We start from the raw sequence: 279,268 nt of genomic DNA on the forward strand, positions 1-279,268 counted from the left end.
CTGGTTCTCCTGGTTCACCTGGTTCTCCAGGTTCACCTGGTTCACCTGGTTCTCCTGGTTCACGTGGTTCACGTGGTTCTCCAGGTTCACCTGGTTCTCCTGGTTCACCTGGTTCACCTTGTTCTCCAGGTTCACGTGGTTCTCCAGGTTCACTTAGTGTATACCTGGTTCTCTTGGTTCTACTGGTTCACCTGGTTCACCGGGTTGTCCTGGTTCTCCTGGTTCACCTGGTTCTACTGGTTCCCCTGGTTCTTCTGGTTCACCTGGCTGTCCTGGGTCTCCTAGTTCTCCTTGTTCACCTGGTTCACCTGGTTCTCCTGGTTCACGTGGTTTACCTGGTTCACTTGGTTCTCCTGGTTCACCTGGTTTTCCAGGTTCACTTAGTGTTCCTGGTTCACCTGGTTTCTGGTTCTCCTGGTTCACCTGGTTTTTCTGGTTCACTTGGATTTCCTGGTTCACCTGGTTCTTTAGTTCTTCTGATTTACCTGGTTCTCCTGGTTCATCTGGTTCTCCTGGTTCACCTGGTTCTCGTGGTTCGCCTTGTTCACCTGGTTCTCCTGGTACACTTAGTGTTCCTGGTTCTCCTGTTCACCTGGTTCTCGTTCTCGTGGTTCTCCTGGTTCACCTGGTTCACCTGGTTCACCTGGTTCTCCTGGTTCACCTTGTTCTCCTGGTTCACGTGGTTCTCCTTGTTCACGTGGTTCTCCTGGTTCACGTGATTCTCCAGGTTCACTTAGTGTTCCTGGTTCACCTAGGTCTCCTGGTTCTCTTGGTTTACCTGGTTCTCCTGGTTGTCCTGGTACTCCTGGCTCTTCTGGCTCTCCTGGTTCACCTGGTTCTCCTGGTTTACCTGGTTCTCCAGGTTCACTTAGTGTTCCTGGTTCATCTGGTTCTCCTGGTTCACCTGTTTCACCTGGTTCTTCTGGTTCTTCTGGTTCACCTGGTTCTCCTGGTTGTCCTGGTTCACCTGGTTGTCCTTGTTCTCCAGGTTCACTTAGTGTTCCTGGTTCTCTTGGTTTAGCTGGTTCTCCTGGTTCACCTGGTTCTCCTTGTTTACCTGGTTCTCCTGGTCCTCCTTGTTCACCTGGTTCTCCTGGTTCACGTGGTTCTCTTAGTGTTCTCCAGGTTCACTTAGTGTTCACCTGGTTCTCCTTGTTCTCTTGGTTCTCCTGATTCACCTGGTTCACCGGGTTTTCCTGGTTCTCCTGGTTTTACTGGTTCCCCGGGTTCTCCTGGTTCTCTTGGTTTTTTCTGGTTCACTTTGGTTCTCCTGGGTCACCTGGCTCACCTGGCTGTCTTGGGTCTCCTAGTTCACCTGGTTCACCTGGTTCTAAGGTTCTCCTGGTTCGCCAGGTTCTCCTGGTTCTTTTGGTTTTCCTGGTTCACTTGGTTCTCCTGGGTCGCCTGGTTCTCCGGGTTCTCCTGGTTCACCTGGTTCACCTGGTTCTCCTGGTATTCCTGGTTCACTTGGTTCTCCTGGTTCACCTGGTTCTCCTGCTTCTCCTGGTTCACCAGGTTCTCCAAATTTATCTGGTCTTCCTGGTTCTCCTGGTTCTGCTGGTTCATCTTGCTCACCTGGTTCCTCCGGTTCTTTTCATTCACATGGTTCACCTGGTTTTAGTCGTTCTTGTCAGTTGTTTTTGTTGTTTTTTCCTGGTTCTTGTGGTTCTCGTGTTTCTCAGGTTTTTGTGGATCTTGAAGACTAGTAAAGGATTGGAACTAGGAGGGTTTGAAGAATCACGAGGACTAGACGAACCAGAAGAATTACAGAACTGGTATACTTCATAATATATGACGTTAATTGTATGGTGACGTCAGTTGAGAGGTTTTTACACTGAGGTAAAGTCGGTTGCCGTTTGTGGAGCAACTTGCGCTAATCAATCAGAGGAAACAAGGTAACCTTCCAACCAATCAGGGACTTGGGTGTCATGCCTTTTCTAGCGTTTGGCACAGGTTACATGCGTTCCTGGGTTTTTCTATCAGTAGCCACTGGTAACCGGTTGCAAATTTTCACACATTTTATCCTTGCGAGCCCGCTTTCCCCAATTCCATACCGTAGTTTCCCTGCTCGTCCCAGAACATATTGAGGGACCCGTTTCGTATCACGTACAATACATGCTTTTTTGTTGAACTTTGCATCATTGCCTCGTGATAAGTTTCCTTGTGATGAACGTGTGTTGTAGTCTTTGTACATCGTCAAAAGGATTCTTAGATTAATAGACTAAAATGCAACTCCCTGTCTCCATGCAGGCATAATTTGTGGGTTGCTGACTCAGCAGTACTTAGCGGTGAATGATGAACAAGAAGCAACACAGAGTAACTCAGTTGTGAAAGAATTCCACGAAGACGTTTTCTGTGACGTAGTAAGTACAAAAGTATAGCCACATTGCATTCACTAGTCTGGTCTCGGCTAGTCATTACGTTCACGGTAAAACTCCACTTTTTCTGATGATCTCGGTGGAAAGTAGATAACTAACTCTTCAGATCGTTTTGTTGTTATAGAGTGTGTTCATGGCGGCCATGTTGGAGGAGTGAAACAACAGAATGATATTCCTTTGGGAAAAAAATTCATTTTTATGCAAATATCTTTATTGTTTCACTCCTCCAACATGGCCGCCACAAACACACTCTATTGTAAGAAAAATTTTTAATTTTGAACTCACGTGTTTCTAGTTTAGGCTTTACACGTGACGTGCCAAGAGATTTGTAAACCAATCAAATTGTGCAGCTTGAATGAATGAATGAAAAACTTTGTTAGAGTGTCAAAACCACATAGCTAGGAAAGATTACCTTACTAATTTGGGGACACATGAGTTAAAAAAATACAATTGACAATATATAAAATTGTGTAAAACATCAATAGTGATATTCAAAATCTAATACTTATCATGCTAATCTTATAATTTGAAGATAGTTGGTCTAAAAGTGTAAAAATCGAATTATGATCGCTCAAAAGTTGATGTAAAAAATGATATTATACTGAATAGTAATTTAAGATGAGCAGAGAACAGCCCTTGCAACAGCTTATATTTAGCTGAGTTACTTTGACAAGGCGCTTCATACTTGCCAATCATTTAAACAAGTTTTTCTTTCTCGCTTCTAGGCTTTGGATGTTCTATTAGAAGAACTGACAGGACATCTAGATGAAGACATACAAGAGTTGCTTGAACGTGAAAAACAAAGAAACACGTTCGATCTGTAGGATCTTCAAGTTGTTTGTAAACAGACTCATTTCAGTCCGTTTGTGAGACATTCAATCAGTCAGCCAGACAAACAGATCGTCAGTCAGTCAGTCAGTCAGTCAGTCAGTCAGTCAGTCAGTCAGTCAGTCAGTCAGTCAGTCAGACAGACAGACAGACAGTCAGTCAGTCACTTTCTGCAGTCGTGTTACATAGTTTCTGCCTGTCTGTCAGTCACTGAATGATGTAGCCTTCGCTGTAGGGAAAGCGGTAAAACTATTTGAGAGTCTACGGTATTTTTTAAAAACATAAAGATTGTAAATATTTTTAAATGTCAGGTCGGAAATAATTTATTTTTATTCTTTCTTCGCGGCGCAATCTTGTATATTATTTCGGTAAATAACATATTATTAAAGTGAGAAGGGAAAAAATAAAACATTGCGTATCATTTCAAAACTTTCCTGTAAAGTATAATTGAAAAATCATGAAATGTGTCTAATCAGAAGCATATCACCTTATGCTTCTGGTCTAATTTGTAAGCACCCTTTTGATTGTAAACAACCGTTGCTATGGACGTTGCTATGTTAGAGTATCGCTACTAGCGGGCAGATTTCGTAATTTTAAGACACATCAATGCGAAATTAGAGCAAATTTCTTTGCAAACTAAATACGTTTCGCAAATGCTTAGAGATTGTAACCGTTCATGTTTAAAAAAATGGGTATAAGACCACCTTAAGGAAACAAATTTCGACCAATAGCGACGATGTCAAAATTATGTATGTTTGACCAAGTTTATAAAGGGGTTTTCAGCAGGGTGACCTTTATTCAGGGGCACCCAACGAGACATTTTACCAAAGGTGTCAAAACACCGTTTTTACGTTATAAGTGTCCTATTTGTGCGTTTTAAAGCCTTATTTTTAAACGCTAAGAAAAGTGTCTTTTCAGATACGCTAGCTGAACTTTCAAACTTCAGAAAATTTTAAGGAACGAAATATTATTACCCAAATTTACAAGCTGCTGTTAAAATTGTAAAAATTGTTAAAATTAAAATTGTAGCTGGCCTTTTTTTTCTCTTTCCGAAAACAGTAGGCATTTCTTTTCCCCATTTCACGAAAGTTTGAGCTGTAGAAATCGCCAGTTTTTCATCGCAATCGTAGGCCATTATAAATTTTCTGAACAGATATTCAACGAAACGGTCTGTTTGGCGCCCCTGCTTTATTTTGCGGGTCTTTAATTTCGCGCGATTTTTCTGCAATCGCGAGAAAAGTGACAGTATAGTTGCGTTTCTCAAGCAACGTGTAGATTTTCGCGTATCTCCCCAGTCCCACTCGATTTCTTTACGATCCCTCCAGATCCCTTCTAGACCCCCTTAGGGCCTGTTTACAAGCAGGTAGGGTAACCCTAGGTGCTAGGGTTACCCTAGCAAGAGGGTTAGAAGATCGCCCGGGTTTACAAGCAAAATTCGCAGGTAGGGTAACCCGACTTACCCGGGTCAACTTACACCGGTTACGCTTCAGTTAACCTTGTAAAATTTTGTCGTTAGAAACTGTTATTCGAAAATAATTCCGTTCCAGTGCAAAAATACGACAAATTGTGAATGAACACGATGTTTCTTGGTCACAATTCGCTGTTTTTGTCGGTATTTTTAAACATATTTAGCTTTTTGGAGCCAAAATAAAGTTATCCCGGTAGGCGAGTTATCCCTAGCAGAGCGTTTACAAGGCGCTAGGGTTACCCTAGCAGCTAGGGTAACCCTAGCGCCTTGTAAACACGTCGATGAAAAAAAGAAGAAATGTGGGAGCGCTAGGGTAACCCTAGGTGGTAGGGTAACCCTATGTGCTAGGGTTTCCCGCCTGCTTGTAAACAGGCCCTTAGAATACCGTAAAATTCCGGGTATATACAACTTCGTTAGAGGTTTTTGGTGGGCCTATAAACGGAGGGGCTTATGTCCGGGGGAGCTGATAAGCGGAATAACAAAACATTTCGAAACGAACCACGACAGTGTTCATTGAAATACCTTTCAATTCAAGTGAAAAGTCATAAGAAAGCAACATTTAGCCCTGTTTAGTACTGTATGATCCAGCAAAGGGGGGGGGGGGGCTTATATCCGTGAAGGGGGGGGGGGCTTAAAACCGGATGTATTTTTTGTTTCAAGCTAGATGAACCTATAAACGGAGGGGCTTATAAGTGGGAGGGCTTATAGCTAGCATTTTACGGTACTCCGAAACTCGCAAAAATATATTCAGGATGACAGACTGAATATTTACAGTCTAGACATTGCGTGTATTGAGTTTATCAGTCGGCTGCAGTCATTAATTATCTTACTGACTTTGACAGACGATATCATGTCACTCATCTCAATCGAAGTAATTTCATGAAAACTTGTCAATTATGCAAGTTCTAAGTTGACCGAAGTAGAAGCTCTCAATCGACGTCAATATTATTTCTGGCGAAAATCGCACACGCTGAAGAGAGTTGATTCTGCAGGTCGCGGCTGTTAACCTTTCTAGGGAGGGGTATGGTAGCCTTTTTAAATTTTTTGAGCGACGAAAATAGTCATTGGAGATACTATATAAATGTACTATAAATCATATTCTAAGATATAATTACACTTTGTAAGCAACTGCTGACGACAATCTCGACAATATCTGGAAGGTCCAATAAAAGCTGATCTTGGGTACAAAAAATGTAATGAAAAGATCGGAAAATTATATTTGATCTTGTTCAAATGTCTTCACATCAGAAGCCCGTAGACCGTGTATTTGTATACATAACTTGAGTATGCTTTTTTGCCCATTAATGTTTGTTATATCACCAAAAATAGAAAAAATATTTGATTTTGCTTCAGGAGCCAGTGTGTTTCTTGGTGGGACTGGGGAGGGGGTGATGGTAGAGCTAAGGAGGGGTCAGAGTAGGGGTAGGGGGTAGAGGGTGAAACAAATACAAAATTCCGTCGGGGCTTAAAATACGCCCACATGCCACAATACTGACCACATATCTCTGAAGCCACCCGTTCTCGAACCTTTTGTTATTAAAACACTTCGCAAGACCCTCCCACAAGTTGCATACCGCTTGCAGCGATTGCTAATTTCTATGAACCTTCACGATTTGTTGTGTTTTGGCATGTCAGTAAATATAAAAAAAAATCCAGCGAGAGAAATCAAATTTTTTGTGTTTACGAATGCCATACAGCGAAGTACGCCCGCGGCAATAAAATTTGATAACAAACAACGATGTTGTTTTCGCAGCTGAGTTACTTCAAAGACACGAAAGCCGACCCTGTTATGAAAAAGAACCATTAATTATTTATGCATCAATTATTCCCCAGTGAGCGGCAGGTATATATTAGCATGAGGACAATGATAATTATGTAAAAATTTGTCGGTTGGCGCTGTCAATCAGGCAAGGCAAGGCCGCGCCAAAAGGAGTTTTTGACGTTGACGAGTGAGTGACACCGTCGCTGTTCCATCGCCTCGTGCATTTCTTTTTAATAGTGACCAATTGTAAGTCTTTCAACCTCCCATACAAACACATTAACACTGGAACGATTATCATTTCATTTTGTCTTCCTGCCGGGACCGAACGCTCAACATGCCTACCGCATATAACTTTGTGTTTTCTCTTTTCGTAGAGGCGGCCATCGAATGGAAGGGCTTGCGAATCGAGTGGCTCCAAGTCACATGCTTCAAGCCCAACAAAACATTGCTGGTGCAGCTCATTACGGAGCCATATCTTTACAACAGACACAAGCCGAAAAGATGCCTCCGTCTTACGAAGAAGCCCAGTTAGCGGTACAAGGCGTCGATTTACAACAGATCACAAACATGGAGGCTGAAAAGCAAGCGATCTATCGCCATCCGTTGTTGCCTCTTCTAGCAAAGTTGTTCGAAAAGTGCGAGCAATCGACTCAAACATGCGAATGCACTTCTGCTAACTCTTTCGACAGCGAAATCAAGACTGGCATTATACAGATGAATCGAGAAGGAAAACCATTTTACACCGAGGATCGAGAACTAGATAACTTGGTGAGTATAATATGTTTTGCTTCCTCTGTCCTTTCGCCGTTGTACTTTAGCGTTCCTTGGCGAAGAGAAGCATAAGCTTATCACTAGATAAACCCCCAAAGTTTTAGGTCACTTCCCAGGTTAGAATATTGAATATTTTGATGGATTAGACCTTCAGTCGTAAATCGATACAAATTTTGTAATCAACCAACTCTTTGTTATTGCTTTGTGTTACATGTAGTCAAAGCTTCGCGTAGCTAGTCCGTGAGCTTCGAAGCGATCTAGGCGATCTTTTCTCGATTGTTTTCAATATACCCGCCATGTTTTTATGTATTTGAAACCGCGGGTGGAATAGTTTTTCATTAAGAAGACGCACTTTTCGTGTCTTCTAGTACAGGTACCATGAATAGAGTTTTCTGTTTTGTCAACGAACTGAGCAAGTTTTAATCCAGATTAACGTAAGCTTAAAATGGCGCCTAAAAAGAGAATTCACGCCGCGAACTGAAGCTCATGAAGTTTCCGCGCACGATATAAAATTTATCATCATTTATAATAGCTAACCTTAGTCTAAATATGGATTTTTTAAGACCTCCTTTGTAATTGCAGGTGTGAAGTATTTTTTTTAGCTTATGCAATTTTTTTGTGCATGAAAATGATCATGTTTTCTTCTGTTGGAGTGTTTCATATCCCGAGTGAGATTTATAATCATTTCCTTTTAAAAGTTTTCGGTCACGAAAATTGATTCACTAGAAGCTTACTTTATTTATACTTGTGATTTTGTTTTCGAATTAATGTTTATATTAAGAAGTTAAGTATGTTAAATTATTTGAAAAGAGTGAAAGACTTCTCTGTCGTGTATTTTTGCAAGTGAAGCAAATTCAATAAAAGAAATATTTGCATATGCAAATATATATTGAACGAGATCAAATTATTTTCTATACTAAATGTGAATTTGCTTTTATAATTATCACAGTAAATTTGTCAATATTATTATTAACGACTTGCCCTTTGACATAAGCATAATATTTTTGTTTTTATGGCTTCCAAAAGACCTATTGGTTTTAATATGATAAAATTAAATTACCATTTTGTAAAATAAGGCAGTTTTCAAAATTTGTTCCCTGAATTTTGATTTTTTTTTAAAATTTTTATTTAGCTTTGTATGAATAGAATTGAATCCAAACTAATGCAGAGCCATTCTTTTTGTACAATTCTCCAGAAAATTTCCCTTTAAGAAAAACAAATTTTATTGAGGTCCTATCAATAAATTTACATTATTTTTTATGACTTTTTATTGACAGATGGTGAAAGCTATTCAAGTCCTTAGAATTCATCTTCTTGAGCTTGAAAAAGTCAATGAGCTCTGTAAAGATTTTTGCCAGAGGTACATAGCCTGTCTTAAAGGAAAAATGCAAAGCGAAAACTTACTACGCAGTCCTCTCCAGACAGCATACTCACCTGCAGTAAATGTGATTAACTCGAATGTACAACAGCAACAACAACAACAACCAACAACGCCAATCCAAGCACAACAACCTGCGTTCATGCCACAACAACAAATTACTTACTATGCTGCACCAGCCGTGACACCTTGTACTGTTGCAAATGCAACACCGAGCGCAAGCGTGATTGGCTCTCCAATACAACAGCAAGTCGCGACAGTGACATACGTTCCCCAGGGGGTAGCACCTGGTCAGCAGATTGTCATAGCACAGGTACCCCAACAACCAGCTGTGCCAACGAGTGTAGCTTATACTAATAGTTCAGTGCCGACGACCATGGCGTACACGACAGTGCCGGCAAATGTGACGTATGTGAGTACACCAACGATTGAGACTGTCACACCGCCCAGACTGCAGACACACTCTTCAGGGGACGAGTCTCCCACAGAAATCACAGTTCCATCCAGTGTCCCGCTTCCTGCGCTTGATTCTCCGACAGAAGTGACTGATAAGAAAAGAACAAGACGTGGTGTTTTACCAAAGCAGGCAACGAACATAATGAAGACGTGGCTTTTTCAGCATCTTGTGGTAAGTTGTTGAGATAATATTTATCTTTCTAAATCAAAACTGCTTGAATGGGAATAGTTACATTTTTGCTATGTTTCAGAACTGAATGTTGGTTACTGAGGCTCTCCCAGGGGTTTCAGAGAACAAGGAAACATAGCCATTAACTTTTTGGGAACGTGGGAACAAAAGGAAAATGAACTGGAAACACAGAAATTGGAGCAGGGAACATCAAATTCGAAGAAATACTTTTAGGGAACATGGCAACAAAAGGAAAATTTTGTAGGGAACATGGAACTCCCCCGGGAGGCCTTAATTAGTTCTTATTAGTGGAGTGATGCGAGTTTTATTGCAAGTGATTTATTGCTCTCTCTAATGAAACTGTTAACTAGATTATGACAAGGACAACAAAATATTTTGATACTTGTTTACTAAAAACAAATGCTGATTGGATGAGAATCTTTTGCATCTTAAAGCAACAGTCAAAAAACAGTATTAAACTGTACCTCACCTGTGCTCTGATCAGGTGAAAAATGTCTTTGTTAACTTATCATGTGTGCCCTAGTCCACTTGTAGAAATTTTTTGTGTTTGTTATATTGTTTTACACTTAAAAATTATTATTTTCTTTACCAGCATCCTTACCCAACTGAGGACGAGAAGAGAACAATCGCTGCACAGACGAATCTTACTATACTTCAAGTCAACAACTGGTGAGCTGTTTGGTTCAATCCCGCTAAATGTTTTGCATTAAAATAATATGTACAGTACCGCTCAGCAATAAGTAAACAACACACTCTGAATTTCCATACAAAGGGCAATTTGGATTTTCATTGGCAAAAAATCCATGAGTTTCTCAAGGTTTTTTGTTCATTTCTGTCTATTCTCAATTATTTTACCATGTGAAACACACTTTCTGACAGTATAAAATTACATTCCTATTATATTTTATTGTAAAGATATTGTCATCTGACAGTGTGAATAACTTCTAGTTATTTGTATCTAGGTTTATAAATGCAAGACGTCGCATTTTACAACCCATGTTGGATGCAAGCAATCCCGAAGGACCCAAAGCTAAAAAGTCCAAAATGCAAACTAGACCAGCTCAGAGATTTTGGCCAGATAATCTGGTCCCCAGCCAGTTCAACACTATTCCAATAGCACCAGCGCCAGTGACCGTTCAGGCAGCCATGATGCAGGGAGCTGTCCAAATGCAAGCAGTACCGCACGGTACGACAGTCACTGTGCCGCCCGGTGTGGCATTACCAACTACTATAACAATACCAAATGTCCAAGGAACCGCAGTCATCCCAGGCACTGTAACTCTGCAACAGCAAGCAGGCACCCCAACCACAATGGTGGTCGTAACGTTACCTCCATCGGCAAGCCAAATCAGTACAGTGTCGGCGTCAGATAGTTCATCAACTGTCACAACGCACCCCTCAATGATCGCCTCAAGTGTGTCATCGCAAGTTGAAACAGTTTCCGTCAGCAATTTGTCACCTATGTATAGTAACATCCAGCAAGGAAGTCCTTCGCTTCAGAACTCTCCGTTACCAACTATGGTTCAAAATGGTTCCATGGGGGGTGGAGAACGTAACCTTGTCAGCTCTCCACATCACTTGCCGTCCTCAAGCGTTAGCATTGCCGGCGTACAGGACAGTTTGGTTGGGGTTAACACAATTTCATTGGACTCTACTGCAGTTTCCAGAGGTTTAGTGAACTGATATCCAGAACATGTTATAAAGACGCATTATTTGTGGCTTTCTAGCCCAGAGACCCATATTTCCATTGTTAAGTTCTTATAATAATTACTGGAACTGGCTAGAGAATACAGATGTCTGTTGTGTTAATCATGTGTGTCAGAGATTCGTCATAGATTCAAACTGAAAAATTCCTAGAACTACAGATACCTGGGTAGTGTTCAGGGCTTGAAAAAAATCATGTCCAGTCGTCTGGGATAAACAGATTTTCTTGCTGGGCAAGTAACTTTACATGCTTATTTGCCTGATGGGCCAGGGCCCAGGCAAGTCATCTGCCGACAAAATCATAAAGAAAGCAATCTAGCAAGCATACAAGCATACAACTCAACAACTGCCCTGGGAAAGCACAATTGGGAAGCCGCTTGTCCAAGGGCAAGCTGGAATTCAAGTTTTTTACAAGCCCTGACACTGTTTTCCAGATTTATTGGCATTTCAGTTTAGGTCTATGTATGGGGATTACCAATGTGCAGATTTTCACTTTGAATCTGTCAGTTGGCTCTCTTATGGAAAATGAAATGTGCATCTGTTTCCTCAGGCGTACAATGTGTGTACGGTATCTTGCTTGTTTTGAAAATTTGACTATGTACTCATCCGAGTTGCAAACGATTCCATTACTTATACTCATTTACTGTTATGGAGTGTCAATGACATGACAAACTGTTTGTTTACCAATATAAGTTAAACTTAAGCTACCGGTAACTGCAATCAGTTGCTTTAAAAGTGTTTCAAAGCTGACTTGTGTCTTGTATTATGTAAGATACAGCATGCCAAATGAACTTCTGTATTGTCATGATTTGCTTCAAGTTCTTTCTAATTTATTTTTCTATAAAGAATTAAGTGAAAATTAAGTAAATTGTCACTAAAAATCTTGAACCTGCAAACCTCATAATTTTGCAGTTTGTATGGCCTTGAGGTGATGTACAGTCCCCTTTCGACTTCTCAGACCTTGCAATACTGGAACCAAAAGCTCTTTCTTTTCCCCTAGTTGAATACTCCTAGATTTCAGAAACCAATTTTCTATTTTCCTGGGAGGCTTGAGAAATCAGGATTCTCCTGCAGTCCTCTTGGTCTTCATCGATCCTTATCGCGCCATTGGACGCATAAGGCCCCTTGGTCTTAAGGTGTGTTATTTTTGATGTGTTACAGTTAAATAACGGTTGTGTTATTTCATGTAAGAGACATAAAAGCTGGCCATTTCATTGTTGCTAAACCTACACTTTTTGTGCACTTCGACTTTAAAAACAGCTGGCTTTTGGAAAAAGTCCTGCCGTCTTGATCTAATATTGTAAGAATGGCGATTTCACCAATTCATTGATTGTTTACTGTATAAATTAAGTGCAAAAATAAGAGATTTTATAAAGAAAATAATAGCTCAAACAAGTATAATTTTATATTGTACATTATTTTAAGGAGCGAGCTGTATATTGCAGTTAAATTATTAACAAGTGAATATTTTAAGGCTTGTTTGTCAGATATTTGTTAAAACATTCGTGTATATTTTAGTTGAGTGAAAATTTCAACTTAGATTGAAGTAAAAGTGCAAATGAACAGAATATTGATTAAATATTACTTATCATGCGATGAAAAACGATGCATTTCAGGTGTCATTAATTTTAGTCCTGGCTCACAGGGGTTAGCGTGGTCAGCATGTTGGAATCTGGATCAAGCGGTCTGAGTTCAAGCCCTGCCAGGCCACTGCATTATGTTCTGGGGGAAGACACTCCACTCTCAGTGCCTCTCTCCACCCAGGTGTATAAATGGGTACCAGCAAATTTAATGATGGGGGGGGGGGTAACCCTACAATGGACTAGCATCCCACCCAGGAGGGAGTTGAAATACCGGTATTCCTAGTTGCTTAATGCTGCTGAAACTGAAGACAAGCGACAATAAGGCTTGAATGCAGACTTTACCGTAACCTTACCTTTAATACAGGAATGACCTGTGTGAGGATAGGTAGGGGTCACGTTATAATGAGGGTGTTAAACTGTGGATTGAACAGTCTGGATTTTGAGCACTAAGGTCATTGTGTTGTTTTCTTGGGCAAGACACAAAGTGCCTCTCCGCGGGAGGTACTCTCCTGTATAAATGACGTGAGCACTCGTCAGAAAATTTCAACAACACCCCTGAAAGGTACCGAAATCGTGTTTTGTGTGTGTAGCTGATTTCATCTTTCACCACTAAGAGGTACCGGTTCTAAAATAAAAACTAACTGGTACTGGCAAATTTAGTAGTTATTCAGTAATAAAATGTTACTTGTGTAACAAATATGGTTACAGACAGTTCCTGTTTTTTTTCAGATCAATAACCTAAAAGGCCTCTTGCAGGTACTGCAACAACTCTAGCGGCGGTCATTTTAGGTTTAACCCCCTAAAAGGTATGAAGAGCAACCCCCCCTCCCGACATTTTTATAAGGGAGTCCCCCTGGGCCTCTCTCCACTCACAAGTACATGATATTTGAACAGGCATCAGTGAACTGTTAGCGCAACCTGACAAAATGTTTCGGGAAAGTACCAGTATCCCATCCGGCTGTGATGTAAATACAAGTTCAATTAGGGATTGTCCAGTTCTGGCCCCCTCTCTCTCTTGAGGGTCCAGGGACATGTTGTCTGTTCGTACTCTCTCCCAAAAGCGTGCATTGCGTGACAGAGAGAGAGGGCCAGAATTGGACAAAATTAACGACAACTTGCTTGAAAAGAAACACCTTTCTTCTTGCATCAGACAACACTGGCTTATAGGGACAGACTGCTCTGGAAGGGAGAATTTAATGAACAGTGTCTTAGAGCTCAGTACAGAATTTTTCTGCTGGGAATGTAGAGAAACTGCTGAAATTGAAATTGGGTGACTGGAAAACTTTTTTCCTAAAAAATGAACAAAAAATGGATATACCATAAATTTTCTGTTAAACCCCCTGGACGGCCTTCTTGTCTCTCAAGCAATTTCAAGCATGTTTGAGGAGGGAGGGTCATAATAAGATGGGGGGGGGGGGGGATAAACAGACATAAATGAGGGAGGTCAAGGCTTAAACGATTTATGGTTATTTTGATAAAATTATTGGGAAAACACTGAGAATTTTTGTAATGAACTTATAATAATTGTATGGTAGCCTGTGGTCATCACATGAAAATTATGCCCTAAACCACCTGTGACCGGCGTGGACATTTTGTTCCATTTCTGATGTCATTACCTTAAACTGTAAAAGGCATCACCTTTGCTCAAGTTCTGCATAAGGAAAAGAACTTTCCAATGAAACCCAAAGCAGTGATTGGGTGAATCGAACTTGAAATATGTACCAAAACGTCTGGAAATTTGAGTGAAAAACTCGGGTGGAAATTTCCCTCTTCTGCCCAATTTCCTGTTTTATTGATGCTTCTTGGAAATTCTTGAACTGAAAGCAAGCCTGGTGGAAAGCCATCAACTGCAGCAAAAAGGATAAAAAATAAAAAAGACGGAAAGCTGAAAGAGTTGGGTTATTTCAAAACTCTGATTTATGCACATGCCTGAGCAAAAATGTCATGAAACGCGACACTTGAGGAAAGCGAAGCAAACTTTTGTGATGCAAATGCTGTTTTAAGTAGTTTGTAACTAATTTACCTCATATAACTGACTAGAAAATGTCAAGTCAATGAATTAATTTGATGTTTTATTGCCTCATTCTATTAGCACAATTTTTTAAAAAAATATACATTCTAAAAATTTTTTTACAATTATTTTTTAGGGATAAATAAAATTTATATAAAAGTAATTCTACAATTTCATAGAAAATGTTGTATAAAATATTATTTAACGCATTCAATAGAGGGCTTAATCAAGAATTTAATTAGAGGTTATAAATAATTATTTATAAAAAAATATTATTAAATATACTTATTAATCATTTGCTTTATATTCTGGTTCTGAGTGGCAGTGGCAAGCACAGCTATGCTTTACAAAAAAATAATTTAATGTGTTTTTTTTCTGCACAGCCTCGTGCAATTCTTAGCCATCAGTGTGCATACTTTGTATAACTTTCTATAATTCATTGTTGTATCTCCTAATTTTGCAATTAAGTCTTGTAATTGAATAATATTACTAATAGATAATAATAAAACATAATACTATTGAGCAAGGAATTATATAAAAATTGAATCTACACTTTGAAATTCATCAATTATTCATTAAGCCAAAACAAAGGAAATCAGAACCGTACAGTGATTTGGATATCAGAACAGAGATTTTGCGACTTTATTTCTTTGTTTTCTCTCTGCATAGCTTTAGTTAAAATTGAAACAATACCGTAAAATTCCGATTAGAAGCCCTGGCCTTATACAACTTCGTAAGGGGTTTTAGGTGGGCTTTTAAGCAGAGGGGCTTATATCCAGGGCGGCTTATAAAGGGAATAAAACTTGTTCAAAATGAGCCACAGCAATGTTGATCAAAATAAGATTTTAAGTTAAAAAGTCATAACAAAGCATTATTCAGCCCTTTTCTGTACTGTCATCCAGCAGAGGGGGCCTATATATGGGGGTTTATAACCAGATGTATTTTTTTGTTTCCAGGTAGATGGGCCTATAACCAGGGGGGAGATGGCTCATAAGCGGAGGCGGGGCTTATAACTGGAATTTTACGGTATTTTATCAAACACTAAGGAGAGAGTGTTCTTCACATTACCGAACATCTTAAAGTTATTCAAAAAATAATAATCCACTGCACTTAGCATTTTCCACTCTTTTCCTTGGAAATGCAAGGAAACTCTCTCTTGTGTTTGACATACATGTAGTACATTAAAATAACATTAATAATTAATCATGTACACAGGAGCTTAGACAAACATCAGTCATGTTGAGATCTGTAGCACACGAACAGAACCAGAGTGGAAAGCTTTGTAAGAACTACGTGGTGATGAAACAACCAAGTTTACAGCTGATGAGCCAGGTAATGGTACGTTAAGAAATGCTGAACCTAGGCGGGACCTCTCCTGTGATTAAAACATTACATTATTATACTTAATTAATCACTAACAATTCAATTAGTTGTTAGCTTTTGACCTCATCAATCATAGCTAATGGTACAAGTAAAACATTAGTCCCACTCATGCAATACCCCCAAAATGAGGGACCTCCCTACTGAGATATTGAGCTAGTCCCTCAGAACCACTTCCCATACTTAGACTGTTGAAATAACTAGTAATTATTTTTACTACCACAATATTGGTTTCCATACACCACCATGGAAAAGTGAAAGATTTCTAGTTTGAACCCCCCCACCCCCCCCCCCCCCAAAAAAAAAAAAAAAAAAAAAAAAAAAAAAACCATACCTCTTGGAATTCCTATTCAGTTAATAAAAATAAGTTTTGAAACCCCTACCCCTCAGATCATTGGGCAGATATTTTCTGGAACCACGCAATAGATATTTAAATCAAAGTTGAGTACTGTTATGTTTTATGTTTTGACAGCAATTTTCCCAATGCAAAAATGACTGCCAAAAGGAGCCAAAAAAACAAAATATTATCTTACAAAATTGAATCCCATCTCAGACCAAGAGGGTGAAAAATAAAACTAACCCCAACCAGCAGCACACACCCAAATAGCTTTCCCCTACCCCTTCCCTGCAGAAAGAAGTGAAAATTTGCCCAGCCTAAGGACTGTATTAACAGAGGACCTTTTGCATCTGAAGTTTACACTATGTGAGGAGAGCTGGCTAAATGGTTCCTAATGTTTATATTAATGGCAGGGATAATTCACAACCTACCTCAGGGCCTTTTACTGTGAGAGATGCCTGGAAGAAGACAATTTCATTTTGTTAGTCTAGTTAATTTGGAGTTTTAGACTTTATTGAAAATTCTTTTTTGTGGATTTGTGAAATCAATTTTAGTATTAAATTTATACATAATATTGTCAAATGTTTATCATTTCTGATGTTCAAAATGGGAGTGCATGAATGTAAGTTTTCATTTTAATCATTATATAATTTATTATATAATAATAATTTATTATAAAATAAACTATTTATTAAATAATAATAATTTATTATTTAATTATTAATGAATAAAATGAAACTTAGTTTACCTTGTTTGACTCTAACTTATGGAAGTTTATGACACCGTTTTATAATTGTATTTGTTATCTCATTATAGCATTATAGCTTTTTTTTAACATTTTACCTTTTCTCCAGGGCACGGTTCAACTTTCTGGCATCCTCTTGTGGCATTTCCAGAAGGAAAGGAACTTCCTCCATAGAACACATACAGTTCACCTTCTTCAGCTAGGAGATAGAGTAAGAAAAAGTATCACTTTCAGTGAAACCAGTATATCATAAGTGCTAGAAATGTTGTGGACAATTGCTGTATGTATTAATCAAGGACAAACAAAATCGCATGATTAATTTATAATTTCATAGTCCACTGTGGCCTTATACATCTACTGGCGGGAAAAGTGATGAAGATGATAATGATGACACAGCCCTCCACATGCATTGCATGCCTATGCGTGTTCTATATTAATTTCTAGATGTATCATATAATGCATGCACCTGTAGGATATGTCTAGCTACATAACCCTCAGCACATATTGCCTGCCCATGACCTTAGATGTTATAATAGCAAAGTCATGACAGTTCAACAAAAATCCTCCAGAAAATTTTGATTGGAACATATTGTCTTCCTAAAATGAAATCCTAGATCAGACACTGAACTAGTGTCCTAACCTGGATGTGGGGGTGGGGGTGGGGGCACTCAACCAAGTTTTGTACAGGGTGGAAGGCTCTAATGATTTGCTTGTATCATAAGCTAATCCGAACTCTAAAGTAATCCTTTCATACACCTTCCATAGACTGAAAAAGGTACCCCTTTCACATATCCACCTGTAGTAGAAACACTGCATCCCAACTCTAAACCTCTGTTCAAGATATTTTGAATTGACACTAAATGTCAATTTCCCTTCCCTTTTCTATACTTTTCTATAGTCTATACAACCCGTGAACTGGTTTCAGTTGTCCTACCCCACAAAAAAGGGAATTTAATACCAACCTCCTTTCAACTCCTCTGTGATATCATCAGTTCTAAATGGTGCCGAGAAGAGCAAATCTTTAATCCCATCCTGGTTCACATCAGTCAAATCCAGACTCCAACCAAATCTGGCAAAACTACGATCACCTTCAAAAATGGCAGTGTAACTTATGTCTTCAACTGACATGTCATTTCTGTGCCGAAGAACAGTTGTCAGGTTTATCAAGTAGATGGCTCCTGATTGGTCGAATGGGACTGACATGTCGTGCAAGTCAACCAAGTGACCCTCAAGACCTAAAAAGAAAAGTTATTCTTATTAAGGTGGCTCCATATAGTTACTTTAGTTTCATTACCACGCACACTGCTGGTGCAAGCTTGTTGGACTCTGCATGCACGAGCATGCGCAACACCGTAACTTGAAGAATTTCTATTTTGCTGATGTCACAAATTAAGCGTTTTGGGGCGATCTTATTTCTAGTGCAGGATGGTTATAATTTTGTTGACAAATTTTCAGTGGCCATCAAAGATTCAATCTTAACAAGGCAGTTCCTAAGCAGTCCCTTTGTAGCTATTGTTTGGGTCCTCACGCAAACAGATATGGCTGGGAATCAGACTACAAAAGTTCATGATTCAGAAGAGCGCATGCCAGCACACTCCAATCCTGGCATGAAAGAATATCACCGAATGATACTTTAATTCTCTCAGTAGACATACCGGTACCTTCAGTTTGCTTACAGGGGCAGATCCAGGATTTTTCAAAGGGCGGTATCAAATATTTTGTTTTCTAATTAATTTTAGCCCCAGGATTTTATAGAAGAAGGGGGGAGGGTGGATGTTGTGAAATAAATTGTTTTTATTTTATTTAAGTTAAAGTTACCGTATTTACTCGAATAAGCGCCGCCCCCGAATAAGCGCTGCCCTAGAATAAGCGCCGCATTCGGGACAAAAAAGTTAATAAGCGCCGCCCTCGAATAACCGCCGCAGTGCCGATGCGGCGCTTACTCGAGGAATTCCTTATAACGAAAAATAGCACTACAAAGAAACTCTTAAACAGCCTTGGAAATTCCTTTTCATCAAAAGCGTTGTTTTGCAGCTCAAAGTTATTATGTTTTACCGCTCGCCTATTATTATTTTCTATCCAAAATTCTTTCAATGCGCAGTTCTGTTAACCTTGTGAAGGCCATGAGCTTTGTCGGTATAGCAAGCGCAACTACTCTCTTCCGTAAGAGACGGATCCTGGCAATCAAAAGAACCTTCTTTTAGTTACTGTAGAAGTTTCGTTTCGATTAGATTCTTTGCGACGTCCAAATTTTAAATAAGCGCCGCCCTCGAATAAGCGCCGCACTTGTGACGCGAAAAATTAAATAAGCGCCGCGGCGCTTATTCGAGTAAATACGGTATGCATAATTTTCACGCCTTTCTTAGTGTTATTGTCCTAATTTTCTATTTAAATGTGCTTATTTATATCTGTTTGGTGGATCTAGGGGGTGGCTAGCCAACCAATCCAATCCCCCTGGATCCACCCCTGGCTACTTCATTTCAAACTCTGCCTGAAATAAGATCTAGAGATAATTCCCTTGTGGATGAGTCTCTATATTCTCCTTAACTGCCTCCTTAACAATTTAATGAGATTGTGAGGGGAAATTACATGTTGATCACTAATAGGAACTGAAGAGTGAAACTGACTGAACGAACTTACTCAGTGTTGTAGCAGAAACTGCAAGCATATCATCATCACCATCTTTGTTACCAGAACTGTTATAAGGATTCCCTGCAGCAAGGCTGGTACCCAGTTTCATAAATGTGTCATGGCCAGTTATGGTTGCCAGGGGCTGAGGCGAGCCAGTCATGGTGAACTGGAACACATAGACTCTTCCAACACTTTGCATGTCATCCTTTGAATAACTGCAGTTTTTATTGGCGCAAACCCTTTGCAAACCAAACAGAAAGCTGATCTTAGCAATGTCTATTATTAATGGGCTATATTGGCAATGCCTGTAAGAAGTATTTTCTTAACTATGTTTATGATCTCCAAATGTAAAACTCATGGGTAAGGTAAAGTCTGCATCGAGCCTAGCAGATATGTCCAGGATTAAACATTAATGAGATGCACGTTCCTCATGACAGGCATCACAAAGTGTCCTCATTAATAAAAGTTCACCAAAACACAGACAAACATGAAGTACTCATTAAACAATATGTGCATTCAATCCTGGACATAAGTGCCCTGGATGGGCTGCTAGTCCATCGCAGGGTTATCCCCAGCATTAGTTTGTTGGTACCCAGCTGGGTGGAGAGAGGCACTATGAGAGTAAAGTGTCTTGATCAAGGACACAACACAATGACCCCAGCCAGGGCTCGAACCCAGACTGCTCAGCTGCAGACTGGAGTCAAGCGTGCTAACCATTAGGCCACCCTGCCTCTACACATTGGTACTCCCCTTAAATTTGGGGGGATTATCAGGTCACAATTAGGAGCTCAATTACCTGAATGTTGGTGCACCAATGAGTAGGAGAAACTTTCCATTTGTGTTGGCGGCAGTCATTGAATAACCAAACCAGCTGTAGTTTTGTTGACCAAAAGCCATCCAGTCAGCCTCATGCACTGAAATATCTGATCCAGGCTTCCTCTGTGTTTTGGCTAAAAACACAGCAACCGAGCCCCTCTGAGGACCTCCTTCTGGGGCATATGGGGACCCTATTATGAGGTCTTTAAATCCATCTCCATCAACATCAGCCCCCAGAATAGATGTGCCAAGGTTGTAATATGTTCCATTGCCATGGATTGTAAGGCTTGGCTTGGAGTTAAGTCCTTCTCTTTTCACTCCATAAAATATATAAACTGTACCTGTATACTGAAGCTCATTGGCCCCTGCTCGAAAAAAAAAAAATTGTCAGTAATAAAAAAAATTGGAAAATTGTACATTACATATCATAACTGTCAGTAGTTCTTACAGTCAAAACAGTCAGAATAGTTTTGATTAACGGCGAACAGATTGCATTATTTGTTTCAAAAATTCAAATTCAATTTGAATATTGGAAATCATCCAACCGTAAACATGCGAACATGTGAACCTGTCCAAAATTATCGAATTTGATTGGTTAATTTTTGACAGGTTCACGTGTTCACATGTTTACAGTTGGATGATTTCCAATATTCAAATTGAATTTAAATTTTTGAAACAAATTATGCAATCCGTTCGCCGTTAATCAAAACTATTCTGGAATACAAGGCGGCACGCGCTGATTATTTTGACTGCAATATGGTTGTCACACTATCGTAAGCGCAGTACAAGGTTCTTTTAAAAAACTTCACTTTCGGCTTGCCCTTCAGACAAGCAGCCCTCAAATTTTGATGACTGGACAACACTTTCTTTTAGCGTTGTAGTGGGAAGCTTGTTTGCCTTAAAAGCCATGAGATATAGGGTCAGAAGGACAAGTTGAGGATAAGCCCTACTTTATACATTAGGTTTGTGGAAGGTGTGGTGGCCTAATGGTTAGTGCACTCGACACTGGATCAAGCAGTCCAGGTTCAAGCCCTAGCTAGGCTCGATTCAGTATGTCAAGTTCTTGGGCAAGACACTTTACTCTCGTAGTGCGTCTCTCCACCCAGGTGTATTAATGGGTACCGACAAATTTATGGTATTGCTAGGGGTAACCCTACGATGGACTAGCATCCCATCCAGGGGGAGTAGAAATACTCCTAGTGCCTTCATGCTACTGAAACCAGGATAAGCTCTGGCCTGATGGGCCACTAGGCTCTGACTTTTTTTTTTCATACCTGTAGATGGGGCACTGACAGCTAAATCATCCACTCCATCTTTGTTAAGGTCCACCACTGCCACAGCTGTTCCAAATCGACCATTCTCCACTATCCCATCAAGAACTACATTTGCCGAAATGTCTAAGTTTATGTCCTTATTAGGTAAGCCACTATCAGTGTTACTCGTCACAAGGTATACACGGCCGTATTGGCTATACCCCGGTGTTCCATAGCCAGGTGCTCCAATGACAAGGGTGTGGTTCTGGCCATTAAAGTTGCCGTATCCCAGTGACCTGAAATGTATAAGTGTGAAGGTGTTTAAACTGCTGTCACTATGATAACAGTTTTATGCTTTAAGCCAATAGAATGATCAAGAGCATTCTTTTCCCCGAGTCTGTGAGCCTTCTGGTCTACGTACGCCAGGGATCGAGGCCTCTGGCCGATACCAATTTGTGAGCATGCACAGAGGATTATTCTGTATTTTCAGACAAATAAGATTTGTCATGTTTGACAATGAGTCCATGAATCATGGACTTCTGGTGTTGAGCCAGCCAGAGGTCTTGATTCCTGGCACAGACCAAAAGGATTATGGACTCTGGGGATGAGAATGGATCAAGAGCTAATAACTCCTTGTGCTTTTGATACACAAATTGAGCCAATAAGTGAGGAGAATTCATTAAATAGTCAGCATATTTTTAACCTCACCTCCATACCAAAAGAGGTTTAGGAGTATTGATACCCTGCCTTGAACAGGATGATGCTAACCCAGGGAGGGGGGGAGTGGATGGAACACGGGGGTAGGAGAGGGGGCCAAAAGTGACAAGGGTGATTGTCATACCTTATTAAAGGGGATAAAACAGCTTATGTGCAAAACAAAATTAAAAAAAAAATGACCACACCCCAACATTTCCAGATGCTAGTTTATTGCAGATTATCCCCCAACTTCTCTGCAGGTTGCCCAAAACATTTTGCCCTGTAAACAATAATGCTCTTGTGTAGAGGCAATTTGTAAGTTGAAAGAAAAGTGCTCTGGATAATTAAAAAAAAAACACTTTCAAGTGAAGCACTGAGAAAGTGGTCAATACTGTAGAATATGGCCCATAAATTGACCAATCTCGGTGCTTCTATCTGAGAATTAATATCACTCAACCCACCATCCTAATCTTGCATATGGCACTGAAGATGAATATTCTGCAGACGTTGTCAACCTCCCTTGATCTGTGCTCTTCTCATTAGTTATTACTTTAAGATGACAGTTCTGGGAACCATGGCAACCCTTTGGAAGTTCCCTCTTTTTAATCGCCTTTGCGCGAAGAGACTCTGATAAAGAAAAGTAGCTTCCCCTCTTGGTCTGTTTAATGTTCAGATCCGATAAATCGATGTTTTTACGGAATTCTTGTAGCATTGCAGTTTCAGGGTTTTTTAGTCTTCTGTTGGATTGTTTTCTTTTTAAACCAGTGGAATGATCACTCATGTTGCAGTTTATAAACAGTGGGCTTTTTGGAATCTCACACACATCTGTTCCATGTTCCAACATGTCAATTGTTTTGTGCCAAAGAAGAACTGACCATGCTGCCATGTCGGCCACACCCCCTGTGAAGCCATAAATCAAACATCAAATGTCAATAAGGTACATTACATTTTAATAACAGTGACATAATGTGTAGTTCCAGAAAATACCGTCCCATACCCACCCCGTGGAAGGTCATTGGAAATTCCGAGGAGGTGCAGGGATCTCAAAGGCCAAAATGGAAAGTATGTGGCTTAACTGGAATTTCCAGAGGCAAGGTTGGGGGGGGGGGGAGGTTAAACCAAAAGAAACCTTCCATGGATATTTTCAGGAACAACACAATCAGGTGAAAAAACTTAGACTTTCCTTTGCCTAGTTCCCATGAGTTTCCTGTGGCTCAATGGTGGAGTATCTAACCAGTATACAGAAGGTCATAGAGTCAACTATGGAGTCATAGGAGATGTTCTTTTTCTAAATACCGTATTTATTCAGCTATAAGCCGAGCGATTTTTTCAACAAATCTTACTGAGAACTGGTCAAAACTCAACCAAATTGGGCATTTGGCTTATAGCTGAGTATTTCCACACAAAAAAATGGATGATACTAAAAAAGAGTTGAATTTGAATGAAAATTAACAAGCATTTGTAATTTATTCTTTGTCATTACCTTTTATTTGAGTGGTGGCTCCCAAAAAGCCATTTTGTTTAATGAAGCAATGTTAGGAATGAAGTTTTTATTTGTCTTTTCTTCGCTATTTAGGCTGGAACTCGTCGTTCATCAGCTCGCTCTGGAACATTATTTTTTCGGCGTACTAATCGTCTTTTGAACTGTCGAGAGCATTCGAAATCCTGCATGTCTTGAACAATTTTATCACAATCTCTTCTACAATTTCTACCTGAGACTGTTTCTGTTCCTTCATCTGTCAAAGTTTAATTAAGATCTTTATTTTGACTTGTTGTGGTGACACCAGAAACTGGCCAATCAAAAACGGTCATTCCCAAGAGCTCTGTAAACATTGTAACATGATATGACAGAAATCGGCTGGATGTATTATTTTTTGTTCAAAACCGAAAACTTATAATACCACGACTTCTCTGCTAAAAGAAACCACTTCAGAAGAGTTTGATTGGATTCAGTATACTCTGACAAATAACAGCACATCATGTTTGAAGGAAAAATTGGGTCTCGGCATATAGCCGAGTGTTTTGGGTTTATTTTTTGTCAGAGTCTAACTGGTTCTAAAGACCAAAAGTTTAGGGTCTTGGCTTATAGCCGAATAAATACGGTAGTTTGTGTTGGAGAGATGGGATAATAACTGCAGGTATCAAAAATTTTAAATTGTAGAAGCAAGGCTACTAGAGAAGGGGGTCTTAATAAGGTAGGGCTTTTACAGCCTTGTTACCATGTGCTCAGCAGAAAATAAAATCTGTATTATTTATCATTATTATTATAATTATTATTTATTATTATTAATTATAATTTATTATTAGTAGTAGTTATATGAAGTTAACCCTTACCCTGGAAATATGAATGCACTTCCTCCATCAGAAATGGTGATGTCTTTGCATATTTAGGAAACAACTTTGCTCCACCAATTTTCTCTCCAATCCATCCAAGAAGCATGAGAGCAGAACAGAGTTCTATATCGTATTTATTGATCTTCTTTTCTCCATAGTACTCAAGGTAAATATTTTCTAGATCTCCAGATGGAATGTACCTTTTAAGAATATGGATAAGAAAAAGTAAATCTGTTATTAATACCTGTTAGGCACTAAAAATATTAAATAACATTTGCCAAGCCTAAAAGCAGAGCTCCCCAGTTATTTCCTTTGCCTTTTACTGACCATAGACAGAAAAAAAATTAGGACTTGGGCTCGTAATCCAATGGAAAACCATTAACTGGTCAGCCGTCAACTTACAAAAAAAATGTGACCTCAAGCTCTACACCAGAGCCCGCGATATGGTCAGTAGATACCTTGCTTTGACAGCTGTCAATTGACCATAACATGGAAGTCTAATATTAAAGATGTAAGCTGATGTTAACCTTAATGTTGACCCATTTCTGGAGTATGACCGCCATGTTGCGTGACATTGATGTACGTACAGAGGCAGGGCGCCTGCGCCTATGAACCATGCTGCTAGCCATGAAAACAATGAAAAGTCAAATGCATGGTTATCCTATTTCTATGCATGCATAATTCTCCTTTTATGGTTTTGGGGCTCTGCTCTGCGGCCTTTCAGGCCACTGGAGAGCTTCGCTTATATTTTCCATTTCTTGATACAATAATGTAACAGAGTATTACCATTCACTTATGTCTGAGGGTATTTGCCTTGTATCACCCTCAAATGACACCACCATATCACCGCCAGGGTCACCAATACTATGCGCTGCAGGAAATGAACCAAAAAAGTTGACGTCTCCCATGGTGGTCAGGAATCCTTGATCGATGCCAAGGCTGTGCCACGTTACATCTGTCACTTGGTGTGATACGAACCCAAGAGTGAAAGCAACCAGTTTTTCTGTGTCCTATAAATTCAAATCACTTGCTTGTAAACACAAAATAAATCTACTTTACTCCATACTATATTACCTTAATTCTTGATCTACTACTGACTACTATGAGGGTAGCAAAGGATTAGGCGTGACACGTGAAAAGGGCAAAAATTGGAGCATAACGCATAAAAAAGGGGCAAAAAATAGACAGTGACGCGTGAAAATAGCTAAAAAAGACATGTTAATTCTGCTGTTTCGAGTGTAGAGAACACATGAATTTGGTTAAAATTTGTGTCACTACCCCCCCCCCCTCTTTGCTACCCTCCAATACTGTTCTAGAGCTAGGAACAGATTTTGCTCTTCTAGATCCAAGCCCAAAACATTACATTCATAATTCAACGTTTAACCTTTTTTCTCAGACCTGGCACATCTAACCAGCTCCTAACCCCCCTCCCACTCCCCATCCCAGCCACGTGGATAAGTAGAGGAATTTTTCTGTTTTTTTTTTTTTAATATACAGTGCTTCAAATAATTTAATGTATTTTTTTACACAACCACAGCATGAATAAATTAACATTAATAGCACAGCCATGTTCAATTCATATAAAAATGATTCATTCATTCATTCATTCATTCATTCATTCAAGCAATAATGCATGTATGCATTTATGCAGACGTGCATGAATTAATTCGTTACTATTATTTTTTTTCCAAATGAACGGTAAAGAACACCCACATAGGAGAGTGAGTTTAAGAAAACTCAGAGAGCTTTACAAAACCTTATGCACCTATCAATGTTAAGCCGCTGGGGGGGAGGCCGGGATTAGGCGGGGGATTTGACAGCAATTGTTTGCCCGTGGTGGGGACTTTTGACCGTTTTAATGGACTTTCTTACAACATTTTATTGAAGTTAAGTGACTCTTTTGAACATCCACACATGCCCTGGGGTTGGGCATTTGATCAGAAAGTCTCAGCTAAGTTCAAATGCCCGGCCTATGCCCGGCCTCCCCCCCCAGCAGCTTAACATTGATACGTGCATTAGCAGCAGACGATCGGTGTCTGAAAAGTCATGTGCTTTTAATTAAAATGGATCAAATTTCAATTCAATGCGAACCTGCACAACTTTCATGCTCTTTTACTGATCTTCACTAACCTGGTCCCAAGGCTTTGGGTATTTCTTCCTAATGTACCTGACCGTTGCATTTAGGAAAGGAGCCCAGTGTGTGTCTTCAGCGATCGAATGAAATTTTCCTCCAAAACACAAGCTCGGGTACATGGCGTCCGGGTACGGGTTTCCGCCAATAAAGGCATCTTGATGTCTTACGATTATGTCCCTGTAATCAGTGTTATTTCTTGCATCCTTGAACCAATTGATAGCTTGATGGGCAATGTCTATATGCGTGCTCATTCCACAAGAGGAAACTGGTACAGTTTGGAAGCATAGCTGATAAAAGAGGGACAAAAATATAAACAAACTACTACGCAACGCCGCCATTTCCCCACTTCCTGTAGCCGCTGTTAGATGGAATGTGGGCTCAGACGATCTGTTCCAAGCGAAGTCGGTAAAAGTTTATAGAGAGTGCTCGGTTATTTTTGTCTGTTGATTTATACAGTGTATTTTACGTTTCAACAACCAAGGGAATGGTATTCAGAAAAGGAAACAGCAATTTTATCAGGAGATACCCAAGACAGAAGCTTCAGCGCTCCGTGCTGAAAGCAGAAAGAGTAAGTTTTGCAGAACTCGCTAGCAGCTGAGCAAGTAAGCCGAATTAAGTTTACACAAGAAGACGTAAGCTATTATACTTTTACTAAGGAGAATTCCTGCCAACTATGCTAATGACAGGCGGTAGTGAAACAAACTGTTGCTAGTTAATGGCGTGACATCAATATTATGCACAATGTTATGCAAATTGAGTGAAAGAAGCTACCAGACAGTAACCTGAAATCATACCCTCCCTCCGTACTACTGCTGCTGTAATTTCCCTCTCGCTTTCGTAAAAAGAAAAAAGAACGCCTGATCGCAGGTTACCAGACAGCCACAACAAAATTTCAATTCTGAGCGAATTTGAAGATGGGCGAAACGACAGTCAAGGGCGTTTTTCTCCAAAGAAATCACTGGCTTTTCATTAATTATAAGAAAATACTAAAGCCTTCCTAAAGGGTTATTGAAGGAACATTAATTTTATTATGCACCGGGAAATGATTATTTAAATTAAATCAAATATATTGTAATTAAATTTTTATGTTGGGGGTGTGTGGGAGGCAAGCCGGTGGGCAGATAGCAGGTGGGGGCATACAGAATAAACATTTGCATTTCTGTGGGATGTGAAGGCAAAGAAACAAACTTACTTTGCCAAGTTTACTTTAGGTTTCTAAAAAACTAAAAAAGAACTAACAATAGACAGATTTTTGAAGAACTGGTTTTTTTAGAGTTTATGGGAGGAGAGGGTTGGGTGGTGTGTGAAATGAGCAAGATTCAGAGATACGGCCTAAAAATGTGAAATTGGGGAGATTGCCAAATTTTTGTTTAGACATTTCTTGTCAAATTTTTATAGCAGACAAAAACCCCCTTTCAGTCATAGTAATGCATTAAATCTCTGAAATACCCTGTCCTTCCTCAAAATCTCCCAAAACTGGCCAAAATACAGGTCTCTGTAAGGTCTCTCACTCCAACTATGGCCCTGTAGAAGACTAGTTGACTAGTTGAAATATCATCCAAAACCAATTACCGTAAACGTGCCGAAAACCAGGTCTGAAAATACATGCATCTGAGAAGGGGTGGGTGGAAGGAGAGCCTGTAAGGGGGTAGGAGAGGGTGTGTGGACAGAGCTGGGACAAGACCAAAAATTTTTTCAGCCACCCTACCCTTAATTTGAACAGGAATGCCCCCCAACCTCTCTGTAGAAGAGGAAGGCTCATCTAACATCGGGTCGCCTTTTGAGTACCATTGGGTCTGGTCTAGGTTTGGGTTTGGTCTACCTCCAGACACACTGATACATGCAAATAACTATCAAAAGATCAGGTTGTAAAATTTTATTAGGATGAATGAAATTACATAGGAACAGAAATAAATAAATTAAGTACTTCTCCCCATATTACCGTAGCTCCCCCTATCCTTTTCATTTCCAAACATCAATACTGTTTTACCTGCTTTTTATAAATATATTTTATGTTATCCCTATTGTACGAATTCAGTTTTAAAATATTTTAAGAATTTTTGAAGATTTTTTTAATTCCTTATAATTCTAATTTAAATTTAGCTCAATTTGTAAATTTGGAACTGTTTGGGATTTTAAAGGATTTTCTGTAATTTCAGTGTAAGTAAAATGATATGTACATGACTAAAGGACACAAATTAACAACTAAATCTATTTTTGGGAGGTTAAAAGGACTGCAAGAAGTCTCAAGGTACATGTATATGCTAAAACAATGATTTTTACTGACATCATCTTCACAAAAGTGTATGAAATGATTCAAAGCATGCCAAAAACTAATAAAAATAGCTTTTACTGATATTTAAAATAGTACAGAAAGAAATTAAAATAATAATTTTTCGTTATTTGTGGTTTTTCAAATTAGAAGTATTTGTTTTGAAAACATCGCTTTGGCCCGGCAGTTGCCCTAAAAGTCCTGGGCACTAATCAGCTGTGTTTTGATTCGCGCGCCACGTGGATCGAGTGGAAACAAACACCTCATTTCCGGTTTAGAAAAACTTGGGAGGTCGAAGAAAAGTACATTGATCTTTCGATGTCTATTGAGCAATTTTTCCCTGAATTAGAACCCACGACACTTATCGACAAATTTATTTTGTCACGATTTAAAAATCGGAGTGATTAAATGCGTCAAAATCATGTTTATGTGCGTTTGTACAAAAATATGAAAAGACTTCTTGAAATTTGAACAAGCCCCCACACGTAAAATGTTATCCGTGAAATCTTTTTTTTTTTTCATGTGATGTTTTGAATTTTTTCCCATTTTGTGGTTAAGGTTAATGCGTAGAAACAGACTTGATATTTGAACTTGTTTTTAGCAAGTTTATATTACGTAGGATTTTCTTCGAAATTTAATATTTGTGCAGAAGTTTGTTACGTAACAATGCCTACGCCTACTCTTATATTTTACACGCGGAAAACATAATTTGACCTGAAAATGAAATCTAAGCAGACATGAAAGTGGTAATTCCACAGAAATCTAGCAGTGACTAGAATATTGGTCGAGACTTGGCGGTTGGCAACCCGTTCAATTCGACCGCAAGTTGCCGAGAAACACAGCAAATATGAAATTTGCGTTGAAAGTATGAACTATAAATTATTAATTAATTACACAAGTTTGGACTTTGAGTCGACGTAGGGACATCACAAAAGACGGTCTCATATGACCAAAAAAAATTGAGAAACAATACGCGGGACTTGCTAGTGGCCGAAGTCGATGGAAAATTTTATCTCTGGTCGAGCAGAGAGCTATAAGTCAGCCATCAAATGCTGTGGCGGCGAGGATTCGAGTTCGGTGGATAGCAAAGACTCGATGCTAGAAGCCGGCGAATACCTCGAGCGTCTGAGCTTTTGGCAACGTCCTAGACAAAAAGTGGATCTTGAATTCATCGATGTTACTTACAGAGTACAACAGAGCCGAAAAGGTAAGCGAAGTAATTTTTTCCTAGTGAGTTTTAGTAAAATTCAGCGTAAAATATTCGCGAAATAAACGCAACCGCTACGGGACAAATATTGTGGCGAACGGCGAATCGAACAAAGAAAGCGAAATGAGACGTGTACAGACTCGACTTGTAAAGCTTTTAAAAAGGTTAATCTCGATTTTTTATCTAAAATTAATAAGGTGATTTCAAGAGTTTTCCGTTAAGTTATATAGTCTTTATTTAGCCTTGTAAACAGTTTTTTGCAGAGCTTTATAATTGTAGGAAGCCCTTCGAGGCGTGACGGGAAAAACAACTTCCAGCTTATATTATAGCTGACGATGCAAGCCCGTTCGCGGTATTAAAGATATCCCGATTTTGTCTGAATTTCAGCCCGTTTTTTGCTCTCAGTATATTTATTTACCATACAGAAGTTGTAGATTTACCTAGCTCCTATGCGAAATTACACAGAGAACTATTTTCGTGTTTTCATTTGCGAGTGTACAAATTTAGATGTACATTTCACACTGTCTGGTAAACAATAGATCCGTTTTCGCTTACAAAACCGACCAAAGCTCTTTTCAGTTAAACTCGATTTCGATTTCCCCTTGATTGGCTGTTTGTAAGTAATTTGTTCTTCATTAAAACTCGTTAAGCTTAAATCCAGGAAGGAATCGTTTAGGAGAAATTAATCGACGACAGTCTTACAGGAAAACAATTCGCTACCTGCAGACATGTTTCCCCGGCGTGGTCCGTGTTTCGTCAGTGGGTTTTCCCTGCCGAATGAATTCCCAATATGCCTGGTGTTTCCAAAACGCCCAGCGTAATAACCAAAATAAACGCTTTTTGAGAACAACAACGCAAAAAAAGGAATTATTTTACAGTATTGGGCTTCATTTTCGTGAGATATTTTCGTGTGAAGAAGTTGGATTAGGTTTTTGTCGAAGCCGACAGTCATCGCACCCTTGTGCCAATACACTGCAATACACCAGGCGGGTTCAAGGATGAAGACCAGAAACATGTTTTCCTACACGAACACGAAACTGCAACACGAAAGGAGCTTTTTACATGGCTTGATGTTTTCTTTCAAGGTATAAACGATTCTTTTCAATTTCCCTGGAGTTTTCACGTGGCTTTATACAGAAGAACAAAAGCTATATCAAAACGTTTCTTCCGAAAACTAACAAAATGGATGAAGGTATCCGTTAAACTTGCCCGTCGGGGCTGGACGAATGTTTGTATGTAAAACAAATTAAATGCAAATACCTTTTAAGCAATTACAATTATACCTTTGGCATTGACAAAAGCATAGCGCTAAAATGTAACATATCACTATTTAGTAAGACGTAAATATACAAAGCAGTTAAATATATTTTACTGGCAGGGATTAAAAGGCCCTTCTTATATGAGCCACGGCATAACTATTCAGCTAAGAGTTGCAAGAAAGAGTAGCTCCGTTTATCTGTGATAACGTTTCTAGAAACAGAGATCTAGATCAATTGATACAGCTAGCTATAAGAAAAGGTTACAAGATTTCCACATCACAAAAAATGAGATCATAGTGATATTAATATGATTATTTTCTGGAGGTAAGAACATTATTTACATTAAACTTTTCTAAATATTTTATCTTCAGTGAGACTAGTCAACGTATCATGTCAGAGACCTGGTCATGGGTTGTCTTATAAATTTGCATCTTTGCGTAAAAATGACATCTTTTGATAACTTTAAGTTTATTAGACTGTTCTTTCTGGATCATTTATCTTTAACCATGAAAATTTAGACTAAGTAAATATGGTCAAAACCAATAAGCTCAAAGTATGTGTAAGCTACTTCAGGAATTCACTGATTATGCACTTATAAAATACGCATCTCTTTTTACCATGCAATCTTTGTTTTAATTGGATACCTACATCCTGCTGAGGCAGTTCAATGATTGACAGGCATAACACAAACACATGAACAAATTGCACAGTCATATGTCACAAGAGGGAACCTGTTCTTTAGATGTCCTCAACTCTGGGCTTACAAACGTAAATTCTGCTCCAGATCATTCTTGAAGAAATCACGACAACTTCCTGATCCTAGAATCCTTCTGCAATGGTCCCATAACGTCACTAAGCCTAATAAACTCATTCAACACCATTATTTAGTTACACAAGTGGTAAATTCTCAGTAGTAGAACAGTAATGGTAACAGCTTGTAAACTTAGACAATGACTTCTTGATATTAACTACATGCATTTATACGTGATAATTGTGACCTTTGAATGTGGTGTGATGGTGGGGTGAGCATCAGGCATGCCTTCACATGAGACTAAACCAGTTTAAAACCTGATTGAACCAGTTAAATAAGAGTCAGATCATAACCAGTGTTACTTAATATAGCACTTTCTTTTAATTTATTCCAAGCATTTCCCCTCACTTTTGATCTGGTGTTCTATTTCATTTGTTCCACATGCACTAAATAACACATAGACTTGTGCACATTCAACTGTACATGCCCTGAGCAATTTCACCTAGTTGTATAAATTATGTGCAGTTTAAAATGTAAATAAATACGTAGTTTAGTTTTGTCAGAAATCAGACCATGTATGTGCAGTTTGTGTGTGGTATTTTTCTGTCCACTATATTCATGACCTACTTGACCTCTTGGGAGTTGCTTTTCATAGCCTAAACTCAGGCACATGCTTTCACAATAATGAACATAATAAGGGCTTCAGACAAAATCATAACTGCAGCAACTCCCAGAATTAACCTCAGTATTAATTAAATTTTAATTTTTGTTAATGGCAGTAATTTTTGTTCATGAGTCTATAGTGATCATTCAAATGAAAGCTTAATTCATGGATTTAAGTGGAGAGATTAAAAATAAACAGGAGAATAACATTATTTTCTTTAGCAGAATATTATGTACATGCAACTGTATCACAAGGGAGTTCTAAGCAATATACATGTTGTGGTTTAATTTTATCTTTGGTTTAAAATTTTTCAAACCAGTTTGATTTTTATTTCCCTTTGTTTCAGATTATGATAATGAATAGGAGACAATGAAAAATAAAAATCAAACTGGTTTGAAAACATTTTAAACCAAAAACAAAATTAAACCACAACATACACAAACAAGTACTGTGACCTAAACAGGCAGTCCAATATTGCAGATGTTTTTTTATGGTTCAAAGGGTGTATGCCTACTGGATGTTCAACTGGTGTCATAGTTATTGTGTTGGCAGTATCAGTAGTATTGACCCACATCCTAAGTCATTATTTTTATTGGTTGATTTCAGAGCAAAAGACAATTGTTCATGGGGTGTCTGGGGAGTTTAGAAGTGGTGAGCTGGTTGCTGTGCTGGGGCCATCAGGTATGATCATACAGAATATGTATAATGTGTTGCTTCAAGAAATATCCCCTCACCCCTCTAAAAATTCCAGTTGAACTTCATGCTTTTCTTTAAAAATATTGGCTTTTCAGACCCCCCCCACCCCACCCACCCCCTCAGAATTTCTAATGACCATGGGGTGAGTACCGTAATGATTCGATTTAGCGCCCGGGGCGCTTATTTACTTTTGGCACCTCAAGGGAGGGCGCTTATTCGAGACAGGGCGCTTATTCGGGACAGGGCGCTTATTCGGGACAGGGCGCTTATTTAATTTTTTGAAAAACAACCAAATGTTCAAAACAAAACTTAAGTAAATATTAAACAAAATTAACAATAACAGAAACTAAAACAGTAACAAATTGTTGAAAATTCAGTTACTTTTAAAAGAATTGTTCATTTTAGCAGTAAACATATACCTGTACGGTAGGGTGAATGTTCATGAGTTTATCTATTCGACGTCAATGACTCCCGGGGGGGGGACTCCCATATGAAACGGACGGGAATGCTCGTCGGAAATTTTGAAAAGAACCCCTAAAAGAGACCAATCTGGGTGTGGCTCAAGCCTTTCTTGACCCCTAAAAGATACAAAAAAAATAAGAAAGGAGTTAATATTTGTATATTTCTTCGTGTGTAACCCTAAGCGAGACCATTATGGCTAAAAATATTGGCGTTTTGGGCGTTTTTTCTCGGAACACCCTAAGAGAGACCAAAAGTCCGAAATTTACACCCCTAAGCGAGACGACGAGCATCCCCGTCACTTTCATATGCGAGTCCCCCCTCGGGCAATGACTTCAGTAGGGACAGTTATCCACCATAAGGAAGTTTATTAGAGTAGGGGCGCTTATAAGAATGGGGACGTTTATTAGAATGGGGGCGCTTATTGGAATAGGGGCGCTTATTAACAAAACGCACATTCGAAGGGGGGCGCTTATTCGGAAGGGGGCGCTTATTGGAAGGAGGGCGCTAAATCGAATCATTACGGTATGGATACTTTTTGAAGCAAAACATTTTTATCATGTCACTTCTACTTTGAAACTCTTGCAACCTATATACTGTAGCTGTACAGGCTAGTTGGGCTAGGGGACTCTTATTATTTAAATCTGTTGTGCAAGAATATTGGGACAAACTTTATTAATTACAATAGACTGTGCACCTTTAAAAACAAGCGGTTTATAAATGGTTTCCATAATGAAAAAAAAAGCTTTAACTATAAATTGTTTTTTTTCAAATTTTAATATCTTAAGTTGCAAGTATTTTCCGCATCTTTGCATACTTGATTTAATATACCCTCTCTCTTACTCTTATAATCAGCTGATCAATACAGCCATCAACTGTATTGCTTATGCTAGGAATTCTTTGGAATCTTCTAGAGAGATTGCATAATACAGTTCAACATTTAAATTTTGTTGTTCAAAGCTCAATTTATAAACAGAGATCCAATCTTGTGAATAGGCTTGTGATTTGTGATTTAATTAAATTAGCTAATTAGGGTGATTACTCCTTGATATAAAGCACTGTATATTATGGAGACCGTCTTGATATTCAGAAGAGCAGGCACTCTCCTTGTGATGTAGCTTACTGATACATTGTTATTCGTGGACAGTACTACATTTTGGGTGCCTGCATGTTAAAAACTCATATGTTTCGTACTGAATGTCTATATATTTTTTAATTGTTTAGATTAACGTGCGAACACTGGGTCCTACTTAGTTTCATTGGCTTGTACCACCCCTTTAAATTAGTTTTTTCACCATGTGATCTCAGGTTGTAAGATCAATTACTCAAAGAAATGTTTTGATGTTTTGTTTATTTTATTATAAATGTTTTCTTCGTCTTCGCGTTGAGGTTTTGAAGTGATTGGAAATACCATAGCAATGGGGATAGGAGGGAGCTGGGAATCACAAATAAGCTAGCACCATCATATAAAAATATATGTGCAAGACTATAATAATTTATATTCACAAAAAAGAGACAACGTCACGAGTAAATGTGATTGGATGCATACAATATAGTTATCACAAAATACTAGTTTAACTGTACTTATAGTACACTAAATAAAATAACTGGATTCTGATTGGAGGAGAGCACTTAATCCCAAATTGTACTCCCTAGCAGTAGGAGTACCAATAACTTTTCTTTCCGAAGTTGACCTGAACACTTCCAAAGATTTCCAAAATTGACTTGAAGACTTCAGATGATTTCCGAAGTTGATTTGAAGACTTTTAAAGTTGAACCCAGAAATAGCGGGAAGTTCTCTGGAATGTGTGTGTGGGGGGTGGGGATAAGCCTGTCCCAATACACAGCATGTTTTCATATTTGGAGCAACTCTTTTCGGTTCTAGCAACTTTTTGTTTTCTGAGCAGTTTCTAGACTGATCATCTTTCTTACTTTTCTGAAAATAAATAAAGGTTCCTGGAAACATCCATGGAAGTTTCAATGATGTTTGAACTCACTCATGAGATGGAATATCTTGACAAACTTAATTTATAATATTTTTGGCACCAAAACATGGGAGGGCTGAGCCCCCAAATTTTTGTTCCAGGGGGGCTACAACCCCCACCCCCCTGCTCCACTGCCTATGGAACTGAATTCTTTCGAAGATTTTCCGATCTCTGTCTGAAGACTTGGAAAGGTTTCAGAATATGTTAGAAGTACCTGAAGTATTTTAAAGACCAACCAAGGAGGTGTACTATAATAGATACTTGTGTCTTTGTGATGTTTTAAAAGTTCTCAAAATTGCACGAGCCTTTAAGGCGAGTGCAATTTGAGAACTTTAAAGCATCACGACTACTTATTTATCATTAATTGTACTCGCGGTCGTGCGATTTCCTATACTAACTAGACACACAGAAAGTGAACAAATTTAAGCATGGCTATATTTCAAGCACTGTGTCTGACCACTTTTTTTTTTTCCTCTGTAGGAGCTGGGAAGTCAACATTGATTAATATTCTAGCAGGATACAGGTAAAAATATAAATAAAAACATGACAACTTTAAGTATTATTGGTGAATTAATTTATCATTGCTGAGAATATAATTAAGCTACAAAGTAACATCAGGCTCATACAATCTTAAAATTAGATCTTCTAAAGACCTTAAAAAGTCCTCGATTTTTAAATGAGTGAGATTTGAAATGGCCTTCTCAATGTTTTCAAAAGAAACTGAACAACTTAATACATGACACGATTAATTTGGTTCAAATTGAAGGCCTGTGGACTAGACTAATTTTATCCCCAATTTCTCAAACTCCCTGTTGCTCAAACCAATAATATTAACCAATTCCACTGTAGATAAGTTTGAGTTGAAAAATGGTTTAAGTTATAATGGAATTTAACTGTATTTTTGATGCTATTTAAATTTTACCTTAGAACAAAAGATGCAAGTGGCCAGGTATTGGTCAATGGTATGGAACGCAACTTGCGACAGTTCCGTAAAATGTCCTGTTACATCATGCAAGATGATGTACTTCTGCCGCATCTCACAGTTATGGAATCCATGATGGTGAGATTGTTGGTTTTGAATTTAATCTGTGAGAATTCTTTTCTATGGTCCTTTTTCTAACAGACAGACAGACAGGCAGACTGACTGACTGACTGACTGTCAGTCTTGTTAGAAAGGAGAAGAAGAAACAATTTTACTTTGAAAGGTTAATTCATATGACAATGTGCTTTGTGACAGCAGCCAGATGGACAGACAGACAGTTAACAGTAATAGACAGTTAGACATGCAGTCAGACAGACAGACATAGAGACAGCAAGGGTTTTATTAAAGGCCAGCTACTAAGAAAATTGACCAGCTGTGAATACGACTTTGCCTGGCTTTTTTAACATCTAAACTGACTTCAGTTTACCAAAGAGGGTAGGGCCTTGCTAATACTTTGCCAGGATTCAAAACCCTGATGCTTACTGGCCTAGCTGCTCCAACTTAAATAAATTCATCCCGTGCTGAGCCAGAGACTAAATTAATAAAGAGTTAAGACTAGGTGTACTGCTTTGCCTTCACTGACCCTAGCAGTGACTATGGTGTAAAAGGTAAAGGTAAAGCCTGCTGTCGAGCCAAGTGGCTCATCAGGCCGGAGCTTATCCTGGTTTCTGTAACATTAAGCGGCTAGGAGTATTTCTACTCCCCCCTGGATGGGATGCTAGTCCATCGCAGGGTTACCCCCCAGCAGTAAATTCGCCGGTACCCATTTATACACCTGGGTGGAGAGAGGCACTATGAGAGTAAAGTGTCTTGCCCGGGCCGTTTGACTCGGAGTCGAGCGCGCTAACCATTAGGCCACCGCGCCTCCCACTATGACTAGTGACTATGGTGTAACCATCATTATTTACAGCTGTTGCAAAAACTGATCACATATTATTTTTTCTTTTCAGGTGTCAGCCAATTTACATCTCAGGGAATGTTTATCCCATGAAGACAAAGGAAGAGTTGTAAGCTGTTCTTGATACTTTGTTTGATCATTATACGGGTGTCTGGAAAACCCGAATAGCGAATAGTACAAATAGTGCGAATAGTCGCGAATAGTGACGAATAGTCGCAAATAGTGACGAATAGTGACGAATAGTCGCGAATAGTGGTCAATAGTGGCGAGTAGTTGTTGAATTGTCATGAATAGTGACAAATAGTCATAAATAGTCGCCGTGAATAAGCCTACAGGGTTTCTACAAATTTACCGCCCCATGCACAGCAAAACATTAATTTATAGAAGTTGTGTTATAAAAAACAACAACGCCAAAGCCAGTCTCTTTCGCAGCCGTTGTTCGTCACGCAACGCTTGCTTACATTAATTAATTTCAGTGAATCCCTTTTCTTTTCTGGACTCTGCCTGGGGCTGTCGATCACCGGCAAGGAAACAGAAAACACAATGATAAGCAAACGAATACGCTTTTTCACCGGTATAAAAGATAAGAAATTCCGTTTATCATTTATACCTTTTCTCCTGCCAAGGATCCATTTAGGCTGGAAAATCCCACGTCTCTAAATCGTCACTATTCGCGACTATTCGTCACTATTCGCGACTATTCGCACTATTCGTACTATTTGCTATTTGCTATTCGGGTTTTCCAGACACCCATCATTATACTCTGTCAGTAAAAAAGCTTTCTTTTAACCTTGGTAGAAACTAGATCTGCTCAAATCTAGCATTCATTTATGCAAGTGTTACTTTGTGCATTAAGTCCTCACTTAACACTTTGTGTTTGACTAGATCAGTAAATCCAAGTGTGTTTGTTAAGTCTTGACTTTATTTTTTTTGTTTGACTAGATCAATGAAATCCTTGTTAACTTGGGTCTTACTGAAACTGCCAATACAAGACTAAGTGAAATATCTGGTGGCCAGAGAAAACGGCTGGCAATAGCACTGGAACTGGTCAATAATCCACCTCTAATCTTTCTAGATGAACCAACTAGGTAAGTGGATGGTAGTAATGTTTTATTTACACTCGACCTGTCACCTTAAAGTTTCAAAAATTTAAGGAGGCTCTAAAACGGCTTCATAGAATTTTTTTTAACTTTGCAGAAAGTTGTATCTTGTAAGTTGTAAGTTGGATCATGCTGATCAATGTTCAATAATAAAAAATGGGGGTCATTGATCTCGTTTTCGAGTTATCAGGTCTTAAAGCCAAAGTTAAGGGTGTTTCTAATCGTTTATACCGTTGCTATGGTAACTAATGACGTCAATAAAATAACCAAAACATATTCACCAATCATTGAACAATTATCTGATACCATTGTTGTAGCTGCAGTATACGTAACTAATAAAAATTTGTGGTACTGACCCATCAATGCCAAGAGCTGGAAGTGCGAAAACCAATACCAGCCACCTTAAAATGAAAAAAAAAAAAAAAAGAAGTATCTTACTAATAGGTGCACAGTTTGTTTACAATTGGGTTTCAAAAATTGATACTTCTCTTACCTTTAACTTTAGCTTTAGATTGGATGCATAATTTTAAACTGTATTTTTTAAAAAGTTGTGTTTTTATGTTGTTTCCAGTGGACTGGACAGCTCTTCAGCATTTCAGTGTATCAGTCTCATGAGGACACTGGCTCATGGCGGGAGGACTGTGGTGTGTACCATTCATCAACCTAGTGCAAAACTCTTTGAAATGTTTGACAAGGTCAGTTCAGTTTTATGCTACTGTGTGTAACCAAAGCTGTGCTCTTGCAGGGTGCCTGAAGGCTCTTACGTAAGAAATCTCGGGTGCCCAGCTCTTAAAAGCTTTCATGATAGCAAATATATACAAGTCGCCTAAAGACAAAAGTAAGTTGCCTGTGGCAACCGGGCTCCGCTAGAGAACAGCTCTGTGTGTAACATAATTTCCTTGGAATTAGACATAAAAAAGAAGGAGTGGTAATTTTCACTGGCACATTACAACTTTGTTCCAACCTGCAAGCCCATCCTCAATCTTGTACAAACATCGTGCCAACCTTGCACTAACCTCTTCCAGGCCAGCCTTTTGCGATTCTTGCCCCAACCACATGCCAAAATTGTCCAAAGCTTGTCCAAGCCTTTTGCTTAACTTGTGCCGATGTCCAAGTTACCTTGTGCTAACGTTGTGCCGTCCTTGTACCAACCTTATCCAAGCCTTGCTCAAACCTTGTGTCAACCTTGTCTTTAGCTTGCTTTTAAAAATGATTGTTGTGTAGAAAATCTAAAAGCTGTAAAATGTAGCTTATTTCCATCCCCTCAAAGAAAAGCACAAACTCAGACACAGTTAAAATCTTTACAAGTTTTTGAAAAGCTTATCTTCTCCTTTTTTCCCCAGCTGTACATCTTAGCAGAAGGGAATTGTTTGTTCCAGGGCACTGTACAAGACTTATTACCATACCTGGCTGGTGAGGGTCTGGTCTGCCCTAAGTACCACAATCCTGCAGACTACAGTAAGTACTCTCAGCCCCAAAATTAAAAGACAAATTCTCCAAATCCCTAGTTAGTCATTCTTGTGTTGTCATCAACTTCCATTATAACAGATATGATACAGTAAACACCCGCGTGTAAGAACCTTCAATTTTCTAAGTTTGGCAAAATAGGTTCTTGTATTTGGGGGTAGTTATTGGTAATTTAGGCTGAGTAGGTTCTTAATAAGGTTCTTAATTTCTAAGGAGGAGCCATAGTTTTTGATTGTACGAGAAGAAAAAAAATGGGTTTGGTCCTTCATTATGCAGCATTTATTCATAACTGTATTGCTTCAAGCCTCATGCAAGGTCCAAAGAAGACAAATTATTACAGTCTATGTGAATCTGTCTTTTCTTTATTTGTAAATACAGTTTGGGATGTTCTGTTAAAAATGTTCATAAAAATTTTCTTTAACCCACATATAAGAACCTGCTGAAATTTGCTTGGCTAAACAGGTTCTTATATTTTGGGGTATTAAAATGGCAAATTTCTGCCAGCAGGTTCTTAAACCACTAGGTTCTTACACGCGGGTGTTAACTGTATGTCAAGACCTTGGGCCAACTCTTCCAGTGTGCCCTCACACTTGGTTAATAAGATGTATTTGTAATATAGCTGAAGATTTTTCCCCAACAGCGTGCACTTTCATTGGCTACCTTAAGGTCATGTGACATTTAACAATAAAACTGTTTCCTGCCAAACGTTTCTGATTGGGCAACATTGTTGCCCGCAAATGTTGATCGATGACTGCCGTTTTTCTTAAGTCTTTGTTGTGCTAAATAACAAATCAGTTAATGACTGGTCCCTCGGGAAACCAGTTAATTTTTTTCCCATGAGTCTCAATGTTTCCCTCGCGTTCGCCTTGGGAAACATTTAGATTTAATATCCGGAAACAAAATAAACCATTTCCATCGGGACCAGTCATCATTTGGTGTTGAATAATGACTCCCCACTCCGTCTCCACTCCCCTAAGAAGGCAAATTATTTTCTTGCATCATACTTCTCATTTTCCCTTGTCATTTCCGGTGCTGTTTTTCAGTCATAGAAGTTGCATCAGGAGAGTATGGTGAGAACGTGATACCAAGCCTTGTGAAGGCATGGAAAGCACGTGAAGAGGTCATGACTCAGAAGAAAAGCTTGACAAGTAGTACCAGCTGTAGCTATGATTCCAGGAACATGGTGGTGTCCATATTGCCAAACTGTAATGTGAAGACCAGTACTGATAGCATTATACATGCTGCAAGTCAAACGACACAGGTGAGAGTCTTAACTCACTGTTACTACACAGGAGTCCTAACATAAGAGTTTGTCTTACCCGTGTTGAATGTGTGCAGCCATTTTGAATTGTGCACGATACGGGATTGTGTCAGATTCGCCTGCTGGGAGATCTGGAACCGAGAAACCTTCAGAAATTGATAGGTACCGAAAAGCGCTTGACTGTGAATTTCCGAATTTTCTTGGTTGCCAATTTGTTTCGGTTCCAAAACCTAATGCACCAGCCAACCTTGTGCACAGTCAACTCTCTCTATAATGGACACTTTTGGGACCGGCTGCAACTCTCCGTTTTAGAGACGTGTCCGTCTTATCAGTAGGGAGTTAAAAATGACTGAAAAACGGCAGGGATGGGACCAACACAAGGTGTGCATCTTAAAGAGGTGTCCGTCTTATAGAGGTGTTCGTTAAGAGAGAGTTGACTGTATTTAAAATTTAATCAAAATGTCCTCCACACAAACATTAGACTGCTGGGCAAAAAAAGGCAACAGATGTTTTTCCTTCGTTCGCAGTTTTCAGCGTGTGCTTGCAACTAGCCAAATGACTAGAACAGGCTTTAAACGCATTTAGTTATCTGCAATTGGATTTTGTAGGCCCCTTTTGTGTCACTTGTTCTTTAGTATGCCCTAATAGACACTGATATTCTGTAACATGTTACCTTGCAAATTTAAGACATTTGTATTCATTGGATAATTCCTCTTTGTTGATCTTTATCCACAGTTCATGGTCTTATTCAAAAGAGCAGCGCAGTCCATCTTCAGAGATCGTGTTTTTACTCACCTGCGGTTCGTGTCCATAGCATCTGTTGGCCTGCTTATAGGACTGTTATATCACGGGATTGGAAATGACGGCAATAAAGTGTTCAACAACACTGGATGCTTGTTCTTCTCACTACTTTTTCTCATGTTTACTTCACTTATGCCTACAGTTCTTACATGTAAGTAAAGCAAGAGCCCATGCCCATCTTGTTAATAACTTCAAAATCGTAGCCTTTCTTTAGCCAGTTCCAGGCTCTTGATAGTTTTGGCGAGAGGGAAAAACGCGAGCAAAAACAACGAGGGGTACTGAGGTGAGCCTTAGCCCTCCCTGTTTTTTCCCTCGCTCGCCCGCGTTTTACGTTCCCCCACGCTACCGAGAGCCAAGAACAGGCTTACCTTTTTGGTCCCTGGGAATGGATACTTTAAGGGATACCAGACAAGTACCACTTATGGTGTTCGATTTTAATTTTTCACAGATCCTTTTTGTCATGGTACCTTTTAGGAAATGTTGAAAGTTAATCACAAACAAACAGGAACGACCTGTCAAACATGTTGTCAAGAAATGATTTTTGCTTGGGACGTGCCTTTTGGCTTGTTAGGATAACTTATCTCTCTTGAATGACACATTTCGCACTGTTACACCTTTTGAGTAAAGTTAAAAACTGAACTTGGCCCACGCTTCAAGAAGGAATTTTCGTTTCTCCCTGGTGCCTTTTATATGGGAGCCCCCCCCCCTCCCTGGCGGGGATTATTTGCGTCATACCGAGCCGAGTTAGGACTGCAAAGGGGACTAAGGACCCCTCTTGCAATCTTAGTTTTCTGTTACCCACTGAAAATACCATGAGTTGTTTCCTTGCTTTCACGTCCAAACAAACCGCGATTTATAGCAGAAGCTCGCGACAAAGAAGATACTCGTACGTGTATTTTGTTTCTGTTTTCTGTTCTCCAGTGATAAACAGATTGAGGCGAAGGGAAGAAAGTTCTGAAAATCATTTATTGATCACTGTTTGGTAGTTGTTTGTAGTGAAATGATTTTTTTCCTCCTGAAAATTTTCTTTGCAGTCCCCATGGAAAAACTCGTGTTTATTCGAGAACATTTAAACAACTGGTACAGCCTCAAGTCCTACTACTTGGCAAAAACAATGGCCGATGTGCCATTCCAGGTAAGACGGAATACTAAAGAATATACAGATCTCAGGCGCACCCAACGAGCAAATTTTTCTACAGGTGTCGGAACACCGTTTTTACGTTATAAGTGTCCTTTTGTGCGATTAAAAGCCTCATTTGTAAACGCTAAGAAAGTGTATCTTTTCGGATACGCTTGCTGAACTTTCAATCGTAAGAAAATTTTTAGGGAACGAAATATTATTACCCGAATTTATGAGCCACTGTTGCCTTCTCGAAAATCACAACAAGCATTACTTTTCCCTCGTCACGAAAGTTTGAGGCAAAGAAAACTCCAGTTTTTTGTCACACTTCTATATCCGAAAACCGTAGGTGATTATAGGTCTTTCGAACAGATATTTACCAAAACGGTCTGTTGGCTGCCCCTGAGATCTATCAGAGATTATCATGGCCTCCTGAAGATAAAGGAAGTAGGTCTGAAAGGCGCCAACTGTTATCGTAGTTTCAGCGCAAAATATCGCTTGTCACGCAGAACCTCTGGAACTTTGCGTGACTCATCAAACAAAGGAATCTTCAAGTGAAGTGACAGCTTTTCTTGTCTCTCAACAGATCCTGTTTCCATTGATTTACTGTACAATAGTATATTTCATGACAGATCAACCACTCGAAGGATTGCGTTACACTCAGTTTCTATCCATCACGATACTCACGTGTCTTGTAGCACAGTCCATTGGACTTCTTATAGGGACAGTGGCGCCCAGTCTCCCGGTGAGTTTTAGAAAACTTTTAGTAGTCTTTGAATTTGGTACTGACTGAACAGAATTTTTTATAGGGTAGTAAATTGTAGTTACCTGGAGCCGGATTCACGAAGCTCCATTAAGTTGAGATGTATTCTAATGGTTTATTAACCACAGGCTTTTGTATTCGAGTGATATTTAGGTTATATCCTAATCCGCAGGTTCTCTGTCATTGATTAAAGCAAAACAAAAAACGTGCAGTGTGCTCTAATCAATAAGAACAAGCACGCTATTTCCAACCAATATGCAGCAAGACTAAAGCGACTCGTTGCTTGCCTTACAAGCGTCTTCCCGGGCTTGTCTCTGGCTGTATATTTTCCCGCGCCTGGAAACGTTTGATGTTTTCCCGCGCTTGGCACCGGTTGTATGTTTTCCCGCGCTTAGCATTAGCTGTGTTTTCCCGTGTTTAGCACCGGTTGTATGTTTTCCCGCGCTTAGCACTAGCTGTGTTTTCCCGTGTTTAGCACCGGTTGTATGTTTTCCCGCGCTTAGCATTAGCTGTGTTTTCCCGTGTTTAGCACCGGTTGTATGTTTTCCCGCGCTTAGCACTAGCTGTGTTTTCCCGTGTTTAGCACCGGTTGTATGTTTTCCCGCGCTTGGCACTAGCTATATTTTCCCGCGCTTAGCAGTGGTTGTATGTTTTCCCGCGCTTAGCACTAGCTGTGTTTTCTCGTGTTTAGCACCGGTTGTATGTTTTCCCGCGCTTAGCATTAGCTGTGTTTTCCCGTGTTTAGCACTGGTTGTATGTTTCCCTGCGCTATGCACTGGTTGCATCTTTCTACTTCAAGTTCTGATTGGTTTGCTATGCTAATTGCGTCGTTATTGGCTAGGTGTGACTTGAAATTTGACTGTCTAATCATGGGTGAAAAGGGTTCTTGTAAAATTTCATTTACACTGTATCTGGTACAAGAGATTGTCGTAGCTTTTAATCATATCATTCTTTATAGGCTGAATACGGTCATAAAAAAGTTAATTCGTTCCCACAACTGTGTAAAACGTTTCTTCTTTTTTATCTCTCCTCGCAGACTGCGGTGTACGTCGCTCCAGTGACGGGCATTCCTGTGCTACTGTTCAGCGGTTTCTTCGTGAATTTTGACACCATACCCAAATACATGCAGTGGCTTACATACGTGTCATACGCGCGGTACAGCTGGGAAGGCACGGTAGTCGCCATATATGGCAATAAACGAGGACCTTTAGCATGTAAGGACAAACGCTGTATATTCGTGAACAGCGAGGACGTTTTAGCCTCCATGGACGTAGAGGAAAACGCTCTTTACTTAGAGGGCGCGAAGATATATTTCGACGCCTTTGTACTGTTTCTGTTCTTCATCATTCTGAGATTGGCCGCGTATCTGGTATTGAGATACAAAGTGAAATCGTATAATTAACGCGGCGAAGATATGGCCAGAAGATGTGTGAAGGAGCGAAACAGGGTAGCCTCGCGGCTTAGATCCGCCTTTACAAGCTATTGACTGTTGTAAAGCAAGCTCATGGCGGATTTTCGCAGAGGGTCAAATGATGTGTGGGGTTCGTAGTTTTTACTGAGTTCAGTGGGATTGTTGTGTACGGGTATTGAAATTTTTAGGAGCGATGTTTTTTAAGTTAGGTATACATGCAAATGAAGATTATTTTGAGACAATTATTGGGATTCAAACAGCGGGAACCGTTTTAGGGATCCTACATTCAATTCAACAAATAAACCATTGTTACGTGTTTTTATTAAATATTGGTATAAAAAAGCAGAACTTCCACTGTGTGGAAGAAAAAAAACCATGGTCTCGTTCACCGGGTCTTTTTTACACACGCAAATACATATTACGATGTTTGGATATTTGTAGCGATTGCGGGACTGAAAAAGATGGAGGGAGGTAGAGGCTGTTGTTTTTACTGAATTGCTTGTCCATGAATTAACCAATACACGAGCGCTTTTACCACATAATTTGTTCAAAAGTGAGCTTTCTAGGGAAAACATAACTGGAAGACAGAACGAAAGCGGGTCTTTCTTTCTTATCTTCAAGCTCAGTTCCCCTCAACGCATTAAGGCGAAATCCACCAGGACTTCGAGTACATGTATTAATATGTGTGGCTGGACCATTCAGTTTGTATCACGGCACCTTGCAACAAACATGTTTCTCAGTTTTATCTGGCGGAATTTATAACGTGTAAAAATTCTCCGTATTTTCGTGCCTCCACTCTTTCTATCCTTTTATAAAGCGCTCATGTCTTGTACTCCTTTCTTACTCCTTTATTCCATACTCTCAAATTTGTTGTATTTTGTATGATCTACATTGTGGTGATAGTTAAAGAGGTTTGAATTTTGTGTTGTTTAGTTAAATTCAATATAGAGTCCACTGTGACAATTCAATAAATCAGACGTGTTTGGCGCGATTTGCTCTCATGAAATTGTTACAATTTTGACAAATTCTCCAACGATAGACGCCTTGTATAAAATTTCTTCAAAATTGTATCTTCCATTAGCGAGGGTTTGTGTTTTTAACCAGTTGTTTTGAATTTTGAAATGCCCAGACTGAGAGCAAATCAGCTACGAAATGAAAATTTACATAGATGAATAAAAATATTTATATCGCCATTCGGAATGTTAAATATACAATATTAGTTTTGTTTTTCATATTTTATTGTGTTGTATTTACAGCCCAGCAAGTTCAATGTCAAAATTAAGAATGGGACAAATTTGGTTTAGTTCGGGAAGCGAAATAATTTGTTGAAATATTTGTGAATTTTATGTTTTAATTAATTCACCAAGTTAATTAAAAAGGTTTGAAGGTAACTTGGTCGTAACAATGTACTTGGAATATTGAGGAAACAGACTGAAAAGTGTTTAAAAAGCAAAAACCCAATCATATTCAATGTAATATATTTTCATAGAAAAAAAACTGTCGAGATTCAAATCTTGAAACTACCATGCATGTTGTACTGTAAACTTTGTTAATAAGGCATTAAAGTTGATTTCTTTGTATTCTGCCTGATTTGTAAGAGAAAGATAAATATTCCATAGCAAAGATTGGACAACGCTACCGCCCTTCAGAGCAATTAGCCATGTTCTAAACGAGCAGGGGACTGGGTACGAATTTTAAAAATGGAATAAATTGAAAAGTGAACCCTGACATCTGAAAGAGCATCCAAAAATTAGTTTATTTACAAAATTCGATTGTTATTGGTTTAAACACTAAGTATGGTTCACTTTTAGAAATCGTTAAAATATGAGAGCTTAGTATCCATTCTAAGCTTTCTTATTTTATCGATTTTTAAAAGAGTACCATGCCTTTGCGTCAGTTAAACCAGTAACTCTCAAATTTGGTTAAGTATTTTCTCAATTAAACGCCGGGCCCCGAATAAACGCCGGGTCTCCGAGCTAGAGTTGTAAGTAAGCCTTCCAGGCATTTATTTGAGGTGTAATATGCTTTAGGTATGATGGCAAAATACGTTCATGTCACATATAATGATTTAAAACCCTTGTTTAATAAACATTTTTCTCCAATAAACTGCACCATTCAAATAAACGCCGGATCCACGGAGCCAAGTTTGAAGGGGGCGTTTAATTGAGGAAATACGGTACTTATTTTTGGATGCTCTTTCAGATGACAGGCCCAATTTTTCAATTCGATCGATATTGAATATTTGTACCCAGTCCACCGCTCGTTTCGAACATGGCTAATTAGGTTTGTTATTCTCGTCTCCAGACCCGCTTTTTCCTTATAGACGGCTGGGCCTGGGCGAGAAACAAGTCGCTCTGGGGACACATGATTTGATTACGTAGATTTTTAACAAAGATAATTTAAATCTAGCCAATCAAATCAACCGTCGTGAAATCCCTTACAACAAAGTAATTTTAAAACGGTTGCTTTGATTTGCAAAATTTAAATTTCATTTGTTGAAGATCTAGCCAATAAAATCATGAGTGACGTAAAGTACACGAAATAATTCATATATGTGAACTGCGGATGAGATGTAAAGTGAAGAAATGATCCTTGCAGTGAATTGCAATTAAAGAAATTGCAAAGAAAGAAACCAGAAAAAATTCTGGCTTCAACGTTTAAGCCAGATTTTTTTCTGGTTTCTTTCTTTGCAATTTCTTTTCGTACAGAGGCATTCTCGTGATGCGTGATTAGCTAATTTTCTTTTCCGTGAAACGTGAATTTAATAAATTATTCTTCGTGATCCATGGCCCAAACGTTTTGCATGACCCGTGAAGAAATTGAATTCATAATCGATTTTCCTTATTTTTACCACTTTATTCCGCGTGAACGATTGTCCTGAGGTCATATACCTTATTCTTACTAAATTTCGCGAGTACTTAATTTCGCGATTTTTACCTATTTTTCAATATGAAGCTTTGACCTCGAAACTGTAACAACATAATTAATATGAAAGTCATCGTAAAAACAGCAAACAACAATATACGCGTAACAAAACATAAGGCATTCAACGGTCTAAATCCCTAATAGGTTCATCTACGACTGCAAGAGCGAGATTTTGAGGAACTTGGCGGCAGAGAACAGTTCGAACAGTGCGACTGATAGAGTGGGAGATAACTAATGGACAAAATTAAACAAGAAACTTCTAAACATGAAGCTCAGATATGTTAGAATAACTATGATAAAACAGATCGAATTTCATTATTTTTTATATTATCAGTATGATATTAAATTTCGCGATTTTAAACTTCGCGTGCCCTTTATTTCGCGGATATTAATTAAATCGCGAAATTTAGTACTCGCGAAATTAAGTGAGAATCAGGTAGTTTGTGTATATTTTCGAAATTCCTATACTCAATCAGTGCCTAACGTTCTGTGTGACACTTCACTTTTTCTGCTGCGGCATTCAAAACATCCGCTAGCAAGTTACGATAATATTTTCATTTAATATTCATTTTGTACGATCGGATAAATAATATTGGAACTTACTCATGGATGATTGGCTAACAAACCTTTTAATACCACGGCTTTTTATCGAAGTTCACGGACCTTTGGCACAAAAAAATGTCCTTTTATGATCACTCCTCAAAATAGCGATATTATACGTAAAAGGGGTTATTTCCCGGGTTATTTCCATGCTCATAAAGAGAATCAATTAAGAGAATTGATTAAGAGATCTTCACACCATGACGGTCACAAGGAAATGAGCACAGACAGCAACACTTCCCATCATGCATTGCGATCCGTAAACCAAGTCACTTTTACACGTTTAGCGCGAGTCCCGGGGCGCGAGCCGCCTCTTGTTGACTCATAAATACGATGAAACCAAAACAAACAGTAAATGATACGAACTCGCTGTTTGAAACAATTGCATTAATTAGATGATGATGTCGAAGGTGTTTTTCGCCGTGATCTTCGCGACAACCACCGCCGTGTTAAATTCTGTCCCTGTTCCGCGCGATCCACTGGCTGTCACAAGATACGGCTCCCTTGAAATTTCCATGGTGCGACATGAGGAGAAGTATGCCACCAACAGAGAAGTATGCCACTATAAACCGACCTTGTTACGCCTATGAAGATGTCTCGCCCCTGTACCATGGCATGACTCATGTCCGAGGACTGAACGATAAAAACGGCAAAATTGTCTTTGAAGTTAACATCCCAGTGATCGTCTACCTTGCGGTCGATTCGCGCTATCCGTACATTCACGGAGACGATTACGAAGACACGGGGGATTTAGTCATGCTGGGGGGCTGCCACAAGAGAACTAAATTCCCAATTTACCGGAGCAGGAAGGTACACGGCCCTGGCTTGGTGACGGTGGATTTCACGTCCTCGCGAATGACAGGAATTTTCCTCCGGGATAACGCCTATGAAATTCGCCCCTATGCAGAGCTGAAAGTAACCTTCCCCAGTGGTACCCCCCGGGAGATAAGCATGGTACGGGACGGAGAGAAGTTTAGTACCAACCGGGACTGCTACACGATGGTGGATATCCCTCCGAAATATCACGGACTCACGCATCTCCGGGGACCAAACGACGAGACGACTGTTATTTTCCGCTTGAATATTCCAGTGTTGGTATATGTTGCCATCGATTCTCGACTAAACCGGCACACCATTTTGCCCGCGGAGTTCAAAGCCACCGGGGAAAAGATTGTTCACGCCGGGTGTCACGCGCCCACCGACTTCCCAATATACGAGCGGAAATATCCCAGCGGGGGAACCGTCACTATCCCGCTCATCGCGTCACGCATGATTACGGTTATGGTCAAACCACTGTCTCCATAGAGGCAATAACAACTGATCAGTAACCAAAGGATTAGATGTTAATCTTAATAAAAAGTGGCTACAGAAACTTGTCTATTGAACTTTGTTAATTACATTAATACGTATCCTGGCGGATGGGGATGGGGGTGGGGCTGGTAGATTTGGGGGAAGGGGGACGTCGGATGATCCGGGAAGAAAGAGACCGGGTGATGTGATTGTGCGAATAAGTCATGATTTACCCCTTTAAATACCCATGATACAAAAAGCAACCCCAACTTTTTCAAAACCCTGGCCCTTATCAAACCGGTCCCCAGTTCAACTTAAACTTACTCCCTCCGACACTGATACCTCTTCCACATCACTAAATTACCAGAAAAACTTTATCCCCCCTACTATCATCATCATCATCATCATCATCATCATCATCATCATCATCATCATCAATCCTTTAAACGCTAAGTGGCGCATAGGGCATCAATGACGTCACTCCTAGCCGAATTCCGCCAGCTACGCAGGCTACGTCACTCCATACCTGCCGATCCTATGCAAGCTGCCGACATGGTTTAGAACTGTCGAGGTTCTGCCTTTGCAGTCCTTCTCCAGGTGGAGTTAGGACGGCTCAAGGGTTAAAATTGCTCACAATGAAGAATTCAACTACGCGACTAAGCGCGCGACCTAATTGCAAGAAAAAACTGTCCTAAATTCCATTCAAAGCCAATTCAATGAACAGGTACTATAAAATACAAATGCAAAATACCAGGAATAGGTGACGGATAGCGATTTATGTTTTGGCCGTTAGCTTTTAGCAGATACTGGCAAGCTGTTTTTTTTAAGTCATTTCGGTGATCCTGCTTTAGTATACGGTCGCGTAGTAAGTTGAACTCGGTACCTGTGCACGCGTTTTCAAAAGTACTGCCAATATGGTTTTGTTCCCCCCCCCCCGGTTTTTTGAGGAAAATGGCAGATTTCTGAGCATACGCATGCTCAGAAATCTCTCTTCTCGCGCCTGGGTTCAACCCCTATAAGAGCGGAAGAGAGAGTTCAGGGACTGAACTAGGTTTGACCACATTGAGTGAAAGAGTGGCATGCGACGTGAGATTCTGTGTGCAGTGATTGCACTGTGTGTCCGGTCTTTCAGCACGCTTTCGTTGTCAGTTTCTTCCTTTCGCGTCCACGAAAACGCGCGGGAACTGAGTACGAGTATAGCAAACAAACTTACCATTCTCGTCCCCAGAGCCGCTTGCCTTTCTTGGCCGGCAGGGTCTGGGGCAGAGGAACAAGTGGCCGGCTCAGGGGACACATGATTTGATTGGCGAGATCTTAAACAAAGAACATTTTAATTTAATATATCAGATCAACCGTTTCAAAATCATTTTGTTGTGAGGGATTTTACCACGGCTGATTTGATTGGCTCGATTTAAAGTCTCTTTGTTAAAAATCTAGCCAATCAAATCATGTGTTTCAAGAGCCACTTGTTCCTCGTGCCCCAGGCTTTGCCGCCTAAGAGGGACAAGCGGCTTTGGGGACGAGAATGTGATCATGAAGTTTGTCGAAACGGTGAAATGTCCCAAGCCTATGTCTAAGATTGTAGCTCTGTGTATTGAGATATTGGCTAGTAAATACCACCTTTCCCTTTTAGCCATTGCTGTGCCAATCTCTGACCTTGCAATCAGTTTGGTTTCATTGGTGGATGAAAAGATAGATCAAAAGAAATCAAGTGTACTAATTCCAAACATACTGGTAGTTTGGTGATGACAGCTAAAAGATTTATTGATTTATTTATTTTTATTCCAGTCTTAAATAGTTAGTATCCAGTTGGGGCATAAGTTACACTGTTCGTTTAGCTTAACAAACTTCACGACAGACTGTTGTTTATTACAATAGCTGCGTTACCAAATTACAAACTTACAATGCAACGTTACAGGTTACGTGACCGGTTAACTGCGTTACTGACTTGTCACGCCTTCTATCTAAAGTGTTACAGATTTGTTATAATTTATTACCGTGCTTTAAAAATCTAGAAAATCAGTTCTTGGTTTAAATGTTTTTATTTCTTAATTTTCTGTAACATAACAATAGTTGCTACACTGCATCAAGGGCTTGACCATAACTGTCAACATCCGTGGCTCAGGGAGTGGAATGGTGACGGTTCCCCCGCTGGGATATTCCCGCTCGTATATTGGGAAGTCGGTACGCGGGTGACACCCGGCGTGAACAATCTTTTCCCCGGTGGCTTTGAAAACCGCGGGTAAAATGGTGTGCCGGTTAAGGCGGGAATCGATGGCAACATAAACCATCACTGGAAAATTCACATGGAAGGTTATAGTCGTCTCGTCGTTTGGTCCCCGGAGATGCGTGAGTCCGTGATATTTCGGAGGGATATCCACCATCGCGTAGCATGTCCGGTTGGTACTAAACTTCTCACCGTCCCGTACCATGCTTATCTCACGGGGGGTACCAGGGAAAGTCACTTTGAGCTCTGCATAGGGGCGAACTTCATAGGCGTTATCCCGGAGGAAAATTCCTGTTATTCGCGTGGCCGTGAAATCCACCGTCACTAATCCAGGGCCGTGTACCCTCCTGCCCCGGTAAATTGGGAATTTAGTCCTCTTGTGGCAGCCCCCGAGCATGACTAAATCCCCCGTGGCTTCATAATCGTCTCCGTGAATGTACGGATAGCGCGAATCGACAGCAAGGTAGATAATCACCGGGACGTCAACTTTAAAAGTGATCTTGCCGTTTTTGTCGTTCAGTCCTCGGACATGAGTGATGCCATGGTACAGGGGTGAGACGTCTTCATAGGCGTAACAATCTCGGTTCGTAGCATATTTCTCTCCATGTCGCACCATGAAAATTTGCAGTGATCCGTAATCAGTGACGGATAGTGGTTCCTGGGCCTTTAGCCCGATTATTACGGCAAAAATTAATCCGCGAAGTCGCCATGACGAAGTCAGCTTTCTCAGGACTTCTCAGTTATCGACAGTTATCTCTCTGATCTGATGTGAAATTAATATTGGCTATTTAGTAAATAAACCCCTTCAGGCGGTTGGTATATTGGAGGATAATGCCCGAGGCTGAAAGATTGTTGAAAAATGAACAGTTGGCCGAGAAGCGAAGCTTCGAGGGCAACTGTAAAATTTTGAGGACAATCTTTCAGCCAAGGGCATTATCCTCCAATATACCAGCAAGCCAGAAAGGGGTTTATTTACTTTATAACCCTCCGATTAATTTCTACAACGCACTTTATCGCCAGTAAATTTATAGGATCGGAAAACACTACGTTATCAATCCGGCGTAACTGTGGCTGAAACAAGTGTTAGTTGATTGCTTTACGTCATTTTTTAACTGTGTGATTTCATTAAAAGTTAGAATTGAAAAAGGTGACTTTATTCGTTTGTTTTATGCTTGCCTACAAAATCGGGCGACGAATATCAAATCGGACGGGGTATATTCGCTGATACCCGGTGTCCGATTTTGTACCACGTGATGCGTTTTGTCCAATGAGCGCGCGCAAAAAATAATGAGTGGGTTATAAGTATATATAGCTGTCAGGTGTTTAAATATCGCTTTTAACTGAAGTTCCAAATGGCCAAGATTCATAATAAGGAAATATGCTCATAATTTCGTTGAGTATACTATAAATAAAAAATCGCACGACCTTCTCATACAGTTGGTTATGAAAAGGTACTCGTGTTCTTTAATTGTACTCACCCAAATGCTCGTGCAATTTTGAAAACTTTTTCACCACGAATTGTACACGAGGTCGTACGATTTTCTATATTAACACCGGCTCCAAATTTACACGAGCTAATTATGTGTATATAAAACCAGAAGTAATGTCCCTATGCATTCATTTTATTCAAGCTTTGCACAAACAAACATGGCGGCGCGACGGAAATTTGAAAACAAAAAAGGCGAAATAAAACTCCTACTATTCAAACTGTAGACAACGAATTATAGACTTCTAACCTGTAAAACAGTTTTACGCAAGTACTAACTTGGATTTGGAAAAACACTGTTTGTTGATTAGATAAGATTCCCTTTAAAAGTCAAAACCACAATGGCATAAGCCATTTGTTACACAATCCACCACTTGTACAACCAGGAGACAGTGTTAGTTTAAGCGACGTGCTTGAACTCTTCACCTTCTTCGCCCAGCATGTATGTTTTGTTGTCATATGGTGGATAATTCGTGATGCGTACAAACCCTCCTTCAGCAATAGCCGGTTTGCTTTTGTTTTTCCACAGAATCAAGATAATCATAGCGATAATCAAGAGAGCCACGACGCATGACAAAGAAATGACTGCTGGCTTTAGGTATGCGTTTGTATCTTTGTCATCTTCACCTGTGAAAAGGAAACAGAAATGTCAATACAGAAACCAAACAAACAAAGATGCTGTACATACGTGCCCGGGTTTTCTATGAGAAATTATAGTTCACCACTAAATTTTCTCCGATTCTGATTGGTTTAAATTGAACACGTGACGCGATAGTGCCCGCGCGCCGGAGGGCACTATCAGCCCATAGTGCCCTCCCGAGCGCACCCGTGCCTTTTTTTGTAAACAAGCGTGCCTGCAGACAAAAAAACCCAACCAAATTCACTGCATTTAGTGGGTTTCTTGTCTGGTTTTGTTTCGTTTGTTAAATTTCGGCTTTCAATTGAGTTTTTTTATCCTGAAAATTAAAAATAATTCACGATGCTCGTTTTTGTATGTGCGCGCGGAAGAAAATTTAGTGGTGAACAATAAAGACAATAGAGTGTTTCTGTCTCGGAACTATCGGTCTGATAGTTGCCCCTTGGAAATTTGATGTTCTTAAAACTAGCATATTAGCCCTCGAAGCTTCGCTTCTCGGGCTAATATTTGTTTAAAGAACATCAAATTTCCGCGGGGCAACTATCAGCCGATAGTTCCTCGACAGAAACACTCTATTGTTAAAATAGTCAACGAGGCGCATTGACTATTGCTCATAAAAATTAGGGCGAGTAGCTCTACTGTTTTAGTAGACACGAAAGAAGTTCAGTTCAAAAACCTACAATTTTATGTATTTTTAAGCCAAAAATCGCGAAGAAAGTTTCCCTTTAAAGGGCAACAATTGCGTGATCGAGTTTTCTCTTCCCAATGGTACAATTGAACCACTTAATACCTAAACCTGTCCGGGAATTTTTACGCATTGTCGTATTTTTTTTTTCTTCTAGTTTTTTGTAGTTTCCGATTAGGGATAGCAATTTATGCATCATTTTACCGTTAACCAATTGGTTGAATTAAGCTACAGTCAATTCTTTCTTAGACGGACACCGTCGGGACCGGCCCCAACTGTCCGTCTCAGAGAGGTGTCCGCCTTATAGAGAGTCGAGGTAACGTGACACAAGTACTTCTGAGATAATTAAGCTCAATGGCTATATACAATGAATACCTATCTGCTTGAAGACTGTTTTAAAAACCGGACCGTAATCGTTTGTTCGAGCAAAAGTTGAGAGCTTCTACAAATTGTTACACTCTAAGTAGAAAACGACCTCTGCTTCTGTGCCCATACACCTACAAAGTTAAGCTTAGAAGTAATCCGCTATAACGAATTATTTTTGGTAAGTGTAATGACCTCAAGGGGCTAACTAACTTTGCTTTATGTTGATACGAAGTTTTGAAGTATTATTCGTAAACAAAAAGCACTTGTGTCCGTTAGCATTATTAATAGTATTTTAGGTATTTTAATTGTGTCCCCAATTAGTTCATAAGGGCTAAACATTAGACACATAAATAAAGTTTTTATCTTATCTTATCTATCTGTTTCAAAGTTTCGTTGTCCGTCTTAGAGAGGTTTCCGTATTGTAGGGAGTTAAGTTACAGTAACATCTGGCGAGGATCATCGCCAGATGTCCGTCCTATGGAGGTCTCCGTATTATAGAGGTGTCCGTTAAGAAAAAGTTGCTTTCACTCTATAAGAGTAACAGTATGCGTATTACTCTATGAGTTGCGATAACTTATAGAAGAGATCAATTTTGCAACGAAATTAAGTAATTTCTGTTGTTAGGTGCAGAAAGTGATGTTATAACTTTCTATTATTACTTTGTCATTTTTCTATTGAAATAATAATTGGAAGTCAATATTTGAATCTTAGAACAGTTTATATTGGAAAAGCGAAATTTTAAAAGAAGAATAAACAGAAAAAAAATATAAAGGACAAAACACTCGAACTGTTAAATGACAACATTTACCTTCATCTCCCTTTGCTGAATCGCGACCTGCAGAACCTTTTGTCTCTTCTCTCAAAGTGATCTCATACTCCGCACTTCCAGCACTGTTTGTAGCCTTGCACATATACACCCCATAATCCTTTTCAACACGGGGAGTGACAACGAGCACATTGTCAATGAGAATGACGTCATCACCAGTCAGCGGCTGACCATCTTTGGTCCAAGTGTAATGAACAGGATTGTCACTTGACATGTAACAGAACAAGCTGCACGTGGTGCCCAATTTGCAAGCAACGGTTGGAGTCGAAATATTGCTGAGGATTTGTGGACCTCCTGGTAAGCCTGATAAAAAAAAAACAATTAAGCGTAAGTTTTAGTGTTTTTTTTCTCCTAGTTTTGCAATTGATTAAATTAGAATATTACTGCATTTTGCAATTGATTAAATTAGAATATTACTAGTAATAGTTGATAGTTTTACTTAATAAGATTAACCTTATAGGTATTACTCTATACGAGTTGCGATTAGTTATTAAAGGCGAGGACAGTTTTTGAGCGAAATTAATACAAAAAATTATGTAGTCAGGTGCAGAAAATGATATTAAACTTTCTATTATTACTTTGTCAATTTTCTATTGAAATAATAATTGGAAGTCAATATTTGAATCTAAGAGCAGTTTATATTGGAAAAGCGCAATTTTAAAAGACGAGTAATCAGAAAAAAATAAAACGAAACACTTGAATAGGCGGTTTGCGTGATGACGTCATTTGACTACAACTACTATCTCTCGCTTTATCTTTGTATCATTCTAATATATAGATTTAGGCAAGCCTAAAAGCGCATCTCCTCGGTTATACTTTTCTAAACCGATTTTTTTTTATTCATGTTATTTTATTAATATATTATTTCACTAAGACCAACAGCAACAAATACGAGCAATAATAATTAATCAATCAAAAAAGGATCATCAATTAGCAGTGTGTATAACCCCAAAGATAAACTAGTAACCCTCGGATGTGCTAGCAAACTAATACCTCCACCATCGTACAAGGGGGTTAGGGTTAGGATTAGGGTTAGGGGGGGGGGGGGTGGAGCCACTCCCCAGAGTTTTCATCCTATTAAGGTGCAGCAAAATATTTGTGCACTGAGTAGAAGACCCATAGTGTATAGGCTCTTACCGAAAGTGCTCGTAGAAAAAGCATTTAATGCTTAAAGCAGTGCTCGTTTTTTGCCAAAAAAGTGCTAAAATAATGCTAATTTGTTTAAAAAGTGCTCGTGGGTTACATAAAAATGCTCACTTTTTCCCGATTTTTTTTAAACAGAATATTACAATTTTCAGAATTTTAGTAGCATTTTTCATTTTTTGCCTTGCCTGGCGGTCTTCCATTGTTCCTCGATGACAACGTGGATGACGCCATCTTGGGACGAGTGCGATGTACTGGGTTTCTAGAAGGCAACCGCTGACCTATCAAACCTATTCCCCAGGCCTCCTCGGCTCCTTTGACTAAAACGAGGGCAAAATGCATCTGGGAGGCTTTGGACGCCATAAAAAAGTCAGATTGTGCTTTTTAACCAAAAATTATACAAATAATCAGTCGAAAATCCAAAATAATGCTAGCTGCAGTGCTTTTTGGGATAAAATGTAGAAAAAATGCTCGCGAAGCAAAATAGTGCCAAAAAAAGTGCTAGCACTTTCGGTAAGAGCCTAATAGTGTACTCTACAGGATGGCATAATTTTTTGTTGGCTGTGACGTCAAATGTCGTCACATGGTGGTCTGACATCTTGGATTTTGCCATTTTCTTAGTCAGAAAATAATGGAAATTGATGCAAAATCAAGCCAGAATGCTTATGGAATGCAAAAATGATCAAATCGTATAATTCTGTTAAAAAAAAAATTGGAAAAAAGAAAGACAAATGTTAAAACGATTTTTTTGCCAGACCTCCTTGTAATTATGCCTTTGTCATGGCAACAACAAATATCATATGAACATATGATTGACACTTGAAAGTTCCTGCAAGACATGAATGAACAGCTACTGAAAGTTTCAGTATTGTAGAATAAATCATCTTGTCAAAATTTTGAATTAAAAAACGTACGGAGGGTGAGGGGGCATCCACGCCTCCCCCTCCCTCCCCTTGTACATCCGAGGTTTAAGGGCCTGATTACATAAGTCGGGCTGGCTCGGTTTGCTGAGATCTCGGCACGTCTGTTAAACGCAACAAAAATCAACCGGTTAGCCGAGAACCCGGTAGCGCGATTCCGGGATCTCGGCTAGCTGGGCTGAAAAATTTCCATGTAATCGCATTCACCGAGCCAGCATAATTTTGTCTTCCGAGTACAATATCCGACGAAAATGATCAATGCTACTCCTTCTAAATAGGATGTAGAGGTAAAGTAACCCATCGAGCTGCATAAGTGCAAAAAATTTACCACCATATTGTCGGAAAAAGGTGATCAAGATCATTCATGCTATGATCATTCGTGTAAAACTGGGCTGAAAGTCATCTCGGCTAACCGGGCTGAAAGTCATCTCGGCAAACCGAGCCAGCCCGGCTCATGTAATCAGGCCCTAACTCTCACAGATTAGATACAACAAAAAAGTGTTGTTCTAAAAAGTATCCCTATCCCCACCACGGCTGTTTTGTTACAGCTGTACATAGCATACAACTGGAAAGTTTCACATGCAGCTCACCCCCCCCCCCCCAAAAAAAAAAATGGGGGCCTATATTTGCTGGAACGGTGACAGTATTATTATTGTCCAATACCAAAAATAACAGCTTTCTGCTAGCACACCGGAGTAAAACTAGCTGCAAGCAAGATAGTGACATTTTGTCATCCTGACAAATAGGGTCCCTCAAAACGATTGCATCTTTTCCCCTTTATATGAAGGTTATATGGGGTTTCGCTTATTGCCAGCCAGCAAGAAAACGGCGTGAACGGTTGAATGGTTTTCAGTTCTGATTGGCTGGCTTCGTTATTTTCTTGTTTCTGATTGGTCCACGGCAGCGGGCTAAAATATATTTTAGCCCGCTGAATTCTCCATTTTAGCCCGCAAAATACGCCACAATGCCCGATGAAATGATTATAATAAGACGACATTCTCCTCTCCCCGGTCGGTTTGCCTTGTGACTCCCCTCCCCCTCCCCGAGAGTCTGTAGGCGCAGGGCGCGCGCGTACGCAACCAAATTTTTTCGCCTTGATGGGTTTGCAAAAAACATTACCCGCATTACCCATGGTGCTCCGCTCGCGCGCTGCGCGCGGTTGGAGCTCCGCTAATAAGAGCAATTGTTGTTTAAAGCCCACTGGGGATTCATAATTTAAATAATTAAGGAAAAGTGAGTTGAATTATGGTAGTTGTAGTCAAATGACGACATCGTGCAAATGCGCTTTTGGTGAATGTCAACATTTACCATTATTTCCTTTTGCTGAATCGCGATCTGCAGAACCTTTTGTCTCTTCTCTCAAAGTGATCTCATACTCCGCACTTCCAGCACTGTTTGTAGCCTTGCACATATACACCCCATAATCCTTTTCAACACGGGGAGTCACAACGAGCACGTTGTCGATGAGAATGACGTCATCACCAGTCAGCGGCTGACCATCTTTGGTCCAAGTGTAATGAACAGCCTTGTCACTTGACATGTAACAGAACAAGCTGCACGTGGTGCCCAATTTGCAAGCAACGGTTGGAGTCGAAATATTGCTGAGGATTTGTGGAACTCCTAGTAAGCCTGAAAAAAAAAAAAAAAACAATTAAGTGTAAGTTTTTCATGAAACAAAATGCTAAGTTTTGGTTACTTTCCTCGGCATGGGGCCGGGTTGGGGGGGGGGGGGGGGACTCGAAGTATACATGACGAGGGGTCCAAGGGAGCTTCATATTGCAGGAGTTTTCGTCTGTCAAGGAAGACGAGTATGAAAGGACAAAATACTTTTCGTAGCTTCTGATGCTACACCTTGTACATGTAAGCATAAGAGAACGATGTAGAAGTGTCAGTCTTAATTATCGTACAGTAATAAAAATGTGCTTTTAGCTCTTGTCCTACGCTCGAAAAAGCAGAGCAACAGGTAGGGGACCGGCAGCAGTGGAGAACCCTTACGAAAGTCCCTTGTGCCACACTTGTGTCACACTGTCTCCTGAAGAAGAGGGAGAATAGCCCTCGCCTTGCAACCAGGGCAATTTTTCTGCGTCTTTTTCCTTTTCTTTGTTTGGTTTCGTTGTTTTCTCCTTCTTTGGAGAGGAAAGAGAGTAGTCGTTTCTAGTAACACTTGTTTTCTTAAAAGAAATTGCTATTTTTTATATTTAATTTGTAATTTTATTTGTATTTAATTGTTATTTTTTGTCACTTACCCTGGGGCCTGCAAACCACTCCTACATCATCTCCATGGCTACATTTACTGTGCCCCCAATCTCTGCCACAATCGGCCAGGGAGCGTTCGCTTCCTTTACAACTCGTGCCATCCAACCAAATGATTAAGTCCCCAGGTCCAAATGGCGCGCAGCGTAGAGCGGCAAGAGCATCTTTAAATCCCAGCTGACGACAAACTATGTTAGCGCTCTGCAGGTTCCATTCAGGAAGGGAATAGCTACATACAGTCCCCCACAGACCACGATAAAGCAGCTCTACTCGTCCAAGAAACGGTTCAGGACCAACCAGGCGAACTGTTGGGTAAGAAGAGAATTTGTCATTTGAAGTTATCTTCGGAAAGGATTGGCGGCTAAATAGGAGTTTTATTTCGAAAGGTCTGAAGACCCGATACTTGCAATTAATACTGACGACTTTTGCCTGTAACAGAGGTGTTGCAAGACATCAACCAAGCGGCTTCAATTTGAGCTACGTGCTTCAAAGAAATAAGGATTTTTCAGGTACAAAACAAACCTTACTGTTAAATATTTGCTAGGACCATGTGAAAAAAAATAGTAATTACAGTTCCTGCCGGAGACCTTTGGCAAAGTAATCTTAGAATGCCTTGCCTTCTGATCCAACGCAAACAGCCTTTGTTACTTTTCCGTTTGGACAGCCCTGCTTTTTCAAACCATCATGTGCGCAAGAAAATATCGAGTCTTCATCGCCAGCACACTGCACATTGTTCAGCCAGAAGACACCATTTCCATTGCCGTAAAATGCATTGCTTTTGGAATCAGCTGAGCCTGTATAGCCCAGCGCTCTACAAAACACATCCGCGTCTTTTTTGTCCCAGTTTTCATCACAGATATGCCCCCAGGTGTTATTGTAGTAAACTTCAACGAGTCCTTCTCTATCAGATGGGCCTCCAGTTAAACGAACTGTGGAATTCAATATAAAATTCACGTTATATCCACACACACCTCTCTCCAATGAAAGACTGTACTTATGGAGACAACTTAAGTAAAATGCAATCGAAACCTGAAAGCGTTGTAATTCCATTAATTGAAGTTAACTCAAGTGATAAAGAGTGGCTCGGAACAAAAGTCAATTCAAGAGCTTGAAGACCCTGACGGCCCATTATCAGGCAACAGGACTCCTTCAAAGTGCCATTTAGAAACATGTACGGATAAGGCATAATTTCGATCATCTCTAGCTTAATAAAAAGGGAGATGCGATAACCTTATGGTCCGCTTGTTGAGTCCGGGCCGAGATGCTTTGGGTTTGAGTGCTTTCGTGGTTAGTTTGTTAGAGGGGTAACAAACTACAGGGGTAACTTGTGATGGTCCAACGTCACATCCAGGGAAAGTAGCAAACTCCAAGTCGTGAAGCTGAAGCAGCACATGTCTATTAAAATCAGTGATAAGTTACCTGGCATTGAGCATATTACACTAGCCACATCCATAGGCCAGCAGTCAGCTTCTCCCCAGCCACTATGCGAACACTGAGAGATAGAGTCCTCGTTTCCTGTACACTCCACGTCACTAATCCAGATTGCACCTGAGCCTTCTCCAAATTGAGAATTGCGAGGTGCCGACACAGCATCCGGGTATCCAAGCTCACGACAGACTACGTTGGCGTCAGGAGTACCCCACCTGTCATCACAAACCGTTCCCCAGACTCCGCTGTATAAGTACTCGACACGACCTGCTGATGCCTGGGGCCCTCCGTCCGCCAACCGCACTGTTTAGGTAAAAAAAAAGAAATAATGAGACCGTTTACAGATAAAAAAGCGTTTTAAATATTTGATTTAACAGTGGATCTGCACAGAATGAGTTAAATATTGTGAGGGGTGGATCTCAATCAGATGGGGAAAAATTAAAAATATTTTCTGACGTTCATATAATATTTTGGACAGCACAGTACTAAACTGACTGCATGTGACTGTATTTTGTTTGTTTTGTTTCTTTTTGCTCCACGTTCTGAAAGGTAGAAGTTTTGTATGTAAAGGAGGGTTCTGAGGGACGGGTATGATATCATTTGCGTATATTTTTCCCAAATCCCATTATCCAGCAGCACACTGGGTTGGTTTTCTCGTTGAACAGTTCGTTACAGAACGGATACAAAGATAAATGTAGCGTCTCCCCGCGCGCGCGCTTTCACCCTACGTTTGTCGTCAAAAGTATGCATGAACTCTCTAACTGGTCTGTCACTGTGCCCCTGACGAGAATGACAGGCTTCCTGAGTGCAGACTTGCGTGTTTTTTTTCTTTATCAATCTATGCTGATAACTATTCTCTTAGTGAGCTCACTAAGCTATTATCACAATCAGCTGTACGTTTTATAGGCTGTTACTATTTACAGCAATAATAATAAAAGTATTAAAACTTGGACTCAATGGAGGCTTTGAACCCTTGTTTTAATATGAAAGGATGCAATAGACGTGTTTTGGCTTTAATACCAAACACGGGGAAATAAATGAAACAGCCAAATTCCAGTCCCCAATCCCAGTCCCATTTTCCCAGTGAAAAAAATATATAAGCCAACTTTCAGTTCCCATTTTCCCTTCAGAATCCTCACAAAGGTATAAAATCCACAACGCTAAGTTACCGTCAGGTCCAAGGCAAAACACAGTTGCTTCCTTGCCGCCTGCACAAGTGTGATTTCTCAATCCATCGTGACCGCACGAAAATAGCGAGTCTTTATTTCCAGCACACTGTAAGTTACTTAACCACAAAGTGTCACTTCCTTTGCCATAGAATGCACCATTCTTGTCCTCGTCAGATCCCGTGTAACCTAGCATTCGACAGGCTACATCTGCATCCCTTTTATCCCACATTTTATCACAGACGGATCCCCAAGTGTGGTTCACGTAAACTTGCACAATGCCTTCTCTTAGGTGAGATCCTCCGACTAACCTCACTAGAAGGGAAACGAACGTATATATATTATTCATCGGTTCAGCGAGCTGTCTTTGCAATTAATTACAGGACATACAGATCAAGAGAATAAACTAGTTGTAGCAAGTAATCACCAAAAAAGGAGTGGAGTAAGCCTTTTTTTTCACAAATAACAGCTAGATAGAGGATACACTGACAAAATTTCTATGGAAACGTCGAATCGCGTGAGAAAAATAGACGCATTGAAATATTTCACCAAAAATTGTTAAAGGGACACACGCAAAAAAAAATTAACCACGCTTTTGATACTGAATATCACAAATATTGGTGGTCGAAATGCCCCCTGGGATGCTTGGCACAGTGGTTTATTTCCTTCATTGTAGAGCGAAAGTAAACTTCAAAAAAATTATGCCAAAATGTTAATATGTTAGTTCGTAGCGAACGTTTCGGGTATGGTCCTCCTTCAGTTCATTATTTACTACATATCATAATCCGGCTCAACTAAGCTAATCAAGTATGCCATTTGAGTACATAACGCCTAGAAAAGTTAATTTCTACCACACTACAATATTACACCCTCTTAAAACAGGGTCGGCCAGGGGGGTATGGGGTTCTTTTAAATTTTATAAAATTTTTTCTCTTATTATTATATATAAATTATAAAATTTTTCCAAAAACCCTTTGTAAAAAAAATTTTTAAATACCCTATCAAAAAACCCCCCCCCCCCCTTAAAAGACCACTTGAAATCGCTTTTTTCCACTCACCAGGTGCGGAGCATATTACACTGGCATCGTAACCGTGGTCACAGCCACGGGCATCTCCCCATCCGTAGTGCGAACATTCTGATATGGAATTTTCATTTCCTTGACATTCTACACTGCTCAACCAAATGTGCCCCTTTCCTTCTCCAAATGCCGCTCTCTCCAGTGCTGCCAAAGCAGTGCCATATCCAAGTTGACGGCAAACCACCTTCGCGTTAACTAGCTCCCAGCGGCGGTCGCAAACTGTTCCCCAGACTCCCTCGTAAAGCACTTCAACACGGCCCTCGAATGGCGAGATGCCATTAGCCAGTCGCACTATAAGTCAACAAATGACAGATTGTGTTTCAAGACACGTTAAATATTTTTTACTGTACATGCGAACTTTTTGTCGAAGGTTCAGTTTCTACTTAATCGTATTGTGAGCTGAGCCCTCGTAAAGCACTTCAACACGGCCTTCGAATGGCGAGCTGCCATTAGCCAGTCGCACTATAAGTCAACAAATGACAGACTGTGTTTCAGGACACGTCACATAATTTTTTGTACATGCGAACCTTTTGTCGAAGGTTCAGTTTCTACTTAATCGTATTGTGAGGTGAGGGAGACTTAAAGAACGTTTTTCAGTGAACATTTTATGGCAATGTGTATACCATTAAACAGAAAAAACCTATTAACATGTAAGTGTACGTAATTGACGTGTGAATGGAATTGGTATCTACAGCTGTACTGTAATTTGAACGATTGAACAGGCCAATCAAACAACTCCATCACAAGTCTAGTGTATGAAAGTCATTTACTTAAAAAGGTAGTAAAAAGCAAAATTACCGTGAGTTCCAATGCAAGAAACATTTGCTTTGTTTCCGTTTGCACATGCGTGCATTTTCAATCCATCGTGAGTGCACGAAAATATTGAGCTTTCATTCCCAGCACACTGAACGTTGTTTAACCATATAGTTGGACCTCCTTGTCCATAGTCTGCTTTGGTGTTAGGTTGAGTCGATCCCGTATAAGCCAGCGTTCGACAGACAACATCTGCATCTTTGGCATCCCACATTTGGTCACAGATAGATCCCCAGATGTTGTTGTGGTAGACTTGAACCAGACCCTCTTTTGGCGAAGGGCCTCCAATTAACTTAACTGAAAGGGAAAACAAATAGCCACACTTTATGTTTTTTTTTTTTACATATTTATGGTATATGCAACTGAAAATCAAGAGTTGCTACATCACACTTCACCACGCAGTGTTGGGATATTAATCAGCTTAGGTTTTCGAAACGGCAGTCACCAGCAGCATTTCTTTCTACGACTTACGGCTCCATCCACAATGAAATATGATGAAAGAGTAAATGATTTAACTACAGTCAACTCTCTCTAAGACGGACATCGTCGGGACAGGCTCCAACTGTCCGTCGTAGAGAGGTGTCCGTCTTATAGGAAGTCTAGTTACAGTAAAATGACGGAAAAAAGGCGGGGAAGGAACCAACGCCAGGTTTCCGTCTTAGGGAGGTGTCCGTCCTATAGAGGTGTCCGTTAAGAGGGAGTTGACTGTGTTTATAGATTTTTTAGGATAATTAAATTGGGTCGTTTTAGGCTTATTATAATTCGTTGAGTTGAAATCATGTTTGAGCTACAAAATGGCCATAGCTTTATTAATCAAGCCGCTGAATGCAATTTAAAAAAATACCCGAGCGCCTTGGTTTTATTTGATAAGTCCAATGATATGTAACACTGTATATTATGTAGATATGTACTAATTTTGCTGATCATAGATCACAAAATGGGGTAGAACAAATCAGTTGCTGCACTCCCCAACTGCAGGGTATAATAGCGTTGCAGTTTTGGGCATTTATTATACAGCTAATTCGAGAAAGGTTGTCAGAAAAAAAAAAACACAAAAGTGCATGCGATAAGACTGAAGAGTGGTCTGGGCATTCACTTGAATTTTGCAAATGTACAAGTTTGTATTTGCACGTAAAGATTTTGTTTTTCCTCTCAGGAGGCCCTCTTCTGTAACTTTACTTTTACTGTCGCATGTCTTTCAGTTTAAAAAATTCTTCTAAAATTTAGCGTAACTAAAAGTAACTTGTTTCCACATGACTGAAGGGAAAGGAAACGTACAAATACGTGGTTGTCATGACGCCATCTTATTAGTATTCAGCATGTGCAGTAGCTCCCTACTTATACCCTTACTACCATTTGCTTTTTTTCCCGACAACCTTTCTCGCATTAGCCGTTTATACTTTCGTCTCACCTGGTACGGAGCATATTACACTGGCGTCTTCATCGTGACCAAAGTAAACATTCCCCCATCCGCTATGGCTGCAGTTTGATATTGAATTTTCAGATCCAGAACAAAAAACATAATCCAGCCAAATCTTCCCAGTTCCTTCTCCAAATGCCGCGTCTCGTGGTGCAGCTAGTGCCTTTTCGTATCCAAGCTGACGGCAAACAACATTGCCCGCATCCAGGTCCCAAAAGGTGTCACAAACTGTTCCCCAGACTCCCTGGTAAAACACCTCAACACGACCTTCAAATGGAGTTCCGCCATTTGCCAATCGCACTGCAAGACAGTAGCACAATAAGAAAATTATCATATCGTACAAAGCCGCCATTGTTCAAAAATCAGTTTTACGTCTCAAATAATAAACAGTGACATTGATCCGTTAAAAAAAAGAGTTTGTGCATGGATCTCTGGACAGTGGAAAGTAATAAACAGAGGACAAGATTGTACTGACATAATTTTAAATATACGCAGTGAGGATTCTAAAAAAATACGGCAGAAACTGTCTCCCCTCATTCAAATCAAAAATATATATAAAAAACAACAAAGGTCGTACTGAAGAAGAAAAAAATGTAGAAAATCCTTAATAATAATTATAACAAAAATGAAATTATTTATATAGCGCTTTATACAAAAGTTCTAAAGCGCTTCAAGACCAGGTAGGCCTGTTAATTTTTGGGAGGATTGCTTGTATTAATTTCTTAGGATCCAATCACGCCTTAAACATTTTTCTCAGATAAGTACAACGAGTTTTATACAAAATGTTTGTAGCCAATTAATCAGACTCACCTTGTTGAGCAGCTACATTCAGCACTAGAATACCTTAAAAAAGATAAGTTTATTATTTTAGTTGATAGACAAGTAATAAATAACATTTAGATTTCATCAAAATAATAATAAAAAAAAATAAATAAAAAGTATCAGTTATAGCCCTTCATCGGCAGTGTTTTAGTAACTACAGCTACAATCCTGTCGAATGAGTAAGTAAAAAATGTTTTAAAAAATATTTTGCCATTACCAATAGTAATTTAAATCTTGTCAAGAAAGCTTATGACGATATCAATCAAACGGAAAACTACACAGGATAACAACGCAAGAGGCCTAACTCCGGAAAACTACTTTCGCACATGCGCAGATTAAGTTCGATGAAGCATGACAAATAGTATCACTAATGGACCTCGATTTCAGGAACAAGAATTCCTGAAGGTTAAATTGTTGATCTTGGATTGAGCTGTTATTGAAAAGGTTAATAAAATGGAGGCATTTCAAAGGATGGGCAGGAAACTCATTTGATTCATTGACTTAAGGCATTTTACTTATTTATTTTTTTTTTCACTTGATGTAGTATTTCTTGTCAATATTTTTTTTGAAAATATGTCGAAGTTGCTCTTTTTTCTCTTTCTGTCTTAATATGTCCTTAAATTTAATCTGTGACTCAAGCTCTTCCCGACAGTATATGAAGTAGAAATCGAGGGATTTGAGAGAAGTAAACAACTGAAGAAAAATAAACACAGCACAAAACTAATTTCGGTTATGGCTCGTTTTCTTTCTTGTTAGATGGTTCAGGTTGCTCTGAAATGATTTCTACCTTTATCCCATTTTTCTTGGCATTTGAATTTGCTTTTTATAGAGGATTAGTCATTTTTAATCGTGCTTTTATTAAGTCACGAATATACTTGAGAAGTGTGTATAGAATTCGTGAATCTAGCCAGATTTCCACGAACTAGGACTTTTAAAAGCAACTCTTACAACCCATTCAAATCGTCTCATATGTTTAATTTGCGTTCCTGTATTTATAAAAAGAACACTGCACATAGACATCTTTTAAACTGCTTCAACAGATCATGTCGCTACAATAGTTGCTTTTTACATACGATTAGTGCCTTTATCAGTCACGAATATACTTAAGAAGTGTGGACAGAATTCGTGAATCTAGCCAGATTTCCGAACTAAGCAACTCTGACAACCCATTTAAATTGTTTCATATGTTTAGCGTGCGTTTCTGAATTTATCAGAAAAAAAAAAACACTGCACATAGACATCCATTAAACTGCTTCAACAAATGAAATCGATGGAGCGAGATAAGAACCCTATTGGAAACCTGTGATTGCTAAGTGTCGAATGCAATTGCCACCCTAGGCTTAAGTTATGTAACGAGAAGTCTAAAGTTTTTTTAACAATCAAAAGAAGCAAAAATTTCTCGCTTATAAAGCACAAAGAGGTGGAGAAGAGTATGACAAAAAAAAAAACTGAGAATAAAAGCAAATGTTTCACATCTAAATGTACACTTCATCATGTCATCACATAATGGAATTCGAAGATGATGTTAAGGACTCGGGCAAAGAGTCGGTGGCTTGAGAACATTGTTTAGAAACCAGCAGGAATTGATCAGGGGCACCCATCAAGAATATAGTGCAAAGCCACTTAAAGATAGCACCGTTGAACGTATTTTAGTATTTAAACGGTAGATATAGGCATATTTTTATCCCCTAAATTTTTTTTCTCTGTTCGGATTTCCTAGCTGAAAGTCTAGTGATCCGAAAGTTATAGGGATCAAAACTAACCTTTTCGAAAATTCCAGCCAGAGAAAGGCTCCCGAAAATTCTAGGTGACCTTTTTAGAATAAAAAATCCGTTAAAAATGAACAATTATACCATTTTTTAGATATTCGAAAATCCTAGGAAAGGCTGGCAAGCAAAAAAATTTACAATGAATGTTCCGAAAATTCTAGATCTCAAATCGTCTTCCGAACAGACATTTTAACGAAATATTCCGTTGGGTGCCCCTGATTGATGGCCTGAAAGTCACTGTAGATTCAACATCTGAACCGTCACCGGAATGAATGATTATGTAAAAAATATCACTCTGTCAGCTTCACTTACTAAAAAGAATAATGAACGAATGCCCTACTGCGATAGCACATGTAACATATCGAGAACTAAGTCAGTTTTATTGATAAAGGGCGGTTAAGTGTGTTAGTGAACACCAAATAATTTTATCACCATAAACAACAGCGCAAAAATATTCCACGAACGCTAAATCTTATGTTATGGAAACTGCAACAAAATTGCTTGTTGGTTTACAATCCTGTTTGTTTTGTCGAACATACTAAGGGCCTCTTCATATGATCCCGGTTGACCGGGCTGGCCCAGTTACCGAGATCTCGGCTCACTCCTATTTTCTTTGTAGAATTTTCGATGTGTTCATATGAGAGGGGGCAGCCCGGTTACCGATATCTCGGTTTCTACAACCGAGATATCGGCAACCGGGAAGAAAATTTTCCCATATGAACACTCCAGCCCGGGACGCAACATTTTTTGAGAAAAAAGCTTCCCTTTCGTAACTGGGCGGTCAATATGGCATAATTTTGCCTTGTATCTATTTCCACGTTAGAAATATGCGAATTAGCTTTAAAAGTAAAGTTAAAAGGGTCGATAAAGCAACGGTAGTCGCGAACGATGCAACTTTATGTGTCTCCATTTCGGTCTCGTTTCTTGAATTTTATCCCCGTCAACCGGGCTAAAATTTTCCATATGAACAGACGCCAAAATCCGTCTTGGTAACCGAGACATCTCGTAAACCGGGCTCATGTGGAGAGGCCCTTATTTTTTAAATGGAATACAAATGAAAATGGAACAGAAAGAGTGATTGGGTGGGTTAATAACTTCAGCCGGAAAAGACTGACAGTGTAACTGACCAAAAATTAGCATTTCTACTCGATTCTATTAAAGGAAAGTTTAATTTAAATGCCCGAGATCACGGCAATTCCAGCAGGAACACTCTTGTATGTTTTTGCAAAATAAACTTTGGTAGGTTGACGGTTACCATTGGAGAAAAAATAAAATAAAATAAATAAAACTTCAGCAGCAGTTACTTTTATAACAAAAACTCTAGTATTATAAATTATATAATTAATTTGTACGTACCTCCTGTCAATGCAATAATCACCGCAAACGCTGTCATACCGAGAGATAAGCTGGGTGAGCAGTGCAGTTAACGTGAAAATAATGTCTATTCGATAACTTCCATAGATTATATAGGAAACATGATGTCAGCAGAATTATTGCACCAAAAAAAAAAAGAAACAATGAACTTAAGTCGATTAAATTGCAGTTTCCATAGAAACAGTCAATGTGATTCAACAAACGGAAGTTGTAACTCAAAACTACATGAGACATAACCGACTGTTTTATGCCTGCATGAAGCCTCCGTAAAACTACTTTCGCAGGAACATAAATACAGTTCAGTGAAGGAAAACCAATTTACATATTGACATTGCGTCAAAATAAAAACAATACTTTTGATTGAAATATTCCGAACACACGTTCCAGAAGACGTTGTAAGTTAAATCCATGAAAGACATTATGGCTTTACAAGGTGGGCTAACAATTTGGGCGTGAAAATCAACCTTGGCAACTGAGACACGCAAATTCACATTTGTAATTATTGAAATTAAAAATCACGCTCATTAGACCTAGCGCTGAAGTGCGTCTTATACCTTATACGTCGTGCGGTAATCTGGGCCAACACACACAAATCAAGGGCTTTCGAATGGAAAACTTAAGACTAGTGTATAAATGCACCGCTTCAATTAAAGAGGGGAGCGAATAGGGGTAAGCAAACCCGGTTTTGCTTTAACTACAAAACGAACTTCCAACTTGCATGCATACAGTATGATAAAATAAGTACATTTAATTATTACGAACTTCGTCATTTAGCAACAGAAAGGCCCAGGATTGATTTCCACACCATGTACCAAGACGCCGATACTGAAGATTGTGTGACATTTCCGTATTGATATGTGATAAAGTCAACACCGCTCACTAGAATCACTTACATGTATTTATGCAACTTATCAAACAAAACATTTTAGATCAGCTAAATCAGCAATTGGGTTGAAATTCTTTTAGAATTCTGGCTTCTCGTACAAATAGGAATACGGATACCGTCACTGTTTTATTTTTAATGGCTTGGGATTATCAAAAGCTGAAAAAGGAAGATGACATTAACCTGAAGGGGAGGGGACTCGTATATAGTGGGGGTTTGTTGTGGGTTTTGTTTTTTTGGTTTTTTTTTTTTTTTTTCTTTCCCCCCCCTGGCCCCCCCAACTTACATACCATATGTATTCGATTAAGCGCCCTGGGCGCTTATTAAATTTTTGGACCTTGAGAGTGGGCGCTTATTCGAGGTGGGCAATTATTCGAGGCTGGGCGCTTATTAAATTTTCACCATTTTAAGCAAGTAACTAGTTTATTTTGCATGAAAAATACTAAGAAAACTCGGTTTTCGCAGAAGTCTCTTAGTAGTACTAAGTCAATTTCAATCGCAATTTCTAAAATAATCAATACTTGTGCACTTCAGGGTTTTTTTTAATGAGGAATGTGGGGGTGGGCGCTTATTCGAGGCTGGGCGCTTATTAACTTTTCCTACCTACAGGATGGGCGCTTATTCGAGGTGGGCGCTTAAATACGGTATTTATCAATAACAATGCACGCCAAAACAAACAAAGATCAGATAGGTCACCTTTGCAATCTAATCAAGATGGTGCTTTTTTATACTTGAACGGTCTTAGCCTGCTCACCGCTCGAGCGCTACGGAAAGCCTGTTCGCAGGCTAGAACGGTCTCAAAAGTTATGAAACTAACCACATGCAGGCTCCCCAAGCTCACAATTCGACTCTGCATATGTGGTGAATGGGACAGCTTCTGTATATAGAGAATTGTATGGGAAAGTCATTGATCGTAAAAAAAATTGTGTAAATAACTATCTAATTTGAAATAAAGTTCCCCTACCTCAAATGTGTCGAGGCTGGGCGCTTATTAACTTTTCCTACCTACAGGATGGGCGCTTATTCGAGGTGGGCGTTTAAATACGGTATTTATCGATACGGTAATTGTCTCTTGTGCCGATTTTGAAGCCATTCTGGCGCCGTTTAGCGAAGTTATTCGAAATCGTTGTCTCTCCTAAAAAGAACCTAGGAAAGTTCCTTCTTTCTAGAATAAGAGACAACGATAATGGGGACGAGAATGGTCCAGACGTTCGACTTTCGGCATGCTTTTTTCATGATCAGTTTCCTCCTCCAGAAAAACACACGGGAACTAAGCACTAGTATTGCAAACAAACTTACTTGCTTACTTCTTATACTTACAGCACGAAAAAACCTGTTCAGTTCACATACGCTAGACAACAGGGATCTGCCTAAACAGGGCGTGCACGGTACAACAAGATAACTATTCAAAGTGGCTATGAGCCACTAAACTCGGAAAATTTATTATGAGACAAGAATCGAAAACAACAAACTGACAAATAGAAATTTGCTAAAACCAATGATGTTAAACTTTCCACAATTCAGTTCACTTCACTTAGTTTCATTGTCATCTAGCTGCTCACCAAGAGCAGGCCGAAAGAGCAAGTGATAGAGTTCCCATCGGTTGCAAATTGTTTTCTTTCTTATTATTTTTCCTTTTTGTTTTTTGAAGGTTAGGGAAAATAATAATATCATTAGAAAAATTAAGTTTTGGTCTATTTCAAGAAAACTGACATTATACAATATTTCGGCTGGCAGTTAAGCATGCATGTACCGTATTTATTCGGCTATAAGTCGAGACTCTAGACTTTTAGTTTTTGGAACCAGTTTATAGACTCTGACAAAAAATAAACCCAAATCACTCGGCTATAAGCCGAGACCCAATTTTTCCTTCAAACTATAAAACAATCCACGTGCAGCGGATCAACATATTCGTTAAATCACAAGTATGTAATTGGAAAACAACAAATCACTGATAAAGAATGAATTTATTAATAGAACCGTACACAAGCGTGACAAAACATTCACCTGAGTTCAGAATCCCATCTCAAAAAATCACGCATTCTTCTGAAGAATTAGGCAGTTTTCAATCGTCATGCCAAAAGCTACTATAGTTTTCAAACAACTAAACCTTCAAATTGAAAGTTGTTGCCGAGGTAGAGACAGTTCAGAACAACTGCAAAATCGCCAGAAAATACGGGATGCTTCCCTGGTATGATTCCTGATTATTCAGTGAATCTTCAGTTCGTCGCAATTCGCCAAGTTGCTGGCGAAAAGATCAAGCAGATCAAGCGGGTGAACTTTAAATGTCATCAAAACGAAACATGTGCTGTTACCAGTATTTGAAGAGTATCCTCAATCTAATCAAACTCTTCTGTTTAAGACATGCGGGATTTCGAATGCCCTCGTCAGCTCAAAAGACGATCACGTACGCCGACAAAACAAATAATATTCCAGAGCGAGCCGATGGAGGACGAGTTCCAGCTGGCTCGGATCCTGGTTCCAGCCCAAAATAGCGAAGAAAAGAAGAATAAAAACTTCAATGCTATTGACGTTGCGTCATTAAACCAAATGGCTTTTTAGGAGCTGCCACTAAAAAAAAAGGTAATGACCAAGAATAAATACAAACGCTTGTTAATTTTCGTTTGTTGATGACCGCTCGACTTATAGATGAATATTTCATTCAAATTGAACTCTTTCTAGTACCATCTAATTTTTTTCGGAAATACTCGGCGATAAATCGAACCCCCAATTTTGTTGAGTTTTAACCAGTTCTCAGTAAGATTTGGTGAAAATATATAGTCTTTGTTTACTTCATATATGCGCATGCGTTCAGCACAAAATTCCGTGTGCTTGGCTGGTAGATTGCATAGTTTGCATACCACAAGGAGAACATTGGGTTTTTAGAAACAAATATATCGCCTTTGTGTACTTCATATAAAGTAACACAGATAAAGCTCCCATTTTAGCCAACCCCCTACCCGCTTCACAAGATTAATTGATTAATTCAATTTGATATTAATTAATTCATTCAATTACAATGTTTACAGGAATCGAGGAAAGGAGTGAAGGAGGGAAGGAGTGAAATCGGCCCCTCACCAAAACTCGGCATTTTCCGAGTTAAAAATGACAACGTATGCATCAGTGTTGGACTTTTCTGTTAAAGCCCACCGCTAATCTCATTCCCAGATCTCTTGTGGACGAAGCCGTCTAAAATCTCTGGAATGGCGGACAGGATACTTATAGGTCTGTAGTTAGACACTATATCATAACAGTTATATTTAGGTACTTAGAAACCGCAGTCTTTGCATGCAAGGTAAAGCGAATAAAAGAGGGCTGTAACAAAAGCTGGCTTGACTGCTCTTTCGATGGCGTAAATTTGAAAAGTTTATCCTTCATCTTTTGAAGGATATTTTTGTATTTACTTTCTTTTCTTTGCAATGCCGTAGCAGTCTCCTGATTTGACATTTAAATGGGTTTAGATTTTCTTCTAGATAATTTTTTACATTTATCTAGATTACATCTTGCAATTGTGTACGTGCTTCAATGACATTTCAGTGCAATTCAGCACGTTTTTAGATAAAACTGAGCAATATAAATACCTGACAGCTATATATAAAGCCAGTATTAACTTCACAACAGAGAGAGAACTGAGAAGTCCTGAGAAAGCTGACTTCATTATGGCGACTTCGCGGATTTTAAGCTGTTTGGTTATTTTTGCCGTTATCACCGGGCTAAAGGCCCAGGAACCACTTTCTGTTACAGATTACGGATCACTGCAAATTTCCATGGTGCGACATGGCGAAAAGTACGCGACAAACCGAGATTGTTACTCCTATGAAGTCGTCTCGCCCCTGTACCATGGCATGACTCATGTCCGTGGACCGAACGACAAAAATGGCAAAATCCCCTTTAAAGTTAGCGTCCCGGTGATCATCTACCTTGCTGTCGATGCACGCTATCCGTACATTCACGGAGATGACTACGAAGCCACGGGGGATTTAGTCATGTTGGGAGGCTGCCGCAAGAGGACTAAATTCCCAATTTACCGGAGCAGGAGGGTGCACGGCCCTGGCTTGGTGACGGTGGATTTCACGTCCTCGCGAATGACAGGAATTTTCCTCCGTGATAACGCCTATGAAGTCCGCCCCTATGCAGAGCTGAAAGTGACCTTCCCCGGTACCCCCCGGGAGATAAGCATGGTACGGGACGGGGAGAAGTTTAGTACCAACCGGGCCTGCTACACGATGGTGGATATCCCTCCGAAATATCACGGACTGACGCATCTCCGGGGACCAAACGACGAAACCACTATAACTTTCTACGTGAATATTCCAGTGATGGTATATGTCGCCATCGATTCCCGAAATAACGCGAATACGATTTTACCCGCGGTTTTCAAAGCCACTGGGGAAAAGATTGTTCACGCTGGGTGTCACCCGCGTACCGACTTCCCAATATACGAACGGAAATATCTCAGCGGGGGAACCGTCACCATTCCACTGCTTGCGTCGCGGATGTTGACAGTTATGGTGAAACCATTGATGTAGTCATGGTAACAGAGGGCAGAAGGTTTCCTCTGCAAAAATCGAGACTTCTGTTGTAACGATAAAGGAAATTAAGAAACAAAAACATTTAAGACCATGAACTGATTTTCTAGATTTTTAGGGCATTCATCAAATCTGTAACACTTTAGATAGAAGGCGTGACAAGTCAGTAACGTAGTTAACCAGGCATGTAACTTGTAACGTTTGTAAGTCTGTAACGCAGCTTTTGTTATGAGCAAAATATTTGATATTTCTTCGTAAAGTGAGTGAAGCTGATAGAAGAGTCATAGAATTGTAACTTAGTGCGTCACTATGTATTTTAACTAAAAAACTACTCCAGTTATATACTTAAATGCAAGGGCTAAAATCGATTTTATCTATTATCGGCTTTATACTGCCTTTCGACCCGTTTTTAGTGTAGTGTTTACACTACACTCATGCATTGACTTGAGATGGGAAAGCAAACGCTACGCTAGGTGTTAGATAATGCGCAGTCAAGTGGAACAAGCACGTAGACACGAATATGCAAATTAGACGGGAACGGGCTTGTTATTATGACCTATTATCCATGAATGTTCTCAAGCAATGGGTTAAAAAGTTCTCCCGCCTGCCAAGCGTCGAATAACTTTTTTTAGGTATCACTTCCTTGGCGATCTTCAAGAGGAAATGTGAACCAGAAAACACTCGAATTTTTGCCGGTGAAGTTTTCGCGGGATGTTATATTTTTAGTTTAGAGTTTAAACTACACTCATGCGGTAGATTGTTTGTTGGGTGAAAATTCCTACGGAGATAACGCTAGCACTGAAGTGGAACAAGCATTCCATTCATTTCAAAAGATCGGCTTTCAAATAGCCTGCATTGCAGCCGGACGTGTCACCAAATCTACTTTCAGAAGATCGAATGTAATTATATGTAAGATTTAAATCCTCCGGCGCGTTTCCAGGTATGAATTACAAGAATTTCTTGTCTTTTGCCTTAAAAGAAAAAGCAAAAACATGTCAAAATGCGAGTTGGCAAGTAAAGTTTCTTTGATTTGTCAAACATGAAAGCGAATGTTTCCAAAGTTATATTTAAAGCAACATGAACTTTTCCCTACATCAACAATCCGTCACGCAAATTGAACATTTCCTAAGTATTTCCATCTATGAATGAAACTTTTGTTTGAGAGCGGAATATTTCCTCAGAAGAAAGCTTTCAGACCGTCAGACATTATAAGAAGAGTGCCGTGTGAAATCTTCGCAGTGCAAAAAACAATACCTCTGATACTTTCACTGCTGATACCATCTTTTGAAAAAAGGAAACATTTACCGTGTTTTTCTGTTTTTTTTTTTTTTTTTTTTTTTAAGTGGAAACTGTTGCTTCACTGTTGCTTCACTGTGAACTAATGAACGGTTTAGGTTTGTTTAGGTTTGAAGGTTAATCTTAGTTGCTACATATCTTTCGGAGTCAAACACTACACTCTCCGATTGGAGCACTCGTTTCACCTAATATGTCTGGGTTCCTACGTGGACACTCATGTTGTACCGCACTAGTTAAAATGATTGATGACTGGCGCTTGGCTCTTGATTCAAAAAGGCGACAGGTTCCATTGTTATTGACTTATCCAAGGCATTCGACTCCATTTGTCATAATTTACTTCTCGCTAAACTCTCTGCCTATGGCGTCGGTGACGCGGCTACGGAGTTCTTACACTCCTATTTGTCAGAACGGAAACAAATAGTGAAAGTCAATGGAATATTCTCTGATTGGCTGCCCGTATATTGTGGTGTTCCTCAGAGTAGCCTCCTGGGTCCTCTTTTGTTTAACATATTTATCAACGACCTCAACTTCGTCGTTCAAGTTTCATCCTTGCGACTGTATGCTGATGATACCACAACTTATGCATCAGATTCCAACACCACGGCTTTGGAACTGTCTCTTAACCAAGATCTCGACAAGCTATCATCGTGGTTTTCCTCAAATTATTTATCTATTAATCAAAGTAAAACCCAAGCGATGATTCTTGGAAACTATTCTCAAGAAGCTGTACTTCATATAGGCGACTCTACTATCGAAATAACCAACTCGCTGAAGATTCTTGGTGTTCAAATTGACAATAAGTTGTCTTTAAGGAACACATATCAGCTGTTTTAAAAAAGGTCTACGCTAGAATTGGAGCTCTTAGACGACTGAAGAAATTAGTCCCTGATTATGTTGCAGTTCTCCTCTACAAGGCGTACATTCTGCCCCACCTAGAATTCTGAGGCCCTCCTTTGCTGGGAATAAACAAAACGTTAAATAAAAAAACTCGAATCTGCAAACCAGTATGCTTTGAAGACTCTACTAAACACTGGAAACAGTGTTGATTATGAAACAACATTGTCATTAGCTAATATACAGTCTCTTGAAAATAGAAGATTCCTACAGTCGCTATATCTTTTATTTTACTGTATTAAGAACAACGGACCTAACTACATTTCAAACTTATTTGAACAACGTATCGTGCGTTATAGCTTAAGGAACGGGGATCACAACCTTGTCCAACCCTCATATAATAACAGATTTTATCATAATTCTTTTACATATAAAGTATCACACTTATGGAACCAACTGCCTGTTTACATAAAACAATCAACGAACTTAAACGATTTTCGAAAAAGGTTGAACACTTTTAATTTTGATAATTTTACAGCAAGGCGCCCAAAAGTGTGACCACCTTTAATTAATTCACATTCTTTCGTGCAACCACCATCCAATCAGAAGCCAAGGACAGGTTCCAGTTGACTTCTGATTGGATGGTGGTTGCACGAAAGAATGTGAATTAATTAAAGGTGGTCACACTTTTGGGCGCCTTGCTGTAAGACAAGCTGTAAATGAAGCTATTGTTTATCTTAGATCTACTTATATTTTAACCCTTTGATGTATTTTTATCTTTTTATCCTTGTGCGTTTATATATATATATATATATTTTATCACTTGATCCATTGATTTAAACTAATTATACAGTATGGGGTAAGGAGAGGGGGGTGGTATTAGTTTTGTTCTTGTTTTTCATTCTATTTTTAATGGGTGGGATAAATGTTTTAGATTTTTAATAGCATATACTTAAGTGTATTTTAATTTTAGTCCTACGTTTTATACATGAGACTGGCTCGGACATTGAGGGAGACCTCGTCCCACGTATGGACAATAAAATTGTATTGTATTTATACCTAATCGTACCTTTTTGGTACGCTTCGGCGGCATATCAGGCGAGTTTGGTCGAGCCATGGTTCGTATTTTGGCGAGACGTAGTCGAGCCAAAATACCCATGGCGAGACCAAACGAGCCTGATATGCCGCGAAGCGTACCAAAAAAGGTACGATTAGGTATTTACCGTACCCAAATTCAGAATTAAGCGAAAAATTTGGGAACTCCGACTCTGTTGTTTCAGTCTGAATGTCTCAGTACTCGTCGGCAAACATCGTTCATTTGGCGAGCGCGTTCAAGTTTAATTTTGGCGGGAAAGTTTTTACTTCTTTTACAATCGGTAAAAACTAGCTAATCTTAAATTTCGAGGTTCTGCTTTATTGGTGAAACCTCTTTTCAATTCATCGTACGGTAACACTACTTTACTTCAAAGTGACCATGATATGGTGGCATATCAGGTCAGTGACTTGATATCGTAGAATATCAGGACAGTAGATCGCGCTTCTGATTGGCTACTTGCGAATTTGGGTACGGTAATATACCTAATCGTACCTTTTTGGTACGCTTCGGCGGCATATCAGGCGAGTTTGGTCGAGCCATCGTTCGTATTTTGGCGACACGCAGTCGAGCCAAAATACCCATGGCGAGACCAAACGAGCCTGATTTGCCGCCAACGCGTACCAAAAAAGGTACGATCAGGTATTTACCGTACCCAAATTCAGCCAAACATCCGGTGATGTTATTCACTCTGTTGAAGCCCTGCTTGCCAGGTACGTAGTTTTTAATGTATTGACCTGCTTGTATTGATACTTTTTTTGGTCTTTAACACTTGTCACATTGTTTTACTCGTTCAGTTTGGAGTTTCTTTCTCTACATTTTCAAAATCCAAATTTAGCGAAAAATTTGGAAACTCCGACTCCATTGTTTTAGGCCCCGTTTACACGGGTCCGGACAAATTTTTGCACGGACGAATTTTGTACCTGGACCGCCTGTTTACATGGATCCGTGCAAATTTTGTTACAGATTGCAGTGGTGTTTACACGGAACCGTGCAAATTTTAGACCAGTCGCGGCATTTGAATGGCTTTTTTACGTCTCTGTTGTGATTGGTTATCGCTAATGTTTTAAGCCAATCATGTTGCAGCTAATGCAGTACGCGGCAAATCAAACATGGCGGCAGAAGCGGCAGAGAAGAACTTTACGTGGTCTGATGAATAAATTAATTTGTTGCTTAATGTAGTTATAGACTACAAAGCAAGAAAAGCGGGGGAGGAGTTGATTGGGAAACAGTCAGGAGCAAGTACGAAGACGTAACCAAATTGTTTTTGGAAAAGTACCCTCATAACGACAAGGAGAAATTCCCCCGACGTACCGATGCGTCAGGAAGCTTCAACAAAGACCGAATCCAAAACAAACTAAAACGGATCAAGTTAAACTTCAAATTTTTAAATTTTTAAAACAAAATGTAACAAAATAGGGGCATAACGCAACAAAATGTTTCATTTTTGCTAAGCAACCCATTCTCGTCCCCATAGCCCTTTTGTTTCTCTTAGCCGGCTGAGCCTTGGCACGAGGAAACAAAGGGGTCTGGGGACACAGGATTTCCAGTCCAAGATTCTAGGACTTCCGGTTCTTCATGTATGCAGTCATGACGTTTCAAAATAATGTATGAGAGAGTCGTTACGTTTTCGACTTCCGTTTAGGAATACTTTGTTTCAAACAGCCAATCAAAAAAATTCGAATTAATTCAAAAATCCTATGTCCCCAGAGCCCTCCGTTTTCTCGTGCCAAGCCGGCTAAGAGAAACGAAAGGGCTATGGGGACGAGAATGTAAGCAACCAGGCAAAATATAACTAGATTCCAGGCCTTAACCGCGTTATCTGTGCAAAAAGTTGCACGGTTCGGGTGTTTACACGAGTCCGTACGAAATATGGAACCGTGCCGGTCAAAAATTTGACCTGCTTTTTTCAGGTCCAAAACTTGCACACTTAGCCGTTCAAAAATTCGTCCAGTTCCGCCGGTCCCGTGTAAACGCAAGGTGGAACCGTGCAAGTTTTTGTCCGTGCAAAAATTTGTCCGGACCCGTGTAAACGGGGCCTTAGTCTGAATGTTTCATTACTCGTCGGCAAACATCGCGCAATTGGCGAGCGCGCTCAATTTTTTTTTGGCGGGAAAGTTTTTCTCTTTTTACGACAGCTAAACACCGCTAAATTTAATTTACGAAGTTCTGTTTTATTGGTAAAACCTCTTTTCAAATCATCGTACAGTAACACTACTTTACTTCAAAGTGACCATGATATGGAAGCATATCAGGTCAGTGACTTGATATCGTAGGATATCAGGGCAGTAGATCGCGCTTCTGATTGGGTACTTGCGAATTTGATGTATGCTCTAAAAATCTAGAAAATCAGTTTATGGTTTTAAATGTTTTTGTTTTTTAATTTCCTGTATCGTTACATCAGTAGTCGTGATTTTGCAGAGGAAATCTTCTGTATTCTGTTACCATGGCTACATCAACGGCTTGACCATAATTGTCAACATCCGTGACGCAAGCAGTGGAATGGTGACAGTTCCCCCGCTGGGATATTTCCGCTCGTATATTGGGAAGTCGGTACGCGCGTGACACCCGCCATGAACGATCTTTTCCCCGGTGGCTTTGAAAACCGCGGGTAAAATCGCATTCGCGTTATTTCGGGAATCGATGGCAACATATACCAACACTGGAATATTCACGTGGAAGGTTATAGTGGTTTCGTCGTTTGGTCCCCGGAGATGTGTCAGTCCGTGATATTTCGGAGGGATATCCACCATCGCGTAGCAGGCCCGGTTGGTACTAAACTTCTCCCCGTCCCGTACCATGCTTATCTCCCGTGGGGTACCAGGGAAGGTCACTTTAAGCTCTGCATAGGGGCGAACTTCATAGGCGTTATCCCGGAGGAAAATTCCTGTCATTCGCGAGGACGTGAAATCCACCGTCACCAAGCCAGGGCCGTGCACCCTCCTGCTCCGGTAAATTGGGAATTTAGTCCTCTTGTGGCAGCCCCCCAGCATGACTAAATCCCCCGTGGCTTCGTAATCATCTCCGTGAATATACGGATAGCGCGAATCGACAGCAAGGTAGATAATCACCGGGACGTCAACTTTAAAGGTGATTTTGCCATTTTTGTCGTTCAACCCTCGGACATGAGTCATGCCATGGTACAGGGGTGAGACGTCTTCGTACGAATAACAATCTCTGTTCGTAGCATATTTCTCCCCATGTCGCACCATGGAAATTTGTAGTGATCCGTAATCAGTGACGGATAGTGGTTCCTGGGCCTTTAGCCCTGTAATTACAGCAAAAAATACCAAACCGCTTAAAATCCGCGAAGTCGCCATAACGAAGTCAGCCGTTTCTCAGGACTTCTCAGTTATCTCTCTGATGTGAAGTTAATACTGGCTGTATAAATAGCTGTCGGGTATTTATATTGCTCAGTTTTATCTAAAAACGTGCTGAATCGCACTGAAATGTCATTGAAGCACGTTCGCAAGATGTAATCTAGATGAATGTAAAAGATTATCTAGAAAATCTAAACCCATTTAAATGTCAATTCAGGAGAATGTCACGGCATTGCACATGTCATTGCGAAGACATTCTTCATACGGTCAAGAATAAACCTTTTCAAATTCACCCTTTTGACAGAGCAGTCAATTTGCAAGCCAGTTTTGTTACAGCTCTATTTTCTTTCGCCTTACCTTGCATGCAAACTACGCTTTCTGAGTACCTTAAGATAACTGTTATGATATTCGCCACGAAGTTGATTTCAACGTTGTTGTACCGGAAGCAGGCTCTTGACTCGATTCAGCGAGTTCTAAGAGTAAGTAATGGGATGGAACCCCTCCTCGGATATTACATATGTACCAAACGCACATTTTTTAGAAGAAAAAAATTGTAGTTCTTCTTTCATTTTTTTTTTTCTAACGACTGTCCATTAAAGTCGAGAGATCCAGCCGTTTGACTCGTAAAGGGCGGGGGCCAATAGCCCATTACCTAGGCGGGGTCCTTTCTTGTCGCAGACCACCTTTGAACTATTGAACGTGACATTTATAAGACTTGCCTGCAAGTCGAGCTCACACGCGCGAAAACAAGCGCGTAGCACGAGTCTACTGCCAAACCGGAAACGAGAAGCGAACGATTTTAAGAAGGGTTAGTCATTTGTAATAACCTTCAGAGATCACAGATTTCAAAGCGTAGTAGGCCAAAAACTTCAAAAGAGAGTGCTTAGTCCCTAAGTTTTCTCTGGGACATTTTACTGGGTAAGCGAGGAGACGCGTTACGCGAGGGCAAAAAAAATTGTCCCCTCATATAAAGATAGGAAGTTAAGATAAGATACTGGTTTTGTTGTGTAAAAGCACTTAACAGTTATATTGGTGAGCTGTCCTAGGCCAATCTAATCTGGCTTGACCAATCTAAGTAACCATGGATACGGTCAGCGGTTTTGTCGTCAGCGCCATGTGGCAAATAATCGAAAGCCTCCACTTATCGACACAATTCCAGTGATACTTTCATTACTTTGTTGATCCAATTCTTTTCTCCACTGTTGTGTGAGAATGTGTAGGGCAGTATCGGTTCCGTGATGTTTCCTGTATGCAAATGATTGTTCAAGAAGTATGTCTTCAAAATAAGGACTGATTCTTGAGTGGAATAGGACGAATAGCGTTATGAATACTCTCGACAAGAATAGCAATATAGTTATCGAAGCATGTTTACGAAGCAAAGATATCGAAGTCATGCGACGCGAATTTCTCGCTGTCAAAAATGAGGGACTACTTGAAGTCTTAAGAACAGTTTTAACTTTGATTCTGGCAGGGATTGCCTTACCCAGAACGATTTAGCAGGAGTAAAAATCGGGAAAAGGTTTCAGTCACGCGTGTAAGGAGACACGCGAGGAGAGCAAATTGCAGCTTCACCCCCTCGCGCGCGCCCCACTCATAACATCACGACAGAGTGAATTTTCTTCTCTCTTTTGGGAAACTGGAAGAGTTAAGGGTTCTTTTAGGGTTGTGCTCCTACAAATGGCATATCCCAAATGCAATTGCGTTGAAACATCTCTAACTTGGTTGATTTGTGCCAAAGTTTCTAAATTATGCTCCAAGATTCCAAAACTATGCTCACAAATAACATTTCTTTGCACTGGAAACAACGAAAAGATAATTCAAAAGTAAATGATTACAATGTTAATATCTTGCTCTCCTCGTTGGAATGAAGGTATTTTTATGAAAGAACAGAAAAGTCGATAGGGACTTTCAGATTGGAGAACAACTTTAGAATTTCACGCACTACTCCCTGCTGCAGACCGGTTGAAAAGGAGACTCAATATATCTGTACGAGATTGGTTTGAAATGTGAGAATCAAAAGCATAAGCACTAGGTTTGAAAAGTTATCCTCATAATCCGTTTGAAGGTCTCTAATGACACGTGACCGCCGTTCGATTAAACTTGACAGCTCTTCCAGCCAATCAGCTCCTTTTGATAACCAATGGCGCGCGCTATTACGTCACAAACGGACTTCACGACTTCACGCAAGATTTTCGAAGAGGGAATCAGTCAAGTTTCTTTGACCGTCAGATTTCTATTTTTATCGCCAACATTATTTGGCTACATTTTACAAGATGGGTTGTGCTTTAGCCGTACTCATGTTCCTGTTCCACGAATCTTAAAAGAAAAAAGGTGAGTCTTATTGCCATACACTGAAATGCTTATCAATAAACCGAGAAAAAAAACGCGCCTCTTTCGCGGTTTAAAAAAAGTTGAGCGACAACTTTAATTTTAATTCGCAAAAGCGTTTTGCTTTTATGAAAATCGAAGCAACAATCACTTAGAATTATCTTGTTCTTTTTCTTCAGGTTTCTAGGAACCGCAAATACCATATGACATGGAATTTTCTCGACACTTTCATTTTGCAATTTTTGCGATTTAAAAAATATTGCGAAATTTAAGTGTCGCGTAAAATAAGTGTCGCAAACTGCTAGGTGACGCAAAAATCGAGTGACCGTCATTGTGTCCGTTACTAAAGAAAGGATGAACTTATTTCTTATAAAACGTTTAAAAAAGGAAGTTCATAATGACTGCTGCCTTCCATGTCTAAGCAACACTTCTTTGGTGCATTCATCAAACTGTCCATTCACCGGTTCTTTAAACTTAACGTTAACTCAACGTTCTATGTTTTTTTTTTTTTTTTTGAAAAAGTGGATGTTAGATACAAGTTAAGCCAACGGTGAGAATAGCCTGAATTTCAGACGTCCCTCTTTGGTCGCCATCTCCCTTCTAGCTGTTTTTAGAGTCGTGTAACTCAACGGTGGATTCCAGTTGCAACGCGGTTAACGAAAGAAAAAAACCCTTCCGCGCGCTTACACTCCACTTCTAAGAAACTAAAAATTCGGTGGCGTATTCAAACACGCTTACCGCGTGCTTATCTGTAACGAACATCATTTCACTCTAGATCTGATTAAGGTGGACAGTAGCCATTGAAAATTTAGCTCTGATGAGTCAACTAGAGTGTAAAGTAGGTTGTTCTGATCCCAAAGATTCAGAAGTAAAGGCCATCCGGCTAAAGGGAAACGATTTTTAGTTTTCATGCAGAGGCGAGAATCTAAACAACGGTTTCGTTATTCGTGCAGATTAATTTTTTAAATTAATCAGTACGAAATAGCGAAACTGTTGTTTAGCCTAAATTAGCCTCTATTTCATTTTTACATTTCAACTTCTAAGAAGTTCACAGTTTCAAATATCTAGTGCAAGTATTGCAAGCTAAGCATATGGTAAGATCCTTTCTAAAAATTGTGAAACAAGTTGGCCCTAGCGAAACTAAAAAAATACGAGGTGAAAATAAAATTACAAATTAAACTACCTTTCGTAATGACCATTATGTGTGTGTTTGTTTTTCTTTGTGAAATAAACGGGTAAGACCATAATCGTTTTCTCGGTATTGGACAAGAACTAGCTTGAAATAGCAAAGCGCGCGAGTGACGTCACAACTCAGGCAAGACTCAGACAAACCGAAATGGCGGACTATTTCTCTCAGAACACGATGATGGTTTTGAGACTCGTGGCGGTTATACTCATTTGCATTCTATTTTTAGACCTCGTGCGCTTCGCTATAGAGGCTAATTTAGGGGAATATAATTTAAAAGAGCTTCTTGTCATTTTCATTTGAAAAGATTCCCCGCATTAGCCATTTAGCCTTCATTGCAAGCTAATTGTAGTTCCAGTCCAATAACGAGAATATGAATACGGTCTGCTCTTAGTGCCCTAGACGATCCATGATGCAAAATTTCTCTATTGTTTGGTACCGCCACGATTAAATAAAGAAATAGAAAATGAACACGAAGAAATAGAAAATTGGATGGATTATAAAACATCTGAAAAGAACTCCAAGTAAATATAATGTAAAGCGTTCTTTTGTTACCACACCGTACTCCGTCGACCCGTCTCCGGCGTTCCAATCCTGATTTCCTTTATCCCGCGAGAGCCCGCATTTTTTCAAGTCTGCGGTGAACATCCGGGAACTCATTACTGATAATCCAAGATGGAGGAAATAGGCATCGCTGTTCAAAGTCAGGTTAGTTTAATTTTCTTTTCTTTAAATTACTCCAACGTTATCAAACTCCAAACTATCAGATTAACAGAAATCAAAGCCTTAAGAATCGTTTGAGTGAAATGGTAGGCCTTTTTGAGTAAAGGTTTCCTTTGGATCAATAACTTTTTTCTCGTTTCTTTCGTGTCAGTGAAAGTAAATTTTTGCTTTGTCACGTTTTCATCTTAGTTTCTATAAAAAGTTCTTGAGAAAGATGTGAAGGAAAAACTTTAAGTATGAATTGTTTTAAGCACGTTCTTGCTAGGCGATTTATTCTTCCAGGTCGCATATCTCTCATAAGTAAACTTTTAGGAATGTCTTGAAACCTTTGAAAAAATGTAGTTTCAGAAATGTGCTCAGATAAGTCTTACGAGAAAATGTTTGGTGTGCTAATTGGTCCGCGGAAATTGTCTTCAAATTGAAGAGTTTGTTGCATACTAAAATCTTACTCTAAAATATCATGAGCTTATTGAATGAAGCCAATGGTGAATTTGTTTTATTTGCTTGTCGTTTTGGTCACATGTTATTATGACCTACAATTTCAGTCAAAACCAGTGTTGGTTAAAATTGTTTGAAGGCTTTCATCTAGTTCATTACTTTTCCAACTGTTTTGCCTGAACTGGCAGAAAAATGATGTTAAATCTTTTAAACCATTTTGAGTTCAAACAGAATATACAAACATATCCCCCAACTTAACTGACCATAAAGTGTTTAGAAAAATATTCCAGTGTTAAGGAAATATTCAACTTTTACCAAGAAATTGTTATCAAGATTTTTCAATTCTTTACTAGAATTTTTACTGTCTTCATGAATTGATACTAAAGTCACTTACGAGGGTGGTAAAGGGTATTTTTGTGACCCTTGATCGGCCCTCTTCATTTCCCGTGAAAATATGAAATGGATATTTTTTCCTTGTGAATCGTGATTTCCACTGTAGTCGTGAACCATGATTTTCCAAAATGTTCTCTTTTATTTTTCATAAGCGTGAAATGCCAATACAGTCGAAGCTCTCTTAACGGACACTCTCGTAAGCGGACTGCTCTACTTACGGCCACCTTGTTTAAAACCCCGTTTTAACTCCCATACAGACTCTGTATTTTTACATTCTCGTAAGCGGACATTCCTGTAAGCGGCCGCGGACACTTGCAGAGATTATGATTTAGACTTTTTCTTTGTTTTAAAGCTCCCGTAGGCGGACACCCCAAAGAAAATCCTACTAACAACCTTTGTATCTTGTTTTCATCAATCAACTTCACATCGCCGTTCGTCACAATGATTTTTTAGTAATTACGGGTCACATTTCAGTGCTTGTTTTGTCGACATCCACGTCGGTCCGGTTATTGTTAGCTGGGCAAGCTCCTGTTAGCGGCCATCTATCCCCTACACCTCTAGTGACCGCTTACGAGAACCTTTTTTCGCATCCTGAGGGTGTCAGCTTACGAGAGCTTCGACTGTATTATATTTTTTGTGAATTGTGAAAGGGTCATTTTATTTTCCGTGAAACGTGATCTATACCCCCCCCCCTTTACTTGACCTTATTTTCATATTTGTAACCTCTTGGTTAGGAAACAAGTCGACCGGCAACTGCTGCAAGCAGTTCGCTTTCAACCGTCGACCCAAGTGTAGATGATCTTTACACAAAATACAAGAAGCTTCAAAAGCAGCTTGAATTTTTAAAAGTACAAGAAGAATACATCAAGGATGAACAGAAGAATCTCAAGAAGGAATTACTCCACGCACAGGAAGAAGTGAAGCGGATTCAGTCTGTTCCTCTGGTTATTGGTCAGTTTTTGGAGGCTGTGGATCAAAACACAGGAATTGTTGGTTCCACAACAGGTAGGGGATTATCTGTTAAAGGGGCAATGTCACGTAATTTTAGGCAATTTCAGCACTGACCAACTGTTCATAGAATTAACTGAAATATCACAATAACGGCTTGAAACTGTAGAAGAACTTAAAAGAAACACAGAAAGGTGAAAAAGGGGCAAAGATGGGCAAAATTCAAGAAGATTAAAATGGATTGCGTTTGGGTAAACTTGAAAAACGTCGGCCCGAGTTTTTTCAAGTTTATCTCAATTTGTTTGAAAGTGTCTTTACAATGCTCGAAAATCATCCTTGTTTGTTATGTGGCCATGATTTGCTATTAAAATACACACTGTAATTTTGCCCTGCCAATTTAAAGTTTAGAGCTCTTAATTAACGAAAACAAATAGAATTACCTAAAATACTGTGATCTAGCCCCTTTAACATACAGGATGCAGTGGGTACTTTCCATTGAGCCAAATATTTCAGAAAGTTTGGTCGAAAGTTAAATGAAAAGGTCTCTTTCAGTTCGGTCTGACTGGAATATTTGGGACCACCTCTGGAGGTGGTCCACTTTGACCCGTCGGGCCGGTCAGACCGAAATTTTTAAAATTTTCCATTTTGACAAACTGTTCAGTTATCTTACTTTTGTTCAGTATCTTCTTATAGCGAGGGGAACTGGGGTAAGGAATGCAAGATTAACTTTGAAAACTGTTCAACCCAGCAATATTTCAAAAACCCAATACGCAATCCATTTCAATCTTCGTCGCTTTTGGCTTTCCGTACCTCCTTTTGTATTTGCTGTGTTTTTGAAATGTTCCTTTATTGTTTTAAGAGGTTATTGTTATATTTCAGCGAAATAGATGGTCATTTCCCACGCTTAAATTTAGCTAAAATCTATAACACAGTCCCTTTAAAAGCCTTCACTTTTCTCCTATCAATTACTGAAAGATCTGCTTTTGTTTTTGCTAGGGTCAAACTACTATATTCGGATTCTCAGCACCATTGACCGAGAGCTGTTAAAACCAAGTGCATCTGTAGCACTTCACAAGCACTCCAATGCATTGGTTGATGTCCTTCCCCCAGAAGCAGACAGCAGTATAGCTATGCTAACTGCAGACGAAAAGCCAAATGTTGCATATGCTGACATTGGCGGAATGGACATTCAAAAACAGGAAATGCGGGAAGCTGTTGAACTTCCCTTGACGCATTTCGAGCTCTACAAGCAAATTGGAATCGATCCTCCTAGGGGAGTCCTCATGTTTGGTCCCCCAGGATGCGGCAAAACCATGTTAGCAAAAGCAGTTGCTCATCACACAACGGCAGCCTTCATTCGTGTTGTGGGATCAGAGTTTGTTCAAAAGTATCTTGGTGAGGGACCCAGGATGGTTCGTGATGTGTTTCGTTTGGCGAAAGAAAATGCTCCAGCTATAATATTCATTGATGAGATTGATGCTATTGCTACTAAGAGATTTGATGCTCAAACTGGAGGTGAGAAAATCTGTCAAGTATTCTGAAACAATGTTTCAGTTGAGATTTCTTCATAGCATACAAATGAAGCAGCCTTATTCTGTCTCCTGTTTTTTAAATGAGAAAATACAAGCTTGAGATAACATGCCCATTTGCTTGCATTGCATGCTTATTTGACACCCCGCAAGATAGAAATCTGCAATTCAATACAATGCCCAGATTTGGGAAGTGTCTGATTAAACAGGAGAAATGATCAATCTACACTACAAGTACCACTGTCATACCAGATCTATGTAATGCTGTTTCATCAGTGTGGAATGTTTTTGCTCAAAATGGCCATCTGGTTCCTAATAATTATCAGCATAACCCAGCGACTGATTATTGGCAAAACATGCAATCTGATTGGTTACACAGGTGTCTGATGATTGATCAATAGGCAGCTCTCAAAGAATGCACTCATTTCTTTGCTGAATTTTTTCTATCAAAAACTTCCATAAATCAGTTCTAGCGATATTCTGTGTTTATTAGATCAGCCACTGGGTTATGCAAAAACAATAACAGAGAGTAAAATTCACAACAGACCCTGCCAGTAAATGTTTAATAACTTGAATCATTACTTCTCTATTTGCTTAATTTCTCTCACCGTTTGCAAGTTATGGGTATCACCAATTTCACCTGTGGTTGGAAATTTTAGACATACATGTAACATTGCTTTCTTTGAGTACAGTAGTTGCATTATATTGACTGTTATTTAACATTATTATATGGCTACAATAGTACGCGCGCTCTGATTGGCTGCTGAGCGGGCATTATTTTCTTGTAATGACCGGGCATTATGAAAATTTTTCTCGGCTCGACGGTTTTTTGAGTTGTGAGTAAAAGCTACTAGCGAGGGGGCAAAAACAACAAAAAATGCCGACAAAATATAACTACCTTTTCAGTAACTGAAAGAAAAATATAAGCATACCGATACTTCTTTAGTATGAGCGACGAAGAGAGCCACAGAGAGCGAGAGCGAGAGCGAGTTTTACCTCCAGTTTTTTTTCCCTTGATTATACTATTTTTTTGAATAGTGCTTAAAGGCCATATAATAAATAACTTATTAACCTCGTCCGTTCGGTCATTACAGGGGAATCTCAGACCTCGACCTTGATGTATTGACCTCGCTCTCGCTCGGTCAATACATCAAGACCTCGGTCTGAGATTCCCCTGTAATGACCTCACTCTCGGTTAATAAGTAGTATATAATATTTTCTTAGCTGACAGAGAAGTACAGAGAATATTGCTTGAGCTGCTGAATCAGATGGATGGCTTTGATCAAAATGTGAATGTTAAGGTAGGCAGATCAAGAAAATCTACTTTATAAGGAACACATGAATTTTGTTTATGTGCCAGCCATGCAGCAAGTTTGATGTCATTTGGAAGGCTGTTCCGTAAAACTTTGTGGTATTATAGTTTAACAATGTAAAAACTGTTTTTAGGCTCACTTTTGTCTGTCACATTCTTTTTTGAACAGGTGATCATGGCCACAAATCGTCACGACACACTTGATCCTGCACTGTTACGTCCAGGTCGATTGGATCGTAAGATTGAGTTCCCCATGCCAGACAGAAGACAAAAACGGCTTATCTTCTCCACCATCACTGCTAAGATGAACCTATCAGAAGAAGTGGATTTAGAGGATTGTATCCTTTTTGCGACTTTTTTTGCTTGTTTACAAGCGAAAATAGGAGAATAGCAGTTATGTGGGGCAAAATTTGGAACATTCTTGTCTACTCTCAAGGGACTTTTTTAATTTCTCAAGGGAATATTTTAATTTCTCAAGGGATTACTTTCCGCTGTGGGTGATCACGCGATCTCGTGGAAAAAACGTGACTTGTCACATTTACAAACGTTATATAACAATGTTAAAAGTGACATGTCAGCTTTCTTATCTCAACGCACGTGTGACTGAAAGGCGATCTATAAAAAGCGTCGCACAAACAATGGATTGCGTAACTAAAACACGAATAAATAGCCACTAGCACTTACATCGTTTAAAAATTACAAACGTCAAGAATAAACCATACCAAAAAACTTGCTCTTTTCAAAGATATTATTGAAGTTAAAACAAATGCAAGAGATGGGGGCTTCTTTTAAGGCTTCTTTTTTAGGCCAAATTTGGTCGCTACAAGCGCCCATTCTATTTCGTCATCAGCCTAGGTCGTTAGGGACGTGACCTCGCGTTGACAGCAATGTTGCATGAATCGGCTTTACAACATGCGATCGTATCTACGCAGTTCGAGTGGAATTCCAGTCAAAGACAGCAAAATTCCTTCGTATTTCATCTTCAAATATAATTCGATAGCATTCACTGTATATATGGCTTTTGTTTAATCCTTCTTGGAAGCCCACGAAGAAGCTGTCTTGATATCCGACCCTCGCATAGACTGTCCACAGCCCTCTATTTTTCGTGTTTTTCGATCGATGAGCGCTCGGTGAGAACGGCGAGAGACCTGCACGCCAGCACAAAACAGAAGAAGCAAGAGGGTGGGGGGCGGGGAGCGAAAAAAACGCCTGACTCGTCCCCAGTCGTCTTCATACAGCACGCGGCAAATATACAGCGGAGGGAGAGATTGCCGCGTGCTATATGAAGACGACTGGGGACGAGTCAGAAAAAACGCAGCTTGAGTGTATCGATTAGTTTACGCAATGTTTTCTCCGACAGTAGTCGGAAATATCCGTATTTTTTTCGAGAGCAATCGTAACGATACGGCCTTGAACACATTGAACAGCGGTCTACCTATAACAATTCAAATATGGCGTCACAAAAACAAAGCGTCGAACGCATATTTTGCTGTTTCATTTGCTAATTTCGCTGCCGTGATCGACTGCCTCGAAAGGTCCTTGCAATTTTAAAGTATAGAATTGTCAGATCTCGGTGAAATTTGCACTGTTTATTTGTGTAATGTTGAGGAATATGTGTATAAATACCCGGCGCGGACGAGCCATTTTTGACAAAATTATATGGCTGCATTTCCTCCGCGAAGATAGGAAATTGTTAAACTAAACTACAAAGCAACCGTAATGATAAGTTCAAAGAACAATGCACAGGATAAACCTTCGACTCATACTTCATGCAAAAAAAGTTGGTATCTCGAAGAGACTTTGATATTTCACTGACATTTATGTATGCATTTTTTAGTTAGGAATTTTTTTATCAGTCTAGAAATTTACCCAAAGAAATCAGATTTTTCTGTTTGGGTTAGAGTTCCTTCCTTCCCAAGAGATGCCTTTGAGAATTGAACTGAAAATTCTATTCTGACGATGAAACCCTACAGAAATCTATGTAGCAATCTTGTATGTCAGGTTTTGGCATCTTACTGCGCAAGCTTACCTTGTTTTCGACTACTGGTCAAGGGAAACAGAGACTCTGGGTACAAGATTTTGTATGTAGTGTCTTCGATTGGTTGTTTTTCCAGTTTGATTCCTAGCCATTGTGTTTGTGTCCTTGGGAAAAATACACTTAACACTCACAGAGAATATTCTTATCTCCCTGGGGGTGTATAAATGGGTACTGTTGTTAGAGCGACGTGATAAAAAGTTAGGGGATAAACTATAAGTTCTTACCTGCAATACATATAATGCAGTGGACTAGAAGCAGTTTAATTACTGCTACAGTAGTTGCTTCACACTATGAAAACTAAACTGGTAACGGAGTGGTTAAAACTAAGAGATACCTTACAGTCAAAACAGCACAAGCGTTCCTATCAAGGGTGAATTAACGAATTCATTCATGGAATTTGATTTCGTTCTTTGCCAGGCTCTTTATTCCGTATTTGAATCCTCAAACAGCAGCTTAATTCAAAACTGGAATGTTGATTGGATTGTTGTCTGGCTTCACGTGACAGGCACGTGGAAATTTGGCCAGAATTTGCATATTTTAGTCAACCATCAAATGTCACACATGGTGTTTTCTCATCATTTTGTTCATTGCATTGTTTTGACTGTAAAGGAAAGTTGAAAATGGGTGCTAAACTAAGGGGAGGTTGTGAAGTGATACCGTAGAATTCCGGTTATAAGCCCCCCCGCTTATAAGCCCCCCCGGTTATAGGCCCATCATCCTGGAAACAAAAAAATACATCCGGTTATAAGCCCCCCCCCCCCCCCCCCCCCGTATATAAGCCCCCCTCTACCAGATGACAGTACTAAATAGAGCTAAATGTTGCTTTATTATGTGTTTTTAACTAAAAAACGTATTTCCATCAACACACCCGTGTTGGTGATATTCCGCTTATAAGCCCTCCCGGATATAAGCCCCTCCACTTATAAGCCCACCCAAAACCCTTTACGAAGTTGTATAAGCCCAGGGCTTATAACCGGAATTCTACGGTAACTTTCTGAGGCAGGACAGGATGTTGAGTTGTTTCAGAAAGTTCCATTTTGTTGAACATTGCATGTAAAAGTAAAATAAAAGTCCTTGACAGGTTTGATATCAGATGTTGCAAGACCTGACAAAATCAGTGGTGCTGACATCAATGCAATTTGTCAAGAGGTAAATTTTTCCTCCCACAACATCTCTCTCCCTCAACCATAGGGTATAAAATACTGGGTACTGGTGAACAGATAGGGCAATGCTGGGGAGGGGAGGGAGGGGTAGTAGCCTGCAATTGGGAAAGTAACAATACTCCTAGTTGCATCACGCTACAAAAGTTAGAGTTGTGCTGGCGCTGGTAAGCCATATGGCTTTTCCAATCATTCAGTTTGCGTTTTTAAAATTTTAATATCAGCTCATCTTATCACCAAGATGTACATTAACAAGGACACAGGTGACAAGAATTGTGAAAAGCAGCAACTGAGAGGATAGACTTGCCAGGTCTTGATATACATCGTGTCAACAAATTCTTTAAAATGAAAAAGAATGAATTAACAGGAGAATTAATATGTTGGCCATGGAGCCAAAAGTTTTATTTTAAATTTTTTTGATCACGTTCTTGTAAATCCTTTGAATCTTGTCTCTGCCATTTTTTTTAAATTTGTTCACATGACTTACAAAACGACAGTACTAAAAAGGGTTACATACATACGGTACCTTACATTACGTCTATGATACTGTTTATTACAGTACATTACAAAACATCTTCCATGATGAGTTGTGATCTCTGTGTTTGTATAACAAGATTTGTTTGCGTTCTTCAGGCTGGTATGCAGGCAGTAAGAGAGAACCGTTATGTGATCCTGGCAAAAGATTTTGAGAAGGGTTACAAGAACAATGTCAAGAAGGATGAACAAGAGCACGAGTTTTATAAGTAATATAGACAATGTACCAAGTATCAATATTTCTGTGAATAAATGCTGGTTACTACTGTATCACAAGTTATTACTTCGATGGTCTGTCTGTATATACCTGATTGAAGAATCGTTGACCCATAAAAAACATAAACCATGAACGATGCGACCCAAATGTTTACTGAGAAATCGGAAAAATAATTGTTGTCTTTGACAGAATAAGCATGATAATAAGACAGATTGCATAAATAATACTCGTTAGGCCCTCAAAGAAAGAAAATGTCTTGATTATCAATAAAAATAATATTACCAAGCTTTCCAAGGATGTCTACCCAGAATACCACAGGGTCATATCGTTCACGGTCTATGCTTTCACAGGATCAACGTTTCTTCAATTAGGTTTATACAGTGTATTAAAAATATGAAATGTCATTTCTCAATTTTTCTTTACTGGCTTTGGGAGGTGTCTGGAGATAGAAAAATAGGTTTTCCAGCACTCATCTGGAGTTATGTAATTGGATTCCACTTGAAAACCCCATTCTGTAAAAAAAAAAAAAAAAAAAAAAAAAAAAAAAACGCTATCTATTACATAAATCATTATAATTTCAGTGGAAAGCGTTTTGTTATGTCAACACTTATCCATAGGATAGTGATTTATCCCGTTGATAGCATTATGGTAACAGAAAATTCCATCCACATTCTCCCCTCCCACACACTTATGGCGCTTGGTTTTTGATTCTCTCAAGTCAAACCTCAATAGAACTTTTTCGATTGGGCGGGTTGTTTTCCCATTACAGACCACATAATGTTCTCTAGAGAATTTTTCTTTAATCCACATAAAGTATTCATTCATATACACACGACTATTTGAAAATTTGAAAGCAAGAATTCTCAAGAGTATCATACATGGTCTGCAATGGGGCAAGAAAAAGCCCAAGCGTCGTTGCGTATATAAACCAACCTAGGGGGGAGGCTTGGCAGTGTTGAACAAAACACATAAGGCGAAAATCCACATAGCCTGCGTTGCAGACAAATTAAACCCTCGATTTTAGTTCATCTACAATGCAGGCTAAAAACCACAGGGTACTAGAAAAGTAAGAAAGGAGATTTTGGGAGAAGAAAAAATATCGAGTTTTTGCTAGCCCCAGTCCTCTTTATCAGTCACTGCATTTTTACTCACCACAACCATGTCATGACATCAAAACACAGTTCCTGTTGCCTGTCACACAACTTTCCTGAAAGGCATTGCGCGACAGGCATAAAGGCCAGCCTTGTTGCCCCTTGAAAAGTTAATGCTTACTCCAAGAAATTCAATTTAAGTGTTGAGGATTTTCTATAGCCTGCAGAAAAATATCTTCAAAGCTGTCGTATTCATGATAGAATTACGTTGCTACCTCCTGCCACAGGTTAGGCAAATGCCTTTTCTGCCTCACAGGTTGCCTACGCTCTCGCTGTAATTGCTTGGGGTTTGGGAACTAAACAAAGAACGCCTGGTAAGTTTTGGGTTACATTACCAAAATTCACGCATTCCGAACAAAGTGACTTGTTCCTTGGCAATGTTATGCTTTGTGAATTAACATATGGTCTATTCAAGAAACTATATCTAACGGTAAGTCCATATTTTTCGTTTTGATCTATTTTGTGACAGTATTTACTCCCTTATATTCGCTGTATTTGCACCATGTTTGATAACCGATGGTGATCAATATGATACGGTTGTAAGTTGACACAAAGTTCTTTCACTAAAACAAGGGATATGATCACTAATATTCATAACGCAATTATTTACCCTTTACTGATCATTAATTGAACTAAAACATCAGGGGATCTTATCAGTTTAAAAGGGTAAAATAAGTATGAAAATCTCAAGTATTGCTCAAGACATGTGCTTTCCCTATTTTTTAGTATATTTGTATTTTTTTAGGGGAGTTTTCTCAATAAGGTTCAGCTCTTAACTTCCATTCGAATCCATTAAAGTTGTTTGAATTTGAATGAAGGTGTATGCATGTCGATATTTAGAATATGAAAAAAAAAAACTTATCGGTTGGTTGCTTGCAAAGAAAAACTGAAAAACACTGTGCTTGCATGCTTGCGCTCGCAAAGACCATTCAATACCCTCAAGATCCTGTCCCTTTCTCATCAAGCAGCTGGTGTTTTGACCTTCTAAAACAATGACGCACACCCTAGTTATTTATTTGACATAATATCTAGGATGGAAAATCTAGCTCGCCAGCAGCAAATTCAAAGAGCCACTATGGTTTATCTGCACGGGTTGGCTCCAGACTCTATCATTTCTCTACATAACATTTGAAAAACGTGAAACCGCATACAACCTAAGGGACTCTGAGAACAAACTCGATGTTCCATTATTGTGCACTAACTACCGGTATTACAAAAATAGTTTTAAATACCTATAGAGGCGCAGTCTTATGGAACATTCTTCCTTCCAACGTAAGACAAGCAGAGTCCCTTGGGCCCCAGGGGGGTACTCCAGCTTGTAAATGATGGGGATGGTCGAAGGATTTTTTTGTTTGGGTTGGAAAATTTGGCAATTTTTTTTTTTTTTAGGTGACTTGATTTAAATACGGGATTTTTTTGGTGGGATAATATGGTGTAGGAATTGCAACAAGAACAACCCAAAAAGCACCATGAAGCAGAATTGTCTGAACTACCTAGTTATGCATTGTCACAAATCAATTACAGACACACCGGACACTGTTAAAGTCATTTTAGGAAATTTGAGTAGGGTGATCCTAGGGGGTTAATATGTGCTTGGCGTTGCAGTTCAATAGGCCTCCCACCTTTCAAAATGCTTGGCCGTCTCTGTTGCCTGATCACTCAAGCCACAAGTGCACTGTGACTGTGGAGGCCCTGCCAGGGTAAATTCCACAAGCAACATGGCCCAAAAAGTAGTGACAGCACATGAAATGAAATTGCGACAAACAATAACCTTTCTCGCCAAATTCCGACAAGTGACAGAAAGGCCTAGAATGGCCGATGGCCATGCTCATGATCACAAGGGATAGAAGAATCTGACCTGAGCATCCCTTATGCAAACACGGGCGGATCCAGGATTTTTCAAAGGGGGGTGGCTGTTCATAAACTTTTTTGTAGTATCTTGGTTAAGCCCCAGTTTTTTTATGGGGGGTATCAGGGTTTTAGACAAGTTTTTTTAAGTGGGAGTCCCAATTATTTTGTGCGAAAGGTCCATAGTTCATGGGGCCGCATGCTCCATGCCCCTAGGGAGGTCGGGGGGTATGCCCCCCCAGAAAATTTTGAAAAAGTTGAAGCCTCTTAGACGTGATTCCGTGATTCTGAGCAGCTTTAAATGTCTTTCAATTAAGCTACTAAGCCGCTGTTTTCCCTTGTTAATTGACAAAACTACTCTTACCTCAACTTACCCTGTCAGTTTAACATTGAATTATATTTGGGACAGAAACTCTAGTTCTTACGAACAGTGATTGAAATTTGAAGTTGAACTTACGAACTTACACGAAAGAACACATATGGGTTGTTTTGTTCACCTACAAGCGTGGAAATTTTTAGCCCCTGGCAAAGTGGCCTGGCTAAGGGGTCGAATGTTAGCAATAATTCGACTATTCTCCATAGACTAAAAATGTTATGTAAGCTTACTTGCTTCACAAAATAAATGCGAAATTACACTGGCTGCTTGCTTAACGTATGTACTTGCAATTGCTGCAAGAGCAAATATCAACCAGCCCATCGAAAAATTACAATACTTAAAGTATTGCCATGATTGTACTTTTACTTACATACTGAAATACCACTGGTACTACAAGCCTAAAGTAATATTACGGCCCACAAGGTAATTGCGAAGTGGGAATGACCTATATATACTATTGTCATTGCCCTTATTCAGTTTTCTTTTTTTAAGTGGAACTATTTTTCTTGTGGTTCAAGGGGGGTGGCTAGCCACCCAATCCACCCCCGCTGGATCCGCCCCTGGCAAAGCTTGTTCATTGGCCGTAGATGAATCAACATTTTCTTGCTGACATCATCAGTGAGGTTTAGGTTGTTACACTGGGCACTGTTACCGGCTTTGTTTTCATTTTGTTGATAAGCGCATTCACGTGATAACATGTCGCTTCCACTTCCTTGTCCGATCTAGTTATCTCTCAACTCCTTCTCTCCGCATGTTATATAACGCAATGATACTTCCATACCTTAATTACTGTAATTTAGTCTGGGGTTCAACTTATAAAACTAATCTTCAAAGAATTGTAATTTTGCAAAAACGTGTGATTAGGATGGTGAACAAGTCCTACTATAAAGCCCACACCGAACCTATTTTCAAGAAGCTTAACTTGCTTAAATTTCAAGATATTCATTTAATGCTCTTGGGTCAGTTTATGTTCTCGTTTAAAAATGCTATTCTCCCTCAAAAATTTGAGAATATATTCACAATCAACAATCAAATCCATCGTTATAATACAAGGCATGCAAACTCCTTTCGTCTACCATTATGTAGAACAAATATCCGACAATTCTCCGTATTCCACCTTCCACCTGAAATTTCGGGCTCTTTATCACTGGCATCTTTTAAAAGAAAACTTAAAGCATATATTATCGATAACTATTAACTCCGTCTTCTATTAAGTCTTGTCATTACTTCAGTACCTGAACCAGTTATCTGTTTTTCTTGTGAGGAAACCTAAGCTTACAAGCCCCATGGTTTTTTATTAGGTTCCCTCGCCATTTTGTTTCTAATCTTATATTATATTGTAGTGTTGTATATTAATTATTATCTTGTATATTGATTTTGTATTATCTATTTTTTCATAATTATATTTTTTGTTTGTGTGGCAAAATAAATAAATAAAAAATAAAAAAATAATAAAAATAATAAATAAATCACATTCATTAAAGATGATTTCCAGTCCGTACTGCACAGACTCGGGGTTTGTTTACGTTTTTGTTTTGAATTCGTTGAAACGTTACACTTCGGTGACAGCATACATGACGTTTTTTAGTCCGCCATTACAGTTCGTTTCGTTCAAGAAGTTCCGATGAGCTAAAACGTCGGTTTGAAATAGCGTCAAGGTTCTTCTACTCGTTATTATTTGTTCTGCAAGGATATCTGGCGTTAATAATGAAGAAACAGGTAAGTTTGTCACGTAATTTTTAGTTTTGCTTTGTTTGTGAGGCTCACATAAACATTGCAGCCGAGATTGCGCAGTACGGACTGTAATTCATCTTTAAGCCCTGTTGTGAAGGGTTAGTATTCTGATGGGTGACCAGCTGGAAATACCCCGTGTTGTAGACTATGGCCTGCCCCGTGTTAATAATTTGGCTTATTCACGGTCAGTGCCAAATCCAACTTGAAAATCCCACTAAAAATCCAATAGAAAATCGAACTTGAAATTCCAACTCGAAATCCTAACTCAGTAAAATAGGCAACCTCTTTATACCCACCATTCTCCATGTTTGAAAAAACTGCAGAGCATCTGTGACTGGGTTGGGTTAGGGACAGACCATTATTTTTTGAGTGGGGTGGGGTTGGGCAACTTTTCGAGGCAAGATTTTTTCCACTTTCAGGTTGTGAGAGATTTGTTTTGAAGAATTTTTTAATGTTTTTTTTCCCATGCTCCCTTTGCACAATTTTTCTTTTCAGCCGTTTTTTTTCTGCGCAAGAATTTAAAATCATCGCCTTCGGTCTGTCCCTTACTGGTCAACGAAAAATTAGAGCACTTTTTATTCAAATATTTTTCAATATTCCGCGGTGTTCCGGGATGTTCCGATGTTCCTGTGCTCCGGTGTTCCGGTGTTCCAGTGTTCCAGTATTCTATCTTTTAGTACATGCCGCGAGGGACTGGATCGACTTGTTCAATGCGTTTATTTCACCTCATTTTTCACCCAGATATTTTTGCAGAGTGGAAGCCACTGAATTTTCACTATGTCAGAGTTGGAAGAAATGGTTCGTGTTTTGCTACATGGTTTTCCTTTTTATAGAGATTATGTAAAATCAGAAAGAATGAGGTATGAATTGGCTGCAAAGTATTACACGACCGATGAACTGAGGCACGTCCTAACAGGTAGCTTCCGGGAAGAATATCCGGACATAATGTTCAGCGATTTGGACACGATGATGCTTCTAAATCCTCTAACGGAGATCCTGACTCTGGAAACACAGAATAAAGTTATTCAACCCGTTGATGAGGCGCCAGCCCACGTTCAGCTTATAATTCCTGAAGGTTATAGGGATTACTTCAAAGAGAAGTACCATACGATTTCAAACTTCCTTGGTCTCTTAGAAGTGGAGGAAGATTGCTGCTTTGTGTCGGCCGAGGAAGCAAGAAAACTCAACGAGAGGGATTTTCATCCTGATTTTATGGCCGACCAAAAACCAAGTGCGCCATGGACCACTCCGCCGACGGGTGTCGACGAAACTAAAATCTCGGTTGCCTACACCTTTTATTCGGATTCAAAGGAGAACGCGATCGAGGCAGACCGAGTACCAGCAATTGAGTGCACAGGATGGCCGACTGATGCTTACGAATGGAAGGTTAGACAGCCACGAAACTGGCCCAGTGCCGATGTGGTGAAAAAGATTTCCTCCAGTGGCTTCATGCTGGTACCAAAACCTTCTGATCTTTCGGGAGACATAAGAAGGGAGTGGCGATTTTCGTTTTCAAACCCGGAAGCGGAACTCCTCGAGTGTTTAAATGAAGACCAAGCCAAAGTGTACTATTTGTTACGTTCTTTGTATGCAAGGTACTTAAAAGAAAAACTTGGAGGAGTGTTAACCTCCTATCACTTAAAAACGGTGATGTTTTGGATGCTTGAAGAAGAGAAACCCAGCGTTTGGTCTGAAGAGAGCACCCTGGATCTATTCTTCAGGGTTCTCAATAAGCTCTTAAGACTTCTGAAGGATGGGTTTTGTCCTCATTACTTCATTCGTGATCACAATTTATTTTACAAAGCATCGAAGACGGCACTTGAAGGTGCTGCCAATGAAATTACCTTTGTTTTACGTGATCCTTTGGTTGTGTTTGAAAAACTTGTGAATCCTGCTTTTCTGGGTTTAATACCTCGCCTTAGTGTTTTAGATTTGGAGGTGAAAAGAAAAATGAGCGAGAAAATTTTAAGGTTGCCGACATCCGCAGCCTTCAATTCTTTCAACAACCCAGAAGCACAAAGAGATTTAGAGCTAAGGTGCTTGTCTGAAGTCTTGGAGGGAACTGCCACCGCTCTCAAAGCATTCCCCAATGGAGTTGCCCTGATCGAGGTCTATATTACGGCCCTTCTCCAAGGGCATCAGTTTGCTTTCACCATGGGGAAAAGCGAAGCTGAACTTGCCAAGATTAAGATGAGTTCAGTGCAAGAAGATTTCATGGAGATGGACACGGAAAATGTGAATCAGTCTTTGTTGGTGTGGATGAAACTGGGGAAGATTGCCGTTGACTCCGTTGTAGAAGACACCCATAACAAGTTGTATTCTTTCTATTGCAAGGTCTCTGCATTTTGTAGACGCGAGAACAATCCTCTTAGTGATGAAGAAAAGCAAACAATGGCCATTTTCCGAGCAGTTTGTGGGACAGCAGGGGAATGTTTAGCTATGGCCAATTTCAAAGCAAAGGATATTTCATATCAACGGCTGTATCAGCGGCTGTGTGATGTCCTGGGACCTGCTAAAAATAGTGCCCAAACTCCATGCGACATCACTGTTAGTCTGTTTATATTTGGCAGTGCAACTTGCAAGATGGCAAAGAGTTTTTTAGATAAGCAATAGCATTGTGTTGTTCAAGAAAATATCCATACCCTTCCCACAGAAGGTTTTTGGCTTAAATCCCCCCACCCCTCTGGTTAAGCTTTGGCCTTTGAGACTTCCACCCTTTCCAAAGCTGTGCTCTTAAAATAATTACAGGGTTCCCAAAGGCTCTTATGTAAGAAATCTTGGGTGCCAGCTCCCAGAAGCTTTCTTGTTAGCAAAGTTTTACAAGTTGCCTAGAGACAACAGTAAGTCGCCTGTGGCACACAGTCTCTGGTAGAGCACAGCTCTGCCGCCAGAATTTCCAGTGACCGTCTTCCTTGGGGTGAGTACGGATATTTGCTGGAACTGCACATTGTGCATGATGTTCAGCCCATATTCAGCCAGGCTACCATTTTGTCCGGGGGGGTACTCCCATATATGGGCTATGTAGGTATGTGCCGCCCGATAGGGTATGGTTTTTGAGGTTCTCAGTCCTTAAATAGGGTATCTTTTTTGCTCCTTTTGGCAATGTGTTCCCGGTGTGATCCTTAGATAGGGTACCTAAATTCTATCTGCTGACATAAACGCCCAGCTCAACGTAAAAAGGCATCCGTTCAAGTGTTAGTAAAGCGATTTTGATTTTATAAAGATTTGTGTTTTGCTGTGCGCGGTTAGCCGGTATTTGCGTCACCACGGAACGTTTCTTCTTCCCTTGAATAGGGTGTCATTTTTCAGTTTTAGGCCTTAAAAAGGGTATCAATTTTCGCTTTCTTTATCCTTAAATAGGGTCAGGGTTTAAGAACCTGAGCGGCACACCCCTATCCGAAATTTATGGGAGTACCCCCCCCGGGCCATTTTGCCAAAGGAAACAGATTGTAATGTTGCACAACATGAACTTAGAACGTAGTTACATTGGTAATGATAGCACAATCTTTACTCTTGTCTGCAGTCTGCAATGACCCCTGCAATGGTGTTTTGTCAAGACAATATCCCTTAACTGATAATTTTATTAATTCTTATTACCTGTGTACTTGACAGTGTATAACCAAGTTGTAAAGAGAATTTAAATACTGATCACTCCTGTGAGTGACCTTGAATAAGATGCCTGTCTTGGTGCTTTTCAAAAAATATGCCATTCTAATTTTAACAGCATGGCATAAATGTTTTGATCTATCAGCGAGCGAGAAACCTTGCCAAAGTTTATTTGCATAAATTATTCCTGATAATCCTCGATAAATTACAGCCAATCAAAGTTAAATTTTTTTTCTAACAAACCCAACTTTCTGGAGAAGTAATGGGATACTAAAACATGATTAAAAACAGTATTTTGCAGACGTGTCTTTCCCACTTGAGAAAATAGGAGATACCCGCTTGCAGGCTATGGCTTCTCAACTCCAGTTTACTCTTACAAGTTGTTCTTTGCTTTGTTAGGGTCGTCTAAAACTAAGTGTGATGTGAAGTTGTGGCTCAAAAATGTTAGGACCATCAAAATTAAAATTGGTAGAAAATGTTACAGGAAATGTCTCTTGGGAAAGAAGGAATCGCAGACGAAAAAAATGAAACTGGGAATGGGATCTGGAAAAACAATAGACTGGGACATGGGGTTTAGGCAAGGAGATGGGATTCCTCTCCCCCCCCCCCCACCGCTTTTTGGGCCCTCTTTAAATGGGTGCTATTGAGTAGTTCTTGCGTCTGGTATTCTCACGTTTTCAAAAATGCTATTGCTACAAATTGTATACTCAAATATAAATTATTAAAAGCTATTGAGCAGCAGTCGTGTTTTATGTAACCTCAGTTTTTTTCTTACAAAGTGAAATTTTAGATTTTCAAGTCAATCCTGACCACTTTTTAGGTGAAAGGGTTTACATTTATCTCATTTACTTTTTTTTCCCCTACAATGGACGAGTTCACCTTATGCCAATCCGTAATGCCGTAAATAACTCATTGTCGCATTAAATCTCGTTTCCAGTTCTTTGCGGTATTTTTCCATCGTGTGGTCCTCGCGAGAGTCGCCACAGTCCGACTCACTATTATTGCATTCACCATAGTGAAACACGTGACCGAAACTCGGCTCCACGTGACGAGTGGTGTAATAAGTTCTGGCCGGATTTGAAATTGTATTTAAATCTAAAGAAAAAACTTTTTTGGGAGAAGCAATACATCTGGACAACTGATCAACCGGCGCTTTAGTCCTGGAAGTAAATCTTTGAGTGTGGAGTTGAGTGTATAAGTTCTTAGCCACAGATTTTGACGTGTCAAAAGAAAAACTTTGAAAACAGTAGCCTGCAGCGTCTTCATCTTTCACAGTTTCAAGGATTAGAAGAGTTCTTTTTTCTTGAAGTGGGACGATAAACTCGTCCAGTTCATTAAATGCAACGTAAGCAAAATTGCCCATATTTCTGTACAGACAGTCGTTAAGAGCCGCTGTTTTCCCGTTGTCTTGGATATTTGAAGAAATATAATGCGGTAAATTCCATGGGTAAACAGACAATAAGCCCTTTTCTCGGTAATATCTAAGAATTTCTTGAGTCTTATCGGAGGTTATTGAGATGTAAAACGTAAAGTGCGATATGCCTAGAATCTGAGACAATTCTATAAATTCAACAAGTCGTGTGACAGATATTTCACCAGTTATTGGTGGAACGCAAAGTCCATAAGTTTCCATATCTACCCTGTGGTCTAGAACATGTAACGGAATTTCTTTGGTGTTTTTGTCATTCTGGCGGTATGCCTCGGGCTCTACAGAAATATTAACCGAGCATAAGGTATAACTGTCGATTTCTTCAGGCAAATCGCAAGATGATAGAAACCCTTGAAAGGGATAACCTTGGTTCGTTCCAAGTTCTTCAATTTCCACCGCAACGCTGGTGAAGTATTCTTGTGTTCTCAAGTCCATGAAATGGCAATACATTTGAGTTGGTTCGCCGTAGGAAGGTAAAATTGAAATCATACGTATGAAACTCTGTTCTTTAAATCTGTAATCCAGAAACGCTGAATAAATAACACTTTCTTCGAGAAGCTCGTGAAATTGCAACTTTTCTGCTTCGCGGTTGCTCGCACAGCTTTCATAGCGTGATATTTGAGGAGGGAAGAAATTGTCAGGCGCTGGGTCTTCTTTTATAGCGTCGCTTGCTTTTGGCAAACTGGTCGTGTATTCTTTTTGAGGAGCAGTTTGTTTCGTTGTCATTTCATGACGTGATTCTTTGACATGCATGTGTGAATCCAGCTTGTTCTTGTCCTTTGCCTTGGAACTCGACTCGGGTAACAAGAAAAGAGGTGAATAAATCACCATCGCAACTCCTACAAACATACACGCTTTCTTTAAGAGTCGTTTGGCCTTTCTTCGTGTCATATTTTCGTCAAGAAGACAGTGGATTTAACGCAGGCAAGATGAAGGTGCGATAAACAATACACAGCGATTGCGACCGCCCAGTTTTCGTCGAGAAAACGCTCACAGAAACTTGATTATAAGCGAAAATATCTTTCAGCAACTGATATGAACAGCCCCGAACTTCTATCAATAGTCTTTATTTGGGGTAGAATCATTTTACGCCCTGTATTAATCAATTAAAAGACCAAAAGGTTAAGTGTTTTCAGCCAGATGTGTTGTTGCTGCAGTTGCTGTAATGTTTTTTTTTTTGTGGGCTTATGGTTTTTTTAGTGATTTTTCACTTCCTCAAGACTCGTTTTATCATGTTTACCTGTTCGCAAAACTGTCCTCGTTTTTTTCCTCGGCACAAATTCGTGTATTTTAATTTAAAACGGCGCAAATCGGAAAAAATGGTTTGATCTGTTTTTAAGAAAGGTAAAGAAAGGTCATTGACCACAAGATATACACACCGTAATCGATATCTTTTCGGCATGCCGGGCATAGGCCGGCATAGTGTCTGCTATTTCATCAATGCCACATAATTATTTGATAAACCTGTTAACACCCGCATGCAACGAAGTAGATACAACCTTTTACAGATAACTGAAAAGTGAAGATATCACGGTAAAGAGGAATATAAATTGCACTCAAGGTTGACCTTCGACACAAAAGTGACTTTGAAGTCGGATGCCTGGAAAATCTTCACTTCTTCTATGAACAAAATCAACTTCGTATAATTAACATGGCAGTGTTGTGTCGATAATCGTTCATAATATGGCGTGCATAAAATATTTGTAGATGCCTTTTCAATCTGGTAATAATTATAGAGGCATGGCAAACGCTCAGTTTTAGCTAGAAGTTTTAGCCCAAAAGTAATAAGAGAGCTTTTGTGTTTTATTTTACTCAATTTCCTCATAAAAAGCACTGCTTGCTATTCTTGAATGGCGCTAACGACGATAGGGGAAGGTATATTGCTGTAATTTCTCATTTCAGGCAGTTTTTTCTTTTCTCATTTCAGATTTGATTGACTGTTAATGATGACCTTGAAAGGAACTGCGATTACTCTTAGCCTAATCTTTATTTTTATGCATGGTAAGTGTGTAATGAGTGTTTTTTTTTGCAACATATTCATAATGACTTTGCTGGTTTTCCTTTTTGTAAACTCTGCAATTGGTTCTCGGAGTTAACACGCATTTTTTCAACCAATCCGAAGCAAACCAAAACCAATCGTGACTTGGCTTGCGCGCGTTTTCCCGCGCTTTTCACCGGTACGGGTTGCATGTTTTCCCGCTCTTGGCACCGGCGCATGTTTTCCCGCCCTTGACACCAGTTACATGTTTTCCCGCGCTTTGCACCGGCTGCATGTTTCTGCCTTAAGTTCTGATTGGTTTTGTGTGATTATTTTGGATTTAATTCACGGCAGTCATAATGAAACCTATTTGAGAATTGCTCTTGGCCCTTTTTTAAAATGAGGTTTTTCCAGTTGGAATGTGCTTAAGGTCCCCATCCCAATAGGCAACCTCTTTAAACTCACCATTCTCCATGTTTGGAAAAACTGCAGAACATCTTTGACTAGGTTGGGTTAGGGACGGACCATTATTTTTTGAGTGGGGTGGGGTTGGGCAACTTTTCTAGGCAAGATTTTTTTCCACTTTTAGGTTGTGCAAGATTTGTTTTGAAGAATTTTTTTATGTTTTTTCCCCATGCTCCCTTTGCACAATTTTTCTTTTCAGCCGTTTATTTCTGCGCAAGAATTTAAAATCATCGCCTTCGGTCTGTCCCTTACTGGTCAACGAAAAATTAGAGCACTTTTTATTCAAATATTTTTCAATATTCCGCGGTGTTCCGGGATGTTCCGATGTTCCAGCATGTTCCTGTGCTCCGGTGTTCCGGTGTTCCAGTGTTCCAGTGTTCCAGTGTTCCCTCTTTTAGTACATGCCGCGAGGGACTGGATCGACTTGTTCAATGCGTTTATTTCACCTCATTTTTCACCCAGATATTTTTGCAGAGTGGAAGCCACTGAATTTTCACTATGTCAGAGTTGGAAGAAATGGTTCGTGTTTTGCTACATGGTTTTCCTTTTTATAGAGATTATGTAAAATCAGAAAGAATGAGGTATGAATTGGCTGCAAAGTATTACACGACCGATGAACTGAGGCACGTCCTAACAGGTAGCTTCCGGGAAGAATATCCTGACATAATGTTCAGTGATTTGGACACGATAATGCTTCTTAATCCTCCAGCGGAGATCCTGACTCTGGAAACACAGAATAAAGTTATTCAGCCCGTTGATAAGGCACCAGCCCACGTTCAGCTTATAATTCCTGAGGGTTATAGGGAGTACTTCAAAGAGAAGTACCATACGATTTCAAACTTCTTTGGTCTCTTAGAAGTGGAGGACGATTGCTGCTTTGTGTCGGCCGAGGAAGCAAGAAAACTGAACGAGAGGGATTTTCATCCTGAGTTTATGGCCGACCAAAAACCAAGTGCGCCATGGACCACTCCGCCGACGGGTGTCGACGAGAGTAAAATCTCGGTTGCCTACACCTTTTATTCGGATTCAAAGGAGAACACGATGCTGCAGGCAGACCGCGTACCAGCGATCGAGTGCGAAGGATGGCCGACTGATGCGAACGAATGGAAAATCAGACAGCCACGAAACTGGCCCAGTGACGATGTGGTGAAAAAGATTTCCTCTGGTGGCTTCATGATAGTACCAAAACCTTCTGATCTTTCATCAGGAGACACAAGAAAGGAGTGGCGATTTTCGTTTTCTAACCCGGAAGCGGAACTCCTCCAGTGTTTAAATGAGCACCAAGCCAAAGTGTACTACTTGCTACGTTCTTTGTATGCAAGGTACTTAAAAGAAAAGCTTGGAGGAGTGTTAACCTCCTATCACTTCAAAACAGTGATGTTTTGGACGCTTGAAGAAGAGGAACACAGCGTTTGGTCTGAAGAGAGCACCCTGGATCTATTCTTCAGGGTTCTCAATAAGCTCTTAAGACTTCTGAAGGATGGGTTTTGTCCGCATTACTTCATTCGTTATCACAATTTATTTTACAAAACATCGAAGACGGCACTTGAAGGTGCTGCCAATGAAATTACCTTTGTTTTACGTGATCCTTTGGTTGTGTTTGAAAAACTTGTGAATCCTGCTTTTCTGGGTTTAATACCTCGCCTTAGTGTTTTAGATTTGGAGGTGAAAAGAAAAATGAGCGAGAAAATTTTAAGGTTGCCGACATCCGCAGCCTTTAATTCTTTCAACAACCCAGAAGCACAAAGAGATTTAGAGCTAAGGTGCTTGTCTGAAGTCTTGGAGGGAACTGCCACCACTCTCGAAGCATTCCCCAATGGAGTTGCCCTGATCGAGGTCTATATTACGGCCCTTCTCCAAGGGCATCAGTTTGCTTTCACCATGGGGAAAAGCGAAGCTGAACTTGCCAAGATTAAGATGAGTTCAATGCAAGAAGATTTCATGGAGATGGACACGGAAAATGTGAATCAGTCTTTGTTGGTGTGGATGAAACTGGGGAAGATTGCCGTTGACTCTGTTGTAGAAGACACCCATAACAAGTTGTATTCTTTCTATTGCAAGGTCTTTGCATTTTGTAGACGCAAGAACAATCCTCTTAGTAATGAAGAAAAGCAAACAATGGCCATTTTCCGAGCAGTTTGTGGGACAGCAGGGGAATGTTTAGCTATGGCCAATTTCAAAGCAAAGGATATTTCATATCAACAGCTGTATCAGCGTCTGTGTGACGTCCTGCGACCTGCTGAAAATACTGCCCAAACTCCATGCGACATCACTGTTACTCTGTTTATATTTGGCAGTGCAACTTGCAAGATGGCAAAGAGTTTTTTAGATAAGCAATAGCATTGTGTTGTTCAAGAAAATATCCATACCCTTCCCACAGAAGGTTTTTGGCTTAAATCCCCCCACCCCTCTGGTTAAGCTTTGGCCTTTGAGACTTCCACCCTTTCCAAAGCTGTGCTCTTAAAATAATTACAGGGTTCCAAAAGGCTCTTATGTAAGAAATCTTGGGTGCCAACTCCCAGAAGCTTTCTTGTTAGCAAAGTTTTACAAGTTGCCTAGAGACAACAGTAAGTCGCCTGTGGCACACAGTCTCTGGTAGAGCACAGCTCTGCCGCCAGAATTTCCAGTGACCGTCTTCCTTGGGGTGAGTATGGATATTTGCTGGAACTGCACATTGTGCATGATGTTCAGCCCATATTCAGCCAGGCTACCATTTTGTCCGGGGGGGGGGGGGGGGGGGTTACTCCCATATATGGGCTATATAGGTATGTGCCGCCCGATAGGGTATGGTTTTTGAGGTTCTCGGTCCTTAAATAGGGTATCTTTTTTGCTCCTTTTGGCAATGTGTTCCCGGTGTGATCCTTAGATAGGGTACCTAAATTCTATCTGCTGACATAAACGCCCAGCTCAACGTAAAAAGGCATCCGTTCAAGTGTTAGTAAAGCGATTTTGATTTTATAAAGATTTGTGTTTTGCTGTGCGCGGTTAGCCGTTATTTGCGTCGTCACAGAACGTTTCTTCTTCCCTTGAATAGGGTGTCATTTTTCAGTTTTAGGCCTTAAAAAGGGTATCAATTTTTGCTTTCTTTATCCTTAAATAGGGTCAGGGTTTAAGAACCTGAGCGGCACACCCCTATCCGAAATTTATGGGAGTACCCCCCCGGGCCATTTTGCCAAAGGAAACAGATTGTAATTTTGCACAACATGAACTTAGAACGTAGTTACATTGGTAATGATAGCACAATCTTTACTCTTGTCTGCAGTCTGCAATGGTGTTTTGTCAAGACAATATCCCTTAACTGATAATTTTATTAATTCTTATTACCTGTGTACTTGACAGTGTATAACCAAGTTGTAAAGAGAATTTAAATACTGATCACTCCTGTGAGTGACCTTGAACAAGATGCATGTCTTGGTGTTTTTCAAAAAATATGCCATTCTAATTTTAACAGCATGGCATAAATGTTTTGATCTATCAGCGAGAAACCTTGCTAAAGTTTATTTGCATAAATCATTCCTGATGATCCTCGATAAATTACAGCCAACCAAAGTTATTTTTTTTCTAACAAACCCAACTTTCTGGAGAAGTACGGGAATACTGAAACATGATTAAAAACAGTATTTCGCAAACGTCTCTTTTCCAGTTGAGGAAATAGGAGATACCTGCTTGCAGGTTATGACTTCTCAACAAGTAACTCTTACAAATTGCTCTCTGCCTTGTCAGGGTCAACTAAAACAGTGTAATGTAAAGTTGTGGATGAAAAATGTTAGGACCATTAAAATTAATTTAAATTATTAATAGTCTACCAGGAGACCTGTGGATGGGGAGAGGTGGGGTTGCAAAATTGGTAGCCAATGTTACAGAAAATGTCTCTTGGGAAAGAAGAAATGGGACTGGGAATCGCAGACAAAAGAAAATGGAACTAACTGGGAATGGGATCTGGACAAACAATAGACTGGGAAACGGGGTTTAGGCTAAGAGATGAAATTCCTCCCCCCCCCCACCCGCTTTTAGGGCCCTATTCAAATGGGTGCTATTGAGTAGTTCTTGCGTCTTGTATTCTCACGTTTTCAAGATTGCTATTGCTACAAATTGTATACTCAAATTATAAATTAAAGCTATTGAGCAGCAGTCGTGTTTTATGTAACCTCAGTTTTTTCTTACAAAATGAAATTTTAGGTTTTCAAGTCAATCTTGACCACCTTTTAGGTGAAAGGGTTTATATTTGTCTCATTTACTTCTTTCTTTCCTACAATGGTCGAGTTCACCTTATGCCAATCCGTAATGCCGTAAATAACTCATTGTCGCATTAAATCTCATTTCCAGTTCTTTGCGGTATTTTTCCATCGTGTTGTCCTCGCGAGAGTCGCCACAGTCCCACTCCCTATTATTACATTCACCATAGTGAAACACGTGACCGAAACTCGGCTCCACGTGACGAGTGGTGTAATAAGTTCTGGCCGGATTTGAAATTGTATTTAAATCTAACGAGAAAACTTTCTTAGGAGAGGTGATACATCTGGACAAGTGGTCGACTGGCGCTTTAGTCCTAGAAGTAAATCTTTGAGTGTAGAGTTGAGTTTTTAAGTTCTTGGCCACAGATTTTGACGTGTCAAAAGAAAAAAATTGAAAACAGTAGCCTGCAGTGTCTTCATCTTTTACAGTTTCAAAGATTTGAAGAGTTGATTTCTTTTGAAGTGGGGCGATAAACTCGTCCAGATCATTAAATGCAACGTAAGCGAACTGGCCCATATTTCTGTACAGACAGTCATTAAGAGCCGCTGTTTGCCCGTTGTCTTGGATATTTGAAGAAATATAATGCGGTAAATCCCATGGATAAACAGTCAGTAAACCCTTTTCTGTGTAATATCTAAGAATTTTTTTAGTCTTTTCGGAGGATTTTGAGTCGTAAAACGTGAAGTGAGTCACGCCTAGAATGTGTGACAGTTCTATAAATTCAACAAGTCGCGTGACAGATATTTCACCAGTTATTGGCGGAACGCAAAGTCCATAAGTTTCCATATTTACCCTGTGGTCTAGACCATGGGGGTCTAGAACATGTAAAGGAATTTCTTTGGTGTTTTTGTCAGTCTGGCGGTATGCTTCAGGTTCTACAGAAATATTAACCGAGCATAATGTATAACTGTCAATTTCTTCAGGCAAATCGCACGACGATAAAAACCCTTGAAAGGGATAACCTTGGTTCGTTCCTAATTCCTCAATTTCCACAACGCTGGTGAAGTATTCTTGTGTTCTCAAGTCCATGAAATGGCAATACATTTGAGTTGGCTCGCCATAGGAAGGTAAAATTGAAATCATACGGATGAAACTCTGTTCTTTGAATCTGTAATCCAGAAACGCTGAATAAATAACACTTTCTTCGAGAAGCTCGTGAAATTGCAACTTTTCTGCTTCGCGGTTGCTCGCACAACTTTCAAAATGTGATATTTGAGGAGGGAAGAAATTGTCAGGCGCTGGGTCTTCTTTTATAGCATCGCTTGCTTTTGGCAAACTGGTCGTGTATTCGTTTTGAGGACCAGTTTGTTTCGCTGTCATTTCATGACGCGATTCTTTGACATGCATGTGTGAATCCAGCTTGTACTTGTTCTTTGGCTGCGAATTCAAGTCGGGCAGTAGGAAAAGCGGTGAAAGCATCACTATCCCGACTCCTACAAACATACACGCTTTCTTCAAGAGTCTTTTGGCCTTTCTTCGTGTCATATTTTCGTCAAGAAGACAGTGGATTTAACGCAGGCAAGATGAAGGTGCGATAAACAATACACAGCGATTGCGACCGCCCAGTTTTCGTCGAGAAAACGCTCACAGAAACTTGATTATAAGCGAAAATATCTTTCAGCAACTGATATGAACAGCCCTGAATTTATTTGGGGTAGAATCATTTTACGCCCTGTATTAATCAATTAAAAGACCAAAAGGTTAAATGTTTTCAGCCAGATGTGTTGTTGCTGCAGTTGCTGTAATGTTTTTTTGTGTGAGCTTATGGCTTTTTTAGTGATTTTTCACTTCCTCGAGACTCGTTTTATCATGTTTACCTGTTCGCAAAATTGTCCTCGTTTTTTTTCCTCGGCACAAATTCGTGTATTTTAATTTAAAACGGTGCAAATCGGAAAAAATGGTTTGGTCTGTTTTAAGAAAGGTAAAGAAAGGTCATTGATCACAAGCTAGATATACACACCGTAATCGATATCTTTTCGGCGTGCCGGGCATAGGCCGGCATAGTGTCTGCTATTTCATCACTGCCACATAATTCTTTGATAAACCTGTTAACACCCGCATGCAACGAAGTAGATACAACCTTTTACAGATAACTGAAAAGTGAAGATATCACGGTAAAGAGGAATATAAATTGCACTAAAGGTTGACCTACGACACAAAAGTGACTTTGAAGTCGGATGTCCTGGAAAATCTTCACTTCTTCTATTAACAAAATCAGCTTCGTATAATTGACATGGCAGTGTTGTGTCGATAATCGTTCATAATATGGCGTGCATAAAATATTTGTAGATGCCTTTTTAATCTGGTAATAATTATAGAGGCATGGCAAACGCTCAGTTTTAGCTAGAAGTTTTAGCCCAAATGTAATAAGAGTGCCTTTGTGTTTTTTACTCAATTTCCTTATAAAAAGCACTGCTTGCTATTCTTGAATGGCGCTAACGACGATAGGGGAAGGTATATTGCTGTAATTTCTCATTTCAGGCAGTTTTTTCTTTTCTCATTTCAGATTTGATTGACTGTTAATGATGACCTTGAAAGGAACTGCGATTACTCTTAGCCTAATCTTTATTTTTATGCATGGTAAGTGTGTAATAAGTGTTTTTTTGCAACATATTCATAATGACTTTGCTGGTTTTCCTTTTTGCAAACTCTGCAATTGATTCTCGGAGTTAACACGCATTTTTTCAACCAATCCGAAGCAAACCAAAACCAATCGTTTTCCCGCGCTTTTCACCGGTACGGGTTACATGTTTTCCCGCCCTTGACACCAGTTATGTTTTCCCGCGCTTTGCACCGGCTGCATGTTTCTGCCTTAAGTTCTGATTGGTTTTGTGTGATTATTTTGGATTTAATTCACGGCAGTCATAATGAAACCTATTTGAGAATTGTTCTTGGCCCGTTTTTAAAATGAGGTTTTTCCAGTTGAAATGTGCTTAAAACAAGGTCCCCATCCCCTAGGCTCGATTTCCAGCCGCTTTTCGGGAAAATGAGCCCGCGCTCCTTCCTCTCGGGGAGGAACAAAGACCGGACTCGAGGAGGCGGCGGAAATCGAGCCTACCCATCCCCCAACATAAAAAAAATCCCGATTATTTTGTTAACTTCTTCATAAATTTTAATCTAGCCCAAACGTTACAGAGCTGCCAAACATGAAAGCGACGACTTTTGCTATCGTAATCTCATGGTATATAAACATTTAAAGTAATGATTTTTTTTTCAATCAGCGTTTTTCTCCAAACTTTCTTTAATATCAGTCTGTTTTATTTTATTAGCCCTGGTGCCATTGGGAAAGCTTGAAACAGCAGCGAAAGAAGAAGAAGAAGACAACAGCCAATCACATTGCTCCGCTGACGGGAAGTGTTCCCCGGATGAGGATGGTGAGTTAATGTAGGAGTGGCTTGCGACCGGGCTCTACTTTTCCCGCGCTTCTGTTTAGCCGAGACCTAGAGTTTGATCAAAGTTTAAGTGAGAAGTAGCAACCAACAAAACAATGTAGGCTAAATATGCGTTTCGTTCAAATCATTTACAGTTATCCTGGCTTTTGCAGATGCTCGAAATTTGGGAAGAAAAACAAGTTTTACCAAAACTGCTCCAAAACCATACCTCTCGGGGAAGAGGAGGTTAAATTGTACCTTAAACTAATAGCCTCTGAGTTGTACTCACACAAAACAGCGCCAACAACAAGGTTTGACGCTTCCCCCTCCGGGGGATACTTCCTGTAATGACCTATATGGGGAGGCTCCGCACGAAAGAGTTACCTTTTCCGGCTTCAGGTTTATAACGGGGTAGGGGTTTTAAACGTGTAGGTATTTGAAAGGGTAGGGAAATCTCTCATTAAGGTCATTTAATTTAAATATTTCGAACAGACGCAACTTTAATATGGCGATATCATTTTAATTTATTACACACTACATGAAAATGACACGAAAACGTCTATGTCATGCCATGTGGGTATATGAAGTTTAGGGGTACCTTTTTTCAATAAAAGGTATATGAAAGGGTTACCCCCCCCCCCCCCCATTCGGGCTCATTTCACTGTAGAATTATAGCATATTACTTCCAATTATACAAATATGAAAGGTTGAGGCATCGTGTACCTTAATATATAAATGATTTTTGGGGGCTTTCTCGTACTCTGAAATAAGCAAAATCATTTTTGGTAAGTTTTGCGTGTATTATTTTATTCTTAGCCAATCTACACGACGACGAAACATTAAATGAGCATGAGCACAGATCACGTTACAGCAAAGACTCCGTTCCCTTGATCCCCGAGGACAAGAAACCAATTTTAATCTGGTGGACTAATGACCTCTTCCCTCATGACCGCCGACAGAAGAACCACGAGATTTTTTGCAACAAAGGCACATGCATAACCTCGATTGACCGCGAGCTCAAAGACGATCCCGCAACCCGCGGGTTCATCTTTTACGGCACAGACCTCCGCGCTGATGACTTGCCACTTCCGCGCAAGCCTTGGGACGAGTGGGCGCTTTTTCACGAGGAGTCGCCCAAGAACAACTGGATGTTGACCTACGAGGACGCACTCGGGTAAGTATGTCAAGACTGGGGTCATTATCAGTGAGTCCCCTGGTCGTACATATCGGTATGTTCTTAAGACGGGAGTACACTTGAATGCTATTTTTGCCCAGCTTAACATGGGTTTACTGGCAATATCTCGTTCATATTTTGAGCAATGCAAAAACTCTCTGCTCATCTTTAGACGCGTGTCCATATCTTGAAGTTCAAAACTTGAACGCGTGTCTTAATCTAAAAGTTCAATATTTGAACACGTGTCGAAATTTTGAAGTTCAATAGTTTAACGCGTGTCCAAATCTTGAAGTTTAATATTTGAACGCGTTTCCAAAGCTTGAAGTTCAATAGTTAAACGCTTGTCCAAATCTTCAAGTTCAATGTTTGAACGCATGTCTAAATCTTGAATTTCAATATTTGAACGTGTTCCCAAATCTTGAAGTTCAATATTTGAACGCGTGTCCAAACTGAAGTTCAATATTTGAACGCGTGTCCAAATCTTGAAGTTCAATATTTGTACGCGTGTCCAAATCTTGAAGTTCAATATTTGAACGCGCCTCCAAATCTTGAAGTTCAATATTTGTACGCGTGTCCAAACTGAAGTTCAATATTTAAACGCGTGTCCAAATCTTGAAGTTCAATATTTGTACGCGTGTCCAAATCTTGAAGTTCAATATTTGAACGCGTGTCCAAATCTTGAAGTTCAATATTTGAACGTGTGTGAAAATCTTGAAGTTCAATATTTGAACGCGTGATCAAATATTGAAGTTCAATATTTGAACGCGTGTCGAAATCTTGAAGTTCAATATTTGAACGGGTGTCGAAATCTTGAAGTGCAATATTTGAACGCGTGTCGAAATCTTGAAGTGCAATATTTAATCCCGTGTCTAAATCTTGAAGTTCAATATTTGGACTGAGATGAAAATCTCGAAGTTCAATATTTGAACGCGTGTCTAAATCTTGAAGTTCAATATTTGAACGCGTTCCCGAAACTTGAAGTTCAATATTTGAACGCGTGTCCAAATCATGAAGTTCAATATTTGAACGCGTGTCCAAATCATGAAGTTCAATTTTGAACGCGTGTCCAAATCTTGAAGTTCAATATTTGAACGTGTGTGAAAATCTTGAAGTTCAATATTTGATTGCGTGCTCCGCTTTTAGTATGGGCTAAGTCTATTGAATATTTGTACTCTTACACTGCGGTTTATTGTTTTTGTTTAGGCTTTTCAATCACACCGCCACATTTCGCCGTGAATCTGACTATCCTCTGTCCACTCACTACATCAGAGATCTTGACGACTGGACGATGACGCCTGCGGTACCAATTGACGAGAAAAACAGGTCAGTGGTATTTTTGTACTTTACATACAATCTCGCACTAAGCCCTTCAGGTTCCTCAATCACTGACTAACCGCAGCTTGAGGGCTCTTGATGAAACCTTCCCTTCTTAGATTCCGTCCACACAAAATTCGCTACATAAAACTTTGAAGTCCACACCAAAGTCGACGTTCACATACAGCTCCAGGCCCACACGATACTCGAAGTCCACATAAATTTTAAGGTCGACACAAAACTCAACTTCCACAGAAAACTCGCCTTTCACGGAAAAGTCGCTTTCCACGCAAACTCGACTTCCACACAGAACTTGCCTTTCACGCAAAAGTTGACCGACTTCCACACAAAACGAAACGGAACTTCCGATTACAAAAGGGAAATGACTCTTGATGATTAGTGTGGCTTTATCAAAACAACAGAAGAGATGGATATACGTTTTACCTTAGGGTTGCAATTGAGCACAATGTCATTTAGAAAAGGAAGCTTAGCTCTTAAGCCCGGGTTAAACGAGGATGAGGGTTGATGAGAGTTCAAACTCTCGCTTTTGTTTGGCCTGAAACTCTCATGTGATCTCGTGCGCTCTCATCCACTTTGAACGTGTTTAAATCTTTCATGAGGGTCTATGAGTGTTTTCTCTTGTTTGTGGTCACTCTTGACAAACATCTCGACGACTCTCTTTCTCGTTTTCTTGAGTAGATGGTAGTCCAAGAGAGTAAACGAAAACTCTCATCGAAGTCAACCCTCATCATCTGTCATCGTCGTTTGGCCCGGGCGTAAGTCTCTTCAGCATCAAACGAGTAGGAGTATTTCTGCCCTTCCTCACTCCCCTTCTTTTCCTCCCCCCTATATGGGATACTTTTTCGTTTCATGCTACCCCTAGACATCCTCGGAGACCCAGGGGAAGTTAGTGGGGGCGGGGGAGATGTAGAAACGAGAGGAAAAAAAATCGGCAAAGTTAAGAGCTTCGCCGATTTTTTTTCGCCCGTTTAGACATCCCCTGCCCCCACTAACTGCCCATGTGTTTCCTAGGGTTTTTTTTTCAAGATACTCCAATAGTTTGCCGGTTCCCATTTAAACAACACCGCACCACTAAAAGAAATCTTTTTGCAAGGCATGTTTCTCAAGGTCATTTTCCTTCCTTTTCGTAGATTACAAAAGGAGAAAGGCCTAGCACCGATTATCTACGTACAAAGCGACTGTCACACTCCGTCAGACCGTGAGAGATATGTCCAGGAGCTGATGAAGTACATAGATATTGACTCATACGGACGATGTCTTAACAACCGTAAAATGCCCGAGGAGATTGACGGCTTCCTAAAGCTTCAAAGTCCAGCGTATTACAAGTTCCTGGCTCAGTACAAATTCAACATCGCCTTTGAGAACGCCGTTTGTAATGATTACATGACTGAAAAGCTATTCCGGCCGTTCGAAGTGGGCGCGGTCCCTATAGTCATGGGATCCCCCGTGGCGAAAGACTGGATGCCCAACGAAAGATCAGGGATCTTTGTCAACGATTTTAGTCATCCAAAGGAACTTGCCGAATTTATAAAATATCTTAATTCAAACGACGCCGAATACGAAGAGTACTTGCAATACAAGGATCCTAAGCACATAACGAACGAGTTTCTTCACAAGGCGCTCAACGAAAGACCGTGGCGCGTATTAGGAGAATGGGACAAAGTGAACTTCGGTCACCGCATGTACGCTGGTTTTGAATGTCATGTTTGCGACCGCATTATTGAGCGTCAAGAGGCACTGCGGGCTCATCAGTTAGATCCGAGCCGAAATCCACCCCCTCCCCCTCAGACTGCGAGTAAGGAGCACTTGGCCTGCCCTGAGCCAAGGGTTTCCATAGCAACTAACGAGAGGGTAAACAAGAGCGTGAACTTCTGGGAAGGGCTTTACGAAGCTCGCGCGCTCAAGGAAATGTTGTTAGCTGGAGAAACAAATACAACAAAGTTTCAGTCTAAATACTTGAAGAAACTTACAGATAAATATGACAAATGGGTTCGTTAAGAATTCTTGGAACTGATTTTATGATAGTTAGGAATTTAGCCTGTTTTTCTAAAGTATAGTTGCAACATAACTACATTTGAGAAAGAAATGTTTGTTTAAGTTATGAAGTCTTACTAGGTTGTATTTATTTTTATTTAAAAACCGAAATTTTGATCAAAGTATAATCTACTAGTTTCGTTTTCTGGTTTTCCATTTCTTTGTTGCTGTGGACTGGACGACTAAGTTTATACAAGGAAAAAAACTGTTATATTTAATTTAGATTTTTCGTTTACCCTCTGCCCTGTCCACTTGGTGTCCGTATTAAAGAGGTTCAACTTTACTTGCAAAATTTTTTTTTCGAACGAAGTGTTATTATTTGTTAAAGCACTCTTGTGGGTAAAATAAAATCTAGCTAGATGTTAGTTGTAAAATAACTTTTTGAGGCGACCTTTGAGTGCTTGCTAACGGGAATGACGCTAACATTGTCACTCTACTTACGCTTAAAGAAAGAAAAATAAAAAGAGTGTGACTCTATCTCTATTGTGTGCAAGTGTCAAAGTCTTAGGTCTTTTACTCGCAGAGAAAATACCCTTTGAATATTCAAACAATAGAAATCCGTTAATCAACAAAATGCCCCACTTTGAAAATAACCGGTATGGGCAGTTTTGAACTCATTAAAAAATGTCTATTGTTTCAATATTTATGCATGAATATCTTCGTCAAGAAGGGGATTTCTTGGGCAATTGTACCCCCGTTGGAAAGGGCGTGACTCCATGTCTATTGTGTGCAAGTGTCAAAGTCACAAGTCTTTTACTTGCAGAGAAAATCCCCTCTGAATATTCAAACAATAGAAATTCGCTAATGAGTAAAATAGTCCACTTTGAAAATGGCCAGTTTGGGCAATTTTTAACTCATTAACAATTTTTTATTGTTTCAATATTCATGCGTGAATATCTCCGTCAATAAGGAGATTTCCCAGGCAATTGTGTGCGCGTTGGAAAGGGTGTGACTCCATGTCTATTGTGTGCAAGTATCAAAGTCACAAGTCTTTTACACGCAGAGAAATTCCCCTCTGAATATCCAAACAATAGAAATCCGTTAATGAGCAAAATGGTCCAATTCAAAAGTGGTCAGTTTTGGGCAGTTTTGAACTCATTAACAAATTCTATTGTTTTAATATTCATACGTGAATATCTCCGTCAAAAACAAGACTTCCGAGGAACTTGTGTTTGCGTTTGAAAGGGTGAGACTCCATGTCTATTGTGTGCAAGTGTCAAAGTCACAAGTCTTTTACTCGCAGAGAAAATCCCCTCTGAATATTCAAACAAAAGAAATCTGTTAATGAGTAAAATGGCCCATTTTGAAAATGGCCAGTTTGGGCAATTTTGAACTCATTAACAAATTTCTATTGTTTCAATATTCATGCGTGAATATCTCCGTCAATAAGGAGATTTCCCAGGCAATTGTGTGCGCGTTGGAAAGGGTGTGACTCCATGTCTTATTGTGTATTAGTGTCAAAGTCACAAGTCTTTTACTCGCAGAGAAAATCCCCTCTGAATATTCAGACAAAAGAAATCCGTTAATGAGCAAAATGGTCCACTTGCAAGCGGTCAGTTCAGGCAGTTTTAAACTCATTAACAAATTCCTATTGTTTCAACATTCATGCGTTTATATCTCCGTCAAAAGGGGGATTTCCCGGCCAATTGTGTCCGCGTTGGAAACGGAGTGACTACATGTTTGTTGTGTGCAAGTGTCAAAGTCACAAATCTTTTACACGCAGAGAAAACCGCCTATGAATATTCAAACAAAAGAAATCCGTTAATGAGTAAAATGGCCCACTTTGAAAATATAATGGCCAGTTTGGGCAGTTTTGAACTCATTAACTAATTTCTATTGTTTCAATATTCATGTGTGAATATCTCCGTCAATAAGGGGATTTCCAGGGCAATTGTGTGCGCGTTGGAAAGGGTGTGACTCCATGTCTATTGTATGCAATTGTCAAAGTCACAAGTCTTTCTCTCGCAGAGAAAAATCCCCTCTGAATATTGAAACAATAGAAATCCGTTAATGAGCAAAATAGTCCACCATGAAAATGGCCAGTTTGGGCAGTTTTAAACTCATTAACAAATTTCTATTGTTTCAATATTCATATGTGAATATTTCCGTTAATTAAGGGATTTCCGAGCCAATTGTGTGCGCGTTGGAAAGGGTGTGACTCCATGTCTATTGTGTGCAAGTGTTAAGGTGTTAGGTCTTTTTTTCGCAGAGAAAATCCCCTCTGAATATCCAAACAATAGAAATCCGTTAATGAGCAAAATGGTCCACTTTAAAAGTGGCCAGTTTTGGGCAGTTTTGAACTCATTAACAAAATTCTATTGTTTCAAAATTCATACGTGAATATCTCCGTCAAAAACGGGACTTCCGAGGAACTTGTGTTTGCGTTTGAAAGGGTGTGACTCCATGTCTATTGTGTGCAAGTGTTAAGGTGTTAGGTCTTTTTTTCGCAGAGAAAATCTCCTGTGAATATTCAAACAATAGAATTCTGTCAATGAGCAAAATGGTCCTCTTTGAAAATGGCCAGTTTGAGCAGTTTTGAACGCATTAACAAATTTCCATTGTTTCAATATTCATGCGTGAATATCTCCGTCAAAAAGGGGACTTCCCAGGGAATTGTGTACGAGTTGGAAAGGGTGCATGTGACTCCATGTCTATTGTGTGCAAGTGTTAAGGTGTTAGGTCTTTTTTTCGCAGAGAAAATCTCCTGTGAATATTCAAACAATAGAATTCTGTCAATGAGCAAAATGGTCCACTTTGAAAATGGCCAGTTTGAGCAGTTTTGAACGCATTAACAAATTTCCATTGTTTCAATATTCATGCGTGAATATCTCCGTCAAAAAGGGGATTTCCCAGGGAATTGTGTACGCGTAAGAAAGGGAGTGTCTTCATGTCTATTGTGTGCAAGTGTTTAAGTCTTAGGTCTTTTACTCGCAGAGAAAATCCCCGCTGAATATTAAAACAATAGAAAAGTAGGAGGAGACCCACCGGAAACACACGGGGTCACGCACTGGGATACTTATGGTGGAGCCCAGGAGAAACGCAAGGGAAATGCGTGGGAAACGCACGGCGAACGCAGTTTATTGTGCGAGCTAGCGAAAGGGGAATCTCACCGCCATTCCCGGGGAAGGTAAGAGAGGATCCACCTTAAACCCATGGGAGAATCAGTAGGAGAACACACGGGTTGCGTATAGCAAAACGCACGGAACAACGCCTTGTGGAACACACGGGAAACACAACGGAACACACAGGGAACACATAACGTTGCCAAGGAGCAAATTAAACGCATAGGAGAACCAACAGCAAATACGCCGGATGCACCAGAATATTTTTGTAGCTACGGTACCCCGATTTTTATATGTAAAACTGACTTAATTCTGTTCATTGTTTTTTTATTAACATGACAAATGCATTTTTCTTGACTTTTAATCTCAGAGCAGTTAAGCCAAGAAATATAAATATAAATAAAATCTATTTGCAAGTTATCCGCGTCGTATAGACCTCGTAGTCATGACTGTGTTTCGAGTAAATGGTGTTTTTTAGAGTCCGTTTCCATCAGAGTAAAAACTCCAGACTGTAAACACTCCAACAAAAAACGTCAGCAACACAGCACTAGCCTAGAAATAATCAACAAGAAAATTTCATTTTCACTTTTCCTGAAAGGGGTACCTTTTTCAGGCTGGAGCCTGGAGGTATATAAAAGGGTGAGGATTTCACGACTTGAAGTATAGAAACGGTTGAGGGAAAACTGTCATAAAGGCATTTAAAAGAGCCTTACAAGATATCTCGAGCAGACCCACCAAACGGTCGATTCATCTACGAATTTTACAGCAAGGAGCCCAAAAGTGTGACCACTTTTACTGATTTCACATTTTTTCGTGCAGTCATTATCCTATCAAAAGTCGAGGAAGGCTTTCCGCTGACATCTGATTGGATGAAAGAATGTGAATAAATTAAAAGTGCGCACACTTTTGGGCTCCTTGCTGTAAGGGGTTATTCCAGAGAAAATTAAGAAAAGAGATGCAGTTTTCTGTGGATATATGAAAGGGGTACTATTTTCCATCGAAGGTATAAGAAAGGTTTGCCTTTTCTGACAAAAATGGTATATAAAACGGTAAGGGTTTGGACCTTGGGGCGGGGCTTTCTTTATTTTATGGAATATTTTTGAGGATCACCCCCTCCCTCGGAAACTCAAGCCACGGCTGTGTGGATCCCAAAACTCTTAATCGTCTTAGCTTCTAGCGTTGACCAACACTATCGAGGGCTCTATGAGGCTGTAATAGCTAATCCCAAATGTATAAATGTTAACATTGTTTAGTACTATATTTTTAGAAAACGAGAAGCGAATTGAACATTATCTGAGCATCTTACCTGAGCTAGCATTGTGTTACTTTGCCACAAGATCTTAAGCTTCACTCTCACAACACCAAACGCACAGGGAAGGAAAGATTCGTTGTTGTTTTCCGTAGCATCACGGCATCTAGAATAAAAAAATGTCACTGTTACTTGTAATTCGACTCAATCTTTTACTCAGTCTTGTTCCTTTTTTATTTATTATTACCTCTTTGGAGTTTTTCTACCTTAGTAAACTATTTTAGTTGAGTTCTCTTTGCTAAGCCCGCGAAGGAAAGGCATATTTCCGGCTGTTGCTTGTCTCCGCCGAAAACTAACGTCTGCGAACTCGAGCCAGGAAACGATTTCTGTGACGTCAAAATTCTAAGCCAATCACAGTGACAGCTGGAAATACGTCTGCGTTCGGAGGCTGCTCTTTGATTGGCTGACATAAAAATACTCGTTAAAAGTTTTGTAGAGTCCTCTGCTATCTTCCAGTGTGACTACTCCAACCAAGACCACCCAAGCAAATTCTTCACGAATTAACCAATAGTGTTTGCATGTTTAAACGATAATGTATTATTCTGTAGCATGCAGCTGGTGTAAATCCACTTTTTGCGGGAAATGTATACAGTAGAACCCCGGTAACTCGAACTCGGATAACTCGAACAACCCCGCTAACTCGAACAAACTTCCATTTCCCTTGGATTTGACCCTACTTTTCATTCATTTTTACTCGGTTAACTCGAACTCGGATAACTCGAAAACCCCGCTTACTCGAACTAAATTTCGTTTCCCTTGATCAGTGTGCTTGATCAAAATTTGGGTCAAATTTACCCCGATAACTCGAATTCTGGTTCTTTTAGCTCGCCAGGGATGCCCATTGAACTATCCCATTAGCTCTTGTTGTCGTGTAATCGGATTTAAGAACTTTAAAGAACACTGCAGCAATTTGATTTTAATTAGAGCAATGAATAGATCACGTATCTGACAGAATTTTTACATTCTTATCCTAAAAATGTATGATCGTGTGAGAGTTTCTGACGAGATAAATTTTACTTGCACTGTACTTTGTACTGAAGTGCTGAAAAATCGATAAACTATCAATTATTAACTTGGCAAATTGAATATTCAATCGACCCCGCTAACTCGAACTGCTTTTCGTTTCCCTTCAGAGTTCGAGTTACCGGGGTTCTACTGTAGTTACCATACGAGGTTTTCATTCCCTATTTTGCACAGATTTTGTCAGATTTTGGTTTGAATGGTCGCACAGTAAATTCCATAACCAGCTGAAGGAAAACACGGGTACGTTTCCAATAAGATACAGGACTTACTTCTGGTAAAGTGAGGCTGCAAACGTGAGGTTTCCCTGCAATACGTCATTTTTGTTCACATTATTCCACAGGATTCCATTCAATGAGTAGTTATTTTCCACCATGAAAGCTAAGTTGTAAATCGCCTAGAACCAAAAAAAAAAACGCCACATGAGAACTAAGAGAATATCACTTCGTTAGCTTTGCTCACTAAGGCTGAAAGGGATTTCTTGGAAAAATCTGCCACAAGTGACTCAACAATTAGCCTCCTAAGCAATCGTTTTTAGGGGCGATCGTGTTACACTCCTCCCACAAATCGCCCCTAAAAACGACTGCGTGAGAGGCTTCTAAAATCAATCAGCTGAAATTAATTACCGACGCAATGCTTAAGAAAGTTGCTTCCCTAAATTTCTCTGCTTTGGCGACACGAAAAATTTAACCTCGACCCCAGGGGACGCCTGAGGCAGCAGTTTTCGCATCCTTGTGACATCAAGCTGACGTAATAACTTACGATGTGCTCTTACTGCTCGTTCAAGTCCATGATTAGTTAATAACGATTGGAAAGTTTTCGGGTATTTTTCGGCGAGAGCTAACTTGTGTTACCTGTGGTAGATCGTTTTTGGACGCGGCCTCTGCGTACATTTCAGCAGCAAATGTGATGTTTCGAGGAACAGTTTTGCCATACCAGTGATTATCTCCAACTTTAAGCATAGCTAAAAGGCAATGACAGAAAGTTCTTTAAATTATGGCTTATGGCTTTCTCAAACTTTTATTTGTCTCGACTGAAAGTTTGACGTAAAATGAGTTAAGGTTACGTGAACGCATCTGATCTAACAATATAAAAGTCATTTTCTCACCAAAGACCCAGCCCATGGCAGCTGAACGGTTGTAATAATGCCATGTGCAATCCACTGCAGTCACACTGCTCAGCTCTTCCTGCATGAAATAAAATTAACTGAATTAGGCATACATTTGGCTTTAATTGACTGCCGCAAAACCAAAGGCAAAGCATGACTATGTACATTGATCCTTGACCTTGGTAAATAAGTTCTTGTCGCAAGGTCTATAAAAGTTCAAAGCGAAGCTTTTGACCGCATCACACAGTCTTCATCAGCGAAAGTGAGCTAAACGTTGTCACGTGATTGCATGTTGTTTAATCACGTGACAACAGTTACAGCTGCCAAGCCAATCACAACAGTGTAAACAACACAATTGAACTAATGAGAACTTGTTCTCTCGCCTTGTTGAGAGAATTTGCGCTGTAAGGACTCACTATCGTTTCGTAGGAGTGTTTATTCTAGCTGAACTTTAAAGTTTTTAGAGGGTTAAAACTAACCTGATTTTCTTCGCATAAGATGGCTGCATTGTAGAGCGGTACTTCCATGCCAACCTCGGCAGCAAACATGAAGTAAACTAACGATTTGTACCTAGAAAAGCGAAATAAAAAGCCAACAGTCAACACACGAATCGTCTGAAACGGAAAATGGACTAAGAAATTCTCAGTCACAGCAAATCGGCAGTGTTATGGATCCACTTTGTTCCTTCGCAAGTTAGCTTACGTGACAAGAAACAAGTATTTGCGAATCTGTGTTAGCCAATCAGAAAATAGAACAGACACTCCGAACAATGTCACGTGTTCATGACGACTGCTTGCCGTCAAACTTATCTAGCAATAAACACACGGTCAGTCGATGAATGTTCCGCCTTTTAATTTGTAATGGTGACATGGGTAGAAGAGGAGAAAGTTTTTTTCTAACTTCTCATTTTCACGTTTTTTTCCTCCCTTCCAAAACGCAACAACTTTGAAACTGACAGAAGTGCACGTTTGCATGTGCTTCAGTTAGCTCTATTATGATCCGCTCAGAAACTTATAAGCAGTATTTCTACTTCCCCCCCCCCCCCGGAAGGGATGCTAGTCTATTGCAGGGTCACCCCCAGCAGTAAATTCGCTGGTACCCATTTATACACCTGAGTGGAGAGAGGCACTATGAGAGTAAAGTGTCCTGCCCAAGAACACAACATATTGACCCCGGTTAGGTCTCAAACCCGGACCGCTCGATCCGAAATCCAGCGCGCTAACCATTAGGCAATCGCGCCTCACCAAACAAGTAGTAGACCATTAATTATCGTACATGTTTCCTTGGTAGTATGCTTCTAAGCCTCGCCTCATTAACCATCCAACCTCTGGATTCTGTTCGGCAACAAAACGGAGATATCTACAATGACAAAAAAAGTAACAAATAAACATCGAAACAAAACTGCCATGCATAAGTTTCCACGACTGCATCAAAGCTACTTACACGACCCCCAAAGGGCAATTCCTGTCCACGTACAAGCCACTACTGACCCCCTCTCCCACAGCAAGACAAGATCCAGGATGTCCTTTGGTAGCAGCCTCAAACCAGTACTTAAACGCTTCTCTCTGCCGAATAACAAACAAGTTCAAATAATAAGTGAATTTTTAAAACGTTTCTGCATTGTTAGGGCTGAGTCGGAGTCGTAATCAAAGGTACAGAGCGTTAGGATCTAGTGAAAATGAAACCGACAGAGTCGTAAGCAGAGTTTCCGATTCCACTTATGACTCTGTCGCTTATGATCCAGTGAAAACTAAATTGCTGGAGTCGCAAGCAGAAAGAAAGGACTCAGAGGGCCTGAGAACTAGCATTGTGATTGGTTTGTTCTTCCGCTTCAGCTTGCCACTCCGACAATCTAGTTTTTACTGGATCATTAGCAACAGAGTCATAAGTAGAATCAGTAGAAAATGAAAACATTCTGATTCTTCCGACTCCGATTCCGAGTCCGTCGAGCTTATGAATCCGCATACGACTCCGATTTTCGATTTTTACTAGGTCGTAATTGCTCTTATTATCCGATTACGACTCCGTCGTTAGTGAAAACCAACCTTTAGGGTGGCGGCTGGATTCTAACGAGTGCAATAACGAGTTTCTACTGTCCATACCTTATCAGGGGGGTGTCCCTCCACCCAGCCGTTGTCATAAGACACAGCTAAGTTTGTCAGTCCATCTCTGTCTCCCATCTCAGCTGCTCTCTTGAAGTACACCGCTGCTCCACTGTAGTTCTGACGCATGTTCACTTCATAGAAGCCCAAAGCGTTAAGAGCCGGCGGATAGTCCTGGTCAGCAGTGGTGATAAAAAGACAACAGCACTTTAGGTTGAAAGAGGAGCTTTAAGGTTTGACGAATAGGAGGCTCTTAGAGGTTTTATACAAAAAAGCACTTTTTCCCGCCAATGGATTAGTGAAGAGAAAATATATTTTTCAAACGAGGGAATCACGCTTTTAGTCAGAATTTAGTCTGCTACAAATTCGTGGCTACTTTTCAGTACCTTAGAAACCTTGCCAGTCAAGTTTAACAAGTATCGTAAACCAGTTGTTACCTGTTCTGCAGACAGTTTAAACAGCTTAATGGCTTCTGTTTCGTTTTGCTCCACTCCATGACCCTGTCAGTAAAAAATAGTTTATGAAATACTTGAATACCTTTCTTTCTCCTCGTTGTTTAATTTCGGTACTTTACAACTTAAGATTTTTTTGCTATTTTCTATTAATCTTATTTGCTATTTTGGTTAATCTTAAACTATTATGGGAACGTCGTGTGTTGCTAACATTTTAAGAACAAATCATAAAAGTTGAAGGCATTATTGAATGAAATTTATTAGCAGTGTTTATCTTGGAAGATTTACCAATACGTCTGAGAGACATATTTTACAATACATTTAGATAAACACCGAAAATACAACGCACTGAACGTCAACAACATTATGCATCTGGCAGACGAGTTAAATAGACGTATACGGTCTTTCATATTTAAAAAGGAAGATGATTATACAAAACGCCTACAAGATTCAAAACCCCTGATTCAAAACCACCAATTAAATTCCCCGAAATTAAAATCTGCAGCTGCGAAGCTTTGGACATTTTCCCTGTGGAAATAATTCCTGTTTTGGCTGATAGATTCAACTCAACACTACACGACGAGGGCAACGAAGCTATATTTCAGGTAATTCAAATAATGTTTTTCAAAATTTAAAATTAAGACCTTATGTTAGGAGACTAGAACGCTAAACCTTACATAAATGTGTCAACTTTAACGCTTTTCAAACAATCTCACGCCTTTTGTGTACCACTTAGAGAAGAGCACAGTACTTTAACCACAAATTAATGAAGAAAAACTTTAACTACTGCAATTCGGCATCGTGTTCAAATTGGGAAGGGGAGCAGAGGTGCTTTAGGGGATTTCATTTTATTGGAGGTGAAACGAAACTCACAGGCCCAGAAGAAAAATATAAATAGTAAAAACCTACATATAAGAACCTAGAGATTAAGAACCTGTTAGGCTAAGATTTTCAATTTAAACCCCCTTTACCTAAGAACCTTTTTAGCCAAAAGTTTTAAACAGGTTCTTATTATATTATAAAATTCAGTTAACACTAAGAATTTAGTTTTGTTTTCTTGATGTTTAGTAGGTATGAAGGCATAACAACAAATAAGTAAACTTAGAATAAGGTTTGTATTTGTTTATATTGCAGTTATCGCGACATAACTTGATGCATATTTTATACAAACAATAGACTGCACCACCAATATTCCATCAGTATGAAGCACCGTTTTAGAACCTAAATAGCCTAATTTCCCAGTAAACACCAATTGTACAGCAACCTTTTTAGGCTAACTTATGCAATAAGGAGCGATCACAGGGACTGAAATAACCGTTATCTTTCAAGTACTTAAAAATTTAATGTAGGGTCTCGTATTAAAAACTCTGAAGAACGCGATATCAGTGAGTGATTTTGTCATTTACCAAAAATGAGAGCTTTGGCGCTGTTAAAATTAAAAATCGAAATGATAAAACAAGGGTGGTTTATAAACTGTCGCTATTTACTTATGCACTGTATATTTTATTGTTTGTATATTTTAACGCAGTCGTCTACAATTTATTTTTCGAGGTGGTTTATAAATTAAAAGAGAGAGAAAAGCCGACGGTGAGACCAGATAAAAGGTAAGTGTGACCAAGAAAGTTTAAATAAAATTGATGCTAAAAGGGAAAATCTAATGATTTAAAAATGCGTATAAAAGCGAATAGGAGAGACCAATAATTAAACCATTGTTGAAATGAAAAGCTGTTTGACCCTTCTAGGAAGAGAAAACGATAATTAGCGTAAGACAAAAATATAAAAGAGGATAAATTAAGCTTTCTTAGCATATCAAAAGCAGAGCTTCAGAATGAGGAAGATATGAAAACAAATTGGGTTTATGCCATTTTTTATATGTACACGGAGTATTCAGTAATGTGTTAATATATAACTACACTGCTATTCCATCCTCTAACAAGTACTGCAAACGTAAGGGTTGGCAACTGGTCTATTTAAAATTGATATCTCTCCTATTAATTTACAACGACTGACGTTCAAATGTTTGTGAAATAATCTATAGTGAAGACTTCAATGTTTGTACGATTTCTGTGGTTGCCTGAACTATGGAAGTGCCGCTCGAATGAAATTTATCTGTTGTTCCCGTCTCACTCATTTCGGTGCTAATTAAAATACGTCTGAAAACTGATGTCAGCGTCGTATGTAACTAAACGCAAAGAAGGTGTTTTTCAAAGACTTTCCTCTGCTATTAACGTTACTGTCGATATATATTTAAGGTTTACGAGCCATACGCGTAGCATACGAATCACAAAAGCTGAAACGCGTGAGAAATGCAAGATGCTAGTTTAATGATATCGGCGTTCGATTCGTTTTCGGAGGAAAAAAATTATCCCAGTGAATGCTTAGGCTCCCGCTAGGCACGGCACCATAAAAACAAAGGCGAGCGAAGGGTCTAGGAACAAATTTTTTCACAATATCTGCAAAGACATTTGTTGTTATAGAAAATGTTCGCAAGACGACTCAAAAGAAAAGGTTGTAAAATAGAATTTGATAAAGATGAAATGTTCACTATATCACAAGCGTCTCCATCTTTACCATTTAAATTAAAATTTGTTCTTGTGAACCTTGTGTTGCAAAATTACGAGACAAGTTCCACGAAACATAAGTACTTTGTGTAAAAGAGAATTTACATCGGAACAACCATCTGGTACTGGTTTTTTGCCCAACTTAAATTAATATTACTCGATTTTCTGACGAATTCCGACTTAAACCGTGAACGTTGCGTTACATCTAAGTTGTGCTATTCGTGTTGCGAAAAAATGCGTTATTCGTAAATTTTGTTTTACTTAGTGCTTCATTGTTGTTTTTTCCCTACCTTAAGCGTGGAAACCCCCAAGTTAAACAGTCCCTCCGGGTCTCCTTGATCAGCTCCCATCTGATAATATTGTACTGCTCTGTTTAAATCTCTCTGTAAACCTCGTTTACCATAATAATACATCTCTGCAAGTACGCTCTGAAATGCAAAACAAAATGGCGGCTTTTGTGAATTCTCTAGGTTAGTCAATTCGTCTCAAAGCAAAATAAACACAACTTACTCTCCAATAAACTCGAGACGGTTTACTACTCCATGTTGCAAAAACAACAACCATGTGTTCAGTAAAGAAACTGAAATACAACTTTCTATTCTATGATAAAACTGACCGAAATAAGCATACGTTTTTATGTGCAAGGGCAAGCACAAAAATTCAAACTTTACAGTGTTCATGCTAAAATGCAAAAAAGCTTCACTCTTCTAAATTAACCACTTGACTTGTGCCTGTTTTAAGGACCCGCTTACCCCTAAAATTGCTTTCTTGGCGCACAAACGAAGACTGTTCACGGCCCTCTATTTTGTCATTCTTTTTTATCATTGGACGGTAGGTGCAAGGTGGTGTGGCTGTAAAAGGTCTACACAAACAGGGAAACATTTGCTACAAAAGCGAAATGTTTCTTAAAAAAATTGAGCAACAAACGTTGCGTGTGCGCGCAGAGAGTCAATGTTTCCGCATTAATTATTAAGGTGTTATTTGCATAAATTAACATGTTTACCCACAAAGTCGCATAATTAACCTGCTTCATTATAGCAACCCACCTGAGCACCTGTCAAACCGTGCAATGCTTGATGGGTAAGCCACTGGAATACGTCAGACTCATCGCCTTTGTGATTGGCCAGTTCATCATAATCATCCAAGCGCACCGCTTCCGCGTGAGTCTGGGAATAAAAATCCTTTGTGAACATGACATTTCTGAATAGTAAATTTTCACAAACATTTTTTGAAGCAATTTTTATTTACAACTTACAAAGGGATAAGGGAGGGTTTATAGTTTTCTAGGAGTGGGTTTTTTTATGGGGTGAGGCGGGGGGGGGGGGCATGATTATACTACTAACAGTACCTTTTTTCGGGAGCATGCGAGGGGGGAGGCTTTCAAAAATTGCCCAAAAATATAGGTCAGAGTACAAGGGGCCTTTACTTTATTCACTAAAAGTTAAGCTTCATTTTAGAAGGGTGACTCATGCAGCCTGGAGGGGGTGGACTTAAGGTGATGATCATCAGAATTGTTGAAAGGAGTCCCTAAAAGGTACCAGAATCCTGCCTCGTGGTTGTGGCTTCCTTTTCACTCCTAAGTAGTATGAATTAAAAACAAGGAAAATTCTAACGGTGGTCATTTTAAATAAACGAAACAAATTTTAACCCCCTAAAGTACCCCTGCCCCATGTTATGCAGCTCAATGGCTAGCATCCAAAGGGGACAAACGTCACTAATATAGAAGAAAAAGAACTTGTTTACTCACACTAACTTCTTGATGTTGTTGTAAAAGCTTGTCTGTAGTTACAGCAGCTGCTTTGTAGTATCCTAAAATGAAAACCAATTTGCGATCATGTCAAGAGGACAAAACTGGTCACATCACGTTTTAAAAATTTCGCAGATCAGACACTGAAATTCCTGACTTTTCCATGGCCATGGTCTGGCTGCGATTTGTACTGACTTGAGCAGCATGCAAAGAAGTACATCTCCAGTAGCCTGGGGCTAGTGGATTTTGTGGTCGAGCTAGTGAATGTTATCCTTCCCTTGCCTGACTGGCAAGTGAAAGTTTTCGGGAAACATTTGTGAGGAAACTAGTCGGCTTATAGGAATTTTTTTGAGCTAGTGAAAATGATGTTTGGGCTAGTTCATCCTGACATCAGCTTGGAAAACCAAGTTTCTCTGCACCCTGTTGAGGCAACCATCAATCACAACAGAAAAACCTTGAAAAGAAAAGCATTATTATGTAATTACGATAATGTCTGCAAATTATGATAACATATGATGATATCCTACCAATAGCTACATCACAGTCTTTGTGTATTCCGTCTGCTCCTATAAAGTGCCTGTAAGCCAGAGCCATTTGACAAAGAGCATTGTCACTAGCTGCACCAAGCAATAAATATTTCAAGCCCTGCAAATAAGTTAAAATGCCAACACGAAAAAGGTCAGTCATTCAGACATTTTATCTCATTCCACAAACTGGCATAATCCACTTACTTTCTTAGGTTTGTAATTACATGCTTTCACTTAATCATGTATATTTATTTAACACTTTAATTTTTGTTCTTTTAGTTTGCAGTAAAATGCAGTGAAATGTTAACTTATGCTAAATTAAGGATTATTACAGGGGTAGGTGTGTGTGTGTGTGTGTGGGGGGGGGGGGGTGGTGGTACTGGTTATGCAAGATGCCCCCATCAAATCAGTGTGGTTGGAAAAAAGGATCGACCTGGAAAATTGAGTTAATGCATTTATACTCCGCCATTTATTCAGGGGAAGATTGTGTGGTGAACTAAAATGGTACAGCTTTGATACTTTTCTATACAAATTTACTGTTAAATGAGACTACAAACAAAGTGTTTGAAATCTTAAGACATCTTAAAGGGGTAAGGGTGAAACAGAGGTGTGAAAAAAAAATTATCATGTTAACAAAGTGTAGTCGGTTAAGTTCTCACTAAACTAAATGCTTTGACAAGGGGGGATGGGGGGGGGGGGATCTGAACTGCCCACTTTCCAGACCTGCCACTCTGGGTTCTCGGCCCCTTCCTGAGTGGTTCCCATCTCTTGGTACTTTGTGTATTGCAAAATGTTGGAAAATCTTTCTTTTTTCTCCCAGTTCTCATCACCTTGGGAATCCTATACGTACTTTTTGCCCACACTTCTATTGCCTTCCATAAAGTTCCCTCTCCACTAACAGTCAGAGACATGTATCACGCAAAAGTTAAACTCAATTAACAAGAAAAACGCTTTGAGGCTAAAAGTAGCACAGTTACATATGCACATACCTGGGTCTTGTCTTGTGGGACACCTAGGCCAATCACGTTTATTACCCCCGTCATGTACTGTGACTTGATGTGTCCTATACAACTAGCCACTCTTAAAATGGCCAATGCTGTTCCGGCTTCCTTTGCACTGTCAGCCTTAAATTTAAAGTGAGCTTTAATTTCTGTTTTTTTTTAGCAAAATTATTATGGTGTTATAGAAATCAGAAGAATTTAAAATGGCATACCAGTTTTTCATTAGCCAGCTGGTACAAAGAATCTGCAACAGCTGTTAAATCATTGTGATGATTGCTAATGACTTGCTGTACAATGACATCTACCTCAGGGGTCTCCCCTGATAATGGAACTTGACATTGTGGGTTGTTACTGTCAGGGGTGGGGACAAGATCTGTCAGAGATCCATGTTTGGTCACACAGTATCCTAGAAAAAAAAAAGAAAAAGTGTTACTTAAATAATTAAGCTAAAATAGTCAGTATTTGGCCTGGACGAATCTGTGCTTACTCTAGATCTCTTCAAGATAAATCAGGTTTTATAAGTCTTGTGTCTTTACCACTATTTTAACCCCCCCCCCCCACACACACACACTCACTGGATGGAAGGGTTGTCCCTCACAGGGTTACCCCCCTCCACCCCTGGAACAGTATTAAATTCGCCAGTACCCATTAATACACCTGGGAGGAGAGAGGCACTGTGAGAGTCAACAGGTGAATAGTGGTAGAATATTCACCGAGCCGCGGATACAATGACCGTGGCCAGGGCCCCAGGGGGGTACTCCGACTTGTAAATGACGGGGATGATCGAATGAAGGCAAAACTCAGGACCCCAAAAAATCCCTTACTCTTTCGATATTACCCAAAAAAATCCCTGGACCAAAAATAACGCCTAAAAAATCCCTTGTCAAATTACCCCTAAATTGCTAGGAAGGGCAATAACGCTTGTGTTTGTTTATTCATCATACCATAAATACGCCAAGGCCGTACCAAATCTCTTTAAAGTTTATTTTTAATACCCAAAAGATCCCCTATTTGAATCAAGTCACCCAAAAAAATACTTGCCAAATCTTCTTACCCAAAAAAAAAAATGCCAGAATCGAAAATTTCAAATCCAAAAAAATCCTTCGATCATCCCCGTCATTTACAAGCCGGAGTACCCCCCCTGGGGCCAGGGCTTGAACCCAGAACTGTTGATGTTCCAGAGTATGGCGCACTAACTTTTTGGCCGTGGACTACAACACCCTTGTAAATGTTTTCAATATAACTGACCATTTTTCTCTGATTCCTTCTCCATTTCCTCCAGAACAGCTTCATGTAAGTTTACAATCTTTTCACTGCATGTTACTGAATGATCTGCCAAAGCTACATAAAAGAAAAACCATACAATCAATTATCAAAAATGTAATTTCCCTTTGTGTAATTAAGGGGATAATGAATTTAATTTACCCATGCTGAACATCAGGTCATCTTCCGGGGGAGAGAAAACCTACAAAGAAAAGAAAATAATTATTAATAAAAAAAGTTAAATTAAAAAATAATTAAAAAAGAAATTGCTCTGGTCCACATCAGTCACATATACACCTACTGGCATGTATTGTGATGTTTAATAAGTGATTTATTTACCTGGTTTGGAAATAACAAGTGTCTTCTGTAGATACGGGTGTGTCCAATGATCCCTTTAAATGTCTGTGACCCTTCTGTGCCGCCAAGTACCCAAAATCCTTCAGTGTCCTTAAAACTAAATGATCCATGTGGGAATCTGGGCAAAAATTAAAATCAAACAATCATCATCATCTTAACCTCCCCTTTATTTGATTATATCAATTTGATATTGATATTATTACATTTAAAATCTAAGTATGATTTGACAGTTTATACCACAAATCCACCTTTAATTCCCATATACAGTCAACTCTCGTTAAAGCGGACACGCTCGGGGCATCGTTTAGTGTCCGTTATAGCGAGAGTCCGTAATAGCAGGAGTCATTTCCAGTCAAACCTTATTCGCTGGGGATCTGGATTTTGTCCGTAATAGCGAGTGTCCGCAATAGCGGGGTGTCGGCAAGGCGAGAGTTGACTGTATAGCTGATATACCAGTGGGGAGGGGACAGAAGGATCTGAACATCCCGCCTCCCACACAGATAACTCCTATTTCCTGTCCTTTTCTTACTGTCTCTTGCAACATGATACTTTTTTATAAAAAAAAAAAAAATGCATTAATTAATGTTGCAAAAGGTTTCCCTATTACTCAAGGTTCCTGCCACCCTGGGAATTTCACTATCTACCTTTTCTTCACTAACTCCCACAATGTCCCCCTCCTCCTTACACTCAGGTTCCCATTTCTCTGCCCCCTCTCCCATTCACATAACACACAGTCACTGGATTAATATTCTTCCTGTGGTGCAATAAATCACATGCCTTTACAGGCAACTTTTTTTCAGAGTTTGATAATGAGTGCAAATTAAGATAAAAAAACCCTAAAAAAACAAAGCACCTCAAAACACTCATTGAGCTATAGCAGGGACTGCAGAACAATTTCCTAATTGGGGGGGGGGGGGGGCTGACTAGTGACTTGAAGTGGGGGGCTTTACAGACACTTCTCTTAGTAAATCTTTTTTTTTTTTTTCCAGAAATATTGGATGGGACTAAAGCCCCCCCCCCTCCCTCAGCACCCCCAGCTCCCCCAGCTCCCCTGGCTCCGCAGTCCCTGTATAGTCTTATATAAATATTTTAAGATTAAGATTAAAATTTATTTCGTAGTCTATGACTTACTCATTGTGTACTGCATTCTCTTCTTTCTCAAAAACATGGCCGTTACGGTGTCTGGTTGTGACATAAACAGTTGTATCATCAACTGACATCACAATCTGCACCCATTTTTTAAGAGGCAAGCGACTGTTGATAACAAATGCATAACCAGTGTCGGGTGTGTATTGCACTTGTATATGAAGGAGTCCTACAAGTAAAATTACCATCAGATGTTGCTTGGTTAGTTTTGTCATTTAAAAAAAAATACCTATGCAGATGTCATATTAATTAAGTGGTAAAACAGGCAAGGGAAAAGAATGCATGACAAATAGACCAAAAAAAGGTCAGTGACGAGGCTGTTTGAACTTGCTAATGTAAAACAATTTGAAGCTGACTGATGTAGAAAGCCAGTAATTATATATAAGTCAAATAAGACCCAGTCTTGCTTTTGTTCATAAATTATGTTTTGGAGGATGCAGAGAGTACCCTCCTCCCAGCAACGGGACCAGTGGGTGGGAACCCCAGATCTAGCATCATTATGTGGGTCGAGTTTGTTGTACTTTAGTCCTTGTTGTGTTTTCTCTCCCTCCAGAAAAAACACTATTAAATTTTGTAAATCCCAATTTGATCAGGAATCCAAGAGCCACTAGTTTGTCAGACAGACATGGTTAAACAATATTAAATTTATTTATGAGATAAAATATGCTCTCTGCACCCATTGCATGCCTATGATGTTAGATAACAAATCTACTATTATTATTATGTAAGGTCTGCAGCTACATGAACCTCTGTATACACTATGTGGTTGATAGCGAAGCAGGTTTTGTATGACAGTTTTCCACTAGATGGAGATTTATCGGGTGGGTAGGGTTATCCACCCTTTATAAAACTGGGTGACAGAGGTCAGTTTAAACATTGAACAACACAGTCATACTATATACCAGTTGATGTGATGCTTAATAATGGTGTCAATAGCACTGTACTCCTGTGATTAAGAATTCCACAGAGACCATCAAAGCATGGTTCCATCATGAAAATCCATGTTGAAATTGTAAACCTAAAAAGCAAAACATACAGTCTGTTTTATTCTAGAATAATCCAAGGTCAAGTGGCAATACAATCAACAATGTTCAGCTTTATGATCATGCTCGACATTTGAAGATGACTGATTTTTAAAAAGAATATTTACATGTATAATAGGCAAAAATCACTGCCATTGTCATTGTCGTCAATGTCTCCTAAATGTGTCCAAGAATTGGCTCAATTATTCTTAAAGACTACAAAACATAATTTTACCTTGGTTTTGACTTGCTGTATGCCTCAGCTAACTCTTCCCTGGGCCAGGCAAGAGGTGGAAGAACTCTAACAGGAAACCAAGGTCTTATTAGTGATATTTTAAGAATAATTTGATGAATAATAAATAATTAGAGGGCCCAGTTATTTAAAGCAATGTGATGACTTAAATTTTGATAGAGTTTGGCCAAAAAATATCCTATAGATGCGGTGGCTGCGTACAGAGAACTGTGTTGTGTTTCTGATAGGTTGCTTCTCAAGCTAACCAATCAGAGGGCCAATTGTAGCCCGTGAGAGCGCACCAAGGTTTTTCAGCACAAAAGTCAAACAAACTGGATGCTCTTGCAAGCTTAGGGCTATGTCACCAGTATGATATTTTGAGATTTAAGGCAAAGTTACCTTTTTTCCTCAGAAGGTAAAGAGAAATGCACCTTTTGAGAGACATCTGTTTCTCAGGTTAACATACATGTAGGGGTGGGGGATGAGACATGTGCTTGACTGCTTTTAATTTGCTTAGAAGTAAGTTGTCAAACAATAATGATAAATGTGGTGACAAAATTAATAAAAACCTCCAGTTTATGGTCATGTGCATGGTAGCATGTGTTACAGTATGAACTGTAAAGCAACATATTGTAAAGATGTAACTTAACAAGAGGGGACTATCTTATGTACCTTTTCAGACCAGTCTCTTTTCCAGTCAAAGCCACAGGAAATGTGAGTAGGTCTACAATGTCTATAAGGCAAACGCATTCATTCAAACCAAAACTTACTATTATACAACACTGGTAACTGATTTTGCAAGCTACATATTTTACATGCAAATACTTTCACAGTTTATCTAAGGCCAAGCCTTCACTAGTGAGCTAACAGCATTATGGCAAGGTCACTCAAACTCAAGAATCATCAACATAAGGAAGAAATTGCTCTTTTAGTTGTTATAGGTATTCATGTTGTGTCGCTAGTGTGACTGTAATTTAAGCTATTTTTAATGTTAAGGTGAATCAGCTACTAAGTTGCGCTAATCAATATCACAAGAATGCCATTTACCAAGGTGAGATAGAACGAGTTGCAGGTGTGAGATTCTTGTAGTATAAAGGGCTGTAAACATATTCACCAGTTCCCTGCTAAATAAAGACTAACTGAACATTTGGTTTGGGATTGCTGGTCCACCTAAAGAAGGGTCAGAGTACAGTGGATGTTTTGCTTCTTAATTGGTAAGTTATTCTGTAATTCCAGGTTGGGGGGGGGGGGTGCAGGGATGGCACAGTGGCAAGAGAGCTCATTTTGTACCAGTGCGGATGGCCTGAATTATTCAAATCCTGATTTTGGAGTCATAATTTATGTAAGTTGAGTTTATGGCTGGTTTTTGCTATTGTTCTCAGGGTTTCCTTTGGTTCAATATTAAGTTTTCGTTTCTCCACAAAAACCAACGCTTCGAAATTCCAATTCAATCTGGAAACAGTGGATGAAGAGCCACTCTGTTGACATACTACTGCAAATTCCTATTATATTACTGTTAAGTTTTGGGATACGCAAGTGAACACCTTGAAAACTATGCAAACCTTAGAGCTAACTCGAACAATCTGTTCCTTGAATGTTTAACTTACCTTTAAGATGCTGGCATTTCTCGATTTTCTTTGGACTATGATTTATCAAATATTCCCAAGGCCAAGGAAAACTAAACCCAGGTTTATGAGGTCTACTCCAAGGTGGAACCAATGGCAAGTGTATAAAATCCCCGGCTAAAACAGGCTTTGATTCTAATCCTCCAGGCAACAGATCTAGCAATGTTATGGTCACATGTATTTGTTCAACGTAAAGATCAGGAAATATACCGAGAGCTTTGTTCTCCAAATATGCCAATGAGTCTCGGAGAGAGACTTTAATGCTCAACGTTTGTGTCTCTTCTGAACGGTGAGCTACAACAACAACGTATTTGAACTCACTACGCTCTACACTCTCTATCCCGATTGATTTAACTTCGAGTGTTAAGAGTCTTGCCTCTTTAGTTCTGTATGAAAGAACAACGTTTAACTCTGCTTCTGCATATAAAGGCGCTTCGATGACCTTGACAAAATCATCGTAGACTTTTACACGTTGATGAAAATCCACTGGAATATCGAGCGTTACTTGAGGTTCTGTTCTTTTAGCTTTTCCTAGAATAATCAGCTGCAATAAACAGGAAATAAACAAGAGCAGGTCGTTTGTCGCCGCCATAGTTCTGTTGTTGAAGTTCTCCACAACATTTGAGACGTTTTGGCTCGCCCGGTGCTTGGATACCAGACTTCAATGAAAAGAATTTGGAATACGTTTTCTTCGTTTCATTGTTTCACGCCATCTCTGAAACGGCAAATACTGCACAGAAGGTTGCTGCAGGTTTTGAACATTCATTGCATGCAATAATCGGATAAGCTGACAAGTATTTTTACAAGATATGCAATTACAGGCAGGCGTTACTGTTTTGGCGCTAAAAGAATGGGCTCCAGGAAAGGAAAGGCACAAACCCGCGCGCGTACAAAATTTCCTTATATGGTTGGGTAACGGGGATTTTCTCTAAAAAGGTCCTTTACAAAACCTTAAGTACTCTGATATTCAATTTTTTGTTTTATTTAGGAAATTACCTCTTCTCTCCTCTCCTCCCAATGCCATACCTATTTATTTGGCCTGTCACGGAATGTCACGCAATCTTTACCAGGAAGTTGTTTTCAGGCTTTCTCTTCTGTCCCTTTTTTTTTTTCAAACCGAAAATACCAAACATCGTTTTATGTGCCAATTTTTGTAGTTTCTTGCTAGTGATGTGTAAAGCTTTGACAAAAATAGTAGTTACAGTGGCTCTTTCCTTCCACGAGTCTTCAACCATATTTACGGCAACCTGGCCATGAGGCCATCTGATTGGCCTGTCCCGATTGTGCTCGTGAAATACTGGAAAGTTGTTCACTGAAATGTCCAAAAATGCTAAAAAATTCCCAGTTATCCGAAAAGTTGCTATCAATTTTTTTTATATTTTTTATATAAACGTTTATTTAAAGCTTTATTTTTCGTTCTTTACAATAGAGGCTAACATAGTTGAGGGATAGTTCAAGAAAAATAGCTTGAAACTTAGCTTTATAGAGTTGCTCGCAAATGTGGGTACTCTGAAGTTTAACCGCACGAAAAAACGTTAAGTGACAGTTTATGTGTTCAAAACGTTGATAAAAATTTAAGAAGCTTTAAGACATTTGCATAAATTGAAGTTTTCTATGAAATCGTTGACTTTTTCGTGCTTGATTTTGCTTAAAAATTGCTCAGAAAGGCAAAACTTGCTCGAGGTTGCTAAAGCTTCAAAAAGTTGCTCCAAACGCCAAAAAGCTGCTCAAAAGTTGCCGAGCCAAATCGGAAGAGGCCTACCATCTGATAGGAAGAGGAGGGGGTGGGGGAATGTGTCATGGACTAACATCCCAGCCACCCCAGCCTTGCAGACGAAAATTAGAACTTTCACAAAGCCATTATTTCCGAAACAGTCCTTTTAATATCGAATGAAAAGTAGACTTACGTGTACACTAGCACGAAAACCATTTTCTTAATTAGAAACGTACAGAAAACGAAGTAACATTGTGGTGATTGGGATCTCTTCCAATTTACCTTAATCTTCTTTTTTCAATTGCGGCATTTCCAATCTGATTAAAGAGATGTCTTATCAAAAACTGCCGAAAAAATGCCCTCACGTATGAAATTTGATACCGTGCTTTTGCAACATTCCAAAGATCTTCAAAATTAATTTTAGCGGAAAGTTAAAGGAAGTGAATAAAAGCTTTGATTGCAAGCGGTGTTTTACTGTTTGAAAACCCTTTTTGTCCCGAAAAGAACTAATTAATGTACCCTTTCGGTCTCGAATGGTCGGCAAGATGAAATCAGTTTCCTTCACATATTAAATATCATGATTTAAACATGTTGTTAGAGGTATGTGTTAATTTTAGGTTTGATTACAAAAGAAAACTTTTAAAATTCAAAAATATCTGATAACGCGATGAAGTGTACCATTTGTTGATAAATCACAAAGCCTCACTCAGATCGTTAACGGAGATCTCTAAACTGTTTTTTCTTTGAATTTTAAAATTTGCGTTATCTGTATCATCAAACGTTCAAATAAAAACAGAAAAAAAGAAAAAAAGAAACATTTTTTTCGCCGTTAAGGAATAACCGAGACGCCTTAAGCGGATCTTTACAGGCTCAGTTCTGTTTTCTGTATGATCAATTCGCTTTCCTGCGAATTTAAAAGTAAATATTTTTCAAATCCAACGCTTGAGAGGACCTTGTGTCCCAATGAAGTTTTCGATGTTTTCAGTTGCTGTTGGCAATATGCCGCTAAGCGGCTAAAAACTCTAAAAGTGATATGTCCGCTGAGACCGGTAATTACTTTTCTGTCCTTATATCGCTCGGGGGATGAATTACTAATGGGTCAAAATGGGACAGGTGCAATATTTAAGGCAAACATCTCCAAAAGCTTGTTATATTACAGGCACAAGTATTCGGCAATTACTATATCATCCACCTAACGTGCGTGCACAACTGCGAACCTAAAGGACCACTGTAAAACAGGTATGAATTTATCGATTTTGACTAAATGTTGCTGAGTTTATTAATGCGCATAAAATCAGCGATTGATACAGAAAAGAGAACTGAAACATTCTGGTTGACACCAACTGATTTGAAGATATTGTATCTAACCGATGCGCGTCAAAATAGTGCGGAAACCTTGGAAAAGCCACACCAAATTATAGCTATTTCAGACTGCTTACATCGAGTTGTCGGTGTGAGGTGTTTAAAGAAAATTGCCAATTTTAGTTATTCCAGCTTAATAAAGCTGCAGAGTTTCGACACAAGAAAGTGTTTTAATGAGCTACATGTAAGAAGTCCTCGAAAACCATTTAAAGCTATCTTCGAAGTCAGTAAATACAAGTTTTTTTCTTTAATCAACAACGAAGAGTAAACTTCGGAAACACAGCTTTGCGTGTGGTCAATTTTCCGCAAGAAGAGGTGAATTTCAAAATGGATATATATCCCGGTATTAAATTACAAATAGAAACTGTGTTTCTGAGTGATTGTTTTCTCCCCCTTCTAAGCGGAAAGAGAATATGATTTTTTATTTTAGTTATACAGGAAATTACTTAAGGCTGTCTATATTTGTGCTTTTAAATAAAATAGCATTTGACAAGGATACTTGAGTAGGATCGATTCTAAGCCGACAACTAAAAATCACAACGCGTTCAAGAATACATATGAGAACTGATTTCAGCTCAAAATTGGAGCGATGCAACATTTATCAATCGCCGCAGAGAGCTTTTAAAATAAATTTTACAAAGGACGCGCAATGACAGACGTGTACCGCAAGTTCAAACATTTTTTCTGCTGCGACAGATTCAAAGCACTCGGGCGGCGAAACACTTGCAATGTGATTGAATGAAACAGCAATTGACTTTCAAAGAACCCCACGGCGTGTTCCAATTTCCAAAATATCTATTTAATTTTTAGTTGTCATTTATATTTTTCCATTGTTCCATTGACAAAAGTCAAAACCTCATTTTTTCCTTGCGACAATTTGCTTGATTCGTTTCCATTTACTAGACTTGATTAATTAATACGACTCGCAGCGTGGTTACAGTTTATAAACAAAATCGCGAGAAACCGGTCAACTTCGCGCCCGTGAAATGGTTTAAAAGGGAAAATTTACATACAAACTGCGGGTTTTATGGCATTGCAACTACCTTGTAACTCACCCAGGTACGATTAAATAATTCGAGATCAGTTCTAAGTACATTTGATTTGCAAAAAGAAACAAAAAATAAAATAAACATAAAGCGTGTTTTGCATCCACACGCCTTTATGTATTACTAACTCTAGACAAAAGCATCTAGTTGAATTCATAGAACATTCAATTTATATAGCAAAAACGTCTTGTTTCGCTGGGTTGTTAATCAATCTACACGTAAGAATTAGGATTTACGATCTGCAAAGCTAAGTTTTACACGAGCTAACTTTCAAAAAATAAAATAAATAGAAGTTCGCCTTCAGTCTTATTGATTGCCTGTAGTTTAATGAAATAAAGGCGCTTGACACATGTAAAAACTTCATTTAAAAGTAATATCGACGTTTAAAAATAGTAAAATAAATCAGGGATGTAAGATAGTCAAAATACGTAATATCAATATAAACTTATGCGGGAAAATAATGGATTTGTCGCCCGCCGTCTCTCACGGAAGCGTCCAGTGTCCTCTTAGTAATATGTAACCGGATAAACCCATCGAAAGCTAATTTTTACAAAACATTCCGCCCTTGTTGACATGTAAATTATTTATTCAACGTGATATTCTGTTCTTTTTATCTTGATTTTCATAGCTCAGTTGGTAAAACATTTTTACGGGATAAAATTGATTCGTATTCATTAGCGGATCGCAAATTAGTGGGTGGCTTTATTGTAAAGAGAAAGGAAAGCTGTCATGTCTTGTCTTAAATATTGTGACAACATGAATTGGTTCTGTTGGAAGCAAAATCTTGTTAACAAGAAAACTATTACTAATTAAAAAAAACCTGTGGCTTCAGTAAAATCTCATCAATTTACCGCTTGCGTGGGGTATTTAAGTAATGAAAACGAAAACCCCGAAGACAGAAGACCTAAGACCGAAAACGAAGACCCATACGAAAACGAAGGCCCGTACGAAAACGAAGACCCATACGAAAACGAAGGCCCGTACGAAAACGAAGACCCATACGAAAACGAAGACCAGTACGAAAACGAAGACCCATACGAAAACGAAGACCCGTACGAAAACGAAGACCCGTACGAAAATGAACGAAAACGAAGACCCGTACGAAAACGAAGACCCATACGAAAACGAAGACCCATTCGAAAACGAAGACCCGTACGAAAACGAAGACCCGTACTACCCTTGCGTGGGATCTAATTTTTCGATTTCAGCTGGTTCTTTTTAAGTTTATATTGATTCTTTTCTTTTTAAAAAGAACCCTTCAAGATTCCGTGAAATTGTACACAGGCTATTATTTTACATTATATATGTTCGAGTGGTAGATGTCCTCTTAAAAAGGGATTATGTTTTGCTTGTTTAAACGAAATGCAACTTTTTTCTTTACAAAGAGCTCATCACTTCTGTCGTCTGTCTATCGCGGAAAACGCTGTTTCTTTACTTAAGTTTACTGAATCAACAACATCTATTCTATTTTTGTAACTTATTTACCCAGGGGCGAAGTGAAACGTCCTGTTTTTATGCTAATAACATGTAAACATTAATTAACACAAATTCTTCCTTTTCAGAAAACTGCAAACACAGGCGCCATGTACTGCTGAAATAAAAAGGGAAAATTTAGATTCAAGTCACGGGTTTCATGGTACTGCAATAGTTCGTAATACGCACAGGTACAATTAGATAATTTGAGATCATTTCTCAGTACATTTGATTTGCAAAAAAGAAACAAAAATGAACATATAGCGTGCTTTTGCATCCACACGCCTTTATGCATTCATGACTCTATACTAGACAAAAGCATCTAGTTGAATTATATTCATAGAATATTTAAATTTATATAGCAAAAACGTCTTGTTTCGCTGGGTTGTTACAGTGCGAATACTCGAACCGGGACAGTTTGAACAAAGTTAACCAATCACAACGCTAATTGAGAACAAAGAAAGGCGGCCTTTTTTAGAAATGGACCAATAACGTCCAAGACCGCAAACAATAGATTTGCAACAAAATTTAAACAGACAACAACGTTTGAAACAGTTGTGGACCTGTACAGGCCCGCAAATGATCCCGGCCCGCAAATGATCCCGGGACCGCAAATGATCCCCAAATTGGACCGCAAATGATCCCAGGACTGGAAATGATCCCCAGATAGTACCGGAAATGATCCCCGGACCGGAAACAGTCGCCTGACCGTAAATGACCGAATATGCGTGGACTAAAGAATTTGGACAGGGGATTTAATTTTTTTAAAATCCATTTTTTCTTTATAATACAACAATAACAAAAACAATTACCGCAAGAGAATGTACCGTATTTGAACGATTTAAATTCAAAACCATAACTTTAAAAATATCGATATAGCTGCTAAATATGCAATGATATAAACTAATCTATAAAAACGCGACATAAAGTTTAACAATCCAACCAACAGAAATATGAACTCTCTCCAATCAAGGGATGATTTGTTTACGGCGAAATGCGTTTAGCTGATAGCCATTTATTCACACGCAGTCACGCAGCGTTCATAGCGACAATGTCTAGACGAAAAGTCTAGAAGCGTGAGGTTGAGTTTTGTTGCTGATTTCAAACATTTCCACCTCTTTTTCTCGAGCTACTCTCTTTCGAAATCTGTGGCTTATTTTTTTTTCTTTGAATGTCTTTATCAGGTCACAGAAAAAAATTCTGACACAGAATTTTCACAATGTTCTGGATAAGGCGACTGAAAATTCTCTAAAAAAGTGACTACTTTTTCGCGTAGCTTTCAGTACAGAGGCGGAGAGGATTGACGGTAAGAAATTTGCACGTGCAGAAGTGACAGCTCTACGCGTGCGGTATGCAAATAAATCTACCCAGTGGTAATACCTAATCGTTTACTGTATTTCATTTCATATTTGCAAGAGCGAATTATGAAAGTAAAATGTGTTTAAAATAATGGTTTTAAAAAACTACTCCGATATTAGCATGTAGAAATTGTGTTCGCTTCCAAGGACAAGGAAACTCGTGTCTACCTAGGCAGCATTTTACAGGAAAAAAATTCCAAGTGGTTAATTAGACAGCAGAGGCATCTTCGAAGATACATGTTTATTTTTGAGGTGTGTTTTCTAAACGAAAAACTTAGATAGTCACTTGTTAATTTTGTTATTTCGCGTGGTATTTTCACCGCTTTTTATCGTTGCGTTTTTGCATGAGGTGCTTATCTTTTATAAATATACATCCATAGACTATTCATAAAGTCCATGCCATTCCAAATATTTTGTTGTATCATTTACACGTATCATTTCCGGTACTGGGATCATTTGCGGTCCGATTTGGGATCATTTGCGGTTCCGGGATCATTTGCGGGCTGGGATCATTTGCGGGCTTGTACAGACCTCTCAGGAAACTTGCCTTGTATTTGATTGGGTAGTTTCGATCCTAAATTTTCACTGACTGCACCGAATTTTGAGTAGCGCTCGTAAAACCGTAATCAAAAGTTGGATTTCACAGGCTGAAAAATTCTTCAAAAGAAATTTTCTGATAAAATTGTATTGCTCTTCGTTGGTGATCGATAGCACAGTAAAGAATAACGAAGGACGCTTTTATTCACGACAGACGCGAAACGGGATGGAACTGTTTCAAAGGACGTCTCAAGTGCCTATTCCGTCGTATGCAGTGTCTTATGTCGCATGTGAGCAGAAAGTGAATAGAAACGTTCTTGATTTCATATTTGAAAAGTCAGTTGTTTTCACTCTTCTAAGTTACATACTCGTGTTTGTTGTGATTATTTTTTGTTTCTGACGAAAGACAAGGCAAGAAAGATTTGGGATGCCGCCACAGCGACAACTGACCTTTCAAATTTTATTAATGGCAATTTTGCTTTCGCCGCTTGAAATGAATTTTCTCCCATAAAAGTTTCAGTGACGTTAGTCTGTGGTAATTTTATAAAACCACAGAAAGATTGAAGACTCAATGACGAAACGGAACAAACTCCTCTTTCACGAAAACCGTGAGTTTACAAAGTTGTAACAGTAGATTACCGACAGAAAATGAGTCCGTGAGCAAACAAGCGAAAACAACATTCGACCTGATGTTTACATTTCATGTGGCCTCAAATCGTGTCAAAAAATGTAAAGTGATAACTTGTGGACAGTTATACGGCACCGACGATATAAGTATTCTAAGTATTCTGTTTTCGTGAATTTCAAAGTCATACGAAGGTGTAAAAGCAATTTGTTAACATTGGCGAGGAAGTGACTCGCATCGATTTCAAGGCAACAGACAGAGCAAAGCTACTGAAAAGTTAGAGCGAAATGAAAATAATTACGGCGTGAATTTGATTTCACAGTCTTCATTTTATTTCCGGAGTGAAAATTTTCAAACAAGAGCGAACACAGTGTGGAATGTTCAATTCACAACTCCTGGCCGTGAAGAGAAAATTCACGGTTCGTAGTTTGATTTGTAAACTTTTCGCGAAGATAATATTGTAACATACATCTTGAATAATTTGTCTAACTTTATCTATCTATGATCTCTATCTACGACCTCTTGAAAATTAAGGATCGAAACTAACCAATCAAAAACAAGGCGAGTTTCCTGAGAGGTCCGCAACTATTTGCAACGTTGTTGAGCTTTCAAATTTTTCTGTAAATCTATTGTTTGCGTTCTTGAACGTCATTGGTCTGTTAACGAAAAAGGTCGACATCCTTTGTTCTCAATTAACATTGTCATTGGTTAACTTTGTTCCAACTGTCCCGGTTCGAGTATTCGCACTGTAATCAATCTACACGTAAGAATTAGGATTTACGATCTGCAAAGTTAAATTTTACACGTGCTAACTTTCACAAAATAAAATAAAAAAAAGTTCGCCTTCAGTCTTATTGATTGCCTGTAGTTATAAGTGCGCTTGACACATGTAAAAACTTCATTTAAAAGTAATATCGACGTTTAAAAATAGTAAAATAAATCAGGGATGTAAGATAGTCAAAATAAGTAATATTAATATAAACTTATGCGGGAAAATAATGGATTTGTCGCCCGCCGTCTCTCACACAGTTCTTACGGAAGTAAGTAAGTTAGTTCAGGTAACCGGATAAACCCATCGAAAGCTAATTTTCACAAAACATTCAGCCCTTGTTTACATGGGGACTACATGTATTAGATTATTTATTCAAGATGATATTCTGTTCTTTTTATCTTGATTTTCATAGCTCAGTTGGTTAAAACATTTTTACGGGATGAAGTTTCGAGAAGTTAGTTCGCATTCATGAGCAGATCACAAGTTGGTAGGTGGCCATATTGTAAAAAGAAGGACAGCTGTCATGTCCTGTAGCAGATATTGTGATAACATGAATTGGTTCTGTTGGAAGCAAATTTAAGTTAACAAGACAACTATTAATAATTAAAAAACTCAGGCCTCAGTAAAACCACATAAAATTACCACTTGGGTTGATTCTAAGTTTTGATCCCAGGTAGTGTTTTATTCCGCTTTTCAGGCTAGGCCATCCCAATAAAATGTTTCGTTTCCCATCGCCCCGTCTCTTATGATGGTGGGTCGGTGGCTCGAGCAAAAGAAAAAAAAGAAAAGAAAAGAAAAACACTTTAAGAGATCTGGGTTCATTTAAGAAGCCCAGAGATGTAGAACCGAAAGATTTTGTTTCAGTCGATCTCGCTGAGAATGCTGGAACAATTGCTCTTGGCAAGAAATACCCTTTGAAAAACTTAGTATCGATGTTAATTAAAAACAAGGATATCACATCGTACCAACTGTTGTTAAAAAACAAGATCGTGTGCTTGTAAATTAGAGTACTTGCCTCTTTGATTAGTGAATCTGGAATTTTGTTTTTACATTTCGAAAACGGACGGTCGGGCGCTGCCGGGAAACGAAACATTTATTGGGATGACCCTTTCACTTTTTAAAAGAACCCTTCAAGTCTGTGTGAATTTGAACACAGACTACTGTTTTACATTATATATGCTCGCGTGGCAGATGTCCTCTTAAAAAGAGATTATGTTTTGCTTGTTTAAACGAAATGCAACCTTTTTCTTTACAAAGAGCTCATCACTTCTGTCGTCTGTCTATCGCGGAAAACGCTGTTTCTTTACTTAAGTTTACTGAATCAACAACATCTATTCTATTTTTGTAACTTATTTACCCAGGGGCGAAGTGAAACGTCCTGTTTTTATGCTAATAACATGCAAACATTAACACAAATTTTTCCCTTTCAGAAAACTGCAAACACAGGCGCCAGTTTCAGTCTCGTTAATTGATCCTTTCTGTAAGAATTTGCATTCAGAGCGAGTAAGTCACGGATCGAAGCAGCCGAAAAAGACAGCCATCGAGTGAAATAGCGCCAGAAAGCTAAAGGTTAAAATGAACTTGACCCAGGCAAGCCAGCTAAATGCAACTGAATCCACGCCACAAACAACTCCGTTACGAAGTGATGCTGAAGTGTACATTCAAGCCGTTGTACTCGTCTTTATATCCATCGGCAGTGTGTTCGGCAACGCGTTCGTGGTTGCAATCATTGTATTTAACCACAAACTCCACAAACCGACTTATTATTTCATCGGCAGCCTCGCATCAGCAGATTTCCTCGTCGGAGCGATCTACATTCCATTTTACATCGTTTCTTCGCTCGCTCAGGAGTGGTACTTATCAATGGCTTGGTGCGAGTGGCATGCGGCTTTCATTTCGTTAAGTCTCAACGCCTCTCTTATGACGCTCTGTTTAGTGAGTGTGGATCGTTTCTTGGCGATAACCGATCCTTTAAGGTAAGACTCATTCAACTTCTCTTAAAGTTACCTGTATAAATCCAACAATTCTATGTCATAAAACTCGCAGTGCTAAAAAAGAAACCATTTAACTTCGTCAAGTGTCGTGTTTGTTCTAATTCTTCGCAACATTTTGTGTGTTTTGACAATTCATGAAATGGAATTTCAATTTTTCTGATAGGTCAGCCGGATTTTTACAGTTTACTTTGCACCAAATTATGTTTGATCAGGCTTATCTTATAATCAATGTCCTACGGGAAAAATAATTCTTTCCACCATGCAATTTACACATGCAAATAAAACTGCGAAATCATTAAATGGAAAACGAAGTTTGGAAGGGTTGGAAGGGTCTCTTGTATTTCCGGGGTTGCAGATTGGAAAGTAGATTTCAATTTTTAGTACATTAGGGATATATATTCCTATTCATTATCGTAGAAAAATAATGTTAAATTTGCCTGCCGTGCACTGAGTTTGGAAAGCAATATTGAAAAATGCAATTAAATGTGTTTATCACTGTAATTTTAGAGAATCTTGAATGACAACTTAGGCATAAAGGAGCATTTGCGAAGCGGGTAATAGCTTGCCATATGAATAACATGGGTTGTTGTTTGTTTGATTAATCTGTTGCTAATGATTTGGTCTTATTTTAAACTATGATAAAAAGAAAGTCTGCAAATAACTAGTCAGTAAAAGGGGTGCTGACAACTCGAATAGGCGCTCAATTTCGGAGAACAGCAAAATTTTGCAGGTGAAAAATTACTTTGTGGCACTTAATTTTTACCAAGGTTAATTTTGTGAACCGACTAGACTACAAAACAGGCTTTTTTCTTTGTTTTTTTCTTCTCGCCTCCGACACGCCTTAAGGAGGCTCGATGTAGTTTTTTTAGCCGAAGGGTGGTTGTTTTGAAAATTAAAATATCTAGGAAGCCAATGTTCGATTTTTGCCAAAATACACCATAATGATCAAATATGACCAAATTTTAATTTTTTACTCGTCACTTTGTCACAAAGGTTACCATAGCAACCATTGACGTTTTCTTTTGTTCTCAAACAAGCTTGGTTTTCTCGAAATCTAGACTGACACTTGGTATTCATTTATTGATATGTTCAAGTACAGTAGATTTACCACCTGTGCTCAAAATTATAGGAAAATCTGTAAGAGCGTTTTAGAGTAAATCAAGAATGAAGTTTTTGGTATTTTCTTATAATTTCTTACAATCGGCAGTCGATATATTTTAACAAATTAAAGCAAAAAGTCTTTCGCTTTTAGTTAATGGTCTTTGATGGTGTAAGTATTTATATTTCAGTGAGAGAAACTGTGCTCAAATAATACGAAACAATTTTAAGGCGCCTATTTTATATTAAAACGGTGTTTTTCTGAAAATTTCATTCTTGATTTACTTGAAAACGCTCTTACAGATTTTTCTAAAATTTCGTCAACAGTTAGTCAATCTACTAAACTTTAACATATCAAAAAATAAACACCAAGTGTCAGTCTAGATTTCGAGAAAATCAAGCTTGTTTGAGAACAAAAGAAAACGTCAATCGTTGCTATGGTAACCGTTGTGACTAAGTGACGGGTAAAAAATTAAAATTTGGTCACATTTGATCATTATGGTGTATTTTGGCAAAAATCGAACATTGGCTTCCTAGGTAATTTTAATTTTCAAAACAACCACCCTTAGTCGAAAAAAACTACATCGAGCCTCCTTAAAGCTTGTGCGACAGTCGGCGTTACACGATGGACGATTGGCGCTTCGCAGCTTCCACTGAAAAAGCGACTGGTTTGCAGTCTACAGATTGACCACTTTTGTTTTTTGCGGGAAATAATTTTTGCGATGGGCAAAAAATGGGTTTTCTTACAGGGAAGTAATTTTTTCGAATTTTAGGAATATTTCAATCGAAATTATAGTCCGGCGGCATAGCTGAAAAATTGTGTCATTTTTGTTACTTCTCTCATATTTTGCAGAACAATAGAGATATGCATGCTGATTAACTTCTGCTATAGAACCACTCTCAGTTTTCACCGTATTGCCTGTAAATGGCTTTCAAGTTTTTCCTCGCTGAGACCCCCCGCGAAGACATACGTCCTCTTTTAGTAACTCAGGAATGATTTGATCATTTGCGCAAAAAAGTGAAACTTACGTATGAATTAAAACATTTGCTTCCAAAAATTAAATTTTGTTTCATTAATGAGCCATTCATGCAAACAAATACAAAAAAATAGTGTATAATTATCCGTTCAAAAAATTGCATAAATGCAATACTTGCTGTTGATTGTCCTCCCTTGCCCGTGTTTTGGCAATATTATTTTCGCAGTGGCAACTTAGCACAGGCATAAGGGAAAATTATTAACCTGGCATTACTAGGCCGTAATTTAAGCTTTTTAGTTCAGCAAAGTCTTCCAATAAAAAAAAAAGTATGAAGGAATCATCAGACCAAAAAGCTGAAGCAAATGCGTATATCATGCCAAGAACATACAAGCGAGGAGAGTGAATGCCTAGCAGACTCGAAACGGAGCAACTGTGCTGCTGGTATTTCACCCTGAAAAAGGATTTACAGAGTTTTTATGATTCAGGAGAGAGAATTGCTGAGACGCGTTTGAGGCACAATGCCTCATGGGATAGACTATGCCATGTACCATATTGCGGGAACTTAATTTCGCGAAAATGGAACAGGTATATTTCGATTCGCGGAAATTAATATTTGCACTTTGGCCAAAAAATACGTTAAAAACATAAAAAAATACAATAAAAATTTTTAAAAATAATATTTTGCGGTTCTTTAATTTCGCAAAAAAAGTCCTGCGAAAATAAGTAACAATAATGTAGTAAAGTACTACCAAACTGAAAACGCTTGAGTAAGAAAGAAAGCAAAGTGACGGAAATGCATCAAAGCAACCAGATAATATTGAAAAGCCCGTGAGATGTGGTATAGCTGGTACGACTGTAGGACTAGAAAATCTGTTTCTTTTAGATGGGACAAGCCGCTTAGGGAAACCGAATATTTCGTGCAGGCACCATAGAGCTAGTATCCCCTAAGTATAAAAAGTTGGTGTAAAAGCTCTCTACTGCCTTTTTTGGATTGCACTCATTGCGAGGCGATGATAAGTCACGCTAAAACTGCTATTGGCAAAAACGTAGAGTACATAAATCCGGGACAAACTGTGATTATTGCTTGCGATCAGCCGCTCTTTGCTTTAGCAAAAACAGTCGAGTGGGCTCAGAAGGATCGTACATGCATGGGAAGATAAGCTGGAAGCCATGCTTGGTGGTCTCCACATCGAGCAGGCGGCACTAAAGGCTTTCAGGACCTGGTTTGCTGGCAGTGGATGGGTTGACGGAAGTTCTGTCACAAGCTAAGATAACTACAGCAGGAAGTGAGCGGAATCACTTATCAACTGTGCACGTATTACGCGCACTAGGTACGCTCAACAGGAAACTGCAGCAAGTTTGTTTATTCTTCAGAAACAGGAATACAGGAAGTATGTAATATCTGTTTAAATTAGGGAGAAGAAGCTGATTCGATTTCCACGTGAAGATAGGCCTGACAGAGAATCCAAGTGTGTTACAAGGGTGGATGGTATCTGGGCCTGAACTACCGAGGTTGGTTAGACAGTTTGAAAATAGTTATGAACACAAGCACGTGCATGCTGCCCCATCACGAGTACTTTCAATGCAAGTAAAACAAAGTTCAAAGATCGTGTCAGACCCCTGGTGCCAACAATATAATAGAGGAGCTGAGCAATCCATTTGCGGAGACCTGTCAATTTGATCTAGAAAAGGAACAGCCGAAATTATATTCGTCCCGAACAAATTGTCCATTGTTTTCCAAACGCAATAGTGGTTGCCAGAATCGCGGAGGCAACCTCGATAAACAACATCTTTATCTGATAGAGGAACCAAGGTATCGCACCCAGTAGAATAGGACTGGACGTTCAGCGAGGAAACATGGCGACCAATATGGTGCACACTGTCTGACACTGCAATGTCCTGTCAAGAGTTCGTCCTATGTGGCTGCAAGACCGGCTGTTTGTAGCAACAATAGATGCGAGCGAGTGCTATAGAGCTTATTTGCCTTGCACGTTACTGTGTGTGTGCGTGCCATGGAAGATGTCTAAGATAATAGTTTCCAGACAGCATTTTGATCTAGAAAAACACAATAGCTATAGCTATGTGTATGTCACTAGAGCCGCTAGCTTAGCTATATCAACTCAGCAGTTATCTAGGTTGTCATATTAACACATGGCAAATTTCAACATTGTACCTCTAAAGAGAAGTATTAAACACAATACACAACACAACAACAAAACACAACACTTTATTTGCACCCTAGATTAAATTAAATTTACAATACAAGGAGAATACAAATATATTGAGTGTATGGCTGCCCAAAATAACCACCATTGGCTAAGGAGATTGGGCAGCGATCCTAAGTGTTTAATACAATAATTTCTAAAATGGGTCAGGTACTTAGGACTTTAATAAACAAAAAAATACACCAACACACAGACAAAAAAAATAAGAAGTTTACTTAAATAATTTAGTAAAAACAAGCTGGAAAATATAGTTTAATTAGGGACAGATTAAATAACAGAACAAAGGAATTAAAATGTGAATGATGAGTGTTTTGTTTTTCAATTTCCTGATCTGAACCTGCAAACAATGCATAAAGTGCATAAATTAAGTTGCGGTTACTATGACGATGGCATTTTATTCCGTTGTTCATCTCGGCAGGGAAGCTCCGGGCCATCCCTATACGCCGTCATATCCATATCTCCTGTTAAAACATGAAGAAAAACGCTTTCCACATGTAGCTCATTTAAATGCAGTTTCCATGGAAACAGCGTCTCTGTCGAGATGGTTCTATAGCTTAAAATGTTTATATCGATAGTCTTTCTCTGTGTGCCAAATTTCAGGCTGGTAACAAAAAGTGCACAATTCAGCCGCAATTTTGAGCTAGGCCGCCGGACTATTACAACATTTTCGTATTTTATTTGACTTTACAATCAAAATAAAAGTCAAACGCTGTGCGGATGTTTCAAACGATTTAAAAAACCATTCAAAATAAGTGTCAATCTACTAAAATAACGTCTTTTTCGGGGAAGACAGCGAGTCGTCTCTCATTTTTTCAATTTAAGTCCATTACGAACGCGAAAAAAAGGGAACAAAAGCGATATACGAGGGACGAATTAGCCGCGAGCTACCGGTATTACCGTTCCCAAGGAATTTAGAGCAAAACAGAGACGGTTCGCAGACTGTGCGTAAGCGAACAGAGAAGACGACGAAAATTCAGGCTAAGAATATAACAAAGCCGAAAACGTGATGTCTTTGTCAACAAAGCGGGAACTCAAGCTTAACAAATGTCTCAGAGACGTCATTTTCAACCCGACAAAAGTAATGATATTGAAATCACTCAGGTTTTCAACGTTTGCTCTTGAAAATCGTTTGCATGTCATCTTGAATTGTAATAAACACTGGCAAACATAATATCAATCAATCAATAGTCATGAAAATTAACTGCTTAGTTCTTTTTGAAGCGTAAAATAAATTGAGAATGGACACTGAAAAAAAATTAAGAAGTCGCCATTTTTTTGTCGGTCGGTCAAAGCGTTTCTGGCGAAACAAACCGTTTACGGAAACTGAGTGTTTTTCGTTGTTCGCTAAACTACGTGATAAATTTACCAAAAACATCTGCGACGGGCTGTAATGTAAAACGTGCTTCAAATATCCGGCATAACAATTTTATTCCGTTTTGTGAAGGAAATGGTAAGCTGACTTCCTTTTTCACTCGAGAAAAAAAAAACGGAAATCCATATCCTTAGAAATAAATCGAAAATATCCTATAACGCGAAAATACTTATAACGCAAAATTAGAAATGCTAATATCATTCCAAATCTGAATAGATCACCTTAATACGAACAAATTTTAATTTCGAAGATAACTAACGATGGATCTGAAATGAAACTAAACGGCTAAAAGAAACTGTATTATAAAATAACTTTTTTACAAATAGCTAGAAGAAATTGTAGTACATCTTCTTTCATTTAAGAGTCCCCCAGTGTTTGATTCTTAAGGTGATTTTTTTTATTTTAACTCTTAGTTCCCTAGTGGGAAATTTTAAAAAATGTATTTGACAATAACATTTTCTATTTTGACACCCCAAAGAAGTTAAACGGATGAAGCTAAACTCGATAAATATTTCGCCTTTAACTGATTTTTATAAATATCATAAATGACTTGGCATTTAGATTTCTGCTGTTCTAACTGTAAGATTTAAGATTAAGATTTAAAGATTTTTAATACAGTTTTCTTGCACAAATAAAAGAAAATGGTTGTCTTAATTTCAAATTTTCTTTCTTTAAATAACCCTTCATGTATTTGGTCATCAATTTGATGAGTGTTTTAATGAGTTCAAGCCTCTGAAATAACCCGCAAATTGTTCTCTTTTGTGTAAGTTAAGAAACAGGCAAAGAGAAAATGTGAAAATTTCTTGTATGGACGCTTTCAGACATTTTTCACACCCTTTTCAGTTCCCGTTTTAACTTTTAATTAAAATGGTCGCCCTACACCTAAGCGAAAGAAATTAATTTAGGAAGCAGATTGTTATATCAGGCGCCATGAACCAGGAAAATCTCATTAAGTAAACTTGATTAATCAACAGCTTTCAAAGAAGTCACTAAGTCGTATTTGTATAATTTTTACTTTTAAATAAGGAAGACTAAAATGACAAATTGAAGAGTACTTGTACCTGGATTTCATTTTCGTTGCCGCCATTTTGAATAAATTAATTTTGCGAACTCTGTGCCTGTGGTAAAATATGGACATTTTCGTCTCCAGGGCCGCTTGTCCCTCTTAGCCGGCTGAGCCTGTACACGAAAGACAGGTGGCTTTCGAAACACATGATTTGATTGGCTAGTTTAAAAAAATAGAAGTTTCAAATCTAGCCAATCAAATCAACCGTTTCAATCTCTCGTACAACAAAGGGATTTTTAAAACGGCTCTTTTATTGGCTGTTCCTTTTGTTAAAATACAGTCAATCAAAATGATGTGTCCCAAGAGTCACTTGTTTCTCATGCACAGGCTCAGCCGGCTAAGAAAGACAAGCGGCTCAGAATGTTGCTAACCAATCTCATTCCCAGGATCTTCTCGGCTCACGTTCAAAATTCAATATGGCGACCACGACTGTCATCTAAGATTTGAAACGTTGCAGGGAACTACAGTCGGTATTAAAGTGCAAACGCAAGCTGATAGCGTTTATTTTTGTTACTTTTAACTCAATCTTTATTCGTATCTCTATTGACATGTAGTTGATCTGTATTTGGTTGGACTAAAAAGAAAGGAATATTAAACAAAACGAAATCGAACGATATGAAAATATCCGAAATAAAAACACTTACAAGCTTTGTTGGCTCGTGATAGAGAAATCCTTGTGTAGAGAGAGAAATCCAAGAACAGTTTTGTTGACAGATAAATCCGAGAACAGTTTCTGTTGAAGACTAGCTCGACCCAACTGACTGAGCACATGGCCCAGACCATAATACTAGAACACTGCTACCCAGTCCCCGAGGACCAGGAGCAGAAACTAACCAAAATATAACTGATACGTTTTGTAACTAACAATTTTACCTTCTAGGTACCAGACTACTCTGACCTCTTTCCGTTCAGCCATGTTACTCCTGGTGGGCTGGGTCCACTCCATCTTCTGGGCGTTTGCACCGCAAGTAGGCTGGGGCGAGGTCGTCTATGATGCCAAGACCTCCACTTGCCGTCCAAACTGGGGCGCGAAGGGGCTGGTAAAGAGAGTGTATGTTCTCGGTCTGGCTTTCTTTACGTTCGCTTTGCCAGTACTGTGTATGGTCTACTGTTATTGCAGGATTTTCTTCGTAGCCAGATACCATGTGAAGAGCATTAAAAAGAACTCGGTGAATACAGCGGGCTCTAGCGTGTCAAATCAAAGAGCTATGGAAACCAAGGCCATGAAGACACTGTTGATCGTGTTAGGAGCGTTTGTGGTCTCGTGGCTTCCATACACGGTCTGCTCTGTAGCTACGATGGCCACTAAAGGATCCTGGGAATTATCCAGCAGCGCTTTGAACGCGGTGCTCACGATCACAATGTTGAATGGCTGCGTGAACCCGGTGATCTACGCTATCCGGGATCATCGGTTTCGCAAAGGAATGAAACGAATGTTATGTCCCTTGAGGTCAAGAGAGTCCCGAGAGTTTAACAGCTATCTATCTACTAAAGGAGAAACGACCATAGTATCGGCACAGGAAAACGTTGAATTAGGAAACATCAACCTTTCACAAGAAACTTCAGGTGATGAACGCTTGGGTAATGCGCAGACACAAACTTAAACAATGACCGGTCCTGAGCCCTGAGGACCACCGTGGGCCTTGAAACCAAAGGATAGCCTTTCTACTGGTCGGCTGTTGAATTCTGTAGCTGGTTGCTGACCAGTGAAAACTGAGGCATACGCGCGAAACAGGTTTTCGCATATACTTTTAAATTATTGAAAGAGCGCGCGTTGGATATAAGATGGTAGGTAGCCAACAAGCGCGACTGTACTTATCAGCCAGGAAATACCGGTAAAGCTTGCTAATTTTATTCTGTAGAAAAGACCGGAAGATGATTGTTATAGAACATGTTTGTTGGGCGTGGTATAATTAACAATTACTCCACGAGTTTGTGTTGGATATGAAATGGAAGATAGCCAACGACACGTTACGCGCCTCGTTGGCCATAACAATCTCACATCCAACAAGTGCGAGTTTAATAATTGCTTTATTAAAAACGCCCGAAGTATCGCGATATTCCAAGAGACCAAGAGTTACGGTGGGCCCGTTTTTTCATCTTGCGCGCCAGCACTGTGGAACAGTCTCCCACTTGATGCGAGAAGTGCCCCATCGGTTGGCACTTTTAAAACTACAGTCAACTCTCGTTGTAGCGGACACGCTCGGGGCGTCGTTTAGTGTCCGTTATAGCGAGAGTCCGTAATAGCGGGAGTCATTTCCAGTCAAACCTCATTCGCCGGGGATCTGGATTTTGTCCGTAATAGCGAGTGTCCGCAATAGCGGGATGTCCGCAAGGCGAGAGTTGACTGTAAACTTAAAACGTTTTTATTCATAAATGATCTTTAGTATTTTTTAACGAATTTTAGTATTTTAAAATAAATTTAAAAATTTTATGATGAACTTTAGTATTTTATAATGAATTTTAGAATTTTAATGAATTTAGTATTTTATCATCCTATTGTAATTTTAAATATTGTATTTACTTCCCTTAATATTGTTTTCGTTAATATAGATATATTACTTGTAAGAGCATTGAGATGTTTAATGTAATGCGCTAGAATTAAATTAATATTATTATTATACTTGAGCTCCCCAGCTGCATACGTTGACGCGTATCGGCTACCATATTTGTGTCAATGGTATATGAGCTCATATACCATTGGCTTAGACTGCCAGGCCGCTAGAGTATAATAGAACCTCTTGAAACACCGCTGCGCTAGTTTACATCACGATGCAAAAACCGGAGTTAAGCGATAACATAGCGCGGGAGCAGGTTCACGTTTAGGAATACCGTAGAATTCCGGTTATAAGCCCTGGGCTTATACAACTTCGTAAGGGGTTTTGGGTGGGCTTATAAGCGGAGGGGCTTATATCCGGGAGGGCTTATAAGCGGAATGAAAAAAACGTTTCAAATCGACCCACGGGAGTGTTGATGGAAATACGTTTTTAAGTTAATAACACATAATAAAGCAACATTTAGCCCTGTTCAGTACTGTCATCTGGTAGAGGGGGGCTTATATCCGGGGGGGCTTATAACCGGATGTATTTTTTTGTTTCCAGGATGATGGGCCTATAACCGGGGGGGCTTATAAGCGGGGGGGGGGGGGGGTTTATAACCGGAATTCTACGGTACGCACGCGAGTAGCGAAGATGCGAGTTGCGAGAAAAGTGAACAACTGATAAGTTAACTAGCCCTTTTGAGACCCTTTAGTAAGAAAAACTAGACTTTATTTTATGCTTTAACTAACGTTTTAGCATAGCGACGAAAAATAACGTGAACAAGAAAGAGTGGGGACAAGAGGTGGGGGGGGGGGTGGAGAACGAAAAGCTATTAATTTAAGCAGTCCTTTCAATATTGAATAAAGGCAGAAGTTCATAATTCTATTTGGATTATAAACTTCTTATGAAGGGAAGACTTACGTGTACGCTAGTGCAAAAAAAAAACATTTTCTGATTAGAAATGTACAGAAAACGAAGTAACATTATGGAGATTGTGATCTCTTCGAATTTACCTTAATCTTCTTTTTTCAATTACGGCATTTCCAATCTGATTAAAAAGATGTCTTATCCAAAACTGCCGAAAAACATGCCCTCACGTGTGAAATTTGATACCGAACTTTTGCAACATTTCAAATAACTTCCAAATTCATTTTAGCGGAAAGTTAAAAGAAAGCGAATAAAAGCTTTGATTGCAAGCGGTGTTTTACTGTTTGAAAAGCCTTTTTGTCCCGAAAAGAACTGATTAATATACCTTTTCGGTCCCGAAAGGTCGGAAAGATGAAATCAGTTTCCTTCACATACAGTGGAGCCCCGTTAATACGGACACCAAGGGGACAGGCCAAATTGTCCGTATTAACGGGGTGTCCGTATTAAGCGAGGCCTCAGAAAAAGTCACGGATACATGTTTTATCGACACAAAGAGGAAAGCAAACGTTTTTACGGCATCAAAACGTTGTTCAATTGTACTGTAACTGTAACACATGCAAACTGTGAACTCTCTGACTAAAAGTAATAGTTTCTACGAAAACCTTACGATCTAGTCAGACACTCGAACTAAACTTTAATAAACTCAACAGCGGAATTATCTGAAAATGTCGCCACTTTAATTTACTATATACAAGAAATAAAACGCATTTCAGCAACAGAACGTTTTCTATAAAGTTCCTTTGTAACTAAAACTCTGACCGTAACCGTTCTTAAACTCTAAACTCGTTTAAAAAAGACGGTAACTTTACTTTGCAGTGAAGCTTTTAGCTTGTGACACAACCAGGCGGACTGAAGATTCGACAAAACCTTTGCAAGTCACGCTATTAAGCTACTCTTTGTTATAAAATCGTTTTAGCTCATCGAATTCTGTCATTATTTGACCAAGCTGACTAAGGTCTAATGTCTTCAAGTTACCAAATAATCGCGACAATGAAAATTGACAGTGCACAGATAAACATTGTCCGTAAAGCAGGGTTGACAATGTATGACAGTTTGTTACTCGGGACACGGAAAAGTGTCCGTTGTCCGTATTAACGAGTGTCCGTATTAAGCGGGTTAATTTAAGAGAAACTGTATGAGGTTTTCGTCGGGACCAACGAAACTGTCCGTTATATCGGGGTGTCCGTATTAAGCGGGTGTCCGTAAAGCGGGGTTCCACTGTATTAAATATCATGATTTAAACATGTTGTCAGAGGTCGGTGTTAATTTTAGGTGATTACAAAAGTAAACTTTTAAAATTCAAAAAATATCAGATAACGCGATGAGAGTGTACCATATGGTGATAAATCTGAAGTTTCACTCAGATCGTTAACGGAGATGTTTAAACTGTTTTTATGAATTTAAAAAAAAACTAAAGCAGCAATTTTCTTTATCTGTATCATCAAACGTTTTTAATAAAAACGGGAAAAAAGAAACGATTTTTTCCCGCCGTTAAGAAATAACCGAGACGCCTTTAGCGGATCTTTACAAGTTCGGTGCTGTTTCTCATATGACCAATTCGCTTTTCCTGTGAATATAAATGCTAATATTTTTCAAATCTAACGCTTGCGAGGGCTTTGTGTCTCAGTTAAGTTTTTGATGTTTGCAGTTGCTCTTGGCAATGTGCCGCTAAGCGACTGAAAACTCTAAAAGTGATATGTTCGCCGAGACCGGTAATTACTTTTCTGTCCTTATATCGCTCGGGGGATGAATTACTAATGGGTCAAAATGGGACAGGTGCAATATTTAAGGCAAACATCGCCAATAACTTGTTATATTATAGGCACAAGTATTCGGCAATAACTACATCATCCACCTAAACGCGCGCACTCAACTGCGAACCTGAAAGATCACTGTAAAACAGGTATGAATTTATCGATTTTGACTTAATGTTGCTGATTTAAATTAACGCGCAACAAATCAACAATTGATACAAAAAGAAGAAACATTCGTTTCTTTTAATTTGACACTAACTTATTTGAAGATATTGTATCTAACCGATGCGCGTCAAAATAGTGCAAGAAACCTTGGAAAAGCTAAACCAAATTATACATATTTCAGACTGCTTTATATAATACATCGAGTTGTCGAAATAGGTGTTATAAAACAAATGCCAATTTTAGTTACTTTAGCTCAAAAAAGCTGCATAGTTTCGACACACGAAAGCGTTTTAATTTGCTACATGTAAGAAGGCTCGAAAAACCATTTCAAGCTATCGTCAAGTCAGTAAATACAAGTTTTTTTTAATCAACAACGGAGAGTAAACTTTTGAAACACAGCTTTGCGTGTGGGAAATTTTCCGCAAGAAGAGGTGAATTTCAAAATGAATATATATCCCAGTATTAAATTGCAAATAGAAACTCTGTTTCTGAGTGGTTGTTTTCTCCCCCTTCTAAGCGGAAAGAGAATATGATTTTTTTATATTAGTAATACAGGAAATTACTTAATGCTGTCTATATTTGTGCTTTTAAATAAAATAGCATTTGACAAGGATACTTGAGTAAGATCGATTCTAAGCCGACAACTAAAAATCACATTCGCGTTCAAGAATACATATGAGAACTGATTTCAGCTCAAAATTCATAGAGCGATGCAACATTTATTAATCTCCGCAGAGAGCTTTTAAAATAAATTCTACAAAGCACACGCAATGGCAGACGTGTACGATAAGTTTCAACTTTTTTTTTTGCGTTGCGACAGATTCAACGCACTCGAGCGGCGATTCCGGCGAAACACTTGCAATGTAATTGAAACAGCAATTGACTTTCAAAAAACCCCACGGCGTGTTCTAATTCACAAAATTAGAACACGCCGTGTTCTTGCCATTTATATTTTACCATTGTTCCACTGACAAAAGTCAAAACCTCATTTTTTTTTTATTGCTACAATTTGCTTGATTCGTTTCCATTTACTAGACTTGATAAATTAATATGACCCTTTTTAACGATCGCGAAAACCGGCCAACTTCGCGCCCGCGAACTGACTTTCAAAGAACCCCACGGCGTGTTCCAATTTCAAAAATATCTATTTAATTTTTAGTTGTCATTTATATTTTGCCATTGTTCCATTGACAAAAGTCAAAACCTCATTTTTTCATTGCGACAATTTGCTTGATTCGTTTCCATTTACAAGACTTGATTAATTTATACTAGGACTCACAGCGTGGTTACAGTTTATAAACAATCGCGAGAAACCGGCCAACTTCGTGCCCGTGTACTGCTGATATGAAAAGGGAAAATTTAGATTCAAGTCACGGGTTTCATGGTACTACAATAGCTCGTATAACGCACAGGTACGATATAAAGATAATTTGAGATCAGTTCTGAGTACATTTGATTTGCAAAAAAGAAACAAAAATGAACATATAAATGTAGCGTGCTTCTGCATCCACTCGGCTTTATGCATTCATGACTCTAGACAAAAGCATCTAGTTGAATTATATTCATAGAATATTTAAATTTATATAGCAAAAACGTCTCGTTTCGCTGGATTGTTAATCAATCTACACGTAAGTATTAGGATTTACGATCTGCAAAGCTAAATTTTACTCAAGCTAACTTTCAAAAAATATAAATAAATAAAAGTTCGCCTTCAGTCTTCTTGATTGCCTGTAGTTTAATGAAATATGTGCGCTTGAGTCATGTAAAAACTTCATTTAAAAGTAATATCGACGTTTAAAAATAGTAAAATAAATCAGGGATGCAAGATAGTCAAAATAAGTAATATCAATATAAACTTATGCGGGAAAATAATGTATTTGTCGCCCGCCGTCTCTCACACAGTTCTTACGGAAGGAAGTATAAAAGTCCAGGTAACCGGATAAACCCATCGAAAGCTAATTTTCACAAAACATTCAGCCCTTGTTTACATGGGGACTACATGCATTAAATTATTTATTCAAGATGATATTTTGTTCTTTTTATCTTGATTTTCATAGCTCAGTTGGTTAAAACATTTTAACGGGATGAAGTTTCGAGAAGTTAGTTCGCATTCATAAGCAGATCACAAGCTGGTAGGTGGCCATATTGTAAAAAGAAGGACAGCTGTCATGCATGTCCTGTAGCAGATATTGTGATAACATGAATTGGTTCTGTTGGAAGCAAATTTTAGTCAACAAGACAACTACGGTATTAATAATTAAAAAACTCAGGCCTCAGTAAAACCACATAAAATTATCACTTGGGTTGATTCTAAGTTTTGATCTCAGGTAGTTTTTTATTCCGCCTTTAAGGCTAGGCCATCCCAATAAAATGTTTCGTTTCCCATCGCCCCGTCTCTTATGATGGTGGGTCGGTGGCTCGGGAAAAAGAAAAAAAGAAAAGAAAAGAAAAGAAAAACACTTTAAGGGATCTGGGTTCATTTAAGAAGCCCGGAGATGCAGAACCGAAAGATTTTGTTTCAGTCGATCTCGCTGAGAATGCTGGAACAATTAATCTTGCTCTTGGCAAGAAATAGCCTTTGAAAAACTAAGTATCGATGTTAATTAAAGACAAGGATATCACATCGATATCATACCAACTGTTGTTAATCAAACAAGATCGTGTGCTTGTAAATTAGAGTACTTGCCTCTTTGATTAGTGAATCTGGAATTTTGTTTTTACATTTCGATAAAAATTAGACGGTCGGGCGCTAGGAAACGAAACATTTATTGGGATGGCTCTTTAACTTTTTAAAAGAACCCTTCAAGACTGTGTGAATTTGAACACAGACTACTGTTTTACATTATATATGCACGAGTGGCAGATGCCCTCTTAAAAAGGGATTATGTTTCGCTTGTTTAAACGAAATGCAACCTTTTTCTTTACAAAGAGCTCATCACTTCTGTCGTCTGTCTATCGCGGAAAACGCTGTTTCTTTACTTAAGTTTACTGAATCAACAACATCTATTCTATTTTTGTAACTTATTTACCCAGGGGCGAAGTGAAACGTCCTGTTTTTATGCTAATAAAATGCAAACATTAACACAAATTTTTCCTTTTCAGAAAACTGCAAACACAGGCGCCAGTTGCAGTCTCGTTAATTGATCCATTCTGTTCGGATTTGCATTCAGAGCGAGTGAGTCACGGATCGAAGCAGCCGAAAAAGACAGCCATCGAGTGAAATAGCGCCAGAAAGCTAAAGGTTAAAATGAACTTGACCCAGGCAAGCCAGCTAAATGCAACTGAACCCACGCCACAAACAACTCCGTTACGAAGTGATGCTGAAGTGTACATTCAAGTCGTTGTACTCGTCTTTATATCCATCGGCAGTGTGTTCGGCAACGCGTTCGTGGTTGCAATCATTGTATTTAACCACAAACTCCACAAACCGACTTATTATTTCATCGGCAGCCTGGCATCAGCAGATTTCCTCGTCGGAGCGATCTACATTCCATTTTACATCGTTTCTTCGCTCGCTCAGGAGTGGTACTTATCAATGGCTTGGTGCAAGTGGCATGCGGCTTTCATTTCGTTAAGTCTCAACGCTTCCCTTATGACGCTCTGTTTAGTGAGCGTGGATCGTTTCTTGGCAATAACCGACCCTTTAAGGTAAGACTCATTCAACTTCTCCAACAACAATTCTATGTCATAAAGCTCGCAATGTTAAAAAAGAAACCATTTAACATCGACAAGTGTTGTGTTTGTTTCTTTATTCTTCCGCAACATTTTGTGTGTTTTGACAATTTACAAAATGGAATTTCAATTTTTCTGATAGGTCAGCCGGATTTTTACAGTTTACTTTGCACCAAATTATGTTTGGTCAGACTTATCTTATAATCAATGTCCTCAGGAAAAATAATTCTTTCCATGCAATTTGCACATCCAAATGAAACTGCGACATCATTAAATGGAAAACGAGGCAAGGGAAGGGTTTATTTTTCGTGTTTACTTCTCTTGTTTATTCGGGGCTGCAGATTCGAGTGTAGATTTCATTTTTTAGTATATTAAGAAAATTTATATTCCTGTTCATTATCTTAAAAAAAAAATGTTAAATTGCCCTGCCGTGTGCTGACCTAGGAAGGCAATATTGAAAAAGCAATTCAATGTGTTTATCAACTGTAATTTTTGGGAATTTTGAATGACAATTTAGGCATAAAGGAGCATTTGCGAAGCGGGTAATAGTTTACCTTAAGAATAACAAGGGTCGTTGATTGTTTGATTAATCTGTTGCTAATGATTTGGTCTTATTTGAAATTATGATATAAAGAAAGTCTGCAAATAACTTGTCAGTAAAAGGGGTGCTGATAACTCGAATAAGTGCTCAGTTTCGCCGGGAGAACAGCGAAATTTTGCAGGAGACAGATTACCGTGTGACACTAAATTTTCGCCGGAGTTTAATTTTGTGAATTGACTAGACTACAGATTTTTTCTGTAGTTTTTTCTTCTCGCCTCCGACATGCCTTACGTGTGAAGCTTGCGCGACAGTCGGCGTTTCACGATGGACGATTGGCGCTTCGCACCTTCCACTGAAAAAGCGACTGTTTTACAGTCTACAGATTGACCATTTTTATGTTTTGCGGACCTAATTTTTGCGATTGGTATAAAAGAAGGGTTTTCCTGCAGGAGAGTATTTTTTGCGATGAAATTACAACATATTTTTTTTTTACTTTATATACGATCAAAATACAGGTCAAACGCAATGCGGATGTTTCAAACGATATTAAAAACGTTTCAAAATAAGTGTCAATCTACCACAATAACGTCTTCTCGGAGAAGACAGCGGGTCGTCTCTCTTTTGCTCTATTAAAAGTCCATGGGGCGAACACGAAAATAGGGAGTGAGAGCGATATTTTAGGGACGAAGCCGCGAGCTTCAAGTAGCAACGTTCGTAAGGACTTTAAAGCAAACCAGAGACGTCTCACAGACTGTTGTCGTTCGTAAGCGACCAGACAAGACGACGAAAATTCAGGCTAAGAATATAATAAATTAAGCCGAAAACGTGTTGTCTTTGTCAACAAAGCGGAAACTCAAGCTTAACAAATGACTCTGAGCCGTCATTTTCAACCCAACAAAAGAAATGATATTGAAATCACTCAGAACGGTTTTCAATGTTTGCCTTGAAAATCTTTTGCATGTCATCTTGAACTGTAATAAATATGGGCAAACATAATATCAATCAATCAATGGTAGTGAAAATTAACTGCTTAGTTCTTTTTGAAGCTTGAAATAAATTGAGAATGGACACTGAAAATAAATTAAGAAGTCGCCTTTTTTCGGTCGGTCAATTGAAGCGTTTCTGGCGAAACAAACCGTCCACGGAATTGAAACTGAGTGTTTTTCGTTGTTCGCTAAACTACGTGATAAATTTTAATACTAAAAACATCTGCGACGGGCTGTAATGAAATTCGTGCTTCAAATATCCGGCATGACAAATTTTTTCCCGTTTGTGAAGGAAATTTACATTGACTTTGCTTTTTACTCGAGAAAAAAACCCCGAACATCCATATCCTTGGAAATAAATCGAAAATATTCTATAACGCGAGGATACTAAAAATTAGAAACACTAATATCATTCCTAATCTGAATATATCACCTTACTACGAACAAATTTTAATTTCGAGGATAACTAACGATGGATCTGAAATGATACTAAACGGCTAAAAGAAACTGAATTATAAAAATTACTTTTATAAAAAGATAGACGAAATTGTAGTACTTCTTCTTTCATTCAAGAGTCAAATTTTAAGTCCCACAGTACTTGAATCCTAAGGTGATTTTTTTATTTTAATTCTCAATTCATTTCCATAGTGGGAAATTTTAAAAAAAATGTATTTGACAATAAAAGTTTCTACTCTGACACTCGAAAGAAGTAAAACGAATGAAGCTAAAGTCAATGAATCTTTTACCTTTAACTGGTTTTTATAAAAGTCATAAATGATTTGGTATTTAGATTTCTGCTGTTCTTACTGTAAGTTTTGATTCGAGGAAAGGATTTTAATACGTTTTCTTGCACAATAAAAGAAAATGGTTGCCTTAATTTCAAATTTTCTTTCAAGTTTATTAAATAACCCTTCATGTATTTGTTCGTCAATTTGATGAGTATTTTAATGAGTTCAAGCATCTAAAATAACCCGCAAATTGTTCTCTTTTGTGTAAGTTAAGAAACAGGCAAAGAGATAATGTGAAAATTTCTTGTATGGACGCTTTCAGACATTTTTCACACCCTTTTCAGTTCCCCTTTTAACTTTTAATTAAAATGGTCGCCCTACACCTATTAAGCGAAAGAAATTGATTTAGGAAGCAGATTGTTATATCAGGCGCCATGAACCAGGAAAATCTCATTAAGCAAAGTTGATTAATCAACAGCTTTCAAAGAAGTCACTAACTCGTATTTGTATAATTTTTACTTTTAAATAAGGAAGACTAAAATGACAAATTGAAGAGTACTTGTACCTGGATTTCGTTTCGTTGCCGCCATCTTGAATACATTATCTTTGCGAACTCATGTGTTTATTATTTTGTGCATTCTCAGCCCAGAGCCACTTGCCTCTGTTAGCCGACTGAGCCTGTGCACTAGAAAAAGGTGGCTCTGGGGACACATGATTTGATTGGCTAGATTTTAACAAAGGGAGTTTCAAATCTAGCCAATCAAATCAACCGTCTCAAACTCTCGTACAATAAAGGGATTTAAGAATTATAAAACGGCTCTTTTGATTGGCTTTTCCTTTTGTTAAAATCAATTCAATCAAATCATGTGTCCCAAGAGCCACTGGTTTCTCGGGCACAGTCTCAGCCGGCTAAAAGGGACACAAGCGGCTCTGGAGACGAGAACGGTAGTATGCTGCCAACCAATCTCATTCCCAGGGTCTTCTCAGCCCGACTTCAAATTCAATATGGCGGCCACGACTGTCATCTGTGATTTGAAACGATGCAGGGGACTACAGTCGGCATTTAAGTGTTGACACAAGCTGATTACGCTTATTTTACCTTCTAGGTACCAGACTACTCTGACGTCTTTCCGTTCAGCCATGTTATTACTGGTGGGCTGGGTCCACTCTATCTTCTGGGCGTTTGCCCCGCAGGTAGGCTGGGGCGAGGTTGTCTATGATGCCAAGACCTCCACTTGCCGTCCAAACTGGGGCGCGAAAGGACTGGTGAAGAGAGTGTATGTCCTCGGTCTGGCGTTCTTTACGTTTGCTTTGCCAGTACTGTGCATGGTCTACTGCTATTGCAGGATATTCTTCGTAGCCAGATACCATGTAAAGAGCATTAAAAAGAATTCGGTGAATACAGCAGGCTCTTGAGCGTCTGATCAAAGAGCTATGGAAACCAAGGCCATGAAGACACTGTTGATCGTGTTAGGAGCGTTTGTGGTCTCATGGCTTCCATACACGGTCTGTTCTGTAGCTACGATGGCCACTAAAGGATCATGGGAATTATCCAGCAGCACTTTGAACGCGGTGCTCACGATCACAATGTTGAACGGCTGCGTGAACCCGGTGATCTACGCCATCCGGGATCATCGGTTTCGCAACGGAATGAAACGAATGTTGTGTCCCTTGAGGTCAAGAGAGTCCCGAGAGTTTAACAGCTATCTATCTACTAAAGGAGAAACGACAATAGTATCGACACAAGAGAATGTAGAATTAGGTAACGTCAACCTTTCACAAGAAACTTCAGGTGATGAACGATTGGGTAATGCGCAGACACAAACCTAAACAAAAACCAGGCTTGAGCTCTGAGGAACACCGTGGGCTTGAAACCTAAAGGATACTCTTTCTACTGGTCGGCTGTTGAATTCTGTTGCTGGTTGCTGACTAGTGAAAACTGTGGCTCATAGAACAGGATTGCACATGTACTTTTAAACAATTATTGAACGAGCGCGCGTTGCATATAGAATGGTAGAGAGCCAACAAGCGCGCGTGTACTTATTATTAAATCAGCCAGGAAATACCGGTAAAACTTGCTGATTATATTTTCATTTTAGAAACGATCGGGATACGCATGTCTGTGGGGCGTGGTATAATGGCTGATATCCATGGCCGCTAAGCCAATCAAAACTACGCATTATCTAATGCTTCAGTTTTTAATAATGTGAAATAAAACATGCCAATCATGCGCTACCACGTGAACCAAACCAATATGAAATGCATCGACAACTGAGCGACGACACGCCGACAACAAGAGAGGATTATTTGCAGGAAAAGAGAGACATGACAAAAGAAACGATGAATAGAAAGAGGCAAAACAATACAACCACAAACGGGATTGAACCTAGAAAATACTATCTAAATGAATCAAATGGGTGAGAAAAGGGAAAAGGGAAAAGGGATTGGGGAACCTTAAGATAGTTCTGCTCTTTGAAAGATTGCGTGCTTCTTTGGATCGTCGTTGAAACTGGCACTGGGCTGTCAAAGAACCGCCATCTTGAATTTGGACACCGAAGAACAGCCTGGGTACAAGGTTGCAAGTCCGTCGCAAGAAATATTTGGGACAAAACGGCACTGAATACAAATAAGAAACTGTTGGAGAGCGAAATAGCTTGATTTGTCAGTGACGGGAAAAAAATCGGCCGACGCCGAAGGCTGAACGCAAATACACCTAATTGATCTACGAGTCACTGACGAATCACGAAATTTTGAAACTCAAAATCACTTCAGTCACTGTTTTATCATTTGTTCAGACAATTACAAGAAGTTGTAAGCTTTTAATTTTGAGTAGGAGGTGCGCACTGTTCACAGAGGTGGACAGCATCGTGCACGAGTACAGATTACTAGCTAGCAGCAACAATCTCGTTTTGAAGCTGCGATCCTCTCAGTGTTCGGTTAAGGCGAGGGCTCTGGGGACGAGATTGTTTCGATTGTAGCAGTACTGCGATCGTAATGCGCAGGAGCAGAACAATATTTGTAAGCAGTTATTGACAGGTGTTGTAGTCATCTGTTAAAGAATCAAATGGAAAGTGAAATAAATCGAGCAATAACCGTATATAATGCTATCTGTATTTTCACCGCGGTCAAACGTCTCAGGCAGCTTTTCTTTCTATTTCGGGCTATTTCATTCATTTTGAAGTGTAAGTATGAGCAAAGAGAGATAAAATAGCTCCTGAGTGTAAACATATTCCTATTTCCTCAGGTAAACGAGTGTTTTTACTTTTTAAATGTTCCGCATCCGAACCAAAGTGCTTTGACAAAATGGCGCCGACAAGTCCGCATATCGCTATTTTCAAACACGTAGAACGTTTTTAGTAAAGCTCCAAAAAACTTAGTAAATCGTCAGGATACTGGTAATGTATTAAACTTTGAACTGTGAAAATGAAAACCTTATCTTTGAAGTACTTTCCTTGTTTTTTGCATATTTCTGACGTTTGACCGCGGTCGAATCTGTATTACAGTAGATCCCTATTTGTAGCAGGAAAAGAAATTGAGCCAGAACTGAGGTTTTGTTTGCGCCAAATTAAAAGAAAGTCGCTAAATAATAAAGTGGTTGTATTGAGCGGGGGCTGTGTTGCGAGCCGTCGGGTTTCCACTGTTCTTCTTGACAGATGACAGGGAACTCTTACTTTACAAGAGATACAATAGTTTATAGAAACCCATAAGGGTTGAAACGTTCTCCTTTTTGTTGTTTTTTTTTTTTTTAATTTTTTAAAAAAAAAAAAATTCTCACATTCTTATTTACAAGAAAGGCTTTGGAGGAAAATCTTACTCATTTTTTTTTACAAAAATTTAGACAGCTTAGATAATATACTTATTACAGCAATTGTTGACATGTCTGTAAAAGCGAATCTTTATAAAAGTTTAATTTTAGAACGATTTATAGTTAAATTTAAGCTAAGATGTTTATATTCACAATAAATTTGCATTTTTCTTATATTAGAATAATATTCTCTCAGCCTCACACAAATTATTAGATTTTGTAGGCGGGTAGGCCATGATTAATTTGTTTAGCGTTTACTTTGCTACAAAATACCTTAACTTTCAAATCTCAAAGCTATTTTAAACACTGCAGTAGAGTAGCATAGTGAAATCTGCACATACACAGTTTAAAATGCTCTCAATGGATACATATAAAACGCTTACATTGCTAAAATAAATACTACTTACAAACTTAGAAATACTTTGTTGATTTTTTGAGTACACTAATGACTTGGTTTTCGGACCTGCTTTGTAAAATCCTGTCACCGTTTTGCATGCTGTGTAAATGACGCAACGTATGTCATTAAGTTTTGAACAAGTCTTGAGCGTGCGAGTAAATTCGATTAAAAAATTTGTCTTTCCCTTAAGATAACTAGAAAAATATGGCTTAATAAAAAGCTTCTATCTACCAACACCGCTGTCTAGTCCACAGCATTTACGTTAGTGTTGACTTGAGTAATTTTAAAACCCTTCTGTATACAGTCTAACCTCTTTAATAAAGACAGCCGAGTGTCCGTATTAGAGCAGTTTTCAATTGAGTATCGTAAAACCAAAACCAAAGTTATTACTCTGGCCAATCACAAAGGACACAGACAATCCAGTGAACCAATCAAAACTCGAAGCAAATACATGTAGCTGGCACGAAGCGCGGGAAAACGTGCGCGCGCGAGTCACGATTGGTTTTGGTTCTGATTGGCTGAGAAAGTGGCGCGAGATTTTTAAGCCAATCACTGAGCGTAGTAATGCAAAACCAAAGCAAACGCAATTTACTTTCGACACTCAAGTGAAAACCGCTCTATAGAGGTCATATAATCTCTACTTGAGATAATATTAATTTTCATGTCTATGGGAACACAATACATAGAGGTTTCCGTATTAAGGAGGTGTCCGTAAGAAGAGTTTCGACTGTACAACAAAGTTAAATTCCAAAATTTCAAATTAATAATAATAGAAATAATCATTCACAAGGAAGCCTACAGCGCAAAGTGGTTTACAGAAGGGTCCTAAATTAAGATAACAAAAAATAAAAATAATCTAAGGGAAATAACTAATTTTTAAAAATATTAATCAAAACTATACAAAATTAAAAAAACTATCAATAGATAAATGTAAGTTACGAAAGGAGATTAAAAAAATAAGTTAAAGTTAAAGTTTAGTTAAGATAATTGTTTCCTATCTCCAAGTACATTTATTTTACCGGCTCACACTTCCAAGACTTTCATTCAAACAAGCGTAGGGATGACACGCGAGCTGTGATTATGGAATTAAAAAAATCAACGTAACATAATTTATATTTTTGTGAAATCGTCAAAGTCTGTAGCGTCTTCAGCTTCGTCATTCGCCCATGACGCAACGCGGTTCCTTTTGCCAGGAAGGGCAAGGATGTCAGGGGGGAGGGGTCGTTCCCAGTCTGAGTCATCCGGCTGATACGATAATCTTTGTGGGGGAGGGGGTGGTGGAGGCCAATCCATAGTGTCATCGTCCTCAGAAGTATCTCCAGAATAAGATCCGTGCGACACAGGTTCATTTTTAGCACTTTCCGCAGAGTCCTTTTCGAAAATGTCCTGAACGTTTCTTCGGTTTTTCTTTTTAGAAAGATCAACTTGACTGTATTGCGGGGGCTCTGTTTTTTCTACAGTAAGACGATGACTATTATCTTCGTCTTCAGAAGAGTCCTCGCTTGACGTAGGCCCGTCAGCCAAGGGCCCATTTTTTGTAGTCTCACCAAAGCCCCCAATTAATTTGTCCGGACTAGTCCTTCTGTTGTCTTCCACCTGCGAGTAAACTAGGGGCTCATTTTTGTTGACAGGAGGCGGTGGAGGTGCCCAGCTAGGAGGCCCACTATCGAGATCGCCATCTTCTGTTCTTTTGCTATCATTCATAACGTCTACGTCAGCATAAAACGTTGCGCCGTTTTTCCGCGAAGGAATGGGACTGGCTCGTGGCTTGTAGTTCTCGAGACGTATGACGTCATCCACGCTGTACTCAGAGGATGACGGGATATCATGATTCAACCGAGCCGGGTCCAGGTAGCGCAGCGAGGGATCCTGAAAAGAACTATGAGAGTTTCTGTCGCCAGCGAACATCCCTTCATCAATCTCGTCATCTTCCGCGGCGAAGTTGTACTGTCCTTCAAAGCTTCCTTCGCTGTCATCACTTGTAGATGCCCGCGATCGCGAGGTGCTCTCAGTCCTCCGCCTGGGAAGAACGTGCATAAAACAGTCAGTATATGGAGAAGGTGGTAGCGCGGTGCTGGTCGCCTAATGGCTAGTGCGCCGGACTCCGGATCAAGCGGTCCGGGTTTGAGCCCTGGCAGGGGTCACTGTGTTGTGTTCTTGGGCAAGACACTTTACTCTCATAGTGCATCTCTCCGTCCAGGTGTAAAAATGGATACCGGCGAAATAATGCTGAGGGGTAACCCGACGATGGACTACCATCCCATCCAGGCGGTAATAGAAAAAGATACAAAACTGTTTGGTTGCTCAAACAGCATCAGAAAAATAATAGATTATAGAGCAGGGAGGCGAAACGTTTGTTCAAATTTGTAGCGTTTTCCATAACCGAATATTGCAAAAAATAGTTTTGGGAAAATTTACAGCATTTAGTTTACAGCTGCCATATTGGTGTCCTTCTTTGGGGCACCAATATTGCCGCCATAAAATTGAACACAAAATAAAGTTTATTTAATTTACCTTCACTTTGTAGCTCTTAAGCTATCACTTCTTAATTTTTTTTTCTTAATTTTCTGGCCATTGTCGAAGATGACTACGCAAGATCCGAAAATACTTAGACATGATAACTGAAAATAGCGTCCCCGTTTCGCCCACCGAACCCATAGAATGTAAAATTAAGTATGTACAGTATGTTACAAGGAATTTATCACAAAATCGTCGTTATACTTACTGGACGACATACTTGAGAGAAGGATCTTCATGGTTATCAATATGGAAACTATGACCTAAAAACAAAAAGACCATCACCGATTATCCTGTGTAATAGTACACTCAACAAAGTAACTGGATTCTGATTGGGCAAGAGCAGCACAATTTATCCCAAATTGTTCTCAACTTCGGAAATCTTCGGAATTCTTTGGGACAACTTCTGAATTCTTCGCCTCGTGCAATTTGAGAACTTTCAAAACATCGCTCGTACCTATTATTCACGAATTGTACTCGAGGTCGTGCGATTTCCTATACTAATAAATTCAAACTTATCAAGCGGTGGGAGAAAGACTCAAAACGACATCAGGTGAGAGTCTGGGCATTAGCCCTCAGTTTTCACCCAATCGCCACACTCGTCCCCATACTCCCAAAAATATGACTGAAAGTAAAGAGGATAGAGGATAGAAACATAGCACACTAAGTCTGCGTCAGCCATCATTAACTGCTAGTTGCTACTTACGAGAGCGCCTGGACTGCCGTCGTTTAAAACAAACAAAGGCGATGATAACAAGTAATAAAAGAACACCAAGCAGAAAGCAGACGATGGCGACTGTTAATCCAGAGGACTGGGTTCCACCACTTTGCTCTGACGTCACGGCAAAAGCATCTAGAAAAATACAATAGTAAAAAAAATCATCGAATGAATGCTAGTCGTAAACGGCGTAAACGCTTTGGAGGAGAACTCATCCAAAACTGCAATACGATTAGAAAATTTTTCCGAAATTTATCGATAAAACGGCCTCTTGTTTGAAAGAAACGTTTTCAAAACTATCAAGCGAAACCGAGACATTGTGCTCATCAAAATTAAATCATAATTGTTTGCCTTTTACATGCTTTAAGGTATATTTTTGGAGGTTTTAGCAATCAAAATTAAAATAGACGGGTAGTGGGTTTCTGGGTCGGATAGCAGCCCACATGGTCTCACATGATTGGCTCGCTACCCTTCGAGAGAACAATAGGGAAAAAAACAGGAACAATAGCGAATGCGAACTGACTGCTACACTAGAAGACAGTAGAATTATTAGCTTACGAGTGCTGCTACACTACTGGTTTTCTGCGGTGCACAAAAGGACTTGCAAGTTCCTTAGGTTTATATTATCACCCATAAACCTACGAGAGGTTATAGAGCGGTTTTTACTTGAGTGTCGAAAGTAATTTGCGTTTGCTTTGGTTTTGCATTACTACGCTTAGTGATTGGCTTAAAAATCTCGCGCCACTTTCTCAGCCAATCAGGAGTGAAACCAAAACCAATCGTGACTTGCTCGCGCACGTTTTCCCGCGCTTCGTGCCAGCTACATGTATTTGCTTCGAGTTTTGATTGGTTCACTGGATTGTCTGTGTCCTTTGTGATTGGCCAGAGTAATTGCTTTGGTTTTGGTTTTACGACACTCAATTGAAAACTGCTCTAAAACGTATAGTGAATGGCTTAGTGTAGAAAGCTTTTTTTGCCTGGAAAAACATGGGAAGATGGAGAGCATACTTGCAGGTTTGCTTCTGTCGAAATTGATAAAATATACGTTAGCGACATATTTACTACTAGGAAAAAAAAAACAACAAACTTCTTCTTACCAACAGAAGTCGTGACAAGCTGGAGTTCCGAAAAAGCACCAATCCCTGCGTTGCTGTACATCCGGGCTTTTACTTCGTATTTTGTGTCAGGTTCAAGGCCCTTGATGAGGTAAACAGTATCTGCCATCCGGGGTATTACAACCTTCTTATAAGCGGCTGCACTGTCAAATTCTTTATGCCATATATGGTAACCCGTAATCGAATATGAAGGAACCTATTAACAAATACAAAAACTTTATTTAAGGACGAATTTATTATCAGTTTAAACTCACGTCAAGTCTAGCGCGTTAGCAAAGAGCAAGAGCGAATCAGTCAGGTTCTAACGGAGGGTCAACTCATGTTTTAGATCTCAGCTGTTGTTAAATGCTTGACGGCAGTTAATTTAGCCTGCGTAGCTGGCTCTCCCTGTCGCCCATGGCAAACATGTCGAAAAACCGATCAGTTTGCAAAGGCGCGAGAAAACGTTTTCATGAGGGAGAGAGTGGCTTTGTACAGTTCACAAAACAGTTTGGAGTGCAGGGCAAAGTTGTTCAGAGGAAGGATATCGCCATCCAACTAATGAATTACTATCTAGTGGATAGCGAAAATGGTTTTGTTAACAATTATCCACCGGATATTGACTTATCCACACTTTAATAAGGCGGGCCCGCATTTTCAAGTTGGTATCAACTATCGATGGTGATATACTTATCCTTACCTTCCATTTGACCATGATCTGATAAGCACCATTAGACTGCACTGTTAAATCCACAGGCGGGGTAAGGGGAACTAAAAAGCAAAGAAAGAATTTACTGTATAGTTTAAAGCGCACTGAACTTTGATATATCACTTGAGAAGTCCCATACAAATTAACCACAAGATTGATAGAACTTTCATATCTACAATTTTTAATAACTTCTACTAACCACTTTGCACTATCTTAGTAACTGAATATCTTAAATCATATCTTTTCCAAGCTCTACCAGGACACTTTATACGGAAAACATAGAAAGGTTAATGGCTTTCCCGTGCCTCTAAAATAGAGTAAAATTGAAAGCTTTCATCGACCATAACTTTGCGTTCGCGCTCGCTCCCTCGGTTTTTATTTCGCTCATGCGGAATGGGAAAATAGAAGGACAGTGAGCAGACTAAAGGCCTATTTTTATAAAGAAAAAGTTGTCTTTGGTTGGAGAACCTTTCATACCGAGCCACCCCAGACGAGAAAGCTTTTTATACGTTTCTTTATAAATAGCTGCGAATTGTTTTTATTAAAAGTTGGCCCGGGGACTTGGGCCACCCTGTGTGGAGGGTCGCTCGCTTTGAAGATAGGGTGACCCTGGGTGGATGGTCACTCATTTTGAAGGTGGGGTTACCCAGAGACGTGCCAACTTTCTCCATTGTTAACACGTCTTTGGCTCTTTCGACTCGCCTTTCAGGGACAAGTCTGGGCATACAGAGCATGCGTGAAATTGGGTGGGGCAAGTTTCTGGGTCGGTTGGCAGGGACAGCTTTTCTCATAAAAACGCATGGTTAATGATGGCTCGGGGGGAGAGGAAGATCCTTCCACCAGGTACAACAGGTCCTAAAACTTTGATGGATTATCATCCCATCCACGGGAAGGCAAAGTACTTGCTTTGATTATCTGTGAACAGACTTAACAAAAGACACGTTATGAGTATGACACCAGAAAAAGTTGTTTTAAATTGTTCTCACCTAGCTGCCAGGTTGTTGCTGTTTTTAAAACTCCTTTACTCCATCGTTCCACGCCATCATTCCTCCTTCTCCCCGCATAAACCTTAACATTGTACACCGTATCAGGAGACAGGTCTTGCAAAGTAAAATTCTGTGGGCTTCCAGAGAATGCGTGTTGAATGAAAGAATCCTTTGAGGTGTTTCCATTTAGAGGTGCGTAGTTTATCCTGTATAAAATTGTGCTGAGATATCCATTTAAAACTTCCGGCCTGGTCCAGGACGTGAGAATAACACTTGCATTCTTCGCAGTCAATTTTAACTCTCGTGGAGGAGACGGAGCTGAAAATAAATATTATAAAAAATTCAACTCTTTTTGTGAGGAATATCAGGGCTCAATCGATAGCGAACAAAACTATACTGCTGACAAATAGTCATTAAAGGGAACTTCCACTCTAACGACAAGTTGATGTTGAATTATTTGAAATAGTGCCTTAATTTCAAATTTTACGGGACAAGGGAGAAACAGCATTTAATAGCGGCAAAAAGTGGAAAAGATTATTGCTTTTAAAATTCCCCGCGCGCCGCCATTTTGGATTTTATGACGTGAAATTGTTGCCCATTTGAATGTTTCACACAAAGATCATCTGCCTTCTTAAAATAGCGGCAACCATGACACGTCATAAAATCCAAAATGGCGGCGCGCGGGAAATTTAAAAGCGTTAATCTTTTCCACTTTTTGTTGCAATCAAATGTTATTTCTTCCTTGTCCTGTAAAACATGAATTTAGACATTATTTCAAACAATTCAACGTCAACTTGTCATAAGAGTGGAGGTTCCCTTTAACATAACAAATTCACAGTTTTCTTTCGCCAAGTATTCAAAAATCAACTTTTTAAAGATATTTCAGTTTGCAAAAAACTCATTTCTTACGTGTATATCTAGAGTAGAATCTTTTGACACAACATTATCAATATTATTATGCGCGTTTATATTGACAGCAAACTCCAAGAAATTCAAACTCACGAAGTTTAACCAATATATATTTCGCAAACGTTTAATTCACGTTTTAATGAGTACGAATGAGGTAATGTGACAAAACTGCAAGGATGCAAGGATTGATGTCCATAGCGGATTTAGAAATAAGGAAAACGGGCTATTTTTTACGCTGGTATTAAAGTTCAAAATTCTCAGATAATTAATATAATTTCAAGCACAAATTTCCTCATACCTCCCTCCAGAGTAGTAACATTTTGCGATGGCTGGCTGTAAGGACTAGTACCCAGTCCATTTTTAGCCTTCACTCTAAAACTGTAAGAGGTGAATGAGTTCAAATTGTTCACCAGAACTGAACTTCCTTTTATGGAGTCATTTACTTGTTCCCAGTCTCCTGCTCCGGACTTGACTTCAACCATGTACTGAAGAACAAGATCTAAAGGGTCAGACTGACTCCATGTCACTTGTAAAGAAGTCTCCATAACTGCCGTGACCGAAGCTTGAGACGGTGCCTCAGGAACTGAAATAAGAAGCAGATGCAAGACCTTAATCTTTTTGTACACCAAATATGGAATGCGGAGGGAAGATCTGAGGTATCGCAAAATTCCTATACTACATGATGGAATCCTTGTTTGTCTTTTGCAATTTATTCTCCATATTACTTGCAGTATAGAGCGGTTTTCAATTGAGTGTCGTATAAACAAAACCAAAGTAATCACTCTGCCAATTACAAAGGACATGTAGCTAAGTAAAAACTTACTTCTTGCAAATCGTGCCACTGAATTAAGAGGATTACTACAGTTGCACAGAAACGAATTGTTAACAAGTGATGCTTGAGGAATGATTAACTCTTTATTTGCATGGACGTCGTAATCCGGGAATGTTTGCCTATTTGGCAGCTTCGTGTTCTGTAGGTACCAGGTCACCTCGGGGGAAGGAGTTCCACCCACAATGCACTGCATGCGGAGCTTACTGTTCTGCGATGGAGTCTGTTTGAAGTCTTTTATGACTGCATTTGCTGTGGATAACATAAAGTACTGTTGGTTAGCAAAAACGTGCGGTCATATATAATGGTTGAGTGTGGTGTACAATGGATCTAAATGTTTAGGTTTTAGCCCTGGCCGGGCCACTGTGTTGTGTTCTTAACAAGACACTTCACTCTCAAAATGCCTGTCTATCCAGGTGATAAATGTATGACGGGGAACTTTCAGCGCAATCTGACAAAAATGTTGATAAACGTTAATTAACCATGGGGCAGTAAAACAAACCCTTCCAGCCTCTTGGCTTAAAAAAGACCTTATTAAATAAGTTAGCATGGCCATATCGAGCCATAACTTGACCTTTGCATAGAAGGGGCAAGACCTTGCCAGGAGGTTCCTTCCAGAAAAATTGGAGAACTATGAGCTCTGAATAGACTCCTTCTTAATAATCTAGGGCTCGCTTCTTCCCATAAACGCTAAAAGTGTGTACGATCAAGGACACCCAGGAGAAAAATAAAACTACCAATAATAACCATAATAATTTAACGGCCAGGGTGCTTAATGTATCTTTTAGGGATGGGGCGCTTTTTTCCTTTTTGGTATTAACATCTGAATGCATTAAACAAATGAGAGGTCTTTTTGGTGGTAAGGAATTGGGCCCTCGCACGAAAATTACAGTCAAGACACGTGCACCTAAACGACAACTTCTTTTGCTTCGTAGTGTAGGAATGATGTGAGCATGCGCAGTTCAGAAGAAAGATAAACCACAGACAATCTTAAGGATGATTTTGAACCTTTGTGCCACTGTAATTTAAATAGAATAGGGGCTTGCTGAAATATGGGTGCTTACGTAACAGGAATGATTATTGTTATACAATGTTAGGGACGCTCATTAGAATAGGGGTGCTAGTTAAAGGAGAAGTTCACTCCAGAATGGCCATATTTCTACGCAAAAAAAGAAAAAGATATGTACACAAGACGTCGAGCCATGAGTTTGGGGATTACCACCTCTTCGAGTGGGTCGCCTGTTTTGCATATCCATTTTGCCAACAGAGCCCAAGAAATACAAAAATCGCGCACTAAAACCCGCCCCCCAGCCCCCGCCACCAGCCAGATGGCGGCGTCGCGTTTTAAGAAAGATCGAGGGAGCGCACGGGAGGCAAAAAATGGCCATTCTAGAGTGAACTTCTCCTTTAACAAAAACATATTGTAAGGAGAGGGAGCGCGCTTATTAGAAAGGGGACTGTCCAAGGAATTGAAAGGGGCACTGTCCCCAGCTTCACTTAAATACTCAAGAGCCTAAAGACATATGCTGAAACCTAAGAAAAGTGGTTCAGTGTCGTTAAAAGCTTTGTACTGAAGCTATAAACAAGTGATATTGTCGGGATGCCATCATAATCTTTAGATCTAACTTGAAAAAGACAGGCTGATTTTTTTCAAGTTCATCCCCTTGTGGACTAGAAAAACACCTAAAAATTATTACGACTCCCTTCTTTCTTCAACAACAATTTACTTTAATTTATATCTTCATCTTGTTGTTCCAGGTGCATTAATTTTAATTTAATTTTTTAATTAAATTTTAGTTCTTTTTACGGAAGAGCAGTAGAATCCCTGAGTGACAGTGTCACAGAAGTCATCTGAATGTAGTTAACATTATTGAATGAACCAATTTTAAAACAGCTTCACACTTACTTCCAATTGACAACTGAATTACTCCCTGTGTTGAACCTCTATTGTTTATAGCTTTACATGTGTACGACCCTTCATCTTCAGCTTGTACGTTCTCAATATTGTACTGGTTTCCTGTCCCAGGAAGGCTTGCTCCATTTCTTTGCCAAGTTATGGTAGCTGGGGGATTGGACTCTGGTTTACATTCTAACACGGCCGTTTGTCCTTTAAGAACATACACATTCTTGGGAGGGACTAGAAAACGCGGTGCAACTGGATTGGGGAGATCAGAAACAGGAAAAGAGTATTAAAAAGAGTATTAAAATTTGTATTTATGTATTTGTATTTAGTATTATGAATATAAGTCCGGGGGGGCAGGGGCTACTCAACTTTATGACTCAACGAAAAAGGTTTGTTGCAAAGGGTCTTTAAGAACCTCTTTGAGATTTGGATGAAGGCTTTTGCTATTTTTTTTAAAAAATCCTTTTAAGCATCTTGAAGGATCCTAGATGAATGTTGCAAGGTTTTAGAAAGAGCCCAAAACTCTTTGCAAAAATTAGAAGTCTCTTGAAGATCTTTAAGGAATATCGATGAAGATTCTAAAAGATCGTCAAAAAGATCATCATTTATAAGATCCTTCTTATCATCAAGGATCTTTAAAAAAATTTCACCAGGATAGGCATGGTGCCTGTTCAATTATTTTTCAAATGCTTGTGATTGCTTTCAATCATAAACTTACGTTAACGATAAACAACACTCGAACACACTTAAACGTGAAACCCCCAACTACATGTACTTACATAAGACATCTAGAAAGGCCTTGACACTTTTACACCCAGCAGCATTGCAAGCTTTACAAATGTGCAATCCTCTGTTCTCAGACTTCACGCTTACATACGTCAGATCCCCACTGGGATCAACCTTTATAACAGCACTAGGTACAATGTCAGTTGTCATTCCACTGCTGTCCTTAACCAACCATGTAATATGTGGTTGGTCTGCGCCACCGGCACGACATGTCAGCGTGGCACTGCCACTTTCTTCAACTGAGATGTTACTTGGCATGGCAGTGAACACGGGGGAGTCTGGTAGGAGAATAACAAATATTTGGATAAAAACAATGTGTTGCAATTTCTGGCACTAAACAAAGTGCTTATTAAGAGCCCTGGCCACATAAGAGGGTCACAAGTTAATGTACGTTTTGGAACACCTTATTACATGAAATTTTCGCGACACGTTAATTTCGCAAATTTCGCAATTCCAAAAAAATCGCGAAATTAAACTGATGCGAACAATAAGTGTCGCGAACATAACATGACACAAAAATAAAGTGACTCATATTATGCCAATAATCAAGAAATAATAAGTTTATTACCACTAAAATCAATGTAAACGAATGTTACGTTGCTGTCCGAATTGACTCTGGAACAATAACTCATGAATGTACAAGCATGACCTACTTGTAGACTTTGTTAGTTACCTGCTCTGTTGTTGCTGTTGCCGCGATTTAGTCCCGCCCTTGCGTTTGTGTTAATTTTGACATTATTGTTCCTTTGATGAAGTCGTTTTATTTAATTCAAGAGCATGTTAAAGAATATTACCACGGAAATGTAAATTGTTTCTTACCCAAAAGCGCGAAATCAAAGTGATTAAAAATACAAAATTTTTGCAAAATCGCAAAATTTAAGTGTCCCGAAAGATGCGCATCTCAAAATCGCAAAATTAACGTGTCGCGAAAATTTCATGTAATAAGGTAATACAGTTCTTTGTGTGAAGCAGACCTGTTTATGTTGGGTAGTAAAATGAACTGAGCTTACACAAGAACTAGACAATACTAGGCTTTAGGCGTTAGTAGTAAAGAGGGTTCCTATGGGAAGGAACCAATCAGGAAGCCAAACTCATTACATGTGACCAAAATGCACCAATTAGAAGGCGTGATTTTTGCAGTCTATTCCGATGATGTAAATGTAACAACTCTGAACGATGCACTCTTGAGTGTGTGATACCACCCTTGGAAACTCAGGTCCAAACTGCCACTTGGTAATGGTGACAGCATCAGAACAGAATGCACAAATCTGCCCTAATCGGTCCATATTGGTAACATGAAACAAATATACTTCCTGATCGGTTATTTCCCATGGTGTTTCTTTTTGTTACTGACAATAAAATATTTGTTCCATACCAGCAACTAAAAGATATGCCCTCTTTTCTCGTGTTCCTGCAGCATTTGTTGCACGGCAAGTAAACCAACCACTGTCTTGTTCAGAAACATTGTTTATCACCAGAGTGCCATTTGGTAAAATCCTAAAGTGCAAATCATTGCCGATGGGGTCCTGTGACTTGTACCATTTGATTGAAGGAACTGGGTCTCCTGTGGCAGAGCATGAAAATGAGGCTGTTTGTCCTTTGGCAATTGTTTGATTCATTGGAGACTTTGTGAACATTGGTGGCACTGAAAAAAAAAAAGTAATTGACAAAATAGCATTTTGAAACAGCACCACAAGAATAAAATTACTTTTAGTACTGTGGCTAGAGTGAGGAATCTATTAACAGTTAGGGCCTATGATTTGTTTTCCAGATTTTAGAATAGCCAATTACAAGATTTCATCACACAACACCTTCTTTGACCTCATATTTTCTAAAAAAAAAATCACACTTTATAAAACATCATTTTTATACACAAAACTAGAGAATAGAAACACTCTGCCTTTTAAGTTGCTCTGCAACATTTTGCAAAGCTTAATTCACAACATTTGAGGAATCAGTGCTCTATTATTTTAGCTGCACTTCATTGAGAAAATAATTTACGGTTTATGTTTGAAATAATATTAGTAAACATAGGGCTGTCAAAAGTGCCGGCTGCCAGTCAAAATCACCATCTATTTCATTACATGTATCTTGGCCAGCTACTCTGCTGGGATATTGTTCTGACTCTTTATTAAAAGGTTAACAAAATCAGCCAAATGCCTGTACTCCAACAATAAAGCCATCTACTTCAGAACTTTGCGACATCCCTGAACATAATATACTAGATACATTTTATGTTTTACCTTGAATTCTTATGTAGAATCTACCATTAGCTGATCCTAATGAGTTGTTTGCAAAACATGTGTAGAATCCTTGATCAGCAATTCTCAAAGAACTTAAATTCAAACTGCGATGCCTTGTGATAACTGTGCCATTAAATATCCAGTGATAATCTGGAATGGGTGTGGCATCAGCTCCGCATTCCACAACAAGTTGGCTATTTATGTTTTGTGTCTTGTTCATCATTGGTGTAGAAAATCTTGGAGGAGCTGGAAAGAGTGTTATTAAAAGAGAATTTGAAACTGATCAGAAGTAAAACAGACCTTAAGATAGTGGTACCAGTACAAGAGTGGGTATGAGTTTGAATTCTATAACTAAAAGTCTCTCCTCTCTTTTTACCCCTTCTCTCTATTAACCTTTCCCTTACCCCCTTAAAACTTTGAGAAAAGAAAAAGACCCTCTAGGTATAGATGTTAGTCTGGTTTTCAGTGAATACAATGTTGTCTTGATGACCAGTCAGTGAGTCCTGATCATTCCTTCACTCTCACAGGAAATGCATGAGATTTTTATCTGAGATTGCCGTTTTGGGTTGTTTTGTTTTTTTTTTTTTTTTTTTTTTTTTTTTTTTTTTTTTTTTTTTTTTTTTTTTTTTTTTTTTTTTTTTTTTTTTTTTTTTTTTTTTTTATCATGTTTCACATCAAACTTGTACTGATAGTCTGCTCTTCAACTGGTCAGCATCACAGTGAAGATTCATAATGAATTTCTGGGGAGAGGTGGGAGTGGAGGCTTAAATTTGAGGGTGGGGGTAACAGGGCTTTTAAACTCACTCTGAACAGTCAAGATGGCTGAGACAGACCGCTGTCCAATATCATTCACAGCTTTGCAAGTGTATCTTCCAGCATCAGTTTCTGTTACCATGGTGATATGCAGAGAATTGTTTGAAAGGACTCTCATAGTGCCAGGGGGCTGTGACATCACAGTGACTATAGTGCCGTTTGGTGTGATCCACTCAACATGGGGTGTGGGACTACCCTCAATGATGCAAGAAAACTGGACTGACGAGTTTTCTGTGACCACTTTGTCTGAAGGTGCCCTTGTTATACGAGGATAACCTGACAGAGGGAGAAAATACATGTAATAACTAAAGTTGACATAAGTTATAATGAATGTGATTAAGAATAGCAGTTTTATGTTAAACAGTTGCAACAAGGTCTCTACTTCTGAGCAACATAAAGCCACTAAGTGTACATTGTAGGTCCTAGTTGCTAAAAGGGTGGATACTGCTATCCACCAGAAAAATCACTTTTCAGTAGAGTTAAGCACGGTTTGTTTGGTTAATACGTATTCACTGGATAGCAATAGGCCATTTCCAAGTTACCCTTTGCCTCTGTTTCAAAACAAGTCTATGTGCCAAACCACTTCACATTTAAGAAACATTCTGGGTCAGCTGGTCAATTGTGAATTCTGACTTGTGAAACTTCCCACTTGTTATTGTAAAAAAAAAAACACAACTAGGGGAACCTTCCAAGCTTAGGAAATGACATCGCTGCTACTAGAATGTACTTTTTTTATTTTATTCTCTTTTGTGGAGAAATGTAGATGCAAAGCTGAAGACCAGTTTCATGTCTTCACTAAGACCAAAATTGAAGGAAAGAATAGCACTATCTCCCTCATGGAATGAAGAGTAATGAGGTGATAATTGAAAATTCTCATGATATTAAACCAAAATCAAATCACCTTGGATATGTAGAAATGCCTGAGCTGTTATATTTCCAAGGATATTCTGTGCAGTGCAGATGTAGATGCCATCGTCTTCAGGCTTAAGATTAACAATCCTTAGTGCACCAGGTGAAGGCTCCTCTCGTCGATCAGCTGCGATGTCCCCATTCAACTTGCCCCAGGTGATTGTTGGAGGAGGAATTCCACTTGGCAGCGCAGTAAAATGTTTCTCTTCCACCTTCAACTGCAGTTTTGTTAGCTGGCTTTGTAGTAAATGATGGATGAACAGGAGGATCTTCAACAAGAGCAAATTAAGACAATTTTTTGTTTGGTGTTATTATTGTAATTACACAAAACAGTGTTTGCCAACAGTGAGCTCAGTTGATTAGAGCTCCAAACTGTCGTGGGGAAGTTGGAGGTTCGGTGACCATACTAGGGTGAGCACTCCGGACAATGCACTGATAATGGCTTTTTCCCTTACACACGCCTGGAGGTTTGAAAGTAATCAGAAAAATGACTTAAAAATGACATTGCTCCTTGAAGATAACTGAGGAGAAGACAGGTAAGGATGATAAACTTACAATAGGTCCCACCTCCTGTCACATCTTCTCTGTCACAGTTTAGTAGGGAATGTTAAAGAACCCATCACTGTTCAAAAAGAGTACAGTGTAGGGGTTGCCCTGGTGATTGAGGTCTGGACTTAATGGTTGGTGCTTCACATGGGTTCTAGAAACCTCTTTGCACCTTTCCCCCTTGGACATACAATGTACATGGATATATTGTCCAAGAAAAATTGCAATAAATAAATAAATATTTGCCGCCTACCATTCACCCGCAATGTTGCACTTGCAGCTGTCACTCCATACAAGTTATCAGCCTCGCAAATGTACAAGCTGCCATCACCACTCTTTTGTAAATTGTTTATTTTTAAGGTACCATTGCTGAACACCTCAAACCGTCCACCAGTTTTAACAATTTCATTGCTGCTATTTTTCCAATTTACAGTGGGCTCCGGATTGCCAACAACAACGCAGTGAAATATGGCAGACTGTCCAACATAAGTTAATAATGATGAGGGTGCTTCAAAAAGGATGATGCTTGGCTTACCTAAAAATTGAGATAATCAGCCATTATTGGTAAGATGTTCAGTCAATCAGTTTTTATCTGTCTGTCTGTCTGTCTGTCTGTCTGCATGTCCATCTGTCTGCCTGTCAGTCAATGGAAGTTAGTCCATTTATTAGTAATTCAGTCACATAGTCATTCCTTTATGCAGTCAGTCAGTCAGTCAGTCAATCATGTCGAGTCAGTCAAGTCAGTCAGTCAGGTCAGTCAGTCAGTCCTTTCATCCACTGCAGCCATCAAGAAATCAATCTTGACATCAATCCATTGATCGACACTTGAACTTCCACGCAAGTGGCACTACTAAAGATTGTGACTTGACGAAACAAAATAGCCTTACATGTAGTTAATTTCTCCCTGTGGGAATTTTTCAAATGAGGTATATAAATCAAGTGCAACTGACCAACCTGTGTAGCAAGCATTCCTATAGATCACATATGATATCCTTCTTAGCTGTTCAGTCATGATCTGCTTCATGGCCTTACCCTTTTTTTGCTCTCACCTTGATTTTTGTGTGGCAAAGAAATGGATCTGTGTGATCTATAGGAATGCTTGCAATGTAGGCTAGATACTGTCTCAATCTATAAAACTACTTACTAGATACATACCCTTGACAGCTAATACCCCTGTTCTTTCACCTCTCTGACCAGACTGCCGGTCAGTAGCTACACAGGTATAATTTCCAGAATCAGAAAATGCCAGGCGATCAATCTGTAGTGATGAAACTGACCCAGAGAGTGAGATACTGCCTTTAGTGATGTTGCTGCCATCTTTAAGCCAGTGGTAGCTGGGTTGTGAGACATCTATTTGACAGTCAAAGGAAGTTGTGCTTCCTTTGATGGCAGATTTGGAAGAAGGTTCCTTTAAAAAGATTGGGACAGCACCTGAAAATAAAGTCGTTATTTTCAGAAAAAAACATTGTAGTTATTAATTCTCCATATGTTGGCTTATAGGAAGGAGCCCAAAAGTCATGATTAGACCATTTTTAATCAACTCACATTTTTGGCCGGTAGATTTCTAATAATTATCGAATCAGAAATCAACTGAAAGCTACATGTATCCTTGGCTAACCACAAAGGAATGTGGTGAATCAATATTGAAAATGGTCACACTATTGGGCTCCTTGCTGCTTTGAATGGCAATGGGGAGAGGTGCTCAAAAAAAAAACAAAAAAAAACAAAAAGGGATTTTAGAGAAGAGTCTCCCCCCCCCCCCCTGGGCTTGAGATTTTTACATGTATGCACTGTACCTGCCAACTCTCACACAATATTATGCAAGCATCTAGCCGATCTCAAGAGGCCTCAAGAGTCCTCATGGGCCCGATGAGGATCAGTAGTAAGTAGTATCTAGCCGATCTCACACCTGTTGTAACCTTACAGGCAGCTTCACAGCAATCTATACACGAAACTGATTTTTTCCCTTACCAATAACCCCTTGAAAAAGTAAGAAAATAAATCATCTCACCTGTATTAAATTGTAGGTTGACCAGAACCAGCAAAACTACTGCTGTCCGCATATTGTTGTTGAAATCAGCTGATGGATATGAAAATTATTTAAATTAATCAAACTGGAATTCAGACGTTTCCTAAAAACTTGAAATGTGACCAGTCATCCGACATTTCCTACACAAAAATACAGAACTGAAGATTCGAGTTACGAGAAAATCTGTCAACATACAGAAACCCAACAAGAACCGAACAGCTTTAGGCTGCTTTCGGGCCGGATACAAGATACATGTATTTGTTGTTCTTGTATTCAATTCGTGTACAATACTTTAACCCTCTCGAGCACTGTCAAAAAGCCACAATAGCTTTTCAAGCCACTTAACATCAAAACTTACAGTACCAGAACCTCTCTCGTAAAATATTACAATTGGATTGCACACACAGAAGTAATACTCAATATATTGACAGCTGCGCGATCTTTTGATCATTAGTTCGAGAGCATTGTTTACACATTTCTGCGTTATATCCAGCTTGTTTGAAAGAAAACGCCTTTGAAGTGGCGACGCGTGCTTAAAGAAGAAAACACACATATATCATAAGAATTATTACGGCGTTAAAACAAAACAGAGACGTTTTAGAATGAAAACATACTCCCAAGCTACTTAATTAGACCTAATCTAATTATGGCTAAATACAGTGATGAGTTCGATCATTAGCTTCAACGGCGCGTATTCGTGAATCATTTAGCGCGATTACTCACGATCTAATGCAAGAAAACAGAAAAATGATTCAAATAGCTTACCTTTTGGAATTCATCACTAAGTTTGGTGGGCAATTTCATGAGCGATCATAGATCGAGTAGAGCTTCCAGGCAACAAGCAAACTCAGACGCCAACCGAAGGAATGCGATACTTCTGGCGGCCATCTTGTAACTAAGCTCGTACCAGTCCTTTCGGTCTAAAAGTATGTCACACAACGCGCAAAAAGGTAACACAATCGCCCCCCGCAAGGACCGTTTTGTGCTTTAAAATTCAACAAGACTAAAAATTCTTGTTTTTTGGTAATAAATAAGCCGTTTGTGTGTGAAGTCACTAAATGATAATCTGGAGAACCCCTATTCCATAATTCACAGACAAATAAATTGAGACCAAAAATACTTTTGAAACTTTCCATTAAAAAGTTGCATGCAACATCGTTTAATTTCACTCCTATCACTCCTATGACCTCTATAGTAGGAAGGATATATTTTATTCTCTATTAAGTTTTAATATCGTGAAAAAATTGCAAACTTTTTACAAAACCACAAAACAGAACGAGGAAGTTATTTGCGCATATGACGTCACCACCTACGTACGCGTGGGCCGTGCTTCCTGTCAAGTTCTGTAAGGACTGGGTACAAGTTGATAAGACTTGTAAATATGGCGGTGTTTCATAAAGATCCTTGCGGACTTATATGTCTTTTCTTTACCTATTCTGCCGTGTTATACGCCGATTATTGCTTTGTTCAACACGTTGTTCGACCTACCCTCACAGAAAGGTAAATTGTCCTTATATAATAACTTTTACTTTACGACAATAACAATATGATCGATTATTGATGTCGACCAAACCTAATTGAATGCAGAAACAATTCCTTGATCGTATAATTTCTGATTCCATTAATTTTTTACTTTAATAGGAGTTATTCTAGAACATTTTGAGCACAATTTTCTGTTTCTCTAAGCGGTAGATTTCCGGTTGAAATGCTTCAGAGCGGTAACAACATACAAAACGGGTTCAATCTTTAACAATATGCTTGACATCTACACTTGGCACACTTGACGTCGACAAATTAAGGTTGATCATGACTTCAAGGGAACTGTCTGCTCATATTTTGAAAGATCTACAATATCATTCATCTTATTATATTAACTATATTGCTCACCTTCAAATCAGAAACTGTTTATGATGTCAGTTCGGTTTCGTTTTGTTAAACACAAGCTGAATACATCTATTTTGTCTATTTTCATTTAAAATAAGAAAATGGGGTGGGGCTGTTTACATAGTCAATTAATAAAAATACTAATCCCTTTGAAAATTGATTTTTAAACTAATTTAATGCACCTTAACACAAAAATTATTGGTTGCATTTTTTCACTTCAATCTGTCAATCAGAAATTAGAAGTTTTCAAATCAAAATTTTCACTTCAATCTGGGGTCAATCAGAAATTAGAAGTTCACGTTAACTGGTTTACACCGGCTTTCGGTGTTACATGCATAGCTATCTTTCTACATTCATCTTTTGACATAGTCTTTTGATGTGCTGTTTGAAATGAGCCAATCAAAACCGATGCAAACCGATGTTGGTTTCATGCTAATTAGCCCACAAGTTCAGAAGGTCATGCTAGTGGGCTGTGATCGGCGGATTTCAATCCGTCTTGTCTGTTAGCATGTGGAAAGATGGATGTTGATAGAAAGCCACTATGCTTGTAACACTGAAAGCTGGTGTTAAAGATCACTTCTGTTGGAACTTGTGATTGGTAGATTGCAATCCATTTTGTTTAATGTTCTTTTTTCAATGTGTGTTGATTGTCACCATAATTTTGATTGACGGCAGTGAAAATGCAATTCTTAGTGTGTTTTTGTAGTTTAGAATTCATGTGTGATTGAAAGCCACACAAGTTAAATATTACTTACAGTGTTTATTTTTTTATCTTTCTTTTTGTAACGTGAAGCATCTGGGGCAGCTTACATGTTTGCATATTTAATGTGATTGTTCTACTTCTTGCAATATCTCACATCAGAGCATCCTTTTCTGATCCAGGTGAGAATTTTGTTCAGGTAATATCCAGTATTAGACCACGTTTATTTTTTTTGTGCGATTTAAAGCATACAATGCTCATCGTGACAGCCTGTTGCAGGGGCGGATCCAGGATTTCAAAAGGGAGGGTGGATGGCAGACCATTAGGGCCTAACCCTAACCCTAACCCTAACCCCAAGTGGCGGCAGACGGCGCGTGGCGTAACAACAACCAGACATGAGCGAGAGCTAATTCTCTTTCTTTCTTTTTTCTATTTCAAATAAAGTGACATTTCATATTTTTTTTACTGAAAAATGGGGGGTGGATATCCACCCTATCCACCCCCCCTGTATCCGCCCCTGTGTTGTTACCATTTTGTAACCAGTATTGGCTGTAAAACCACACAAAAGTAGAGAAAGATAGTAGACCTGCCAACTCTCACAGCGATGCATGAGTCTTACGCCTGGAGATCCAAAATGTCATCTCACACATACAAGCCAATTTTTCACGCCTGACCTGACAAATTTGGATTTCTTACATGTACGGTAACTCAACTTAGTAATTTGGGCCAAAATATATCCAGAGAATGAGCATTGTTATTCATGTTTGAGTCAATTTCACACACTTTGGTAATGTTTGAAAATCGTCAGAACATCTTCGGTACTCTTCATTTTTTTTTTCATCAAGTTGTCAATGCTTGGAAGTTATCAGAACATCTGGAAATCTCCGGAAATAGTCGGTCCATTTTTGGAAAATAGTGAGATGACAATCTCGCGCCTTTGACTTAGGAAAAGTTGGCAGGGATAAGATAGTGAGATCACATACTCTCTTGCCGAAGCTGAGTTGTGATCTCTATGAACTACTAGCATGGTGCAGTGAGTCCACAACATGCTGCTTATACAGAGGTACCCAGTCAGTTCTTGGAGATTGGGGATGTTGCCATGGACTGTTACTTGTGCTACATATAGATGTTGTGTTTTGTTTCTTTTAGGTGTGGTTGCTCGACCCTCAACAAGTCTTGACTTTTCTGAAATCAATAAAGCAAAAACTATGCAAACACAGGTAGGCTCTCATAATAAAGATAAGAAATAAGTTACCTTCAATCTCTTTTCCCAGTTGCTCAAAGAGTGGATAACGCTATCCATGGACCTGCCAGATAAATCACTACCCAGTTCACTTTTCAATGAATAGTGATTTATTAATCATTGGTTAAAGTTATCCCTGGTTTAACAACCCAGACCAGATGTTTTTGTTGTCTGTGCAATTCTCTCCCCAAAAGCTTTGGTACCTTTAGGAAAAAACTGTTTATTCTTTTCTTTAAATTTTTTCTCAGGATGAAAATGAATGGACAATCTGTGCTAAATGTGAAGCCTATCGTCCTCCAAGGGCACATCACTGCCGGTATGTCGCCATAGCAACCAATTAATCAATTAGACTTTTTAATTATTTAATTCTTCCCCTGGGTGGGATGCTAGTCCATCACAGGGTTAATCCCTAGCATCAATTTGTCAGTACCCATTTAATATGCAACTGGGTGGAGAGAGGCACAATGAGAGTTAAGTTTCTTGCCAAATAACAGGGTCCGAAATTGCGCCTTCCTGGTCGCCAATGCGACTAAATATTGAGAGCTGGCGACCAGAATTTCACAACTGATCGCCCACTGGCGACTAAGTTGCTTTGTAAGAGTATTCAGAGAAACTGATTAAAAATAAAATTCGGAGCCGTTTTTTAACAATTTATTGACTCACTTTTTATCTTAGTGATGTCCTTGAGATAACACTGAAGTAAATTTCTCCTACATAATGTATAAACTCCCCAACAGCTCAGCCAACAGCTGCGATCAACACGATTCGAACATTGCAAGCCGCCATGTTGTTTTCCTCAGCGGTTTTCCCAAAGACACTATTGCGGGCGCGCCCAGACATGTGCTTTCTTTCGCATGCAATGGTCCATGCAATGAATATTCATTCTGGCGATGTCATGTCCGCGGACACGCTGAAATATTTCCGTCATTTACTTGAAACTGGTAAGGCTACAGATGCAAAAAACTTTGTGGAAGATTTAGATTTTTCCAATTACATGCCAGGCTACTAAGCTACGACGTTCCACGAACGCAACACGTTCTTGTTGTCACTGTGTTGAATGAAAAACTACCTGTCGAAATATGTCAGAAAGTTGGTGGAAATGATGTTTTTTATATTGTTAAAGAGCGGAATGTTTGGGTAAGACTGTACAGTATTTTCCGTTTAAATGTTAGAGAGTTAACATTCGATAAAGAAGACTTTTTAAGACTCTACCTATAGGCGGATAAGCATTTTTTGAGTGATTGTCATCGTGTTTTGTGGTATAAGTAAGCTGTTTTTGAGATATGAATGGCCAAAAATACACAAGAAGAAAAGTGTTTCGTCTTTAAGTGTAAAAGGAAAGTCAATCGAAACATTGGCGACCAGAAGTTGCCATCTGGCGACTAAAACTTTCGGTCCGGTCGCCAGGTGGCGCCGATGTAAAAAATTAATTTCGGACCCTGAATAACACAACACAATGACCCAGGCCAGGCTCAAACTCAGACCACTCGATCCAGAGTCCCTAGCGCACTAACCATTAGGCCACTATGCCTTCCATAACTAAACATAGTTACTAAATATAAATATTACCTTTACCTATTTCCTCCATAACTGAGGCTCCCCCAGGGGTTCAGGCCCCGGGGGGGGGGGTACTCCGGCTTGTAAATGACAGGGATGATCGAATAGAGGCAAAACTCAGGACCCCAAAAAATCCCTAAGTCTTCCGACATTACCCAAAAAAATCCCTGGACCAAAAATAACCCCCCCAAAAATCCCTTGTCAAATTACCCCTCAAATGCCAGGAGGGGCAATAATATAACACAAAGAACACTTGTTTTGTTTATTCATGATACCATTAATACGCCAAGGCCGTGCCAAGGCCCTTTAGTTTGTTTTTAATACCCCCAAAAATCCTCTATCTAAATCAAGTCACCCAAAAAAATACTTGCCAAATTTTCCAACCCAAAAAAATCCCGGAATCGAAAATTTCAAACCCAAAAAAATCCTTCGATCATCCCCGTCATTAACAAGGCGGAGTACCCCCCCCAGGGGTTTCAGGGAACAAAGGAACAAAAGGAAAACAACTACACTGTACATACACAGAAGCAAAAGCTGTGTTTCTGATATTTTAGGCAGCAGGGATCATAAAAATTGCTAAAATACTTCCAGGGAACAAGGGAACGCAAGGGAAACTTTTTAGGGAACAAGGGAACACAAACCCCTTCTGTGACACCCTCATAACTGAAAGGGTCATCACAAGGTGCGAGGTTAAGCAAGGTGTACAATCCATTCCGGTTAGCCCGAATAGCACTTCGGTTAGCCTAAATGGCAGTCTGGCTAGCTTAAATAGTACGAGATGAAATAACATTTATAATTAAAAGTATTATTGACTCTAGAAGTTTTTGTACAATTTTTTGCCAATTTTAAAAATTTTAGCTTAAATAGTACTCTGGTTAGCCTACAGTTGTAGCTAAGGTAGCTTGTGGTTAGCCTTTCTATTTGGAGTAGGGAATTCTGCCTCGTATGCCTTGCATGCCTCGCTGCTGCCTATGCCTCACATGCCTCGCTGCCTCACACTTTTGTAAGACTCTAGCTGAAAGCTATCTAATCTTATATTCATGAGCCCTTGTGTTGGTTTTTAGGACATGTGGAAGGTGTATTAAAAAAATGGATCATCACTGTCCCTGGTTGGTACAGTACAATGTATTTTTTTGGAACATTTGTCAATGAATGTTAAAATATTTTTTCTGAAGAATGAAGTCAAATTTCCATTAAAATTGATTAATTCACACTTGGAAGGAATTCTTGAACTGTTTTGACTGTAACAAGTTTCTTTTAAATAACTCAATTTTTTTTAATTTCAAATTTTACAGACCCGTTTAGACATTTCGATTTGGATTAATATGGGTTTTTTTTTTATCATTTGATAATTTTTTATGTGACAAAAATAATTAATTAATAATACCAAATTAAGAATTAATTATTTTATTAAATTAGAATTTAGAATTAATTTAATTCTGTTCATAAACAAGGTGATTATGTCTAGAAAGGACTGAAATTTTAGTGGGCGGGGGGGGGGGGGGGAAGGGACAAAATGTGTGGATGTGAGAAAAAGGTCTCCATGTTTGATACTTACAGTACACTTACCATACCGGTAACTGTTAAATTTGTTTCTAACAATAACTTCAATTTTACTCATAGTGAAGAAGTAAACATTTGTTCAAATGTGCTCATTGTGCCTGTTGTATTTTTTAGGATCAACAACTGTGTTGGAGAGGCCAACCAAAAGTATTTTGTTTTGTTTTTGTTTTACACAGGTCAGTTAAATTATATTTCAAGAATACTTAACTTTGTATTTATAATAGAATTATACGTGCTGAAATTACTGTCGTCATCGGACATGCCACAAAAGCCAAAAGTCGCCATGAATTCGGACTGATGTCGAGAACTACGTGACTGGCTGGAAAATCAATGTGTTGAAAAATGCTGATGTCCGACCAATTTTCATATGTCCGTTAAAATAAAGTTTGGAAGGACAAGTCCTTTTAAGTAAGAAAAATTATTTCCAGCACTGATTATAGCAATTCTCTTGTCAATGTCTAAGAAAACACTGTCCTTCCTTGTCGTCTATTTCTGAGTGCATTGGGCACAATAGTGTGGATCAATTGCCCGCAGGTTTATTCAAGCACATCTTGAAGGCTATGAATCACATGTCATGATTTTTTATCAATAATTTGTATAATAAGCTTTAATTGACATATAGCAGGGCTAAAAAAAAACTTGAATTCCAACTTGCCCATGGGGCAAGTGACTCTCAAATTGTGCTTGCCCAGACACTATACCCCCTTGCCCAGATTCTCAAACTTATTAATAATTCGTGATGATTGTTTGCTAGGGCCCTTGCCCGTCGGGCAAGAGAGCAGGAAAAGTCACTTGTCCGGCAGGGAAATCTACTTGTCCTGGACGACCAGACGGGGGTTTTGTCGAGCCCTGTATAGCTTGCTGAACTGTTTACTTGTACAGGTGTACTGTATAAATACAATCATGTGCACCTGAGTAGAGTGAACCACTCTGTCAGAGTTAAGACATACACAATGTCTTTCCATGAAAAAATTTACTGGTACATTTAAATACTTGACTTGGTTATATCACCCTTATACTCCTAAAATAACTTCCAAATCTCTTACTCTTGTTTTAAGGTAGCTTTTTATACTTTCTTTGTGTAGGTCTTGCATCATTGTATTGTGTAATTCTAACTGCTGTGTCATGGACAATGGAGTGTAATGGCTGTTCAAGAGAGTATGAAAAACGAACCAGATTGTAAGTTTCCTGTACTCTTCAAAATATCAGCTTAATATTATTACAGTTGAACCTCTTCTTACGGACACCTTTTAATGGGCACTTTGCTATGTCCATTTGGTGTCATATTAGAGAAGTTCAATTGTGCTTTTAACACTGAAGTGAAATGTTGACCTTAATTGCTACAAAAACAGTGAAAAATAAAAAAATAAATAAAATAAAACAAAAGACAATAGACACCTCCAAACTAGTGAATACTGGTAACCATTTTCCTGGCCATTTTTGTCACTCGGCACAGAAATTATCCCATGATTATGACAGGCAAAGTCATTTCCAAACATCATGATAATTATTTTTAATTAAACAATGCTAATAATCACTTATCCCCATCACCACCCTGTCAGAAATCAAATGTGTAAATGTACGATATACTTACATGTAATGTTTGTGATTTTTCAGAGTCTACACAGTCATTTTGATGATTGAGGGCTGTCTGTTTGGTTTATTTGTCCTAGCCATGCTATGTGACCAGGTATGTTTGTCATGCACTTAGAGTCTTGTAACACTACACGTATAGCTTAATGGATGAATGTTGCAAAAGTAAAAAATTAAGTTACGGGTGTTGATATAATGTAGTTGACACTTGATATTCAGTATACTGACATGTAGTTTCACAAAGGGCCTGACTGAGTCTTAGCTAGTCTTGGGTTCAAAAATTTTCATATCTTTTCATGCTTTCATCTCCTCTCCATTGCCATTTCCAAGGGTTTGATGTCTCTGAAGTTACAGACTAACCTGACAGTATATTTTTTTACCATTTCTTCACTGATGATTTTTTGTAGAATTCACAGAAGGCACAGGAGCTCAACACAACAACACATAAAAAATAAAAAGCACACTGATCTAGCTAACGGTCACTTCTGAAGATCTATGTATGTTGTAGCATACAAAACCATAGTTCTTAAAATCAAAGTTTTTTTCCGACATGGGTTGTCCTGTCATGTTTGTCACCACAGTCTGTTTTTTATTTTTATTTTTATAAAGTTTAAATGCCCTTAAAATAAGAATGTTAACAATAACACAATTATGTTAATGCAACATGGTGACCAGTGAAAGAACATGGTCCCAGCATGCACTACATGTGGGTAATATGAATAACAAAGACTAATATAAGCATAACCCTACAATTTTTTTTGTAGCATTCAGCTACTGGATTTTTTACATATATTTTTTGTGTTTTAGTTCTCGGCCATATTGGGGGATCTCACAGCCGTGGAACATGTACAAAGACAGATACGAGCAAACCGTAAACCAAGGACTGCTTTACTAGCTGAAGTCTTTGGAAGAGGTGGGTGTCTGTCCACTGTCACATACACATAGTGACTGGAATTGGCAGTCTCACACCAAAATAATTTCTGACAAAAAATCCCGGGGGGGGGGGTACTCCATATAATGGCCTATACGGTGAGGCTCCGCCCGAAAGGGGTACCTTTTTTTTAGGTTTCAGGTATATAAAAGGGTAGGGATTTCACAAGCTTAGGTATATGAAAGGGTATGTAAATCAGTCATTTAGGTTTTTAAAAGGGCCTTGAATTAAAATATTTCGAACAGACGCACTTTATGGCTGTATTATTTTAATTTATAAAGCGCAACATGAAAATGACAAGAAAACGTCCTGTTCTAAGTCTATGCCATGTATTTTAGGTATATGAAAATATGAAAGGGGTACCTTTTTTCAGTAAAAGGTATACGAAAGGGGTACAATTTTTGTGAAAATGGTATATAAAAGGGTAAGGGGTAAGAGCTTGGGGCGGAGCCTCCCCGTGTAAAACTTTTTTGAGTGCCCCCCCCCCCCCAGCAAAAAATTCAGGACTGTACAAGTACAAGTGCAGTTCAAGTGCTCAGCATTCAGACTCAATGAATGCAGTGTTTGTATGTATACTGTACACATAACTGAGATCAGCTAGCTTCCTGCACACATTGCAGACCTAAGATACTAGATTATCTATCTCTATGCACACATTGCAGACCTATAATCATGGTAGATTGTTGATTGCCAGAATTCAAGAGATGTTCAAGACCTTCCAGGAGTCTCTAGCAGTCTTGTAACAAGTCCAATATTACATATATTTTCTCATACATTTCTTATTTTGTGTTTACAGGTGGATTTTTGATCTGGTTGTGTCCATGTTCTTCTCCTGTCACTCCACAAAGATCAACAGCATCAGAACGCTACAATGTCTAACCTGCCTGGTGTCTAATGGAGAAGTGTTTCTTTATGGAGAAGAGATGTCATTCGGTGCCGTATGACTGTGCTGCTCCTTTGTCACATCATTAACTTGGAATCTCACCCCATCTGATAGCCAGTTAAACTTACCATGCATTTTGTTTGCCCCGCAAACATCTTTTTTTAAAACGCATTCTCACACTTTGACTAGAGTGAGGCAAAAAATATTGTTTGCATAAACATAAGAGAAGGGCTTCCAATTCCCCGTTGTTGGGACTAGACGTACTTCAACAGCTTATTTAAGGGAATAAGTCCTTCCTCCAGGAGTTTCAATATCAAAATTAGCTAAGCACAGTGTTATAAAGCTATTAAAATTAAACAAAGTAAGTTACTTTTGTTGAAGCTGATATTTTAAAGAGAAGATACATGCACTCTTCCCTACTACATGATTGTAAGAAAATATATTTTTACCGGAATTAAATTTATCTTGTGGGTAAATACCATGAGAAGAATATGACTATAAACTATGACAGTCTTCAATGTTCACTTGTAGAAAGAGATTTCGTACATTTTAATGTACGTTTAGATCACAAAAAATTTAGGCATTCTATAAAGGTGACTTAATCCTAACTTTGACATCATCTAATTTTCATTTCAGTTTTGCATGTGGATACTCGCGTTTTTTTTAAACGGTTGCATTCTTCGAAAAAGGCAACTCCTTTGTTCAATACCAGAAACCCAATTTCTCAAAACTTTTCATGAAGGAAACGGAAGAATTAAAATTTTAAAGAAAATTTCTAATAAAAAGAAAAACTTCTGCAATGTTTTGCACAATCCTCTACAACTGTCAATGATGATATAAACGTAATATTTTTGTATCAAATTTCCTTTTTTTTTCTTTTTTGCAATATTTATTTTTTCTTAGAAAACAAATTGTAAGCTTAAGTTTTTTTGTTGTTGTGCAGAATGTCTACAGCTTGAAACAATTACAAAATGGATAATAGAGCAGTTTTCAATTGAGTGTCGTAAAACCAAAACCAAGGTAATTACTCTGGCCAATCGCAAAGGACACAGACAATCAAGTAAACCAATCAAAACTCGAAGCAAATACACGTTCCAGCATGAAGCGCGGGAAAACGTGCGCGAGCGAATCACAAATTGGTTTTGGTTTCACTTCTGATTGGCTGAGAAAGTGGCGCGAGTTTTTTGAGCCAATAGTTAAGCGTAGTAACGCAAAACCAAAGCAAATTTCGACACGCGAGTAAAAACCGTTCTAATGGATTAAAACGAGTCTTGATCTTTCCATGAGAAGGTCACTTATTTATAGTGTGCCTTTGTGTGTGAAATTAAGAAAATTATGTAAAAGATTTATTTTATTGAAAAAGTCCACAACTTGAGGTGTTTTAAATTTACTGGATTACAGATTTACAACCTCATTAAGTTAAACTTTGTTTCTGGCCAAAAAATTCTAACTTTAAGGTGAACATATTTTTTCTCTTTATAAAAAGACGTTATTTAATTTAAATGCAATAATTGCATTACAAATATTGTAATGAGTGATTTTACTTGTGAATGAGTGAATTCTTACATTCTATCTATAATACACCCAAGAAGCGAAATATTTTAAGGTCAACGATGTTAAAATGTTTCGTCAGAACCTATTTATTAAATTGCAGTGCATTGGAGCCCTTATTGTCCGACTATAAATGCGGTATTAAAGGAATTCTTAAGCAAGAAATCAACTGACTGAGCTTTTTTCAGTCAAGTGAAAGTGGCTATAATAACAATGTAGTCGTATAAACTAGGTTATAAGGAAGGGTACCACTGTATAGTAAATACAGTCCTGTTAACACACAAAATAGTTGTATAAAATCATTGTCACCCAGATTGTGATCTAGTATAGCTTTTTTTCACTGACGTGCCAACAAGAGTCTAGTGGCTGTTAAAAGAAAAAATGTGAATAACAAATAGTAGGTAGAATTTTACTTTTAATATTCGTAGATAGCAAAAATTTCATTCTCTGTACGTGCTGTAATTATCAGTAAGCTCCAAAGAGATAAGACTTTGATGTTGATATTCGTGAATAGTAAATACTTTTAAGTTAATTTAAGTAAAAGTATGTTTGCAAAGACGATCACACTACTGTGTAAAGTGCTACAAAATTAAAGTATTTAACTCTCAATCTGCTTGGTGGTGCAATTTTTTAAGGCACACTGATTCATGAGTCTTTCCTTTTTTATATTACAACAAACCATTGGTAAAGTTTATGGTTTGAAGTGAACACAAATCATCCTTCGTACACTTAATTCTCCCTTTGCTTTCAAGACGTCTATGAACATTCCAATTTGATGACGTAACTCTACGATATTAAGTCAGTAAATTCTTCCAAGAGAATTGCTAAATCTTGAATTTTTGAAGTCTTCATTACACTTCCCATGCCAGAATTTAATGTTCTAAAAAATTCAATATTTGGCGGAAGAAATTTCAAAATTCACGTTTTGATAATTCAATATTTAACAGGACAAATGTTGAAAATTAAATATTTGGCGGTAGAAATCTTGAAAGTCACCATCTGATAATTCAACATTTGGAAGGAAAAATGTTGAAAATACAAGATTTGGGAGAACAAATCTTGAAAATTCGAGTTTTAATAAGCGCATTCTCTTGTATAGTTTCGTCTCGGTTTGAGCATTGACACTCAAGTTTTTCGGCTTGTAAAGAGAAAAAAAAATTTCTTTAGTAAAGGAATGTTAATAAACGGCACGCAACGCATGCAGAAATTTGTCAAAAAAAATAACGTAGACAAAAGTAGCTGACAACTTCTGTCTTGAACGATTCTTCAACAAAAGTTGCGTTAATCTGTAGCGTGACATCCGATAAACGATATATGATACTTGTCGCGAGCGACATGCAAGGTCAAGGACTGTTTCGTAATTTTTTTATACAGACTTACAATACAGGCCCATTATAAAATTACAGATGTGATCATGACTGTCGACTGAATTCAATAGAACGTCTCAAATACGTAATTTGTCTCTTTCGTTTATAATTTGCATGAGGCCTTTCTAACTTTCCAGAAATGTTTTGCTTCGTGCTATATGCGGCGATTTCTCGTTAATTTGATCTCTGTTCGCGTAACATTTATTTCTATAGTGCGTTCTCAGTCCCATTCGGTTTACTTGATCAGTCGATCAAACGCGACAGAAAGTGGCACAAATTCCCCCCACTGCCTCATGACATAAGGCTTGAGTGACGACATCGCCTGAAAAGCAGAATTTTCGCGATTGTGACGGCGTTCAGAAAATGTTCTGTGGGATACTCTTGGGTGATTTTCAGAAACTACACTGAGACTGTAGACAAAAAATTACACGTTACCATCTCTTATTTTATTTTTAGCAAATTCAAACACTATCGGTGCTACAATCATCTTTAGTTTATTAAATCAAAATATTTTAATGGCTGGTTAATAAATCAGGCCCTTTGATAGAGTTCTGGTACATAACTTCGAAGGTGGCGACTTGATTTGCTTTCTCTTTTACTGAACCATTATGTATCCCATGGCTTTGATGTGCTTGTCTCCATTATCTGAACTGTGTGTTGCCTGGTTACCACACGTGTTGGAGTCATCTTCGACACCTCCTGTACCAAAACCAATCCTGGAATCACACGATGTGCAGTCATTCTCCTGGTTAGCCATAATACCAATCCTTGCTTTGGAATGATCTGAACGGTCAGGTACAACATTGAACCCTTCTCTGTTACAGTTGCGCTGTACTGAGGCCTGTGAACCAATCAGCGACTTCCACGTGCCACGACCCAACGTGGTTGAGCGGTATTTCCCGTCAGAGATAAGTGAGTATAGCGAGTTGGCATTTCTGTTGATGACAATGGACCTTATCTGATGACCTATCTTCATAGCGAGACAAATCTTGGAAAAGGGTGTGCTCCAGTAGGTTGGTAACTTGGTTTCGTGAGCATCAAACCCAGTCTTCCCTCCAAGTCGGTTGTAGTCGGCCTTGTTCGTCCAATAGTGGGAGTCGTAGTGGAAAGTTGGCTAGAAAAAAGCGCACTAACAGGTCAAATTGGCATGTAGTTCAAGATCATTATTTTTGTTACTTTAAGTTCTCTATTATTTCGATAACACTAAACCCTCTTGGCAATCTCCCATTCAATTTTCTCATAATAATTGGGTTTTACGTTTAGATGTTGAAAGATAATTTATTAAATGGGTTAAGTTGCCTACCACTAATTTCAGAACAGCTAAGACCAAAAATCTGCGAATTTCTCGTGATGTAGCTCCTTTAATGAAACATCGAGTTCGGGGATTATGGAGGGTCAGTTTTCAGTCGAGGAGAATTTGAATTACTGACATTGCCGGGTGCGTGGGGCAAAATGGGAACTAAACTATCTTCCCATAACACCTCGCGCTACAACATTACTAAGATCCTAAGATATCCAACACACAGCGGTCAAACGTCGCGCGCGTGCGCAGTTCCCGTCAAAACTGCTCCAACACTTCTCCATGCAAATTTCCGAAAACTTTCGTTTATAAAGCCAAAAGTCAACGCCGTAACTGGAAAGTCAAGGTTTATACGCCGTTTACGGATTGAAAATTTGATAATTGTTATCCACTGAAATTGCTAGCATGAAATTTTCTTTCACGTGCTATTTCTATAACAATTTCCTACAAAAGTTTGCACACTTTCGAGGTAATTTCTTAGAAAAGTTCGAGGCGCCCAAAACCGGAACTAACATCAATTTGTGCGTATGACCGCTGTGTGGATATCCAATCTAGCTCTTATCAACTGAAAATACAAGTTTAATTGGAGGGTGTAGCCAAAATATTTTAAAAAGATAGCTTCTCTTGTGGCGTGGAATATCGAGAAACCATTTCTGCTTATTTCATAATAAGTTGTCTACTATCTGACACTAAAACATGATTTTTAAACAGTTTCTGGAAAATAAGAGCGAGTCAATTTTTCTATTTTTTTTTTCAATATTTGTCCATGAGTTGACCCCATGGCTACCTTGCATAATAACATGCATGAAAACCATCATGGCGGCATGAAAAAGAGAATTTTCAGTTGTATACTTTGGTCTGACTTCAGGCTGGATGATTTTAAAATTAATCACCTTGTGGCCGTCAATTTTCATGACCAGCGTCCATCCCCCACTTCCGCATGCTCCAATGCTTGTCATGTGACAGTAAACAGGAACTTTACCGATGTCAGTCTGTAGCACATAAGCTCTATTTCCTCTAGACCTGTCGTGGAAAATGTTCGAAAATGAATCCTAACTTCGCTCTATTCATTAAAGACATGGGGGCAGAAATTTATGATGGACTTTTTATAGGGGAATCTTTGTTTACAAGTTGGGCCACCAGAGCGCTTGAAGTTGCACTCTCGGAATAACTTTTTGCTGTTTTATCCGATTAGGCTTAAATTTGGCACAATGATAGAACTTTCTATCCCAAACAATCGTATGATTTTTGTGTTTTAAATTTAACGGTTTTTGGCAGGAAAACGACGTTACAGTGCTGAAGGCAAGTTATGGTTAGGTAAGGTATAACGTCACGTAACTTGAGACTAACTATAGTTAAACTTTAGTTACGTCGTAGATGTGACCGCAGCCTATATCTTCAAGATGGATTGAGCTTTTTCACTGTGGGGACGTGGAGCGGGACACGTCCCCTCGTGATTAGTTTTGGCACGCGCAACACGAACTTTGAAGCAGTTTTGTCCCTGCGACATGTTGCACGGAATTCAACTCGTTGAACTTCGTGCAACACATCGCAGAGACAAAATGTTGCACGAGCCATAAATTATCAGCACACACGAGGGGACGTGTCGCTGCGACATGTCCCTGGGGCATTTCCCCGCTACAATTATTGTGTGTGTACATATTTTGATTTTATTGCTGCTACATGTCCCCGCTACACGTCCCTGCTTCATGTCCCTTCAGTGTGAACAAGCGTGATTTTGTCGCTGCTACATGTCGCTGCGACATGTCCCTGCGTCTTGTTCCCAAGTGGCGGAGACCTTTAAATTAGCTCATAATTGGTAAAAAATTTTACTGTGCGTTTTTGATTGATAACTAAGATTTGTAATCGCTAAAATTTTAACTGAGAGCTGATCGAGAAATTGTCGAAGATTTAACTGGAATCTGAGATCACACATGATCGAACATGTTTCGTGTGACCCACATTTTTGACCCTCTTTTGAATAAAATGGTTCATTACAGAAGCTTCTATTTAAAAACTTTTAACTTTGTTTTCTCAAATGACAATAAAAATGCAAATAAATTGCAAGACCTACATTAAAGATTCATAAACTCACCTTCTACTCTGGTAGATGTCTTTACACGAAGCATACGATGAAACTGTGTAAGAAATTACAATAAAAAAAGTTAAAATGGAACGAACAAAGCGAAAAAAACAATAAGGGTGCTTCTGTTGTTATTGCTTGAGACATGCAGCATACATATTTTTCTTCAAATTTTGTCCTTGAATCTACCAAAAATGCGATGGAAAGTTTAACGAAAGTATACTGCGTCATGTCTTTCAGTATTGCAGTTTATGTAAGTTTTGTCCTGCCCTCAAAAACCCGTTGAACTGCGTAAGTTTATTTCTTTATATGGACAAATGAAAGCCTAAAATGTGCAGTGGAATACCGATTTCTCGAAAATTGGAATTTCTCGAATCCCATTTAAACGGAAACTGTTTCGAGAAATCGGGAGTTAAATTTGCGGCTGTTGTTCAAATGTAGCAAGTTCTGGAAATCGTGGGTCCACTTCATTGTTAGAACAATGCGCACCCGAAACAAATAAGCTACCTTTGTCTTTTTTATGCCTGTTACCATTTTTATTCTCTTTAGACACTGCTTTACCTTGTGGATTCAAGAGATTCAGGCCATGCGCTATCGCTTTGATATCGGCATGAAGCTTATCCATCTTTGCCGCTAATGTTTTCATGCCTATGGCACAGCTATCCTGTTGGGTTGCTTCAATAGATGTGCAGGTAAAACAAAAGAGCACAAAAGCCCAAGCCTTCATCGACACTGAACCCATTCTGTTCGTGAAACTTCAGAGGTTCAAGAATTCAACGAAGTTTTTCGATCACATGCACTTTTAACACCGCCTCTTCAGTTTATATTTCTGTATTTGCTGTACCTCTCATATTACTTTTTGTAAGTACTTGTCAACTAAGGTTTAGTTTTGGCAGAATGGCATGATAACATGTACAGTGTAAAAAAAAAGTTTAAAAGCCCTTCGTGGAAATTGACATTCCTGCGACTGGCAGTGGTTTGAGGACCTTTGAGAATTGATTGAGATGCTTTAGGGAGCTCAGTTAGGGTCAATCGTCCGTTTTCTTCGTCAAATTTCCCTCTCACGGCTCATATGCTTATCAAACGACTTCTTCATTGCTTCGCACAACTCTACTTTTTCTGGCACGACTTTCAGTTTTTGGCACGACTTTAGTTTTTTTGGCACGACTTTTAGTTAACCGGGTGGGGTCTGGTGCCCCCGGTTCATAATCTACCTCGTTTTTCTTTCTAGGTAGGGCATTGAAGGTCACGTACGTTGATTGGCTTAAAACTGGTCATCTTTCATCACCTATTTCAAATTGCCTTGATGGGAGAAGAGGAATGGTACGGAGGAAATGTTTTAAATTACTTGCCACTTGAGGGATTAAACTTACGTGCGTTATTCGCGTTTTCCATGTGTTTAACTTAACAAAGAATCCTAGCTTAGACCACAGACCAAAATAGAACTGCTAGACAGTACAGTTAGAAATGACCAGTACGAGATATAATTGAAAGAGACATGTTACATGTTATGAGTTTTAGTAGTAGAAACAAAACAATGCTGACATCTCTACCTTTAAAGTCTTCAAAGCGATAAAAGCGCCTTTTTTCGTATATCGGATGTCACGCTTCAACATAACGCACTTCTTGTATAGTAGAACAACAACAAAAGGAAATATGAACGCTACAAAAGTATAATAAATTTCTCACTAAATGAGTTGAAAGTGCCTTTAAAATAGTTCAAAGTTCCAAACGTTTCGGGCTTAGCCCTTCATCAGTGGAATGTCAATATGAACGCTATACTGGGTCCGTCTAAAAGCCGTAGGCTCAGTCTTGTTAGCCAAAGAAGTGGTTAAACATTAACCACCCAGTGTAAAACTATTTTCAGTGGCTTCTTGTTTTAGCTCGAGTTCAACTGTTTGGCACGACTTTCAGTTGTTGAGTGCACTGCAGGACCATTCTATTCTGGGGGTGGGGGGGGGGGGGGGGGGGCTATTTCTAAAAGTCAAAACATATGCCCTGCACCGGAAAACAATCGATAATGAGTCCTCCCGAAAATAATGCTACGCGAAATTCCTTCGGATAATAATCCCCCTAGGAAAAAAGCCCACAGGTTTATTTAAAACAGCGAAATTCTGATTTATCGAACATTCAAGGGAAAAGAAAATTGGCTCGAAGATTGGGTAAAATTGCAGTGATCGACTTATCCAAGGGAAACGAGTTCTGGTTCTAGTCAAGTTATGGGAAAGTTCGAGAAACCGAGGTACCGTTTGATATATCCCGTCCATAATTAAGGAAAGATATAGTTCTTTCAATTTTAAGCCCCTTATTTTAGAATTGTTTTTGTATTATATGACGTTATAGTACGAAAACTGCGAGTTCTCCAAGGCCTCGCATGCTTGTGCATACTTCTTTAATATTGTCAACAGATACTCAATCAGTCATCAGCTTACGTGCCATTTGTGACGTCATATGTTTACGGAAGTCCTTTAGTGTAACCTATTTCTTGGTAAACGCTTTAACGGAAGCTCGAGCAAGCTCTTCCCAAACGATGCAGGACACGTAGATCCGCAAAAAATGTTTAAAAAAAGTAAAACGTCTTATGTATTTATCGGATTTCACTGAAAAGTTTCTTCTCATTCATTCTCAGCTGCAAAGATGTATTAAAGTTCCTACGAAGCGCCTTTCAAGTTTTTTTTCCACTTTCTTATCACGCTATTCCGCGGAAAGGAAGTAGTAAGCTAATGAAGTATTAGTAATATGAGAGCTGAGCTTTCGTGTAATTTGTGCCATCATTTGTTTACGGAAGTCCTGAGTGCGAGTACGAGGATTTAAGAGATTTTGGTCTAAACTGCTCTGAAATTAGTGGAAGCCATTTTAACCCATGGAAAGCATTATCTTTGAACATCTATAGGAAAACGAAGATATAACCTTAATTTTTTGAGAGAAATCAAACCACGGCTATAAATATTGATTTTTTTGGAGACGCGTAGAAACCACTGATTTGAAAATTTAAGCCTTAATTTTTCAAATCGCATTCCATTTCCATCCGAGCCATCCGTAGCCAAATACGCTTGTTTACAGTTTCAATGCTCTAATATAGTAACTGTTAATAAAACTGGACCATTATTTTTAGGTTTCTTACAACACAAATCTATATTTTGGCTGTTTAGAAATTTGGTAAAATCCGTGACAAAGCCCCTTTAAGGGAAACACAAGTAAGCATTTCCCACGGAAGTCTGCGTTTGAGCCAAATGGCCCATCCGGCGGGCCGGGAGCTTATCCCGGTTTCAGCAGCATGAAGCGACTAGGAGTATTTCTACTCCCCCCTGGATGGGATGCTAGTCCATCGCAGGGTTGAATTCGCCGGTACCCATTTAGACACCTGGGTGGAGAGGTGTAAGTTTAGGCTCAAAAGAGGATCTGAATGGGGGGGTCCACATGTCGGTAGTCGGTTAAAAATTCCTTACTTTGTCGGTTGTCGGTTAAAATTTTCGACCTTTGTCGGTTGTCGGTAAATCTCAGTTAATGATTAAAAGTACAAGTTAATTATTAATATTTGTTATTTAATTTACGCAGTTTTAAGACTTTAAACTCTAGACGATATGAAAATTTGTAATAATACATTATTTGGTTGCACTTAAACCTCGTTAACTCTGTTTTTTTAAGCAACTTGTTCGTCTAGTACCGACAAAAACAGTTTGCATCAGCAAATGCTCGTCAAATATTACTTACGCTTATCGAGCGAAACTGAAATTTGGACCGTTCTCAGAAAAGAATAAATTTAAAGGCAGTGTTATTCATTTACCAATAAAATAGAAAGATGCTTATAAACTCTTTTACTCGCTTCTTCTATTTGTAAGGGGTTTTTCTTTTCAATTTTTGCTTTCCTGAAAAATGGACGGTGTATACAAACATTCCGTTCAACAAAACAGCAAAATTAGTAAAAAACGTGGAACCAAAGGTTAACCACGTTAATGTTTGAGCTTAATACTACAGAACTACATGTGAAACATTTAACTTCGCTGCACACTAAAACTGATACGGCTAATAGAACGTTCCACACACCGTTGAGCTCACTGCTGCTTTCATCCGATATTAAATTTGGAAGCTCAAGCAGCCACTGCCCATCTGTTACAATTGCACATTTTCACATTTTTCCCGTAAGCGTTTTCGCCAGGCGAAATAACTTCAGCGAGAACCCGCCAATGCCAAATTAGCTTGGAAACACCTTTATGAGATTTTTTCCACCAGAACCCGGTTACGATGGTGTTCGATGGCAACCTCCTCGCCCGGGGAGGGGGGACTCACATATGAAAGTGACGGGGATGCTCGTCTCGCTTAGGGGTGTAATTTTCGGATTTTTGGTCTCGCTTAGGGTGTTCCGGGCAAAACGCCAATATTTTTAGCCATAATGGTCTCGTTTAGGGTTACAAACGAAGAAATATACAAATATAACTTCTATTCTTATTTTTTTGGTATCTTTTGGGGGTCAAGAAAAGCTTGAGCCACACCCAGATTGGTCTCTTTTAGGGGTTCTTTTCAACATTTCCGACGAGCATCCCCGTCCGTGTCATATAGGAGTCTCCCCCCCGGGCCTCCTCGCCTTACAATCACTTTAACAATCCCGATCATGGCCTGTCACCACATGAATAACCAACGCGCAGTGAAAATACAACAGCGGGACGCCTTGTGGCCTCGATTACCAGCCACTGTTCTACAAATGAACCTCCGCTGCTGCTCGAAAAGGTGACAGGAAACTTTATAATTGACTAAATTTCGAATTGGTGTGGTTACTTCTGAACTAGACATTTCCTAAGCTAGACATAAATTCAAAATGCTGTTCCTTCTGAATACAAACGTCCGTATAACATCGGACCATGTCGGTTGTCGGTTAGAATTTATTTGTCGCTAATCGGTAATTTTTTCCTCGTTTTGTCGGTAGTCGGTAATATTTTTCGCCCTTTGTCGCTAGTCGGTTAACCCCATTCAGACCCTCTCAAAACATTTACCAACTACAAAGCCAAGAAGTGTTCGAGATCGCTTGAGATTTCAAAAAGCGATCGGCCCTTCTCAAAAGAACTTGTTGTGACATCTCGTGGAAATTCTATGAGAATCCTAGACTACCGGGTATCTAGTTTTCTAAAAAACAACCTCCGGCCGCCGCTTATCTAGAGACAGCGTTGGGTTTAAATCTTATTCCCCAGCGTATTTTTTTTGCCTAAATCCCATTTAATTCCCATGTTTTGTTGGTGATTATCATCCAAATTGATATTTCATTTTCCTAGTGGACTAGCCAAATCCCAGTCCCCACCCCTTTAGGCCCATACGCACAATATTTACATCTATGAAAGCTTAAAAATAATGGTCTGTTTTTGTTTAAAATTACTATATGCTGTATTTCTGAAGCTTTAAGAGGGGTGTTCGTTTCCATACTTGCTCCTCTAAGAGAAAAACATTGGAGTCAGTTTCAATTGATATCTGGAAGCGGTCAAATCAATGCGATAGGCACGAAGTCACTGCTGACTGCATTTTGGCGTCTCAGTATTATCGTAACGCCTTTCATTATAGGCTTAAGCATCACCTATATATGTAGGTGATATGCTTCTGTTATAGAAACTATGTATTTTATTCTTTTGTGCTTTCTATTAAATAGCAAATTGAACCTTTGGAATAGTTTTCTACGCGGGATTGTTAATCGAAGTTGTGTTAAAAGTCGAGCAGTATAACCTTTGTTAGTACTTCAGGTGATTAGGACAATTTGTTTCAGTTTGGAACATCCGCTTCACCGTTCAAACCCGAGTGTTTCAGATAGTGCATGGTTGGTTTCCCTTTACAGCCTTTACCCTAAAAATAGCTTGAAACCAAACATAACGCGGAAAAAATAACAACTACTAGTTGTCGTTTATTTCTTAGCGTCACGAGCATATCATGTTACCTATTTAGGCTTCCTTTCCAAATTTCTGTTGACCATCCCCTCCATCCCCAATGGCTTTCATAAAGGAAATATCGCATTGTCATATGAAGAAAGAAATGCTTCGCGTTTAAAACGGTATGATTATATATAAGATTTAGTTTTATGAAAGAAGGATAAAAGAAGATAATGATGGCCCCTCTTGAAAGCTATCCAACCCGCGACGAACTCGCCGTCAATCTGTAACATGCATGATCAATGGAATGCTTTTGCACTTTCATTATTTTGACTTCTTTTTTTCATGACATCATCTAGAGTGGCTGTTTTCTTTGGCAATTGTTCAACCCTTCAGAACGACATCCGTTTGTCTTAGTTCCGTTCGACAGACAAATGCAACTTAGTGTTTCACAATCTGTAACTGAGGGCGAAAAATCGGAACATATATTTGCAACATACATAAAGTAACTCCTCGCCAAGAGGTCCAAGATGTCCTTAACTTGCTGTAAGGTAAGTTGGTCTGTTTGTGTTTATTCTATCCAGTTTCTAATATTTAAGGGATTATGGAATGAAAATGTGAACTGTGACGCTATAAAGGGCAAACGTGAAATTTCTCATACGTCAAACCACTAGATTGCAGTCAATCGTTTCTAGCTGGCTCAACTCGTGAAAAGATCGACTTTTATCCCAACACGATCTTCAGTAGTTTTTTCTATAAGCTTCATACGGAAAGTACTTGTTGGTCGATCGATCCGAGATAGTCGAACTTTAATTTAATTGATCCTCTTTAAGAAAAATATGCAAACTGGTACATTAACCAATAATTCTAAGCGCGCAAAAAATTAATTTAAACCCCTTACACACTGAATGTTGTTAGAAAATGAATGAAGTTTGCAAAAATATGGCAAAATAAACAAGACCACCATACAAACATCAAACTTCTCGTAGCCTCCATTTGGTGCGAAAATATCACTGATATTTGTCTGCAGACATAATCTGTTCCGAAAAGCGGGAAAAAAAGAAAAGCGAAGCTCGAGGAAAACTGTGAGCTTCGAGGAACAGATACTGTCCAAGGAAAAATATTGGTGCTTATTTTTGAAGCCAAATGGAGGCGATTGTTTTTATTATCCTCCAAATATTTTTACACAAGGCCGATTATTTTGGGATACCTTCTGTCAAGGCTTTTTGAAAAATATTGTTAGTCTGTCCAAAATGATCAGCTCTATCAGGAGTTTATAATTCCACTTTTGGCTCTATCCATTTTACAATTTACTCTTGATGTTAACTAAACGTGCGAACGTACATCGTCAAGTTCTAAAACTGGGAATATCACTTGGAGGATATCAACTGATAGTGGCTGCATCACGTGACGTGTTTAGACCAATCGCGCGGGCGAAAAATATTTGATGGATTTTGAGAGCTTACAGTATAACTTGAGGCCATGTTACAGGACGCGATTTTTCCTGCAACTTGAAACGCAACGATGATGACTAAAAAACATTGCAATTTGGAGAGGAGACGTCACACACATCCAATTTTTTTTGCAACTTGCAACGCGCCCGCTTAATAATAAAAATCTCAGCGGTAACGATTGACTCTGAGCGTTTGATTAGCTAATTCCAACACAATAGGCCTTATTCGTATTCTCGGTATTGGACTGGAACTAGCTTGCAATGGAGGCTCATGCGGGTAATCTTTTCAAATGCAAATGACTTGAAGCTGTTTTTAATGATATTCCCCCGCATGAGCCTCCATTGCAAGCTAGTTCCAGTCCAATACCGAGAATACGAATAAGGCCTATTGCGTTGCAGGTCAGTATCGCTTCAATTCAGTGTTGGAGTGGGGTTTGATTGAGAGTTGGATTGCGTATGGAAAACAGAGAAAGAGCTGATCACCGAAAATATTTTCAAAAGAGGAACAACTTTTAGTTTCAGTGATCTTACGTAACCAGGAGATGTGGTATTGAAAATATTTCTTTTGCTTCCAAGGTTTTGTTGTGCACTTTTGCTGTAATTTGGATGTTCCCGCCTCAAAGTACAGAGGGTGCTGGTAAGTGTTTCTTTTTGGGACCATTTTGATTTTATCAGCTTTGGTCCTATATGGCCTAAATCGTTTGTGCGTTTTGCTATGCTAAAGAAATGAACTTCTAATCAAAGCATTTATCATAGAAGAATAAATATTCCAGTTCCTCCCTTATCAGTTCGAGGCGACGTTTTTATACTCCAAATATAGTCGTTGATCATGCTTTAAAAAAGCACTTTTATGTAAGACAGTGGAGATCTGCCAAAATTACTTTTGAAGAAGAAAGACGTTGGTTATTGATGCAAAGCACTGCAGCCGGCTGCGCGTAAGTGCAGCCGCCCTGTTTTTGGTTCGAGTTCTCGCTTATTTTTCAGTAAAGCCTTATATGTTCTTGTTATACTCAGGCTTGCGTAGTTAGTTATTTTTTGTTCACGTAAAACGGCTGACGTCGGGGAGACACATAGAGATTTGTTTACTTTTATGAACATTGCGGTAAACGTAGACAGGTCTCTTTACACTAACTTACTGCACACAGTATGTGAATTGATCAAACACTTCACTATGGATATCAGCAAAGCTATCACTGGCCACTGTTACGCAGCAAGTCCTTTAGTTGTGTATGCTCTTTTCTACAAGCTCATGGCTCTTTCTTTAAAAGGTGTTTGCAAATCTGCACTGGGGATGCAAAGCAAAGGAATTCCAAACGCGAACATCTCGGCATCATCCACGTTAAGTACAAACCATACCCCTGCTTTTGCACGACTAGACGAGCGCCGAGGGGCCTGGTGCTCAGCGCCGAATGATAATTCACCTTATGTACAAATCCTATTGGACGAGGAAAAGTTAATAACAAAGGTAGTGACACAAGGAAGTTACAATGATTTAATATGGGCAACGAAATATCAAATTAAGTACCTGAAGGAAGGAAAATGGTCATCCTATCAGAAAGCAGATGGAAGCCTGGTAAGTAGGTTCAGGAATCAGTGTCTTCCTCTCGTAATCCTAAGCAAAATTTTAAATCCAGTTTGAATAAAATCCTTCTTTGTAGTTTATAGCCACATGACCTGTCTTGAGGGAGGTTGTGTGATATCCCATTTGACTAAGTTGATAGAGCAATTTTTTTATTGAGTGTTGTAAAACGAAAACTAAAGCAAATCCTCTGGCCAATCACTTAACACAATGGTCACAGACAATCCAAGAAACCAAGAACCAATCAAATCTCGAAGCAAATACACGTAGCTGACGCGAAGCGCGGGAAAACGTGCGCGAGCGAGTCACCATTGGTTTTGGTTTTAGTTCTGATTGGTCGAGAAAGTGGCGCGAAATTTTGAAACCAATCACTGAGCGTAGTAATGCAAAACCAAAGCAAGCGCAAATTACTTTCTACACTCAAGCAAAAACCGCTCTAAAATAGGGATGGTTAGCACAAATTAAGCAGCTAAAGAAATAACCTTGCCAAAAGTGGTGTTTTGTTTCATTGAGCTCCGATGACTTCTTGTGCATTAATACTACTATTTTTCTGCACACCTTAATCGTGCCTTTTCTTACTAATTTTTGCGCGTAGTTGATTTCGCGAAAGTTCGAGAGCTGAATTTCGGGAGGAATAATTAAATTTTCGGAAAATCGCTAAATTAAATACTCGCTAAATCTTGCTTTGAAAAAGTCGCTAAAATTAGTAGCCACTTACAATAGTAACCTTAACGTATAGAGCGGTTTTCACTTGAGTGTCGAAAGTAATTCGCGTTTGCTTTGGTTTTGCACTTTGCACTTTGTGATTGGTTTAAAATTCTCTCGCCACTTTCTCAGCCAATCAGAAGTAAAACAAAAAACAATCATGACGCACTCGCGCACATTTTCCCGCGCTTCGTGCCGGCTGCAAGTATTTGCTTCGAGTTTTGATTAGATTACTGGATTGTCTGTGTTTTTAATTTGTGATTGGCTGGAGTAATTACTTTGGTTTCGGTTTTACGACACTCAATTGAACACTGCTATAACCAATTCGAATTACAACCGTTTATACCCAGCTATGTTATGCTTTATGCTTGTTTAGACATTGGAGGGCAATACAAATGTCCGAGCCTTAAAGGAGCACGATCTGCAACCTCCAATAAGGACACACTCGATTCGTATTTATCCAATGGTGCCTCTAAGCGTGATGCCGAATGAATATAATGTTGTCTGTCTCAGATTGGAGTTGTTTGGATGCTCTGGTAAGTACCTCGTTATAGGAAGTTAACGCTCGTGTTAATTAAGGTATTTAAAATTAACGCGAATTGAGAGAAAAATTACTTCCTAATCTAGGAAATTAACGCGAAGAGGGGGTAACATTTCAAAAAGTGAAGGAAATTAACGCGACAACATAAAGAAAAAAATGTTGAGACAACAGGAACAAGTTTATTTCAACACTAGGTGTATAATCCTAAATGTAAGGGTTAAGCGAATGCGTAACTGACATATTTTTATACCCTTTCATATACCTAAACTTGTGAACTCCTTATCCTTTTATATACCTGAAGCATACTCCCTATAATGGCATATACAGGAAGGCTCCCTGTATATGCCATTATAGGGAGTATGCCCCCACCCCAAAAGTAACATAATTGTAAGTTAATGTGCATCCAGAGATAAATTATTCGTTTCTACAAATTCAAGTAAGTCACCCTCGCGGTTATCTATTTGTTCACAGTTATAAGCTGCGGGGATCCAGGAACTCCTGTTAACGGTGAACAAGCTAATGTGAAGATTGGTTATATTTATAGTGGTTCAGTGGAATTTACTTGCAAAGATAACTACACACTATTAGGAGCAAATACGATTTACTGCGAAGAAACGAAAAATTGGAGTTCACCGCTGCCACGATGCTTGGGTAAGCTAAAATTGACCGAATTAAAACATCAAGATCAGTTTACTGTGTGTTTATTAGTAGAGTTGAAGGAGTCACTTTCTAAAGTGTTTCGTCGGCGGACATATCAAAACATTTAGCAAATTTTCAACTTGGATTTTGATGCTCTTCTTTAGAACAAATCTGGGAATCGCCAGTCTTACTACAACAAAGAAACAAAATACGTGATGCCGGGGTCAGGTTACTAAACTCTTGAGTCAACTTCCTTAAGGCGGGAGTAAATGTGAATTTGAGTAAAAGTTTAGGAGGTTTAACCCTATTCAGACCGGGGGGGGCTTTTGAGGCCCGCGCTGACTTTGAACTTTAATAACTTTTTTAAGATTTAACCAAACGCTGCCAAACTTTCTGAGTTTTCCTAATATTTATCTGGCAACAAATTGGTAGGGTTGGATGATGTGTCAGGAACTTGACATCACCATGGCAACGGCATTTTGACAGGCATGTTTTTCCAAATTTGTAATTTTGCGTGTTTCTGTTAATAAAAATCAACTTAAATGGCATTATTTTTACATTTTTACAGGTTTAAAGCACATTTTTATTCATTTTGAGTACTTTGCAATGATTTTGGGTGGTTTTCTGGCATTTTGGAAAGATTTTGAAATCCAAGATGGCGGATCCAAGATGGCGGCTGTTTTGACATCATGATGTAATTGTCACGTGATGTGACGTCACCATCCCACGTGACGTATACCAAAAGAAAGAGTTTCGGACGTACAATACATCCTATAAGTTTCATGATGATTGCTTAAATATTCTGGAAGTTACATAGGGGGGGCTTCCGAAGCCCCCCCCCGGTCTGAGAAGGTCCAAAAAAAGCCCGGTCTGAATAGGGTTAAAGGAAGGAAAGGAGAAAGAAAATTGTTTTTGAAACACCACAAGACACTTGTCTGGGGACTGTTTTGACCTGTTTCGGTGTCCATCTGCTAATTTTTAACTTCAAACTCTAATTTAAATTCACACTAAATCTTCAATAATTCTTATTTCTCCAAATTTTACTACTCATTTGAGAAAAACTTTTATCACCTCCCAAAAATCCCCAAAATTCACCAACAAATTCACAAAACACTGCAAAACATAGATTTGTGAAATGAGCAGAGAGTTTTTGATCAGTTGCTTGAAACGCTAACGACATATTCGCATAAGACCCTCGTCAAAAAACGGCTTTCACGTGAAACCCCACCTTTTAAAGCCGAGCAGATTGGGGATTTGTGTTTTACCAGCTGGAAGGATATTATTATAAAAGAACAAAAACAGCAATAAATTGAATATATAATGTACTTTTAGCTCCATGTCCCGATCCCGGAGTGCCTAGCAACGGAAGGAGAATCGGTGATGACTTCAGACATGGTAAATCAGTGACCTTTAAATGTCAAGATGAGTTTGAACTGAAAGGAATGGCAACCATCAACTGTAACGATGGAACATGGACAGACGACATACCCCAGTGTAAAGGTAAATTGCATGTAGAGCGGGCCCCATAACCGACATAACCAAGCTGAATCATGCATTTTACAGTGGAACCTAGATATAACGATCCTCGATATAACGATATTCCCGATATAACGATGAATACTTTATATCCCGGCAAAAGTTACAGTTTTAAATGTATGGAACAGAACCCCGATATAACGATTTTCGATATAACGATATTCCCGATCTAACGATGAGAATTTAGCATTGAATTTAACACAATAATATATCGTTATATCGGGGTTCCACTGTATTTTCCATGGCCATCATGGCTAGCGGCATGGTTCGCTGGCGTGTGCGCTCTACGTCAGTACGTACGACGACGTCGCGCAACATGGCGGCCATGCTCCAGGAACAGGTTAACGTTAATGTACGCATTGCTTACATCTTTGATATTGGACATCCATGTTATGGTCAATTTATATTTGTAAAAAAAACCGAACCAATCGTTAAAAATACTACAATACTGAAAGGCAGTGATGCCTATGAAAACTTCAGCTGAACTTTTACCGTGTTTTTGGGCTGATTCAGAGATATGCACATTCATGTACATATCTTTTTCTTTTCTTTCCGATTTTTAGCATTTTATAGATTTTAGCTTTGTAATTAGAAGGTGTTGATTAATGAGTTGTATCTTAAATTGTTATTTTTTTAGGATAGAGGGCCACAAGTTCATCAGAATTTTTCTGTTACGTGCCACCCTCTATAAATAAAGTTGTCTTTTTGTCTATCTATCTATGAACAATAGATTATGCTGCATAATTCAAGCGATAACAACAGAAACAGCCTTGGCTGTATTGTTTTAATTCCCTTTCTTTAATTTATTTTAACTTTTCCTCAGTTTAAAAATAGACGAGTAACCAGGGTAAGACATAGTAAAATATTAAAAAGCGATCTCTGGTTAAAAATATGAAGAAAACGAGCTTTCGACTACCAGTCTGTAGTCTTTGACAAGTAATGAATAAAAAGCGCGAACGTAGAATATATACTATAAAAAGTGTGAAAAAGCAAAATTATAATAAAAACAATAAACGCCAAAAAGCAAAAACGCCAAAAAGCCAAAAAGTTTTCAAACCTCAGCAAGGAAACTGACACGAACCAATCCACACCTATCAACAAAGATAACTGGGTAGTTAATCTATCCAAAACGCCACTCTCTTCGGACGAACGTTCTATCTTAGAAAAAGGTCCGAAATTTGCAGCACCAACACCTCGGAAGATCCCGACCAAAGACATTGTCGCCGAGGTAGAAGCAGCCATTGTCCGACTTCCGGACGACACCAAAGATGCCATCCGAACGTCCACCGCCTCCATCCTTCACAGAGCTTGTCTGCCGGCACATAATAACATCTCAAAAGCCGAAAGAAGAGCTCTTAACAACCTGAAAGCAGATGACACTCGCCTAGTTATGAAAGCGGACAAAGGTAACTGTTTTGTTGTTATGGATAGAGCTGATTATAACGAGAAAATGGAAGCCTCACTCAGTGATCACCTGACCTACCAGCTGGTTCAGAAATCTCCATTCGCCAAAATCGAAAGAGAACTTAACCACATGTTACTAGATCTCAAGAAGAAAGATAAGATTGACGAGTCGACTTATCGAAAACTACGATCCACTGACGCTGTTCCACCCTCCATACGAGGTTCTATTAAACATCACAAACCAGGTTATCCTCTTCGACCTATTGTCTCTTGTATTGGTTCTGCTCTCTATAACACATCCAAATTTCTCACCGACATCCTAGCACCCATCCAGAACTGCAACGGTTATTCTGTCTCCAAATCAAGTGAATTTGTTGACCAAGTCGCCAATCTAGAAATTACTGATGACGAATCCATGGTTTCTTTTGATGTCGTCTCACTCTTTACTGCCATCCCTGTTAAGAAAGCCTGTGAATACATCCGAGAAAAACTCAATGAAGATACCAACTTACATCTAAGAACCAGCCTCACTACTGATGATATTGTTTCTCTTCTGGATTTCACTCTTTCGAACAACTACTTCGTTTACAATGATTCCATCTACAAACAGATCCATGGTTGCGCAATGGGAAGCCCTGTCAGTCCTGTTGTTGCAAATCTCTGCATGGAGATCATCGAAGAATCAGCGATCACTGCCTCCTCGACACCTCCAAAAATTTGGAAGCGTTACGTCGACGATAGCTTTGTCATTATAAAGAAACACTCTGTCGCATCCTTTCATGACACTAGTACTCTTAACTCAATTGACTCAAAAATAGCCTTTACCATTGAACATGAGAGTAACGGACAGATACCCTTCTTAGACACTTTGGTATCCAGGAGCAATGGCGTCATAACTATCGATGTTTACAGGAAATCTACTCACACAGACCGATATTTGGATTTTTATTCACACCATGAAAAGAAACACAAACTGAGTACTGCCTCTACTCTCCTGAATCGTGCTTCTAACCTCCCAAGTACCCCCGAGGGAAAAGCGAAAGAATTAAGTCACGTCACTGATGCTCTGAAATCGAACAGCTACCCACAATCGGTCATATCTAACATTCTGAAGAAGAAACCACCTCTGGCAATCACACCATCTCCAGAAGAATTGGTAGGAATGTTTTTCGGATGGGCTGATCCTTCAGACTCACATTGTGGCCTTGCGGTTTTACCTTACATCAAAGGCCTAACTGAACCTCTCTCGAGACTTCTAAGAAACAATGGAATCCAAACTACTAGCAGACCCCTTAAGACATTACAACAAGAGTTTGTTTCCCCGAAAGCAAGACCTCCGGCGGAACTACAAACAAATGTCGTCTATAAGATACCATGCGCCGACTGCCCGTGGAGTTACATCGGCGAGACGGGAAGATGTTTAAAAACAAGAAAAAAAGAACATATTAGAAACACAAAAACCTTTAAAAAAGGTTCCAACATCGCCTCACATGCCTGGTTGAACGACCATTCCATCGATTTTGACAGTGCACGTGTGATTGATAAAGGAAATTTTCGCGTTAGAAAAACTTTGGAATCCTGGCACACAGCAATTACGAACCATGCTGACAATAATGCGAAACAATTACCAAGACAATATTTAATTTTATTTTGAACCTTTCATTAGCATTTTTACCCGCACACAAACATTTTTATTGTTTTTATTATAATTTTGCTTTTTCACACTTTTTATAGTATATATTCTACGTTCGCGCTTTTTATTCATTACTTGTCAAAGACTACAGACTGGTAGTCGAAAGCTCGTTTTCTTCATATTTTTAACCAGAGATCGCTTTTTAATATTTTACTTTTCCTCAGTTATTGTAATTTCTCCCACAGATATATCGTATGCTTCGTGTAGAGATATCTACCGGAGTGGAAAGTAAGTAAATAAGTCTTTGCATCTTAAGTATACGTCTTACAATTTCATCTTCAATGTCATTTCTGAAAACAACGGCTTTTAAATAGAAGCTTCTTTTTCTTTATATAAAAGATCCCGAAAGAGCTAAATCCCCGCAAAATATAAAAGACCCTATCCCCCTGTTACGGACTTCAACCCTCTAATCATTACGTCACCGTGCCTCTTCTATCAGAAGCCCATAATAACTTTCTACCCCATGTATTTATTGAATAGAAGCTAGGATTCATTTTCGGACAATTTCCACGACAGGTCTCGAGGAAATACAGCTTATATGCTCCGAACTGACGTCGGTAAAGTTCCTGTTTACTGCCACATGACAAGCATTGGAACATGCGGAAGTGGGGGATGGACGCTTGTCATGAAAATTGACGGCCACAAGGTGATAAATACAATCATCCAGTATTAAGTCAAACCTTACAAAGTCAGACCTCTATAAAGTCGTAACCATTGGCAAATGACAAACTGATCGCTTTAAAAAGATGTTCTAAAATTTGGCGTGTAATGTGACAAAAATTGAACTACAATGCAAAATTGATGGTAACAACAACAACTTAACGCAAAATAGGAGGAATACAAATTAAGTAATTGCATTTTAAAGGAATTTTGTGCCTGACTATCAGAATTTATTGTGTTTGAGTATCAGTGGAAACTCTTCCTGGAAAGCTATTTTTTTAAGATGTTTAAGATACACCTTCCAGCTTAACTAGTACGTACGGCTTAGTTGAGAGGAGAATGGATATTAGTAATGTGGGAGCGCGAGGTGAAGCGAGAAGTTAGTTTACTTCCCATAATACCCCACGCACCCGGCGTTACTAGCATCAAAACTCTCCTCGACTGAAAACTGACTCGGTTAATTTACATTGAATGGAAAATCGCGAGGAGAATCAAGTGTTAATAAAATAGTAGAGATCTTAACTAATCCTTTTCTCTCGACTAGTCGACCTTCCACTACGATTCCAACTTGTGGAGCAACAAGAATGAATTCAACCGTCCAGGAGGGACTACTGGGTTCGATAATGTTGAAACCAAGTTACCGACCTATTGGAGCGCGCCATTTTCGAAGATCTGCCTCGCTATGAAGATAGGTCATCAGATAAGGCCCATTGTTATCAACAGGCAGGCCAACTCCTTGTACTCACTGGTCGCTGACGGGCATTACCGCTCTACCACGTTGGGTCGTGACACGTGGAAGTCGTTGATTGGCTCACAGGCCTCGTTACAGCGAAACTGTAACAAGGAAGGGTTCAATGCTTTACCTGGCCATTCCCACCATTCCAAAGCAAGGATTGGCATTATAGCTAACCAGGAGAATGACTGCATAACTTGTGACTCCAGGATTGGTTTTGGTACAGGCGGAGTACACGATGACTCCAACACGTGTGGAAACGAGGCTAGAGTAGCTCCTGATAATGGATACAAGCACATCAAAGCCATGGGATACATTCTAGTGCAGTAAAAGAAAAAGCAAGTCAAGTCCTGTCCTCCAAAGTTATCTACTCTGCTAAAGGCATTAATTAGCCATGCAGCCATTAAAATGTTTTGACCGATACTCTTACGACAAATTGACGTTTGATTTTTTGAAATAATGCCCAAATTCCAAATTTTTCAGCAACAAAAAGTGGAAAAGATTATCGCTTTTAAATTTCCCGTGCGCCGCCATTTTGGATTTTATGACGTGTAATGGTTGCCGCTATTGTTAGAAGGCAGAGGATCTTTTGTGTGAAGCAATTGGGCAACCATTCACACATCATAAAATTCAAAATGGCGGGAAGTTTGAAAGCCGTAATCTTTTCCATTTTTGTTACTATTAAATTTTATGTCTCCCTTTTCTGTAAAATTTGGAATTTAGGCATTATTTCAAACAGCTCAATGGGTAAAAACGGAAATTTGCGTTGATTCGATTCAATGCACCTCTTCTCTCTTTTAAATATTATTTTTGTTTCGTGTCTCCAAGTGCGACCCTAAATACAACGTTTCAAATTCTCTCGGACAAGTTCGGAGAAAAACATTGTCCGCAACATCTTGCAACATTCAAATGTTTGTCTCAAGTGCGACCCGGGCCGCACCAACAGTGAACAGACCTTTACGCAGGCAGGTAGGCAGCCAGATACAACTCCATCTTCGTCAATTAAAGTGCTCTCACATGGCTTCTGCTGTCCACCCTTTAAGCTGCATGACCCAGTCATAGGAAATAGAAATTCCCAGCTGGTGTAAATGCTGGATGATCCGCTTGCATCTCGTCAATCCATGTATGTTGAAGTTAACGTAGACAGGCAGAGGCGGCTCACGCTCCAATGAATGCCTTGCTCCTGTATCGGATTCCTTTGATTGTTTTTCTTAGTGTTGTAGACAAATAGGCTGGCCAACTGTAAAGCATGCTTGGGACTCGTGCTCATCTTGCTTTTTAAAACAGACCGTTCAGGCCATTGAAAATTAAGGAAGTTAAGGTTTTGAGACTAGATGGGAACGAAGCTTCTTGACTATTCTGACTATTTTCTGGGAACAAATTTAAATGCCTCGTAGCTGAAAATGTTTTTATTTTTATTTTTGAAACTGCCTTGACCAAAAGTTGTGCGTCCTCTGTGTAATCTCGTTTCTTCAAGGCTTCTTTAAGCATGTTCCGCATCCCCGGGCGGCCGCAAACTACAAGCGCATAATTCCCATTATAACAAGTCGGTATAATGCAATTAAAAATTACAATTTTAGCGAAAACTTCAATAATGTATTCAATTTATATATATTTTTGCAACTTTTAAGCATAAAACTGCAAATTACTTACGGAGTAGAGAAATATTTCCTTCTGTCCCACTTTCATTGCATTATTAAATCCAAAATGGCGTGGTAGCGGTTCTTGAGAGTTTGAATGTTGTCAAAATGTTTAGCAAATTTTTTAGATTGCAATTAAAAATTCAGGTGGAGCCACGGATAAAATTATTTACCAGACTTCAAAGAATCAAACTGCAAAGTTTGGCTTTTATCAACCGTGTAACGATTTCTCCAAAAATGTGCGCTAAGCGACCTGACTATTTGTTTTTCTTGGGAATACCGAGAAGTTTCAAGGTAAACGTTGGAATCATAATTGTAAAAATATCTTTTTAGCTACGCCAAGAAATGGCTTGTGCGGCGTGGAATAACGAGCGAAAAAGTTGTCACGGTTGACATTTAACAACCAAAAAATGGTGAATCATTGGAGTTGTTTTCATTAGTACAATTTGCAATCCTTACATTGGCGAAATGGTTACCGTTATCACTGTTTGTTGTTTTGATGTCCGGCAAACTTCAAAGGAGGAAGCAAAATGCAAATAGCTATTGTGTTTTATGCACGGTCAAGACCACAAGACTAAAACATGCGAACTAAACAATGAACTATGTCAAGGTATTCACTATGCCCTTAGCAACAATTCAACAGCTACTGCGCAGTCTTGGTTGCCCGGCACCGCTATGACCAGTTTTTGAGTCGTATAACAAAGGAAGTTCTCTCCCCCCCCCCCCCCCCCCCGCTCGTATGACCCATTCTCAAATTTCAGAAATTAGAAACTGCCAATGATTAAACATTCGTGGAAAAATAAGATAAAAATCTTTCTCTTGGTAAGACACATTTTTCGCAAAACGGTAAAACGGGTATAGCGGATTTTTAGAGACCAGGACTGAAAACAGGTAAAACAAGTACTAAAATGGGACACAATTTGGATAATAGGGCAACATGATCCCACCAACACTTCCAAGGAGTACAGTAGCAAATGATAAAAATAATCAATCTTAAAAACAAACGAAGGAGAACTTGGGTGGAAGAAATCCATTTTATTTTTCATTTGCATACATTCAACTACTTGTTTGCATCCTAAACCCAACACCCAGCACTGAAACAACTAAAGCTTTGCACTCTATAAAAGCACCAATAGACTGTTCACAGTCCCCTATTTTTCCGTGAAGTCGTAGAGATCGATCGTTCAGTCCGACGGGCCGCCATCTTGGTTCATGAACGCAAGCGAATACTGGGGAGAGTGCAAAAACCCCGTGGGTAGGGTGGTGGGGTGTTCCCCAGTTTTCGCTCGCGTTCGTGTGAATCAAGATGGCGGCCCGTCAGACTGAACGATCGATCTCTACGACTTCACGGAAAAATAGGGGACTATCTAAAGCACCAATCATCAGCCAAACGTTTCCAAGTTCGTGACGGACGAGCCCTGATGAACAATGGGTTGTTCCTGATTCTCCTGCACAACCCAGCGTCCAACTCCTCCTCCACCACCTAAAATAAAACGTAAAATAAAAAAATTAACCATGAATTTTTCATTGATCTTTGCTTCATGAACATATAAAAACCTTGAAGCGTTCTGAGAACTAACTAGTGCAAGAGCCCAGACCAGTGTCAATAAACTCCGCTAGCTACTCTCGAGGAACATTTTAACGGGTTACTATACTCAAGTACGGAATACCGCTCAGACCTGTGACTTGGACAAGAAGATTACCTATTAATTTTCTTTAACATAATTTCTTGACTTAAGAGCAAGTTTGTAGAAGAATCGAACAAAAATTGTTTTTTGCGGCAATTCTTAAAATACAGGGATTTCGCTCATCTTCTGTATGAAGGTAGTCCTTATTAAAACTAAAAACGTTATGTTGTTTTTTTCTTCAAATAGTTTTATTTTTCTGAGAAAAACGAAATTTTTTGATTTGACGTCTAGACTCGTCTAGACTCGATTGAGAGGGTACAAATTGGGTTGAAAATTGACCATTTTCAATCGATTCGTATGTCAAAACCATCACGCGCAGAAAAAAATAAATACAACCGGTCTATTGCATGACTCTTCCTTGTCCAAATAAGCATAGTTTCAAAAGTTTTGGTTTAATCTAATTATTTTACGGTAAACAAAACCAGACTATTCTCACGCGAAATGAAAGTCGGTCGGTCAAAAGAATCGTCATTTTCACTATGTGCCTTATCTCAGAATTCCTTGAGATAAATATATTTCAACTGTAGAAGGATGAAACTTTCAAAATATGTAAAGTTTTGTCTGGGTAAATGATTAAGCACTTGTCAAAAAATTATTCAAAATCGTACAAAAACGACACAAATCACGCAAGCTTTCGAATGCGTGACCAAAAGTATTACCACCGTATTTGTTCTTTAAATCAATTTAGTCGCAACACTAGCAATACCAAGGCATAAATCATAATAAATATGTTCACCTTTGCTTGATTATGATATCCTGTCCCATGCAATACGTTTTTTCCTGTCATTTCTTCAATGGCTGCCCGTTCAGTTCGCATGCCGCTTGTCGAATCCGTCTGCGACTGGTGAATTTGAAGCAACCACCGATACGAGTTTAACCAAATATGTATCGTCATGATTAACAAGCCCTTTTTGTGTTACTTGATTAAGCCATATTTCAGGTTATAGCCGGCAAAGCGTTTTCGATAAGCCACTTTGCAGTGCCTGTTGGCCCCGTTATTATTCCAAGTGAAGTATAAATTTGCATACTTTCGAGACAAGCGTGACAGTTTTTTATACTTAGGGGGTGGGGTGAGGAAGGGTCTTAAATTTTTAGATGAATCAAATGTTTGAAAACGTTTGGGGATGAATTGTCACAAACTAATACCGTATTTTACATGGGGATGTAAAAGAATTACACAACGTCAAACCTGACCCCACGGGAACAAGGATACCAGTTTTCTGGAATATGACATTTGATATTTCTCTTCCTACATCTCTATCTCCTTTTATAGAAGTCTTCCCTTTACTGTGATAAGCAATCTCGTGAGGAACTTTGCATGTACTGGAACTTTTTCGCCATCCAATTCCAAGCTCGGATCGATGAAAGGGACAGATAGTAAAATCGCGTCGATCATACGAGCAAGGACTGCCAACTATCGTTTTAAAAGAACAAGAAACTTCTATGAGACACCAAGTGCAGCGAGAACATGTGGAGTTTCCAACAGTTCACCAGACAACTGAAGGAAAAAGCACTTTACGGGGACTGTGTTGTGCCGGTTGCTCCACAAATGGTTCGTGAGAAAAAAGAAATCATTCAAACATCTATAATCGAGTTTAGTAAATTAAATTAGTCTCGTCTCCTAAAAGTAAACAACGTGAATTCTCGCACACACAAGGTCAATTATTTTACTTTGTTGTTTTGGAGAATAACGAAGTACATAACTGAATTATATGGTTTTTATAGAAGGAGCAACCAGCAATTAGTAGATTATAGACTACCACCAAACCGGAAACGAGAAGCAAACGACTTTTAGAAAGTCTAACTTTAATAGATTACAACACTTTTTCCTGACAGCGGCTTTTTGTCAATACTTTTACGGTTTTTCTCTCTTTGATTTTGAGCGTAAACAGAACTTATAAGTAAAGTAAATCACGTAGCAAATACGAGTTTGTGACAATTCATCCCCAAACGTTTTCAAACCATTGATTCATCTAAAAATTTAAGACCCTTCCTCACCCCACCCCCTAAGTATAAAAAACTGTCACGCTTGTCTCGAAAGTATGCAAATTTATACTTCACTTGGAATAATAACGGGGCCAACAGGCACTGCAAAGTGGCTTATCGAAAACGCTTTGCCGGCTATAACCTGAAATATGGCTTAATCAAGTAACACAAAAAGGGCTTGTTAATCATGACGATACATATTTGGTTAAACTCGTATCGGTGGTTGCTTCAAATTCACCGTCGCAGACGGATTCGACAAGCGGCATGCGAACTGAACGGGAAGCCATTGAAGAAATGACAGGAAAAAACGTATTGCATGGGACAGGATATCATAATCAAGCAAAGGTGAACATATTTATTATGATTTATGCCTTGGTATTGCTAGTGTTGCGACTAAATTGATTTAAAGAACAAATACGGTGGTAATACTTTTGGTCACGCATTCGAAAGCTTGCGTGATTTGTGTCGTTTTTGTACGATTTTGAATAATTTTTTGACAAGTGCTTAATCATTTACCCAGACAAAACTTTAAATATTTTGAAAGTATCATCCTTCTACAGTTGAAATATATTTATCTCAAGGAATTCTGAGATAAGGCACATAGTGAAAATGACGATTCTTTTGACCGACCGACTTTCATTTCGCGTGAGAATAGTCTGGTTTTGTTTACCGTAAAATAATTAGATTAAACCAAAACTCTTGAGACTATGCTTATTTGGACAAGGAAGAGTCATGCAATAGACCGGTTGTATTTATTTTTTTCTGCGCGTGATGGTTTTGACAAACGAATCGATTGAAAATGGTCAATTTTCAACCCAATTTGTACCCTCTCAATCGAGTCTAGACGAGTCTAGATGTCAAATCAAAAAATTTCGTTTTTCTCAGAAAAATAAAAATATTTGAAGAAAAAAACAACATAACGTTTTTAGTTTTAATAAGGACTACCTTCATGCAAAGGATAAGCGAACAATTTTTCATAGCATTACTGGACGTTGTCGGATTCTTCTACAAATCTCCTCTTAATGGTGTCAATTTTTACTTTTTATTGGCTCGACAGTGAAAACAGGCAATACTTACCTCCGCCAGTACCAAACGCACATTTGACGGGGCTCCCTCCGGAGGCAGAAATTTTACCCCTTATGTCTCCGTGGAGTTTCTTGGTAAAGATAACCACGCTACCACCAGCACCACTCCCCCCAGGGGCTGATCTGTGAGCCTTTTTGTTTAAGCACTGACCTGGTTGACCTGTGGATACAATGAACGACAAATTCTCTCAACACTGATTGTTTCAGCTAATATCAGAGCTCACCCGGCCAGCGGCCTGAAGGGCTACAAAGCGGAGCTCCATCACCATAGAAATAAGAGAATCACGCGTGCGTGAGTTTTCTTGGTCATCATTGCTAACGGTATGGAATGGGGGTGCTTACGTATGTACGTACCTACATACGTAAGTACGTACGTCACCCAACGTGACGGCCATACTCTAGAAATAGGTTAATCCATTGGCGTCTGTGCCGGCAAAATCCGGCGAACATTGCTCTTTTTTCCACTTCTGACGTCATCATCTTTGAATAAAAAAATCTCAATCAATCTCTGCAGGAGGAAATTGTCTTTCCAATGACACCGAGATAAGAGTGATTTGGTCAATTTAGTTTGAAATGCCCACAAAAATGCTTAGAAGTTTGAGTAAAAACTCGTAGGGAAAATTGTCTTAAGCGCCCTTGGTTCCTCATCCTGTTGGATGATGCTTTCTCGGGAATTATTAGACAGCAAGCAAGCACAGTGGAAGGCCGCCAACAAACGGAAGCAAAAAATAAGAAAAGAAGAAAATTGAGAAATTAAAACATTCTCTTGAGAGTTAACAAAAATTATAAAAATTCGGTAAGAGAGTGAATTCATTGTCCACTACTCGTACTATTTTACTTTAACAAGCAAAATAAACGAAAAAACGCAAAGTAAATAACGGGGGAGTTCCGCTTTTAGGCCTGGCTAAATCTGTTTAATACATAGTTTCTCCTACAACATTGTTTGAGGGAGGGTTATCCTGTTAAATATTATTCATAACGGTTTCTTTTTCGACTGCTGTTGATTGGTTGAATGATTGATTGATTGATTGATTGATTGATTAAATGATTGATCGACTGAGAGACTGACTGATTGAAAACATTTCTTGACTCGTTACGTTACACAAAAACGTATGACACTAGCTTATCTTGATTAGCTCACAGATTATCGTACCATTTGCAGCGATAGTTCCATTTAGCGTCAGTTCATCAAGCTGCAAATATACAAGGCCGCCGCCATTTCCTCCTCTCCCTCCTGGGTAGGGGTCGTCACTAAATGCACTACCTCCACCCCCTCCACCACCCCCACCGTAGCTTAGTCGTGACTTGAAATCAGTATTGCCAAATTGAAGTCCGCCTAAAAAATGATTAAAAAGTACATCTTTTTCACAGTCACTTTGTACATCAAAGAATGGAATAGAGCTTTGATTATACATCTAAGATGTGCGCTCGAGATAAACTTAAGTCAATGCTAGGGCTCAAACTAGGACTGGAGCTAGGACTGGAGTTAGGACTCGAGCTCGGGACTTGAGCTTAGGGCTGGAGCTCGGGACTCAAGTCAGAATTATATTTAGGTTTTGAACAGTTTGAAACTGTAAAAGTCCTTTTTGCTATGATATTTATGAAATTTTCTTACTATATATGGCACACATATATATAGATTTATATAAAAATTAAAACACAGTATTAAGTGAACAGCTTACCTCCTCCTCCACCTGCACCGTAATGATTACCGCACGAATCACCTAAAAATAAAAGTAAACGTACCTTTTTAAAGCAATGCATGGGCATAATGTAACACTTGTTGCATCCGGTACAAGTTTCGCGCTTGTAAAAAGGCTAAAAAATTATTAACATGTTTTGAAATTTAACTCACATTTTTATCGGGGCCAAATCATTCGAAACAGAATTTTAATTTACGTAGACAACTTGAATTCTACTTTTACCCCTTTTCCGCGACAACCCAAACCCTCCCACCCCCCCTTCCCTTCACTCCCTCACGCAAGGTTATTGGTCGAGAGCTGTGGCTATTAAAGCGGAGCTCATGATCATACTACGGGCCAAAATCTTATCAGGTTTAACTCCTTTTTTTTCTAACCCCATATGTAGCGGCGTCAGCTCCGGTAGCGGAGAGATACGTGAAACTAAAAGACTAAAGACTCACAGGTTCCACAAGGCTCAGGTTTGTGCCAACTGTTACAGCGATCCTGTATGGTAGGACGTGTTGGGGCGAACGCTCTAGTAGGTTCTGAGTTGTACAGCAATAACTGGTGGTTCCCGAGGTTCCCGTCGAATTTCTGTGAGCCTTATGGGTTTTTTTGCATGTGCTCGCGATATTTAAGCTAAAGTCACGTGGTAGCTAGCGGAAAATCATTGTGACGTAAATGCGGTAAAAAAAAAGGAAATACATAAAATTCTACGAAATGAAAACGAGGCACGCGGGTGCCGTAACACCATAAGTAGAAACAGAATTTTTGTTTAATCTGGGTAAAAAATTCCTCCTGAATAAAGAACGTTCTGCCCTCATGATCTTATTACAGCTAACAATAATTCAAAAAACACGAAAACACGACTCGGCGACAAACAAATAACCACTGTTATGGTCCATTCAAGAACATTGTTTACAAAGAATCAGCGAAGAAGACGCACCAGGAATTGCTCCGAGCAAAAACAAAATATTTATGGCTTGACTGTTTTACTCGAGAATGAGAAGATAAACGAAAAATGCCATCCATGACCCATAGTCAGTAAACGAATTTCTCTCGGCTAGAAAACGCGAGTTTCCATTTTTAACCAATGTTTGGGTTTCAACAAAACAGTACATAACCATAACTCCGACAATTTTAACAATTCCCGAAATTAAGGTTTCAATACATTTGTAAAGATCTGATCTTTACAACAAAAACAAAACAAAGAAGACATACCAGGAATCGCTCCGAAGAAAAACGGAAACCTTACCCTAACAAATCCCACTAAATCAAATGCCATTCTCGTACAAAAAACATCTAAAATCAAATACCATTCCCGTATAAAAAATGAAACAGATTTACTCGGTTAGACCTGGTTCGTGAGGGCGGTAAGTAATTTTAATTTTAGAACACTTCACGTGCCTATTGTTATTAACAATAATAATAAAAGTATTAAAACTTGGATTCTTTGAAACCCTTGTTTTAATATGAAAGGATGCAATAGTCGTGGTTTGGCTTTAATACCAGACACGGGGAAATAAATGAAACAACAACGATAAAGGAAAAGTGCTCATAAAAAGAAGAGAAATAACAGAAATGAAAGGTTGGTAATATAATGCAATCTATGAACTTTGAAGATGTATTTTTGTTGTGTCTCTTAAACGGAAACTTAATATAATTAAGCTTCCCCTATTCTAGTATATACTTCAACATAATTTTTTTCTTTGCTAAAAACTTAACAATGAAAGATTTAAGTAAACAAACAAACAAAACAAGCAAAACAACTAATTATTGGCAATTCGAGAGTTGCGCAAAGAACTGGGACGAGTTTCAAGTTTTAGCTAATCGATAAACTGACACCACCACATGAAAGATCACGTCGAGATTGGCCATTTGACCAAGCCTGATGCTTTAAAGTTGAGTAGAGACCAAATTATGGACCTTGGAAAATCGATACAAAATCCATACAAACGTCTCCAATTTTGAAGCAGCGTCCCCCAAAACACTATACACTCTTAAAATTTTTGTCAGTTTTAAGAAAACTGTTAAACCCCTACCATGAAATGGCCGATATCACAGGTTAAAATCTGACTCTTTATCATAGCCTGACGCCATAATCAGGTTTACAAAAAATATACATTCTTTAGTTCAGATTAAACTACCTCCTCCACCTCCACGATTAGCTGAGCCCGCGTTACCACCTGCTGCGCTGTTGTCATAGCAACTTCCGGCCGCCCCTCCTGCTTTTCCACCATTACCACCATTGCTACCTGGACACGAAGACCGACCACCACCTCCAGCGAACGTACCAATCTGAAACACACAATATGTATATCGTTTGGACTGGGGACATTTTTCTGAACAATGGAGAACAATCGCACGGTATTTTTTAAGGGAAACAAGAATTGCACCTCTTTGAATGTCTTCACGAAAGTTTCAAAAATAGCATTTTAAAAACGCTGCCAGTAAGAAATTGGCCGGCGAAGCGAATGAGACAAGGTTGGCTTGATGCCTAGAAATTCCTCTTTTGCTTTCGATCACACGACTATGAACACTGCCTAAGCGATAAACCCACCTTCCTTCCATAACGATTCTGTGTCAGTTGTTAATTTAAAACAAACCACAGTTTTGAAACAACGTTTGATGAAGTTGTTTTTGTTGTTTAATAAGGTATAATTTGGTGAATTTTAAATCACTTTCAGTACAGTACGTCCTTAAATATGACATCACTGGACCGGAGTAACAGACTCGGTAGAGGTCAGAGGGTTGAAATTTGCGCTTTTTTTAACTTCGTCATCGTTAAGTAGGCTGTAGGCAAGTTTATTCCACAATCTCCTCTTATTAAAAAAAAGTTTGCATAGGAGGCTATAGAGAATCATGTGCACGAATAAATAAGCTCAACTTATATCATGATTAATTATAGTGGTAAAAAATGAATTGCTCACGCCTACTACGACTCCCCCTTTTCCTCCATCTTGGTGTCCACATCCACTACCTCCACCCCCTCCTCCACCGCCGGAGAAATGTCCACCACCTCCCCCACCGGCTGCTCCGTCGTCTGAGTTTACTGTAGAATCGGCTCCACCCCCGCCAGCATTGTAGCCACCACGACCACCTTTATAACCTGAAATGTCGGATGTGAGAAACGGACACATTTAAAAAAATATTGAAAAGGGATTATGGCAAGTATTGTTAAGGTCGCAATAAGTGTCATCTGTCTAAGCGAAGCCGAAAGCTGAGGCTAATTTTGTTTGCCACGACAGAACTAAATTTAATGTATGTTTTACTGCACACATTTGAAATAGTAATTGAGGATTTCGGACTAATATCTGCAGCGTTTTGTGTAATTTCTTTCCTGGAAGGCACGCGCTCGTGCGCATGACATAGAGTACAAATAGAGTTGTTTTTGTTGTTGTCTGCATGTAGTTAATTAAAAGAAAATCCCACAATTAATTATATAAATTGATTATATAATAAATGGAGAATTTGCATCTGGTTACTGCAAAAACGAGTGCATAAGTACACCTTGACACCGGCTCTTTCAATTATTTAGCCGTCTGTCCGTCCGTCCATTCGTTCTTTCGTTTTTCGTTCGTTCGTTCATTCGTTAACACAATCATTATTGACGGTCTTGATCATATAACTCCACATCTAAATTTTATCTCCAGCAAGTCAACGGCAATGTGTTTCACTGACCTGTTGCTCGCCTTGGTCCATCTGCGGCCCCTCCTCCTCCAATCCCATCCCTGTTCTTTGCCCAGGGCGCATTATAGACGTCTCCCCCTTTACCCATTGTTGACTGCTGCAGCTGAGGAGAAATGAATGTTTCGCCACCGTACCCTCCACCTCCTCGTTTATCGCCTCCGTCACCCCCAGAAAAACCTGAAAATTAACGGTGTAGTGTTTCTGGTTGGGATCTAACTGAAAGCTCCTTATAAGCTTTATAATGTGAACAATAGTGAAAAAAAACTTGTTGCACTTCTGATAGTTTAAACAACCACAGCAGCTTTTGCTCCTACCTTTCCCAGACATGTCTATTTTGGATGTCTCGTCAATAAGTAACCTCCCAGCCCCAAAAGCCAGAATTCCTCCCAGGCCATCTTTCTGCTTATCGCATGTCAGGACACATTTGTTTCGCAAAGATACCTCACCAAACGTAGGAAATCTCTGGGCGAGCACGAAAGTGTGGTCGTCTTCTTCAAGATACATTAAAATGGGCTTTGCCAAGGTAATTTGGCACACGCTAGTCCTGAAAGCATAAACAAAGAGATGTGACTGCTAACTATTGTTTACTAAGTCACAATTACTATTTTTTCTACAAAATTTGTATAATTAGAAGAATACATTAACTATTAACTTGAAGGTGCAGCCTCACCATTTTTGGTCAGGCAGTAAGGTAACTCGCTTCACGGTCACCAGTTCGTATTTTCCATAGTTGTACAACTTTGCACGGCTGACAAACAGTAACAGTTTGTCACCAACTTGAAGTTGTCGTCCTTCACATTTATACAACTGCAACGAGTCTCCACCGAGGCGCGCTACTTTCCACGAGGTGAGGTGCTTCTGACACATGTTGATCGTCTGTCCATCGCACACGAAATTACCGTCATCTACGTTTAAAATAAACAGTGATTTTTTTAAAAAAATTAAATCACTAAAAGACCTTAGATAAAAAAATAGAGGAAGTGAGTCTTTCTGAAGAAATATTGATTCACTTGGTGGTTGGATGGTTGCATCTCAGGTATGCTTTAATGTGACTGCGCGTTGCAGTTTTGAGTCATATTTGCCTATCCTGAATTGACTATGTGACTGCGTGATGTGATTCTAGTCAAGACCCACATTTCACCCTTGCTCACCATGAAGTCTCCAGTAACTCAGTGGTAGAGCATCCGAGAATCGTGAGTCCAAATCCCATCTTGAACTCGGAATTTTTTCCAGAGTTTTTCAGTTAATGCAAAATTTATCATGCTATATTTCTTCAAAATAGAGGAAATCAAGAATAAGAGGATGTACAAAACCTACGGCTTATGTATCGAGTCTGGTTATTTTGTTTCTTGTTGTTGTTTTTCAGTCTTTGACCAGTACTTTACTCCAAACCAATGATTCTAGCTCTCATTACTTCCTGCTTTCATTCTTCCTGCTATTTGTCAGCGGTCTCCCTCAAAGCATATATAAGGATTTACACATGTGCATTCATTCTATTTTCGCGCCAATATGGCGTTTTGGTCCACCGCGTTTTATCCTCATCTTTCTCGGCTTCTCACGCTGAGGACTTTCAGGTTTAGATTTCAACCGCCCCCCCCCCCGTCTCATTGCTAATTATTTGTTTCCTACCTGAAAGCGACAGCTTATCCTCATTCTAATCCGCATATAGCTTGAGGGAGAGTGCTGTAAAAAGATTACGATTTTAAACATACGAGTAAAACAAGTAAAAGAAGGACCGATCCATCCTTCCAAGCCACATGTCCGCAGTCCGTTTCCTCTTGCAAAGTAGCCAGCCTTGCATCTTAGCAACACTTTGTCTGAATATTTGTATGAAGCTTTATTTGAACCTCTGAGCTCAGAATTGTCCGGAATGTTTGGAGGACCACAAGAAGGCACTGAGAAAGAAAAAAAATAGTCGTTAAAGAACATCATCATTTTTTACAGGCCCAAAGTACGAGAATATGAAAGTTCCTGACTATTGAATAATTCCAAGTTAACTTTAAAACTTCCAAAAATATATATGCAGGTATCGATCCAAGATTTATTTCAAACTAGCACTGACAGTAAAAATTCTTTAAACTTCTCGTACTCATAAAATATATTTGTTTGTCGGTTGAATTTGTAACTGTAAAAATGTAACATACAACCATAATAAAAACATATCAGCCGGGGTCACTGTGCTATGTTCTAAGGCAAGACACTTGTATAACTCTCATAGTGCCTCTCCATGTGTATAAATGGGCACCAGCGACATTATGCTGGGGGGGGGGGGGGGGAGTTACGATGCGATGGTCTAGCATCACATTAATATTCGGGGGGGGGGGGGAGTAGAACTATCCTTAGCCGTTCCGGCAGTTGTAAGCTCCGGCAATGTGGGCCACATGGCTCGTGGCTTCCACCTTTTTTTTTTAACTAAACGCCTTTCCCGGTATTAAGCATGTTGTGGTGTAGAATTCATTCTGGCTAGCAGAGCCGTGCAATCAATTCAGTATAAATCGTGAACCAGTAATCAAGCAGATCAAGGTGATAGCGTACTAGCGCGCGTGAGTAAATCGCTTTGCTAGAAAATTATTTTAATTTTTTTTTCTTTCGCGCGGGTGACTCAAGTAAGCTAGCCCACTGGCACTAATCCACTCAAAAAGCGTAAGAATTGCTCTTGCTATCGTCTCGAGAAACTCTTAAGGTCTCCGTACACGTGGGGTCAAGACGCAGAGACAAGAAGCAGCGACAAAATCATGTGTTGTTCACACTGAGAGGACATGTAGCAGGGACGTGTAGCAGCGACAAAGTCACAATGTGTACACACGCAAGGAAATGTAGGGGGGACATGAGGGGACATGTCGCAGCGTCATGTCCCCTCGTGTGTGCTGATAATTTTTAGCGCGTGCAACACGAATTCGTGCAACATTTTGTACCTGCAACATGTTGCACGCAGTCCAACGAGTTGAAATCCGTGCAACATGTCGCAGGGACAAAACTGCCGCAAAATCGTCCCTGCTACATGTCCTCTCAGTGTGAACAACACATAATTTTGTCGCTGCTTCATTTCGCTGCGACATGTCCCTGCGTCTTGACCCCACATGTGCGGAGACCTTTACGCTTCTTTCGTGCTCTCCAAACTTCCCGCGTGCACTATAACTCAATAGTGCACGCAAAAGCATGAAACAATTGTTAATTTCCACGTGTCCGCTCAGTACAGGTTTTATGGTATCGAAAATTAAAAGCCTGTCTACTCTACCCTCTTTCTTTTGCCAGTTACCTCGCTTAGACCTGGACACCAGCGCAACTGCCTTTAAGCTACCGCTCCTCCCATTGATACTAATTTAATGTTAATTATTATAATTAATGTTCATTATTGTTATTATAATTAATTTAATGTCTTTATTATAACAATAGACTTATTTCGATATTTTCAAATTCAGCCTAAAACAATAAACATCACTACGAGGCTCCGGGAAATAAACACAACAAACTCTATAGTTTATTCCCCGGAGCCTCGTCCTGAGGTCTATTGTTTTAGGCTGAATTTTAATATATCGAAATTGGTCTATTAAATGCTAATTATTATAATTACTATGTAATTATTTTAATAACTGTTAATTATTATAATTATTGCAATTACTTACCACTGCACCCATATAACTCCAATCTGAGACAGACAACATTATCGTCATTCGTCATCATGCTAAGTGGCACCATTGGATAAATACGAATCGAACTTGTCCTTATTGGAGGTTGCAAATTGATGTCATTTAAGGAATAGCTGCCTCTATTGCCCTTAAATGTCTACATAAGATAAAACGTAGCTCAGTTTAAACTGGTTATAATGTGCCACGTGTTCAAATCCTGGATCCTAAGTCACAGGTGGGTGTATTTTGTTGTGGGGTCACGTGGGCTCTTGCTCCAAACAATCAATCAATCTCAATCAATCAATTTATTAAATGTCATGGCGCGGGATGAGGTTGCCCTCTCTATCCGAGCCAGAGGCTCATGTAAAAAGCGCATGACAATAGTTAAAATACATTATAAAAACAATGGGAACTAGTATAAGTAAAAAATAATAACACGCTCCGCGAAAAATATAACACCGAAATTATAATTCCTCCAAGGGTTTGTGCTTGGTTTCTCCGGCCTTCCTCCCTCTATCATCATTATCATCATCATCATCATTAGCTAATGCGTACTAACTATCCCCATATTATTAATTTAGCTAAATAGGATATCATACATGTGGCTAAAAACTCCAACATAAGGATTTTATTTAAACTGGATTTAAAATCTTGCTTAGGATTACGAGAGGAAGACATTCTTGAACCTACTTACCAGGCTTCCATCTGCTTTCTGATAGGTTGTCCATTTTCCTTCCTTCAGATACTTGATTTGATATTTCGTTGCCCATAACAAATCCTTGTAACTTCCTTGTGTCACTACCTTTGTTATTAACTGCTCCTCGTCCAATAGGATTTCTACATAAGGTGAATTATCATTCGGCGCTGAGCACCAGGCCCCTCGGCGCTCGTCCAGTCGTGCAAAGGCAGGGGCATGGTTTGTACTTAACGTGGATGATGCCGAGATGTTCGCATTTGGAATTCCTTTGCTTTGCATCCCCAGTGCAGATTTGCAATAACCTATTAAAGCCATGAAGATAAAGTCGTTAGCTTATAAAAAAGAACATACATGTTGCGAACTTAAATGTCTTATATCATTGCACGGCCTTTCTTACACGAAGAGTAATCTATGGTCAGTAGTAGTTTCGCTGATTATCCATTGTGAAGCATTGACAAGCATCCAGTTGCAGTGCTTTGTATCAAAAAGACCATTAGAAAGAAAACGCGTCCAAACTCCAAAGTCTTTCTAGTTCAACTGTTCTTTTGGCAGATCCCCAATGTTTAACACAAAAGTGCTTTTCTTAAGCAGCTGACGATCAACGACTATATTTGGAGTATAAAATCCTCGTCTCGAACTGATAAGGGAGGAGCCAAACTATTCATTCTTCTATGATAAATGCTCTGCTGAATGTTCATTTCTTTAGCATAACAAAACGCACAAACAATTCTTTTTTGCCTGATTAAAACAATAGGGTGTTTCTGTCGAGTAACTATCGGCTGATAGTTTCCCGGCGGAAATTTGATGTTTTTAAAAGAAATATTAAGTCCGAGAAGCGAAATATGCTAGTTTTAAGAACATCAAATTTCCAAAGGGCAACTATCAGACCGATAGTCCGAAACAAAAACACCGTCTATCGTTTTCATTGTTCACCACTAAATTTTCTTCCGTGCGCCCATTCAAAAATGAGCATCTTGAATTTCTTGTAGGATAAAAGACTTAAAAGGGGGCTATGTTACGTAATTTTAGGCAATTCGGCACTGACCATCTGCTTATAGAATTACCTGAAATATCACAATAATGGCCTAAAACTGTAGAAAAACTCAAAAGAAACACAGAAATGCCAAAAAGGAGCATGGATGGGCAAAATTCGAGAAGATTAAAATGAATTGCATTCGGGTAAACTTGAAAAACGTCGGCCCCGGACTTTTTTCAAGTTTATCTTTATTTGTATAAAAGTGTCATTTACAATTCTCGAAAGTAATCCTTGTTTGTTATGTAGCCGTGATTTTGCTAATAAAAGACTTTTGCTCTGCCAATTTGAACTTTAGAGCTCTTGATTAAAAAAAAATAAATATAATTACTAACAAACGAAACAAAAGCATTCACTTACTTACGTACTAGCAGTAAATTTAGTGGGAGTTTTCCGTCTGTAGGCCCGCTTGTTTACAAGAAATTTTCACGAACGAGTACTATCCCTCTGGGTATTTTTCTCGGACGGGCACTATGGGCTGATAGTGCCTCTCCAGAGATTAACACTATCACGTCATGTGGTCAATTTAAACCAATCAGAATCCAAGAAAATTTAGTGGTGAACTATAATTTGCTACATAGGGTCAAAACCGATGAGATTAAGGTGGCTCGTACCAGTTTTCAGGTTTTTGACTGTGCGACGTTTGGAAGAAAATGGCCAAAAAATTAATTAAAGATCGTAACAAAATTTTTGCATAATTAAATTGCCCATTGTGTTGTTGATCCAAAATACCAATAATTACGTCATCAGTGGTTACCATGGCAACGATAGGCAATGATTTTTTGGACCCTTTTTCAGCTTTCAGTGCTTATATCTTGAAAACTAACTCGATGACCCCCATTTTTTTTCTCGTGATAACTTTAAGCATATAAAAAAGAAACTGTATAATTATTTAAAAAAAATTCTACGAAGCGGATTTTTTGCAAATGCAAAAAAGAGCAATTTGTAAGTAATTAAAAATTCCTTTCGTAGAATTTTTTTAAATTTTTTCTGGCGTTTCCTTTACATAAAAGGAAAATATTAGGGCAATAAAAAATAGGGGTCATCGGGTTAGTTTTCTTGCCAAAGCCTTCGCGAACTCAATAATTCCCACGCGCGTTTCCGCGCACTTTAAAATTTCGATTTTAAAAGTTTGGTATTTACTCATGCTCAGTTCTGACTACCGCTGATCTTTGCGGGCACATACGCGCGCAACACGCGTGGACTTCCCCTCGCTTTGTCTGCGAAACTTTTCGGCTCAGGATTTCATGGGATTTAGCCAGTTTCAGTTAGCGCCAGTTGTGCCTCTTAGGTCTTACTTTTTAGTATTTCTTTGTCTAAATAATCATGTGTTTGAAAGCGAACTCAAATAAGCTGAAACGAAAAAAGTGGAATTGAGTCACGATCTCCGACAAGATCGATCGTAGCACATGCGAATTTTCTTTTGTAACTCGAGCAGCGAGATCCGAAAACATTTTGACTGTCGAACATTAAGTTGACTTAAAATGTTCTTGTTGAAAAAACTTCAGTTGAACGCGGAATTTTTTCTTAAAATGAAGAAAAGCAACCTCGCAGTCGGCCGCCATGTTTGTTTTCCTTTTCAAATCTCGCCCGTGACTCGTGGGCATGAAGCGTGACGCGCGCGCTAGTCACCAGACTTCCCACGCAAAATAAACCGGTACGAGCCTGTACGAGCCACCTTAAATGGTCCCAGTCAAGTGCGGATTTCTCATGCAAACATGTATCTATTGGACTAGTTACTGAAAATTAAATAAAAAAATAAACTTACTGGCACCATCTGTACTCTGGGGCGAGAACATACAAATAACAGCAAAAGTGCACAAAAAAACCTTGGAGGTGAAAGAAATTTTATCAATACCACATCTCCTGGTTACGTAAGATAACTGAAACTTCTCTCAAACAAAATGTTTTCAATAACAGTTGTTCCAGCTTTTTCTCTGTTTCCCATAGGTAATCCTACTCTCAATCAAATCCCACTCCACACTGAATTGGGACATTATAATCTTTCCCGAAGATAACGGTCGCATGAAACCTACTGGGCAAAGAGGATCCCGCCATCCCGGCTTAAATTTTCCCTCGTTCCCGTAATCCCAAAGGTTTTTATCAGCTTAATCATTTGATTTTTAAAGTGTGATTCCCTACATACACCACCCTAATTTTCCCTGTTGGTAGTGCTGTTCCATTTACGTCTTTCCCCGTTTCTTAAGCCTGGTTTTCACTAGCGGCGCTAGCACAAGCGCAATCACGCAAAAAAGGACAAATTTTAATCCTTGTGCTTGTGTTTGCGCTTGTGCTTTTGCTTGACTCGAAGCCGGTAAAATAAGAACTTGCGCTTGTGCTTTACTAGTGTCGCTAGTGAAAACCAGGCAAAGAAGGATGAATTTCTCACTTCTTATACTAGACGTTTGTAAGTTTTCCACATATTTGTGTGTTAAGTCCATGGGGAAATTTAGACACAAAAATATGCGAAAACTGAAACAATACGTAATAATAATTTATGAACAATTATTGAAGCGTTCTTATTTTTATACAGAAATTGATAACGAAAGCTACAACCACTGTCTCCCATTCATCAGTTGCAAAGTGTTTAGAAAAGAGTTTACTGGTGAAAATCTAAAGCCCAGAATGAACCTACGCAGGCTGAAGAAAGTCAATCAAAACTGATGTTATTATCACAAGCCATCTAGGGGGTCAGGGGGGGCATGCTTTCTCGGGACATTTTTATATTTGGGCCTTCTGAAATCGATAGAAGTTCATTTAAAACTGCTCATATCAAGAAATTTAACAATTTGTACTGATGAATACAACTGAACTAGTTGTTTCTTGGAACTATAATAGTTTAAAAGGTAGTGAATAAATAAGATGACCCACCCCCTACGTGTAGATCAAAACTAAATAACCCATCCCTTTTCGAGGCCTTAAAAAATGATGATTCCCCCCCCCCCTCTTCTTTTTGACCAGTCCCCAAATATCGCCAAGTAATAATTTCCGACTGAAATATATAGAAAAAAACGTCTGAAGATCCTATTTGGGATAAAAGTTGATCTTTTCTCGAGTTAAACCGACTGGAAACTTTTGACTGCAATCTAGTGGTTTGACGCATGAGAAGTTCCATGTCTGGCCTTAGCTTCACAGTTCACATTTTCATTCTGTAACCACTTATTTATTAGAGACTGGATAGAATAAACACAAACAGTCTAGAACTTACCCTACAGAAAGATGAGGACATTTTGGACCAGCTCCTGGCGTGGAGTTACTTTGTGCACGTTGCAAATATGTTCCGATTTTCCGCCCTCAGTTACAGATCGTAGAAGTCTATGTTGTGTGTCGAACTTCGACAGACAACATAGATAAACAGATTCCTTTACAAGGGTTGAAAAAGTGCCAAAGAAAACAGCCACTCAAGATGATGTCATGAAAACGGAAATCAATAATTTTGAAGGTCCAAAAGTGTGCCATTGATCATGCATGTTACAGATTGACGGGGAGTTCGTCGCGGGTTGGATAGCTATCAAGAAGGACCATCATTACGTTATTTGATCCTTCTTTCACAAAACTAAAGCTAATTTATGATCAACACAACAACAAACAAACAACAAACCTTTATTCATACAATCATCAGTTATTTACAATGTTTTACAGCTCCCGCAATTAGCCTACGTAGCAATTCGAGGCGGGAGGTAAGGGTAAAATGTAGAAGAAAAATATACAAATCGTTTTTAACGCACAAACATTTCTTTCTTCGTATAACAATGCGATATTTCATTCATGAAAGGCATTGGGGGTGGGGAGGCCGGGGGTGTAAGCGAAAGAAATAAATTTGGACGATATGCGATATAAACGATTTACTGACTCGTACCCAGTCGTCTTTTCTGTCTCGCCTGTGCCAGGGAAACTGGGTCAAACTGAAAAAGGAGAGAATCACGGGAAGGAAGAGAAGAATCTTCTTCTTTCCCATCACCCCTCTGGCTCCACGCGCTTCTCACGTTAGTATTAATAGGCAAGACTGAGAGACGACTGGGACGAGTCAGAATGATATATACAATACATGTTTAGCTTGTTCCGCTAAGACTAAAACGAAAACAACTAGTTGTCATTTTTTCCGCGTAATGTTTTGTTTCAAGCTATCTTTAGAGTAAAGGCTGTAAAGGGAAACTAACCATGCACTATCTGAAAAACTTGGCCAGTAAATCCAATGTTCCAAATTGAGATTGTCTTAAACAAGTCTTAACAAAAGTTAATATGTTGCTCGGCTTGTCACACAACTTCTATGAATAATCTCGCGTAGAGAACTATTTAAAAGGTTCAATTTGTTATTAAATACAAAGCACGATAGAGTAAAAGAATAAAATACATAATTTTTGTCGGATTCAGTACGTCATGTAAATTCTCCTGATCTGTCGTGACCTATGTTGAAAGGCGTTACGAGCAGAGATGCCAAAATACACTCAGCAGTGACTTCGTGCCTATCTCATTGATTTGACGGCTGCTGATATCAATTGCAGCTGACTCCCTTGTTTTCTCTTAGATAAGCAGCTATGAAAACAAATATCCCTTTTAACAGAAAAACGGCACATAGGTATTTAAAACAAAAACAGACTATTTTTTAGGCTTTTATAGCAGATGATATAAAACTTTTTTTGCGGATAATAATAATAATAATAATAATAATAATAATAATAATAATAATTTATGAATTTATGTTGCGCTTTTTAACATGTAAATGAGCAAAAGCGCATTACAATATTAAAACTTAAAAATATTAAAATATACTAACTATATACATTACAATATTAAAACATAAAAATATTAAAATATACTAACTATATACACATTATTGACTAGATCTACGTGCCCTGCATCGTTTAGGGATCATACTAAGGCGAATTTCCGTAGGAAGAGCGTACTTGAGCTTCCGTTGATGCACTTCCATAAACAAATGATGTCACAAATGAGAGGAAGGCGCGGTGGCCTAATGGTGACCACGCTGGACTCCGGATCGAGCGGTCTGGGTTCGAGCCCTGGCTGGGGTCATTGTGTTGTGTTCTTGAGCAAACACTTTACTCTCATAGTGCCTCTCTATAACTACGGTAGCCTAGAGTGGCCAGCGAAAGTGAAAAGTCGAAATCAAAAGTCGATTTAGCAAATGTTAAAGTGAAAAGTCAACCAGTCAAAAGTGAAAGTCGATTTCGCAAATGTTAAAGTCAAAATGACAAAATTGAAAGTCGATTTAGCAAAGTGAAAAGCGAAGATTCACTTTGCGAATACTCACTTCTCACTTTGTACTTTGGCCACCCTCCCCTCCCCCAACTTTTTTATCCTGCCACTTGGTAACTTTGGCTGATTATAAGTTGTTAGATCTCAACAGCTTATAACTGTAGAAAATAGACAAAAGCGAACGAGTGACTTAATTTTGTAGAAGTTGATAAGTTTATCCGTGGACGTACATTTACTTTCAGTTATGCTATTTTGTTGGGTTGGGAGGCAAACTCCCTATAAATGGCATATACGGGGAGGCTCCACCCTACAGGGGTAGCTTTTTCATGCTTCAGGTATCTAAAGGGTAACGATTTCACAAGTATAAGGGTAGGGAAATCTGTCATATAGGTATTCGCTTAACCTCTACGTTTAGGATTATACACCTAGTGTTGAAATAAACATGTTCATGTTGTCACAACAAGTTTTTTTGTGTGTATTCGTCGCGTTAATTTCCTTAAATTTGAAATGTTACCCCCTCTCCGCGTTAATTTCCTTTATTAGGAAGTATTTTTTTCCTTCAATTCACGTTAATTTAAGTCGCGTTAATTTCAGATACCTAAATTAACACAAGCGTTAACTTCCTATAACGAGGTACTTACCAGAGCATCCAAACAACTCCAATCTGAGACAGACAACATTATATTCATTCGGCATCACGCTTAGAGGCGCCATTGGGTAAATACGAATCGAGTGTGTCCTTATTGGAGGTTGCAGATCGTGCTCCTTTAAGGCTCGGACATTTGTATTGCCTTCCAATGTCTAAACAAGCATAAAACAGAACATAGCTGGGTAATTCGAATTGATTATACGTTAAGGTTACCGCTATTGTTAGCGGCTACATACTAATTTTAGCGATTTTTTCGGAGCAAGATTTATCGAGTATTTGATTTAGCGATTTCCCGAAAATTTAAAAGAATAGTGATATCGTTTAAACCATTTTTTAACGAGTATATAAGTTAAGATGGAAATAAATGTTTAGTAAAAGAACAGACTCACTTGAAATTGAACGAACATTTGTATTGCCAGAAAGAACAAAGTTACCGGCATCCAGTTAAAGAATTTTTCAAGTCGACTTTGTTCAATTGTGTTTTCCTTTTAGGTAGGAGGGGTGGGGACTTAAATTTAATGAATATTAAATTTAATATTTTATATTTTAATATAATATATTTTATATTTTAATATTTTATTTATCAATAAAACCTCGTCAATTAGTTAAATTTTCATTTCTTCATGTTCAAGTTTTGTTCATGGTTGACTATCATTTGGGTCTATTTTTGTCATGAGTTTGGCATCTGGTATTTGACCTACTAGCGCCAATAGTCTCTTTCATTAAAAATACTTAAGAAAAATATTTACTCTGCTTGCCTTGAACTTAGGAATATTAAGATGATATAGTGGCAATTGGGATTAATACCGGGAGAGATAATTCAAAATTCACTAAAATATCATGCGCCGCGATTTCGGGACGCAAAAAGACTCAGCAAAATATGGTAATTTATTTAAGCAAAAAAAATTAGGGTTAGGTGCACTTTAGTAATATGCAGTTAAAAAAGTTCATCCTTTCTAAGTTACGAAAACGTTTACCGAATCTCGATAATGAGAACGTTAACTATGTATCCAAAAACAATTTTTTTTTGTTTAATGCTTTTTGGGATGCCTAAGGGCATCCTAGTTGTTTTCAGGGTAGGCTCTTACCGAAAGTGCTCGTAAAAAAGGCATTAAATGCTAAAAGAAGTGCTCGTTTTTTGCCAAAAAAAGTGCTAAAATAATGCTAATTAATCGGGCGTGGCCGATTAATAGTTTACCCTTTGGTCGTCCTAGACGATAGTCTACTGTCGGCTAAAAATGACGGGGATAGCCTGGGCCAATCGGTTTCCTTTCAGTTTTGACATTAAATCGTTGTAGGAACACTGGGTCGACTTTTGGGCTAATCTGCAATCTGGTTCTCTTCTTTGCTTCGGCGGGAGGACAGAGAAAAAAGCTTAAGGGGTAAAGTACTAATAATCACCATTGTGAAACTGTAGTTGCTTTGACAAGTTGAAGCTATTTTTGAAAATAAAAGGGGTAACGTCATTCATGTCACGCAATGTTTTTGTGGGAAACTTTGAAACTAGACGCTTTGCTGGTTTCTACAAATAGCAGTGTGATCTGGTCGTACATTTTTTTGAGGCGGACTCCACTTTAAAACTATTTTTTATATATTTAGCAAGAAGTATGTCGATTTTCATTTCCGCACAGTTGGGCGTCAAAGTCGCCTGTCACAAAGAGTAGAATGTTTGCAGAACATGGTTTGGATATATTTTAGATTTGACTAGTGACGTTAGTAAGACACTTCTCAAGACGTCAGCAAAACATTGGCAATGTACAGTATTGGTGTGAACTTGAATGGAATTTTTTACGAGATCAGTAAAGCTATCGAATAAAAAAGATGACTTGAAAATGAAAACTTCGAATAATTATAATGAAATACCAATTGGACCACATGTTTTGTAAAAATCACAGACAAACATGATCAGGAAAACAAAACAGGCCAATGGGTTTTATTCACGAAAATACAACTTTCTTAAGAAAGAGTTTGTAAACAAGACAATGGAATCGAATTACATTTCACACGAAATTTTCAATACGGTATACAAGTTACAGGTCAATATACAGACCCTCTGTACAGAAAAAAACGTTTTGGGAACAAACCATTGTGAACTTATTTTCTATGTTGATCAGTAAAAATCCTTAGTACGACATGGGGTTTGTTGTCAAGTTCGTTAGTACGTTAATACTGCAAGTGTTTTGTTTTATTAGCGGTTTATACTCTAAGGTCTTGGTATGGGAGATCAAAATTAAGGCAAATTTCTGTTATTATCTGATTGCTTTGCACAGATTAGCACGATACTGAATTGGTTAGGAAATGTAAACAAACATTAAATTGAATGAGAGTAGAAAGGGAGGGACAGGTGGGGGTGAAAGGCTAAGGAGATGGAAAGGGAAGGAGAATTAAAATCCATGCTTGGTTATATCACGCAACCTTTGACTTCTGTTGTTTTCTCACAAGAACAAAACTTAAGGTGGGGTTCTACCTGAATTTGAATGGAACTTTAAGAGATTTAAAGAAGGGACTGAGGAAAAGAATGGAAACACCTCCAAACAGTTGACCCCTTTGCAAGAGCACTCCGGGTTGTCAGGAGACTGTTTGGTGTCCGTCCACTAATTTTTAACTTCAAATTCAAATTTTAAAATCACATTAAATCTCCAATATTTCTTATTTGTCTAAATTTTACTAATCCTTTGAGAAAAAAACTATCGCCTCCCAGACATCCCCCAAAAAATTAACAAAATACTGCAAAACAAATATATATGGTATAAGTAAAGCTTTTTTGGATTCCTTGAAACGCGGCTGAAATGGTTTCAGTGTTTTCCAGCCCTTATACTTTGGGTCAGTACTACTATTCTTCACCAGTTGCTATTACAGTAATGGTATGAAACAAATACCTAATCATTGGTCAATAAGTTGTGATCATTTTCTTGACAATAGTAGTTACCTGATTACTGTTGTATCGATCCATACTCTTTATTTCGACTCCTTGATAGATTCCGAGAAATGACAATAGTATCCTAAGAGATAATTCCGAGATTCGATAGATATTCCGTACTACAGAGATAGACCAATGTTTACACTAGACTCCTTTCCGTTCTCCTCGATTCCTTCCTTGAGCACGTTTTTTAACTGTCAATCACGAGACTCGACTCAGACCTCGCAGGTCAAAATCGGCCCTAGTCCCTAGCTTATTTACAACACACTCCCCCCTGATTGACGGAGTCAATCATAAGGCGAGACAAACTTTAACTATGACTCTTAAATTCAGTTCGGTGTTCAAATTGGTTCAGACAGTTCATGCAACAGTAACTGTTGGGATGTCTTCATCCCTGACCATCTGAATGTTCCATCCGCTGTTTGGCTGTACAGCTTCCGCATTAGCTGTGACTTCGTCAAGTTCATTAACTTCAAGAGGGTAGAGCTTCTGAATCGGACGTTTCAGAAGAGTCTTGTTGAGAGAATTGTCCACTGTCACCACTTCTGCTGCGCGCGCGACGTTGTCTCGTCCCCGCAATAGTTTCTCTACTTTCCCCAGTCTCCACTGCTGTCTAGGTTTCTTGTCTGCATAGATGTGAACAATGTCTCCTACTTGAATGGCTCTTCTCGGCTCTCCTCCCTTAAGTTTCTGGTACTCACGGATCCCAGTCAGATATTCTTCCTTCCATCGGTTTCTGAAGTGGGCGAGGAGATTGTTCAAATATCTTTCTCGCCTGGCCAACGTGTTCATAGGTGCAGTGACAACAGGGGACTGGTCTAACAGTCGACGGCCAATCACAAGATGAGAAGGAGTGAGAGGACCTTCTGATAACTCATCGTAAACATAGGTTAAGGGCCTGGAATTTAAAACTCCTTCAGTTTCAATCAAGACTGTTTCCAGTTCTTCATAACTCAACTTTGCGTTTCCAAGCACTTTCATGAGACACCGCTTTACTAGTTTGACGCAGATTTCAAAGAAACCTCCCCACCAACTGGCTGTGGGCACATTGAATTTCCATTCAATGTTAAGATTAAGAACAAACTTCTTCACTTTTCCATCCTTGAAGGTTTTCCCATTGTCTGAAATGAACAAGTTTGGTAATCCTCTTCTAAAGAAGAATCGCTTAAGCACTCTTAAGAACGAGGAAGCGGTGAGGTCTGGAACAAGTTCAACGTGAATAGCTCTTGTACTGGCACACGTGAAAAGAGCAATGTAACATTTGAACATCTCTCCTTTGGACTCGTAGATATTCTTTACATACAGGGGACCAGCAAAGTCCACTCCAACTTTGGAAAATGCCAGATCATCTGAAACTCGAAATGAAGGTAGAGGTGGAGCGGGTGGAGTACTGTAGGCTCTTCCTAGGATCTTCTTGCATGTGACACACTTCGAGAGTACATCCTTGACCGCTTGACGACCTTTGATAATCCAGAATTGGGCTCGGATTTCAGTAAGAGTTTCTCTAACACCATTGTGTTTCACGTTCCCATGAGCTTGCATTATCACCAACTTTGTGAAGTGCTGTTTCCTTGGTAACAGGATAGGAAATTTAGCTGAATACGGTAATGAAGAATTCTGGATCCTTCCCTTGCACCGTAGAACTCCTTGTTCATCCTTGAAGACTGCTAATTGTTCCCATGTAGAACTAGACTTCTCCCTTTCTTCAAGTTTAGTTTGGACCTCTTTGTACCAGAGATGCTTAGCTGCATTCATGTCCTCCATGCTGATATCATGTGTTTCTGTCTTCTTTCTGAGCCTTTGGAGGAATTTCAGCACAAGAGCGGTCACTCTGAGAAGTTTGCTGAGACTGCTAAATCTTTCTGGTTGAATAACTTCTGAGATGCTCTGAGAACTTTGCACTGATACTGTCATAACTCTTGAGATTTCAGATGAACTTTCTTTCTTTAATTCACTTAGAGCTTCTTCTGGGACTGCTGTTCCACTTGCTGGACAGTTGGATAAGCTTGGCCAGTCAAACTCTTCCTCCTTTAGAAATGGTTTAGGCGTTGCTGATATTGCTGCTTCCTCTTTCTTGATCAGCTCCGTTAACTCTTGACTGTTTGATGCCCACTTCCTCATGTTAAAGCCTCCTTCTCCGAAGCGCAACTTCAATTTCCGGTAAAGTTCAAAGCTGTCCTTTACCGTGTCCTTCCCAGACGCAAAATCATCAACATACAAGGCTCTGACAACAGTGTCTACAAAACTTGGATCAATGTTCTCATACTTTGATAAGTGATTCCTTAGTGTCACATTCAGAATGAATGGAGAGCATACAAGGCCGAACACAAGCCGTGTGAATCTCAGTGTGATCACTTTCGGATTTGAAGAGTTGATGTCATCTATCCACAAGAACCTCAACAAATCTCTCTCCTCAGGATTAATTTCAATGTTCAGGAAAGCCTTCTCCAAATCTCCGATCAGAGCTACTTTGTGTAAACGGAATCTCACCAAGATATCAAAAATCAATGGAGTTAAGGCAGGGCCTGGCAGGAGACAATCATTCAAACTTGTTTCGGTTCGAGACTTTGCACTAGCATCATAGACTACTCGCAGTTTGGTTGTGGTTCTATCTTCTTTCACCACTTCTTTGTGAGGAATGTAATGAACAGTTCCAGGAAGGCATTGTTCTTCATGTCTCTTGTCAATCATTTCAACTACACCTGAGCTCAATTGTTCCTTGATTACAGTGTCATACTGCTGTAAGATGTCTGGCTTAGCTTTCAATCTCTTCAAGGAAGATGCGAGACGGTTTTGTGCCAACAAGTAGTTATCTGGAATAACAGGATGTTCTTCCTTAAATGGGAGAGACACTTCATAACGGACCCCGTTAAACTTCACCTTGGTCAGATAATCTCCAAGAAATTCTTCTTCTTCTTTAACTCCAAGAGTGTCATAGTCCCAGAACTTGCTCAGTTCATTTTTGAGGGAATCATTCTTTGAGACAAAATCTTCCTCGACCACCCTACACTCCGTCTTCATTACATGTGACATGTTAACACTTGAGGGACTTTGGCATGAATTTGCGACATTTACAGAACCACTCAACACATACCCCAATCTTGTGCGAATTGCAACAGGGTCATGAATCTCCCCCCGTACCACATGGTTTTGAACGACTGACCAGTAATAATCTGCTCCAATTAATATGTCCACTTCAAGTTCCTCATCCCCTTGTGAATAATCAGCTAGAGGTAAACCTTGCAGATGTGGGTAACACTGCTGTGCAACTTCAATCGTTTGGTTTGCAATAGGGCCACAAATCAAATCAACTTCATAGGCATTAACAAACACTGTCAAATTGTCTTGACATTCCAATGCAAACTGAACAACGTCACATTTCTTCAATGATGCTTCACTATTTCCAAACGTTTTAATTAGGACTGTTTCAGTTGCAATCGGCGATAGGCCTAATTTGCTCCTTAATCGCGTGTTTATGTAAGACTTCTGCGAACAAGAATCGAGCAGGATTCTCACATTACATGAACTTTCTCCATTAGGATTTCTGACAATCGCTCTAGCCGTTTGCAACAAAACACAGTTGTTCTTAACATCTTGAGTGAAATACAAATTTGTACTCACAGTTTGTTCCTGATTGTTGCCTCTCGCTTGTCCAGCTGGAGAAGGTTGACCTGGATATTCTTGGACGTTGCACAATGCTAAATGATGTTTCCCGCCACAACGGTAACATCGAGCCTGACAATCACGACTCAAATGACCACTTCTCAGACAACCAAAACATTTCCCTTTTCGACGGAGAATTTTCTTTCTTGCTTCGGGGTCGGTTACAACAGCACATCTGGTTGAAGGATGTGGTCCATTACAGAAAGTACACCACGTATCCTTGTTTAGCGGCGGTCCTTCGTTGCTTGAAAATAGAGTTGACGATGTGGGGGGTCTTCTGTTTTGACCAGGACGAAATCCAAGTCCAAACCCATGTTTTTCCTTTGACCTTTCTTGCTCGGTCACCGGTCCCAAAGCACACCTCTCGCGAATTCGTAATTCTTCTGTGAACGACTTCATGATAGTATCAAGGTCCCATTCATCGGATGCCTCTCGACTCAGGATAAGACGTAATTCTTGCGGAATCTTTCCCATAATTACAGGCGTCAATTATAATGTTCCATATGTTTCGGTTGGAACGCCGATTCCTTGAAGGCTTCTAACTGCTGCCTCTGTTCTGTCCAAAAGTTGCCGCAATTGCTTTAGATCGTTTCCATCGTTCACCCTTGAAAGTTGCATCAACAATTCGATATGCTTCGAAATGATGACTTGTTTGCTTCCGAAGCGCTTGTTCAACAACTCAACCGCATGGCTGTAATTCGAGCTTGTCAGCGTTAATCCAGAAATTGTTTGAGCTGCGGGACCTTCTAGGAGTGATTTCAGATACTGAAACTTGTCCACATCATTCAAGCTGGTGTTTTTGTCAATGGCCGATTCAAACGATTCCCAGAAGGGATGCCAATAGATAGGATTGCCGGAAAATTTCTTCAACTCGAGTTTAGGCAGCTTTGCATGAGTCGCAATGTTTGTTGACCCGCTTGAATGTGTCCCTGACGTTTGAAGGCTTGAATTATTAGACGATTGCGAATCCAAAATCGCTCCTTGCCCTTCCTGACTTTTTCCCTCGTTTGTTTTCGCATCAATAGCTGTTTCTAGGTCGACTATACAGGCTTGAATTGCACTTTGGAAGTCACAACTTTCACTCACGGTTTCTTCGATCTTCGAGTCGTCTACCAAATCGACAATTTCGTTATCCAATGTCTTTAGCTCCGACAATGTATCCTGTAACGTACAACGCAGGGATTTGAACTTCTTCAGAGCATTAGGCTCTTCCGGCTTGTCTATTTGATCTTTTGCTTCGTGAATGGTTTTCCTGACGAACACGCGGTGACTTTCACGAACCTTTACCTTCTTCTTCAATTTCTTCTTCAGTTCCGACATTGTTCGAAGCTTGTTTTCACAGTTCCTTTCCTGTCCCGGTTCTTCTCCCGGGTCTCGGCACCAGAATGTTGTATCGATCCATACTCTTTATTTCGACTCCTTGATAGATTCCGAGAAATGACAATAGTATCCTAAGAGATAATTCCGAGATTCGATAGATATTCCGTACTACAGAGATAGACCAATGTTTACACTAGACTCCTTTCCGTTCTCCTCGATTCCTTCCTTGAGCACGTTTTTTAACTGTCAATCACGAGACTCGACTCAGACCTCGCAGGTCAAAATCGGCCCTAGTCCCTAGCTTATTTACAACACATGTTCCATTAAAGTGTAAGGGCTGGAAAATACTGAAATGCGTCAGCCACCTAAAGCGTTGGAAAAATTGGTCTTCAGGTAAAAACCCCGCCTTTATTAAGTATTGCGAAAAGGCTGCACTTTGCTAAGTGTTACAAATTTATATTTTCTAGACGTCTAGTTCAATCGTTTATTTGTATTGTGCGAAATATATTTTTATAAATTGAGACCATCATGTCATTAAGTAATAATGCAATCTTGAAAACATTCCAGATTTTCATTATTAAATAGAAACACCAAAAATTCAAATTTGGGAAAACAAGCCTGTCAAAATGACGTTGCCATGGTGATTTCAAGTTACTGGCACAATAACTAATCCTACCAAATTATTGCGAGATAAATTTTAGATAAACGCGCAAAGTTTGGCAGCGTTTGGTTGAATCTTGAAAAAGTTATAAGCGTCCAAAGTCAGCGCGGGCCTCAAAAGCCCCCCCCCCCCCGGCCTGAATAGGTTTAAGTGACTGTTTTTCCAGTGATATTTACTGTACTGTACCCTGCCTTTCAAGTCAAAACAGATAGCTAATTATTAAGCGCCCGATTTTAAGCTTCTCAAGCTTCTTGTTTTTTTAAAAAGTGCTCGTGGGTAACATAAAAATGCTCACTTTTTTCCGATTTTTTTAAACATAGAACATTACCGGTACATTTTTCAGATTTTCAGTTACATTTTTCAACAATAAAATGTAACGATCAATGTTTGACGTCAGAGTGCGCTCTCGAGCTATCTCTGCCTTGGCTGGCTGACTTCCATTGTTCCTCGATGACAACGTGGATGACGTCATTTTGGAACGAGTGTGATGGACTGGGTTTCTAGAAGGCAACCACTGACGTATCAAACCGAACCTATTCTCCAGGCCTCCACGCCTCCTAAAATGAGGGCATAATGCATCTTTGGACGCCATAAATAAAGTCAGATTGTGCTTTTTAACACAAAATTAGACAAATAGTCAGTCGAAAATCCAAAATAATGCTAGCAGTGCTTTTTGGGATAAAATGTAAAAAAAGGCTCGCGAAGCCAAATAATGCCAAAAAAAAGTGCTAGCACTTTCGGTAAGAGCCTATTTCAGGGTGCGTGTGTATTTCCCTTGGGAGTCAGAATAATTGGATTAACAACCCAAATAACCAATAAAAGCATCGTATATTGGTCCCTTGGGTGTTGGGCAAACCGGTTTTGGCAAGGTTAGGTTAAATTGTGAGGAATTGAGGAAAGCAGGTTTTGATGCGGAAGACAAGGAAATTAGTCAAATGCATGAGCTCGAGGATAACTGGTTTTGCAAGGTTATTAATCGATTGTTTCTATTTTCGTGTTCAGCTGCGTGTAAACAAAAGCGCTTAAGTTGCTTTCAATAAATCCGGGAATAAACCGCCCGAACTAGCTGACATCTAAATTATTCAGTTACAGTTGGACTCTCATTCCTCATATCGTTAGTGCGACTGGCGGAAAACGTTGACTATGCCAATATGATAAGCAAAAGCGAATTCTTTTGGTATTTTCCTTCGTGAAAGCTAAAATTCCTTGCCGGTTCCGTCAAATGTCTACACTTTCAGTGCGTTGCTAATTAAATCAGCTAAATCAGTTACATGCGGCTGAATTTTCCCAATGATATGTAATCAAAACAGTACTGCGTGTGTCTTAAAATTTAAACAAAGTTTTATCAACAAAAAAGTGTTTGTTTGACTTAAGTAAACTGTAGTAAAAATACTCGTGAATTAAGACGTTTTTCGCCACTTTTGTGTCTTACGTGATGTCTGTTAAAATTTAATTAACAATCAAGTAAACACGCAAAGAGCTCGCTTTATATTTTTCGCCAATACATTGCTTTATTCGAACTTTAAAAGCATTGTAGTCGCCAAAAAATGTCAATATTTTTTGGGGTTGCTGAAGATTATCGTTTCGATATTTGAAGAACATGAAAAAAGAGTTTGTTCGCCTTCAGTACAACGTGTTGACGAGCGTTCTTCTGTTTGGATAGTAGTCATTCTGTGTAAATAGTTCACATCGAATCCAAAACAATAACGTTCGTTCCTCAGGAAACCAACCAAAAACAGCAACGCGACGTTTCTCTCGAGCCTTATTTTAAAAGTATTTTTTTTTTAATACACAGTTCTTTCTGTCCATAATGTTCGCTTTATAAAATATATACTATATACAAGGCTAAAAAGAGTTAAAATGGTAAAATTAATATGATAAAACCAAACGTTTTCGGCTGTTTGCCATCATCAGGGTTGAAAAGACCGTCCGCACGCATGCATTTATATCTTATGTAATTCCCGTTGGGAAAAGTTTACTGACATAAGAAATGACTTGTTTGTTCAAACCTCAAGTGTAAAGTTAATCTTCCGGACAGCTTTCGTGTCTAAACATGGAACAGGCGCCTTCAAACTTATACAACGCATGGTATCAAAATCCCTCCGCCGTGAACGTTTTTGATTCTCTTTGCACTAAGAACAAAAAGCTTTCCAAACTTCTGAGAAGTAAACATCAGCCGAAGGACTTTTCGGTACCTATTATTAACCTCTCAAGTCAAGTCATCGCGGATGCTACTTTACATTATTTACGTTTTGGCCTCAACTACAGTTTCATCGACAAGAACCGGCACGTGAAACTTAACCTCCTGTCGGAGTTTGAACTTCTTCTGAACCAAGTCAGCTCAAGCGTTCCTGATTGCCAACATGAAGATTTCAAACACTTCCTCCGCGTCCACTCTAACCTCTTCAATCAAAACATTCACAACACTCCTGATTACACTTACAAAGTCTTACAAAAACTAGCATCTGATCCCGACTTAGTGGTCCTCTCCGGCGATAAAGATTCATCAGTCGTCATTATGCAACGTGCTGATTACGTCAACAAATTTGAAACTATGATCGAAGAAGGCATAACTAACGGTAAATACGTTGAGACTGACGACAACACACTAAAAGACCTTAAATCTTTTCAAAATTTTCTGACCCGAAACTTCAAGTCATCTCTGCCCTTGGATAAGATCAAGCCGACATCAAACCAGCCTGCTTTCCTTTATGGGACTGCCAAAACCCATAAATTCCAGAACCCTGAGCAAATTACGAAGGACAATTTGAAACTTCGACCGATTGTCAGCACTTGTGGAACATTTTATTACGAAACAGCTAAATTCCTAGCCTCTTACTTACTCCCTCTCACTGAGAATGAATACAGCATCAAAACTACCACCGATTTCGCTGAGCGTCTAACTAATAGAACTGTTGATGATGACGAAGTCTTGGTATCATATGATGTGTCCTCTCTCTTCACTGAAGTTCCGCTCGATGAAACCATTGACCACATCATTTATGAAATCTACACCAACAACAAGCTACCACAACTCAGCTCAAAGTTACTCTTTAGACGTCTTCTCTGTAATGTCACCAAGAATACAGTTTTCAGTTTTAACGACAAGCTTTATAAACAAATCGATGGATGCGGCATGGGCAACCCACTATCTCCAGTCCTTGCTAACATTTTCATGGCCAAACTAGAAGCTGATGTAGTCCGACCTTTCAACCCACCATTCTATGATCGATATGTTGATGATTGTTTCTCTAAGAAGAAAAAGGGCGAGCCTGATGCTCTACTTGAACGCCTAAATCGCTACCACCCTAACATTGCTTTCACTGTCGAAGAAAACCCCGACCACTTTCTTGATACTGCCTTTAGTTACACCAACAAGTTCAATTGCAGCGTCTTTAAGAAACCGGGGAAATTACCAACACATTGGAAATCTGAGGTCCCTACCAAGTGGAAAAGGAATTGCATCACTGGCGCACTCCATAGAGCCAAACGAATCTCCACCGATTTTGAGAAGGACATTAAAACTTTAGAAACTTCTTTCATCGAAGCAGGTTATCCGAAACGTTTTATCTCGCATACAATCAACAACTTCCTAACCGACTCATCACAAGACGACAACATCATTCCAGATTTTCTCTTCGAAGAACGTAAGAAAGTTTTCATCAAGCTCCCGTTTTGCGGCAAAAACGAAAAACTTAGTAAAACGTTTATTGCTAAACTCAACAAGTTTACTAATTTCAACTTCATCTTTGTAATCCTGTGGCAAACAAGGCGCATCAAAAGCCTCTTTAATAACAAAGACAAAAACACTCACAGATCCAAAGTTGTTTACAAAGGAGATTGTTCTTGTGGGGTTGACTACATTGGCGAGACTGTGCGAAATTTAGAAGTGCGAATTGCGGAACATTCAAATCCTGCTCACACCTCTGAACCTGCAAAACACCTGCGGGAAAACCCATCGCATTCTTTCACCTGGCGTGTTCTCTCTTCAGCACAGACATTCCACAAGCGTAGAATCGTTGAGGGTCTAATGATCCAACAATTCCGCCCCAGTTTGAACAAACAAGTCATTTCTTATGTCAGTAAACTTTTCCCAACGGGAATTACATAAGATATAAATGCATGCGTGCGGACGGTCTTTTCAACCCTGATGATGGCAAACAGCCGAAAACGTTTGGTTTTATCATATTAATTTTACCATTTTAACTCTTTTTAGCCTTGTATATAGTATATACAGTTCTTTCTTTTAGAATGATTCTCGGAAACATCAAAGGAAAAAATTTCTGCGGAATAGTTTGAATAATGATATACCAATATTACAAACTTACGAAATGCTTCCTGAGAAACAATTCGTTTTCCATTTGAGAAGGTTGCCACTCCCTCACCAGTCGCTATATATAAATATAGTTGACTACCAATTTCAAGAAATTTCTCCGAGTTTAAGTCTTTTGTCGATCTTATTTTTTTTCGCTCCTAGCGAGGAGTGCCGAGATTGAGACATGCACTTTACCCGAGGGACAACAAGAGGGAGGCTTATCAGGTTCTGTACAGTGGTAAGAGTGTTGTAAAGGCACCTTGAATGAATTAATTGAGATGTCGTTCATGTTTACGGTCCTTCAATATTCTCAGTTTTAAATATCTTATCCTGAACTATATCAGTGACGGGAACACTTTGGCGGCTAACGTACGTTTTCCGCTGTTGCCCTTATCATATAAAATACTATAACGGAACTCTTCCGACCAATGTAGTCTACGGTTTATTATAAACCATAAAAAATCTTTACGGCATCCCCATTTGTTGCTACTTTTCCAGCAACAAATCTACTTGTTTATGCTGGATATATATATCATTATCATAAGACTTATGAAGTTTCCATATCGACCGACTAGTCTTTTTTGCTGAACGCAGAGCTATAGTATTCCTTCCTTATTCCTGTTTGATTCAAGGCACGCGCATCAATAATCCCGTTATCATTTGAACCATCGTTTTATGAGACCAGTAAAACAAGTAAAATCTATGTAGACAGAGAAACAGGCAATTGCTCTGGCCCGATGTGAAGTCAAACACATTGTAAATGGGATACTGTAACTAATGCAACGTTTTGGTGGATGCACGCGCTTGTGCCACTTTATTATTAAAAAAAACCCTAAAATATTGAACAGCCCAGTGAGTGCCCGGACAGTGCTTAAGCGTGGATTTAACAAAAAACTGAAGGTAGTCGTCAAAAACGTTACATTTCAAGTCGATGTTACTTTCAAGAGACGGTCGGTGGCTAAAATCATCCTCATTTTCTTCATGGCTGGGAGGTTTTTCCATCAAGTTCTTGATTTTAAACTATCTTTATGCCGTTCCGTTTTACTCCTCGTATGAGGTTGGGGGCTACTCTAGTCGCGCTCTTTTGCTGATCGTTGATTTTAAAAAAAAAATCAACAAGCATTGCTCTGGTGTAAATGTGGCCACAAGCATGTCGTTTATTTGTGCCAAATATCCTATCTAAAATTTCAATCGTTGAAACCCGAGCAAGCCTTACGCTGATCGAATTTCCCAGAGTTTTGCTCGCATTTGAAATGTGGGTGGAGAGACCCCTGAACAAGGCTGCCAAAATACTCCAAAATCTCTGAAATACCGTGACGCATGGAACGTTATGAAATGTCTTCGTTTCGTTTGAATAACGGTTTCAAATAACCTAATAAGTAAACTCCATTTGATCGTTTCACGCTATATAATATCCGTCCGTTATTTTACTTGCGGAGAAGGCCCTGGTCGATTTTCGAATTGCTTCAACTGCTTTTGGATTTTATTCATTGAACACTCGAAGAAAACGAAGAAATCATCGTTCGCAAGTGCATTCTAGAGGAGAAACGCTTATAAATTCATTTTATATTGCTAACTAAATCTTGATAGAAGCAACTATTTACTGACGAACTTAAAAATGAAAAGGGAGAAATTTTAAATCAGTGTTTAAGGTGGCTTACTACAGTTTTGAAGGGGAAATGAGCCCAACTCTTAGCTCCCTATTAAAAATTCCAGAAATGTTTTATCTTTCTCTCTTTAATAACTGTTTGTTATAGCGTACAACCATCATATGCGACATTTAAACGATAAAATGCTAATAAACAATCAATAAACAGCCTAAATGAACGACCAAGTGCTTAAAGATGAATTCCAGTCCGTACTGCGCAATCTCGGCTGCAATGTTTATGTGAGCCCACCACGAACGAATGTTTACAAGCAAAACTAAAAATTCCGCGACAAACTTACCTCTTTTTAGTGCAGAATGCACTTTTGTGATGGTTTGGTGGGCAGTCGTGTGATAAACCCCTAAACCCCTCAAGCGCTAAAGCACTATGGTGTAAACTTTTAATCAGCAATTAATTAATTAATATCAATTAATTAATTATTCCTTGTGGAGGGGGTGATGGTGGGGAGCACCTGACCGTACCCCTAGGTAAAACCTGGAGCACATCTACGTTACTTTCATATGAAGATCTCAAACGTATATATTTGTTTCAGAAAACCCTTTGCTCTCCTTGTGGTACTACTCGACGTTCTAGGGCAACGTTCTTTACGCCAAACGCATGCGCAGTTTAGTCTACATTTTTTGCTGGAACTCTCATGAACATCGCTTGTATTGCGTGTTTGTGGTAGGATTCCTGCAGACTTCGTGGCGCCAAGTAAAAACCGCAAATTAATTAAATTAGATTTTGAGACTTTCACAGCGCTTTCGTAATTAGGTATGCAAAAACTTGCACCGGGATTTTCGGCGTGAACACCTGATAACCAGGAAACAAATATCCTAGCTGTACTGCGTTTTAAAAAACCTGTCGAAAAAGATGTTTTTTGATTAGATTTGTTTCTTTAGTTTTTGAGAATCGTCTTTCGTGCAGTCTAAACCGTAACTTAATTAAATTAAACAAATGTCATCGATGCCACCGTAAAACAAACAAAAAACAAAAGTTTCATGTTATCGCATTTTCAAGGAAGACAAAAGTATTTTGTTACAAACGAACAAAAGTGTCGTGTTACGTTTGCAAAGATTAGCGTAAGGAACACCTGGGAAAGATTACAAGTAGCCTGTGAACAGTTTTTCCGAAAGTAAAATAAAGCAAATAAACACGAACATATATAAAACATCATACTTTCAATTGTTCCATATTGCATTCTGCACTTACCAAATCATCGAGATTTTTTCATTATTAACGCCAGATATCCTTGCAGAACAAATAATAACAAGTAGAAGAACCTTGCCGCTATTTCAAACCGACGTTTCAGCTCATCAGAAATTCTAGAATGAAACGAACTGTAATGGCGGACTAAAAAACTTCATGTATGCTGTCACCGAAGTGTAACGTTTCAACGAATTCAAAACAAAAACGAAAACAAACCCCGAGTCTGCGCAGTACGGACTGGAAATCAGCTTTAAGAGGGAGCTGGGTAGCTTCAATGGCGTTTTTCTTGAAATCTACCTTTACGACCCCACTTCAAAATTTTAGAAATTGCAATTACCCTAGCACTCCGGCGGTCGTTCATTTTGGCTGTTCACTGATTGTATATTAGCATTGTTTTTGTTCAAATGTCGCTTATGATGGTTGTATGCTATAACAAACAGTTATAAGAGAAAGATAAAGCATTTTTAAACATTTTAAAAGAAAGAAAGTTAGGTTCATTTACCCACCTTCAATTACGAACACATGCCGGTCAGCGGCTTAACAAAACGTTTAACAGGATCTGACGCATGGCGTAAAGAGTGAAACTTCATTTTTTTAGTCGTATAAAACACACTTTTGGTGCCCAAAACCTTACACAAATAATAACAGAGATTTTTATGGTGGGTGATTACCGTCATAATTAAACTTTGGATTATGTTACTTTTTATTGCATTTTGTTTTACAATAAGTTGCTTGTGTGTTTGAATTTTATGTTGGTTGTATCAATTTTCTGTCAGAATTCAGAAATTTTCGCCTAATCAAATTTTCGGTAACTCTAAACTTTCTAGTCATTTGAATTTTTCAGGTTGTGCCAGTTTTCGGGAACTATTCCAATTTCAGACTGTTTTCCAATGCTTTGCATCTCCGATTCGTTTTTCGTTTCTGGTGTATTTTTTGCCAGTAGTTCGAATTTTCGGACACATTCAATTTTCTGCTAGTAGTTCGAATTTTCGGACACATTCAATTTTCTGCTAGTTCCCGGCGCCATATTGGAATAGTAACCGCGCAGACATGATAGCGAGGCTACCGGTGACCCGTGGCTGAACGTGAAGAGAGATTACAGTGAGGATTCGGCAATTAGCCCGTGTTTTTTCGCGTTTTTCGGACATAAGCGAAAGTTTTGATTCTAATAATACTCCTTCGTCATCTTCTAAGATGAATGGAAAATATTGGGCCGCTTTTGGCTGTAAAAAGGGCGAGTAAACTTCTCAGGGGCTATCAGTAGTTTGCGTAACAAAACACAAGGAGATCCAGTGAAAATCGCATCCATGGTGTAATCTGATAAGACGCCAGCATGAGCATGGTGAGGACAATTTTCTTCGTCTTTAAAGCAATTTTTCTTTGTACTAATCATTACAAAAAAGGAAATATACACAGCTCTCCTGAGCAAGTCGTTGGGATCAGAAAGAAAGGTTTTTAACATGCAATGTTTACAGAACTTTTGTTTACTTGCTCTCAATCACTGAAGTTGATTTTCAATAATACTTTACATTACACAATGCCCAATTCTTGAGAGTTTTCAGTAAAATAGTTATCCCAAATCAGGAATTATTCTCAATTTTGCAGACTTCTTTTTTATTTTATTTCTGAGTGTGGCAGTTTATTTTATATTGGTTAGAGCTGCTTTTAGGTGAAGTTATAAGCTTGGTTTAAATAAAGTTTTAATATTATCTCATAGGTAAAGAGAAATCCCAGCAACATAGATTGTGAAACATTCTAAAAGGAGTCTGCCAGTTGAAAGAAGCTCAGAAAATCATCTATTCAAGTCAAGAAATGGAAAATAACACAAGCAGAGGGCAATTTTTTAAGAATAAAAAATGTTTTCAGTTGAAATGACTGCATCAGCTACTAAGTTTTGAAATAAATCATTTGCAGTGTTGAATCAAGGTGTTTCAAAAAGCCATTTAACAGTTCCTGTTACTATAAAAAAGTATTACCAACCCAAACAGTATGGTAAGGATTATTATTATGAGATGCACAAAATGTGGACCATGTATAACTGACAATAATGCTTGCAAGTCTAAAGTTATATTTACAAAAATTGCCTGAGGGAATGATAAAATCATTGCTATACTTTACACGTCCAGGGACAACTGTATTTGTTCTTTGTCCTTGCCTTATTCTGGCCTTAAAGGAATTTTATTGACTATTTTGGAGAGAAAAGGCTTGCTTTTTCAATTTTTTTTTAACACCACATTCTCAGACAAAACAAATTCCACCCCTACACATTGACCTGGTGTGGGAGACGCGGTGGCCAATGGTTAGCGCACTCAACTCCCAGTCGAACGGCCCGGGTTCGAGTCCTGGTGGGGGAGCTGCGTTGTGTTCTTGGCCAAGACACTTTACTCTCAGTGCCTCTCTCCACCCAGGTGTATAAGTGGGTAACAGCGAATTTACTGCTGGCATTCCATCCAGGGGGGAGTAGACCTAGTCGCTTAATGCTACGGAAACCGGGATAAGCTCCAGCTGTATGAGCCACTTGGCTCGGACACAGACTTTACCTTACCTTTTACAGATTGACCTGGAGGTTACAACAAGAGAAATTCCTCTTCCCCATTGATGGTAGAGTTTCATATGGACACCGAACTTCAGCTAATCTAGCAGAGTTCCATCCAGCTTCATGATGAAGATTTTATTTATTTTTATTTTCTTTACTGTCTTATTTAAACAACACATTCATCTTAAACATTACATAAATATTTTCAATACTACATGCAGGACCTTAAATTTTATAGCTCCCCATTTGAGATAATAAACATTCAGAAAGTGTTTAAAGTATTGACATACTTTCTGGTTTCAGTGTAAAAGATTTATGGGTGGTTAACCCTTTACTGTCAAAGAATGAACAGCCCCAAAACTTTACCAGGTCAATACATACACATGTACACAAAAGGAGATGTAACAGTAATTAAAATTTTTCCCTGAATTTGACCAAATTCTCTCATCTAGAGCTGATAGAAAAGTTGATTTTTAACCTCTTCTGGAGAAATAATACCAAAATGATGGGTTATCACTGATGGACGATTAAACTACCCTGACTGTAATGTGGTTGAGACCAAACTTTGCCTGAAATTCAACCAGTTTAAATTCAATGATGCATTATTCTCTTTGCAGATCAATCAGACTTTTCATCAGGTGATTTAATAGGGTGCAATAATACTCCTGGTTAATGAGAAAAAAGTTTTCCCTTTTCTTTTGCATTTTTATTTCTTGAGTAGATGTTTCTCTGTGCCTTCTTTTAAATAGTGACTTCCTTGTGTGATAATTTCACAATCCATGTTTACTGGGATAGTTTTCACCTATGAGACAATATTGAAAACGGATTTAAACTAAGCTTACAACTTTACCTAAAAGCAACTCTTTGTTATCAATAATCTATTTCTTTTAAATCTTATCAAAATACAATAAGCTTATATCAGACTCAAAATAAATACAGAAATAAAAAAAACCGTAGGCAAAATTGGGAATAATTTCTGAATTGAGATATATATTTAAATGGAGACTTGTCAACAGAAGGGCTTTCCTAGATATAAAATATTATCAAACAACTTCAGTGATTAGAAGCAAGTATAAAACAAAAGTTCTGTAAACATTGCATGTTAAAAACCTTTTTTCTGATCCCAACGACTTGCTCAGGAGAGCTGTGTATATTTCCTTTTTTGTAATGATTAGTACAAAGAAAAATTGCTTTAAAGACGAAGAAAATTGTCCTCACCATGCTCATGCTGGCGTCTTATCAGATTACACCATGGATGCGATTTTCACTGGATCTCCTTGTGTTTTGTTACGCAAACTACTGATAGCCCCTGAGAAGAATACTCGCCTTTTTTACAGCCAAAAGCGGCCCAATATTTTCCATTCATCTTAGAAGATGACGAAGGAGTATTATTAGAATCAAAACTTTCGCTTATGTTCCGAAAAACGCGAAAAAACACGGGCTAATTGCCGAATCCTCACTGTAATCTCTCTTCACGCTCAGCCACGGGTCACCGGTAGCCTCGCTATCATGTCTGCGCGGTTACTATTCCAATATGGCGCCGGGAACTAGCAGAAAATTGAATGTGTCCGAAAATTCGAACTACTAGCAGAAAATTGAATATGTCCGAAAATTCGAACTACTGGCAAAAAATACACCAGAAACGAAAAACGAATCGGAGATGCAAAGCATTGGAAAACAGTCTGAAATTGGAATAGTTCCCGAAAACTGGCACAACCTGAAAAATTCAAATGACTAGAAAGTTAAGAGTTACCGAAAATTTGATTAGGCGAAAATTTCTGAATTCTGACAGAAAATTGATACAACCAACATAAAATTCAAACACACAAGCAACTTATTGTAAAACAAAATGCAATAACAAGTAACATAATCCAAAGTTAATTATGACGGTAATCACCCACCATAGATTTTTGTTGTCATTTTTAATCAAGTCGCGTTTACATTACATTTTCCAAAACTCTCATTTGCACTGGTAAGCAGGCAAACAAGGAAAATGTATGGTAAATAAAGTAAACAAATTACGCTGGTCTGATTTTCATCTCGGATTTCTTGACGGAGTTGTAGTATCCTTTCCAGGCATACCAGTTGACACCATCAGCGAAAGATGAGTGCGCGCCATGGTGATATTTTCCGTTCAGGTTGGAACGATGACATGCGGCGTACCACCAGGCTCCTTTATAACTCACGGCACAGTTACCGGACGAGATGTCATTATCCCGATCCTTGGTTGTAAAGGGGTGACCGCGATGATATGAAAGGGAATCCCCTGCCGTACCTGGAGAAAAATCACAATAATAAAATGTTTATAGTAAAAAAAACAGCGCCGACAAAAAAAGGATAATGTCTTTATTAAATCAGTTTTAACATGATCCAAATAACTGTACTAAAGATTTTAAAAAATGCAAAATTTACCAGAGTAACTTCCAAGACTCAGCTGGTACTTAGTCCTCTCGCTCGAAACTGCAAATATGTCATACTGGGCATAAGCCTTATTGCCAGAAGTGTCTTCCAGATCTACTCGAAGCATGTACCTCCTATATTTCGTCAGGCGGTGTATCTTGTCCAAACCCAGCCAAAACTCGCCATTCAGGTCACCAAAGCCAGTCTTGTAGTCGTCCCAGCCGCGGTAAAAGTAAACGGAACCGTCAAATCTCTTCTGAATCACTGTCCATCCCCCTCCGGGTGTTGTTAGATCGCAGTAAACAGCCATGGCACCTGCCCCTTCAGGGTTGATTGTAAAAACACCGCTGATTCTTTCCCCGTTTATGTAATGCTCAGCACAGCTCTTCCTTGCTGTAAAGCAACACCAAAATTAGTATTTTTAATTTGAGACCAAACCCAGAGAAAACGGTGTCAAATGTTGTTTCTTGAAATGAAATGTTATGTTTCTTGAACTGAACTGTAATGTTATGTTTCTTGAACTGAACGCCGCCATCTTGCAGCTAGTAATGTACTCGTGACGTCAAAGAGCTCAGCCTGAAGTTTGGCGGGAAAATTTTGATAGTCTAAACTCCTTTTTTGTATTTCTTGGAACTCTGTTTGAGCAAAATGGAGCTGCACAAACAGGCATTTTAACAAACAAAAGCCACTACGAAGAAACAAGGAGTTTCGAGTATTTAAATTCCTTCAAACTTCAGGCTGAGCTCTTTGACGTCATGCCTACATTACCAGCTCCAAGATTGCGGCGTTCAAATGTCGAGTTTTGGGAAAGATTTCGTAGGGTTATAGCGCACGTTAGAGGCTGAAATTTTGGTGTATAACAGATTTTTGTATAAATTTCATATTGGCGTGAAGAAAATAAATGGCCATTCTGGAGTTAAGTTCTCCTTTAAGCCCCCGAGAAAGGACAAACGGTCTCTTGCTCACAGCGGCCCTGTATATTATAAGGATTAGACATTTCTGTCTAAAATCTAATACATCCCATCATAAAAATTAGTCTCTTTCGTTTATACATTGTAGTGTTCCATTCTTACTGCACTGGTGCATTTTGCTTTTATATTATACGCAGCGATGTGTTTTTAAACAAAATTTGATTTCTGTTCGATCGCGCTAAACAGAGAATAAAAAAATAAAGGATCCTGCCCGGCGATCGCGTGCTTTCATAAAGCGATGACGTCATAAACCTGTTCCACTTTCGCTTTAAATAATATAGCAGTCTTGATGACAGCCGTGGAGCCAAACAAGTACAATGTAAACACTTGCTTCGTTCGACTTGCACAAGACAAGACGTGTATTTTCCAGAAAAGCTTTTGCTTCGGAGCTTCCCGTAAATCTTATATTTAACTGTTGTCACAATTTCCAGGGACGACTTTAGAGGAGATTGTTCAAGGAAAATCTTGGGGAGAAAACTCTCTCGCTCGCTTTCGTCGTGTGTTTCATTCAACTCAAGAAGTGAACACCGCGCCACAATTTTCCCACCTCCTCATACTATCACTTCGTTTACATCAAAATGAAATGTCCAGTCGAGTTAACCCTCGGACGTACAAGCAAACTCATACCCCCATCATCGTACAAGGGGGGGGGGGGGGTAGATGGAACCACTCCCCAGAGTTTTCGTTATGTTAAGGCGTAGCGAAATTATTTTGCTCTGACAAGAAAGCACTTAGCTTACTCTACAAAATGACATAATTTTAATTGGCTGTGACGTCATATGACGTCACGTGACGTCATAAGAGCCGCCATCTTGGATCCGCCATCTTGGATTTCAACATTTTCTTAGAAAGTCACAAAATAACGGAAATTGATGCAAAATCAAGCTAGAATGCTTATGGAATGTAAAAATAAACAAATCTTGCACTTCTGTTTTAAAAAACTGGAAAAAATCAAGAAAAATGTTAAAAATGACGATTTTTGGCAAGACGTGCTTGTATTTATGACGTTGCCATGGCAACGTCAAATACCATGGGCACATGGTTCACATATCAAAATTTCCGCAAAGGATGAATGAACAGCTACCGAAAGTTTCAGCATTGTAGGGTAAATGCTTTGTAGGGTAAATGCCTTACGGGGGGGTGGCATCCACCCCACCTACCCTTGTACGTCCGAGGATTAAACTTAAAGAAGAATTTAATAAAACAATTATTCTATTCGCCCTTGTTGAATACGAATCGTAATATCCAACTCGGCGCTTCGCGCCTCGTAGGCTATTTACCACCTCGTATCCAACGCGGGCTCATAGAATAATTGTTAAGTATTGTAGTTTAGTATATACCACACAAGTGAATAGTACTTTTTGCGCGCGCTGATTGGTTAACTCGGAGGAAATTAGCAAAGTTCTATTTACCTTCGAGCAGATAAAGAGAAACAAACTGCCTTCGCGCCTCGTTTTGAATTGTTTACCGAAAGAGGTGTTTTAGTCCGCTAGTTATTCAACTTGTGTTGTATATACTGAAACAATTAATCACCTCAGTGTCGGTGAATGTGGTGGATATTCAAGCTCGTCCCCAGGGCCTTTTCAAAATGGCGGCTCGTGACGAGCCGCCATTTTGAAAACTCGTCGCCGAGAAGGCCCTGGGGACGAGGTTGGTGGATATTTATCCACCACTATCCACCTCCACTTCGGTGAATAATTGTTAAATATTTAACATTTGGTTCGGCTTTGCCAGTTTTGAAAGCTGTCAATTGACCACAACATGGATGTCCAGTATCAAAGATGTAAAAAAAGCTGACGTTAACGTTAACCCATTCCTGGCGTGTGGCCGCCTTGTTGCCCGACGTCGTCACACGTACGGACGTAGAGCGCACGCGCCTGCGAACCATGCCGCTAGTCAGGATGACTATGAAAATTCTCGTATGGTTAGAAATATTAAAGATTTAGTGTGAATTTGAAATTAGAGTTTGAAGTTAAAAATTAGCAGATGGACACCGAAACAGGTCAAAACAGTCCCCTGACAACCTGGAGTGCTCTTGCGTGGGGAGTCAACTGTCTGGTAGTGTTTCAAAAACATTTTTTTTTTTCAGGATGACTATGAAAATTCTCGTATGGCTATGGGGCTCCGCTCTGCGGAAGAGTTCCGCTATTTTACCTTTGCACTGGGGTATGTCGTCTGTCCATGTTCCATCGTTACAGTTGATGGTTGCCATTCCTTTCAGTTCAAACTCATCTTGACATTTAAAGGTCACTGATTTACCATGTCTAAAGTCATCACCAGTTCTCCTTCCGTTGCTAGGCACTCCGGGATCGGGACATGAAGCTAAAAGTACATTATATATTCAATTTAATTGCTGTTGTTGTTCTTTGATAATAATTTTTTCCCAGCTTGTAATACACAATTCCCCAATACAGTCTGCTCGGCTTAAGGCGGGAGTTCACGTGAAAGCATTTTTTCCACCGTTTGATGAGGGTCTAATGCGAATATCTCGTTACCGTTTCAGATAATCCAAAATCTCTCTGCTCATTTCACAAGTCTATGTTTTGCGGTGTTTTGTAAATTTTTTGGTGAATTTGGGGGATTTTTGGGAGATGATAAAAGTTTTCTCAAAAGAGTAGTAAAATTTGGAGCCCGGGTTTGGAGAAATAAGAAATATTAAAGATTTAGTGTGAATTTGAAATTAGAGTTTGAAGTTAAAAATTAGCAGATGGACACCGAAACAGGTCAAAACAGTCCCCTGACAACCTGGAGTGCTCTTGCGTGGGGAGTCAACTGTCTGGTAGTGTTTCAAAAACATTTCTTTTTTTCAGGATGACTATGAAAATTCTCGTATGGTTATGGGGCTCCGCTCTGCGCAGGAGCTCCGCTATTTTACCTTTGCACTGGGGTATGTCGTCTGTCCATTTTCCATCGTTACAGTTGATGGTTGCCATTCCTTTCAGTTCAAACTCATCTTGACATTTAAAGGTCACTGATTTACCATGTCTAAAGTCATCACCGATTCTCCTTCCGTTGCTAGGCACTCTGGGATCGGGACATGGAGCTAAAAGTACATTATATTTTCAATTTATTGCTGTTTTTGTTCTTTTATAATAATCTCCTCCCAGCTAGTAATACACAAGTCCCAATCTGCTCATTATAAAGGACGATAACTCAAGAGTTTTGTCCCATGAGCCCAGCATCACATAGTTTGTTTCTTTGTGGTAGTAGAGGCCTGGCCAAACGAAGACGCAAGTAGTTTCAACTTTCGTCCACTTGCGTCTCCGTTCGGCCAGGGCTTGCGTGTACTTGCGTTCACTTTGGTCGAAATTAAATTTGCACGCAAGACGAGTTTTTACCGTTTGGCCAGCCAAAGCAAGTCAACACAATTCTTGCTGTTTACTTCAAATACTAAATTTCAGCGCGCGCAGTAGCATTATGGCATTATGGCTTTTTTGACAACTTGCGTGAATTTGCGAGTAAACTTGCAAGTCCGTTTAACCGCAGCCAACGCAAGTCTGTACGCAAGTTCAACTTGCGACAACTTGCATCCACTTGACGTTGCCGTTTGGTCAGGCCTTAAGACTGGCGATTCTCAGATTTGTTCAAAAGAAGAGCATCAAAATCCAGGTTGACAATGTGCTAGGTGTTTTCATATGCCTGCCCACTTTAGAAACTCTACTAATGAACACAAAGTACACAGTAAACACCCGCGTGTAAGAACCTACAATTTTCTAAGTTTGGCAAAATAGGTTCTTGTATTTGGGGGTAGTTATTGGTAATTTAGGCTAAGTAGGTTCTTAATAAGGTTCTTAATTTCTAATTAGGAGCCATAGTTTTTGATTGTACGAGAAGAAAAAAAATGGGTTTGGTCCTTCATTATACAGCATTTATTCATAACTGTATTGCTTCAAGCCTCATGCAAGGTCCAAAGAAGACAATTACAGTCTATGTGAATCTGTCTTTTCTTTATTTGTAAATACAGTTTTGGATGTTCTGTTAAAAATGTTCATAAAAATTTTCTATAACCCACATATAAGAACCTGCTGAAATTTGCTTGGCTAAACAGGTTCTTATATTTTGGGGTATTAAAATGGCAAATTTCTGCCAGCAGGTTCTTAAACCACTAGGTTCTTACACGCGGGTGTTTACTGTAATCTAATCTTTTTTGCTTCGAGGTAGGGGGTCTGAACCTCACGCCTCCCGACCCTTATCTCCCGGGCTCCCGCCCTCGTGTTCTACCTCACAGCTTACCCCAGCATTGTGGCAGAGGCGAACTCCAATATTTCGTTTCTTCACAGTAAATCTCACTTGCTCCTGATAGTGTGTAGTTATCTTTGCAAGTAAATTCCACTGAACCACTATAAATATAACCAATCTTCACACGAGCTTGTTCACCGTTGATAGGAGTTCCTGGATCCCCACAGCTTATAACTGTGAAAAAATAAATAACAGGGAAAGAGTGTGACTTGATTTTGTAGAAATGGATAGGTTTATCCGTAGACGTTCATTTACTTACAATAATGTTATTTTGTTAGGGAGGGAGGAGGGGCTATAATGGCCTATACGGGGAAGCTCAGCCTGAAAAGGGTACCTTTTTTATGCTTCAGGTATATAAAAAGGTAAGGATTTCACAAGTTTAGTTATGTGAAAGGGTAGGGAAATCTGTCATTTACATATTCGCATAACACTTACGTTAAGGATTATACACCTAATGTTAAAATAAACATATTCATGTTGTCTCAACAAGTTTTTTTGTGTGTGTTCGTCGCGTTAATTTCCTTAAATTTGAAATGTTATCCCCTCTCCGCGTTAATTTCCTTTATTAGGAAGTATTTTTTTCCTTCAATTCGCGTTAATTTAAGTCGCGTTAATTTCAGATAAAAATTAACACAAGCGTTGACTTCCTATAACAAGGTACTTACCAGAGCATCCAAACAACTCCAATCTGAGACAGATAACATTATATTCATTCGGCATCACGCTTAGAGGCGCCATTGGGTAAATACGAATCGAGTTTGTCCTTATTGGAGGTTGCAGATCGTGCTTCTTTAAGGCTCGGACATTTGTATTGCCTTCCAATTTCTATACAAGTATAAAGCATAACATATATAGTTGGGTACAAATAGCTGTGATTCGAGTTATTATACCTTAAGGTTACTATTGTAAGTGGCCATTAATTAATTTAAAAAAAAGTAGTATGATTAAGGCACAATTAAGGTGTGCAGAAAAATAGCAGTATTAATGCACAAGAAGTCATCGGAGCTCAATGAAACAAAAACACCACTTTTGGCAAGGTTATTTCTTTAGCTGCTTAATGCGTATTAACTATCCCTATTTTAGAGCGGTTTTCACTTGAGTGACGAAAGTAATTTGCGTTTGCTTTGAGTTTGCTTTACTACGCTCAGTGATTGGTTTAAAAATTTCGCGCCACTTCTCGACCAATCAGAGCTAAAATTAAACCAAAACCAATCGTGACTCGCTCGCTCGCGCACGCTTTCCCGCGCTTCGCGTCGGCAACATGTATTTGCTTCGAGTTTTGATTGGTTCTTGGTTCCCTGGATTGTCTGTGTGTTTTGTGATAGGCAATAGTATTTACTTTGGTTTTAATTTGGTTTTACGATACCCAATTATAAACTGCTCTATCAACTTAGTTAACTGGGATATCATGATTATACAACCTCCCTCAAGACAGGTCATGTGGCTATAAACTACAAATTAGGATTTTATTAAAACTGGATTTAAAATTTTTTCTTACGATTACGAGAGAAAGACATTCTTGAACCTGCTTACCAGGCTTCCATCTGCTTTTTGATAGCTCGACCATTTTCCTTCCTTCAGGTACTTGATTTGATATTTCGTTGCCCATAACAAATCCTTGTAACTTCCCTGTGTCACTACCTTTGTTATTAACTTCTCCTCGTCCAATAGGATTTCTACATAAGGTGAATTATCATTCGGCGCTGAGCACCAGGCCCCTTGGCGCTCGTCCAGTCGTGCAAAGGCAGGGACATGGTTTGTACTTAACGTGGATGATGCCGAGATGTTCGCATTTGGAATTCCTTTGCTTTTCATCCCCATTGCAGATTTGCAAACACCTTTTAAAGTGATAAAGACAGAGCCATGAGCTTTTAGAAAAGAGCATACACAACTTAAGGGATTGTTGCAAAACAGTGGCCAATTGTGGCCAGTGGTAGCTTGGCTGATTATCCATAGTGATGTGTGTGATTAATTCACATACCGGGTACAGTAAGTGTAAGCTGACCTGTCTACGTGTACTGCAACGTCCATGAAAGTGAACAAATCTCTACGTTTCTCCCCAACGTCAGCCTTTTCAAAAGAACTGCTGACAAAAATTAACTAGCTACCCAAGTCTGAGTAAAACAAGAACATACCAGTCTTTACTTAAAAATAAGTGAGAACTCCAACCAAAAACAGGGCGGCTGAGGTTCTAAATAGATATTTTCAGAATTAAATATCTCATCCTTTCGGGTCATCGATATACAATTTATCTTCCGACATAAAGCTTTCACAAAAAAAGACAAGCAAACTATCTCACCTGGTGCCTTGGGTGGCAACGTTGGTGGATCCTACAAAAATAAACAGAGCCGTGTTCTTTGTTAACTTGTTTTTTTTTCCCGTTTTATTTCACCTCACATACGATGTACATGTTATAACTTAAAGGTCGGGACACACTCAGAGGCGACAAGTCGCTCCATGCGTACTGCTTCAAAACAAGTCGCTGCGACAAGGCGTTTGTTCGCTGCACAAACAGTGAATTTGGAAGAGTGGAAATGCGAATTTGTTTTCCAATTCAATATGGCAAAAATACAGGACGGTGCGAGAACGCTGCGACAACGCTGCTACAACGCTGCTACAACGCTGTTACAACGCTGCGACCACGCTGCTACAACGCTGCGACAACGCTGCTACAACGCTGCGACAACGCTGCTACAACGCTGCGACAACGCTGCGACAACGCTGCTATCGCTCATTTTGTCGCTGCGATGCGTCGCACGAATTAAACCAGTTGGAATTCGTGCGACACATCGCAGCGACAAAATTCTGTCGTAGCGACTTGTTTGTCGCAAGAATTCACCATGTCTCACGAGGCGACATGTCGCAGCAACAGGTCGCCGCGACGTGTTGCAGCGACGTGTCGCCTAGTGTGTGCCGACCTCAAGGCTTAAAACTGTAAAGCACTTTCAAGATTAAAAAAAATTCAACACATACCTAACTTTGCCAGTATATATCCCATGCATAGTGTGAGCACCTTATTAAGGAAACAGATCATTGTGCATGTGGTTACCTTTAAACATTTATAAAGAACCTTTTCTCACCTGTACAGAGAGTGTAAACCAGCTCATTTCGGTCTCTGGAACGTGATCCTCATCCACACGGATCCTGATCCCATAATCCCCAGAATCATGGCGTTGAGCATTGAAAAGAGTAAAGGCCACGTAGTCAAGTGTCAAATCTCCTGTCCAGTAAAATTTTTTCACGGTCGACTTAATAGTTTCCTTTCCAGAAGCTTCTCGAACATATGTTATCCTGATAGCATCGATAACATCGTGTTGTTTATCCCAAGGACCAAAATGAACTTTAATCTGTCTTGATTTCTCTTGGTCAGTAAAAGACAACTTCCAAGCGAATGTTTGGTTAGATCCAGTTAATGCCATTGTCTTTTTGTTCTGCTCAGTAACAAAACCCATGCCATATGCTTGATTCAACACTGAAAAGAAACATTAATTTATTGTGTATTATACTGGGGCATTCTAAAGGCAAAAACTGTTTACTGAGAACAAGTAACGGAAGTTAAAAAATTAAGAAATTGAAATGGCAACTGTGTAATGTAATGTAGTTCATTTCTTTTGTGCAAAATGAAAAGAAAAGTAACAAAGATGAAAAAAATCCTGCTATGTACAGGTATACAAAAAGAAAAATATAAAACGTTCGAGAAACCCCTGCTTCTCAAAACATTAATACGCAGTTTGCCAACATTGTATGTAAGAAACAGTTGTTGAAACTTGCATTTGTATTAAGTAAGCGAGGGTGTTTGCGACACGAGGAGAAGAAGCAGTATCGCATTTTCTCATAAAATTTGATGCTAGACTCTAACATTAAAATTTAACAAACATATCTTGATCTAATTGACAACAAATGATCTGGTATACTTACAAGCCATCAAAAGTAAAGTTGCTAAAATGTAGTCGATGGCAATCATCTTTGGCCGATGTAGATGAAAGATAAAAAATTCCTTTTTGTGCTTGTGCGTTGAAAATATGCCACTCGTTTCTTGTGTTAACGTACAATTTGCTACGTTTAAAACTGACCTCACTGCAAGCGGCCGCCAAATGCGAAAAGAGTATTTTGATGCTGCCCTTTTGTAAACCGACAGATAAAAATTTCACTTTCTGAAAATGAAACAGCTGGGTTGACTAATAGCCAAGTTGGATCACCTTCCAAACAAAAGAACATGCTTATTTGTTCCAAATAATGTGCAATATTTCCTTTATGAAAGCCATTGGGAAGGGAGGGGGTCGTCGACAGAAATTCTTAAAGATAGCCTTAAAAGGCGACATAAAAAGACTGTAATATGGTTTGGTTTCAAGGTATCTTAAGAATAAAGGCTGTAAAGCTGTAACCATGCCCTATCTGAAACACTTTGGCTTGAACGGTGAAGCGGATGTTCCAAGTTCGCAACTGAGTTGAAAAAAATTGACATAACAACCTGAAATCCTAACAAAGGTTATGTTGCTCGACTTTTAAGCGGCCTTCACACGACAAACTAAAGTTGGCAAACTCAAGTTGGTGTGTGTGAGCGACACAACAACAGTTGGCAAACAGGTTGGCAAACGCAAGTTGGTGAGAATAGAGATAAGTTCTATTTTGTCGCCAACAGTTGGCCAACTTGTTTGCCGTTGTTGCATCGTTCGCACACACGAGTTGGCCAACAGTTTGTCGTGTGAAGGCCGCTTTACACAACTTCGATTAATAATCTCGCGTAGAAACAAGAAGTGTTCGTGCGCATCTTTCTCTCGTGATTCGTAATTGGCCCCCTCCGCCTCTTCCCCTCTCCCACTTAAGTCCGGTGTAATCAAATAGCTTAATTGAGTTTCAGTATTGTTTTTTCACCTTTCAAAACGGTTCGTGGACACTTATTTTCTATTACGCGCGTTTATTTGACAATCGCAATACTAATCCTTGCATGCGGTTTAACTAATAATTACCTGATCAGTTAAATACATCATTGTTTATCAAAGTTTCGTTTACTTGTTGTGTGCTGCGGTGTTTCCTGGTTTTCCCTGTGACATCCTTCAAATCTCTATTAGCGCTAGCGAAACAATGGTTTACTTCAAATTAACTACTAAAAGCAAATTGCTTAATGAATTATAAGGAATTTCAACATTTAAACTATATTGAAATCTTAGTTACCAATTGAGCAGTTTTCAGTCGAGTGTCGTAAAACCAAAAGCAAAGTAATAACTCTGACTTATATTAAAGGACACAGAATTGAATTGTTTAAAATGATGCCTTAACTCCAGACTTTACGGGAAAGGGCAGAAATAAAATTTTATAGTGACAAAAAATGGAGAAAACTATTGCTTTTAGACTTCCCGGGCCGCCGTTTTGGATTTTATAATATGACGTGTAATGGTTTACATATTCGCATAACACTTACGTTAAGGATTATACACCTAATGTTAAAATAAACATATTCATGTTGTCTCAACAAGTTTTTTTGTGTGTGTTCGTCGCGTTAATTTCCTTAAATTTGAAATGTTATCCCCTCTCCGCGTTAATTTCCTTTATTAGGAAGTATTTTTTTCCTTCAATTCGCGTTAATTTAAGTCGCGTTAATTTCAGA

At 39.1% G+C, this 279,268-nt stretch overlaps 21 protein-coding genes, 3 long non-coding RNA genes and 3 pseudogenes across 33 annotated transcripts in view; 15 read left to right on the top strand and 12 right to left on the bottom strand.

Moving 5' to 3' along the window:
• Positions 1-2,245: 2,245 nt before the first annotated feature.
• On the top strand, positions 2,246-3,635 carry LOC144663270 (uncharacterized). Its single transcript, XR_013572592.1, has 2 exons — positions 2,246-2,363; positions 3,104-3,635. It is a non-coding gene; the product is annotated as an uncharacterized LOC144663270 (long non-coding RNA).
• A 2,932-nt stretch (positions 3,636-6,567) lies between these two features.
• Positions 6,568-11,831, top strand: LOC144662071 (homeobox protein PKNOX1-like). Of its 2 annotated transcripts, XM_078522802.1 has the most exons (5): positions 6,568-6,682; positions 6,811-7,204; positions 8,485-9,213; positions 9,824-9,900; positions 10,194-11,831. In XM_078522802.1, exons 2-5 carry the CDS (start codon positions 6,824-6,826, stop codon positions 10,912-10,914), a joined length of 1,908 nt encoding a protein of 635 aa, XP_078378928.1. In that variant the 5' UTR covers positions 6,568-6,682; positions 6,811-6,823; the 3' UTR covers positions 10,915-11,831. The 2 variants fall into 2 exon arrangements, with proteins under 2 accessions (XP_078378928.1, XP_078378927.1); XM_078522801.1 differs by lacking the exon at positions 6,568-6,682 and having other exon boundaries at positions 6,689-7,204.
• A 2,752-nt stretch (positions 11,832-14,583) lies between these two features.
• Positions 14,584-32,750, bottom strand: LOC144664042 (phosphatidylinositol-glycan-specific phospholipase D-like). Of its 2 annotated transcripts, none has more exons than XM_078525163.1 (12): positions 32,242-32,750; positions 26,852-27,142; positions 25,508-25,731; positions 24,722-24,921; positions 22,849-23,287; positions 21,713-21,987; positions 20,419-20,803; positions 19,632-19,861; positions 17,954-18,226; positions 17,090-17,190; positions 16,678-16,704; positions 14,584-15,904 (listed from the first exon to the last, which is right to left on the bottom strand). In XM_078525163.1, exons 1-12 carry the CDS (start codon positions 32,305-32,307, stop codon positions 15,764-15,766), a joined length of 2,652 nt encoding a protein of 883 aa, XP_078381289.1. In that variant the 5' UTR covers positions 32,308-32,750; the 3' UTR covers positions 14,584-15,763. The 2 variants fall into 2 exon arrangements, with proteins under 2 accessions (XP_078381289.1, XP_078381290.1); XM_078525164.1 differs by having other exon boundaries at positions 32,211-32,749.
• Positions 29,581-47,531, top strand: LOC144664049 (ATP-binding cassette sub-family G member 4-like). The gene is made up of 13 exons (XM_078525171.1): positions 29,581-30,334; positions 33,615-33,689; positions 36,629-36,671; positions 37,076-37,208; positions 38,081-38,137; positions 38,971-39,116; positions 39,700-39,823; positions 40,472-40,586; positions 41,639-41,856; positions 42,592-42,808; positions 43,692-43,792; positions 44,364-44,522; positions 45,577-47,531. The coding sequence occupies exons 1-13, from the start codon at positions 30,127-30,129 to the stop codon at positions 45,940-45,942; spliced, it is 1,962 nt and encodes a 653-aa protein (XP_078381297.1). The 5' UTR covers positions 29,581-30,126; the 3' UTR covers positions 45,943-47,531.
• Positions 47,532-49,736: 2,205 nt separating this feature from the next.
• Positions 49,737-50,848, top strand: LOC144663639 (uncharacterized; annotated as a pseudogene).
• Positions 50,849-52,677: 1,829 nt separating this feature from the next.
• On the bottom strand, positions 52,678-54,642 carry LOC144664277 (uncharacterized). The gene is made up of 2 exons (XM_078525381.1): positions 54,633-54,642; positions 52,678-53,725 (listed from the first exon to the last, which is right to left on the bottom strand). Exons 1-2 carry the CDS (start codon positions 54,640-54,642, stop codon positions 52,815-52,817), a joined length of 921 nt encoding a protein of 306 aa, XP_078381507.1. The 3' UTR covers positions 52,678-52,814.
• On the bottom strand, positions 54,609-71,220 carry LOC144664041 (scavenger receptor cysteine-rich domain-containing protein DMBT1-like). The gene is made up of 12 exons (XM_078525162.1): positions 71,163-71,220; positions 68,026-68,058; positions 67,207-67,515; positions 65,781-66,092; positions 64,962-65,273; positions 63,907-64,218; positions 62,729-63,040; positions 61,927-62,238; positions 61,303-61,614; positions 60,365-60,685; positions 56,976-57,296; positions 54,609-55,106 (listed from the first exon to the last, which is right to left on the bottom strand). The coding sequence occupies exons 1-12, from the start codon at positions 71,197-71,199 to the stop codon at positions 54,880-54,882; spliced, it is 3,120 nt and encodes a 1,039-aa protein (XP_078381288.1). The 5' UTR covers positions 71,200-71,220; the 3' UTR covers positions 54,609-54,879.
• A 4,406-nt stretch (positions 71,221-75,626) lies between these two features.
• Positions 75,627-76,997, top strand: LOC144662427 (uncharacterized). Its single transcript, XM_078523229.1, has one exon. The coding sequence runs from the start codon at positions 75,723-75,725 to the stop codon at positions 76,590-76,592; it is 870 nt and encodes a 289-aa protein (XP_078379355.1). The 5' UTR covers positions 75,627-75,722; the 3' UTR covers positions 76,593-76,997.
• Positions 76,998-82,140: 5,143 nt separating this feature from the next.
• On the bottom strand, positions 82,141-83,453 carry LOC144663522 (uncharacterized). Its single transcript, XM_078524492.1, has one exon. It carries the CDS (start codon positions 83,133-83,135, stop codon positions 82,266-82,268), a length of 870 nt encoding a protein of 289 aa, XP_078380618.1. The 5' UTR covers positions 83,136-83,453; the 3' UTR covers positions 82,141-82,265.
• A 3,534-nt stretch (positions 83,454-86,987) lies between these two features.
• Positions 86,988-95,994, top strand: LOC144664066 (26S proteasome regulatory subunit 6B). The gene is made up of 7 exons (XM_078525194.1): positions 86,988-87,357; positions 88,938-89,208; positions 90,148-90,666; positions 91,905-91,981; positions 92,162-92,330; positions 95,124-95,179; positions 95,824-95,994. Exons 1-7 carry the CDS (start codon positions 87,325-87,327, stop codon positions 95,935-95,937), a joined length of 1,239 nt encoding a protein of 412 aa, XP_078381320.1. The 5' UTR covers positions 86,988-87,324; the 3' UTR covers positions 95,938-95,994.
• Positions 95,995-97,470: 1,476 nt separating this feature from the next.
• LOC144664060 (GDP-fucose protein O-fucosyltransferase 4-like) lies at positions 97,471-121,155 on the top strand. Of its 3 annotated transcripts, none has more exons than XM_078525185.1 (6): positions 97,471-97,522; positions 115,271-115,344; positions 116,034-116,138; positions 116,952-117,309; positions 118,513-118,632; positions 119,775-121,155. In XM_078525185.1, the coding sequence occupies exons 2-6, from the start codon at positions 115,287-115,289 to the stop codon at positions 120,640-120,642; spliced, it is 1,509 nt and encodes a 502-aa protein (XP_078381311.1). In that variant the 5' UTR covers positions 97,471-97,522; positions 115,271-115,286; the 3' UTR covers positions 120,643-121,155. The 3 variants fall into 3 exon arrangements, with proteins under 3 accessions (XP_078381311.1, XP_078381313.1, XP_078381312.1); XM_078525187.1 differs by lacking the exon at positions 97,471-97,522 and adding an exon at positions 113,629-113,831; XM_078525186.1 differs by lacking the exon at positions 97,471-97,522 and having other exon boundaries at positions 114,733-115,344.
• On the top strand, positions 101,556-105,046 carry LOC144664054 (uncharacterized). The gene has a single exon (XM_078525176.1). It carries the CDS (start codon positions 101,828-101,830, stop codon positions 103,661-103,663), a length of 1,836 nt encoding a protein of 611 aa, XP_078381302.1. The 5' UTR covers positions 101,556-101,827; the 3' UTR covers positions 103,664-105,046.
• Positions 105,330-107,191, bottom strand: LOC144663822 (beta-1,4-galactosyltransferase galt-1-like). The gene has a single exon (XM_078524884.1). The coding sequence runs from the start codon at positions 106,974-106,976 to the stop codon at positions 105,537-105,539; it is 1,440 nt and encodes a 479-aa protein (XP_078381010.1). The 5' UTR covers positions 106,977-107,191; the 3' UTR covers positions 105,330-105,536.
• LOC144664053 (uncharacterized) lies at positions 108,511-112,077 on the top strand. The gene has a single exon (XM_078525175.1). It carries the CDS (start codon positions 109,027-109,029, stop codon positions 110,866-110,868), a length of 1,842 nt encoding a protein of 613 aa, XP_078381301.1. The 5' UTR covers positions 108,511-109,026; the 3' UTR covers positions 110,869-112,077.
• Positions 112,798-114,249, bottom strand: LOC144664062 (beta-1,4-galactosyltransferase galt-1-like). The gene has a single exon (XM_078525191.1). It carries the CDS (start codon positions 114,247-114,249, stop codon positions 112,798-112,800), a length of 1,452 nt encoding a protein of 483 aa, XP_078381317.1.
• A 2,887-nt stretch (positions 121,156-124,042) lies between the features above and the next one.
• On the bottom strand, positions 124,043-142,066 carry LOC144664040 (protein sel-1 homolog 3-like). Its single transcript, XM_078525161.1, has 24 exons — positions 141,195-142,066; positions 140,260-140,320; positions 139,591-139,656; positions 139,236-139,351; positions 138,319-138,502; positions 137,170-137,305; positions 136,993-137,032; positions 136,816-136,908; positions 135,780-135,973; positions 135,556-135,690; positions 134,567-134,684; positions 134,040-134,101; positions 133,339-133,458; positions 132,583-132,720; positions 129,717-129,779; positions 129,280-129,453; positions 128,621-128,742; positions 128,453-128,536; positions 127,657-127,747; positions 127,178-127,256; positions 126,924-127,033; positions 126,342-126,466; positions 125,047-125,155; positions 124,043-124,292 (listed from the first exon to the last, which is right to left on the bottom strand). The coding sequence occupies exons 1-24, from the start codon at positions 141,802-141,804 to the stop codon at positions 124,215-124,217; spliced, it is 3,108 nt and encodes a 1,035-aa protein (XP_078381287.1). The 5' UTR covers positions 141,805-142,066; the 3' UTR covers positions 124,043-124,214.
• LOC144664067 (trace amine-associated receptor 9-like) lies at positions 131,319-161,354 on the top strand. Of its 3 annotated transcripts, none has more exons than XM_078525198.1 (5): positions 131,319-131,335; positions 146,897-146,998; positions 150,512-150,586; positions 151,530-152,075; positions 159,712-161,354. In XM_078525198.1, the coding sequence occupies exons 4-5, from the start codon at positions 151,675-151,677 to the stop codon at positions 160,433-160,435; spliced, it is 1,125 nt and encodes a 374-aa protein (XP_078381324.1). In that variant the 5' UTR covers positions 131,319-131,335; positions 146,897-146,998; positions 150,512-150,586; positions 151,530-151,674; the 3' UTR covers positions 160,436-161,354. The 3 variants fall into 3 exon arrangements, with proteins under 3 accessions (XP_078381324.1, XP_078381323.1, XP_078381321.1); XM_078525197.1 differs by lacking the exon at positions 131,319-131,335 and adding an exon at positions 143,008-144,165; XM_078525195.1 differs by lacking the exon at positions 131,319-131,335 and having other exon boundaries at positions 143,008-146,998.
• Positions 161,355-167,235: 5,881 nt separating this feature from the next.
• Positions 167,236-175,202, top strand: LOC144664068 (trace amine-associated receptor 9-like; annotated as a pseudogene). The gene is made up of 3 exons (XR_013572746.1): positions 167,236-167,865; positions 171,251-172,999; positions 175,068-175,202. The product of XR_013572746.1 is annotated as a trace amine-associated receptor 9-like (transcript).
• On the bottom strand, positions 173,919-192,222 carry LOC144664039 (hemicentin-1-like; annotated as a pseudogene). Its single transcript, XR_013572738.1, has 18 exons — positions 192,103-192,222; positions 191,320-191,388; positions 190,464-190,739; positions 189,562-189,843; positions 188,755-189,031; positions 187,845-188,129; positions 187,041-187,286; positions 186,173-186,442; positions 184,791-185,075; positions 184,015-184,263; positions 182,103-182,360; positions 181,578-181,862; positions 180,371-180,688; positions 179,376-179,446; positions 178,679-178,892; positions 177,570-177,716; positions 177,072-177,126; positions 173,919-176,366 (listed from the first exon to the last, which is right to left on the bottom strand). The product of XR_013572738.1 is annotated as a hemicentin-1-like (transcript).
• Positions 192,223-192,694: 472 nt separating this feature from the next.
• LOC144664078 (palmitoyltransferase ZDHHC3-like) lies at positions 192,695-202,172 on the top strand. Its single transcript, XM_078525210.1, has 10 exons — positions 192,695-192,837; positions 194,015-194,103; positions 195,071-195,141; positions 195,413-195,480; positions 197,786-197,830; positions 198,399-198,460; positions 199,370-199,463; positions 199,902-199,974; positions 200,685-200,790; positions 201,605-202,172. Exons 1-10 carry the CDS (start codon positions 192,719-192,721, stop codon positions 201,685-201,687), a joined length of 810 nt encoding a protein of 269 aa, XP_078381336.1. The 5' UTR covers positions 192,695-192,718; the 3' UTR covers positions 201,688-202,172.
• A 3,026-nt stretch (positions 202,173-205,198) lies between these two features.
• Positions 205,199-279,268, bottom strand: part of LOC144664044 (uncharacterized) — a 136,553-nt gene continuing 62,483 nt past the window's right edge. Inside the window, exons 11-13 of the mRNA XM_078525166.1 lie at positions 208,005-208,047; positions 206,803-206,932; positions 205,199-205,723 (exon numbers count right to left, since the gene is read on the bottom strand). Of these exons, the coding sequence (XP_078381292.1) occupies positions 205,205-205,723; positions 206,803-206,932; positions 208,005-208,047 (692 nt within the window). The 3' untranslated portion in view covers positions 205,199-205,204. The remainder of the gene's footprint in view (positions 205,724-206,802; positions 206,933-208,004; positions 208,048-279,268) is intronic.
• LOC144664059 (uncharacterized) lies at positions 215,874-225,261 on the top strand. Its single transcript, XM_078525184.1, has 8 exons — positions 215,874-215,931; positions 216,563-216,867; positions 217,955-218,114; positions 218,591-218,770; positions 220,091-220,258; positions 223,577-223,619; positions 223,908-224,037; positions 224,596-225,261. The coding sequence occupies exons 1-8, from the start codon at positions 215,901-215,903 to the stop codon at positions 225,112-225,114; spliced, it is 1,536 nt and encodes a 511-aa protein (XP_078381310.1). The 5' UTR covers positions 215,874-215,900; the 3' UTR covers positions 225,115-225,261.
• On the top strand, positions 222,070-223,465 carry LOC144663661 (uncharacterized). The gene has a single exon (XM_078524670.1). The coding sequence runs from the start codon at positions 222,114-222,116 to the stop codon at positions 223,350-223,352; it is 1,239 nt and encodes a 412-aa protein (XP_078380796.1). The 5' UTR covers positions 222,070-222,113; the 3' UTR covers positions 223,353-223,465.
• Positions 227,684-243,736, bottom strand: LOC144664046 (uncharacterized). The gene is made up of 13 exons (XM_078525167.1): positions 243,683-243,736; positions 240,879-241,183; positions 240,182-240,341; positions 238,268-238,450; positions 237,226-237,460; positions 236,870-237,099; positions 236,547-236,732; positions 235,796-235,974; positions 235,013-235,163; positions 232,866-232,907; positions 232,337-232,519; positions 231,176-231,343; positions 227,684-227,907 (listed from the first exon to the last, which is right to left on the bottom strand). Exons 1-13 carry the CDS (start codon positions 243,711-243,713, stop codon positions 227,807-227,809), a joined length of 2,154 nt encoding a protein of 717 aa, XP_078381293.1. The 5' UTR covers positions 243,714-243,736; the 3' UTR covers positions 227,684-227,806.
• On the top strand, positions 264,163-265,435 carry LOC144662289 (uncharacterized). The gene is made up of 2 exons (XR_013572423.1): positions 264,163-264,856; positions 265,232-265,435. It is a non-coding gene; the product is annotated as an uncharacterized LOC144662289 (long non-coding RNA).
• LOC144662290 (uncharacterized) lies at positions 266,171-267,895 on the bottom strand. Its single transcript, XR_013572424.1, has 2 exons — positions 267,269-267,895; positions 266,171-266,852 (listed from the first exon to the last, which is right to left on the bottom strand). It is a non-coding gene; the product is annotated as an uncharacterized LOC144662290 (long non-coding RNA).
• LOC144664048 (uncharacterized) lies at positions 267,958-277,738 on the bottom strand. 2 transcript variants are annotated; one of them, XM_078525169.1, is made up of 10 exons: positions 277,579-277,738; positions 276,741-277,132; positions 275,960-275,990; positions 275,194-275,498; positions 274,326-274,485; positions 273,655-273,834; positions 272,297-272,464; positions 271,576-271,743; positions 268,463-268,843; positions 267,958-268,325 (listed from the first exon to the last, which is right to left on the bottom strand). In XM_078525169.1, the coding sequence occupies exons 1-10, from the start codon at positions 277,622-277,624 to the stop codon at positions 268,069-268,071; spliced, it is 2,088 nt and encodes a 695-aa protein (XP_078381295.1). In that variant the 5' UTR covers positions 277,625-277,738; the 3' UTR covers positions 267,958-268,068. The 2 variants fall into 2 exon arrangements, with proteins under 2 accessions (XP_078381295.1, XP_078381296.1); XM_078525170.1 differs by lacking the exon at positions 272,297-272,464.

The sequence above is a fragment of the Oculina patagonica genome, chromosome 8 (assembly GCF_052425735.1).
Source record: "Oculina patagonica isolate OP01 chromosome 8, crgOcupat, whole genome shotgun sequence".
Classification (NCBI taxonomy): domain Eukaryota; kingdom Metazoa; phylum Cnidaria; class Anthozoa; order Scleractinia; family Oculinidae; genus Oculina; species Oculina patagonica.

What these genes read in the sequence shown, in the direction of transcription:
- LOC144662071 (XM_078522802.1), top strand. Translation starts at nt 6,824, where the DNA reads ATGGAAGGGCTTGCGAATCGAGTGGCTCCAAGTCACATGCTTCAAGCC. An exon ending in GGCTTTTTCAGCATCTTGTG is followed by an intron (nt 9,214 to 9,823) that starts GTAAGTTGTTGA and finishes TTTCTTTACCAG; the next exon opens with CATCCTTACCCAACTGAGGA. An exon ending in ATACTTCAAGTCAACAACTG is followed by an intron (nt 9,901 to 10,193) that starts GTGAGCTGTTTG and finishes ATTTGTATCTAG; the next exon opens with GTTTATAAATGCAAGACGTC.
- LOC144664049 (XM_078525171.1), top strand. Translation starts at nt 30,127, where the DNA reads ATGGAAAATTTTATCTCTGGTCGAGCAGAGAGCTATAAGTCAGCCATC. An exon ending in ATGAAGACAAAGGAAGAGTT is followed by an intron (nt 38,138 to 38,970) that starts GTAAGCTGTTCT and finishes TTGTTTGACTAG; the next exon opens with ATCAATGAAATCCTTGTTAA. An exon ending in CAGTGGCGCCCAGTCTCCCG is followed by an intron (nt 44,523 to 45,576) that starts GTGAGTTTTAGA and finishes CTCTCCTCGCAG; the next exon opens with ACTGCGGTGTACGTCGCTCC.
- LOC144664042 (XM_078525163.1), bottom strand. Translation starts at nt 32,307, where the DNA reads ATGACTGTGCAATTTGTTCATGTGTTTGTGTTATGCCTGTCAATCATT. An exon ending in CCATATGCAAGATTAGGATG is followed by an intron (nt 21,988 to 22,848) that starts GTGGGTTGAGTG and finishes TATACATTTCAG; the next exon opens with GTCACTGGGATACGGCAACT. An exon ending in AACCGTGCCCTGGAGAAAAG is followed by an intron (nt 16,705 to 17,089) that starts GTAAAATGTTAA and finishes GTCTTCTTCCAG; the next exon opens with GCATCTCTCACAGTAAAAGG.
- LOC144664041 (XM_078525162.1), bottom strand. Translation starts at nt 71,199, where the DNA reads ATGACAGCGTTTGCGGTGATTATTGCATTGACAGGAG. An exon ending in GATTATTGCATTGACAGGAG is followed by an intron (nt 68,059 to 71,162) that starts GTACGTACAAAT and finishes ATCTTTTTTAAG; the next exon opens with GTATTCTAGTGCTGAATGTA. An exon ending in TTCTTGCATTGGAACTCACG is followed by an intron (nt 65,274 to 65,780) that starts GTAATTTTGCTT and finishes GTTGACTTATAG; the next exon opens with TGCGACTGGCTAATGGCATC.
- LOC144662427 (XM_078523229.1), top strand. Translation starts at nt 75,723, where the DNA reads ATGGCGACTTCGCGGATTTTAAGCTGTTTGGTTATTTTTGCCGTTATC.
- LOC144663522 (XM_078524492.1), bottom strand. Translation starts at nt 83,135, where the DNA reads ATGGCGACTTCGCGGATTTTAAGCGGTTTGGTATTTTTTGCTGTAATT.
- LOC144664066 (XM_078525194.1), top strand. Translation starts at nt 87,325, where the DNA reads ATGGAGGAAATAGGCATCGCTGTTCAAAGTCAG. An exon ending in ATTTGATGCTCAAACTGGAG is followed by an intron (nt 90,667 to 91,904) that starts GTGAGAAAATCT and finishes ATATTTTCTTAG; the next exon opens with CTGACAGAGAAGTACAGAGA. An exon ending in AGAAGTGGATTTAGAGGATT is followed by an intron (nt 92,331 to 95,123) that starts GTATCCTTTTTG and finishes GTTTGATATCAG; the next exon opens with ATGTTGCAAGACCTGACAAA.
- LOC144664054 (XM_078525176.1), top strand. Translation starts at nt 101,828, where the DNA reads ATGTCAGAGTTGGAAGAAATGGTTCGTGTTTTGCTACATGGTTTTCCT.
- LOC144663822 (XM_078524884.1), bottom strand. Translation starts at nt 106,976, where the DNA reads ATGACACGAAGAAAGGCCAAACGACTCTTAAAGAAAGCGTGTATGTTT.
- LOC144664053 (XM_078525175.1), top strand. Translation starts at nt 109,027, where the DNA reads ATGTCAGAGTTGGAAGAAATGGTTCGTGTTTTGCTACATGGTTTTCCT.
- LOC144664062 (XM_078525191.1), bottom strand. Translation starts at nt 114,249, where the DNA reads ATGACACGAAGAAAGGCCAAAAGACTCTTGAAGAAAGCGTGTATGTTT.
- LOC144664060 (XM_078525185.1), top strand. Translation starts at nt 115,287, where the DNA reads ATGATGACCTTGAAAGGAACTGCGATTACTCTTAGCCTAATCTTTATT. An exon ending in AATCTTTATTTTTATGCATG is followed by an intron (nt 115,345 to 116,033) that starts GTAAGTGTGTAA and finishes TTATTTTATTAG; the next exon opens with CCCTGGTGCCATTGGGAAAG. An exon ending in GTGTTCCCCGGATGAGGATG is followed by an intron (nt 116,139 to 116,951) that starts GTGAGTTAATGT and finishes TTTTATTCTTAG; the next exon opens with CCAATCTACACGACGACGAA.
- LOC144664040 (XM_078525161.1), bottom strand. Translation starts at nt 141,804, where the DNA reads ATGGCGGCGACAAACGACCTGCTCTTGTTTATTTCCTGTTTATTGCAG. An exon ending in GAAATGCCAGCATCTTAAAG is followed by an intron (nt 140,321 to 141,194) that starts GTAAGTTAAACA and finishes TTTGCCTTATAG; the next exon opens with ACATTGTAGACCTACTCACA. An exon ending in AGACTGTGATGTAGCTATTG is followed by an intron (nt 134,102 to 134,566) that starts GTAGGATATCAT and finishes TTTTCATTTTAG; the next exon opens with GATACTACAAAGCAGCTGCT.
- LOC144664067 (XM_078525198.1), top strand. Translation starts at nt 151,675, where the DNA reads ATGAACTTGACCCAGGCAAGCCAGCTAAATGCAACTGAATCCACGCCA. An exon ending in GCGATAACCGATCCTTTAAG is followed by an intron (nt 152,076 to 159,711) that starts GTAAGACTCATT and finishes TTTACCTTCTAG; the next exon opens with GTACCAGACTACTCTGACCT.
- LOC144664078 (XM_078525210.1), top strand. Translation starts at nt 192,719, where the DNA reads ATGGCGGTGTTTCATAAAGATCCTTGCGGACTTATATGTCTTTTCTTT. An exon ending in CGACCTACCCTCACAGAAAG is followed by an intron (nt 192,838 to 194,014) that starts GTAAATTGTCCT and finishes TGTAACGTGAAG; the next exon opens with CATCTGGGGCAGCTTACATG. An exon ending in TAGCCATGCTATGTGACCAG is followed by an intron (nt 199,975 to 200,684) that starts GTATGTTTGTCA and finishes TTTGTGTTTTAG; the next exon opens with TTCTCGGCCATATTGGGGGA.
- LOC144664059 (XM_078525184.1), top strand. Translation starts at nt 215,901, where the DNA reads ATGTTCCCGCCTCAAAGTACAGAGGGTGCTG. An exon ending in AGAAAGCAGATGGAAGCCTG is followed by an intron (nt 216,868 to 217,954) that starts GTAAGTAGGTTC and finishes ATGCTTGTTTAG; the next exon opens with ACATTGGAGGGCAATACAAA. An exon ending in TGAAAATTGACGGCCACAAG is followed by an intron (nt 224,038 to 224,595) that starts GTGATAAATACA and finishes TCTCTCGACTAG; the next exon opens with TCGACCTTCCACTACGATTC.
- LOC144663661 (XM_078524670.1), top strand. Translation starts at nt 222,114, where the DNA reads ATGGTTTCTTTTGATGTCGTCTCACTCTTTACTGCCATCCCTGTTAAG.
- LOC144664046 (XM_078525167.1), bottom strand. Translation starts at nt 243,713, where the DNA reads ATGTTCTCGCCCCAGAGTACAGATGGTGCCA. An exon ending in TTCTTTTACTTGTTTTACTC is followed by an intron (nt 237,461 to 238,267) that starts GTATGTTTAAAA and finishes TTTTAAACGTAG; the next exon opens with ATGACGGTAATTTCGTGTGC. An exon ending in TTACTGCCTGACCAAAAATG is followed by an intron (nt 237,100 to 237,225) that starts GTGAGGCTGCAC and finishes TTATGCTTTCAG; the next exon opens with GACTAGCGTGTGCCAAATTA.
- LOC144664048 (XM_078525169.1), bottom strand. Translation starts at nt 277,624, where the DNA reads ATGATTGCCATCGACTACATTTTAGCAACTTTACTTTTGATGGCTT. An exon ending in GGTTTACACTCTCTGTACAG is followed by an intron (nt 275,991 to 276,740) that starts GTGAGAAAAGGT and finishes TTATTTTTGTAG; the next exon opens with GATCCACCAACGTTGCCACC. An exon ending in GTTGCCACCCAAGGCACCAG is followed by an intron (nt 275,499 to 275,959) that starts GTGAGATAGTTT and finishes TCACTTTAAAAG; the next exon opens with GTGTTTGCAAATCTGCAATG.